This window comes from Eptesicus fuscus, chromosome 13 (assembly GCF_027574615.1).
Source record: "Eptesicus fuscus isolate TK198812 chromosome 13, DD_ASM_mEF_20220401, whole genome shotgun sequence".
NCBI classification, from domain to species: domain Eukaryota; kingdom Metazoa; phylum Chordata; class Mammalia; order Chiroptera; family Vespertilionidae; genus Eptesicus; species Eptesicus fuscus.
In genome coordinates, this window is record NC_072485.1 from 21,829,048 (window position 1) to 22,117,405 (window position 288,358).

Below are 288,358 nucleotides of genomic sequence, written 5' to 3' on the forward strand. Positions count from 1 at the left end.
GCACACCATTTTACGATCTCAAAAGAAGTTTATTTCCTTATTCTATTTCAGATCATCTAATAAACAGCCTTTGATAATCTGGTAGGCAATAAACCTATAGATCCAAATCAGTGCTTTTTATTTTTATTTATTTATTAATTCTTTATTGTTGAAAGTATTACATATGTCCCCCTTTATCTCCCATTGACCCCCTCCAGCCTGCCCCCACACCCCCACCCCAGGCTCTCACTGACCCATTGTCTGTGTCCATGGGCCATGCCCCAAATCAGTGCTTTTTAAATTGTTATTTGCCAACCAGTTCTGGTATGTCAACTATTGCCTTGCCCATGATGAGAGGACAGAATTGAGAATACATGTTGGAAACTTTCATGCAACTTTTATGGAGTAATTTTATATCTGCTAAATATAAGAAAAAAATTGGCCTTTTATGTTGCATGCCTTTGATTTTCCTTAAATTTCTTTTTTTATAGCAACTATTTTTTCTTATATTTAAAAACAATTGGTTGGTGATGGTTTAAAAATTAAAAAAAAAAAAAAAGACACTGGTTCTTCCCACACATAATTACATAATTTGAGAAGCACTGGTCGAGACTGCAAATAAGAAAATAACTTTGGGAAGTTCTACGAGGAGGTTAGACTGTAATTTGATTATAGCAATAGTTCCTGAATGACCTGAGTAGGCTAAAATGTTCTTTAACTACAGAAAGTCCTAATCAAGTTTCTCTTGGAGATATATGTCATATATATAAAACATAGCAGCCTATATGTCAGAAAAATAATTCAGCAAGACTAACTTTCAGCTGAGACTGAAGTATTATTTGCTTGCTGGTTAATCTGAGAAGTTACTGAAGTTACTGTCTTATCATTTAGGTGAGAAGTAAAACAGTAAGTTCAGAGGAAGAACAATAATAGTAACAAACCCAGTTACTGAGATGCCATGACCTTCGAGGTGGGGTTCAGGATCTGAAGGAGTGGCCGATGCACAAATGAAAATGCTATACAAGAAATATGAATTTAGAAGGCATTGGGGGCCAGGTGGAGCCTCTTTCTTGAAGAGACACACCGACTACTGTCCTGGTCCGCCTTTTATTTACTTGAATACACAGTTTCCCTTTAGCAATGCATACAGGCATATCAAAGGTTTGGTAGATAGTAAAAGGATTATCACGTTAGGGAATTGCCTTGAGCCACCAGTATCTCAACAGTGGAGATGCTTAGCGTCAGCCCTGCTAACGCTCAAGGTCCATGGGCCTTCTGTGTTCCTTGGTGCACTGACAGTATTGGCAAGCGGTGGCTTCCCGCACTGAGAGCTTACTGTTCAACCAACTTTGTGTAGAGAAAAACAACCCATTTGTGGTATTTTAATTTCCATTTTATAGATATGAGAACTGAGTCTTGGAGAAGCAACTTAATGAAAATCATAGAGCAAATAAGTGACAGAAGCAGGATTCCAATTTAGATGGGCTCAAAAGTATCTACACTTAACATCAGCGTTCTTTATTAACCACCAGATTGGCCCATATGTAAATTATTACATCATCAGGCAGATGGTTTTGATACGAGCAGAAATAGTATATTGGCGACTAGCTGTAATTGTAATAAATATTAATCATGCTCTGTTAACCGTGATTGTTTTTGTTCTCATTAAAGAAAGCACATCCTAACCTGATTGGGCGCTGCAGTGGGACCTGGGAGCTCACCTGGAAATATGGCCCATCCTCCTCATTTAGGAACTGCCTATTATCACGGAAAGATTAACAACCTTGTTGCAGAAACCAGAGCTGCCAGCCCTTTGAAGACACTCAGCCCTTTACATACCCAAAGGCCTTTACAAATCTCCAGCCTGCATTACCTGTAAACTTCCCATTTGGCATTACCTTTTGCCTACTTCCCATGTAACTCTGTCCTTCTACCCAACATAAGCAGCTGACTTACGGTGGGGTGCAGAGCAGATTTTTGTGGATGACCTGCTGCTCTCCCATACTGTCGGCAGTATTGGAATAAACGCTTTTATGGTTCAACTCTGTCTCTGCTTAATTGGCTCAAGTAGTGACAGGCAGCATGGACCCACTGATTGTCCGGTTACAGTTTCAAGTACTCTATTGATACAGCGCTAGAAATGAATTGGGTAGGAGAGAGCACGTGGGTCTTCTATTCAAGGATTCATCAGTCTTCACCAAACTTAGCTTGGAAAATCTGTCAGAGTATCAAGAGACAGTGAGTCCACATTTTGGAAGGCAGGTAGAGATGAGGAAGTAATAAGCAAATTACTTATCAGTCAATGTAGATGTTTATGCTTAAGTGTTTCTGACTACCTACTCTCTTTGCCTATCAGAGGAGTGCAGTTAAGTTTTCTTTAAAAATTATAGGAATAATAAACATCAGCTGTCACCTTGTCCTTCCCAAGCTGGAGAATGGAACAGAAAGGCTAAGCCTTTTATGCTTTCACATACATTAATTCATTTTAATAAGTGCTCTAGCTTATGCTGAACACAACTAGGCTAGGATGTTCTTCTGGGGAATATACCTGCAAGTTAATAATTCACTGGTCCTATACGTTAAGATTTTCTTAAAATCATGTTTTCAGTATAAATTTAATCTAGTTTAAATCAACATAATTCTATTTATCCTAGCAAGGAAGTGTTTTGATTTTTTTAAAGCGATTGTGGAAATACTTTTTTTGCAGAAATAACTTCTGCATTTTCTGCACCGTACATGAAGTGATTGGGACTCGGCCTCAATCAGAAAAATTCCTTTGTGGTATCCTGTCCATGTCCTTCCTGTGTCCTCTGTTACAGAAAATTACCAGCAGAAGCATTTCCTCTCCGCTCAGTTCCTGTTCTCTTATCACAGTTCTATCCTTCTCCCTCCCTTCCTGCTCTGCAGGGGAATATGAGAGGGCAGGGAAGGATGGCGAAAAGTTTGCCCTCTACCCAGCACCACCACATTCAGCAGAATGTGTCTAATTCTTGTACATCTTTACCAGTTTTTCCTTTCCGTATCTCTTTGTGTAGCAATGGATTAATGGCAAAGTGCTTTTCCCCCACATACACTTCCAGACCCCGCAGACTTCCCGTCCAAAGCACAGGAGAACTGAAAGTTTCAGCTGCCTTTTCCACAATGCCGGCCAGCAAGTGGAGTGGAAATAGAGAGATGAGCATTGTTACCCTTTCCCCCCAATTGGTCCCATGCTCCCCCCCACTTCCCCTTCCCTTCCCAGTCACTTCTCACTCCCCTGCCACCCTCCCTACATCTTCCCCTCCTGCGACGACCATGTTTTTGAAGTTGTGTCAGAAACTGTTTATATACATTAGTCCATCCCCCCTTAGCAACCCTTAGGAAGTGAGTGGGTCGTGATGCTAACAGCTAACCTTCGCGTGCCTACTGGGTGCTAAGCATGGTGCTAGGCCAGTGGTCGGCAAACTCGTTCGTCAACAGAGCGGCAAACCGCGGCTCGCGAGCCGCAGTTTGCCGACCACTCTTAGGCAATTTTACACATATGAACTAATCTAAACGGCGAAGCTACTCTTCTTCCAGTTTTACGGATAACAAAGCTGACGTCCCTTATCTGATGCTCAATGTCCTGGGTGACAGACACAGCGAGTCCCTGGCAGAGGCAGGATTTGCATTCCAGTCTGACGGGCTGTACAGCAGCCATTAATCACCACTCAATTCTTTAATCATGCTTCTCAGGCCCTCCTCTGGCGAACATCTCGCTAATTTCATTTCTCCGGTCCTATCCTGTCCTCCTCCCCGCGACCTGACCGCTGCCCCTCTAACATCCTACCCTTCGCCCGCGTCCCGGTTACCCTGCCCTCTCCTCCCTCACCTCCACCTTCCTGTCTGCTCTCCTCCTCCCTCAGGCCCAGGACCCTGAGCCCCTAGAGTTCCCTTCACTCTCTCCATTTCTAACAGGTGCCCTCTTTCCACAGGCTCCCGGTCCCCGCGCCGCCCGGGCCCCCCGCACGGGAGCCGCCTCTTCCCCGCGCGCCCGAGGGGCGCGAGGGGTCCTCCGCCCGGCAGCCCGCGCGGTGCACTCTGGGGGAACATGGCCGCTTCCGGTCTCCCTCCCGGGCCGGCGCCGGCCTGACCGCGGGTCCCGCCGGCACTCCGCCCCCCGCCCTCCGCCCGGCCGCCGCGGAGGCGCTCCGGCCGCCCCGCCCGCCGCCCGCCGCCCGCCGCGCCATGGAGAGGAGCTCGAGCTGCGAGAGCCTGGACTCCCCGCCGGCGGCGGCGCGGCCGCCCAGCGCGGGCTCCCTGTCCAGGTAACCGGCCGCCCGCCCGCCCCGCCCAGCGACCGAGGGAGGCGAGGCCGGGCCGCTGGACCGTGTCCGCTCGCGGGCTCGGTGCTCCCGGCTGCGCCGAATGCCTTCCCTGGGACTCGGAGCCGCTTCCTCCCTCTCCGGGGCTCAGAGGCTGGTAAAACGGAGGCGCTCCCTCGCCCCGTCTCTCCCGCCCCGCTGCCCGGTGTTCCCGTCTGGCTTCATCCCCTCCCCAGCTCCCTGCTTTCTCTGCTCCCGCATTTCCTCTCTCGTCATTTTTTTAGACAGCCCTTCCCCTTCCCCCTTCCCCCCCATCCCTCCCTTCCCTCCCTCTCTCCCTCTCTCGTCACCGCTCTTTCCCAAACTCCCCTCCGCTCTTCCTTCCATCGGTCCGTTTGTCTTTGGTTTTTGGATTCTAGTCCACCCGTTTCCTCTCTTTTCCGTCCCTTCGCTTCCTTATCTTTTCCACGATTTTCCCTACTCTCGGGACCCCCCTCCCCCCGACTTTGCTTAAAAAAAAAAGTAACATAAGTGCCCACAGAGCTTGTCTGGTCTAAATCTTCCCGCCGAAAGGCACAACCTGGGAATCTGAGCAATCCTCACCCCCAGGGCAGGGTGAGGGCGAGTTTTCTTCCTCCTCGGCTCGCCGGCCGGTCCTCCAGGTTATTTCTCTTCTGCCTGATGAGATTTCCCCCTATAATTCTGAGGAGCATTTAGTGTGCAGCTTTGGAGAGAGTTCTTGCGAAGGAGTATTAACTAGACAGGTTTTAGGTGCATTTTTTCCCCCCCTTTGGATTTAAAGTAGTGATTTAAAATGTCATTAAATAATTGGAGATCTGTATTTGTTATATAGCCACAATGAAACAGGTTCTTTTCTTTTTTTAAAAAAAATCTTCACAAGGATATATTTTTATTGAATTTTTTTAGAGAGAGAGAGGGAGACATCGATGTGAGAGAAAAACATCCACGTGAGAGAGAAACTTCCATCTGGGTCTGTTGCCTCCCGAACCTGCCCCAACCGCGGATTGAACCAGCAACCTTTCGATGCTCCAACCAACTGAGCCACCTGGCCCAGGGTGAAATCTGGTTCTTTTCCGTTGAAAAATAGTGCACACACAATTTTCTTTCTTTCTTTTTTTAAAAAATCCCTGAATAAATGGAAGTTTCTATGTCTCTCTTAGTTCATGTTGGACTCGGATAAATATGGGTGATACTGGCATTTTTTCCCTATTGCTCTTTAGGGCCTCATTGGGAAATTATTAGCTGATCCCATCATTCTAAATTAGATTCCCTCCTATAGGCACCTACCTGCCCATCCCTTTTTTGGAGTCCTTAACCAGCACTGTGTAATGATTGGTTGAATTGTCTTTTACTATAAGCACAAGGACCGCATCTTACTCAGCTTCATACCCCTGCAATGAACAGAGAGGCCTTGCATATCAGAGTTGCTCATTAAATATTTTTTGTTTTTAATTTGGAGATCAAATTATCCAGGAGAGAATTTTTCTTTGGTTTGATTATGTATATTCTGCATTTGTTTCAAGCATTTTGTGAAACTTCTGTTTATTAGTCTGAAATTTAGAAAGCTGAGGATTGACATAAGCAGTATTTAAGAGAACAGATTGGAAATTTGTTTTATGGGAAAGTCACAAATGACAGCTGTGGTTCAGAATAGAATGTAAAGAAAACCAGTGAGGAGACCAGGAATGTCATCCTAGCCAGAGGATTTAGAACCACCGGAGGCAGCATAGTCTGTTAGGAAAAGGAAGTCAGGAGGTCCAGGCTCTCAAGGCCTTGTCTCAGGTAATGATTTGGGCTGTATCATTTAACTTTTCTGGTCTGCAGTTTTCTCATCTTTGCCGGGCTCTTTCTCAGCATCTACAAGGGCTCAGGAATCTGGAAAAGGGGCTGTGCATAAGTGGATTAAAGAGACTAGACAAGAAATATGAATTTGGAAGGCATTTTAGAGGGCCAGACAGGAAGTTAGTTCTAGTGACTAAGCTCCTTGAATCTCTGCACCCAGGGCTTTTTATTCACACATTTGCCCTCTAGCAAAGCAGATATACATATCAAAGGTAAGACCTGGTAAACAATAAAGGACCATCAGGTTGGGGGAAACAGCCCTCAGCTGTCTGGCAGCAGGTAATCACGTGCACATCTTCAGCCCTGCTGAAGGTGTCCATCAACCTTTTGTTGCACCTCCTGCATTTATTATGCTAACTACTGTTCCTAGCCTCCAGCACATCTTTTAAAATAAGGGGGTTGATCTAGCAAATCTGTAAGTTCATTTGGGACTCAAAATTCTGTCATTCTTTATTTTGATAATACTTTCTTATCAATTACTTATCAATTATTCTTATCAATTATGAACACATTCTTGTCAGTTACCAAGATGAGGGCATTCTTATCAAATATTCCTTTACAAATAACCTTTGTTATGGATTTCTGAAATTATACTAAATAAATGCTGTTTGTTATTATAAATTAGTGTACCTAATTGTGCCACTTTGAAGCACATTTATTTCCTAAAGATAACGCCTGGCTACTGTAGTTAGACTTTGTATATCTATTTTTAAGTTCTTAATAAAAAATGATGTTACTGACTGAACTTGAAAGAATTTTGACTATCATGTTAGCCTCATCCTCTCTGGACAAAAATACAAGTATGCCTCTTTACTTTCCACATGATAATGCCAGCTTTCATTTTTCTCCTCTGGAAGGTAGAAAGATAACATTTACTGAATCTCTACTGTATAGAATTCACCCTTACTAAATTATATATTTTAGTTCATGAAACATACCTATTGGTGGCACTCTTTAATCAACAATATAGAACGGCTGCATTTCAGACACTTGTTGGAAAGCTTTTAAACTTAATCTAAGCTAACAATCACAGGTGATTCTAATACAAAGGCAGTGGACAACCATGGTTATAATACCTATGTTAAATAGCTATCCAGATTAAGTTTTTACTTTTGTTAGCCTATGGTTAACCAAAATATCCATGTTTTTGAATTATGTTATCTCAGCCTTTTGCATAAATGTTGCACTTAAATTGTAGCTTATTTTTATACCTTCTGTTTTATATAATTAGGAAATATTTAATTTCAAATTTTCAATTAGGAAATTGCCTTAACAATTTGTCTTGATATCTCCTGGAAAATATAGTTAATAATACTGTTCCATGTGTTACAGATTGACTTTTACACACCAGATTGACATAAATTTCTGCTCAGTTTAGCTCCAAGGAAAATTTTGCAAAAAATTATGTATGCTTTCTGTTTGGTTGAAAATGGAAACTATGTAACTACATTGTCCTCTTCAGTTTAACAAAAAGACAGACTTCAGTCAGATTTGTAAGTGAAGTTGGTAATGTACTCATCTCTGATTTCTTCAAGTACTTCTATTAGATGGATTCAGTTTAAATACTATGTTATATTTAAATATGCTTGTTTGCAAGATGTTTCGGGAAGTATATAAATCTGAAAAATAATACACAAACTCATCTGGTTGCCTTTTTTTTTTTTTATAAATGATACCCTCCATTGAAGTTGGATGACTGACTCTTGTGGGATCTGTAGTTCACAGTCAACATATGTAGAGTCTATATGTATGTGTGTGTATACACACACACACACACACACACACACACACACACATATGTAGACTTGTTACTGCCTTCCAAGTTGTCACAGGCCTGATGCCTTTGGTCACAAAAGAGCAATTGAATTCTTTCCTTTGATTAAAAAATGTCAATTACAGTTAACATTCAGTGTTTCAGGCATACAACATAATGGTTAGATATTTACATAACTTACAAAATAATCTCTGATAAGTCTAGGACCCACCTGTTACCATACATAGTTATTACAATATTATTCACTATATTTCTTAGGTTGTCCTTTACTTCCTCGTGCATTTCATTCTTTATATGATATCCAGATAGCAGTTTCTTAGTTAGCATCCTTAAAAAAATTAATTTTCTTTGGTGAGTCCTGCTTGGTATTGCCCTGCTTCAGTGAGCTGTTCAGCAGCTCTTGTATATTCTGCTATTTATTGTCCATTCTCCAAAATGTTAAGCCTCACAGAGAGTTGTAAAAGTATTCACTTCAACACAGTGATAATCGGGCTGTATTCCATAATTTTATTCTTGTTGGTATTGCTCTGATTCTTGATATAAGTGTGACTTATATAGGCTGTAGATAAAACAATAATGTTGGCTAGAGATGATAGCTATCTATGAGAGCCTCAGAATTGTATGAAAATTGAATTGAACACTATATTGGTATTCTTCTGTCTTCGTCTGGTTTTCTATTTTTCAGTTTGTACACTGTTATAAAATTTACTGCTTGAGTGTGTTTCTTTACTTTTTACTGTACATAATCAAATGCTAATATAGCTGACCCTTGAACATAACAGTTTGAAGTGCACTGGTCCACTTATATATGGGGTTTTTTCAATAAATGCCTGTACTGTTTCAGATGTAGAGGGCCACTGTATGTATTTATCTACAATGCTCTATATAGGGGACTTATCCCTAGATTTTGGTATTTGCGGGGGTTCCTGGAATCAGTCCCCACAGATACTAAGGAACAGCTAAGTTTTTGGGAAATCGAAGATTATACTTCAATTTTCAACTGCTTGATGGTTGGCATCCCAACTCCCTGCATTGTTCAAGGGTCATCTGTATTGTATCTAAGTACCAGGGAATGTTTGAATAAAGAAATGTTGACTAAATGTTCACCACTTTTCTTATTTGTTGTTTCCATTCAAAGGATTAAAAAGGGTTTCTCTAGCCTTAGCTGGTTTGGCTCAGTGGATAGAGCGTCGGCCTGAGGACTGAAGGGTCCCAGGTTGGATTCTGGTCAAGGGTACATGCCCAAGTTGCGGGCTCCTTCCCCGTGTAGGGACCATGCAGGAGGTGGCCGATCAATAGTTCTCTCTCATCATTAATGTTTCTATCTCTCTCTCCCTCTCCCTTCCTCTCTGAAATGAATAAAAATATATTAAGACAAAAGGGGTTTCTCTGTTGAATTTTCCCCCTTTTTTCTCTGTTGTATTTGACCTATAAAGTCACATCGTCAGGTGCAAGCTGAAGTTATTCTCTCATGAAGCCTCTCGACTCCCTGAGCTGATTTTATTTGCTGCATTATGTTTTCTGTGTCTAGTCCTATATATCTTCATGATATTACCTTCTCTTAGCCTACTTGGTTTTCCATTTGCTACTCTCGACTACTTTGTCCTTTTTCTCTCTAACTTATCTAGTCAGTCATTTTATTTAATGTGTATTTCTTTCATCCTTTATATAGCCTCATGCAGCTATTCTTGGCGACACTGGTCTGTTTCAGATTGTTTTGGTTTATCAGCTGATTTTTAGTTTATAAATTCATTAGCATTTATGAGCACCCCTATTTACATTTAACTTAGATTAAAAGAATCAAAGGAGAGGTAGCTATACCAAAAATAGTAGCCTCCAACTGTTTATATTTTTAAGTGGCATGTCTTCCTTAAAATTATCATCATTTGAAAACAGCAAATCCTAAATTTGTTTGTATGAATTTTGATTGTACCTATAGCCTTAAAGAGGTAGAAGAGGTTTTAAGATTTCTAAAACATTTTGTTGCAAGGTCTCATTTCTAGTTTTATCTTCAAGGTCACTTACTTAGAGATATATCATCAGTAGGAAATGTGCTTTGGGGTTTTTTCCAGTAGTAGTGATGGATTTGTGTCCAATCAAACATTCTTACATTTCCCTTGTGACTGACTCTTAGTGTGTCTTCTGAGGCAGCTGGCCAGGATTAGTGGTAGAAACTATAGCTACAGAACAAAGTGAAGCTAACAGGTTGAACCTCCAATCTTGGTCTTATTATTAGCACCTTGAGCCAGACATTGAACATTCTGGTAGCCTAAAAATTACTTATTTTGGATTTCATTATTCCAGGACTCTAAAAGAACTTCAGAGTTCTGTAAGATAAGATCCAGTATTACTATGAACTAATCAGTAATTATTGTGTAGATTTCCTGAAAGTACATTTAAAGAGATTAATTGCTAGTCAAAAGTATATAAATTAATACTAAAGCTGAGATTGGGACCCATATACATTTTTTTCCTCCTATGCTATCATCAGTAGTTTTCTGTTAATGTAGATCCCATAGTCCCTTGACCAGTAGCATCAGCATTTCTTGGGAATTTGTTAAAAATACAAATTCCCTGGTCCCACCTCAGATCTAACTGAATCAAAAACTCTGGAGCCCACAATTTGTTTTAGCAAGCCCTCCAGGTGATACTGATATATGGCAATTTTGAGAACCACTGCCTTCAATCTGTTACTAATTGTTACCTAGTAACTCCATCAATATTAGTGGAAATGAACTAAGATCTGTTAGAACTACCTACTATAAGCCTATTACTTGAGAGTATTTTTGTAAAATATTGACTGAAATAGTAGAAAGTAAAAGTCATCTCTTGTAGACTAATTATATCTGATTGTTAGGGAATTTCCCCAGCTCTTTTCCTTCTCAGCCATGGGTAATAAATACAAAGCAAGAATACATGTATTAGGCTTTTTCTTAAAAATAGATCGTTGGTGACATACATCAGTGGTAACATGCATTTGAAAAAAGTGCTATGAAGAGGTAAAAATTCAGGACATCACCTGAACCAATAAAGCTTGGATTATGCCCAAGGGAAGGAAATAGCCCAGATACAGATGTTCAGAAAGCACTAAGTTTGTTTTGGAAAGCTGCCAGGTTAATGCTATTGTATCCAGAATCTCCAGGGCCAAAGGTGGCATGGGATTCAGGAGTTGACCAGTGGAAATTCTCTAGATTTTAGTACAGAATATTTTCCCCTTTTAAGGAAATTAGTTTTGATTAGGTAAAGCACTTTGTGCCTACTGTATGATTTAGTTAAATCAGTGTATAGGGTTAAAAGCTATTGAGAGGCTATAGTCAGGGTTGGGAGTGATTTTATAAGCTGCTGTCCACAGGAAGTCAGGTTAAAAATGGAACTATTAAAAGAAGAAAAGATTGGTACAAGGTTATTAAAATTAAAGTGATTAGAGAAGATGCCCTTGCAATGAAAATAACTTCAATTCCCTTCCCTGTAACTTTATTACACAGAACTAATTGTGTTTATCTCTCTTAATGTGTTTCTATATATGCATCAACATTGTCATCACCATAGACCATTAATGAGCAAGCTTTGTAATTCTTCCCCTGCTCAAGTACATAGTACCCATGGCAGTAATTGCTGATAAATTTTCATTCTTTCTAAGATTCTTACTGGATGTGATTAACTTGTAGTTTCATTAAATACTTTTAGTTTAGATTAAATAAAATAAGGGCGATGCATTTTTAATATAATAAAAATTAACTTAAAATATGTTTTAATCTGTAGATTTCAAAGAAACCTAAATACTGATACTTGGAAAACTCTTTTTTTCCCCATTTTATTTTAAGTTTGGGTTTAGGTTTAGCAGAGTATAACAGAAAATCCAAACTAACTGTAGCTTAAAATAGGGATCATTGTTTTAGCACATAAAAGCCCAAAGATATAGTCAGTATAGGTCTGATATAGTAGATCTGAAGTATCAAGGACACAGATTCTAACTTAATATATCTTATTTTACATTTCAGTGTTATTTCATGAACCAAAATTGCTGTTGGAATTCTAACCACTGCATCTTCTTTCTAGTCTAAAGGAAGGAGAATGGGGAGAAGAAAGGCATGCTCTCTCTCTTGAAAGGATACTTTTTTGAAGTCACACAGTCCTTGAAGCTTGTATACAGTTGGCTTGAACCATGGTCCCCATGGCCATACCTAGCCACAAGGGAGACTAGGATATGTAGCTTTTTCTGGGAGGCCTTGTGCTGAGGTACGAGTTAGAGGTTAAGAATAGGAGAGACTGGGTATTGGAGGCAATCCGCAGCTTCTCCCATTGTATACCAAATGAATCATTTGAAAGCAAGAAAGGCATTTTCCAGTTAAAGTCTACAACACTTATGCCAGAGATAGTCTTAGATTTGCAAATGCAAGGACCAAAATAGAAAATACACTGGAAGAGAGTGATGATATATTGTAGCAGACAAAGAGAACTGTCTTTTGGAACACTCTAAACTCGGAGCATTTTTAATTTTCTAACTTTTTTGTATCTATTATCTTGGGCCAGTTTTTTATGATCCTAATCTAGGACCGTAAAATAAAGAGAACACACTTAATCATTGCTAGATCATTAGGTGAAGGGCAAGTAGAAAGCAAATGAAGAATGAGCAACTGTGCTATTCATTTGATTTCATTTGAAGAGCTCAAGGCATTGCATGGTAAAGTAGTGGTGGTGGTGAGGATGATGGCTTACACTGTTTATTCCTGGGTAGTTTGATATTCATTTCCAAGCCATGTATCCATTTGTTTTATTTCCCCCCAGAATATGCCTCAGGTTCTACTTAGATATTTTCTCTCATTTTAATTCAGAAGGTTTGGTCGCCATAAGGGAAATGAAGCTGGTTATTTTGGACTGTGTTTATTTGTTTGTTTTTAGTTGATTTTTTTAGAGAGAGACAGACTTAAATTTGTTGTTCCACTTATTTATGCATTCATTGGTTGCCTCCTAGGGAAGCCATCATCCAAGGCTTGCCTGCGCCTCAGGCCGGCCCTGGGTGGCTGGGGGGCTGAGGGGACTGGGGGACTCCGGAGGCAGGCGTGTGGCAAGGCCCTGGCGAGGCTGAGGGGACTGGGCGCTGCTATCTTGTGGCTGTGGGTGCCGCCATCTTTGAGAGTATGGCAGTCAATTAGCATATTCCCTCCTTATTGGCTGTGGGCACCACCATCTTTGAGGGCGGGGCAGTCAGCATATTTCCTCCTTATTGGCTGTGGGCGCCGCCATCTTTGCGACGGTGTGAGGGTCAATTAACATATTCCCTCTTTATTAGACAGGATAGACGTCCTCTGTTACTGGTATTGGATAACAGTCTTCAATTATAACCAAAGGCAGTACCTAAAAATAAAAACACCTGAGATAAGCTTTGCTTTTCAAGGAGTAGATAGTTGTTGTAGTAATAAATTAATATTCATATTAATAATCAACAATGATAATAAAAATGACAGCACTTAACATTTACTGAGTGCTTGCTATATGATGGGCATGGTGCTAAATCCCTTAATATGAATTTTCTCATATAATCCTTCTAATTATATAAAATAAACAGTATTATTGTTTCCATTTTACAGATCAGAAAACTGAAAATTAGGGTGAACAGTTTGATGTTTGACCCCAAATCTGTTTAACTCCAGGCTCTATGTGCTATAGAGAACCTGAAGATCTGCTGCCCAGGTCTAGGCTAATACTTGGTAGTAAGAGGGCTATCCCGGGGCAGGTTGATTGGGTGGTAGTGACAAGAAAGTGAATTTCCTTGACCACTGCACTGCTGAGGAGGAGAAGGATAAGGCACACAGTACGTTAGTGAGTTCAGAGTGTCCATATTTGGAGAGAATTTTCTCTAACTTTGAATGTTTTATTCTTTCCACAGAAAATAGGTTGATTTTGTTTCCTTTGCTTGACGATTACGAGGATAGTCTCATTGCCATTCAAAAGAAGAGTTTTACATTAACCATCAGATAAATTGTGAAGCAAGTAATAAACAAGGTGCTCAAGTTTCCTCCCACCCCTTCTTGTCCCTCCCCCACAGGATTTATAGAGTAATTTAGAATATTTTATTGTAGGGTTCCTTAAATATCTGAATTCCCCTAAGTTCCTTTGTGTTTGTTTACAGTTAATGTGTTAAGAGCCATTGACATTTGAAGATCATCAGAAGTGAAGATAAAACATCTCAAAAATTATAATGTAAGTGAATCGGAAAATGAAAATAAAAAATGGACAAAAATTAATATTGCCAACAATATTTCTGGAATCCGTATATTTCCCTACATAAAATTTATGCATATAAATAAACAGTAACTACAAACTTTAGTTCCAATTACAAGTCCCAGTTCTTAAAATTCTGTATTCTACCTGGTGAAAACCATGACTAAGTTTTAGTCATTGGTAATTTTCCATTAGAATTCTTTGGCTTCCATGCAGTGTTTTTTTCCTTTTCCTCCTTAGTACTTTGCAGTTTGACAAGGACTCATACTATATTTAAAATTGTATGTGTGCAAAAAAAAATTGTGTATAGAGTCTGAAGTCTTTGCTTTCCAGCTGCTGATGTATGTTTTACCCAATTTTAATTTTACTACAGTTTTGTATGTTTCTTAGCCAAAAATATGACCAGTTAGTTAGCTGGCCTCCTCCCTTCCTTCCCTTCTTTCTTTAACCCCTCCCTTCCTCCCTCCCTCCCTTCTTCCTCTCTATAAATATTTGTTTAGCATCTACTGTGTTCTGCACAGTATGCTAGATCCAGAATTCCTAAGACCTTGGCACTGAAACAAATTATGTCATCTTTTTATACCGTTAGGGCATAGGAGATCAGTAAAGGATCTCCTGTGCCCTAACGGTATAAAAAGATGACATAATTTGCATCGTAATGTAAATATCTGTGTTTTTCGATGTTCTTAGGCTCTTACAGCAGCGGTTCTCAATGCAGGCAGTGTTGAGAACCGCTAGCAGTGTTGCCTAAGACCATCGGAAAACACAGATATTTACATTACGATTCATAACAGTAGCAAAATTACAGTTATGAAGTAGCAACGAAAATAATTTTCTGGTTGGGGGTCACCACAACATGAGGAAATGTATTAAAGGGTCGTGGCATTAGAAAGGTTGAGAACCACTGCTTTACTGTGTCTAGGACTTGTAATGTCCTTAGTGTGGCTGAGGCTCTCCCGCATATTTCAGTCACCTGTGGTGCTTGGTGAACATTGAGCTTCCTAGATTCCAGCCCAGACATTCTGAATCACTGGGAGTGGGCCCAAAAATTTTCACTTAAAGTTTTTAGTAGGAGTATTCTAGTCCAACTCTGTAAGTTTGTTGATGAGGGAACAGACCTAGAGAAATTTAATAACTTACCCAAAGGCACGATAAGTCTTAGAAGGCCAGGAAAGATTGGTATTATTTCCTCCAAAGTCACAGAGCTATTTAGTGCTATTTAGTGATCTCCTGACTTCCAGTTCTAGACTTCACTAAGTAAGTCACTTAGTGATTTTTGTTGTGTCTGACAGCTTCGCTGTGTATATATGATGTCATAACATCTATCATTGTTCCTAAAAAACATGACTAAAAGCACATATTGATTATGTTCATGAGATACATGGACTCTTCATTTTTAGTCAGTTATGCAACTGATTTTGAAATCATTGGGTGGAGAAAAACCCTGGTAGTCTAGGTAGAGGAACAATACTTAATCTTTTTTTCCCCATTGCACTAGCCCTACTTTTATATATATATATATGTGTATATATATATATTTTTTTTTTATTGAGTTCAGACAGGAAGGGAGATGGAGAGATAGAAACATCAACGGTGAGAGAGAATCATTGATCGGCTGCCTCCTGCACACCCCAAAGAGGGGATCAAGCCTACAACCTGGGGCATGTGCCCTCACCAGGAATTGAACTGTGACTTCTTGGTTCATAGATAGATACTCAACCACTGAGCCATGCTGGCTGGACTCTGTCTCTACTTTTGACCTTGATATTTTATGCTTCTGAAAAAGAGGGGTCTGATTTCATTTTTGAATGATGGTAGTAACTAGCACAGTGCTTTGCAAATAGGTGCTTGGTAAATTGTAGTATGAATAGTATGTAGTTTGAACATAGGTAGTATGAAAAAACTTTGTGTTTTGTTTTTTTTCTTTGGATTCTATGAAATACTTTTAGGAGTGGTTTTGTTTGCTTGGTACAGAATCTGATGCTTTATATACCGAGCCAGAGACCTTAAATGATTGAAGGTATTTTATATTTTTATTACTACATTGTTGTGGTTGATATTCACAGTATCTGAGGGACTGGAATATTCTATTTCTGAACTATAAGTGTGAATAAATTTTGGTATGTGTATTTTGTATTTTATTTTGTATAGTATATTAATAGTTAGAGACCTGCCTAAGTGTGGAAGTTTTGTGAATGTTTAAAATACACTTGAGAAAAAGCAGAATAACATTGTATGTCTATGATGACGTGTGAAATGCTTTGAAAACTGTAGTGTCACACAAATATAATGTATTATGATTACTGCTATGATGATAATACGTCCAGTGAGTTTCCTTGTGATTTAATTGAAAATGTTTACTATTGTTTAATGTAAAATAAGAAAAAAAAATACATATGCTTGTCACTTGGCTTGTTCTTTTATTGGATTTTACTGAGTCTCCTTTAAGCACATGGTACTAGAGTAGATACTTCATAGATCACCTGAGTTCTTTCACTGTGCTAATCCAATCCAGATTGTCACATAATATACTGTAATTATACAAAATGCCCAGGATGATACTTCTATTTTAGAAGAGTTTTGTCAGCAATTTTGTAAGAAAAAAGTGATTAATGAATGAATAACTGAATGTTCAGTATTCTCAGTATAATCAAAGTAGCTAACAGTAATGTTAACACATTTTGGTTTGATTTTTTTATAGTTACAAAACTGTTTAACCTATATCATCTCAGTTATTTCTATAACAGCCTTGTGAGATAGGATCTCATTTGACAGATGGTAAATGAAGCTCAGGGGAGTGACATGGTTGTCCAGTGTCCCCTGCTTGAAAAGATGGAACTGAAATTTTGACTCTTAAATGCCATCTTGTTTCCACTGCGCAGCATAAATCATAACATGGAAGTGTCTTGGGGTATACGTTTTGCTATTTAAAAGAAACTCTAGATTGGAAAACTGATAACAGGTTCATCTTTCCAGCCAGCCTAATTATTTGGTGTGTACTTCTTTTGAGAAGCCTGACTCATTTTGCTACTCAGAAAATACTTAAAAGAGATGCAGGTATCTTTTGGATAACAGACTCATTCTTAGTGTGGCTACCATTGTATGCTGCCTAAAATTATTTGAGTATTTAAATGTTTAAAAGAGTAGGTCTTTAGAAGTATACTGAACTATATAAACTCAGAAAATATACTGTGTGATAAGATATAGCACAGTGTAGTGAAAAGTCTTGATTATTTCTTAGTCTTGGGTTTTTAGTTCTGATTTTACTTATTAACTCTGACTCTGGATTAGTCACTTGATTTCTTGGAGCCTGATTCCCTTATCTGGAAAAAGGGCTTTAAAATGATTGTCCTAGCCTATCTAATACAAGAACAATATGCAAATTAACCATATCTCCGCTCACCCACAAGCCACGCCCACCAGCCAATCAGGAGCGAGTATGCAAATTAACCCAACCAAGATGGCTGCGGCCATGGAGAGAGCAGGAGGCTGAGGTTTCCCCGACAATGAAGGAAGCCAAGCTTTCTGCCTGCCCTGGGGGGCCCAGGCCTCCACTCAAGGCTCCAAAGTTTCAGTTATAGAAGATAAATAAATTCCAGATACCAGGCCCTCTGCTTGGGTCACCGGGGGGCATGGCCAGCCTGCAAACCACCACAGGCGCCTCACCCAGGCCACCCCATGCCCCAAGGAAACCCCACCCTGATCCGGGACACCCTTCAGGGCAAACCAGCTGGCCCCCACCAGTGCACCAGGCCTCTATCTTACCTTATAATAGACAAATATGCAAATTGACCGCACCTTCGCTACGCCCAAGCCACTCCCACCAACCAAGCCACGCCCACCAACCACGCCCACCAGGAAACGGTTGCAGGGACGTTGGGGTGTGGCGGAGCCCAAGGCCGGGAAAGCCGCCTGAGGCTTTCCCGGCCTTGGGCACCAGCGGGGAGCCTGCATCGATCGCAGGAAACCACTGGGGGTCGGCTCCTGTGATCCCTAGTAGGGACGCTGGGTGCTGCCGAGCCCAAGGCCAGGAAAGCCTCGGGCGGAGGCTTTCCCGGCCTTGGGCACCAGCGGGGAGCCTGCACGGATCTCAGGAAACCACTTCGGGTCGGCTCCTTCGATCCTTAGCAGGGATGTTGGGTGCGGCCGAGCCCAAGGCCACCGCCCGGGGCCAAGCCCCAACCCTGAAAGAAGGCAGAAGGCGGTGGCCACAGCCAAGGCCTGGGTCCCTGGTGCCGGCAGAAAACTGGTGAAGGCAGCCAGGTGAATGAAGGTCTATTGCACGAATCTTCGTGCAAACGGGCTACTAGTCCTATCTAATAAAAGAATAATATGCAAATTGACCATCACTCCAACACACAAGATGGCTGCCCCATGTGGACACAAGATGGCTGCCACAAGATGGCCAGCAGGGGAGGGCACTTGGGAGGGACCAGGTCTGCAAGGGAGGGCAGTTGTGGGCGATCAGGCCAGCATGGGAGGACAGTTGGGAGCCAGCAGTCCTGGATTGTGAGAGGGATTCCAGATTGGAGTGGGTGCAGGCTGGGCTGAGGGACATACATCCCCGTGCACGAATTTCGTGCACTGGGCCTCTAGTCTCTATAGAATTACTAGAGGCCCGGTGCATGGAATTTGTGCACGGGTAAGGTCCCTAGCGGCTGCCAGCTGCCACCCGGGGCCTCCCTTCCCACGGTTGGCCGGCCGGCCGGCCCTGCCCCTTGGTCAAACTCCTGGTTGAGTGGACAATTTACATATTAAGCTTTTATTATATAGGATTATTAGACCCAAACATAATGATTGATTATAATAATTTAAAAAGTTAACAGCTATGTAGTGTGTACCATGTGGTTGGCACTGGTTTAAGTATTTTACATATATTAATTGTTATAACAATCCTGTGAGGTATAAGAATTATTGGTATCCCACTTTATAGATGAGGAAACTGAAGCACGGAGAGGTTAAGTAACTTCCTCAAGGTCACACAGATGGTTGAACTAGCATTTAGTACCAGGCATTCTAACCCCAGAATTGGTAATATGTATGCAAGATAATGTGTATGAGAGCATTTTTGCTGTTTTAAAAAGCCATGCTAATATTAAGTATTAATACTTTAAAATGATATTTAAAAAGATATTTTCTTCTTTATACAGATAGCGAGAAAAGACAAAAATAAGCGAGAAGATAGTATCTTTTTTATGATTTGTACTAACTAATCTGGTAAATAGGGAACAGTACTCAAAATTATGGAGTTATAAATCACTGAGTGATACCAATACTTTGCATTGTAACTTAACCTTTCAAGGCTCGAAAGAGAAAGAGACATTAAATGCTCTTCTTTTCCTACTGAATGTTTTAACTTAGTTTCTGCAAACAAAACAAAATACCTGTGCTGGATTATGAGAGGGATGTCTGACTGCCCATTTAGGCCTGATCCTACCTGGTTTAGATGGTTTCAAGTTTGTGCAGAAAAGTTATATCTCGTTACACTGACGGGAGTGACCAATTAATAGTAATAATTAGGTAAAAACACCTATCTGGTTGTTTAAAGAATGGCTCTGTGACTTTCTAATTTTAATAACGAATTTAGATTTTCATGAAGGGATGAGAAAATTACATGCGAGGTCATTCATTCAATTTAATGAATTCCCCATGTGCTTTCTGTTGGTCCAGGTAAAAGTCTTTGTTGAGCAAGTGTTTACTGAATAGGCCAAGTCCTCTCTTTTAGTGTTTCTGACCTTACATTTCAATTTGGGATGGAAGTGTTTGTTTCTACAAGGAAATGCAATCTCAGAGTAGTGTGCTTGGAGCTCTAATGATCTGACCAGTCTTCAGTTTAGTATGACGTTTTCTCAGTTAAACTGATATGTAAGTAACTTTCTCCCTTAGGCTACTTATGAATCCAAATGAGTTTTCATTTTTGCTCTAGTCTGTTTGTCAGAGATTTTTGAAGAAGTTCTAAGAAGCTCTTTTAAGGGAGTGCTGAGGGTGTTGAGATTGATTGGTGCTGGAACCCAAGGTCCCTCCTCTGCAGTTCTTACTGTATCCCCTACGGACACATAAATTTTGGCTAGCATACTTTGGCTTTTGCCTGTTTTATTTATTTGTATTTTCAGATAAGATCTTTGGAGAAGCAATACTCTGCAGGAAAAAAGACGTATGTACACCATTTTTTATACAACCTGGTTTTTCAGACTTGCTGCTGGATTACCAAATAATACACCCTGACTTTCAGTTTAGGAAGTATAGTTGATAGAACTTAAAGTAATACAAATTAAACTGTATCCAAGATCACATGTACCTTACAACCTTGGGGTTTTCTAAGCTAAATGCCAACATGCACCAGCTGTCTCAGAGCTCAAATCCCCTTTGTTTCTCTGAAGAATACAAAATGTAGTCTCTCATCTTTGTCAACCAGATGCCATTATGATAAGATCATTTATGCCATCTCTTTTATACTATAGATTGGTTAAATTAAAAAGTGCAGGGTTCTGGGGTAGCATTTTAAAAATAATTATGAGCTGCAAATTAATTTGTTTTGGGGGATTATTTTTCTATTTTGGGGACTGCAAATAGTCTGACAATGGGTCTTTTGTGTCCCAAATGCTTTATACACACTAAAGGCCTTTTATTATTTTTTAAAGAAAATGTTCTGCAGAATGACTAATAGAACATGAACAGTGCTTGTGACACTGTAGTCCATTGTGTAAGTGTTGAGAGTAAAATTTGGATTCCTAGAAAAGGTTTTTCACAGTCAGAATACAGAATGCATTCTTTAATGTTCTTCGGCAAATGTGCTATGTGTGTGCCCAGGACATTACTACGGAGTATACTTTCCATGGAATACTGGTGAAAAATGAAATTGGAGTGAAGCGGTTTAAATAAGGCAAGTGATCTAGACCTTATTGTAATGACTGTGGTCAGTAATGACTGTAAATTAGAGAAATGCAGCCTCTCCCAAGTGCTCTGGAGGCATTTGCTTACTGCAATATGAAATACATGTGCCTTATATCCAGATTGTTTTGAATTAAAATTAATATGAATTGTTTATCTGTATTTCTAATTTTCAGAAATACTTTTTTCTTTTACTAGAAATATTTTTACTGGATTTTGAAATACATCAGGAGAAGAGGAATATAAAAACATTTATGACTGTTTATTACTGTGAAATACCTCCCAGTGTTAATGGGACTGACAGTAAAGTAATGATGATTCCACTAACGGTCTGACAAACAAGCAGAGCCAGAGAGAGTCCATGCTTTGATAATGGTTACATTGAAAAATACTGGTGATAGAACTGCTTTTGGGATTGAAGCTTTGGGCCAGCCTTCTGCTTGAATATATCAAAAGTTACATAGGATGTGTAATATGTATGTGCATGAGAGTATATGTGTAATATATGTTTAAAAATTTTTGCTCCTGATTTTGTGCTTTGTATTAAGTGATTCATCTATTAACTAAAACTTTTTTTAAGTTAAAAATTTTGTACATTCAGTCATCTTAGTCAAAGGAGGACAATTTACAGTGCAGATTTCAGTGAGAAGTACTTTTAGGGCCAAGTGCTTTCTTTCTTCATTTAAATTTAATTAGTGGATTCCTTAATGGGAGACCTTTATTTCTGATTTCATCCTTTTTTCCCTTCTGAAGAGGGTACTCTTGTATTTCCCCAATGCTATTTGAACACTTTCTACCAGCTAAGCATTTAGCACTAATTATTTTCTATAGATCATGCTTTTTGATCCTCATTATAGTCTTATAAGGTATCATGATCGTATTTCATAAGAAAGAACTTAGATTAAGTAACTTGCCTCAATTATTATTTGCTAACCGGTGAAACCAAGTCCCTGTGACGCTAAAGCTCATGTTTTCAGCCACTGAGCAGTTCTGAGCTTTGTGTTCTCTTCTCGGTTTCTGTTGCATCCTTTATATCCCTCATTCCCACACTGCACTTTCATTAGACTATAAGTCCCTGAAGAAAATGAATCCGTTTTAACTCTATCCCCAGAACATAATACATTGATGATATTAGTAAATGTCTGTGGAAGAGTATGAAAAAGGAGATTTAGGAAGTTCCTGCTTCCCAAATGGAAGGGGAGGAGGGAAGGTGCCGAAGAGGCCTTTAGTTGGTGATAGAGGTTCTTAGTCTCCATCCTTTCAAGGCAGCTGAGGGGTGCCCTGAGGCATGGGAGTATTTGGAGGTAATAAGGGAACCCCTGCTATCTGGAGACAAATTTCTCTGCCTTTGCAGCTTTAACAGGGATGCTTGTAAATTCAGTGGAATTGAGGCAAAAAGTAATCTGTAGTAGGTTCCCAAATTAATTTATTAAGACATAATTTTCTTAATTTGCAAGTTTTTAGCTTGAATAATTCTCAGGAATAAGCATAATTTAAAAAAATCTGAAACAAAATAAACAGAAAAGTAGAGAGTATTTTATCTTATTAAATGATACTATTTTGAAAAGTATATAGAGCCATTTCTATCCTCTTACCAATTATTTTTTTGTATAACTGTTCACCTAACTACTACACTTAAAAATAGTAGAACTTTTGAGACCAAAAGGGTGGAACATTGCTCTTAGGAATAGTGAGCAGAGGATAAAGACATTCTGTTATAATAACAGCAGAGGCCAGTAAATGAGTGGGAATGACTAAGAGATGACGGGATTTGTGTTTTGATCTTGTGGTGGAAAGAAAACTGTGTCACTCTGGCTGAGATAATGGCAGGGCTACTGAAAAACAGATTATGACTAGTGCTGGCCTCTCTTACTGTCAACCTAAGTTGTGTTCTTTCATATGTAAGTATGTATATGTATATTCTTTGGTTATTTTGTGGAACCAGAAGTTAACATTTAAATAATATGGACTTGATTTTTTAAATAGGAATAAAGAGAGTAATATAGTTTCGGGTGGAATGAGGAGTTGGTTAAAGAAAGGGGAATTCTAGTGAGAGTGACTTCCCACTTACAGGGGCCAAGGCTCTGCAAATTTAGATAAATGCATTTGTGATTGTAAATTGTTTGCATGCTCATATGCTTTAATTGCTCTTCCTAAGGGTTGATAATAAAAATTTAGTACATTAGACTATAATTGCAGTTTTACTCTGAAAGGTATTTTGAGCCTCTTGGAAAAAGGAGTCTACATATGAATAAGTGTAAATATAAAGAATAATTTATATTATTAAGAGTATTCCACAGTGCTGATTATATTTTGATCAATTTTGTTGCTTTTGAGAAAATATCCTCTCTGTAACAACTTCATTAAATCCTAAAATGTATGTTTATAATTTTTTGACATAGCACACTCAACTAAAACAAATAAAGATACTAATGCTCTTGAAGGCAGAAATTATGTTTTACCTACCCTTGAGGAAATATACTAATTGTTTTTGTTTCAAAGCACACTTAACTCTCCATTCTTATTAATTACTTCAGGTTATCCAGGGCCTGGGAATTTTCTGTGTATTTATGGCTTAGCTATTTGAACCTTGTCAGTGAAAGTTTTTTTTTTTTTTGGTCGTGTGTGTGTGTGTGTGTGTGTGTGTGTGTGTGTGTATATGTGTGTACTTTTGATAAAGTATTTAAAGGAACAGAAGGGAATCACAATTATAATTTTATTTTTTAATAACAACTCCGATTAAAGGTTTGGGCAGAAAAGTGCCCACACTAAGTAAAAATGAGAATAAAATTTCACGATGTTGCAGCTGTGCTAGGACCTTTCTGTGAGGAAAATTTATGTGCCAAACCTAAGAAATGATGTTGAAGGACAAGTCTTTCCTTCGTATTTTCAGATGGGACAGTAGTTTGTGTGGGAGGGAAAAGTTGGGAGCATTTTGATTCAAGATAAAAGGGATGTTAAAAATTGTAAAATCTAGTTTAGCAAATATTTCCAATATTTAGAAGTATAGCTCTTCAATTCATTTGTGATACTAGAATTTTATATCTGTGCTCTGAATCATACAGTCCTAGCTTTGAACTTCAAGACCATCTTATATAGCATTAAGACCATCTTAAATAGCATTTTCACCCCTCAAGTCTTCCTTATGACTTGAATATCATCATGGAATTAAATTCATTGAATGTCATCATTCACAAAGCCCTCACTTTCTCACTACTTCCTGCTCCATTTTGGAGACTACTCATGATAAAAGGCCTTGGATACAGGAGATGACACTTTTTGTAGCCTTTCAATTAGAAGGAATATGAATAATGGAGAATGATTACTTAGTTTGGAATCATAGCTGTGTGTTTCAATTAAGCATATACTGGGAAGTTTTTATTTTTGGTGGCTGGGGCCAGGGATTTAGGGAATTTGGCATTTAGTGATTAAAGCAGATATTATGGAAAGGTAATAATTTAATATACTAATACAGTTTAAAAAATCTTTGTTTGAAATCTCTTTGTGAAACTTATGAAACTAAGAACCATTTAAAAATGTATTTGAACCATGAAATTGAATCTTTATATGTCATCTTTTTATTTTTGTGGCCATATTTTATTCAATTTGGCTTTTGTCAAAAAAAAGATGATGTGACGTTTGTGACTTTTCCACAAGTTACTTTTTTCTTTGTAATGATGGATTCTATAATCTCAAATATTTCTTTATTTAATGTTTTCCCCTATAAGTCAGTTATTCCTTTAAATTATTTTAGTGAAAATAGACCTGGCCTCTATATTTTATTGCTGTTAACATAATGAATATGTTGTAAATGCTAATCTCTAAAGCAGGCGTCCTCAAACTACGGCCTGCGGGCCACATGCAGGTGCTTTTGCCGTTTTGTTTTTTTACTTCAAAATAAGATATGTGCAGTGTGCATAGGAATTTGTTCATAGTTTTTTTTTAAACTATAGTCCGGCCTTCCAATGGTCTGAGGGACAGTGAACTGGCCCCTGTGTAAAAAGTTTGAGGACCCCTGTTCTAAAGAGTTCTGATTTTTATTTGGGAAGCTTTGTTGGTAAATAAACATTTATTGAGTTTTTTCATTTTATCAAACTAGAACACACAAATTTGCTTGAAAACATTAACAAAGAACCAATAAGAAATAGCTGTGAATTAAATACAAATGTGCTGAGGAGGACATCTATCCAGGGTTATTCAGGAGGAAGGATGTGAATCTGGAAAGTCTTCCTGAGGCAGTGCCTTGTTCCTTAGATAGCCCCAAACATGTTTGTCTTTTGCTTAAAACTTAAGTCATTTTAACAGTAACTTCCATTTTCCACATTTATTACATTGTCGATTGCAGGATGCTGTCTTCTTCCCGTTCCTGCCCTCTGGATTTTTTGTAAACAGTGGTATTTATATGTAAAGGAATCTTAGAGTTTAAACAGTATTTTCACTTTGATTTTTATAACTACCCAATGAGATAAGGAGAGCCAGTGTTTTTATCTTTACTTTACAATATGAAATTGAAGCTCTGAGAGGCTATATAACTTTCTATGACTTATGAGACATAGTTTTCTTTCTCTTCTCCTACCTTAAACTTACATGTCCTGGTTACAGTGGGAGAGTAGTTTATGTTTTAGGATTTGCCAAAGTGTCCCTTGCATCATTGTGAAGATAAATTTTAGTATGGTTACATTTAATAGTGTCCCTATTAAATGCTTAACTTTTTCGTCATGAAATAAAATAATACACAGCATTTACCATGAAAATGGACAGCGTCTGTTTTTCTAACAATCCTATATAATAAAACCCTAATATGCAAATCGACTGAACGGCAGAACAACTGGTCACTATGACGCACACTGACCACCAGGGGGCAGACGCTCAACGCAGGAGCTGCCCCCAGCCCGCAGGCCCCGAGCGGTGGCGGAGGGTGAGGCTGGCGAGCGGGTGGTGCCAGGCAAGCCAAGGTGGGTGCGAGTGGTGGGGGTGGGTCCCAGGTCGCCCCACAGTTTGGCCCTGATCAACAGCCAGGCCTAGGAACCCTACCTGTGCATGAATTTCATGCACCATGCCTCTAGTGATTTAATAATTAGAATTGGTTGCTAGAGGGGAGATACAAAATTTCCTTTTCTAGAGATTATTTTGTTTACTTGTTTTAAATAAATTGTATTAACTTTTCTCTGGCAGAGATTATCTGATTATGGATGATTTACCACCTTCTTTAAGGGTCAGATTGTTAGAGTTGTTTACATTGTTTTGGTGTTTCTGTTTGTCAGGTAATACATTAACCTCATTATTTTATTTTTTTTATTTTATTTTTATAAGTATGTGAACTGTTCCTGGTATATAGTAAGCACTCAGTAAGTATTAACTAAGTGGAGGAGTCAGAATATAATAAAATCAAAAAAGTATGTCAGATGATAATACATATTCTAAGAAAAATAAAGGAGGAAGGGAATAGATAATGAGTGGGTGGGTTTGGTGTGGCTTACTTATAATCTATAATAATAAAAGTGTAATATGCTAATTAGACCGGACATCCTTCCAGACAGCCTTCCATTTGAAGCCAGGGCTGCAAGGGAAGTCCGGGTCCCGGGTGCCAGAGGGAAGCCAGTGCTGGCAGATGGGGGAAGGAAGGCCTACTCTTGCACGAATTTCATGCATTGTGCCTCTAGTTTTAAATAAAAGGGCCAGGGAAGAGCACATCAAGAAGACAACATTTCAGCAAAAAAGCTGAACGAAGTGAAGGAAAAATGGGAATACTTGTGAGAACAGAATTATAGATAGAGATAACCAATGGTATAAAATAGATCTTGAAATGGAAACTTGTCTGGTGTGTTTGAGGAATAGCAGGAATCCTGTGAGGTGCAAGGGCACAGGAGGGAAAATAGGAGAAGATGAGATCAGGAAGATAAGAGTGGGGAGCAGATTGTGAAAGGCCTTCTAGGTGATTTTAAGGACTTTGGTTTTTATTCTGAGTGAAATGGAAGATAGTGGCAGGTTTTTTGCAGAGGAGTGACTATCAGATATTTCAAAAGGATCACTCTGGTTGCTGAGTTAAGAACAGACTGGGATGCAGAAGCTTGGAGACTGGTTATAGACAATTGGAATCATCAGGAGGGAGATGATAATGGTGGCTGAAGAGGCAGAGAGAAATGATTGGATACTGGACATGTTTTGTAGGTGCAGCCAACCGGATTTCCTGACTGAACATGTCATGTAATAAGAAGCTCCCAAGATGACTCCAAAGATTTTGGCTGAAGAAAGTTTAGGATAGAATTACCACTTAAAAGGTATAGAGCTGGTTTCAGGAAGAACAGGAGTTTGGTATTAGATATCCAGAATAGGTGTTAAATAAGTTACTGGAATCTGCAATTCCAGAGAGAAGTCTGGGATAGCATTATAAATTTGGGTTTATCAAGTTAAAGATGTTCAAGCTGTAAGCCTGAATGAGATTATTAAGCAAGGGGAGGTGTACATAATGAAGACATAGGTTCAAGGACTGGTGTTCCAGTATTACGAAGTAAGAAGGTGAAAAGCAATCATTACAGGAGACTTGAGAGAGAGTGTTTAGTGACTAGTGAGGTAGCCATAAGTGTTTTGGAATCCAAGGGTAGAAAGTGTCTCAAAGAGGAAGGATCAACTATGTCAAATGCTACTTAAAGATGAGGACTAAGTGTTGACAATGGAGTTTAGCAAAATGGAGGTTCTTGATGACCTTTACAAAAAAAATTTTGCTGGCCTGATGGAAGTGGGTTCAAGAGAAAGTGAGAGGTGAGGAATTGGAAGCAGTGAACATAAACATCTCTTTCAACACTTTTGCTGTAAATAAGCTCAGAGAAATGAAGTAGTAGTTGGAGGGATTGAGAGAAATAATAGCATGTTTCTATATTGGTTGGAATGATTGAGAAGAGAGGGAAAAGATAGAACCAAAGGGAAGAACTGATAGAGCAGTGGTTCTCAACCTTTCTAATGCCGCGACCCTTTAATACAGTTCCTCATGTTGTGGTGACCCCCAACCATAAAATTATTTTTGTTGCTACTTCATAACTGTAATTTGGCTACTGTTATGAATCGTAATGTAAATATCTGTGTTTTCCAATGGTTTTAGCTAGCAGGGTCGAGAACCACTGTGATAGAGTTTCTTGTGTAGATGAGGGGAGAGGAAGTTTAGTGGAGAGCTGGCTTGAGATGGGAGTATGTACAATTTCTCCCTAGTAAGAGAAAGGAAGGCAGAGTACGTATGCATAAGTGTACGTAACTTGTGGTTGGGGAACTTGTGGAAGGTCTTGATTCCTTCTGTATTTTTCAGTGACATAGTAACTTTATCTATTAAAACTCAGGATGGAGAGGGTGAGGAAAGAAAAAAACAATCTGAAATAGTAGTCTAGAAGAATGAGGATATATGGCTGAGGGAAATGTGGTGTGATTGCTGGGCAGTATTAGAGGCCTAGTTGAGGTAAGTGATCATTAATTCAAAGTAAGTCCAGGCCAGATGGGTGTATTTTTTTCTCGAGACTATTCAACTGTGTGGATGCAGGACTGGAGTAGGCAGAGAGTTGGCTTTAACTAGCATTTGGGTGTTGCCAGGTAAGTACCATGAAGCAAGCAAGAGCAAGGGATTTATTGTAATGACAGGCCATGGAATTTAATAAGTTGGGAAAAGAGAGAAGTGAGGACATGAAATAGAGTCAATGAAAGATAGTAGGAACAATGGAGGTCTTCATAGGATTGAACAATTAAAGATGTTGGCTGGTGTACTAGAGAGAATGAGCTGGTGGTTTGAAATTTAAATTAAGGAGGGCTTTACAGTTAATTGGTAATGCCAGTGTTAAGGGGGTGATCATGATCTGAGATAGAGTGGAGGACAAGATCATTGGAGCAGAAGAGGTCAAGAAGCTGAGAAGTGAGGTGTTAGATGCTAATCCTAATATATAAAAACCCAGGGTCTTCAACATCCAAAACGACCGAAGACTTGACCAACCGGAAGTCAGTCCTGTAGTCAGTGCTGGGTTGCTGAGGTGACCCAGCACTGACTGCCGCCGCTGCTGGCCAGGCCCGGAGAGAGACCTGGAGAGAGAAGCAGGGTCTGATATGTAGCCTCCATGGCAGCTGTTGATCAGCCCTTGTCTCTCTCTCCGGGCCTGGCTAGCAGCCGCGCCTCTCTTTCTGTCTGGGCCTCCGCGGGGGCTGCTGATCAGCCCTGCCTCTCTGATCAGGCCCGGAGATAGGCCCAGAGATGCTGACTGGTATAGAAACCGACCAATCAGAACCAAATCTGGGTGAACTGTGAGGAGCCAGTGGCTGCCTAGGAGGCGGAGCTTTTGAGGCTGGCTGGCATAGAAATTGACCAGTCAGAACCAAATCTGGGTGAACTGCCAGGAGCCAATGGCTGCCTAGGAGGCGGAGCTTTTGAGGCTGACTGGCATAGAAACCGACCAATCAGAACCAAATCTGGGTGAACTGCGAGGAGTCAATGGCTGCCTAGGAGGCAGAGCTTCTGACACTGACTGGCATTGAAACAGACCAATCAGAACCTAATCTGGGCCGAAACCAGTTTGGCTCAGTGGATAGAGCGTCGGCCTGCGGACTCAAGGGTCCCAGGTTCGATTCCGGTCAAGGGCATGTACCTTGGTTGCGGGCACATCCCCAGTAGGGGGTGTGCAAGAGGCAGCTGACCGATGTTTCTAACTCTATCCCTCTCTCTTCCTCTCTGTAAAAAATCAATAAAATATATTTAAAAAAAAACAAAACACCTAATCTGGGTGAACTGTGAAGGCAGAACCTAAGGTGGGGACTGAGGAGGGGTTTTAAGGGCAACAGCTGTTTGTTGTAAGGTGTAAGAAAGCAGTTCAATTTTTTAATGACTGGTTTGGCAGTATAGTGCATATGGCTGGCTATCAGTCCAGATACAGGGATTATGTATTTTTGTCTGACAAGAGCATCTCCTCCTGCTGAAAAAGACCCCCCCCCCCCCATTTAAGCAATCCTATCCTATATAATTTACCTATACCAGTGGTTGGCAAACCACGGCTCGCGAGCCACATGCGGCTCGTGAGCTGCGGTTTGCCGCTCTGTTGACTGATGAGTTTGCCGACCACTGATCTATACTAATAAAAGGGTAATATGCTAATTAGACCAGGTTGACCAACCATCTTCTGGATGTCCTACTTCCTTCCAGACAAAGCCATGGTGGTGGGGGCTGAGTCAGAGGCAGTTAGGGGTGATCAGGCCAGCAGGGGAGGGCATTTGGAGGCGAGATCAGGCCGGCAAGGGAGGGCAGTTGGGGGTGAGATCAGGCTGGCAGGGGAGGGCAGTTGGGGGCGAGATCATGCTGGCAGGGGAGGGCAGTTAGGGGCGATCAGGCAGGCAGAGGCAGTTAGGGATGCTCAGGCCAGCAGGGGAGAGCAGTTAGGGGTGAGATCAGGCCGGCAGGGGAGGCCAATTGTGGACAAGATCAGGCAGGGAGGGCAGTTGGGGCGATCAGCAGGCAGGCAGAGGGGTTAGGGGCAATCAGGCAGAGGCAGTTAGAGTCAATCAGGCAGACAGGCAGGTGAGTGGTTAGGAGCCAGTGGTCCCAGATTGCGAGAGGGATGTCAGACTGCTGGTTTAGGCCTGATCCCTGTGGGTTCCCGATTGGAGAGGGTGCAGGCTGGGCTGAGGGAACCCCTACCCCCCATGCACGAATTTTGTGCACTGGGCCACTAGTTTATATGAATATTGAAATCATTAAGAATTATGGCAATTGTATAAATATTAGAAAGAATGATGGTGAGCCTGAAGTTAATTCTTCAAAGAATCAGGGAGAATGACTTAGATTGGTAGATAACTTCAACAAGGAGGGATAGTGTGTAGAAGAGTGTGATGACATGAGATGAAGAGATTGAATGCTTGGGGTCTTGAGACAGAGAAAGGAAGAATAGTCAGAAAAGTAGTAATGAGGAAAAAGACCCAATTTCCGGACCCAGTGGTTGGAGAGTGGTATATGAGAGAAAATGAGGGCTTATTTTCCCAGTTGAAAGAGCTATAGAGAGAGCAGTGTCCTCAAGGGAAAACCTAGCTTCAGTTAGAGTAAAAGGTAAAGAGACCATTTAAGAAAGAGAAAGTAGAGGGACTTTTGCTAATGATTGACTTTGAAATCCAAAAGCACAGGAATTGGGGGAGGGAGATGGTTACTTGAAGATGGGATCAGATGAGGGAATTAAGAGTCTGATAGTTCTGACCTTTTATGGGAACTGCTGAAAACAGAGAGAAAGGGTATAATGAAGTTAGTCCTTATAGTTTTTAAAATGGCATGTGGTGAGGCTGTAAGTGTTGAGTGGTAGGTAAGGGTGAGGTTCTGTAAGGTCCACTCACAATTCTGGGATCTCCTCTTCACTTTGCCAATGGTATTGGGGAGGCTAAAGGAGAAATGGAGGGACATTCTTACTCCAGAGATTTGGATTTCTGATGCCCTTTCTTAACTTCTACTGACAGAGGCTGGACACTGGGGGATGACTGGCCTTATTTGGAACACAAGAAGCTGAATAAATGACCAATTATGAGGTAGATTTTATCATCTGCATTTTATACATGAAGAAACAGACTCAGAGATGTAGAGCATCCTGCTCAAGGTCTCATGACTACTGAGTAGTGGAGTAAGGAAATGAACTAGTCTTAAACTAGTCAGGGCACAGTAAACATTCTATGAGATACATTGTCATTTACTTTGAGATCCTACGGTATCGTTTGGATTCATGCTGAATTCTAAATGTGGGATTTAATTAACAATTTAGACTTTTCATATAGAATGTGTTTCTTCTGTTTATTGTCCAAAAACTTTTTAAAAATTATGGGAAACAGCTCTAAATACACTGCTTTCTTCTAGCCTGTTCTTAACCTACTTCTAAATTCAGTTTAGCTTTATCTTCTGAGGGAGCATTCCCTGATTATTCTTAACTGAACTTCACCTTCATACAGTGAACATGTGTGATAGAAGTGTGTGGGAGGAGTGTGTGTGTATGTGAGTGTGTGTGCGCCACATGCATGTACTCATTTTATCTCCCCAGTTAGATAATAAGCACCCTGAAGGTATTTCTCCTTTTGGTTCTGTGCTCCTGTCAGAAGCAATGTGATATAATCAAAAGGGGACCTTCTTCTATAGCTGGTTCTGCCACTAATTTGATATTATATTTAAAACCATTCACTTCACTTTTCTGGGCTATTCTTTATTTGTAAATGAAGGGGGGTTTCACTACAATGATCTCTGAGGTCCTTGAAAGTTTTAATGTACTAGAGGCCTGGTGCACAAAATGCGTGCACAGGTAGGGTCCCCAGGCCTGGCCAGTGATCAGGGCCAATCGGGGCCTCTGGCTGCCGGCCGGGGCCTTCCTTTGTTCCATACTGCCCCCTGGTGGTCAGTGCACATCATAGCGGGCGGTCAAACTCCTGGTCGGTTGAACTCCCAAGGGGACAATTTGCATACTAGCCTTTTATTATATAGGATAATTCACTAGCTGGCTGGCAGAATAATTGGTTAACTAGTGCCTATATTTGCATTTGAAAGGGACAATTTAAAAAATACTATTTGGTGTAATTCTAGTTACTTACCATATAGCTTAATGACATTGTAAGATGGGGGCTGTAGCCAAGTAGGATCAGAGAGAAATAGGGCCGGAGAGAGGTGAGTTAGATGGTACTAGCAGCAAGTATTTGGGATCAAGAATACTAAATATGTTTGAAAATTGTCTGCTCTGAGGTGATAACTGAAGCTTTAGGAATCCATGATATTTATGAGAGAGATTGAGTACAGAGAACAGAACCAATGTTAGAACTTTTAAGAGAATCTATATTTAGAGGGCAGCTGGAAGAAAAGAACCTAGAGAAGGTGAGAGAATATTCAAGAAAGCTGCTACTTAATGACAATGGAAGTTTAGAGAGAAAATCCGAACAGGGAGGCAGTGACAGTAGTGTCAGATATTGCAGAGAAGAAGTTAAGGAAGACAAGCACTGAGAGAAACGACCCTTGTTCCTAAGATCATTAATGACATCCAGAAAGTAGTATCAATAGAGTAGTTGAAGGTTGAATTCAATGTGCTATTAATGATTCTGACAAATCACTGTTGAGTTCCTTCTAAATGTCCAGTGTTGTGTAAAGTGTATGCCTATGTGTATACAAACACACACCCATATTTCCCAAAGGAGACTGGATGGGACAGGATAGAGAGCATAGAAGGAAGGACTGTCCTTGAACCCGAGAAGAGTCATGCTGTCATCTAAGATAGGAAGAAAGAGTGGGTTAAATTTACCTAGAGGGAAGCCAGAAGTTGAAGACGACCATGCCTCATTGCCTCAATTTTTAAATTCAAATTAGATTATTGTTTTTAAGACATTGTATAGACAGCATTGACATAATCATTGGTTTGACATATCTATTTAATAAATCCATTGGATTTTTCTCTTCTTTTACTTTTATTTAGCATTACATAATATTGGCTACCTATTTTGAACACTCTTCTTGGCTTTCACAATGTTTCTCTTGATTTTTCCCTCTTTCTATTTTTTCTACACATCTACTTCCAGTCCTTATTTTATGAAAATGAATATAGTTCCATTCACTAATTCTCACATCTCTTCTTGCTTTATATGCTGTTCCTGGGCTACATGATTCAGTCTCATGGATTTAGCTATCACTTAGTTATAATCTCTCCAGGGAGTGCCCATACCGGACAAGTTTCATATTTCCATTTACATGATGAACACATCCACTTGGATATTTTGCAAGTTCAAATTCAACATTAAAATCTATTGTTTATTACATATATTCAAACTTTTTCTTCTTTATTTTCTATGTCATTATATGATCTATTCCAATAGTTTAAGTAATCTAATTCATTAGCCTCTTAACTAATCTATCTTCCTCTAGTTAATCCCCCCATTTGATACTTCATAACTGTAGCAGCATATATGACACTTCTGTTCAGAAATGTTTGATGGCTTCCTGTTGCCTACAGAATACAATATTATCATGGTTTATTTATAGAACACAGTTCAACCTTTCTTGCTTTCACCTTGCCATGATTCACAAAGACCAGTCACATTAGTTTCCCCAAATCTTTTACTTATGCTGCTCTGTCTAGAATATTTTTGCTCTTCCACTCTACCACCAAATCTTACTAACGGGCCAGTGTCCATCAAAACTGACACATCTTTTCGTGTATCTCAGTCATATCCAATCTTTTCCTCCTCTATCTTCCCACAGTACTTGTAAACAACTCTTATACAATCAGATTTGTGGACAGTTAAATAGGAGTCTGCCTCTCCCATTAGTTGTCATTTGGGAATGCATCTAATGTTGCTGTATCACATGTATCTTCACAGTGCCACTCATCCAAGATAGAGTAATCAGTAAATCAGCATCACCTGAATGAATGAATGAATTAATGAATGAATGAATGAATTAACAAATGCATGGTCAGGTAAAATCTAAAATGCTTTGGCCTACTAGTGTATGTATGGTGTGCTGCACATTTCCCCGTGGATATCTTGATACCAGCTCAGACTTAAGAATTCCAAGGTAGAATTCATCCCTCTTCAAACTACCTTCTTTTCTTTTCTTTTTAAAATATATTTTTACTAGAGGCCCGGTGCACGAAATTCATGCACGGGAGGGGGTCCCCTCAGCCCACCTGCACTCTCTCCAATCTGGGATCCCTCTCACAATCCTGGACCGCTGGCTTCTAATTGCTCGCCTGCCTGCCTGCCTGCCTGCCTGCCTGGTCTTCCTTAACTGTTCCCCCCCTCCCTAACCCCCCGATGGCCTGATTGCCCCTCACTGCCTCTGTGTGCCAGCCTGATCGCCCCCAACTGCACCCCCGCTGCTGCTCTGGTCGCCCCCAACTGCACCCCCTGCCAGCCTGGTCGCCCCTAACTGCCTCCCCCCCCCCCCCACTGCCGGCCTGATCACCTCTTAATGCCCCCCCTGCTAGCCTGGTTGCCCCCAACTGCCCCCCTCTGCCGGCCTAGTAACCTCTAACTGCCCCCCCCCTGCCCCCGCTGGCCTGGTTGCCCCACGCAGCCTGCTGTTTAGTCATTTGGTTGTCCCTCACTAACCCCCCTGCCGGCTTGGTTATAGGCAGCCATCTTGTGAGGGTGTGAGGGTTAATTTGCATATTACCTCTTTATTATATAGGATTATATAGGATTGATTTTGGAGAGGAAGGGGGAGGGAGAGAGAGATAGAAACATCAGTGATGAGAGAGAATCATTGATTGGCTGCCTCCTGCATGTCCCACACTGGGGATATAGCCTGCAGCCTGGGCATATGCCCTGATGGGACATATGCCGTGATCTCCTGATTCATAGGTTGATGCTCAACCATTGAGCCACACAGCTAGGCTCCTACTTTTCTTTTTTGCTCTCTAATTTGGCACACTGGTTTCTTCGTCAACAAGATTGGGGTCATATTTTGTCCCTTTTCTCTCTTTTTCTCATCATGTCAAGTCACTTGACAAGTTCTACTGATTTTGTCTCTACAGTGTCTCTTGTATCCTCTCCTATTTTATTTTTAGTGCTAGTTTGGGTCTTTAGTACTTCTGACTTGAGGCAGTCTCCTAATAGTCTACTAGCAGATTTCCTGCTATTATCATTCATTCTTTGACATATTGTTAAAATAATCTTCCTAAAGCACATAAACTTTCATTGGCTTCTCACTGTTTTCAGAACTGTTCATCAATTTTTTAGGACCTGCTTCAGTTTAATCAAAACCTACCTTTTTAGGTTTATCTCTGTGTGTTTTAAGTAACTTATATTTCAACCAAAGTGGTCTATAGACATCTTACAATAGTTTTAATATGCCCTGAATTTTCCACTTCCCCCTTGCTATTCATTTGCTTAGTGAAATTGTTGAGAAGGTGTTAAAACTTTTATATTCTGGCTAACCTCAAATGCTGTCTCTTTCTTAAGCCCCTAAATTAAAGCTGTATATGAGCTTTTCAAGTTCCAAACTTCCAGGTGCTTTATTTCTCTCTCATTCATATTTCATGTTCTACATTGTGTTGTGTTTTTAGTGCACTTGATTTTAGTATCTTGGAATGAAGGCTCACTAGAGGCAGAAACCCTGTGTTAAATATTTATCTCTGTTTCTCTAGGAGTTCCTAGAGCAGTTGTATCTTGCATACAGTGGGTACTCATGAGTATTGGTTAAACTGAGATATGGGATAACCAAAATAATATGCTAGTGAAGGGAGATGAGAATTTATAGTATCAGAACAGAGAAAAGACCAATATTTTTTATAATCAGGTCATTAATAATTATAGAAAGAGGCATCTTAGGCGGTTGATAAAGGCAAAAGCTAGATTGCAAGGGATTAAGGAATGAGTGGGCACTGAGAAAATGGAGCCAGTGAGGATAGACAGTTTGTGGTAATGTGGAAGGTGGCTAAACTCTGAAGAAATGGAATATGGTCTACAGATTTGGAAAGAGACTTGTGAAAGAAAGCCACAAGTCTCTTCGTGTAGTGTTTGAAAGAAAAATGAGTGTGCTGTCGGAAATGCAAGTGCCAAGTTTATTCTCAAGTCATGTGTTTTCATTTTTCACCTTGGCAGCAGAGAAGTACTCCACATGAGCCAGGCCACTGAAGCTAATTACGGGTTCCAGTGTACTGAGGTCACAAGGTTAGAGTAAGTGTGCAAATCACAGCGGCAGAAGTCTTGTAAGCATAACCCTGTTGGGCGCTGTTCCGAGTCACTTGAGTTTATATTCCTCTGTTCCAGTTCATTCTGATGAAATTATTTAGGGAGGAGAGTTACTGAGACAAGTATATATAGATATTTAGGGGGTCTGTCCCTTTTACTATGACAGGTATATTTTGAAATGTAAGACATTTAAAATAAACCATTATTTAGCTAAATTAGAATATTGTTGAAATGTATTTTAAAAGATAATTATAGTTTCTGCTAAAATCACTTAATATGAGAACAGTGGAAATATTTAAAGAAACGTGGCTTACATTTCTTGATAGGATGCCATTTATATTTATCTGTAAGCAGGGGTGTTGTATTTATACAGTGATAGCCCAGAGTTCCTAAAATAAGTGTAGCTATTGCAGTGGTCGGCAAACTCATTAGTTAACAGAGCCGCCGTTTGCCGACCACTGAACTATTGGATTTAATTTTCCTGTGACTCTGTTGTACATAAACTTCTCTTAGACTTTATTGTAAAAAATTCAATATCAGAATATTTCTATTTAGTCTGACTCTTAACTTCATATTCAAGACTAAGTCTGTGATTACATAATTAGAAAATACAGTGTGAGGCAAAATAGGTTTACAGTAGTGAGTATGCAAAACAGCTTATTCTTGTATTATTATTTATTATTATATTATTTTGCATAAAACTAGAAACCTACTTTTGCCCCACCCTGTATATATAGACACAAACATATACATATACATATATTTTTTGACAATCAATTTAATTTTTCAATATTTATCTAGATATTGTATGACCATTACAAATTACAGAATAGTCATTTCAGAAGCCCTAGATTACATTAGAATTAAAAGGGATCATCTAAGCCAGGGTTCTTTTTTTTTTTTTTTTTTTAATACATTTTATTGATTTTTTACAGAGAGGAAAGGAGAAGGATCGAGAGTTAGAAACATCGATGAGAGAGATACATCAATCAGCTGCCTCCTGCACACCTCCTACCAGGGATGTGCCTGCAACCAAGGTACATGCCCTTGACTGGAATCGAACCTGGGACCCTTTAGTCCACAGGCTGACGTTCTGTTCACTGAGCCAACCAGCTAGGGCTAGGCCAGGGTTCTTAATCTTAAAGTCCCTGATGTTATAAGCAACTCATAGAATAGTTTTCATGAGAGTCTTAAGAAGATATATAATCACCAAAAAACTAACTACTAAAGTAGTCTAGTCATTACTTTTCACAGGTAATGAAACTGTAATGAGGAATGGGAATTAAGTCACATGGCCAAGGATACTGCTGTTAGCTTCATAGGATTAAAAACCTGGTTTTTCAATTCCCAACTACTTTAATCGTCCCAGTGGAAATAACAGATTCCTACCAGTTGTGTAACGATTATTTGTCTTTCACTTAAGACATAGTATCTAAAGAAATATTTTCCCCAGTGTGATAAAAAGTTTTAAAATGGAAATGGGACCCTATATGTGGTATATGAGATAATATATACACAATAACTCAAGAAAGAAAAATGAGATTTTATCTTCCCTTACCCTTGTTTTATCCCTTCCCTTCTACCATGTTTCTTTTTCATTTTGTATTGGATGTTCTGATCATTGCCTCTGATGAATTTGATTAGAATAACCCAATCTTTTGATCATTCTTTCACTCATTAATTCAACAAATATTTCTTGAGTGCGCTATGCCAGGCACCATGCTAGGTCCTAGGAATAGAATGGTGAGCACAATTGACATGTTTCCTTGGTAAAGTTTGTATTCTTCTGGGACATAGATATTAATCAAACATTTACAAAGAAATGTAAGAATAGATTTTGATAAGTGGAAAGAATGAAAAGCACACAGTGCTTTGAGAACAACTGCTAGGAGCACTGGTCTGGGACATTGGGCCAGATTTCAGTTGAGGAGGTGGTATTCAGTTGAGAACTTAAGTCAGGAAGGAGTTTGGTAGACCCATGCTCCCTGCAGAGGAGCCAGCTTATTTAAGGATCTCAAAGAAGGCTGGTGTGGTTGGACTCAGGAGAGCAAGGAGAGAGAGAGAGAGAGAGAGAGAGAGAGAGAGAGAGAGAGAGAGAGAGAGAGAGAGAGAGAGAGAGGGAGAAGAAGAGGGAGAGGGAGAGGGAGGCACAAGGAGGAGGCAGGGAATATATAGTAGCGACTTGATAGGGGCAGTGGGGAGCCTTTGAACTTTAAACTTTTTGGCAATTATGATTAATGCTGCTATGAACATTCATGTGTGTTTTTTTGTGTGTGGACATAGTTTTCATTTTTCGTGGGTATATATTTAGGAGTGGAATCGCTGGGTCATTTGGTAACTGTAACTTTTTAAAGAACTGTAAGACCATTTTCCACAGTGCCTGTACCATTTTACATTCCCAGCAGCAGTGTATGAGAGTTCCAATTTCTTTACCAGCTCTTGTTATTTTCTGTCTTTTAGATTGTAGTCACTCTGTAGGATGTGGAGTGGTATCTCATTTCAATCCCCTTTTCTTAGCAAGGCTTTTAAGCCTGACATTTAGAATTTTCAGTGATCTGGCACCAGATTACCTGTTTAGTCTTTTATTTAGTTTGAGTAAATACTTATTAATCACAAATTATACTCTATCCTTTCCTAGGTTATCTTTTTAAATTTCTTTGCTTATGATTTGCAAAGCTTTGATCAGTGCCTTGTAGTCCTTAAAGCCCCATCTACATTTCTTCTTTTATTACATTGAGCCATATGGAATAGCAATTTCAAATGGTTCAACTTAATGTATTTCTTGTTTTCCTCTACTCTTCAAATTACTACCATTTCTTTTGAGTTTTTCTCCTAGCCCTTGTTTGTACTTCCCATGGTATTATTGATATGCTTCTGTGGTAAAATGTCTCTTATAAGGCTTAAATCTCTAGTGCAGAAGCTGTTCTGTAATGCAGTGTTTTGCACATAGGGTTTGGCAATTGTTAAAATGTTTTGAAGGAATATATACACTGAGTGGCCAGATTATTATGATCTCTGAATGCATAATAATCTGGCCTCTCAGTGTGTGTGTGTGTGTGTGTGTGTGTGTGTGTGTGTGTGTGTGTGTATTAGAGGTCTGGTGCATGAATTCGTGCATGGGTGGGGTCCGGCTAGCCTGGCCAGAGGGAGGGGACATGGGCAGTTGGACGGCCTGCCTGCTGGTCGAACTCCTGGTCGAGGAGACAATTTGCATATTAGTCTTTTATTATATAGGATATACACTGAGTGGCCAGATTATTATGTGTTCAGAGATCATAATAATCTGGCCACTCAGTGTATACACAGATACACACACATACCCTGTATAATAAATATGTAATATGCAAATTGACTATCACTCCAACACACAAGATGGCCGCCACAAGATGGCCTGAAGGGGAGGGCAGTTGGGAGGGACCAGGCCTGCAAGGGAGGGCAGTTGGGGGCAACCAGGCCTGCAGGGGAGGGCAGTTAGGGGTGACCGGGCCAGCAGAGGAGCGCAGTTGGGGGGACCAGGCCAGCAGGGGAGAGCAGTTAGGGGTGACCGGGCCAGCAAGGGAGGGCAGTTGGGGGGGACCAGGCCTGCAGGGGAGGGCAGTTGGGGGGAGGACCAGGTCTGCAGGGGTGGGCAGTTGGGGCTGATCAGGCTGGAAGGGGAGGACAGTTAGGGGTGACCAGGCCGGCAGGGGAGGGCAGTTAGGGGCGACCAGGCCGGCAAGGGAGGGAAGTTAGGGGTGACCAGGCCGGCAGGGGAGGGCAGTTGGGGCGACCAGGCCTGCAGGGGAGGACAGTTAGGGGCCACCAGGCCGGCAGGGCAGGACAGTTAGGGGCAATCGGGCCAGCAGGGGAGCAGTTAGGCATCGATAAGGCTGGCAGGGGAGTGGTTAGGGGGTGATCAGGCTGGCAGGCAGAAGTGTTTAGGGGCAATCAGGCAGGCAGGCAGGCAGACGAGTGGTTGGGAACCAGCAGTCCTGGATTGTGAGAGGGATCCCAGATTGGAGAGGTGTAGGCTGGACTGAGGGACACCCCCTCCCTCCGTGCATGAATTTCGTGCACCAGGCCTCTAGTACTATATAATGAATCAGTATAAATAAAAACAAATCAATATAAATATAAACACAACAATCACTGACTACAAATGCAGACATGGAAAAACTAGACTTATTGTTCAGAAGAGTTTTGAGGGTAAAACTCTTCTGAACAATGTTAAAAGATATTCAACATAGAAAATGAGGAGAGTCTGATTCTCATTACCAGTGGCAAGGAACAGTTTTGTGGTATGGTAGAGAACTGTGGCGCTCTGAAAACTACGATTATGAGATTTAATTTGATTTGGTGGCAGTTGGGTGCCAGTTTAAGCACCTTCCATTATGAATGCAAGTGCTAATAGTTGGACTGATGCTTGAAGAATTCTTGTAGATTTGAATATAATATATTAGATGAGTCTAATGACCCTGAGTAAATCCAGGTGAGAGCTGATTCTGGCTTATTTAAATTTTTATTTATTTATTTTTTTATTAGCAAAGGCTTACTGAGCTAGAATGAGACATGAAAATGTACATGAAAATTCTATTTAATGTGAAAGAAAGGAAGGCAGATAAGAAAATATAAACTGTTGTTTCATGGAAATTATTTTGTTCAATTCAAATGTCTATCAAGTTAGTGTAAACAGTTTTGGAAAATGTAGTTCTCTGGAAAACAAAAATAGCAAAATAATTTTTAGTTTCTACTCACAGTTTTCTCAGGTAAAGGTTATTATTGTTATTTCCTTTTTTTACAAACTGGATCTGGACAATGCTTGCTCTCTCATTTATTAGCTGTGTGACCTTAGACAAGTTACTCAACATCTCTTTCTAGATCACTTAAAGTTGTTTTCAAGAAATTGATAGAAGAGCCCAGGGTGTTACATATTTACTATTTGATGATGTCAAAACCATAACTCAGGCCAGTTGTATCTTAGACCAGTGATATTTCCATCCTATACCACTGCTTTTAAGACTGCTACTTGTCAACACTTGGTAGCTGTGTTCAAATGAATTCTGGGTTCTTAGGAATATTAGTATTTGTCCCCTCCCCTCCCCTCTTTCTCTTTCCTTCTTCCCCTGCCCCCCTCTTTCTCCCCCTTCCTTTTTCTAAACATATCCTTGAGTGAGGATTGAAAAGAAATACTAGTATTTTTTATTTTTAGATTCTAAAACTATTATATATTTTAATTTTTTAAAATAAAATGTCAAGTTTACACAAAAGAGAAAAGTGTAAAATAAACCCCTGATTACTCATCACCCATATTGAGCAATTAGTTGCCAAGAGTGTGTTACATTTATCTTTTTCCTTTTTGTGGCTGAACTATTTTGAAGTAAATCATGCTCTTTCATGTCTATAATCTTCATTGCACATTTCTAAAAAAAAAAAAAAATGCAGATATTTTCTCACATAATATTATAATCACACTTGATTAAAATTAGGTACAATTCTTTTTTTTATCATCTAACTAGAGGCCCTCGTGCACTGGTAGGGTCCCTAGCGGCTGCCAGCTGCCGGCCGGGGCCTCCCTCCCTTTCCCTAGCCGGCCCTGCCCCCTGGTCAAACTCCCAGAATTCCCGGTCGAGGGGACAATTTGCATACTCTGCTTTTATTATATAGGGTGCTCATTCATATTGTATTTCCCCACATGTCTAAAAAAAATCTTTGTAGATGATTTTTTTGAATTAGGATTCAGTCATATATATAGTTAACTTCTTAATTTAGAGCAGCTTCCCCCCACTTTTACTTTTCATGTCATTGCATATCTGCAGACTTTTTTTCCTTTAGAAGGTCCAGAATTCTGGATTGATTCTTTGTGGTTTATTTTATTTGTTCTTATATACTTGTGCTATCCAATACATGAAGGTGGCTTTTGAGCACTTGAAATACGGCTAGTCTAAATTGAGATGTGCTTTAAGTGTAAAATTCATACCAGATAGTACGAAATAAAGAATAAAAAACATCAATATATTTTTTCATTAATAACTTTTTATATTGACATGTTAAAAGGATAGAAAAAGGTTATTATTGATGACAAAATAGTTTTCCACTTCCATTGGGACTGTCCTGTTTTTTTTAAAACCTTTATAGAACTTGCAAGCCTTTTTTACATAAGAAAATATTTTTTATTTTTAGGAAGAAAATATTTTTAAATTACAATTTCAAATAGGAAATATTTCACTTCAAAAGCCAAGAGAAATTTCTTTGATGACATTCATATTCTATGACTACTAGTCTGCTCTGGCTTGCTAAAATTCTATGGACTGGGTGGCTTAGAAAATAGAAGTTTGTTTTTCACATTTCTGGTGGCTGGGAAGTCTAAAATCAAGGTGTTGGCTGATTTGATTCTTGGTGAGGGCTCTCTTTAACTGGCTTGCAGATGGCTGCCTTCTCATTGTGTCCTCACATGGCCTTTCCTCAGTGCTTGCAGAGAGAAGGAGGGACAGGGAGAGGAAGAGAATATAAATGAACTCCTAGGAAGAGAATATAAATGAAATAAATGAAACTTCTTATAAAGTCACTAATGTTATCAGATTAACCCCTCAGTCCCCCCCCCCCCCCCCCCCCCCCCCCCGACTTCATTTAACCTTAGTTACCTCCTCAAAGCCCTGATTTCCAATTACATCACATTAGGGGTTGGAGCTTCAACATACAATTTTTTCAGGGGAAGGGGGTGGGGCAGACAATTTAAATTTAGTCCTTGGTAATGAATGACAGCTTTAATTTTTAAATGGCATTCACAGTGCCAACACAAATGCTTTTACAGTAGGAATTAATGTTTTTTTTAATACCTCTAACATAATACTGTCCAGGACACATAATTCCTTGTTTTTTAAATACCAGGTCTTTAATTGTAGTTCTTGCTGTTTTATTCCTTCCAGTAAATCTTTAGTTACAGTTACTGGGAGAAATTTATATTCTCACTTGTAATATGTTACAGCTGAAAGTAGTACTAATGAGAGGTGAAACAGTAGCTTTGCCATTATAATTTTACTAGAGGCCCGGTGCACGAAATTCGTGCACGGAGAGGGGGTTGTCCCTCAGCCCAGCCTGTACCCTCTCCAATATGGGACCCCTTGAGGGATGTCCGACTGTCCGTTTAGGCCCGATCCCACGGGCAGTCGGATATCCCTCTCACAATCCAGGACTGCTGGCTTCCAACTGCTTGCCTGCCTGCCAGCCTGATTACCCCCTAAACCACTCTGCTGCCAGCCTGTTTGCCCCCAACTTCCCTCCTCTTCCGGCCTGGTCACCCCTAATTGCCCTCTCCTGCAGGGTTGATCACTTCCAACTGCCCTCCCTTGCAGGCTTGGTCCCTCTCAACTGCCCTCCCATGCAGGCCAGGTGCCTCCCAACTGCCCTCTCCTGCTGGCCATCTTGTGGTGGCCATCTTGTGTCCACATGGGGGCAGGATCTTTGACCACATGGGGGCAGCTATATTGTGTGTTGCGATGATGATCAATCTGCATATTACTTTTTTATTAGATAGGATAGAGGCCTGGTACAGGGGTGGGGGCCGGCTGGTTTGCCCTGAAGGGGTCCCGGATCAGGTGGGGTTTCCCTTGGGGTGTGGGGCAGCCTGAGCGAGGGGCCTGTGGTGGTTTGCAGGCCGGCCATGCCCCCTGGCGACCCAAGCGGAGGCCCTGGTATCTGGAATTTATTTTCCTTCTACAATTGAAACTTTGTAGCCTGGAGCAGAGCCAAGCCTGAGGCTCCCTCCGAGGCCGGCCGGCAGCCATTTGTGTTGGGGTTATAATTGAAACTTTGTTGCCTTAAGCGGGTGGGCCCAGCCAGGGTGTGCGAAAAGTTTTGCTTCCCCTGTTGCCTGCGGCAACCCTGGCCTGCTCTCTCAAGCTCCATTCTGCTGCCATTTGTTTGAATTTGTTTACCTTCTATAATTGAAACTTTGTAGCTTGAGTGGAGGCTTAGGCCTTGCTAGGGCAGGCAGAAAGCTTGGCTTCCTGTGTTACCTAGGAAACCTTGCTCTGTGGCTGTAGCCATCTTGGTTTGGGTTAATTTGCATGCTTGCTCTGATTGGATGGTGGGCGTTGCTTGTGGGCGTTGCTTGTGGGTGTGTCGGAGGTATGGTCAATTTGCATATTTGTCTATTATTAGAGAGGATTTATGCAGCTGATTGGACTTGGGGTAATATGTGTGCAATAACACTCAGTTGTCATAAGTAATAATAGCTATCAGTGTGTCAGCTATTCTTTTTTAGACATTTTACATTTTTTATTGAGAGCAAGGTGGGGAAATGATCTGTAGTAAAGAAAAAATATTGGAATAGCATACAATAACAAAACTATCTGAGAAGAGGAGCTTGTAGATTAGTAAATGCAATGCTAAGGTAGGTTGTTGCTAGTTTATCCTTAGGGATAAACAGTGTGACTGGTATTATGATAGAAATACATACAGTGTACATAATGGAGGAAGTAGTCACTCCTGTAAGATGGATAGCAGCAAAGAGGGCATGGAAGTGTATAAAGGACATTACAGACAAAAGAAGCAGGCTTAGCAAAGACAGAGCCATGAAATGGCTAGAAATTTAGGGAATCTACAAGCCATTCCCCATGGCTTAAGAGGAATAGGAGCTATAGCTAGTTATGTAGACTAAGGGCCAGATCTTGGAAGACTTCAAGTGTTATGCTAAGGATTTTGGGCTCAATTCTGTAGGCAATGAGGAATCACTGAAGATTTAAGCAGACGAATGAAATGATCAGATCTGTTTCCAAAAGATCACTTTAGTATTGATTTGGGATGATATATTGGATAAGTAGGAGAAAGGAGGCAGGTGATTTGCAGTAGTCCAGGGAAGAGGTGTCTAGTTAAGACAGTAAAAATTATGATAGAAAAAGGGGTGCAGTCAAAAGATGATAGGGAAGTAGACTCTTCAGGATTTTGGATTGATTGGATGTGATGGGTTTGCTGAGCACTGCCTTGGGCCTAGCTGTTATTTCTAACCATGAGTCCTCAGTGGCCCCAATGTGAATTTTTGTTGTTGTTGTTAATAGCCAAGCTTTAGCACAGGAGAAGGTAGGGATTAGCAGGGCAGTGGTTGCTGGTGGGTAACGATAGGATTTGCCAAGAGAATCTGAAGTGTTACACTATACATTCCAGGCTGGGTGAGGAGAAAAGTGAATGGGAAAAAGGAGCAATAATGCATGAAAAATGGAAGGGTTGAAGGATGAGTTCTCTCCATTAGGTTGGAGATTAGATAAAGGGCAAGTTAAGAAAGTAAGACATTTGGAAAGGATAGCATCTTTAGTCAGAGATTGTTTTTTTGTGTGTGTTTTTTTAAATTTAAGATTATAGAGGCTGAGAAATGATCAAGTCCAGGGTATGACTATAGAAGCACCTTGCTAAAGTGGGAATGTGAATGAGGGTTGTAGGAATTGAGGAAATTTGAGGTAGGTTGTTGCTAGTTTATCCTTAGGGATATTTAAATTTCCACGATGATGCAGCTTTGGAGAAGAAAGTAAGCCAGTTGAAAAGTCTTTAGTGAGTTAGGAGTAATTAAAAGGTAGGTGGATGACAATAAGAGGCTGTATACCCAAATGCTATTAACCTCAGAGGAAGAAGGATTTTACATATCAAAATGGAAAAATTATTACTAGTGTATGAGCATGATAGTGGAGCTGGGGTAGTGCTGGTTTCACCTTTGGGCTTTGGTAGATGTGGGAGAAGAGAGTCTCCTCTAGAAATGGCTGCGGAAGTGGATTCCTGGACGAAGCTTTTAGTTCACGTCAAGAGAGGGGAGAATTCTTTTTTTTTTTTTTTTTGAGAGTAAGGACGACGGAGGAAGGAAGAGAGAGAGAAAGAAGAGAGAACAGGGAGAGACATGGATTTGTTGTTCCACTTATTTATGCATTTATTAATTGGTTGTATGTGCCCTGACCGGGGATTGAACCCACAACCTTGGCGTATCTGGATGATGCGCTAACAAACTGCTCCACCTGACGGGAGCTGGGAGGGGAGAATTCTGTTGAGATTGTGAGGGAATTTATTCACTGTGGAATAAAGATTCCAGTATAAATACATGTTAGGATGAGTTAGTAGTGGAAGGAAGACTTGGACAAGGAAAATGGATGGAGGAAAAAACATAGACTAGAAGCTCTGGCATTTTTGAAGAGAAGCTTAGGATGACAAGGATAACAGCAATGTTTGGATTGATTTTAGTGAAGTTTATAGGCCTAGGAAAACAGGACCAAGTTGGTATTGTTTACTTGATTAGATTAGCAGACTGCAGTCTTTGCTTCCGTTTAAATGCCTTGCCCGTTACAAGATTCCTAATAAGGAGGTGATCATGCTACCAAAAAGCTCTAGTCTAATGTGAAAAGTGTTAAGTGCCATTGTAGAGTATAGACAGAAGTCTATGAAAGTATAGAAAAACTTAGTTCCAGCTAAAAGTCCTGGGCAAAACTTCTTGGAAAAACTAGCATTTTACTGGGTTTTAAAGAATAGGTAGGATTTTAATAAACAGATTGGGATAAAGGGGCATTCTATTTTGGAATGGCTTGAGCAAAGGTATGAATTCAGGAAAATACAGAGCTCATTTGTAGGAATTTCAGGGAATAAAAGTAACTGTAGCGTGTGATTACTTAGTTTAGTAGAAGAAGTGGACATTTAAGATAGGCATATTAGAAGTATAGAATTTGATACTGGCCTGCGTGGCTCAGTGGTTGAGCGTTGACCTATGAACCCGGTTCTATTCCCAGTCAGGGCACATGCCCGGGTTGTGGGCTCAATCCCCATTGTGGAGTGTGCAGGAGGAAGCCAATCAATGATTCCCTCTCATCATTGATGTTTCTATCTTTCTCCCTCTCCCTTCCTCTCTGAAATCAATAAAAATATATTTTTTAATAAAGTGTAGAATTTGATTTGTGGAAAGGTACAGGGTACGAAGACAGGCTTGTCTTTCTATCTTTATCTTCTGCTGTTCTGCTTGTCCAGCCCTGTTGAACTATTTGTGGTTTCTCTCTCTCTCTCTCTTTTTTTTTTTTTTTTTGGAACAAGGCCAGGAAAGACTTTATTTTTTTTTTAATTTAATAAATCTTTATTGTTCAGATTATTACAATTGTTTCTCCATTTCCCCCCATAGCTCCCCTCCACCCGGTTCCCACCCCACCCTCTGCCCTTACCTCCCCCCGCACTGTCCTCATCCATAGGTGTATGATTTTTGTCCAGTCTCTTCCCGTACCCCCCCATACCCTTTTCCCCCTGAGAATTATCAGTCCACTCCCTTTCTATGCCCCTGATTCTATTATATTCACCAGTTTATTCTGTTCCTCAGATTTTTAATTCTATTTGTGGTTTCTCAAGTAGCCTGTGCTCTATGATGATTCTGTAACTTTGCAGTGCCTTTTGTTTGTTTTGAAATTCCCTTGTTTGTCAGCCTTGCAATTTCCTCTTTCAAGACTCAGTTGAAATATCATCTCCTCTGTGAAATCCTCTCTGAACTTCCTAGGTAGAGTAGGTGCTTCCTTTTCTTTTCTCCCAGAGAGTGTGTATTTGTCCTATCTACGTATCTGTATCTGTATCTGTATCTGTATCTGTATCTGTATCTGTATCTGTATCTGTATCTGTATCTGTATCTCTCTATCTCTATCTCTATCTCTATCTCTATCTCTATCATCTCTATCTCTGTAGTCATAAGTCATTATTACATTGCATTAATTTATTGTCTGTCTCAGCCATATGCTTGTGAGCTTCATGAACACTGAGATTATATCATATTTATCTCCAGATCATAGTGCCTCATGTGTAATGGTTTTGCACATGATTATTCAGTGACTGACTGTTCACTGGATGAAAGAATGAATGAATTGGATAAAAAGAATTAGCCAGGAATATTTTCATGAGTATTGAGGAAGTCCTCCAGAGGGAGCGTGGATGGTAAGAATACTTACCCATGCAGGAATACAGTTTGCAGTTTATCCGTATTTGGAGATAAGATTGAGTGGGCAAAGTATGACTAGTTGGCAGTGGAAGTTTTGATAAATAATGGAGTTCTAATGAAAATTTCTGAAATTGGAAAGTCCCATTTTTCAAACATACTGTTGCTTTTTATTTTGCAGTGCTTCCACTTCTCATTCAGAGAATTCAGTGCATACAAAATCTGCTTCTGTTGTGTCATCGGATTCCATTTCAACTTCTGCAGACAACTTTTCTCCTGATTTGAGGGTATGTATGCTGTTTCTAAGTTCTGAAAAAGTATTCTCTGTTAGCTATTTGTGGCCAACACTTATCAATGTAACCTTTAACTGAGTAAGCAGGAGATATTCATAGAATATTCTCAAAGACCTCACTCAATCTTTATAAAATATCTCAGAACAGGCCAGCAAATTGGGAAGTCTTATTTAGTTGAAAAAGAAAATGTGTAATTCATCTCTATGTTTGGTAACTTTTAAGTTCTTAGCCAAAAGATAAGTAATGAATTTCATTGTGGTATAAAATATTTTCATGATTACTCCCATAATGATGGCCAGTAATGGATAACATTTATTGAGTACTTTCCATGTGCCAAGTATTGTTCTAAGTTCTGTATGAAATATCTCTTATGATATTTCTACCACTTCTGTGAGGTAGAGACTATTATCAATCTCTATTCTACACATGATAATAACTAAAATTAGTAACATGTCCAAGGTCTCACTTAAATACTGTGCTATATTTGCTACACATCTCATTATAGTTTTTAAGTATTTCTCTATTTATTATAGGCTTTGTTGCTTTGAACCTAACCACATTGGAAATATCCTGAAGCACTTTGTACATATTTGGATTCATCTCCTTTTCTATAACTGCTTGTCTATGAATAATGGACAAAATGAATTTCATTTTTAGTGCTAACCCTTAAACTTATCTCAGAATTTTTTTATTCTGGTTTAGTAACTATTTTCTCAGTGTTACACTTTCACAATGTTAACTAAAACATTATTTTCGTTAATGAAGTCATTTGCTCTTGAGCTCATATTGAGAATATCTTATTTTATGCCTGTTGTCCCTTCAGGTTTAACATTAGATGCAAAAATACCCTGAATTATTGATTCTCTTAGCACAACAGTATCAAGGGAGTCTGTTAAATCTATTCACCAGCTCTATGACTGAAGGAATTAGCTTCATTAGTGGCATATTCAGCATCTTTCACAACTTTATGGGGTCCTCAGAATGTTTTTTACTTGATGAATGAAGAGACAGTTGTTAAATGTTAAACTAAGGAGAAGATGGCTTTGATTAACAAAGGTTAACTGTACTTTCCATAGTCGAGTGCCTAAAGTGACAGAAAAAGAAAACTAATATGATAGCCTGCCTGTTACCTGTTTTATCATTTTTAAGGACATCTTTGATTGTTAGGTATATTGTTGCTTGAGTCAGTCTTTTTGTCAATTGTGGGAGAGAGATGAATGAATAACATTGTGTTAACTGTTAGTATCATTTAAAAAATGCAGCCTAAGCTGATCGATGATTCTCTGTCATCATTGATGTTTCTATTTCTCTCTCCCTCTCCCTTCCTCTCTGAAATCAATAAAGAAATAAATTTTTAAAAAATGCAGCCTGTTTCAAATATATGTTTAGAAGTGAGGTGGGGGGGGATGGATATGCTTCTAATAATTGAAAAAAACACACGTAGCCAGCTGTTGTGATAAACATTTATACATAACTCATCTTATTTAGCTTTCACAACAGTCCTGTGAAACAGACATTAACTCATTTATTTATTTATTTTAAAAAATATATTTTTATTGATTTCAGAGATGAAGGGAAAGGGAGAGAGAGATAAAAACATCAGTGATGAGAGAGAATCATTGATTGGCTGCCTCCTGCACGACCCAACTGGGGATCGAGCCTGAAAACTGGGCATGTGCCCTTGATCAGAATCGAACCGGGACCCTTCAGTCCACAGGCTGACGCTCTATCCTCTGAGCCAAACCAGCCAGGGCTATTACTTCATTTGACTGATAAGAGAAACCTGATATTCAGAAGAGGTGAATTAACTCATGTGCTTAAAGGCACACAGGTGTTGCCCTTATGTGGTCTCAGGTTGGTCATATTTCTATACAGCACATTACCCAGAGAGACTATCTTTCCATGATTGTCCTGTTTTTTGAAATGTGAAGTGAGACTTTTTATAATTAACAAGAGTATCTTTAATACATTTTTGAGGTAGACATAGCAATTTTAAAATGTATATATTTTATTGATTTTTTACAGAGAGGAAGGGAGAGGGATAGAGAGTTAGAAACATTGATGAGAGAGAAACATTGATCAGCTGCCTCCTGCACACCCCCTACTGGGGATGTGCCCGCAACCAAGGTACATGCCCTTGACCGGAATCAAACCTGGGACCCTTCAGTCCGCAGGCTGACGCTCTATCCACTGAGCCAAACTGGTTAGGGCGACATAGCAATTTTTAATGTTACCTAATAAATGGGAATTGCTTTTCTAAATAATCAGAAAACGAGGGTGTTTGTAATAAAACCTGATCTCCCTCCTCCCCAATTTTGTTAATGATATTTTGCTTTTAGTATGTATACCCTTGTTGGCCATAAAATGGTAGTACAGACAGTCCTCGGGTTACGTCGGACTCGATGTACATCGTTTCGTCGTTACGTTGCCATCTCCCATTTATTTATAAAAATAAAGTTCCATCATTTTGACGTATGTACATATGTGCTTTATATTTTTTATTATTTATTTTCCACAAGTAAATGTCAGGAATTGTTATTTTTCTTTTAAATTTCTTTTACTGTTTCACTTCATTACTGCTGTGTATGTGCTCCATGTGAGTAACGTAGGTGCTTAAGTAGGTGGGTTCCGACGTACGGTGAAAATCGAGTTAGGTCGCACTGTAGGAACGGATCTCCGACTTAACCTGAGGACTGACTGAATGTACATACATCGAAATGTTGGAACTTTTTTTTAATAAATAAATGGGAGATGGCAATGTAACCTTGAAATGACGTATGTCGAGTCCGACGTAACCTGAGGACTGTCTGTATGTGATTTATGTTTTTTATTATTTATTGTATTTACCAGAAGTAAAGGTCAGGAATTGTTATCTTTCTTTTAAAATTTTTTTACTGTTTCACTTCATTACTGCTGTGTATGTGCTCCATGTTGAGTGACGTAGGTGCTTATGTAGGTGGGTTCCGACTTACAGTGAAAATCGCGTTACATTGTGCTGTAGGAATGCATCTCCGACGTAACCCGAGGACCTACTGTATTTAGTTAATTATAGGTAGAACTAACCACAAACAGATATGTATTGCTTTTTGACTGACCACGGTTTAAGTTTAGGTATGAGGGGCTTGGTACAGTGGTTTTGTTGCAGATTTGGGGGAGAAAGTCAAAGATGATGACAAGTTTCAACCCTGGTGACAATTATACTTCACTTTTCTATCTGACTACACCTCCTTTGTGTACCTGGCTGTTCTCAGCTGCACAAGGTAACTCTAACGTGTCCTCATCTCTTGCTTTCCTCCTTGTTCTTTTTTCCTTATGCTCCTCCTTTCTCAGGGCTTCAGCTATTATCTCTTTACTAGAGGCCTGGTGCACGAAATTCGTGCACATGTGTGTGTGTGTGTGTGTGTGTGTGTGTGTGTCCCTCAGCCCAGCCTGCACCCTCTCCAATATGGGACCCCTCTCACAATCCAGGACTGCTGGCTCCCAACTGCTCGCCTGCATGCCTTCCTGATTGCCCCTAACCACTCCTGCCTGCCAGCCTGATCACCCCCTAACCACGCCCCTGTCAGCCTGATTGATGCCTAACTGCTCTCCTGCCAGCCTGTTTGCCTCTAACTGCCCTCCCCTGCAGGCCTCGCCACCCCTAACTGCCCTCCCCTGCAGGCCAGGTCCCCCCAACTGCTCTCCCCTGCAAGCCTAGATTCCCCCCAACTGCCCTTCCCTGCAGGCCCGGTCGCCCCCAACTTCCCTCCTCTGCCAGCCTGGTCACCCCTAACTGCCCTCACCTGGTTGAAAGGAAGCAAGTGAGTCATGGTGTTATTAGAATTAAGGAAAAAGTCATATTAAATAAATTGGTCTGATTGGTCAGAGCCAGGGTATCATTGCATATGGTCCTGATTTCCCCCAACTGCCCTCCCTTTCAGGTCTGGTCCCTCCCAACTGCCCTCCCCTGCTGGCCTGATCGCCCACAACTGCCCTCCCTTGTAGGCATGGTCCTTCCCAACTGCCCTCCCCTGCTGGCCATCTTGTGGTGGCCATCTTGTGTCCACATGGGACAGCCACCTTTGACCACATGGGGGCAGCTATCTTGTGTATTGGAGTGATGGTCAATTTGCATATTACTCTTTTATTAGATAGGATAGAGGTGTGGTGCACGGGTGGGGGCCAGCTGGTTTGCCCTGAAGGGTGTCCAGGATCAGGGTTGGGGGTTCCCTTGGTGTGTGGGGTGGCCTGGGCAAGGGGCCTGTGGTGGTTTGCAGGCCGGCCATGCCTCCCGGCGACCCAAGCGGAGGCCCTGGTATCTGGGATTTATTTATCTTCTATAATTGAAACTTTGTAGCCTTGAGTGGAGGCCTGGGCCTGCCAGGGTGTGCGGAAAGCTTGGCTTCCTCCATTGCCGGGGAAACCCAAGCCTCCTGCTCTCTCCTTGGCCCCAGCCATCTTGGTTGGGTTAATTTGCATACTCGCTCCTGATTGGCTGGTGAGCATGGCTTGTGAGTGTAGCGGAGTGATGGTTAATTTGCATATTACTCTTTTATTAGATAGGATGGATGATTCCCACATCTTTACCTTGTGTTGATCTTCTTCTCAGCCTCTGATCCATCATATCAGTTGCTTGCTACACAGTTGCACTAGGATGCTATCATGCCATGATCATAGTACAGTCATAAATCTTTTCAAGTTCAGCTGCTATTGTAAGGTATATGACACCTTGGAAATGTTGCTTAACTTCTATAAGGGTGTTATTGAATTAAAGGGATTCATTTGCTTGTGTGCATCAAAGCCCAATAAAATGTGAACAGGAATTGCAGTAAAGAAAGTAAAGGTTTATTTAAGGAAATGGTATCAAGCACTTAGATGCAGGTAAGCTAGTAGTCTAAAACCTGGCTCTCCCATGGCTTCAGGGGATTGGTTATATAGGGGGGAAAATCATTAATTATGCTGCCTGAGGGTGTTAGGGTTAGGGTTGTAGCCCTACTGATTGGTCAGAGCCAGGGTATCATTGCATATGGTCCTGATATAAGCCATGGGGTTGGTCTGTTGGTTTCGCAAGGTTGTGGTCAGTAGGGTCATTCTTCTTTCATGGATCTGGGGCTGAAATACAACTGAGGTCAAAATGTTATCTTTAGTTTGACTGAACTCTGATTCTATGGTCAACAGACCTGAGGCTTTGTTATTTAAGATAGTTTAAGGATGACTAGAACCTAATTGTCCTGCAGGCTTAATGATTATGAAAGTAGATGTGCAGCATTTGCAAACGTAGAAGGATCTGGTTGAAAGGAAGCAAGTGAGTCATGGTGTTATTAGAATTAAGGAAAAAGTCATATTAAATAAATGGAGTGCCTGTGCATTCACAATGGGCCATTACCCCACTTATAAATGGGAATAAGAATACTACTTCTTTTTCAGGGGTATTATGAGCTAAATGAATAACGATTTTCTGAAAACAGTGCATTAACTGGGCCAGTGCATGATGATAGATTCCTTGGTTTGAGGCAAAATGAAAGTAATTGAGGCAATATTTTATCTTTCTACCTATGTACTTTTATTCTGTTTTGGTTTGGGCAGATATTCTATTATGTGTCATCCTTTTTTGGGAAGGGCTGTTCTTTATCACAAGATTATCTCCTTATAACTTCTTTGTTTTTAAAAAAATCCTCCCTTTTTTATGAAATTACTAGAGGCTTGGTGCATGAAATTCGTGCCTGGGTAGGGTCCCTAGGCCTGGCCGGTGATCAGAGCCAATCTGTAGGGCAGCTGGCACTGCCCACTCACCTGCTCCATTATCCTGCCGCGGTCCCACTCTCATTGGGTCCGGCAGCGCGTCCACTGCCGCCAGCACCACGTCGCCGACGCCTGCCATGTTCCATGCCGTCCCTTGGTGGTCAGCGCACATCTAACTCCTGGTCAGTCGAACTCCTGCCTATGGGGACAATTTGCATATTAGCCTTTTATTATATAGGACTAGAGGCTCAGTGCACAAAATCTGTGCACGGGTAGGGTCCCTAGGCCTGGCTGGCGATCAGGGCTGATCTGTGGGATGACTGGCGGGGTGATCGGGTCCCCCGCTCACACCTGCCTTGGCTGGACTGGTGCTGCCCACTCGCCAGCCCCACCCCCCGCTGCCAATTGGGCCTGCGGGCTGGGGGCAACTCCTGCATTGAGCGTCTGCCCCCTGGTGGTCAGGGTGCATCATGGCGACTGGTCATTCCTTTGTTCAGTTGATTTGCATATTAGGATTTTATATAGATAGATGTTGCTAATAGGTGGTAGTTGTTACTGTGGTTATTTTCATGTTTTGAGTTATGAAAAAAAAGTCTGCAGCCCTATGCTATTTCCCCCTCATCCCCACAGTGTCTTCTGTTACTTTCATCTTGTATTAGTGTGGTGCATTTGATGAACCATTTTGATTACTAATTAAAATCTATAGTTTTACTCTTTGTGTTGTACATTCTGTGGGATTTGTAAAAGTATAATGACATGTTTACATTATTGCTGTATCACACAGAGTAGTTTCATTGCCTTAAAAATCATCTGTACTTCACCTATTTTTCCTTCTCTCCCTTTTCCTGGCAGCCAGTGAACTTTTTACTGCCTTCATAGTTTTGCCTTTTCCAACATGTCATCTAATTCTAATACATAGCCAGATTGCCTTCTTTCACTTAGAAACCTTTAAGGTTTCTCCATTTCTTTTTGTTACTTGATCATTTATTTTTTATCACTGAATAATATTTCTTTGTATGGATGTAACACATTTTGTTTATCCATACACCTACTGAAGGACTTTCAATTGCTTCCAAGTTTTAACATTAAAGAACAGCTTGCATATTAAGATTCAAATTTGAATGTTTTCTTTTTTAAAAATAAAAATAAAATATTTATTGTTGAAAGTATGACATATGTTCTCCCCCCCCCCCCCCCCCCGAATGTTTTCTTGATATTAGGTACATTCATTTCCTAGGGATGCTGTAACAGTGTACTTACCGCAAACTAGATGGCTTAAACAACAAATGTTCTCTCACAGTTCTGGAGCATGAGGGGGTTAGGGGGATTGTGGTTTGGGACTTGGAAGGGCAGGAAGATAATTCACAAGGAGATGGAAAAACAAATGTTTGCTAAAATTGTTTGCTGGACCATCTTTAACAATGGAACACAGAGAGGACTTTGAACAAATGGGCCTTGCTAGGTTCCTCTCTGTCCATCACACATATATAATAATAAAAGCATAATATGCTAATTAGACCCGACCTCCTTCCGAGATATAGGTCGCAGCTTGCCTCGGCCCTTGCAGCCCTGGCTTCATTGGAAGGTCATCTGGGCAGCTTCACCAGTAAGCTATAGTTCCACACTCCCCAGGGAACACTGGTAGGCTGTGGCGGGTGGGCAGGGCCTCCCTCTGGGAGTCCCGGGTGCCTGCTGGCGGCCAGAGGGAAGCCAGGGCTCCAGGTGCCAGAGGGAAGCTGGTGCCAGCAACCGGGGGAAGGAAGGCCTACTCTTGCACAAATTTTGTGCATCAGGCCTCTAGTTAGTTTATATTAAACCAGAGTTATCTGTTATGCTATGTTCCTTCCTGGAGCATGTCCTCTATGTAAATTCCTTTAGGCTGGGAAAGGGGGATAGTCAAAGGCTCTTTCTGAGTCTTTTGTTTCTTAATAACCAGTTTAAAATCAGTATCCTTAAAGGCGTATTTTGGAGTGGCAAACTGCTTCCCTTACCTCTTTCTTAACTGCTGGTGAAGTCCAACAATCCTTGGTTTTCTTGGCTTGTGGATCCCATCACTTCAGTCTCTGCCTTGATGGTTACATGGCAGCATTCTCCCTATATCTCTGTCTTCACAGAGCTGTCTTGTAATAAAGACAACAGTCATGTTGGATTAGGGGGCCCACCCTACTCCACTATATCCTTATCTTAACTAATTACTATGACTATCTGCAGTAACGCCATTTCTCTCATTGTCATAATTAGCTAGCTAATATTAATAGTAGGAAGAAAGCAAAGGCGAGGCCAGACATCATTATAAGCATGGTCATCTGGGCAGCTTCACCAGTAAGCTATAGTTCCACACTCCCCAGGGAACACTGGTCTATTTCCTACAGATCACTGGGGAAAGGGATCAAACAAAGAGAGAAATGGGCACATGCGCAGTGAAGTCAGGGTGACTAGAGAAGGTGCTTGTCTGTCAGTCTTACCTGGGAAAAAGGTAATTGCCTAGGCCCTTGGGGGTGAAGCTACTGCAAGCAAGTGAAATCTTGGAAGGTTAAATCTCTGGGCAAAGAATTCTCTCTCTCTTGCCTCTTTGCTCCTGCTCCCATGCACTCTCTTGCTCTGTGACCTGTACTCTCCCGTGCGCTAGCCCTTCATGTGAACTTAAGCAGCGGTGTAGCCATGCAGACCCCAGATGCAATGGATTGCTGCTGGGAACACAAGCTAAGCTAGCCAGATGCTGGCCTAGACTGTGCTTTAATACGGTGTGGAAACTCTGGGCAGTGGCTTTAATCCTAGCCTTGCTGAAAATAAGATGGACTTCTTCCATGGTGAGACTGGGGAAATGCAACATTGGAAACCCAGGGGTTTAATTCCACAGAAATAAATATCAGTCATTCTCCAGTGCGAGTCTCAGGAAATCATTTTCCTTGCAGCATTGCAAGAATTCCACTTCCATTGGCAATAGCTGGGGACACTGAGGGCAACCCACCTTTCCAGATAAGGTCACATTCTGAGGTACTGTCAATTAGGACTTCAACCTAACTTTATCTGTGGGAGGGCACAATTCAACCTGTAGCATGAAGTGATGCTTTTCAGACTGTACCTCTTTAGATACCCTTTGTTGTTGTTGAATCATTGATGGTGATGTAATGGTATCCACTGCTTGCTAATTGTGGTTTCAGCTCAAAACCAAATTGTTCTTGGCAGTGTTAAGAAAAGAAAGAGCTTCCTTATGCTTGAATTTGGATGTGCTTTCAAATATATAACCAATAAGATCCATCCCAGATGCCAGTCTTTGACTCTACCCTGTTCAGATTTTATTTGTATGATTCATTTGCTTACTTTGTGGTTTGTCAGTTGTGGAAGAAAAAGGGGTTCTATGGAAAGTAACCTCATATGGTGATCTGATTATAAATTCCTAACTGGGCTGGTCATGGTGGGGAGTGATGCCCCAGGAATATAACTTTAGTTAAAGGCTTATCTTTACCTTAAGCCCTGTTCATTGTTTCTGTGCATCCAAATAACATACCTTTTAAATGCCCCCTTTCAGATTCCTCCTTCTGAAGCATGAGTCTCGTGCCTTGCTTTCTCCTACCTTCATGTAATCTTCCTTCCCTTCCTTTAATTTCAAGTGTAGAAAAGTAACTGCAAAACTATTTTTCTCTGGAGCCTTTGAGATCTTGCTCCCCGGCATAACTTCAGTTTGGCTCAAATAAACGCATAAAGATTCTTTACAGGTTTGGAAGTTTCTTACGTTGACACAGTCGAGTTGTATAAAAAAATAGACTAAAGTAAAATTGATGTAAACAATTTTCTTTAATAGAATTATTCAATGAAGAATAAGTTCATTATTTTTTCCTCTACTGTTTTAGTACATAAAGAAACTGTGGCGGATAATTTGTAACTTCCACAGACTCATTTTTCCCTTTCAGATGATTTTAATTTAGTGTTTTGCAGATTTCAAAAAATTTCTTTCCTGTTTATCTGTCATCTGACATTCCATGTGAAAACTGATCCATGAACTTTTTCCACTTGCAGATCATCATTACAGATAAGGTTTTTTCCCCACTTGCAGATCATCATTACAGATAAGGTTTCTGAAATTTCTTTATAATAATTTCCTGATCAGAGAGAGAAGGAGAGATGGGAGGTAGGTTAAAGTCACATGGAAATTTACAGAGCTTGATAAAGAGGGCATGAAAGACAATGGGGAAAAACATGGTTGGGGAGAGAGCAAAACTGAATTGATTTTAGGAATATAAAAAGAATTATAAATTTCTATCTGTGTGTTTTTTTCACCAGTAAGATTTTAATGTGATTTATAGACTTCTTGATAATAAGAAAAGGATTAAGGATTGTATTCAAAGAGCAGACCTTATATAATCTTATCTGTTGATATAACCAGAACTCGGGAAGCAGCTGGTTCTAATGGGAAACAGGTCGGATAGTCAATTAATAACATTATTTTGACCCAGCAAGAGAAAAGTGTTTTATGTGTTCCAGGGGATTTCTCCAGGAGGGGATTTCTCTCCTCCTCAGAGAGCGGGGAGAGTTATATAACTTTTTCCCCGCTAAAGGTATTTCCATGTGAATGCAGAAAAACCTGATGAATCAAATCAGTCTGGCTTTGCTGCTTTAATTCCACCTTGTAGAAAGGTAGGCTCCTGGTATTTCTGAGTTGTCCTCTTGTTTTGATCTTACCTCCTTTATTTGTTATATTTGCATTTCTTCTTCCATTACGAACATATCTTAAATGTAGTTCTTCTCAAGTAAAAATTAATTAATTGGTTGTATTTGTTTATTATGCCTCTGGTCAAATTTAACTACTTTTTCCAACAAGTATAAAATATTTCTCTTTGTTTCTACTACCACTTTATTTCTACTAATCCAGGATTTTGCTATTTCTCTCCTAGGTTATTATCATTTTGTCTTTACTATATCCAGTTTTGTGTACCTCCTTGACCATGTTATTAATCTTATCAGAGGTCTGCAGTGATTTTCCTTTACATGACTGGTCAAGTTTAAAATTTTTAATCTCCTTTCCAATATTATAAAACTTTCCAAATACACTACTGAGTTGTATGAGTTCTTTATGTATTCTGGATATTAATGTCTTACTAGATATATGCTTTACAAATATTTTCTCCAAATCAGTAGTTTGCCTTTTCATTTTGTTGATGGTTTCCTTTCCCCTACACAAGCTTTTTATATAGTCCCACTTGTTTATTTTTCCTTTTGTTTCCTTTCCTTTTGGTGGGAAAACAAAAAAAATCATTGCCAAGACTGATGCCAGGGAGGTTACCCTCCATGGTTTATTCTAATTTTATGGTTTCAGGTCTTATTTCCAAGTCTTTAATCCATTTTGAGTTGATATTTGTGTATGGTGCAACATAGGGATCCAATTTCACTCTTGCATTTGGCTGTTCAGTTTTCCCAGCACTATTGAAAAGACTATTCTTTTCTCCTGGTATATTCTTGGCAACTTGTTGTAAATTAATTGATCATATATGCATAGGTTTATTTCTGTGCTCTTTATTTTGTTCCATTATTGTGTGTGTCTGTTTGTATGATAATACCATGCGGGTTTGATAGCTATAACTTTGTAATATAGTTTGAAACCAGGGAGTATGATGCCTCCAGTTTTGTTCTTTCTCAAGATTACTTTGGCTATTTGGAATTCTCTGTGGTCCCATATAAATTTTAAGATTGTTTTTTTCTATTTCTGTGGAGATTGCATTGAACATTTTATGTTTTTAGTTCCACAGTTTACCTCATTTTATATTGTTCATGAAGAAATTATACTGGCTATAATTATTTTTAATACTCTTTCCTTTAATGTTCATAACACAGTCAGTTGGTTAACACAGCATCCTATTACAGAATTAGACTTTTCTGAATCTGACTATATATTTACCAGTGAGTTGTGCATTTTCATTTTACTATTAGCATCTTTTTGTTTCAACTTGAAGAATTCCTTTCAGCATTTTTTGTAAGGCAGATGTAATGGTGATGAACTCTCTCAGCTTTTGTTTGTTTGGGAAAGTATTTCATTTCTGAAGGATTCCTTTGCCAGATAGAGTATTCTTGGATGGCATTTTTTCCTTTCAGCATATCAATTCATTCTCTCCCAGGTGGTAAGGTTCCTACTGAGAAATCTGTCTATAGCCTAGAACAGCGGTCACCAACCTTTCAGACCTCATGGACCACCAGTGGTCCCCAGACCACCGGTTGGCAACCGCTGGCCTAGATAGCCTAATGAGGGTTTATAGGTTAGAGTTTTTCTTTTATTACTTTTAGTATTCCCTCTTTATCTGTGATTTTTGACAGTTTTATTATAATGTGTCTTAGAGAGGATTGTTTTGAATTGAAATAATGAGATGATCTATGAACTTGAAGCACTTGGATTCCAATTCTCTCCCCCAGGTCTGTAAGTTCTAATAAATTTTATGCCCCCTTTCCCTTTCTTCACATTCTGGAACTCTGGTGATTCTGATATTGGTGCTCTTGATGGTGTCTTATAAATTATAGGTTTGCTTCACTCTTCATTCTTTTTTTCTTTGTTCTCCTCTGACTGGGTTACTTCAAAGTTCCTATCCTTTAATTCACTGATTCTATCTTTTGCCTGTTCTATACTGCTGTTGGTACTCTGTTTTGTGTTCATTTCATTCATTGAGTTCTTCAGCTCCAGAATTTCTGTTTGGTTGTTTTTATGATTTCTATCTCCGTTTATTTCTCATTTTGTTCATTTATTGTTTTCTTGATTTTATTGAATTGTCTTTTTTTTTGTCAGCTTATATTCTGGGGCTTTCTCTCACCTTATATGATTGAATACACCTGTTGCACAATTCCTGCTTCCTCTTGGGGATTCTTACGCAGTTGATCTTACAGTAAACCAGGCTAACTGCTGGGAATTTCTCTCATCGTCACCAAGGCAGTACAACTCATAATTATGGTTTCTCCCTTGCCCACAAACCCCAGCTTTTCTTCATGCACTCTCTATCTACCTGAGCTTGCTCTTGCTGTAGCCTTCTGGAACATGTATAAAAGGAGCTGGCTGCAGAGTAAGGAGGGTATAGGTTTGGCACTTGGGGATTTGGGCGTTCCTGTGGGTCAGGTGAAGGGATCCTTGGGTGAGGTTTGTTCCGACAGCTTATGGATGGGCTTTTTTGCTGGAGTCTAGAACACAGAGAACTGCATCTCTTTAATGCCTTCTGATATTCTTATCTGCCACTTTTCTGAACCCCTTCCTTCTCCAAGTAATGGAGCTCTTGCTTTAATACTCTGAATGCTGTGGGCAAGAGATGGGTTTCTTTGGCAGCCGCACAACTGGGGAAGTTGGGTACTTACTCCTCTCCCTTTCCCCCACAGGGAGGGATCCCCAACTTCCTCTTACGCTGTGCTGCCTCCTGGGCAAGGGTGATGCTGACAAAGTTCCTCTAATACACTTGGATGCATCAAACTTGTATATATTTTTTGCCCCAGTGGAGTGCTGGAACTTATGTAGAAACTTGGATTTCTATTAATTAAGGCTTTCTTATCTGTATGTGCTCACGTCAGTATTTTCCAGATTATTATGCTGCAATCAAGAGGGTTGGAGTCAATTCACAGGCTCCTGCTGATTCCACAGCCCTTACCTGGGTTTGTCTGCCTATTACCTGATGCACTAGTGGGAGAGACACCTTGGCATATGGTGCTGGATTTCAAGGCTCCCACGAGGCCGTTTTATTTATGGAGAGATGCCAAATTTTAGAAGTTAAAAGGCAAAAAAATGAGGGACATCTTATGCTGCCATAATGCTGAAATCACTCTTCTTACTGCTTTTTTTAGAATAAGGTGCTCTTTATTCTGTAGCTAAATCTAGAAGTCAGTAGTTCAAGAATTGGCGAGGTTGTGGTTCTCTTTATGTCATGCTGTCTCAAATATTAACTCTGTGTATGTTATTTTGTATAATATATCTAAAATTTTATTTATGGAATTATGGAGATATTGTGTTTATTGCTATTAGATTGTAAGGTGTCATTAATCCCTATTTGTTTTAGAGCAGAGAAACAAAGCACCGTATGAATAGAATATTGTGAGATGAGAAGGTAAAAACTTCAATTAATGTGTCTGTTACATACTTCTTACATTTTAATATAGCACCTTGCAAATCCCTTTATGTTTCAACTGTTTCATTTCATACAAACCTCTGTAAGGTAGATATTATTATTTTGATATAAATATGAAAGTAAGACTCAGAGATGTTAGTATGTTGGCAGTAATTTTTTTTTTTTTTTTGCTGTAGGGTCATTAGGATATAACAACTTAAGCCTTTGCTATACACCACAAATTTCTTATATAGAAGTCTTAATTTCGATTTCCCCCTTTCAGCTTAATTGCCCTCAGGCAATTTTCCCCCCAAAAGCAGAACATGTGGATTATATTTTTGGTGACATGGCATATCTGAGAATGACTTCCTGTTACCGTCAATCATATTAGAAAGGTCATAGCATTTTTCTTCAAAGATCTGATAACATTTTGTTTTCTAGAATATGTTGATAAATCTGAAGCCAGCCTGATCTTGCTGTTATATATTACTTCTCTCTCTCTCTCTCTCTCTCTCTCTCTCTCTCTCTCTCTCTCTCTCTCTCTCTCTCTTTCTTTCTCTGCCTATGTACTCAAAGTTTGTCTTGTAATTCTTATAGTTCAAAAGAATTTGCTAAAATGCACCTAGGTATATCTCTGTTCATTTTTTTAAGTAGTGGAATCTGGTAAACTATTTTGATCAACAAGCTTAGAAAGTCATTATTTATTTAAAAAACATGTTCTTCCATTATGTATTGGATTATTGTTCCTATTCTGTTTTGACTTTTTTCTTTAGGAAATACAATTCTTTCATTGGTTCTTTATCATCTTCCCTCATGATTTTTACCTCTGTTCTTTTTCTATAAATTCGTAGAGCAATTTTTATGGTTGCCCTCAACATAAATGCTGTTTTCTGAATAATCAATTTAGTTCTTAATTCTAACACAGATTTTATTTCTGCTATTAAATTTTTAATTTTTTTTGCAGTCATTCTTTATCTGACCCATTTCTCTTAGTCTCAGTGCGTCTATCCTTATGGCGTTTGTTCCTGTTCCTTAGGGAATATGGCTAATTTCCTTTTGAGTATACCAGCTAATTTATAAATGTGTCTTGTAATGCATATAGGGAATTATTTTCAGAAGACTGCTCTTTTGTTGAGCATCAGGCTGATACTTCCTTTTCCTTGTCAAATAATCTTTTTTTCTAGGCCCCATTTTTTCTCTTATGTTTGATGAAAGATAGCCATGTTCAAAACCAGTGATGACCAACAAATGTAGGGTATGGGTTGCCCTTGCTCTGTTCACTTGTTTGAGTTCTTTTTATATCTTTGGCTCTAACATGAGTTGTCTATACATAACCTCTGGTGTATACCTATTGTTAAAAGTCTGTCATCTAGTGTTGCTTTTCTGGACAAAGATGGGATCTTGTCTTGCCTTCTCTTCGTTGCCCTTATTCTCTGACATTTTGGTCAGAAAGCATACGGGTATAGGAGAGGCTGTGGTTCTCAGTATACACTGAGTTTCCTGTCTCTTTTCTCACATTATAAAGCTTTACTTCTTACACCTCTTAGGTTACCATGTGCCTCTTCCAGAACTACCTTCCTCTCCACTCCTGTATATAATACACATACATTCTTGGACATGCAAATTCCTTCTGAAAGTAGAAGTACAGAAAAAGAGGAAGGTGGTCATGGGGAATAACACTGTGGCAGCTACAAGAAAATGTACCTCTGAAATATAGGAACTACTGCCCAGCTTTGTAAGGGATATAATCTTTGTATTTCCAAATCATGTGGTAGATGATGGGCAGAAGATAAAGACTTTCACATGTGTATCATTGTTTGATTTTTTTTTTAAATACTGTGTTATTTGTATCCTTTTTATCTAATTGTGTTGTTTTCATAATCAGTAGAAATCCTTAACAGAGTTTGGTAATCAGTTTAGCCTCAATTTTTATTATTTGTAGTAGGAAATGTTTATTGAGTATATATTATGTCAACACTGATATAAATGCCTTAAGTATATTAACTAATTAATTTTTATAAAATCCTTTTGTGGGGTACTATAATTATTATCATTTTATAGATGGGGAAATGAGGCAATAAAGAAGTTGGACACCCAGACTGAGAGTACCTAGCTAGCATGTAGAACAGTCAGGATATGAGTCCAGGTAATCTACATACTTGCAAATTGCATTTTTATCCTGTTTTTCTGTATCCTCACAGACTCAGTCTGCTTCCTTTCTTCCTGCCTCTCTCCTTCCTTCCCTGCTTCTGTCTCTTCCTTTCTTCTTTCCTTTCTTCTATGACTATGTTACATATTAGGAACTGGCAACTAGATGTCATTAAAACATATGATCTTTTTGAGTTTTAGAATTTGGAATATAAAAGGTACATATGTGTAAATATGTATTTTTATTCTTTAGGTATTGCAGTAAGGTTACTTTATGAAATAAAACATTAAACTTTCAGAAGTATGAATTTGTTCAGATTGCAGATTTATTGAACAGAATTAATTTGTTCTTTGTAGTTCTTAGCTTATTGGTCTTAGTTGAGCACTGAGCTATGGTAGTGATGTCTACTCCTCCCTAAGCACCTGAATTAAACTTAAGGAATAACTTTTTTGTTATTGAATGATTTTTAGAGATAGAGGAATCAGGGGAGGGGGAAAAGAAAGAGAGAGAAGGAGAGAGAGGAAGAGAGAGAGAGAGAGAGAAGAGAGAGAGAGAGAGAGAAAGATTTGTTGTTCCACATATGCATTCACTGGTTGATTTCTGTATGTGCCCTGACTGGGGATTGAACCTGCAGCCTTGGGGTATCAGGACGACCCTTTAACCCAGTGGTCGGCAAGCTCATTAGTCAACAGAATGGCAAACCGCGGCTCTTGAGCCGCAGTTTGCCGACCACTGCTCTAACCAAGTAAGCTACCTGGCCAAGGCAAACTAAGGAATAATTTGATTATCAGGAAGATTAGATTATGCCCAATCCAAGCACCACTACACATATGGCTGTTGAGCACTTGAAATGTGGCTAGTCTGGATTGAGATGTGTCATATATATAAAATACACTCTGGATTTTGAAGGCTTGTTATAAACAAAAAAAATATAAAATGTCTCATTAATATTTTTAAAATATTTATTGCATGCTGAGATGACAGTAGTTTCGATTTATTGGATTAAATGAAATATGTTAAAATCACTTTTGCCTGTTTTTCTTTTTCTTTTTTTAATATATTTTTATTGATTTCAGAGAGGAAGTGAGAGGGAGAGAGAAATAGAAACATCAGTGATGAGAGAGAATCATTGATTGGCTGGCTACTACATGCCCCCTACTGGGGATCGAGCCCGAAACCTGGGCATGTGTCCTTGACCAAAATTGAACCTGGGACCCTTCAGTCTGCAGTCCGATGCTCTATCCACTGAGCCAAACTGGCTAGTACTGTTTTTATTTTTCTTAATGTGGCTTCTAGACAATTACAAAGAACATATGTAGCTCATGTTACATTTCTAATGAGTATTTAAAAGTGTATAAGATAGGGTACCTCTTCTCTAGGAGTCTGGTGGGGAAGAAGACAGGCACTTAAAGTGGGTGGTAAGTGCCAGATTGGAGCTCATGCACAGGAGGGATCTAACCCAGTTTTGAGGGTCTGCAGAAGGTGTCCTTTAGGGCAGTTAGCACATTGTGTTTTCTTTCTTTTTAACCTACTATCAAGGACTCTTAAGTCTACTTTTTGGATTGAAGTAAATGAAAGTCAAAAGCTTTAAAAAATGTTTGAGAATCATTTATTTTAGTAGTATTGGTTCTCACTCTAATGAAACAAACCAAGGTTGAAGTAGAAGGCGTGGGTCTGCTTACAGAGACCACTGCTCGGCCCTCCCCCAGAACTGGCTTAGACAACGAAATGGATGGTGGTGCTACTTGCTAAGTATGGAACGCAGGTCAATTTGAGATCTGTTGAGTTCAAGGTATCTGTGGGACATCTATATGGGGAGGAACATTAGTCAGTTAGATCTGTAGGAACAGAGTCCCAGAAAAATCTCTGCTGACAATGTAGATTGATGTTAGATGAAGTCATAGAGTATGAGATCATCAGGAAGTGAGTAAAGTGAAAAATGGACAAACCTCTGAGGAACAAGAAAGGTTAAGAAAAGGGAATATAAAGGTCATTGAGAAAGAATGGCCAGGGAGGTGTGCAGATAGTGTCAAAAGTAGCTAAGAAATAAAAACGAAGATGGAAATGTCCATTGTCTTTAATAATGAGGAGGTTATTGGGAAGAAAGTGGGTTCCCTCCTGGGAAGGGTTGGGTTATGTGGCAAAACCAGATTGCAGAAGGTTGAGGAATTAACGGGAGATAAAGAATTGTTGACAATGAAGTTTATTGTTTGGGGGAGTGAAAGGGGTGGAGTGGAGAGGCTTGTGGTAGCTAGTGGATGTGTTTAATGTGTGTGTGTGTGTGTGTGTGTGTGTGTGTGTGTGTGTGTGTGTGTCTTCCTTCTCTTAGTTTAAATCCACTAGAAAACTGGACTTACATTCTTGGAATCCAGTGCAGCATCTTTCATAAGGGAGCTACTTAGTAAAACATTATTGATCATGATTTTGATTAACTTAATATCTCTTTTTTCAACAAGATTCTTTATCAACATCATTTCTAAATTCTCTAAATGTTAAATCTACATAAAAGCTTGATTTTGTCTGAGTTTGAATGCATTAAGGCTTTTAGACATGGCTTACTGGAAAGAAATTGGGCTTTGTAGTCCACTAAAAACTATAATTGAAATCTATATTTTGACACTTTTTAGCTATGTGATCTTGAACTAATTGTCACTTCTGGCCTTTTTTTCCTCATCTAGGATTGAGGATAATAACACCTAGCCTTATAGGGCTGTGCAGGATTCAATGAGGAAATGTGTAAAGCGTTTTGTATATAATACCTTATACAAAGTAGTCACTCGGTAAATGCTCTGTAGAAAATCGCAGCTTTATGTGTTACACATGCCAACACTACAGTTTTTTGTAATTTTATTTAAAGTAGTATGTGTAATATAATGTTATTACTTTATATTAGAGCAAGTATACTTAGTTAAAATTCAGCGAAAAATTAACCTTTGAGTAAAATATATTTTCTTTCTTGTCCCCTCCTCCCCTTTCCAATCCAGGTCCTGAGGGAGTCTAACAAATTAGCAGAAATGGAAGAACCACCCTTGCTTCCAGGAGAAAATATTAAAGACATGGGTCTGTAACGGTATTTTTTGCTGAATTTCCTTCTCCTTCCTGACTGTACAGTCTATTCAGAACTCTCAGTATACTGAGAATAGGCTCACTGTCGGAGACACCTGTCCTGTAGCACACTTTACTGCTAGCCTTCCCAGATGTAGTGTGTTCTTAGCCTAGGCTTAGACCTGTTGGTTTTGTTTGTATTTGGACTGCTGGGAAACATACAAATCGAATATTCTGCTGCTTCTCTGGTTGCTTTACTTTCATTGAAAATAAGTGATTTAAAAAAAAATATTGCTGAATTCTGTGAAAGAAAATGTCATTATTTTGAATTAGCACAGTAAGATACTGGGTTGCCTAGATAAAAAACATTGAATTGCCACGTTGTACAAGTAATTTTTCTGAAAACCCTTTCTGTCCTTTTTCTTTATTTTTTCCTACTCTGAATACACTCAGGTCAGTTTTTGGGTGAAAATATTTCATCTCCCTTGCAAAGCAAGCCATTTCCATATGGATGTGTGCTTTTCTTTGTCCAGCCTATAGAACCAAGCATTAACTTATTTGTCTGAACTGGAAACCAGAAACAAGCATTTAAGCTTTTTTTCTTTTGTCTTCATGATTTTACTTTACTTATTTAATTCTTTATTGTTTAAAGTATTACATATGTCTCTTTTTCCCCCCATTGACCTCACCCCAGCCGTTCCCACCCCCCAGCACATGCCCTCACCCCCTGCTGTCTCTGTCCATGGGTTATGCTAATATGCATACATACATATAAGTCCTTTGGTTGATCTGGTTGATCTCTTACCACCACCCCTCCCCCCATCTTCATGATTTTACTTTAACCCTTTGCACTCGCTTGCTTTTTTCTCGATTCCTTTATTCTAATGCTAACCATGTCGAGTCACACTCGACATCCGAGTGCAAAAGGTTAAAATACCCATAGCTCTTGAGAAAGTAATATAATAGGAGAATAAAGTAAATGGTTTCTTAACCTGGCCAGTGTGGCTCAGGGGTTGACCATTGACCCATGAACCAACGGGGTCACGATTTGATTCCCAGTCAGGGCACATGTTTGAGTTGTGGGCTCGATCCCCAGTAGCAGGCGTGCAGGAGGCAGCCTATCGATGTTTCTCTCTCATCAGTGTTTCTTTTCCTCCCTCTTCCTTCCTCTCTCTGAAATCAATTAAAACATACTTAATAAAATAAATGGTTTCTTAGCCAAAGTAAAACCACCTTTCATTTTATTATCAATCAAAATTTTAAAAGGACTTAGTAAATGCTTAATTTTCCTTGTCCAGGTGTTATTTTCCTTTGTAAAACTAAGCAAGCCAAAAGGTAACTACCTCCAAGTGGGTTCCTCCCCAGTGTCTTTTTCTCCCCTACTCAGCCTCATGTTTACCCTGAGCTCTTGTTCTGCTGAATGCATACTGAGTTAGGTATTATATATTATCAACATTGGATATTATACACTGAGTGGCCAGATTATTATGATCTCAGAATGCATAATAATCTGGCCACTCAGTGTATATCCTACATAATAAAAGGCTAATATGCAAATTATCCCCTTGACCAGGAGTTCAACCAGCAGGCAGGCCGGCCAACCGCCCATGTCCCCTCCCCCTCGCCAGGCTGGCCGGACCCCACCCATGTATGAATTCATACACCGGGCCTCTAATCCTATCTAATAAAAGGGTAATATGCAAATTAACCGTCACTCCATCACAAAGCTGGCAGCGCCCATAGCCACAAGATGTAGTTGGGCCTCTGGCCAAGCCGGGGCGGGGCGCAGAATGCTTGCATTGTGGAGAGCCTCTGGGTAGCAGGCGCGGAGCGGCCAGGCCCTGCAGAGAGCTACTGGTGCACGGATTCGTGCACAGGGCTACTAGTATATATATATGTATGTACACACACACACACACACACACACACACACACACACACACACACTCTGAGTGGCCAGATAATTATGCGTTCAGAGATCATAATTATCTGGCCACTCAGTGTATAATAACAGTAGTTCTCATTATTGAGTGCTCACTGTCTCATTAACCATCTTCACAGGAATCTTCTGAGAAGGTTAATCCCATTTAGTAGATGAGGAAACTGAAGTACAGGGTGACTACGTAGGTAGTGAAATTATTGTGACAACTTTTTCTTCTTTTGAACCTAAAGCACATTCTCTTTCCGCTGTGATAAATGACCGTACAAAAGACATACTATTTACCATTCAGTCTCTTTTTTTGGCTCCTCTTCCATAAATAGCATGACTCCCTTTGGGACTTTGTTCTTGAGGGAACATTTCCCTTTTCCCTCCCATAAGGTCTTTTGGTTGACCATATCTAAATTAGTAGCTTTATTTACCATATATCTACTGGTGACCTCAAAATTTGTTATTTCTATTGTCAACCTTTAACCTAATGTATATAAATAATTACATGCATCTTAGACACATGCCCTTGGATATCTTATAGATATCGCTTATACCCAACATCTCCTAAATTATCTCTAAATTTACTCCTATTCTTTTATTCTCTTCCTCAGTTAACATTAAAAACAGTTGTTCATTCACTTAATCTGGGTGAGCAGACTGCTTTTTTTTTGTTAATCCTTAACCTGAGAATATTTTTCCCATTGATTTTTTTTTTTTTAAGAGAGAATGGAAAGGAAGGGCGGGGGTTGGGGGTGGAGGAGAAAGAGAGAGAGAGAGAGAGAGAGAGAGAGAGAGAGGGAGACAGAGAGAGAGAGAGAGAGAGAAACATTGATGTGAGAGACACATCAACTGGTTGCCTTCCCGCATGTGCCTGGATGGGGGCTGGAGATCGAGCCTACAACCGAGGTAAGAGGTCTGTGCCCTGGTCCTATATTGAACCCACAACCCTTCAGTCTGCAGGTTGATGATCTAACCACTGAGCAAACAAGCTAAGGGCAAGACTGCTTTTTTTCTGAACCCTGCTATCCAATTAATTACCATATCCAGAGGAGTTGATCTCTAAAAATTTCTTGATTTATCTTTCCTCTTGGGTTTTATGAGCCCTTGGTATCATATTTATGTGTATTTAATTCCAGGTATCTATGAGAATCTTCCAGTGGAGATATCTAGGAGAGAGATCTTAGGATATTAGGAGAGAGATCAGGGTTGGAAGTCCATATTTTGAAATAATCAGAACATGGATATTAGTTGAAAAATGAGAGGAGGAAAATAAATCGGAGAGTGTATGGAGTGAGAAGAGGGCCAAGAACATAGCTTGGTAAATGTTTTGGAATCATATGGTAGAAAAGGAACCAGGGAAGGAAATTGAGTGAAAAGAGTGTGATAGAATATAAATTACAGAGAACCACACTATATACTTATCTTTGTTTAAATAGGTCCTTTACTTTCCCACTTCTGCATATTGGATTAGGTTCTTTCTCTGCATCGAGTGCTATCTTATTATCCCTACCCATCATTGGGGTACAGCTCACGTGCCTATGTTCCTTGAACCTTCTCTGATCCCATAGCTGAATGGACTTACTCTTCTCTGTACTAGAGCATGCTTTTGTGCCTCTTTCTGCACAGATTGCATGTTGTCATGTATTACATTTATTTAGATCTATTTTATATCCTTATAGATATTTATTCTCAAGGCCATTATAGTATTGCCTCATGGAAATTATTATGGATTCTTCCTCTGTGAACTCAGTGAAAATTTGAGCGGATTAGTAAATCTAAGCTCTTTTGGTATGATTAGGCAATATTAGTATGGCAGATTTAGAGGAATATCTAATATACTAAATTAAGTATTCTGATTCAGAATCATCTATATAGATTTGAATATTGTGCAAAAATTAAATTTAATTCATTGAAGTACAAAGCTAGAGTAATGTTGAATATGTTAATTTATGTAGAAAAGATGTTTGATTTTTAGTTGGTCTAATGTCAGCCTGTAATTTATATGTTTTTTTGAAGGAGTAGTGGCAGGAACATGAACAGAATGCTTTAGGGAAGTAACAGGCTCTGATACTGTGGCTTGGGCACATCAGCAGTAGAGGTGGCCCAGACTGCAGTGTTGCAACCTTTGACACAGGAGACAGACTGTGCTGCTCTAGTGGCCACTTTGCACAATGTGGTGGAGAGAGAGAGATGAATTTGTAGACAGAGGAACTACATTCAAGTCTTAATCTTAGCATTTACTGGTTCTGAAACATTAGGCATTTTATTTTACTTCTCTGAGCCCTGGTATTCTCATCTAAAACTTGTAGTTAATTCTAGGTCTTACATTTAAGGGTTGTTATTAAGATTGGAGGGAGGTACTCAGATGCAAAGTATTTTATAAACTCTGAAGTGCTAGGCTGTCAGTGCTGGTTGTTATTACTGTTATTTTCTCGATAAGGTGCCTACTCACAGTCTCCCTTTTACTTGGTACAAGCTCTGCTAAACATAAACTCTTTTCTCAGAGTGACTTAGCTGTCCCCAGCCTGAGGAGGAAGGGTAAAGTGGACAGAACAATGATGATAATAGTAACATGGGAATAAATCCTTGTATAATACTTCTAATTTTGAAAGCACTTTCACATGTATTATCTCATGATCCCATATAATAAAAGCCTAATATGCTATGTGTCCGGACTTCCAGTTGTCCATTTAACCAATCAAAGTGTAATAAGCTAATGATATGCTAAAGCCGCTCAACTGCTCCCTGTGATGTGCACTGACCACCAGGGGGCAGATAGTCGACCAGTCTCTATGACATGCACTGACCACCAGAGGGTAGATGCTCAACACAGAAGCTGCCCACTTGTGGTCAGTGCGCTCCCACAGGGGGAGCGCTGCTCAGCCAGAAGCCAAGCTCACAGCTGGTGAGCACAGTGGCGGTGGCGGGAGCCGCTCTTGCCTCCGTGGCAGTGCTAAGGATGTCCGAGTGCGTCTTAGGCATCCTCTGAGGGCTCACTGACTGTGAGAGGGCACAGGCTGGGCTGAGCCCCCCCGAGTGCAATAATTTTGTGCACTAGGCCTCTAGTTTTACAATAAAGGGATAAGTGTAACAGAAACATCAGACAAGGAGGGACATACTCTGTATTGGACTATAGACTAATAAGGTTGATTTACTTGTGTAAGAAAATGGCTCTGCAGGGAATCCAGAAATAATTTTATTAACATGAATAAAGCTTTTGTAGTTGAAGTAAAAATTCATAAAGTTAAGAAAATATATTCAAGGCAAGTTTGTGTATCTTTCTATAATGATAGGTTTGTTTAATTTTAAAGTTTTTCTCTAAGTGAAACATGCATTGGAAACAATAATTTTAAAAATATTGCTCATACTTGAACATTCCCAAAGGAACTGTTTTGAAATGTTAGAAATGTTTGTTAGAAGATCAGTCTCTTGATCCTGAGCTGAGTAGGCAAATGCAGAGAGAGAGGACCTATAGCACACAGGCATTTACATTTTTTAAAATTTAAATTATTTATTGTTTAATATTTACATAAATCTCCTTTTTCCCTCATTGATCTCTCCCTGGTCACCCCCAACCCCCAGGACATGTCCTCACTCCCCCACCCCCCCATTTCTGTCCATTGGTTATGCTCATATCATGACTCTCTTCCCTGTCCAGTCATCTAAAAACCTCACTCTTACCCTTTGAGACAGCATGCAGGGACTTGGAGAGCATTATGCTAAGCAAAAGAGAAAGACAAGTATCACATGATATCACTTACATGTGGAATCAAATGAAGAAAATAAAATGATGAGCAAAACAGATTCAGAGACATTGAAACATGCAACAGACTAACGTATTTCAGAAGAGGGGATGGAAAGAGATTAAACAAAGAACTTAAATGTATATATGCATAGCCCATGGACAAACAATAGTGCAGGGAAGCCTGGGAAGGGGGCGGCTGTGGAGTGGAAGGGATTAATGGGTAAAAAAGGAGGGATATTTGTAATATTTTCAACAATAAAGTTTAAAAAGAAAAAAAAGATGTCTTATTTCAAATTCCATACAAAGTAGTCATTTCTTCACAGTAATAACTAAAAAGCAAAGTCAGGAAGTTGGAATACCTTATTAAATGCATTTCATGTCTCTAAGTTTTCCCAGAAACCCCTTGAGAGGTCTTTAGGAATTTGTTCCTCCTAATAGTTGTGCCCTACTTCCTTGGCACAATGAAGATATTTCTTTATTTGCTGATTTGCTACAATAATGACATTGCAGGGATTTATGAATATTTTAAGAGAAAAAAAAACTTTGTATTGGGCATTATGAATTTTACCATATTAAGTATTATTTTGAGGTATTGATTGGTAGCCGAGTTAAGTAATGCATGTTTTTAAAAGCCTAATGCTGTGTAGATTTGTCATATATCATTTAATAAAGCATTGCTTGTGATTATTGCTCCACAGAGTTGGACATCAGTTGCTTGGTCAGGAATATAATATCCTCTTATTACACTATTATTTTTCTAAGAGATTATATTTCATATGCATTCCTCCCCTACAATATTTCCCTATAAATATAATCAGGTCGGAAGTTTTTGATAGAATATGTTTCAGCTATTATAGTTTTAGAGGTATGTTGACAGACTAGACTGTGGCCAGAAGACCAGCAGATTGGCGAAGTGATGTTGAAACTATGATAAGATTATCGGTGACTGTGACGAGACATTTACTGTTAACCACCATTACCACCACCCCTTCACCCACTGCTCCAAGTACCACCTCTATTTTATCCAACAGGGGTAGTGGCTTCTCTGTTTCCTTCTGTTTTGTCTCAGGGTAAGGGACATCCCTCTGCCTCTTCAAGTCCTTCACATTTATTTTAGATTTCTTCCCCCAATTACTGCATGTTTGGAAGCTTGGATTTGAATTCTGTGTTTACTTTGAATCATTGATTCTGTGATTTTTAAGCATAAGTTAGAATAGCAGTCAGAATTCTATTAAATTTTATTTGTGAAAAGATGAGAGTATAGTTTTTAATAGTGAATACTGCATAGTAAATTGTGGACCCTTTGCCTTTTCAGCCAAAGATGTAACTTATATATGTCCATTCACTGGTGCTGTACGAGGAACTCTGACTGTCACGAATTACAGGTTATATTTCAAAAGCATGGAACGGGTAAGCCTTGTTGGGTTGGATTTTTATGTGTACACTAGAGGCCTGGTTAATGAAAATTCATGCACTGGAGGGGGGGGCGTCCCTCAGCCCAGCCTGCCCCCTCTCACAGTTCAGGAGCCCTCAGGGACGGGAGGCGACCTGGCGATCAGGGGAAGGCAACGCCCCCATCACACCTCTGCTGCTGCCATTGCCGGCAGCACAAGCTTCGGCCGGCCCTGGTTACATGCGCCTCCGGCCGGCCCTGGGTGGCTGGGGGACTGAGAGCGGGTCTGGCCACACCGTGCGCCTGCCGTGCCCCCCCCCCCCCCCCCAGCTGGGCTGAAAGGACTGTGGGACTCCAGCAGGGCTGAGGGGACTGGGAGCCGCCAGCTTTGTGATGGTGTGATGGTCAATTTGCATATTCTCGCTTTATTAGATAGGATTTCTGTATTGTTTGCAGACAGTTTTAATCATTTTTGATAATTTTTAATTAAAACATTACCAATTAAAATTTTCTCAGCTATAATTGTACAATATCCATCGCTAAGTTTTGTTTTTCTCTTTTCTTCCTTTAGGACCCCCCATTTGTTTTAGATGCTTCTCTTGGTGTGATAAGTAGAGTAGAAAAAATTGGTGGTGCTTCCAGTCGAGGTGAAAATTCTTATGGATTAGAAACTGTGTGCAAGGTAAATTTCATAATATGTATGCAGTGATATTTAATATGAAAAACTTTCTATTAATTAGAACCTATGTTTAGAAACTGGTTACCAAATATCTAACGGGTTTGCACTTGGAAATGCCATTCTCGTAGAGGAAAACAACATTTAAGAGTCATAAAAAGCTACTCTATCATGAATTAGACTTGACTTCTTTTGGACCCAATAACATGTACTTTAACATTCATTATTTCATGTTGAGCCTCATAAAAATCCTGAAATAGGCATGATAGATATTATTACCTTTAACTTATATATTAGAAACACAAGGATCTGAGCAGTGAAGATATGGCACTTTGTAGTGGAAGAACTGGTTATGATATATTCATCATCAACCATCTTTCCTTTTTCTAGTTTTCATAATTTTTCTGCTTCTGAAACAATGGTGGGGAAAGCTTGATATGATAGACCTTTCCTGATTTCGTATCAAACTTGCATTCTTTAAATGCACTGATACTTGAACTAAAGTTAGATTGTTCCAATTTTAGCATTCAGTCACAGATATTTAATACCACATACCACTTTGCAGGTCACACCTAATCAGTGCACATCTCAATTCTTTTTTTCTGGTCTGCCTATGCCAAAAGTAAAAGCAACAGTACATGCATTCCTTTTAAGATTCTTTCGTATGCTAATCTTAGCAGTTTGTGAATCTATCCTTAAAGCTAATGACTTAGTAATTATTTTTTTGCTTTTCCATTGTGGTCAGAATGGCTCTAAGAGTGTAATAACTGTCAACCCTGTGTCAATCGCACTGTCTCCTGATCACTTTCCTGGAGTGTAACAGTAAATAGAGCATAGACGCCAAGAGAAAACGAAAGAGGGTGGCTGAAATCTTGATAATTTCAAGTGAAATTTTTTTCATGGACAAGACTATTAACAAGCCCAGACATTTGTAGGGCTTCTGCTGTGGTAGTTAGAGAGGGCTCTGTGGTTAACAGATGCTTATGAACATCTCTACTGTTGTAAAGGTACTTACTGAGGGAAAACAAGGTATCACCTTAGCTTCCTGCACATGTTTGTTTTATAGGATGGTAGGGCTAACATTCTAGTTTTAGGTCAGATTTGTAATACAATGTTCTTTTTTTTTTAATGTACATTGTAGTGTGATGTCTGTGTTTGGTTTTATAGAACAGGGTATATTAAAGCTATTTTGAGTTCTGCCTAGATATTAAAACACTTAAATAAAATGAAGTCTTGAAATTATTCTTAATCCCAAATTTTTTACTAACTGAGATAGCTCAGTTAGTTAGAGCATTGTGCTGATACGCCGATATGCCGAGGTTGCAGGTTTGATTTCCAGTGAGGGTACACATAGGAAGCAACCAATGATGCATAAATAAGTGGAACAACAAATCGATGTTTCTATCTCTCTCTCAAATCAAGAAATAAAAAAATTTAAAAAAAGAATATAAATTGAAGACAAATAATGTTAGGGAATCCCTCTCTCCTTCGCCCCCTTTCCCTTCCCCTCCCCTCTTACCCCTCCTTCCTTCCTTTCACTCTCTTTAAAAAAATCAATGGGAAAAATATCCTCGGGTGAGGATTAAAAAAAAAAATTATTTTGGAGAGAGAGAAAAAGACAAACATTGATTTGTTGTTCCACCCACTTATGTATTCAGTGGTTGCTTTTTGTATGTGCCCTGACAGGGGATGGAACCCACAACCTTAGGGTATTGGGACGATGCTCTAACCAACTGAACTACCCAGCCAGATCTTAACATTTTACAAGATAGTTCCAAGTTACCTAATCTGTTCATTAAATAAAAAGTGAACAAACAATGAAAGATGACTTGAAGCCTAAATCTTTTTTAGGATATTCGAAATTTACGGTTTGCTCATAAACCTGAAGGGCGGACGAGAAGATCCATATTTGAGAATCTAATGAAATATGCATTTCCTGTCTCTAATAATCTGGTAAGATGTTTCTTATCTTTTTGGGAAAACTGTATTATAATTATTGATGTAGTGTAAAGAAGTTTGTCTAGGCTATCTAGAAGCTACAGTTATGTTCCTGCTTTGCCATTCAACCAGATGGGTGTAAGGTTTTAGCATAATCTCTTGGACAAATTTTTTAGTATAAAATGAGGAAGCTGGACTAGCTGATTTCCAGCATCCATTCTTGTGTACTGACATTCAATAATAAATTATATGATCTTTCCAGAGTGTATCCATGATGAAGAGCAGTATATAGTCTTCCTTTGGGTTTGAAATCACCTTTTTAATTGGGAGCTGACAGTTAAGTTTAGCAACTTTAAGAAAGATACTTAACTGAGTCCCTACAATGTGCTTTTAACAGTGTTAGGCTCCCTCATTTATGTTACACTAAAGGCCTGGTGCACGAAATTCATGTTAGGGGGTGGGGGGAGGGGGGTCCCTCAGCCCTGCCTGTGTCCTCTTGTAATCCGGGACCCCTCAGGGGATGTTGGGCCTAAACCAGCAGTCAGACATCCGTCTCGCAATACGGGACGCTGCATGCACTAGTGACCATACTTTCCATACAGGTGAAAGGCATCTTGCTGTTGTATGGGCAGCTACATTATTTTGTCCTGATTATAAAAAGTAGTACATAACATGATCCTTCTGAGGCAGTAGTACCATTTTTCCCATCTTATGGGTGGAAAAACTGAAGCAGAGAGAAGTTAAGTAATTGGCTTTGTCATACAGTTATAAGTGTCAGAATCAGGACTGATAACAAAAATGTGCAAGCCAGAGTCCATCCATGTCATTGCTGCATCATCCTCTTTTTTTTCAGTGTTAGAGTAGCCTTGCCAGGTTTTAATTTTTAAATCTAAGAGACTGTTCCCAATATATAGGGTAGGGTCCGTAGGCCTGGCCGGTGAGCAGGGCTGATCTGTGGGGTGACAGGCGGGTGGGACAGTCTGGGGGCCCCTGCTGGCACCTGCCTTGGCTGGTGGCCTGGTGCCACCTGCTGGCAGGCCCTGCCTCCCCACCCCATCGCCACCACCGGTCACCTCCCTCTTGGGGGGAGATGCTCAATGCAGGAGCAGGACCCCCCACCCCACCCCCTTGACTGGGTGCAGCTCCTGCATTGAGCATCTTCCCCCTGGTGGTCAGTGCGTGTCATAGTGACCGGTCGTTCCGCTGTTCGGTCGATTTGCATATTAGGGTTTTATTATATAGGATAATTTAACTTCCAGAGTAGCCCTATGGTGGACAATGTTATTTATCCCGATTTTAAGGTTGAAACCAGGAGCAGGTAAGTAATTAACTCAAGGGCATAGCTAGTAGGGAGTAAAATTTGGAACTAGTACTCCAGTTTTTGTATGTTTTTCATCAAAGGTGCTTAACTCCTGATATCTGTGATGTCAGACTAATTAATTATATCAGAAGACACCCTTTTTATGAAATGTCTTTCATTATTTAGAGGTAAACCTAAAACAGCTGCTTTTGATATCTGAAGGAATTACGGTGAAATGTTAACATTTAATAAATCTTGGTGGTTGACCTGTGCTTTTCTATATGTTGGAAAAATATGAAAACAATACGTTTTCAAAATTTTAAAACAAAGCTAAAAGAACAATATATAAAAAAAGACGCCAATACAAAATATCCTGGCAGAGAAGTAAATGAAAACATTGGATTTGATATGGCTATATTTCTGATTCATTATCTCTTTAACTGTCTTTTTAGCTCTTAACTCTGATTACTTTTTTGTAGCCTCTCTTTGCTTTTGAATACAAAGAAGTATTCCCTGAAAACGGTTGGAAACTATATGACCCTCTTTTGGAATATAGAAGGCAGGTATGTACTTTTTTCTTTTAATTTTACTATACTATATTCTTTTTATTACAGCATTTTATGGGAAGAAGTAAACATATATATATAGTTGTGTGCTGTTTTTTTGTTTTTTTGTTTTTTAAATGAAGGCTAATCCTGCTTTTAGGGCTGTCTTTCAGTTTCCGTAAACTGCTTTCTAGACTGTGCCAGTAATTTTTAATGAATCTTTACTTGTCTAAGAGTTTGCAGGTAAATCAGTTTATTTTTTTTAATGTTTAATAGTTTTTAAAATAAAATGGTAAATACATTAAATTTTAATGTGCTTACATCATTAAACATTATTTACTCAATTTTCCTCTTTTGGGTATGCTATAATGTAATTCTGAAAACATTTCAAATAGTTCTGTTTATAATGTAGCTCCACCTAAAACTTTGAAAATTTTATATATCCACCGAGGCTACACATTTACATAAAATGTTAACAAATCAAATCTGCTTTCATGACTAAGGTGGGTTGGTTTAATATTTGAATGTTTATCAGTGTGATTTCATTTACCACAATAAGAGGTATAGCTGAATCCAATCTTGAAATCTGCGTTATAGTGAGTGTATCATTCTCCCTATTTTTCCTCGGTACACCACTTCCCCAAGAGTTCCTGTTCCGCAGCATGTGCCGGGGGCGCAGGGGGGGCGGGGGAAGGTCAATCAATGGGGGAAAAAGGAGACATATGTACTACTATTCGTAATACTTTAAACAATAAAATAAAATTTAAAAAATAAATAAACACTACCTAAAATAGTCTTTATTTTCAACTTTCCACATGTTCATGGTACTATCTTGAGAATTTAAGTGCAGACACATTGATTGCTTTTTCGTAATCATTAGATTTGGTATCCAAATTATTCTAGAATTCAGGTATGAAAATCATTAAGCTGTGATTTTCATATTTAGATTTCAAACATTGCATTTTAATTATAAAACTTCTCATTTAATCATGTGTGACAAGTATAATTTAAAATTCCTCGTTCAGTTATAAAACCATCTGCTGACAAATATGAAGCAGAATACAGAATAAGTGGGTCAACTAAACCAGGACATTCTAAGATTTTTGCTAACCCAAATCTTGGAAAGCAATCAGCAAATCTAACAAATGTCTTTATAATTGTAAAAATATTCTTTGGGAATCTGGGCAGAAATTGCTATCTGTTATTGTAGCATTCAACATAGAACTTTGGAAAGCAGATGAGAATAACTGTCCAAGAAAAGAAATAAGTTATGATTAAAAAGAAAAAATAAGTTAAAGAGTAAATGAACTATTCCCATAAAGAGAATTATGAGATTAGGAAACATGGAAGTCAGAATAGAGCATTGAACTCTGCATTAAATATATGCTTACGGTTTTTGACTTATTAGATGAATTTGTTGAATTTTTTTCTACAGTCAGACACTTAATTTGTCTCTGAGTAAACCAAACTAAAGTCTAATGGAAAAGACACTGTATTTGTAATTAGAAAGCTCAGTTTTTAAAAAATATTTTATGTATGTTATAGAAGAAAATGAAGGTAGTAATCTCTTAATATAAACCTTAAGATTAGACATAAAGCATCAGAGTATTCTTTTTTTTTAAATTGAAAAATATTGAAAGTGGTAATTCTTACACACTGTATAAAATTCAAAAGGTACAAAAGGGTATATTGAAAGGTAGGTTGGCCCTGACCAGTTTGGCTCAGTGGATAGAGTGTCGGCCTGCGGACGCAAGGGTCCCAGGTTCGATTCCGGTCAAGGGCATGTACCTTGGTTGTGGGCACATACTCAGTGGGGAGTGTGCAGGAGGCAGCTGATCGATGTTTCTCTCTCATCGATGTTTCTAGCTCTCTATCCCTCTCCCTTCCTCTCTGTAAAAAATCAAATAAAATATATTAAAAAAAAAAAAAGAAAGAAAGGTAGGTTGTCCCCTTGCCATCCCAGCTCCTCTCCCTTCAGGAAATATTGTTACTGATTCTCCATATGTCCATTCAGAGATTTTATGCCTGCAGAGCTTGTGTATATATGTATATTACATTTTTAAGCAGATGATAGCATTCTCTGCACATTTTCTGTGCCTTTTCCATTGTATGTGTGTGTAGAAAGAGGTTGCTGGCATAGTGCCTGCACATAGTAGGTGCTCAATAAATATATTTTTACTATAATTTGGTTTCTTTTAGTTCTTTTTCTGTGATGATATGAGTTGTCAGATGTAATAAAATTTTAAAAATACGTATTTTAAATTCCAACCATTTAATATAAAGGCTTTATTTTCTGTAGAATGGAAAATGAAAAAATTTAAGGTCTTAATAAGCAATCCTGTATGTGAAGTAGTACCTTAGTTTTATATATATATATAAAATATTGAAGGACCCAATGAGAGCTTAATAATCGATGTGTATTTAAAAAAATGTAAGTATTTCCCTTTTCTCTTTTTGGCTTTGCCTTCTGTTACTTCCTTGCTTTTCTAATATGTTTTAGATTAGAAATATTCCATTAGTACTATAATGTAAGAGTGAAAACTTCACTTTCGTATGTAAGTGGTAAATGTATATATGGCATTGTGGTGGACACTTGGTGCCTTCCCTCTCACATTTCTTTGTGTAGGTGAATGACAGTAAAATCTATCACCCAGTGAAATTGAATGATACTGTTCTTTTTGAAGACAGGGAATATTTGCAGTCCCACCATTTCCTTCCTTCCCATTGGATATGCTTAGCACAGACCCAGCACACAATCAGTACTTAACCTATTAACATAAAATCAAATGTCAAAAATAATGCATATCACTTTGTTAGATTTTCTCAATCGAATAGGCTGGTCACCACAGGCAGAACATAATTATTCCAACAACTTAAGAGCTGGACAGGGGAGATGAGAGATGTTGAATAGGATGGCTTCAGTTTTCATGTCTTAAATTTTAGTTAGGCAGTAATTTGTCTTATGTTTTTTCACATATAGGGAATTCCAAATGAAAGCTGGAGAATAACAAAGATAAATGAACGATATGAACTTTGTGATACATACCCTGCCCTCTTGGTTGTGCCAGCAAATATTCCTGATGAAGAATTAAAGAGAGTGGCATCCTTCAGATCAAGGGGCCGAATCCCAGTGAGTGTGAAGCTGTGATGAGACTTTGCAAATGCTTTTGTACTGAGATTAAGGACTTGGAGAATGGATGCAGGATAAAAATAGCTACAGCCGAAGGTGTTTATGGCGATATTAGAGAATGCATTATTTAATAAAACTAAAACTGAGGAAAAGGCTGATTAAAGAAGTGTCTGAAGAGTGTGACATGGGTATTAGGTGCACAGAATTGCATGATTCTTAACTTGAAAACAAAGTTGGTTCTTTGTATTTTCTCTATTTTGTTGCACATTCTTGGTGATAAATGCTCTTTTTCTTTAAATCCTAGAAACAAAAAAACTTTACAAAATCTTGATGAATTACTGTGTTCTAGAAAGACCAGCTCAAATAATTTTAAGTACAAAATTCATAGATGTGCAAGACTTTATAGTTGGGCAGTTTTGCTTATATAGTAATAAAACTTTAAAAGTGGGACTTAGCCCCTTTTTAAAGTAGGTTTTCTAGAGACAGCACTTCCCAATAATCAATGACTTTTATAAATTAATATTTGATAAAGGTATTAGACCAAGTTTTCCATATTCCAGACTTGGTTTGAAAGAAAGGTGATGATATTTGATAGCAGCTCCAATATATCTTTTCATGGCTAGGGTTTGGACCCAATTAGAAAGTAGAGTTTTATAGAGTAATTTTTTTTAGGATAATAATAAACAGACAAGTATATAAAGGGTGTGTTGCCATTTTCCCCCCATTTAGGTTTTATCCTGGATTCATCCTGAAAGTCAGGCCACAATCACTCGATGCAGCCAGCCCATGGTAGGAGTGAGTGGGAAGCGAAGTAAAGAAGATGAGAAATACCTTCAAGCCATCATGGACTCCAATGCCCAGTCTCATAAAATCTTTATATTCGATGCCCGGCCAAGTGTTAATGCTGTTGCCAATAAGGTGAGATTACTTTTCAGTAATTAATATTATAGTTTCACGAATCAGCTCTGTTTGGCAGAAGCCACAATGCAGTAGAAAAGAGTTCAGGCTTTCCGGTGATAAAGATGGAGATTCTAATCCTGGCTATCCTTGCTGGTATGACTTTGAGTTCATTATTTAATCATTTTAGACCTTGATTGTTCATTTGTAAAATGAGAATAATAATAGCTAACAGGATCTAATAAAAACTAGTGCAGAACCCTATGCTTACATAAAGGTAGGTGTTCAGGAAGAATTATTATTCTTTCTCCATCCTCCAAATGACACCTGAGTTTATGCCTGAGTCAGGTCTGCCCAGCACGGCTGTAGGAATCAGGAAGCAGTGTTCTCAATTACCAGCGGTGCCCTCTCCTGACAGCCCTGCACCTGTACAAGCTGTTCACACTGAAGACTTGCAGTTAGCTGGAGCAGTCGTCCTGATTGCTACTATGGAATAAATATTTGCATTGTGGAAATAGAAAGTCTGGTTGACAAAATCTACCATAGAAAAAGGTGAGAGAAGAGATATAACTTAGTTTTAAGAAGGTACCTCTATTTTTTTAATCCCCAATAAGCAATGTATATGTATTACAGAAAATTACCTAATGCAGATGAGCAAAAAAGAAAGAAAAGAAAATATTTAAAACCACCCTTAATCCTGTAACTAGGAGAGAACCATAATTAAATTGTGCTTCTACTTGCAGACCTATGTATGTATGCATACACTCATATATCTGAAACAGAATGGGATAATTATAACTTAAAAAATTGACACTGTATCTTTCTATGACAGTAAACATTTATCTGTAACATTATTTCATCTATTAGATTACAAAATATGTAGTAGACCATATAAAAAATTAGGAAGGCATAGAAAAGATAAAAATCACATACGGTTATTAAGATGTTTTATATTTTCCTCCACTATTTTTTCTATGCATTGAAGTGGTTATTTTGTTTCATTGTTTTTCTCTTACCATTTTATTATAAGAATAATTTCTTTTCATGAAATATTCCTGTAAAGTAATAGTACTCATAGTATAGATGTATCATTATTCATTTAATCATTCTTCTCATATTGGGCATTTTAAGTATTTAGTATTTTAAATATAGCTGAAATAGATATCTTTTGTTGGCATCGTTGATTATTTCCTTAAAATAGTTTTCTAGATATACAGTTACTATATTAAAATTTAAAATATGCATATTTTTTAACGTTTTGATTCATATTGCAAATATTCTTCAGAATGGTTGATCCAGGTTACTAACCTGGTGTCTCCCCTGCTCCCCACTATCCTCTATAATAAAAGGGTAATATTAAAATTGACCCTAATGATGGAACGACCAGTCACTATGATGTGCACTGACCAACAGGGAGCAGATGCTCAACGCACGAGCTGCCCCCTGGTGGTCAGTACGCTCCCACAGGGGGAGCTCCGCTCCGCCACAAGCCGGGCACAGCGGTGGTGGCGGGAGCCTCTCCTGCCTCCTTGGCAGTGCTAAGGGTGTCTGACTGCAGCTTAGTCGGACATCCACTGAGGGCTCCCGGGCTGCCAGAGGGATGTCTGACTGCCAGCTTAGGCCTGGCCCCCTGGGTCCCAGACTGCAAGAGGGCGCAGGCCGGGTGGAGGGACCCCCTGAGTGCATGAATTTTCGTGCACTGGGCCTCTAGTATTGAGATATAATTGACATACATTGAATAAGTTTAAGGTATACAATGTAATAATTTCATATATGTATATATTATGAAATGGTTATCACAATAATTCCAGTTTAACATCCATTACCTCCCATAGTTACAACTTTTTTCCTTATGATGAGAACTTTTAAGGTCTACTCTCTTAGCAACTCTCACATATACTGTGAAGTATTGACTGTAATCACCATGCTATACGTTAGATCTCCAAAACTTATTCATCTTATAACCAGAAGTTTGTACCTTTTGACCACCTTCATCAAAATCCCCCACTTAACCCCCTTTTTTAATTTGCAAAAGTATATAACCTTGTTGGAACAAATATTTTTTTGCCTGCATAGGTAAGAAAAATTTTATAATCAATATGAATATGACAAATGCTCTTGCCCATGTAAAGAATTAAAAGTTTGCTGGGCCCAGCTGATATGGCTCAGTGGTTGAGCACGACCGATGAACTAGGAGGTCATGGTTCGATTCCCTGTCTGGGCACATGCCTGGGTTGCAGGCTCAATCCCTGTGGGGGACATGCAGGAGACAGCCATTCAATGATTCTCTCTCATCATTGATGTTTCTATCTCTCTCTTGCTCTCCCTTCCTCACTGAAATCAATAAAAATATACATTAAAAAATAAATAAAATAAATAAAACTTTGCTATTCATGCCCTGGCCAGGTAGCTCAGGTGGTTAGAGCATTGTCCTGGTATGCCAAGGTTGTGGATTATAGATCCTGGGTCAGGGCACATAAAAGAATCAGCCAATCCTACCTAATAAAACAGTAATATGCAAATTGACCACACCTCTGCTATGCCCACAAGCCACGCCCACAAGCCAAACCACGCCCACCATCCAATCAGAGTGAGTATGCAAATAAACCCGACCAAAATGGCGGTTAATTTGCATACATAGGCGCCCTGAGCTGACCCCTGGTGACGGATTGCAGGGAGCTGGGGTCCGCTCTGGCACCAGACCGAAAGCCTCTGGCAGAGCGGACACCCAGCTCCCCGCTTTCCATGGATGGTGGCCTGGCGGACACCCAGCTCCTTGCTCTGATTGGATGGTGGGCGTGGCGGGCGGACCCCCTGCCATCGAAAGCGGGGAGCTGGGTGTCCACTCCGGCTCCAGGCCAAAAGCCTCCGCTGGAAGCTTTTGGCCTGGTGCACGAGTGGACCCCCTGCCATCGATTGCAGGGAGCTAGGGTTTCTTTGACCTGGTATACCAGTGGACCCCCTGCGATTGATCACCTGGGCAGGGAGCTGGGGATCTGCTTTCGGCCTGGGCAGGAGTGGACCCCCTGCGATTGATCGCAGGGAGCTGGGGGTCTACTCCTGCCCAAGAGGCTTTCGGTCTGGGCAGGCCTGGGCAGGGGCTGAGGCGGTGATCAGAGGGAGCTGGAGAGGCCTGCCCAGGCCTAAAGCTTTGGCCAGAGGCTTTAGGCCTGGGCAGGGCCCAGCCCTCCATTGGTGTGAACTATAGAGGAAACACCTTTTCTGACTGCACATTGGCTAAGCTTCCTGTATGCCACTGGTAGTATTCTTAGTAACTTGGGTAATAAGAATCCAAAAAGGTGATCTAGGGTTTTCCACCACACTTCTGGAGAAAAAAACGAAGGTCCGCTGCTGGAAGGCTAAGTAATGTCATATCCTGCCCTAGCTGGTTTGACTCAGTGGATAATGCCTCAGCCTGCAGACAGCAGGGTCTGGGTTTGATTCTGATCAAAGGCATGTACCTAGGTTGCAGGCTCCTCCCTGGCTGGGTCCCAGATCAGGGCTCATGCAGGAGGCAACCAATCAAAGTGTTTCTCTCTGTCTTTCTCTTCCACATTCTCTAAAAGTCAATGGAAACATATCCTCAGGTGAGGATAAAAAAATAAAGAAATCCATATCCTATGAAAGACACATCTTGAAAATGCCTAAAGAAAGTTGTCATTTTTTCTTGGTGAAGGGACTGGAGTCCGTGTTGATGAAAACACCTTGGTGGCTGCGGTGACTGGCAGTGGCTGCAGCAGCGGGTTGATGGGGCTGGTGCCTTCCCCTTATCAGCCCGGTTGCCTCCCACAAAGGGAGGCCAGACTGCGGCTTAGGTACACTCCCTGTGGGGCGTGGGCCTAAGCCGTCAGTAGGACATCCCCTGAGGGCTCCCAGTATGTGAGAGGGGGCAGGTTGGACTGAGGGACCCCCCCCCAGTGCACGAATTTCGTGCACCAGCCCCTAGTGATTTCATAAATAAGTGAAACAAGAAAAAGTGATCTCTTTCTCTCTTTGAAATCAATAAATAAAGAACAAAAACAAGCCCTGGCTGCCACCAAAAGATTGAGGGTTCAATTCCTGGTCAAGAGCACATACCTGGGTTGCAAGTTCATTGTTCCCTGGCTGCGGAGTCGGGCATGTATGGGAGGCAACCAATCTGTGTCTCTCCCACACTGATGTTTCTCTCTCTCTGTCTCCCCCTCCCTTCCACTGTCTAAAAATCAATGGGAAAAATATCCTCGGTGAGGATTAACAAACAAACAAAAAACCACCTTGTCAGCCACTATGTCTTCATGTGTGCCCTACACCAGCAGTCTCCAACCGGTAGTCGAAAGGGTTGGCGACCACTGGTTTAAGGAAACCAAGCAGCGGTTGTTAACCTGTGGTCTGCTTGGTCCGAAAGTTTGGTAACCGAAGCCCTACCCCAATCAGATTCCCTTAATACCATCTTCTTGCATTTCTTTATACTTTTATTATAGCAGTATACATACCTAGACACTGTATGTGGGTTAGTCTTTACCTTTTTAAATATTGCGTTTGATATGTCTTTTAAGTATCCCTTAATTTATAGTCTTCCTTTTGCCTCAGCCTTTGTTTTATTTTTTATTTTCGTTTGTTTCTTAGTTAATCCTCACCAGAGAATATTTTTTCTGTTGATTTTTATTTATTTATTTATTTTTTTAGAGACTGGAAAGGGAGGAAGGAAAAGGGGGGGAGAGAAACCTCAACATGAGAGACACATGTATATAATTGCAGCGACTGTTCCATTATTTTTCCAATTTTTCCTCATTAGTGCTCTAAGAAGTGTGATTTTTATACCTAAGATAAGAGATAGACGAATTATTTTATTCATAAAATAGAGAAAGGTTAATCCAAAAGAATTATTCTCCTTTTCAGCCATAGTTTAATTCAAACACCAGGTATTTCTCATCTGTTCTGTAGATGTAGATTTAAGTCTCTGAGAATAGGGATACTATTGCACTATAGTATTTGTGCTTTTATACTTATTCTGCCTTTTTACTTAAAAGTAATTATGTGGCTAAAATAAAAGCAAGTCCTTATGATTGCAAAGTATTTGTAAATATTAGGTTAAAATGAGGTGAAGCAGCATGGGCCATTGGTAAAGCAGACATGTAATTCCTGCACATGGGACTTACCAGCCTGGTGATTTCAGTCTTCTGTAAGAAACTGTTTGCATAGGAATTGAAATACGGGTAGGTAAATGTAGTGCTTTAAAATGTGTAAGCACCTTCACATGTTATCGCATTTAATTTTTATAACAGCCACATAAGGAAGTCAGGGTGAGAGTGTTTATTGTTTTTAAAGAAAACTTGGGGTAGAGAGTAGTGGTGTTAAGCAGCCCTGCATTGTCCATATTTTCATCAGTAGTAAGTATTCTCTTTTATGCTATTGGATATTTTATGGCACTTTTTCATGGGTGTCAACCTATTATGGATGTGCGTTCATTTTTTATTTCTTGTGGTGTGTGCTTTGTTTCCAGGCCAAGGGTGGAGGTTATGAAAGTGAAGATGCCTATCAGAATGCAGAATTAGTTTTTCTAGATATCCACAATATTCATGTTATGAGAGAATCCTTACGAAAACTCAAGGAGATCGTGTACCCCAACATCGAGGAGACCCACTGGCTGTCTAACTTGGAATCTACTCACTGGCTAGAGCATATTAAGGTGGGCTGTTTCCTATACTGTTACAGAAAGGGTGCCAAACACGCGCTTTCTCTACTCCTCTGCCTGTATTGGCTCTCACTGCTGAGATCAAGACAAAGACACCTTGCTAAACAGTGAAAAGTTGGTACCTGCTTTGATAATTGAATTACTCCTAAGTTTTGGTGCTTGAATGAATTAGTTTCCCATATTGTGTATTTGGTCTGTTGAACTTCTTTCTCTTTCTTTCCCATCCTGTCTGAATTCTCCCCATCCTTCAGGTCCCCGTTCATATTTCACTTATTCCGGAAGTCTTGCCTGATTGCAGTTCCAGTTTGTCTGAAGTTTTCACTTTACTTTTTCTTTCCATTTAATCAGTCCTACCTCGCACTTCATTTAATTACTTTTGGATGTCAACCCAGTGAAGAGCAGGGCTGGACAGATCGTGATCATATTTCTTTCCCCTCAGGAGCTAGGGCAGCGCTATCTGTGAGCAACAGGCACAGGAAATGCTTGTTGCGCGGCTTGTGACGTGGTGATCATGCTGGTCAGGGGAGTGAGGTGAAGAAGCTGAGTGAAGGATACCCTTTGAATGCTAAGTTATTTGGAGACTACCATGTGAACGCTGATTTGCCTAACATGTTAATATAATGTGTGAAGCACCAAATGTTATTTTATTTAATAGAGTTATGTATTTTTTTCAGATATGGTCTGAATTTCAATAACATAGCTTACCATATTATTTATAGCCTCATATATTATTAATATTATGAAATAAAGGGAAATGAGATTTTTCATATTAAGAAGGAGCAGTCTTATACTCATATCAAAATCTCTAAAATTCAGACAAACTGCAGAGAAGACCAATTTAATGAGAATTGTAGACTATTTTTTTTTTTTTTTTATTGCTTGTCTTCTAGAAGCTTGAGTGTAGTTAGAGAGTATGTTCCTGTGGCCCATCTATTTGTTGCATTGTGTGTAAGTAGAAACCCATAAGATTGATTTAGAGCTAACATAAATCGTCTCTTTCACTCTGTAAATTCCATTTCATATCAGGTGCGACATGCTCTCCGAAAGGCTGGCTATACCAGGAACAAGTTTCCTTAGAGGCACAAGAGGTGCACTTGTGCCTGCACCACCTTCTCCTCCCCAGTCCTCACACCTGCAAGGCTTAGCCTCTCACTTTCTCAGATCCTTGCTCAAATGTCACCTTCCCAAACAGGCTTTCCCAACTGCTACATACAAAGTGACAGTTCTTCCAGAACCCCCTAGACCTGAGTGGTGCTTTCTCACTTACCTCCCTCTGACAAGGTATGTATTTCCTTGTTGATTTGCATCTGGCTGGCCTCACCAGCCATCACGGAAACTTCATTAAGCCAACACTCTTCTGTTCACTGCTTTGTCTCCAGCACCTAGAGCAGTGCCTGCCACGTAGTGAGGGGCCCCATAAATGTTTATTATTATAAACAAATGCTTGAGTTAAAATGACCACTCCTTTTGGGTCAGTGATTTGTAAGTCTGCATATGCATTTGAATTATCGGTGGAAGTTACTTAAAATAGTGAGTTAGGATTAGTGGAGATTGGAGTCCAGGCATTTTAGAAAAAAGAAATGCTCCCAGATGACTCTGTGGCATAGTCAAGATTGAGGTTGCTTCCGAGCACCCCGTTTCCCGAGCATGCTGACGGTGAAGGTCAGAGGGAGGTTGTTGTGAGAGTCTTTAACCTGGGAGTAAGTCACATTTCTTTCACTCTGATCTGTTTGTGGAGCCATGCTGTTCTGTAAGTATGATCTAGTCACTGAGAGATGAATAGTACTAGAATGTCTATTTTAAAGAATAGTATACTGTTTCTGTTTTGGTTACATATAATTTTTTCTAGTTTTAACTCAAGATCATCTTCAGTAAATTATTTTGCAGAGTCTATGCATATTTAAATAACTGAAATTATTTTAGATAACAGTAAATTGACATGGTAATATATTGAACAGATGAGAATTTTCATTCATACAGAAAAGTACTCTGAAGTTTTATATTGTGTTCTCTGTATGCTATGTGCCATACACAATACACATACTGTAATTTGGTTAAGCAAGCATACCAGAAACAAGTTTCAGTTGGGGTATTTTAATTTAAATGGATGATACTTGGAACATTGGAAAATTCTTAGAAACAGTCCTTTTTAGAACTTGGATCTTTTTTTCTTTCTTATAATGTTGATTTCTATAGAACCCAAGGGCACCTTTCATTTGTATATTTCATTGTGCAGATAAATAGGAGTCTGCATTTATGAGATTTTTCTAGTTTCAAAAGCAAAATTTATATGCCTTTTACCACATAAAAATTTGTTTTTAGGAAGGGACCGATGCTTCCCCCCCCCCCCATATGTTATTGAGACAGTCATCCCTAGCAAAAACTATTAATTTTAAAGAAGGAAGCATTTTAAATTTTTTTATTTTAAAAAAAAAATCTGTTTTGCAGCTCATTCTTGCCGGAGCTCTCCGGATTGCTGACAGAGTCGAATCAGGGAAGACGTCGGTGGTGGTGCACTGCAGCGATGGCTGGGACCGCACCGCCCAGCTGACGTCCCTGGCCATGCTCATGCTGGACGGGCACTACCGAACCATCCAGGGGTTCGAAGTCCTCGTGGAGAAAGAATGGCTGAGCTTTGGACATCGATTTCAGCTTGTGAGTAAAGAACCTTGACTCAATGTATTCCATGCATCCCACATCAGGCATGTGAAAATAATGCCTTCTATTCACTCGATATTCATCTAGAATGGATCATTTATTCTAGAGGGGTGAACTTCTCAGGAGAACTTTGTTTTGGAAAGCATTAGTGTCTCCCGTCCCAGCTTTGCAGCCTGGAGCTAGGACTAGCTATTTGCCAGCCACCTGACCCAGTCTCTTCTGTGATCTCTACCAGGAAACGTCAGGGCTCATCCCATCATTTCCATGGGCGTCTCCTGTCCACCTGTAGTTGATAGTTCAGATTAGCAAGAATGGTATGGAATTACAAGGCACTTCTAGCTTTTCCTGTAGACTTAAAAAAAGATTAGAATGGCTGAATTATTATTCCCAATTTAAAGTAGCCCTACAAAGTAGCATTGCTCACACAGGATCAGGGTCTAAAAAAACGGGGACTGAAAGGAAAAAAGTAAAATGTAACTCAGAGTTGGGAATAAAACAACTTTCTTGTTATCCTCTTTAAGGCACTAAACACTTGGCCAGTGTTGCAGCCCTGGCCAAGTAGCTCAGTTGGTTAGAGCGTCATCCCGATACAGGGTTCCATCTTTGATCCCCGGTCTCAGAGCACATACAACAAGTAACCAGTGAATGAGTAAATAAGTGGAACAACAAATTGATGTATCTCTCTCTTCCTAAAAATCAGTAAATTAAAATAAAGTGTTGCAGTTAGTTTTATGGAAATGACAAATTTTTGTGCCTTCTGTAAGTCTCAAAATTATGTTGATGTTATCGTTGGTATCAAATTTAAGAGTCAGAAGGAAGTCAGGGCCCAACAGTTGTTGAACATCTGTGGTGTCCCACAGTGACTGTTTGGTGTCTTCATTCACTCCGCAGGGAAAAAGCAGCAGTCTCTCCCCGAGGCTGTCAGTCTCCCTTCGGAAAGTCCATCTATTCCCAACCTCTTCCTCGTAGGGAACTAAAATCTGCTTCCCAATGTTTCTACCTTCCCCTTTGGAGATAAGAAAACAAATAAAACTACTTGTTCATATAAGATAGGCCTCAAATATTAGGAAGTAGCTGTCAGCTCATGTCATTTATAGTCTTCAGTTCTTCTGGCTAGCCATCCACTTTCCTTGCTTTTCCTAAGCTCCTCCATCCTAGTTGTCCTCTGGACCTTTCTGCAAGTGGGTAGCCAGAACTAATCACAGTTCCTAAATATAGGAGTGGGTTTATTATGTCCCTTTCACATTTGCTTTTTCGTTACATCACACTTTGGATTTGTGTAGCTATTACATAAACACACATTTAAGTAGTTTCTGCTAAACACTAAATTTGGAATCAGAAAACTTGGTTCTTATGTAATTTCTATATGTGTTAGTTGCAGTCATAGAATTTGGAGAGGAGTAATATTTTCACAGAAAGTAGGAGCAGGGTGAGCACATGTCTAGATAGAGTTGAGTGTGGCAAGAGTAGCCATGAGGGAGGGTCAGGTTTAGAGAATCTTGGACAGGGGAGGAGTTAGTGTGTCAGGGACCATAAAACCACTGAGATTGTGGCTCGTGGCAGCATTTTTCTAGATTAGCTGAAAGGCTTTGTGAAAGATGTCTACCCAGATGTTAACCTTTAGTATCCAGTAGTTGCTGGGGTATGTGGGCATTGATTATGAATGGCTTGAGAGAAACACATTTAGTGGTAGTCTGCTCTTTTGAACTTGAACAGTGAAGTTGGGCATCTGGAGTATCTATTTAGATGGCTCACGTTTTCAATTCTCTATAAAATGAGAAGACTATTTAAAAATAAAACACAAAAAAGCGTACTTCAAAGAATAAAGTTTCAGCCAAAGCTGCACATGATATATAAATGTGACCAAAACCATAAACATATCAGACTGAAATTGCTATGGATTCCTAAATTGTCAGCTCTGGTTAGCTACTCCATTTCCCCCAGGTGTTACGTGAAAGCAGAATGTGACCAATAAAGGACACCTGGTCAAGATGCTGTGCTCACACATGGTTAATAGAGGGCAACGATTCTCAGACTTGTTGATTTCAAGACCTCTTTCATTCTTGACAGTTATTGATGGCCCCAGAGAAATTTGCTTACATGGTTTATGTCTGTCAGTATTTACCATATTAGAAATTAACTTGAACACTAATTAAAGAAATCTATTTATCTTAATCCATTTGGACTGCTATAATACCATAGACTGGGTGGCTTATAAACAACAGAAATTTATTCCTCACAATTTTTTAGGTTTTTTTTGTTAATCCTCATCTAAGGATATTTTTTCCATTGATTTTTTTTTTTTTTTTTTTTTTTTTTTTTTTAGAGCGTGGGAGGGAAGGAGGAAGTGAGGGAGAAAGACATCAATGTGAGAGATTGCCTCCCACATGTTCCCCGACCAGGGCTGGGGATTGAACCTGCAACCCATGTACGTACCATTGACCGGAAATTGAACCCTCAACCCTCCAGAGCACATGCTCTAACCATTGAACACACTGGCCAGGGCTATTTTGAGGGCTAACCGTCCAGGGTCAGAGTGCCAGCATGGTGAGGTTCTGGTGAAGACACTCTTGGGTTGCAGATTGTCATCTTCTCACAGTCCTCACATGCAGGAAGGGGGCTCGGGAGCACCGTGGCGTCTTTTTTGATACGAGCACTAACCCCATTCATGAGGGTTCCACCCAGAGACTCTTCTTCCTAATGCCATCACATTAGTTCAAAATATGAATTTTGAGGAAACATTAACATAATATTTTAAAGAAAAATATGTTTTCCAAAACAAAAAAGTTTTCATGAGAAGCATTGTTTTATGTTTTGGGGGTAATTTTTGAAATTTGGCTTTATAGGCAGCTAAATTTCATTTCTTCTGCCTTCATTCTGCTGCAGTATCTTTTGCTGGTTGAAGTATATGAGGAAAGAATCTGACCACACACAGACAGATACGTAGATGGAAAAGTAGAGTCTTTTAGTAGCTTTTTTAGGGAATTGTTGGTATTCTTCTTTGTTATTGTACCAAAACTTAAAAGGTGGTTTCGTAGAGGTTAATTGTAATGTGCAATCCAAAACTAAATCAATGAGGTTTTTGTTTGTTCCATTAAATTCTATTGGTCTGTATTGCGCTTTGAATAGATCTTTTACCCACACAGGATTTTGTACCATCAGGTGTTGGGTATATGGAAAATGCTTAGTGAGCTATATACCTTTTCCATTGTTAATGCATTTCTTTATATAATCCCATAAAACCACAGCTGTTAATACCACCACTGATTTTATCGGAAGTCTTTAAGTATTATCAAACTCATGTGGCAGGTAAAAGTTTTCCAAAAACCTAATTTTCACTCAAAAGCTTGAATTTTATCAAACTACTGTCCATTGTATTCCTTGAAGTGACACAGTCACTTTGTACATTTTCAAAAAGCCTGCAAGATAGTCAAGTCTTCATAACCACAGTTCACATATCAGTTGTTCTTTCAAGTCAGAACGATGGTCCGTGAAAAAGTGTCAGTTCCTACAGTACTACTTAAGTTTGCAGCAGAAGCGTCTCCTGTGCATTTCCCGTTTGTTACACAGAATAGTAATACTTTTTACTGCTTAATAAAGTTAATACTTTTAATAAAGTTAATACTTTTTACTGCTTCATCAAGGAAACTGCTCCAGAGATTGGCTTTTGTCCCTTTCATTTAAGTGCGAGTGTGTGGCAGGACAGAACGTAACCACAGTGCAGCTTGATTTCACTGGCTTGCTTGATTCCTCCTAAGGTACCTCCTAAGTGATCCTTTATCATTTTGCACCGTGAGTGCAAACATCAATGAATTGAAAAAGGCAGATGGCATTTTAGGATTATGAAATTAGTTTTGACCTCACAGTCACCCCCTCCCCAGAAGTCTAGGGACCCTATTTTTAGAATCAGTGGCTTTAGGAAAGGGAACAGGGGTCTGTTTCAGTCATCTGGGGCAAAGGCGCTCAGAGGAAGGAAAACTGAGAACCTGGGTGAGTGCATGCTTGGAGGGCAGGAGTGAAGCATTTTTTAAAGGTTTATGAAGGTTTGTGCTAATGTTGCTTCTTCTTGATAAAGAGACTGGAGCTAAGACGCAACAAGTCCCCTTCATGCACTGGCCAAGGTGTTAAAGGAGAAGGGCACTTTATAGAATAGCATAATATTCAGGGGGAAATTAGATCTCCAGAACAAAAACCTGGGCTCTGAGGTCTGACTACTCCAATCTTCCATTATCAGCCTTTTAGGTCTGGGTTTCGTGTGTGTGATTTTTTCTTGTTCTTTTTTGCTTTTTTAAGATTTTAATACATACACACACACACACACACACACACACACACACACACACACACACGAGTCCTGGTGCACGAAATTCATGCACTCAGGGGAGGGGTCCCTCAGCCCGGCCTGCACCCTCTCACAGGTCGGGAGCCATCAGTTGGACATCGTTAGCACTGTTGCAGAGGTGGGAGAGGCTCCCGCCACCGCCCCTGCGCTCACCAGCCGTGAGCCATGCTCTGGCTGAGCAGCGCTCCCCCTGTGGGAGTGCACTGACAACCAGGGCCTGCATTGAGCATCTGCCCCGTGGTGGTCAGTGCGCATCATACCGGTTGTTCTGCCAGCTGATTTGCATATTAGCCTTTTATTATATAGGAGATACATATACACACACACACACACACACACACACACACACACACACATATAATTTAGAGAGAGAGAAAGAAGCATTGGTGTGAGAGTGAACATCGATCAGCTGCTCACCTCTCCCCTGCCCCCCTTTACTGGGGATGGAGCCCACAACCCTGGCCTGTGCCCTGGCCAGTGTGGCTCAGCTAGTTGGGCATCATCCTGTGCACTGAAAGGTTGTTGGTTTGATTGCCTAGGTTTCATTTATTAAACTAAGTTGTAATTCCTGTTAAAAGCATCACATGTTAAACCTGGCAGTTTGCACATAAAAAATGTTTTCTTTTTATTGAATTTACTAGAGGCCCAGTCAGTGCATGGTGTAGGGTCCCCTAGGCCTAACCTGCCATCCAGGCCATATCCACTGCCCCGCAAAGCCTAGCACGCTCCGTGGACACTGCTAGCAGCCTGCTCCCCGCTTTTGATGGCAGGGGGTCCGCTGGTGCCGGAGCAGACAGCCAGCTCCCCCGCTTTCGCTCCCTGCTTTTGATGGTCCGCAGCAGGGCGTGGGCTCGCTGCCCCAGAGGCCCCTTCTGTGCCGCAGCACAGCCATGGTGCAGACGCTGAGCTAGCGGTGGCGCGAGCTCAGCGTCCCGCCGGCCCAATTGGCCACCCTGGCTACCCCGAGTCCCGCCCCCTGCGCCTCCTGCTGGCTCAATCGCAGGCGTAGCGGAGTGATGGTAATTTACATATTACCCTTTTATTATGTAGGATTGGAGGTGATACTTGTTAGCAAACCATACAGATTTCAGGTGCACAAGTCTACTGTATAGACATTTCATAGGTAGGGTGATGGTGATTGCTATTTTCTTTGCTATGTTCTTTTAAAAAGATTTTCTGACTTTTTAAAAATAATGACAAAATAGTATTTTTATTGGAAAATTATTTTCATTGGCAAATGAAAAACTCCACGAAGTTCATATGTTATTTCACCGTCTTTCTTCAGAGACTCGGGCATGGAGATAAGAATCATGCAGATGCAGATAGATCGCCTGTTTTCCTTCAGTTCATTGACTGTGTCTGGCAAATGACAAGACAGGTAACATATATATATATATATATATATCCATTCTTACATCCTTTTTTTAAGACTTCCAGTTGGAGTTTGGAGATTTGGAATTCTTGTAAGGTTTCTAGGTAACATAACTATTACCTAATTATCACATTGTGAATTAAGCTAAAGAATATTATTTGGGAGTAGTATTAAACACTTGACAATTTGATTCCATTAGCATTTCAGTGAGTGGCTCCATAATAACCCAAGAGGTTTCCTCTATAGACAGTAACATCACGGCAGTATCTTCACCCAAAAGCTCATCTTATTGTTAAAAAGGTAAAGAAATGAAGAAACAGGCAAGTAATTTAATGAAAAATGGGTTGGGTGGAAAATTATGGCAAGGTAGGTATATAATAGATTCTTTTTTTTCTTAGGTATGGATATAGTATGTTTTTTTAGAGCTTCTACCAACTTTCTAACAAACCAATGTGAAATTTAGTGTAATTGGTTTGGTATATTTAGATAGTCCAAAAGAGAAAAAAATCTGGGTAATTATGGGATCACCCCCTAATGGGGCAAGGGTTTGTTTGGGTCATAAAAATATTTAACTCAAGAAAAATCATCTCAAAACCCAAAAGTTGGATACAGCTCATTGGTATGTCAATTATCACCCAAGGGTTTATTAGACCTCAGGCAGCTGGGAGTCTGGTTTATTTTAGTTAGATCCCCACGTGAATATAAGGTAGGGAAATTGCTGGCTCTGCTATGCTTTAGGGTCACATTTTAGCTTTAAGAAAATACTATTTATTTCATTAAAAGAAAGTGGTGATCCTTAGGAAAAAATACATCCATTATAGTGTATACTGAATTTTGTCCCCCTCACCCCCCGTAAGAATTTCAATTTGGGTGGATTATTTGGAAACTTACTGGGTTAAATTGGGTTGTAGTAGATATGACTACAATATTATGAGGCTGTATTTTCACACATATACTACGAATGTGTATACAATTCAGTTTTGTTCTGTGCATTAGGTTCTCATATGTTGTGGGAGGCGAGATGCTACATACTTATTTTAATGTTTACTACTTCTTGGAACAGGTGTGAAATTTTCCTTTGGAATTGCCTTTGAGGTAGTGTATCAGCTCTACAAATCCTTACCAATCCTTTTTTGGGTTTTGACTAAAAACAATAGGACCCACTTTAAAAAAAAAAAATTCATGTGAGAGACACATTGATTAGTTGCTTCCCACATGCGCCCCCACTAGGGCTGGGGATTGAGCCTGCAACTGAGGTATGTGCCCTTGATTGGAATCAAACCCAGGACCCTTCAGTCCAAGGGCGGACTCTATCTACTGAGCCAAACTGATCAGGGCAGGACCCATTTTTGACCATTACCATTTTTGACCATTACCATATTTAGTTTCTAAATAGCATTTGGCTGTTAGCAAAAGTCAAATGCCATATTAAAGAACTAGGGAAGTTGTGTGAAGCCATGGCATCATTGATGCTTATGTGGGCTGCTTCCCAAGGGGACTAAGGGGCAGTCTAAGTGAATATATTAGTTCTGGTATGCTTGTTACAAAATAAAATCAATAAAAAAATCAAAGTTACCAGTTGTTTACATGGCAGAATATATGACTAGTACATTTCTTCCTTAGTAGCTGTGTTAACTTTCTCTATGTTATATATCTAAAAGCAGATTTACTTCAATGCTGAGCTTAAGGTACTAAAAATTAGAAAATCAGTTTAATCTTGTTTCTTAGAATCTAAAATACATTGTAGAAGTGATTCTTTAGACATCTAGTTAGGTTTTTATGTACATTTTCTTCCTGAACATATAATGTTAGTGTTTATTGGTAATCTTCAATTTTACAAAAAATTGCATGTTTGTGCAGAGACTTGCACATTTGTCAAGATGAGGATTATGTTGCAATTAGCCAGATTCTACCTCTGTTCCTACCCGCATCTTCATCCCTTCAGTCCTGGGATCAGGAAGCAGTGGATGAAGGGCCCTTGAGATTTTAAATATGTAAGGAGAACAAAATATTCCTCTTCTGTTTAAGATTTTAAAAGCAATGCCAGCAGTTAATGCTCTATTTGTTTTGTTGTAAGGAAATGGCCACTGATTAAGATGTCTTCTCAAAACTGAGCTACCCACAGGCTCAGCTCTTCTGGATTGCTATTTCATGAGTCAGAGTGCACGCATAGCTGGCTAATAAATAAGGCTAAGAGTATTAACAATCAGGTGATGGGATTTATTTTGTAAATAAATGGGATTTGACCAAGTTTCTTACAAATACTTGGAATTTTGTTGGCATGTGCTTGATCACCTGCTGCATTCATTCAGTTCCATAGCCACAACACGGAGTTACCATTCATTCTTTGAGAAATCTGATACATTTCCCTGCTTATGGCTTCCTAAAATTTAGGAAATTTTAAGGTAAAGTTTTTAACCCTGTCCCTTTTGCTTACAGTTCATGCTATTTTCCTTCACTACTGGGTAGAGACCATTCTAAAAAAAAACTTCCTTGGAATGAATATTTATTTCCCAACTCTGCAGTCTAAATGTTCATGGAATTCCTTTTCAGTTGTGTAATTGGTACAATCTTACATGGAAACGTTGGAATAATTTTGAACTATTACATTGACAGGATGGATTAAACTAAATCCTTTACCTTCCTGTGGTCTGTAATTTGTCTTTGATAAATTCCCCACCAATTGTGTTGTTTGTACAAGACATCCAATAGGCCCCTGCCGTTAGGTTATGGAGAAAGTGAATTTTCTTTAGTTAGAAAGAGGCTGCCCAAGTACTGGATTACATGATACTCCCGTTTGCCTGGATGTTCTGTGAAAAGATAAGCAGGTTCACTTTTAACTGCTCTGCACATCTGCCTGGGATACTTATTTGTGTGCATTGCTGACATTTTTTTGGAGACATTGATGCTATTTTTTTGTAATTTCTAAAAACAAAACAATGTTTTTGAAATTTAAAGAACAATCTTACTATGTTGTTTATGGTTCTTTTTGGCAGAGAAAGATTAGAGTTGCCAGAATTGCCCAGGTCAAAATTCCTCAGGCTGTGGGGCTAGCAGATGTAGATCAGAAATATCAAGGTCAGACCATTCAAATTCTTATTGCATAAGAAAAGGAGATTTTGGGAGAAATAATCTTAGAACTAAGTGGTAAAGTGATTTTTGAACAGAAAACCAAGTGGATAATGCCATAATGGCTTAGAAATATAGTTTTGAATATTGTTTAGCATACTTTTCAATATTATAAAGGATCTACTCATATACTACAGGGTGAATATGCTTGAAAAAAAATGTCTTAATAGTTTTGTGTTTGATTTGCAGTTTCCTACAGCATTTGAATTCAACGAATATTTTCTCATTACCATTTTGGACCACCTGTATAGCTGTTTATTTGGAACATTCCTTTGTAACAGTGAACAGCAGAGAGGAAAAGAGGTAAAATAATGAGCCCCTGTCCTGGTCTACCCTCAACATGTATTTTCCCTACTAGAGTGTATTTTGTGATGGATTGCAACTAAACAGTTGTTCTTTTGAATGATTTCTTTGGCCATACTTTACTTTATATGCTTTAATATGATTCCTTCTTCCCATATCTCTGAGCCTGATCTACTAGTATTTTAAAGTACCTCTGTTGCAATGCTAAAGATGCCAGCTAGCTGCCAGGTGAGTTATGGGTGGGAAGTAGTGTCTGCTAAGGAGAACCAGTCCTGTTATCCTTGCAGGATGGAAACCCTTCAGAGCAGGTGCAGAAAAATATAATTGGTAATATATATATATATATATATATATATATATATATATATATATACACACACACACACACACACACACACACACACACACTAGTAGCCCATTTGCAGGAAGAATCCTGCAAGCAGCCACTGTGGCCTCGTGCGCTGCCGCTGCCTTTGCGGCCGCGGCGCCTGCACCCGCGCACCGCTGCCGCCCGCCCCGCTCTGCTCCGCCCCGCCCGGGCTTTCCCTCTGGCAGCCACCTTGCTTTCTGCTTTTCCTCCCTCTTCCTTCTAAGTTGTCTTCAGTCTTCACTCCTCCCTCCCTCAGTGTATGCAAATTAACCGCCATCTTTGTTGGGTAATTTGCATACTCGCCCTGATTGGCTGATGGGCGTGCTTGGGCATAGCAAAGGTGTGGTCAATTTGCATATTACTATTTTATTAGGTAGGATATATATATATATATATGTGTGTATGTATATATATGATATATAGAGAGAGAGATATATACATTTGAATAAATGGATAGCTCAAATCTGAAAATATATTGTTCATGAGTCATTTTATTTTTTAAAATTGTAAAATAGTGTAAAACATTCAAACACTGAAAAGATACTGTGTATAAAGTTAGTTACCCCATTTCGCCCAAGATATTACTGGTAGTTGGTACTATTTACAACAAACCATATAAGGATTACTTCTGTACGAAATTCTTAATCCTATTGATCAGTGTGTATCTCTGCATCAATTTTCATTTTTAGAAAGGTGGCTATAAAATAGATTGTCCATGCTTTTCTGTAAAGCAAGGGTGGGGAACCTTCTTTTCTGCCAAGGGCCATTTGGATATTTATAACATCATTCTTGGGCCCTACAAAATTATCAACTTAAAAATTAGCCTTCTGTTTTGGTCAAACATTGAATGAACTCCCCCCCGCCCCCCATGCCTTGGCAGGTCCAGACCAGATGATGTTGAGGGCTTTAAAGGCCCTCGGGCCAGATGTCCCCATCACTGCTAAAGCAGAGTGGAGAGTTGCTTGCTTTGAGCCAGACTGCCTGGTTCAGACCTTGGATTTGTCACTTATTGTGTGACCTCCAGCAAGTTAATTTCTGCTTCTGTAAAATAGGGGGTAATAGTACTTACTGGTGTGAGGATTAAATAAACCATACAAAACACTACAGTCATTGTCATGTAGTAAGTGCTTCCTGGACTATATTTTTAATTCACCATAATATCTTCAGTGTCTACTAGCATACAGTAAATAATTGCCTGCACAGTAGGCACTCAAGAATTGGTTGAATGTTAGATAATTCAGAATAGCTAAATACTTTGATTTTTTGAGGCTTGAATAGAATTTACTATATCTTGATATTTAAAAAAAGGAACTTTTTTACTGAGGTATAGTTTGCATTCCACAAAATTCTTTCAAAAAGTGTATAGTTTAGTGCAAGTGTGTCAGCCGGCCCCGAGTTTGACAAGCTTGGTTTAGTGGTTTTTAATATATCTTGAGTTGTACAAACGTCAGCACTATGTTCATTGGGAAGAAATTGTACCTGTTAGAAGTTCCTCTCCATTCTTTTGCCCTCCCAGTCCCTGGCAAACCCTAATTTGTCTCTGTGGATTTGCCCCTTTGGGACATTTCACAGAAATGGAGTTATTCAGGATGTGGCCCGTGTCTGGCTTCTTTCACTTAGCATAAGGTTTGTTTTGTAGCAGGTATCAATACTTTATTCCTTTTTATAGCTGAACGTTCCATAGTATAAACTACTTTGTCCATTTGTTCAGTTGATAGACGTTCGGATTTCTACTTTTTGGCTATTATAAGCAATGCTATTTTGAACATCTGTGTACAGGATTTCATGTGCCTGTTTTCAAACCTATGAGTGGAATTGTGGGCACAGTAACTCTTGTTTAACTTTCTGAGGAACTGCACTGTTTCCCAATACCCTCTGATTTTAATGTAAGTGGGGCTGTCACAATAGTGTCAAAGGGATCACAACATACCTCTTTATAACTTTCATCTGAAGTACAAAGAGCTCATGTGATAAATCTCTTTTCCTTTTACAGAACCTTCCTAAAAGGACAGTGTCACTGTGGTCCTACATAAACAGCCAGCAGGACGACTTCACTAATCCTCTCTATGGGAGCTACTCCAATCACGTCCTTTATCCAGTAGCCAGCATGCGCCACCTAGAGCTCTGGGTGGGATATTACGTGAGGTGGAATCCACGTATGAAACCACAGGTATGCTGTACAATACACAGCGGGAGTTTTCATCCATGCAATTGTATAGTAACTAGAAAAATTATGTGCATATTTAAAACTTGTAACTATAGTTACATTTGTATAGTAGAAAAGCACTACAGAGGGGTAATCAGTATACTTGGTTCTTATCCTTCCTGACTTTGCTTGGATTGCTTTGAAAATAACACTTCTGTTTTGTCCTTTCTCCCCTGTACAATGAAGGCGTCAGACTGGATAACTTCTAGAGCAGTGGTTCTCAACCTTTCTAATGCCGCTACCCTTTAATACAGTTCCTCATGTTGTGGTGACCCCCAACCATAAAATTATTTTCGTTGCTACTTCATAACTGTGATTTTGCTACTGTTAATGAATCGTAATGTAAATATCTGTGTTTTCCGATGGTCTTAGGCTCTACAGCAGCGGTTCTCAACTTGGGGGTTGCGACCCACAGGTTGAGAACCGCTAGCAGGGTTGCCTAAGACCATCGGAAAACACAGATATTTACATTACGATTCATAGAAGTAGCAACGAAAATAATTTTATGGTTGGGAGTCACCACAACATGAGGAACTGTATTAAAGGGTCTCGACATTAGAAAGGTTGAGAACCACTGTTTTAGAGGCCTTGCTTTATTAGGTTAGAGAAATATGAAATTTCGGTTCAATTTGAAATATGGAATGCTTACTACTTATAACTCTTAAAAAAGACTAAAAACCTCAAACTATAGAAATTATTTGACATTGGCTTTTAGATCATATTATTTGTTATATTTGGAAAATTGCCAGTTTTAGAATATTCTGTGGAAATACTTGGGGGCACTGGGAAAGCCAGAGGAAGAGCAGTGGTGCTGAAAAAGTGGGCTTGGACCCCATAGCTGGAAAAACCCCCACATTGCAACCTTTAGGGACAGGACTACATACCAGAATGTGACTTTGGGTTTGTTTAGAATTGCCTAGTTGGAATAATTTTGTGGTGTTTTGCTTTTGTAGGAGCCCATTCACAATAGATACAAAGAACTTCTTGCTAAACGAACAGAACTTCAGAAAAAAGTAGTGGAACTACAGAGAGAGATCTCCAACCGGTCAACCTCATCCTCAGAGAGAGCCAGTTCTCCTGCACAGTGTGTCACTCCTGTCCAGACCGTGGTGTGAAAGGACTGTTAGCCGGAGCCATCACCACAAACTCCTGATTACAAATGGCAGCTCTGAGTAAAGTCTCCCGAATTTAGAACCCATCTATGAGAGAAAGCCAGTCCTTTATTTATTTAAATCTGAGTTTAGAACTGTAGCAGTGCAGGGGGCTTAAGTGAAATGACCCCATATATAATTACATGATAATAACACTAATTTTATTAAGTTACCCAAAGAATATTAAAATGCTTCAATCCTAAATCTGCAGTGGGAATAAGTTTCTGATTTTAAAAGGAAAATGCTCTTAGAAATTTTGGTGTCTAGTAAAATCAAAATACAAACCACTTCAAAAATATGACTCCTGATGGAAGAGAGCTCATTGCACAGAGGAGGAGCTTCACTTTTCAAACCAACACTGAAGTTCCGTGGCATCATACACACTGTAATCTCATGACAGGTCAGATCTGACACACCTTTTCCCATCCTGGCTTTTCCTTCTTTTGTGGTAAGGGATCTACTTTGATAATCCACATTTTTCATACATAATAAGGCAAAGTCTTGAGGATATTACGGCGTAGTTGAAAATTTGGTCATTATTTATGTACTTATTTAAGATGCATTATTAAATAGCTGTCCAAAATGATGTCTTACAGAGGTGCTTGTGGATAGGATGGAGAGAAAGGAGTAGCTGTCCAGGATTTCAAAGAATTCCACATCCTTCAGATTAGTTTACACTTGACCAAATTATTAGAAATAACATTTAACCTTTTGCACTCGGATGTCGAGTGTGACTCGACACGGTTAGCATCGGTAGCAGCTCGTATGTCGAATTGTATTGAATGTATCAATAATTTGAAATATAAAAAAATCCAATTAAGTTTGTATGAAAAGAAACTCCAGTTTTTTATTCTACTGCTGCGCTTTGTAAAATCTGGGTATTTAAAAAATTAAATCCTGAGTAGAATAAAGGAATCGAGAAAAAAGCGAGTGCAAAGGGTTAAAAGCTTACTATCTACCCTACTTTAGATTTTTATTTCTTTTTGTATATCTGAGCACAGAAGTTAATTGCTAAGTTTTGAGGCAATATTTTAAAGTTTACCAGGATTGATTTTTTTCTGAAATCTATAAATTGCTTATGATAAGCATTATGCTCAAATTTTACATGGAATATTTTACTACTGTCCTTTGCAAAGTCTGTAATTCCACTGAAAGATGGTCGACCAAAGAACTTACTGCATGTAGAAATGGATTACAGTCTGAAAGCCAGAAAAGGAACTCGCGCTTCACTGTGCACCTGCTGCAGGAGTTCCGTGCTGGTGTAAACGTGGACTCCTGATGCCTGTGCTACTCGACAAGAGCCATGGGTTATGTACTGTAACGAAGCAGCTTCTTGGCCCTTGGGTCTTTAAATAAAAGCAAATTTCAACTGACATTTAAACTTTGTCCTTATCCTAGTTATTTACCTTGTTTCTTTTGCAGAAATGTTATTTGGATTTTTTTTTTTTTTTGAGGAAAGGGGTATTCTCCTTGCATCTGTTTCAAAATGAAATGTTCAATTTGAACCTATTTTCCCTCTAATACACAAATCAAACAATACAATGTTTTTTCACTTGTTAATTCATTATAGTCTGAATCTTAGTCCTGCTCTTCCTGTCTATGTGAATTTTGTCATTATGTAAAATTTCTTAAGGAAATTTATAATCAGGATTTAAGTGGCCAGTCTATCAGTATTAAAGCTAAGTTTTCTATTCCAAATATTTTATACACCCATTCTCTCCTGTCCATTCTACCATTCTCCTCATTTAAGCTTTTATTATCTTGGTCTTATATGTAGATGACTGCACTGCACACCAGGACACCCAAGAGTTCATCACCAGTGCATCCCAAAGAGGATGAACTGAACCTAGGAGGGGGCTAGAGCCATGGAAGCTGCGTTGGTGTTAATGGTGGCAGACTCGCTAGCAGAGGTGGAAAGTAAGAGATGAGGGAAAGTCTGCTCAGCCATCTGGACTGTAGCTAAGAGTCCCATTGCTCTTCACCAACATCCACCTGAGACCTCTCTGACTGGGGGAGGAGGCTGAGGAGGAAAGAGAAGAGAAGACAAAGAACTGAAGGTACACATTTCCTGCTGACTGCCCCAGGATTCCAGCAAGAGGCCTGCTTCTGGACTTACTTGATTCTCCTACTGGGCTGTGGGCAGAGTCAAAGCCACCATGCTAAGCACACACCTCCTCCCACTCTGCCACCAGCCTGTTTTTGGAAAAGCCACCTTTTTTAATGCACTTATTTTCAACTTTAGCAGCAAGTCAGCTCCAGTAAGATAAAAACTGACGTTCTAGCACCACCTTCTGGAAACTGAACTCCTGTCAATCTGTTGAACTGTTAGAATCAAAGTAGATGCATGAAGCCTTACCTAAATAAGAAAGATGTTCACTACCCAAAGGTGGCAGCAGAGGCACACTGTCAAAAACTTATGAAAACTCATGGCAATATATCCCAAAATGAAAAAACTCCAGCAAACAAAACCAAAGACACAGCATACTGTGGTCCAACTGGTAAAGAATACAAAATATGAAATTCAACAAGCTGAAAGAAACTCAGAAAGGCAATTCAATAAACTTAAGAACGAAATTTAAAATACTAAGAAGTATTTTATCAAGAGATTCAAATTCTAAAGAAAATCTAGAGTTGGTGAGCTCAATAAATTAGATGAATGCATCAGAAAGTACTGCAAATAGAGCAGATCGGAGGGATGAGAAAATGAGCAGGAGGAGAGGAATTCAGAAATTATTCGGGTGAAAAAAGGACAAGAGAACTGAAAAGAATCATCAGACTCCATTAGAAAAGCCAACACAAGATTATTGGGTAAGGAACACTTCCAAACTCTTCTATGAGGCCAGCATTACCTTAATTTCAATATCAGATAAAGACACTACAAAGAAAGAGAATTACAGGCCAATATCCCTGATGAATGTAGATGCTAAAATCCTCAACAAAATGTTAGCAAATCAGATCCAGTAATACATCATGTATCATGACCAAGGGGGATTTATTCCAGGGATGCAAGGAGGTACAATATTTGCAAATCAATAAATGTGATACAGCACATAAACACATTGCCAGACAAAAGTCACATGATCATATCAATTGATGCAGAAAAAGCAGTCCACAAAATCCAACTTTTTTTTTTAAAACACTCAGCAAAGTGGGAATAGAGGGATTATACCTCAACATAATGGCCATATTATGACAAACCTACAGCCAATATCATACTCAATGGGTGAAAACTAAAACCATCTCCCCTAAGAACAGGAACAAGATAAGGATTCCCTCTTTCACCACTCTTGTTCAACATAGTTCTGGAAGTCCTAGCCATAGTGATCAGACAAGAAGAAAATACATCCAAATTAGAGAGGAGGAAGTAAAGCCAGTCAGAGAAAGACAAGTATCACACGATCTCACTCATATGTAGAATCTAATGAACTAAATAAACTAATGATCAAAAACAGACCCAGAACAGTCATAGAAGCACGAACAGACTGTTGAACCTCAGAGGAAGGCAGGGGAGGGGGGTGAGAAGAGATCAACCAATGAATTTGTTTGCATATATGCATAACATGGGAACACAGACAATGGGGTAGTGAAGGCCTTGGGGGGGGGGGGTAGAAAAGGGGGAGACAGGCGCAGGTTGGAAGAATTTAAGGGGGGAGGGGGAGGAAGGAGGGCCTTTGTAATATTTTCAACAGTAAAGATAAAAAAAAAAAAGGTTATTGGGTGGAAGGAGGAGAGAGAAAGCAGCAAAACATTTAAAGAAATAATAGCCATGAATTTCCCAATCCTGGGGAAGAAACTGGACATACAAGTTCAAGAAGCTAATGGAACACTGAATTATCTCAATGCATAAGACCATCTCCATGAAACAATGAAATTGTCAAAGAAGTCGATAAAGAGTTTTAAATGCAGGTGGGGGTGGAGGTGACAGTAACCTACAAATGAACTCCTATCTGCAGATTTCTAAGCAGAAACTCTTACCGCCCCCCACCATGGCTTTGTCTGGAAGGATGTCCGGAAGGTCTCCCAGCCTAATGAATCTCCTATCTGCAGATTTCTAAGCAGAAACTCTTACCGACCAGGAGACAGTAGAAAGACATATTCAAAATGTTGAAAGATAAAGTTTGCTACCCAAGAATACTTTCAAAGAAAGTTATCCTTCAGATATGCAGCAGAAATAAAAATTTTCCTTAAAATGAGTGCACCAACTGCCTTTTAAGAAATGTTGAAAGAAGGTCTTCAAACTGAAATAAAAAGGTGGAAGTACACAAAACTCTTAATAAGGTGACAGAATTTGAAAACTAACTCTATTTTAGAATACTAGTGGCCCAGTGCATGAAATTCATGCACGGGTGGTGGGAGGTGTCCCTCGGCCCAGCCTGCGCCCTCTCCAATCTGGGACCCCTTGAGGGATGTCCGACTGCCAGTTTAGTGGGATCAGGCCTAAACTGGCAGTCGGGACAGCCCCCTCACAATGTGTGACCGCTGGCTCCTAACAGCTCACCTGTGTGCCTGCCTGATCGCCCCTAACCACTCTGCCTGCTGGCCTGCTCGCCCCCAACTTTCCTCCCTCCTGCAGGCCTGCTCGCCCACAACTGCCCCCCCCTGCCAGGCTGCTCATCCCCAACTGCCTCCCTCCGCCCCCGCCAGCCTGATCACCCCTAACTGCCCTCTCCTCCTGGCCTGATTATCCCTAACCACCTCTCCCTCAGCCCCGCCCCCCACCATGGCTTTGTCCGGAAGGATGTCCAGAAGGTCTCCCAGCCTAATTAGCATATTACCCTTTTATTAGTATAGATTATTAGTATAGATAGCAAACAATTATAGCATAAAGGTAACATTTAAAATAACTATAGTTACTACAATCTTAAAAAATTCAAAGAATGAAAGTATAATTTTTGACATCAAAAAACACAAAAGGGAAGGTGTGAAAGGATGGAACTTTTATAGGTTAAGGATGATAAATTGCTATCAGCATAAAATGGACTATTTTATCTGAGATGCTTTATGTAAATGTTATGTAAAGCAAACATTTAGAGAAGACACATGAAACATGAAAAGCCAGCAACTTACAAAAGTAGACTCAAAATAGGAAAAAGAAACAATGAAGACAAAATAACTAAACAGTAAAATATGAAATGGCAGTAGTAAGTCCTTATAATAATAACCCTAAATGTAAATGGATTGAAAACAAGACACAACTATATGCTGTGTACAAAAAACTCATTTTAGCTCTCATCTAAGGACACAAAGGCTTAAAGCGAAGGGCTTCAAGCAAGTGGAAACCAAAAAAGAGCAGGCATAGCCATGCTTAGATCAGTCAAAATAGATTTCAGGCCAAAAATGGTCAAAGAAAATTGCATAATGATAAAACAATCATAAATATATATGCTCTGAGCACCAAAACATATTAAGCAAATGCTAAACATGTCTTAAGGAAGAAATAGACAAAAACACAGTAACAGTAGGGGATCCCCACTCTTACCAATGGAAAGATTGTCCAGAAAAGAGGATATTGGAATTGAAACATACTTTAGAACAAATGGACTTATCAGGCATAAATATATCATTCCATGCCAAAGCAGCAGAATACATGCTCTTGTCAAATGCACACAGAACATTCTCCCAGATAGACCACATGACAGGACACTAAACAAATCTTAGTAAATTTAAGACTGAAATCATACTGTCTTTTCTGACCACTGTGGCATGGACCTAGAAAGCAAGAGGAAAGTGAAAAGATCTACAAATATGTGGAAACTGAACACACTTATACACAAACATAAGAAATAAAAAAGGAAATAAAAAGTTATCTTGAAATAAAAATGAAAATACAACATACTGAATCTTGTGGTAGGAGGCAAAAGCAGTTCTGAAAGTTCATAGCAATAAACACATATATTAAGAAATTAGATCTCAAACAAGAAACTACAAAAAAGAGTAACAAATTAAGCTCAAAGTTATAGCAGAAGGAAGAAACTATGAAGATCAGCACAGAAAAAAGAGCAGAAAAGCAACAGGAAAAGATCAATGCAAATAAGAGGTGGTTCACTGAAAAGATAAAATTGACAGACCTTTAGCTGGACTAAGTCAGAAAACTTTAGAAAGGAAAGAGGAGACAATACAACGGGTACTACAGCAATATGTAGGATTATAAGAGAGTCCAATTTTATGCCAAAAAATTACATAACCTAGGAGAAATGGATGCATTTCTAGAAACACATAATCTACCAAATTTGAATCAGAAAGAGATAGAAAATACAAACAGACCAATAATGAGTAAAAGGTTGAATCAGTAATCAAACAACTACCAATTCGTTCCTGGGATACAAGGATAGTTCCACATATACAACTCAACAAATGTAATATATCACATTACTAAATTGAAAGATAAAAATCACATGATCATTTCAATAGGTACAGAAAAAGCACTTGGCAAAATACACCATCCTTTTTGGATTAAAACTTTTAACAGACTGAATAAAGGAGGTACTTTCCTCAACATAATCATATGAGACACATCCACAGCTATCATACTCAACTTTGTTCCTCCAAGGCAGGAACAAAATATGGATGCCCACTTTCACTACTTACTCAATATAGTATTAGAAGTCCTAACTAGAGAAATTAGGCAAAACAAATAAAATGCATCCAAGTAGGAAAGGACAAGTAATATTGTCTTTATTTACTGATGATATGATTTTATCTATAGAAAATCCCCAAAATCAACTTTAATGGATCAAAGACTTATATACATAAGCCTTGATACCATAAGAAGGCACCAGAAGAGAATGTAGAAAACAAGCTCTTGGATATGATATTTTTACATGACGCCAAAAGCAAAATCAACAAACGAAACTACAACAAATTCAAAAGATTCTGCACAGCAAAAAAGCAACAAAAAACAATTGCAGAGTGGGAGAAAAGACAACCTGCAGAGAGAAAATTTTTGCAAACCATTTATCAGATAAGGTATGAACACTCAAAATATATAAAAAACTCAAACTTAACAACAAACCCAATTTAATTTTAAAAAGGGGCAGAATTATTGCAGACATTTTTGCAAAGAGAATATTGACAGTTTTATGTATAACTTCATAAATAACTATGAATATTGGTCATATAGGAGCTATTTTTTCCTTTAGGATAAGGAATACACAATTTAGAGACCAATATGATTAAGTTGAAGCGCCTTAGTAGCATCCTGTGACTCATCTGCTTAAATTATTTTTCTTATCTGCATACATCAACATTTATGTATGTACCAGTTCTACTTAGCTAGTCACAATGCTCCTATGTAAACTGCAGATTCATTTTATCTTGTTGACCTGAAACTGTTCTTCCTTGTGGCTAATTCCTGTTCTCTAGTGTTTAGGCATCATTTCCTCCTCCTGGAGGTTTTTCCTGATTCACAGGTACCTTCTCTGCCATGCCCCACCCACCTTTCTCTGCGCTCCCATAACATGTGCCCATGCTATCACCACTGCATTCACATTGTATTGAAATGAATGATGATTCAGATATCTACCACCTACCTGTAAACATACCTTTCTTACTCAGCTTGGCATCCATATTGGCACCTTAAATAGAAGATTCTTGTATTTGAAATGTATTGCAACAAAGCTTTCATACAACAGAATTGGATGAATGACAGCATAATCCTCTGCTGAAAACTCAAATTAGGAGGCTGAAGCAGTATTTTCTTGTTTTCAGTTTTCACCTGAGGGTATCAAAAGATGGAGTGAATATTTCGGTTTGACTCCTAGCTGAAAGATGGGATGGGTTTTACCAACATTAAACCACTCTTCTAATTAGGACTTGGAGCCACTACAATGCAAGTGAGAGTTACACAATTTAATGACCTGGAATTCAAAAACAAAGACAACAAAATTTTAATAGTTTGAAAAAGTGGATGAGACACAAGAAATATTTTCCATGTCATGGAACAGTGATTTCTTGGGTCTGTGGACTCACAGATATGCATTCAATGAAGATACAAACCTGCTCATCAGAAAATTGTACATGCAAGCAAAAGTTTACATACAATTTCAGTAAATTCACAAATACCCCCAAATGTAAAGATCCTAAAATAAGAACTCTATAGAAAAATAATTTAATAAGCATAGTGCCCAGCCAATATAATTCACGTTGGTTATCTAGAAAAAATCCTAGAAATCTATTTCAATCCCAGAGGAGGCATAAAAATGAATTTCTTTGATATGTGGTTAATGTGTTCCTTAGTACCCTAAGAGTATCTTATCCTGTAACACGAGATAATTCAATTTTCATGGATTTAGTTCCCATGTAAGCATGTTAAAGGCAAGTAAATTATGTACTTATAAATACCATATATTCTTATTTTTTCGCACAGTATGCTACTACTTGGAAATGCATTTTTAAAAATTACAACAAATAAAGCCTTTATTAACAGGCTGTTAAGGAAAATTTCAGTGTTTCCTTAAAAAAGCTGCTTTATTGACTTAAGTGGCAAATTTATAAAGGTTAACGTTTTTATATATTCAAAATGATTTACATTATTAACATAACAATTGCACGTGTACAGTTAAGACTGCACTCATACTGTAATCCAATAAAAGTAATCCAATAAAAGTAAATATCCAAGGAGTTCTTCATCAAGATTAAAACCCATAATGCTTTGAATAGCATGATTACAAACACGTGCTATTTAAAAACAAGTGTTTTCCAATACCTTCCCTTATCTTTCCAAAACCTCATTTACTTAACAATTTGTTTATACTTTTAAAAAAATTCTTTCAAAATCTTCACAGTTCATTGACTTAAAGTGAATGATTGAGTCTTTTAAAAAACTTTAACTGTATTCAATATTGATTGGTTTAAAATGTCAAAAAGCAAAATAAAACAATCTTCTTAAATATGTATAAATATTTAAATATAGAAAACCTCCATCAAAAGTCAAAACAAAGTATATTTAATGTTTGTAGTATTAAGAAGGGCAATTCATGCCAGGGGAAGATTTAAAAATGAGACTTTTCCAGCAAACACTGCCTATGGGACAGCCTCTATTTTGATCATTTAAACCTAAATTTACTTAGACAAATAAAGAACTATTTTAAAAGATCACGCCCACAAGTAAAAAATTGGTATTTTGTTTACAAAGCACAATATATCAGTACAACAAATTCATCTCAAAGAAACAAAGTATATGTGGCTTCTTAGCCTTTGAAACTCCCGATTTCTATTTCGATGATTTCACATTGAGTTGTGATGAGCAAACACAAGAAGCCTGTGTATTGAATAAAGCGTGGGCCCCGTAACACCTATAAATTCCAACACAAGAATATGAGACCTGGAAAAGAAATTGTCAACTTTTGATTGATGAAGTACAGGTTATCTGAATAAAATTTATAACCTGGTACCAGTCAGTAATCCCAACACAAATTATTGCTTTGTAATGAGCTCTGTATGGTTTGCATGTCCTTCAGTAACTGAAGATTTTTCCTGCTTTTTTCCCCAGGTCTGGGTTTGGTACAGTCCTTCTTATTCGTGGTCCCTGTGTTTCCAGAAGAACGGCTGCTGCTGTTTCCTTCTTCATCAAGAGTCTTTTTGGGGGTTCTCAGTTCCCTTTTCTGCTTTTCTATCTTCTGTTTCTCCAGCTATAGCAAATAACCAAGTCAAGGAAAAAAGAAGAATTTAATGAAAACATTCTCTTCTGACAACCAGTACTTTAAACTCTCATAACAAAATGCAAGTAATATAGTCTGGCCGGCGTGGCTCAGTGGTTGAGCATTGACCTATGAACCAGGATTCCCATTCAGGGCATATGCCTGGGTTGTGGGCTCAATCCCCAGTGTGGGGTGTGCAGGAGGCAGCCAATCAATGATTCTCTCTCATCACTGATGTTTCTATCTCTCTCTTCCTCTCTTTTCCTCTCTGAAATCAATTAAAAATAATAAAATGAAAATAATATATTCTAGGTTTATTTTTTTTAAGATTTCAAAAATCTAATTTACCAGTCATTTAATACTTAGTGCTTAAAATATATAGTGACATATAAATAAGTAAACAGGAGTAAACATATCAATTGTGGTGCAGTATCAGAAGTTAAGGTCATGTTGCCAAAGTGCAGAACAGGGTGAGTGAGAAGTAAGAGGGCTGAGAGAAGATCTTCTGGAGGAGGAAAAATATTGGAGACAAGGGAAATGAAGGATAGTAGGTGAAGGAGAGAAAAAAGGCATTTTAGTCTGGGCAGGCAAAGAAGGATGTTCCAGATGGATGAAGAGATGTAGTGGTAATGTACTAATATATGAAAATAATTTTTATTTTATTATCCTATCTAATAAAAGAGTAATATGCAAATTGACCATCACTCCAAGACACAAGATGGCTGCCCCCATGTGGACACAAGGTGGCCGCCACATGATGGCCTGCAAGGGAGGGCAATTGTGGGCAGTTAGGGGTGACCAGGCCGGCAGAAGAGGGCAGTTGGGGGAGACCAGGCCAGCAAGGAAGGGCAGTTGTGGGGGGGGGGAGGGGCCAGGCCTGCAGGAGAAGGCAATTGTGAGCAATCAGGAAAGAAGGGAGGGCAGGCCTGAGGGGCGAGCAGTTGGGAGGGGGACCCAGGCCTGCAGGGGAAGGCAATTGTGGGCAATCAGGAAAGGAGGGAGGGCAGTTGAGGCGGACCAGGCCTGCAGGGGAGAGCAGTTGGGGGGGACCAGGCCAGCAGAGGGCAGTTGGGGTGGGCCAGGCCTGCAGGGGAGGGCAGTCAGGGGCAATCGGGCCGGCCACGGAGCAGTTAGTCAGGGGAGTGGTTAGGGGTGATCAGGCTGGCAGGCAGAAGCGGTTAGGGGCAATCAGGAAGGCAGGCAGGCGAGCAGTTGGGAGCCAGCAGTCCTGGATTGTGAGAGGGATGTCCAATTGCCCATTTAGGCCCGATCACAGGGCGGTCGGACATCCCTCAAGGGGTCCCTAATTGGAGAGGGTGCAGGCTGGGCTGAGGGAAACTCCCCCCTCCCCCATGCACAAATTTCGTGCACTGGGCCTCTAGTTTCACTATAATTAGAATAATTTAATTTTAATAGGGAACTTTATTTTTATTTTAGCTGCTGGCTAAAATGAACTGCTGCTGACATGTCAGTGTTCCATTGGAGAGAACTGGCTTCACAGGGGAGTTTTAACAAACATTCAAAGAAGAATCAATACCTATCCTCCTTAAAATATTCCAGTAAATTCAAGAGGAACACTTTCAAGCTTGTTTTACAAGGCCAGCACTATCCTAATCCCAAAACCAGATGAAGACATGACAAAGAAAGAAAATTATAGGGCAATATCCATGAACATAGATGCTAAAATCCTCAACAAAAAACGTTAGCAAATTGGATCCAGCAATATATTAAAAAGATCATACATCATGACCAAGTGAAATTTAGTCCAGGGATGCCAGGCTGGTACAATATTCGCAAATCAATAAACAAAATGAAGGATAAAAACCATATGATCATATCAATAGACACAGAAAAAGCATTTGACAAAATCCAGCAACCATTTTTGATAAACACTCTCAGCAAAGTGAGAATAGAGGGAACATACCGCAACATAATAAAGGCCACATAGACAAACCTATAGCCAATATCATACACAATGGGAAAAAACTAAAAGTGTTTCCCTTAAGAACAGCAACAAGACAGGGATGAGTGCTTTCACCATTCTTATTCAACATAGTACTGAAAGTCCTAACTACTGTGCTCAAACAAGAAAAAGAAATAAAAGGCATTCAAATTGGAAAGAAGTGAAACTGTCATTATTCGAAGATAACTTGATATTGTACATAGAAAACCTCAAAGACTCCATCAAAAAACTAGAGTTAATAAAGGAATTCGGCAATGTAGCAGGATACAAAGTTAACATCCAGAAATGGGTGGCATTTTTATACACCAATAATGAATTCTCAGAAAGAGAAACTAAAGAAAGCAGTCCCATTTACCACTGCAACAACAAAAAGAAGTAGATACCTAGGAATAAACTTAACCAAGGAGGTAAAAGACCTCTTACTCAGAAAACTATAGGACATTGAAAAAAGAAATAGAGGAAGATACAAGCAAGTAGAAGCATATAGCCCATTCAAAGATTGGAAGAATTAACATAATTAAAATATCCATACTACCGAAAGCTATCTATAGATTCAATGCAATCCCTATTAAAATACCATCGACATATTTCACAGATCTAGACCAAATATTCAAAAACTTTATATGGAACCAGCAAAGACCATGAATAACCGTAGCAGTCTTGAGAAAGAAGAACAAAGTTGGAAGAATCACAATACCAGATATCAAAGTATATTACAAAGTCATTGTAATAAAAATAGCCTGTTACTGGCACAAGAACAAGTACATCAATCAATGGAACAGAACGGAGACCCCAGAAATCGACCAATGCCATTAGTCACTATTTAACAAAGGAGGCAAGGACATATTATGGAGTCAAGACAGTCTCCTCAATAAATGGTGTTGGAAAAATTGGAAAAGTACATGCAAAAAAATGAAACCAGACCACCAACTTACACCACACACAAGAATAAACTCAAAATGGATAAAAGACTTAAATGTAAGTCGCTAAACCATAAAAATCTAGAAGAAAACATAGGCAGCAAAATCTCAGACATCTCATGTAGCAGAATTTCCACTGAAACATCTCCTAGGGCAGTGTTCGGCAAACTCATTAGTCAACAGAGTCAAATATCAACAGTACAATTGAAATTTCTTTTGAGAGTCAAAGTTTTTAAACTTCTTCTAACGCCACCTCTTCAAAATAGACTCTCTCAGGCCGTGGTATTTTGTGGAAGAGCCACACTCAAGGGGCCAATGAGCTGCATGTGGCTCGCGAGCCACAGTTTGCCGACCACGGTCCTAGGGCAAGAGAAATAAAGAAAAAAATAAATAGGACTACATCAAACTAAAAAGCTTCAGTACAGCAAAAGAAACTATCCTCAAAATTAAAAGGGATCCCACTGTATGGGAGAACATATTCACCAATATATATCCGATAAGGGGTTAATTTCCAAAATATATAAAGAACTCATACAACTCAACAAAAGACAAATAACCCAATTTTAACAAAATGGGCAAAGGATCTTAGACACTTCTCTAAAGAGAACATATAGATGGCCAATAGACATATGAAAAAATGCTCAACATCACTAGTCATCAGAGAGATGCAAATTAAAATGACAATGAGGTATCACTTCACACCTGTCAAAATGCTACCATCAATAAATGAACAAACAACAAGTGTTGGCAAGGATGTGGAGAAAAGGAAACCCGGTACACTGCTGGTGGGAACATAGATTGGTGCAGCCACTGTGGAAAACAGTATGGAGTTTCCTAAACAAGTAAAAAATGAAACTGCCACTTGACCCAGTGTTCCCACTTCTAGGAATATATTCTAAGAATCCCAAAACACCAATCAGAAAGAATATATGCACCCCTATGTTCATAGCTGTGTTTTTTACAATAGCTACTGGAAATAGCATCAGTAGATGAGTGGATAAAAAAGATGTGGTACATTGACACAATGAAATACTATTTGGCTGTAAAAAATAAGGAGCTCTTACCCTTTCAGACACTATGGATGGACCTGGAGATTACTATGCTAAAAGAAATATGGCAGTCAGAGAAAGACAAATATCGGATGATCTCATTTATATGTGGAATCTAGTGGACAAAATAAAGTGACAAACAGGTCCAGAGGCAGGGATGCATGAAATAGACTGACGGATCTCAGAGGGCAGGGGCATTGGAACTAGAAGAGATTAACCAAAGAACTTATATGCATACTAGTAGCCTGGTACACAAATTCGTGCACATTGAAAGGACATTAATTAGAATATTTTAATATCGCCATTCACCCTTTCTCTATAATAGAAGTGTCAACCAAATTCACGTACGACAATGACAGATGGAAACACACACATGCAACTGGTGCCAGAGAGAGCTTCTTATGTATCGCACATGTGTGAGTCAACTTAGCCTTTTATAGATATAGAATAAACTTGCTTAATTAGACCTGCTTTCTCATTTAGCTAAACTTTTTCCAGCCCAGTGAAGCACCCCAACTTCTCTTTCAGGTAATTGTCAGCAACACAGCAATAAATATCAACACGAAGCAGATTATTATTGTAGATCATGCAGGGAGAACAAAGGGTAAAATATTTAACTGCAGCAGTGTTTGACTATATTCTACGCAGTGAGAAAACCTGAAGTCATTTTCAAGTTCCATCATTTCTTACTTCTTTTCAGTCGGGTCAAATTTCTAAGCTTTCTAAATCTCCACTTTCCAGCTAATGAAAAAAAATTAGGATTCTACTGAGTCTCCTATCTACCTACTTCAGGAATTCTGTGAGGATCCAATTTGTTGAGGCACAGGAAAACCCTTCACAGACATTTGGTTAAAGTGTAAATGTTGCCACCTGGCTATAAAGTAAGTCGTGTTCCTGGGCTGAAGAAACTCCAAGGAGGCTAGCTGCTAGGGAGAAGAAGCTGGGCACTGCTACGTGACGTCATTATCCAGCACCCATAGCCACCGTTTCCGGGATGGTCATGGGGTCGCTGCCGCATAGGCTGTGATTTGGTGGGGTGTTGCTTTGGGGTGGTGGCGGGGCCTGTATCCCACTTGGGGGAAGCTGTTACTTTGTCGGTGCCAGGTCCGCGCTGCCATTTCTCTGTAAATGGCCAGTGTGTGTCATGACAGCTCCTGCGTTGAGCGTCTGCCCCCTGGTGGTCAGTGTGCATCACAGCAACTGGTCAGACGGGCATAGGGACACTTAGCGTATTAGCCTTATATATAGATAGATGTGCATAGCCCATGGACACAGACACTTGTGTGGGGAAGGCCTGGGATGGGGCAGGAGGGTGGGAGTAAATGGAAAGGGGGGAAATGGGGAACATCTGTAATACTGTCAACAATAAAAATAAATTTTTAAAAAATAGGGCAGCTTTATTTTTACTTTCGGTGCTGGCTAAAATGAATTGCTGCTGGCATGTCAATGTTCCATTAAAAAGAACAAAGTCAAGTCTAATGTACAATAAACAAATCAGATTATTACTCCCACAGGAATCATATTTCTTTTTTGGAAAACAATCTTTAGAAAAAGTGCTTAAAACCTCAGGTTTTAGATGACATATGCATTGCACCTGTGTTGTGCCTGTTACATAGCAACCAATTAATGTCAGCCAACAATATTCCGCTCTCAGTTTTCTACATTTCAGTCGACGTGAGAGCCAGCAGCAAGTAGCCCTGATATTTCTACTTCCAAAACACACCACCAATCTGTCTCCTTCTCCCCAACTCTAGTCACTGATGACCCTGATAGAGGTGCACTTAAATGGCCTCACTGGTCTCTCAGCCTCTTTGCCTCATCACTACCACACTCCCAAAAGTCAGAGAAATGTCTTAAATACATGAATAATCACATTTCTCTCCAGTTGAAAACCTTGCCATGTGACTTCCCACTGCACTTAGTAGATACATAATCAATATTTCAAAGATTCTAAGAGACTAAAGACAGTGTCTTTTTTCCTAGCCCACTTAATACCAATTCTTAATCATTAATAAACCAAATTAACAAGTGTCTACAGTAAAGAGTTTCTGTAGCTCTCTATCTATGATACACTTACAATGTCATAAATTCATATACTTGAAAAAAAACACGTTATTTTTTTGTACTGTTTTGTTTTTCAATCATTAGAAACGAGTACAGAAAACCTGAGTTTACCTGGGCTTGATATTTCCGAACTTTAGTTATTTGATTGGCTTTTGCCTCCATCCTTGCCACTAATGCTTCCAGTTCACATTCTAAATTTTCTTTCAGTTCCATGGTTGGTGATTCTTGGATAAGCTTTGCAAGTTGCTGATGATCACTATATAAAAACAAAAGTAAGGTTTGGTTAAGTATCCTGTGTTATCATGGTTAGGTCATGCATCTCACTCACCATGGGACCATTGCTCATGCATTTAAAAATGTCTCAATTTTTTTAATAGAGCAACAAATTTCCAAATTACCAGTGATAGTAATTGTTATATTTGTTAAAGTCCTAGTAACTTGCTCAGTGGTTGGTGCAAGAATTGTGTTGAACAAATATTTGTTGAACAAACAAAATATATGACAAGTCACCAAGAAGTTAAAACAGGATTTTACAACTAAATGTAATTAAAAACAAAAAAAAGCAAAACTAAAACTCACAAGCTCATTTGCCCAAATTCATCTTGTAAAGTCTGTAAGACTTCTGACAACTCTTCATTAATGGTGCTAGAGGAGGGTGGCCTTACTGACAACTTCTTACTTTTACTACTTCGTGAAGATACTTGCTTTGCCAAAGGAACACTGTTGACTACTCGATCATTGCACAAGGCCTTACTGTGTTGCTTCATTAGATGCAAGACATGCTGGACATTGGCTACCACAGCATGACTGGGACTTGTAGACTGAAGAAAAATGAGGAGAAATAATTAGAAGCCACATCATCGAAATTTGTTATTGTTTTTTTCACTCCCTAACCTGGGTAAAAAAAAAAAGAACTCCCCCTACCTCTCCAAAAACCTATGCCTCCTAGTCTAGTTAAATCAATTATCAACTACCAAGTATGTAACAATAGAAAAATCTCCAATCCCCCTTTTATTCTCCACCCTACTGTCAATTCAGTTGGTATATGCACCCACCTCATAGGAAGAGCATCCTAACTGGTATCTCTGCTCCAAACCTCTTCAGGCTCTAACTCCACAGTGCTATCAGCTACCCTAAAATAGTATTCTGAACAGGTGTTCTCCTACTTGAAATCCTCTGGTGTTAAGCCCACTGGTTCCAAACTCCTCAACCTAGAAAATAAGGCTTTATAACAACTGATCTGCAATTTATACTCCTTGGCCTCATGTCCCATCTCCTAATTTCTCTCCATTATTTGAACAAACTATTTGAACGTGCAATATTTTTGTGTGTGACAACTTCTATGCCATTCTTTATTAATATATTGTATTGATTTTTCACAGAGAGGAAGAGAGAGGGATAGAGAGTTAGAAACATCGATGATAGAGAAACATCAATCAGCTGCCTCTTGCACAACCCCTACTGGGGATGTGCCCGCAACCAAGGTACATGCCCTCGACCGGGAATCGAACCTGGGACCTTTCAGTCCGCAGGCCGACGCTCTATCCACTGAGCCAAACCGGTTTCGGCTATGCCATTCTTTAAAACCCAGTTCAAATATATAATTTTTAAAGACTTCCATAAAATCTCCAGGTATTTAATTTGTCCAAACTCAGATCACTTATGGCCTTTATCTCTATCACAATATTTATATCGTGTTTGCATGTCTATTTTCCCTATTAAACAGTGCTATGTGCTTCTAGGTGATAGGAATTATTACTGTATTTATTTCTTTGTCCTCGAATAATAGAAAGCACTAAGGCCGAATCTGTCACATAATCAACAAGAAAAACCTGGTAGCCTTCTCAAAACTTTTGGTTTTGTTTTGAATACTAAACAGTAACCTCAACATGCTATTTCAACTCTCACATAGATGGCTGAGCTAACTTTGCTCCAAAAGAATCATCCAGACAGCTTAAAATGCAGATTCATAGGCAGCACATCAAACTCAATCAGTGTGAGGTCAGGAGTTAGAAATGTTTCTTTTTAAGCCTGCCAAGTTGATTCTGATCAGTCAGGTTTGGAGACCACTGTGATAAGCTAAACAGATGTTCTTTTTATCCTAGTTTCTACTGTTAGGGAGTAAACTGATTTCAGCAATTTGTACAAAGATGTATACACTGTATCCAAGTGGGGTTTATTTCAGAAATGCAAGGCTAATTCAATATTCTACAATCAATCAATGCAATCCGACATCTCAATAGGGTAAAAAATTAAAATTATGTAAATCATATCATTTGATAAAGAAAAGCATTTGAAAAAATCCAACATCCATTCAGGGCACTAATAGTAAGTAAAGGTGGAACAGAGGGAAATTTCCTCGAGTTGATAAAGAGCACTAACAAAGAACCTATATCTAATATCATAATTATTGGTAAAAGACTGAATGCTTTCCCCTTAAAATAAAAAAAAAGGGCCGAAACCGGTTTGGCTCAGTGGATGGAGCGTTGGCCTGCGGACTGGGGGGTCCCAGGTTCGATTCCGGTCGGGGGCGTGTGCCTTGGTTGCGGGCACATCCCCGGTGGGGGGTGTGCGGGAGGCAGCTGGTCGATGTTTCTCTCTCATCGATGTTTCTGGCTCTCTATCCCTCTCTCTTCCTCTCTGTAAAAAATCAATAAAATATGTTTAAAAATAAAAAATAAAAAATAAAAAAAAAAGGAAAGATACCCACTCTCAACACTCTTACTCAACATAATATTAGAAATCTTTGCCAGTGCAGTAAGACAAGAGAAGGAAATAAAAGGTATACTAATTAACAAGGAAAAATTAAAACTCTATTTATAGATGACGTGACTCTCTACACAGCAAACCTTAAGTAATCCAAAAAATAATTCCTAGAATAAATGAATTCAGCAAGGTAACAGAATGTAAAACCAACATAAAAAATTAAATATACTAGCAATGGTCACACAGAAACTGAAATGCAAACTATAATTTACAATCACTCAAAAAAATTGAGAGTAAATCTAATAAAACATATGAAATTATATGCTGACAACTATAAAACACTGATAAAAAATATCAAACATCGAAATAAATTAGATACTGTATTCATGGGCTGGAAGACTCAACAAGGATGTCAATTCTCTTCAAATTGATTTACACTTATAATTCCTATCATAATCCAGCAATTTGTACAAAGAGACAAGTTTATTTTAAAATTCACATGAAGAGGCAAAGGAACTAGAAAAGTTATACAATTTTTGAAAAGAGAAGAATAAAGTAGGAGGGATCACTTTCCCTGATGTTAAGACTTACTATATAAAGCCACAGTAATCAAGGCAGTGTGTACTGACAAAGAAGCAAACACATATACCAAACAGAATAAAAAATGAGTCTTGACCTAATAGCCTCATACTGTATATAAAAATTATTTTAAGTGGCTCATGGATTTAAATATAAATGAAAACAGGTGAAAATCTACATAACATAGGTCAAAGGTAGAGTTTTTAGATATAACACCAAAAGCATGATCCATAAAAGCAAATAAATCAATTAACTACATTGTCATAATGAAAAGCATCTTCTCTGTGAAACAATCTGTTAAGGGGATGAAAAGAGAAGCTACAGACTGGGAGAATGTACTTGAAAACCACATATCTTAAAAATGCCTTGTCTCTAAAATACATATACATATAGAATTACCAAAACCTAATAGTGAAAAGGAAAATTAAATTAAAAAGAGCTAAATATATAAATACACAATTCGCTAGAGGATATATAGATGTCAAATAAGCACATAAAAAGAAATTCAAACATCATTAATCATTAGGGTAATACAAATTAAAATCACAGTGAGGGATCACAAAATACTAATCAGAACAGCTGCAATAAAAAGTAACAATACTAAATGCTGGCGAGAATGTGGAAAATCTGCATCTTTCATACATTACTACTGGGAATGTAAAACACATGTCCAAACAGAACTCTGTACGTAAACGTTCATACTGGTTTTAATTGTAAATGCCAAAAATTGGAAACAACCTAAATATTCTTCAATGGGTGAATGAATGGTTAAACAAACTGTGGTACATCCACACCACGGAATAGTACTTAGCAACAGAAAGAACTATAGGCACAAAATAATTTGATGGATCTCAAGGGAATTATACTGAGTAAAAAAGTTTTCATTCAAACTCAAAAAAGGGTATCATAACTGTATGCTTCCATTACATAACATTTTTGAAATGACAAAATTATAGATATGGTATGGTAGTGGTTACACAAAGCTACATGATAAAACTGCACGAACCTGTGCCTGAGTATATGCATACAGCACACACAGGAGTATATGTGAAACTATGGAAATCTGAAGGTCTGTGTTTGTACTGATGGCAATCTCCTGGTTTTAATACTGTGCTTTAGTTATATATTATGTTACTATTGAGGTAAAGAGACCTTTTTGTATTATTTCTTCAATGTCCTATGAATCTACAATCATCCTATCTACTAAAAGAGTATTATGCAAATTAACTATCACTCAGCTATACCCACAAGCCACGCCCACCACCCAATCAGGAGCGAATATGCAAATAAACATAACCAAGATGGCTACGGCCACAGAGAGCAGGAGGGAGGCATGGGTTTCCCCGGCAATGGAGGAAGCCAAGCTTTCCGCCTGCTCTTGCTGGCCTAGGCCTCCACTCAAGGCTACAAAGTTTCAATGATAGAAGATACATAAGTGCCAACAGAAATGGCTGCCGCCATGTAGCAAGAAGGCTTGGCTCTGCTCCAGGCTACAAAGTTTCAATTGTAGAAGATAAATAAACACCAGATACCAGGGCCTCCGCTTGGGTCGCCAGGGGTCGTGGCCAGCCTGCAAACCACCACAGGCCCCTCACTCGGGCCGCCCCACACCCCAAGGGAACACCTACCCTGATCCAGGACACCCTTCAGGGCAAACCAGTTGGCCCCCACCTGTGCACCAGGCCTCTATCCTATCTAATAAAAGAGTAATATGCAGATTGACCATCACTCCAACAAACAAGATGGCTGCCCCCATGTGGTCAAAGATCCTGCCCCCATGTGGACACAAGATGGCCACCACAAGATGGCCAGCAGGGGAGGACAGTTGGGAGGGACCAGGCCTGAAAGGGAGGGCAGTTGGGGGCGATCAAGCCTGCACGGGAGGGCAGTTAGGGGTGACCAAGCCGGTAGAGGAGGGAAGTTGGGGGCGACCAGGCCTGCAGGGAAGGGCAGTTGGGAGGGACCCAGGCCTGCAGAGGAGAGCAGCTGGGGGGACCCAGGCCTGCAGAGGGAGAGCAGTTGGGGGCGATCAAGCCTGCACGGGAGGGCAGTTATGGGTGACCAGGCCGGCAGAGGAGGGAAGTTGGGGGCAAAACAGGCTGGCAGGGGAGCAGTTAGGCATCAATCAGGCTGGCAGGGGAGTGGTTAGGGGGTGATCAGGCTGGCAGGCAGAAGTGGTTAGGGGCAATCAGGAAGGCAGGCAGGCGAGCAGTTGGGAACCAGCAGTCCTGGATTGTGAGAGGGATGTCCGACTGCCCGTTTAGGCCCGATCCCCCACAGGGGATCCCCTGTGGGGGATCGGGCCTAAACGGGCAGTCGGACATCCCTCGAAGGGTCCCAGATTGGAGAGGGTACAGGCTGGGCTGAGGGACACCCCCCCCTCCGTGCATGAATTTCGTGCACCGGGCCTCTATTAAGTAATATGGAAGTGAAGATAACCAGAATGTGATTTTTATTTATTTAAATACCCTTATCTAAATAGAAATCAACAGGGTTGATACTAAAAATTCAATGCTACAAACCTACTGTTTCTTATTCCCTTGACCCTTCTCTGCAACCACACCTTCTCCAAACCAGGGTCTCTCCTTTTGTTTGTAACTTCCCTTCCACAAAAAATTTCTATTTTAAAGTGTCCTCCTAGTCCCCTCCCTGCTCCCCCAGAAAACCTTCCTCCATCTCATCCTTACATCACTATGACCCACAAAAGAGCAGAAAATATTTCCACCATTTTTAGGTATAGAGGCAAATGTGTAGATTTAATTCAAAGATCTAAGTTATCCAAAAAACAAACAACAAAAAAGCTAGAGTTCAACCAACTCACCTTCCCAGCTACAAATGGCATATCACCCAAGCATAATCTATAATGTGGTTGAGCAGCAAAATAGTTCCTAGAACCTTTCTGAATGGAAAGGAAAGAAAAACAGTTTTACTCACATGACAGTAAAAGCTAACTATACTAGTATATGACTAACCTGAAACTCCAGCTTACTGCTGGGCTACTACTTGCCTCATCTATATTATGGTCTTAAGTTCCTAATAATACTTGTTAGCATGCATCCTAGTCTAGGAAAGAAAAAATAAAACCTGACAAAATAGCAATTACAGTCTAGTGCTGTGTTTGTGTGTACTAGTATAAAACATTTCAAGAACAAAGAGTAATTAATGCAATACTGAATATTAACAACTAATATTTATGCAGTGTTTTGTAGTTCTAAAATGTTTTCATATATATTATCTCACTATCAGGGTAAAATTTAGAAGTGGGTATTACTTATCCCCATCTTCCCAATGAAGAAGCTGAGAATGAAATAGATTTAATTTACTCATCCAAGGTTGTAATATTACAGGGTTTATTGAGTGTTTTCACATAAATTATGACAATAATAATCAGTACATTGACTTACTGGTTGCTTTCATACCTTTTCTGGTGGTTTTGACTTCTTTTTTTTAATTCTTCTTGCACAGGGGGCACAAGGAGTTTCCTTATCTTCAAAGATAAGTCTATTTGTTTCCAGACCTGTCTGCAACTAGAAAAAATATGAGGCTAAAGTTAATGCTGTAGAAATAAAAGCTAGAATTCAAATTTGAGATTTTCCATGTAAAAGCCTATAAAACTTACAGGATTGTCTGATTAAAAAATACATCATAGCTGTATAACTATGTCTTAAACCAATCTGTCAACATCTGTCAAACATTTTAAATCAATACCAGCATCTCAATTTATCTTGAAGCTCCCTTATTTGGAGCTGCTCCATAAATTATAGCTAATAAGTTAAATGCACTATATCTAACTGCAATCTGATGCTTCAGTATTTTCTTTCTTTCACACACAGAATCTGTAACAGCACCTGACACAAAAGCGGCTTGAAAGCAAATACATTTCTTCCTCTTTTAAAAACTCATACACTTCATCTAATCTAATAATAGACAAATATGCAAATTGACCGCACCTTCGCTACACCTAAGCCACGCCCACCAGCCAAGCCACGCCCACCAACCAATCAGGACGAGTATGCAAATTGCCCCAACAAAGATGGCGGCTAATTTGCATATCAAGACAGCGTCCAAAGAAGTCAAGAGCTGCAGAAGGGAGTAAAGCTTCGAAGAAGCAAGCAAGCCGGGGGGGGGGGGGGGGGGGGGGGGGGGGGGGGAGATAAGGGCGGGGCGGAGGCGAAGGGAAACGCGGGCGGGCTGGAGGAGAAGGTGAGGCGGGGGACAAGGGCGGGGCGGAGGCGGGGCTGGGGCCGAAGGGAAACTCGGGTGGGCTGGAGGAGAAGGCGGGGCGGGGGACAAGGGCGGGGCGGAGGCGGGGCGGGTGAGAAGGGTGGAGCGGAGGCGGGGCCGGGGCCGAAGGGAAACACGGGCGGGCTGGAGAAGGTGAGGCGGGTGATAAGGGTGGAGCGGAGGCAGGGCCGGGGGCGAAGGGAAACCCGGGCGGGCTAGAGGAGAAGGTGAGGCGGGGGACAAGGGAGGAACGGAGGCGGGGTAGAGTGCAGCAGGAAATCCTATTGCAGGATTTTTCCTGCAACGGGAAAGCTAGTGATATAATAAAAAGGAGCTGGAAATTTATGTCCAAAAGAACTGGAAGGTACGTCAGCAAATGTAATCAAGCCCATTTCTCTAGAAGCTTAGTAACTACAATAAAAATAATTTCCTATCTACATCATAGGAATTCCACAAGCAATTACTAAGGATTTCAAACAAGGACTGCTGTTTTCCCTAAGTCAACTTACAACTTTACTTAAATCAATATAATCATACACATTTACGAGTTAGTGCATTAGTCTAGAATAGTGGTTTTCAAACTTGCCTATGTATCAAAATTGTCTGGAGTTTATGAGGAATAAAATTAAGAGTTTATGAGGAATAAAATTCAGAGTGCTCCTCTCCTGACCTCATTATTTAAAACCTTCTAGATTGGGGAAATTTGTATTTAACAGTATCTTAAAGTTCCCCAGGAAATTAAGATGGAACTGGAACAAACACTTAGAACCAATGGATTAGTTAAAAGAAACACTGAGATCATTACTTAGACTTCCCACAATTACTGCATTCTCCCCAGAAAGAATCTATTCATTGACAAAGAAATATAGGACCTTCATTTTCAGGATCACCTATATTCGTAAACATCTAACAATGTTTTATACACAGTAAACTGAATAACTATGATTCAAGGAACATGAAATTACTATATGGAAGACCTAAGAAGCCAATGATTTTGAGTAGTAAACAAAAGAACAATTAGTTTGAATACTTTTAACTTCCAGCTTTTTAGTTCTTCCTGGTAGCTGTATGGCAGAGTTTTAACAATTTAAAGTGCTGTCATTATCTTTTTCTCTAATTTGATCTAATACTAAGCAGAAATAAAATGAAGATTACTTTATCCATGGTAAAATTCAAGTTCTGAATGGTCAAATATCTTGCCTAAGGCTAAACAAATAAGGGTTATCTAGACTTGGAACCACTTAGTATGCTTAGCCATTGTTCTTCCACTACAATAGAATTATCAGAACTCAAAACCTTTATTGACATTACACTATCAGTAGTAACAGATTTGGTCCCTACTTTATGCTTGCTAAATAAAAAAGCAAGAAATATGATACATAAATTATGACCAATAATCAGTACTTTGACTTACTGGTTGCTTTCATACCTTTATCAAAATAAAATTATGAACTTGTTTAATCTGTATTACATGTACAATAAAACTCACCACCACAACGTATATAAAGCACAACTCATAAGTTTCATGTTACAAATGAGGAAATGTAGACACAGTAAAGTGGCCCACCCTAAAGTGGAATGGGCAGAGAAAACAAGTAATTTCAAACTTTGTAGGCAGTCAAAAATAAAGTCACATGACTATATAACTCAGAAAGCACCCTGAGGGGAAAAATATATGCAAATGGATCAAAAGGTAGATATTTGAGGAAAAAAATACATGTTTTAAAGAAAGAGTATGTGAAGTCAATGAATTCTGGGAGGCACAGGAAGAAATAGATAACGAAGATGAGATTACTAGAATGGTCACAATCCTGCGAGCACACTCATGATGTGATCCCAGGATAGTGTTGGCATCTGCCACAGCCTGAACTAGAAATCATTCCCTCCCAATTGTTTTGAAATCAGGATCTACTTCTTGTGTTAGTATTATTATGAGAATATTATATGCCAATGTTATTTTAAAACTTTGGAATGGGGAGGGCAATATATAGGAGATATTTGAATGAATAAGGGGAGAATCAACAGTTATAAACTTAAGTCTTTTATTAAGCCTGTAAATAAGACTTAATGGGTACAGAAGTGTTGCTACTTCTAGAAATGCAGTTCTGGTTGCTGTACATAAACTCAATGTTTTTGTGAATTCACACTGCCTTACCTATTCTACCTAGTAGCCACTGCAAGGGATAAAAATCCAAGACTAACCCAGCTGGCATGGCTCAGTGTTTGAGCATTGACCTATGAACCAGGAGGTCACAGATGGATTCCCAGTCAGGATTCATGGCAGGGTTGTGGGCTCCATCCTCAGTGTGAGGCATGCAGGAGGCAGCCAACCAATGCTTCTCCCTCATCACTGATGTTTCTAACTCTCTCTCACTCTCCCTACCTCTCTGAAATCAATAAAAGTAAAAAAAATAAAAAGCCAAGACTAGTAAGCCAAACTCATTTGCCTAATATGGTAGCTTTTGTGAATTAATATGTCAATAGCTATTGGGGCAGCCCTCTACCTCAACTTCTGTCTTGAGGCCACCAAGGAAAAGAAAGCACCTATAGGTAGAATACCGAATGATGGCTTTAATATATTTCTAATAGTGACCCGTGTGAAAAGTTTTACATGATTAGGTATTATTAATTACATTATGTACACAGTCTCTGGTATTTTTCAGTCTACTGACTTTTAAAAATACTGACTGAGCTCTGGCCAGGTATCTCAGTTGGTTAAAGCATTGTCTGGATATGCCAAGGTTGTGGCTTAATCCCTGGTCAGGGCACATACAAAATCCTGACTGAAATCCCACAATTTGAAAAAGTCTAAAGAAATGCTCAGGTTTTACTCTGTAAAAATGTTTGTAATTTTCCATATTAAAGGACATCTAAGAATTTATATATTGGACCATTCCAAAATATAAATAATCTAAGAAGCCCACAGTTAACCATCTACTTAAATAAAAACAGTACAAAACATGAGGGGCCTAGTTGTTCACATTTCAATTTACCTCAGCTGCTTTAGCCTGCATACGTTTTCTTTCCTTTTCTTCTTCATGAAGTTTTGCTTCCAATTCTTGCATTTTTTTCTAGTAAAAAAAAAAAAAAAAAAAGAATTCAAAGTGGTAACAGTGAAAAAGTCTTATTGTCTAATTTGTAAAATTTTAATATAGCAACAGAGGAATATGTGTAAAATTTTAGTATAGTTAATATAAGCTTGCTAGTTCACTCTAGTAATGGGTCTGCATTTGCCAGTATCCTCGACACTCCCTTGTGATTTATTATTAGTCATTTGTGAGGTTCGACAGAATTATGGGTAAAAAATCTATGTTCAAAGAACACAGCTCTGTATGAACATACTCAAGTTAGATGGAAGCCGAGTCTGAAACATTAGTGTCAGTGGTACTGGTATTTCCTGAGAAAATTAATTAGAACTAAAATTAGGTAACAGAACAACTTAAAACAAGTAATGCAGGAATACTCAAAAACATTTAATCTTCAAACATTTAAAAAACAAACACCTATTTTTCATGAGTGTAAGTTTTAAAATGTGAACATTCTCTCCAAATTACATTTCTTCCTTTTAAAAATTCCTGTTTGTTATAATATCACTTCTACAAATATCCAGTATTATAAAATGATCAATTTTATAGATATTATACATTGACTAGAGGCCTGGTGCATGAATTCATGCATGGGTGGGGTCCCTAGGCCTGGCCAGCGATCAGGGCCAGGCCGATCAGGGCCTGCTGGCAGGGGTAGGGGGGTTGTCCATCACAGAAGGTTGGCCACCAGCCCCTGGGAAAGGGGCCATATCCACTGCCACCCACCCCCGGTTCCCCGTCCCAGCCCGGGGCCCAAAGGCCCCGGCGGGGTCAGGAGAGGAGGCAAAGGTCGCCAGGCCAGGCACGGAAGGAAAGGATGCCAGACGCAGATGCCAATGCCGCCATCACCCTGCCACTGCAGCGGGTGGGCGGGCAGGGGGCCAATCAGGGCCTGCCAGCCAGGGGGAGGGATCAAGGGAGGTTGGCCAGCCGCAGGAGGTTGCCGGTGGGAGCGCACTGACCACCAGGGGGAAGCTGCTGCATTGAGTGTCTTCCCCCTGGTGGTCAGTGCACACCACAGCAACTGGTCGACCGGTTGTTCCATTGATACAGGTAAGTAAAAAATACATTCACTGACTTCAGCAAGGGCCTGCATTGCAGTTAGTTTGTTATATTCCTGCTCAAGAAGGTCCAATTTTTCAAGTTGGCTCTGAACATGTGTTTGATCATGTTGTCGTTCTCTTTCTAGGGAAACCTGGGAAACAATATTAAATACAGCATGATGATTTCAGCAAAATACAACTGAAAAACAACACTGAGTATAATTTAGAGTAAGTACACTGTATGCTATTTTTTTCTGGCCTTTCATATAACTACTTACATAATTTAGAGGAATTCTAGGAAAACATTAAGATGAAACCACAGGACCATCACATTAATACAAATGGACTCCTGTCTTCACTAAATACTATTACAATGTGGTTCTATTATAGCAAAACTATCATTATACTGTGAAGTAGGAGAGATTTACTAGATATGTAGGGGACACACGCACACATTCTTCTAATTAGTCTGATTATCTTAATAGCTAATCTCTTTATTAAGGCAATAATTACAGTTTTAATATCTATTATTTAATTTCCTGTGAATTTTATGTAAAACTTTTTTTTTTTCTTCAGTTTTAGGATCAAGGATCAGACTGCCACCTACCAGGTTTCAGAACTGACAATCACAAGACAAACTATTAAACTAGGATAAAAAGTGGAAATATGCTAAATTGATGTCTATTGGTAAAAAGCCAATATACCAAGTACCTAAACTTGTAAAGAGTATATCTCCACATACAAGTCTACAGCAGTAGGCAATATACTATCAGAAATTTGAAAATGGCAAAGTAATACAAACAGCAATAATTTTTTCAGGAATTTGTGTGAACTATTAATTTCCCTCTATCCATTACAGTGGGTAGTTTACTGACTTTAAAAGAATATATTTAGATAAAAATTGTCAAAAATCACATTTTATTTCCAATATTGGAACCATTCCTATTGAATAAGATATTTGAAATTTACTGATGAAATGGGGCTATAATTCAAAGTCAACTATTATATATACCAGTTAACAATAGATATACATTCTTAGAAGTGCATATTAGGTGACTTCGACAATGTACAAACATCATAGAGTGTGCTTGCACAAACCTAGAAATGTCTTACATTTCCAATCATGTGGCAGATTGAACTAAACACCTTCTTTCACACCCAATCTATCACATAAAAGTGATAGACAAACCACTGTAATAAATAACATAATTAAGTTTGAAAGCATGAAAGAAAAATCTACAAATGCAACAGATAAGCTCAAAAGCAAGTGAAAAGGGATAAAGAGGCAAAATGTCACATGAAGCTGTACCGGAGCCTTGATATATAAAATATACCAGGAATATGACAAAAAAAAAAAATCTCAATGTGCTACCATCTGCAGATATAAGAACCCCCAGCCAATAAATTAATATAAATTGGGACCAGAACCAGTGAAAACCATCAAGCCTCAGCAAAGGTAAATACACAACTACTTCCTAAAGTTGTAACACCACTCAGAACAGTGGTTCTCAACCTTTCTAATGCCGAGACCCTTTAATGCACTTCCTCATGTTGTGGTGATCCCCAGCCATAAAATTATTTTTGTTGCTACTTCATAACTGTAATTTTGCTACTGTTAATGAATCATAAATATCTGTGTTTTCCTATGATCTTCGGTGACCCTGCTAGCGGTTTCCAACCTATTGGTCGCGACCCACAGGTTGAGAACCGCTGCTGTAGAGCCTAAGACCATCGGAAAACAGATATTTACATTATGATTCATTAACAGTAGTAAAATTACAGTTACGAAGTAGCAACGAAAATAATTTTATGGTTAGGGGTCACCACAACACGAGGAAGTGCATTAAAGGGTCGCGGCATTAAAAAGGTTGAGAACCACTGACTTAGAAAGTATAAGTTCCCAAGGAGGGAAAAAACACCCCAAAAGAGTAAGTTCACCATACAACGTATGTTTTTATTTCCCATAAAAAAACCAACAGCGGCAGAAGTGAAGGGTGGTGCAGTCCTGTTCCACCTAAGGTGGCAAGAAACCAATAGGATAAGGATAAGCCCATTTATTTCCACAAGTTTCCTCTTACTTGATCCAGTCTTTGCAAAGAATGGGAGGCAGCTATCAGAAGAAAAAACTAAACCCAGCAAGTATAGCAGTATTTTTTCAGAACACTTTACTCCAGATTGCTTTATGAGGGAATGCAATAAGTTACTGAGAGAGAATGCTGTACCCATAATATTTCTGAACCACATGACAAGAAGTAAGATCTTTTGGAGCCACAAGAACTGCTTCCCTGGCCTCTTTAAAACCTCCTAATTCATGCTGTTGCTATTGGGTTACGAATGCCTCCTCTTCAGAACCCTAGTAATCTTTCAATTATCTGTGATCACAATTGTATACTGTAGAGAATACAATGTGCAAGAGAAAAAGGACTCATGAGCTGGAACACAAGTAAAAAAACTCAGAAAGCAGCTCAAGATTGCACAGAAATGAAACAGAAGAACAACAGCTTGAAATAGTAAAGAAGGCTGTACACTTCCATAAAGAGAAAGACATATCTCTTGAAGTATCAGCATAGAAAAAATGAACTTTGTATTGGTTTTTAAAGTGCAATATCACATAACCTCTTCTAGCCTATAAAGGAGTTTCATTTGAAAGAAATAACACTTGATTACCTCTATAAAAACAATTCAGGATTTTAAAAAATAAATTAGAAATATACTGCAAGACAGTTAATTTTTTGTAATTTTGGGGTTTTTACATTATAACACAATATTTTATGTTTTTTAAATATATTTTTATTGATTTCAGAGAGGAAGAGGGAAAGAGAAATATCAATGATGAGAGAGAATCATTGCTTTACACACACACACACACATTACTCAGCCATAAAAAGTAATGAAATCTTGCCATTGGTAACAATGTGGATGGGCCTAAGGATAGTATGCGCAGTGAAATAAGTCAGACAAAGACAAATACCCTATGATTTCACTCATGTGCAGAATCTAAAAAGAAAACAAAAAACAAATGAGTAAAACAAAATATAGTCATAGATACAGAAAACAAACTAATGGCTGTCAGAGGGGATCAGATAGAATAAATGAGAAAAGATTTCAAAGTAAAAACTTTCAGTTATAAAATAAATATCACAGGGATGTACTGTACAACATAAAAAATATAATCAATATCATAATAACCATATGGTGACAGATGGTTACTAGATTTATCATGGTGATCTTTATATAAGGTATATAAATGCTAAATCATAATTTATACACCCGAAACTAATGTAATATTGTATGTTAACTACACTTTAATAAAGAAACCAAAGTTTTTCAAAGTATAAAGAAACTTGAAATCTGCTAACCTTACTGAGTCTTTAAAGTGAAGAAGTAGAGTTACAGTATGATTCTTTCTTTCTTTCTTTCTTTCTTTCTTTCTTTCTTTCTTTCTTTCTTTCTTTCTTTCTACTTTATTAGATTTTTAAAAATTGATTTTGAGAGAAAGAGGGAGAGGGATATAGAGATAAGCATCGTTGATCAGCTGCCTTCTTCATGTTCCTCACCAGGGATCTAGCCGGCAATCTTGGCATGTGCCCTGACCAGAAATTGAACCAGCAACCTTTCGGTGCAAGGGATGCTGCCCAACCGAGCCACACCAGCCAGGGCCATGATACAATTTTTAAATACTTTTTATAATGTAGACTCAAAGAAGTTATCATAACATGAAAAGATCACACAACTCACTATGCAATGTTTTTCCAAATTTAAGTAAAACTTTACCAAATATAGAAATAACTAGAAGGCCAATCAAATCTTCAGATACTACAAAGGACCCCAAGTAATGACCCCCAAGTCATGGGCTGTTACACTACTCAAAAGCTGAAGCTATCAAAGCTTGGTGTAGAGCAGTGATGGCGAACCTATGACACGCGTGTCAGCACTGACACGTGTAGCCATTTCTGATGACACGCAGCCGCAGGGAGGAAACATTTGCGAAATAATGTTTTTTCCTCAAAGTGACACACTTCCCGAGTTATGCTTAGTTTTTTGGCAAAGTTTGACACACCAAGCTCAAAAGGTTGCCCATCACTGGTGTAGAGGATGGGGCAGTGTGTGTGTCATCCAAAAGGGAACCTCCCCTTCATAGCTATGCTGAAAAAAAACACAACAATTACATTTTTTTCTCAAAGCTTACACTAGATTTTCAAAATGAACTGCTGGTACTATTGCCAATGGTTACTTTAAGATAAAAGTAGAAATGATTATTACAATAGCACCATTAGTCCTCACTGAGGAAAAAAAACTTCGTCTAATTTTCCCCACAAATAACTGTCCTTGAGAATGAATCGGTGAGGTATCATACCTGTTTCTCCAAGACAGATGTCCTTTCTATTTCTGCATGCTTTATCATATTACGCATGTATTCCAATTGCTTTTCTAAAAGATTGCATTTACTTTCTGCAGCTAACAACTGAGATGTCAGTTCTAAAAAGAATATGTAAGAAAAGCAGAAATTAGGACACTCAAGGAACAGTTTTAACAAGCTGTTAAAAGGAATTTTGTCTACTGTGTACATAATAAACATTTCCAGTAGCCCTCTGTGCCTTTTCAGATGATGTAAACCATACATATCTAAAAGTTCCTCAACATGCATCAGAGTATAATGCAGTTTTGTAGTGTCTGAAGACGGACCACCAGAAAATGCTAATGTGCAATTTTGGAGTAATTTTACAATACTTTGTTTGACGGTGTTTTATTTCCTTAATAATTAAACAAACCTTGATTGTGCTTTGATTCCTCATTCTTTGAATTCTCCCTTTCTTGTATTTGTTCATCCAATACTTTCTTATATTCAACTGTTTCTCTAGACAAGGTTTTCACACTTTCTTCTGCCTGAATCCTTTCAAGTTCTAAGCGTCGAATCTTATCTTGAAGATTCTTCAGAGCAGAAAATATGGCTGCCAAATACAAATATGAATACTATAAGATAACAATATATATGGAAAAAGTTCACTTAGAAAGAATAACCTTTCTACATAAAAAATAAAATTGATGGGGTGGGTCTAGTGGAGGATCACTCTTTGGGAACAATAAGATGTTAATTACCATCATATGAGAATTTTTAAAAAATCCATTTAAAGATAGCTTTTGAGTTTCTGAAACATGTGAGGTACGCATGTAAAAACCACTTTATCACGGTAAAGGTATTTCAGATTTTCAAAATGGTGAAAATATTTAGCTAATCATACCAGTTCATATAACTGTCCTGAAGTACATTAACTATCACTCTTTTTTGTTTCATTAAAAGGATCACAGGCAGAATCCAATCAGAGTTAAAATAGTCTAGCATAAAAAGGATTATTTTTAATATCTATTTTTTCATTACTTAGGATAAAAATCTAAGCACACTTTAACTGCCCAATGAAAGTTCCTAATTATAAAAGTAGTATGTACTCACTGTACAAGGCACAGGAAAATACAACAAAGAAAATAACTGATAATCCTACTACCAAAAGATAATGACTGTCAATTTGTTATTTCTTTCCATTTTTTACTATATATACTTTTTACTATAAATTGAGATTAAAATTTTTGTTTTTCACTCTAGCATTAAGATACTGTGAGCTCTCATTCATGCTGTCTTAAAATGGTATGTCCTTATTAAAAACAATAAAAATTGAAAAATCAAGTTACTGCTCAAAAATATTCATATTTTAAAGTTTCCTGAAAAAGTAAAGTACCTTCAAAAAAGGTTGCGTTAATTTATACTTTCATCAGAAGCATGTCTTTTCCAACACAGACCATTATTAATTATAATCTCTTTGCCATTTTTAAAAAAATTTATTGATTTCAGAGAGAGAGGAAGAGGAAGGGAGAAACATCAATTTGCTGTCCCACTTATTTATACATTCATTTGTTGATTTTGTATGTGCCCTGACCAGAGATAAAACCTGCAACCTTGGTGTATAGGGATGTGGCTGTAACCAATTGAGCTGCCTGGCCAGAGTCACCTCTGACACTGTTTAAAACACATGAAACTTCTATTTTATTTTGCACTAGAGGCCCGGTGCACGACATTAGTGCCCTGGGTGGAACGGGGGGGGGGGGGGGGGTGGAGGGGGGATGTGTGGAGAGGGGAGGGTCCCCTCAGCCCGGCATGCATCCTCTCCCAGACTGGGACCCCTCAGGGGAATGTCCGACTGTGCCGAGGCAGGAGAGGCTCCTGCCATCGCTGCTGTGCTCACCAGCCGTGATCACAGCCCAGCTTCTGGCTGAGCAGCGCCCCCTGTGTGGCAGTGCACTGATCACTAGTGGGCAGCTGCTCCATTGAGCGTCTGCCCCCTGGTGGTCAATAAGCGTCGTAGTGACCGGTCATTCCGCTGTTTGGTCTATTTGCATATTAGGGTTTTATTATACAGGACTAGAGGCCTGGTGCATGAAAATTTGTGCACTTCGGGGTGGGGGTCCTCTCAGCCCGGCCTGCACCCTCTCACAATCTGGGACTCCTCGGGTAGGGTCGCTAGGTCTGGCCTGAGATCAGGGCTTAGCGGGGCTTTCCTTCCCCTGGCTGCAGGTTGCGGGCCCCACCACCGCCACTGCCACTGCTTGCCATCTGTGCAGCGCTGCCCCTCCTCCCCTGACACCGGTGGCCTCCCTCTGCAGGTGACAGGCTGGAGTGCGATGGCTTGGCTGGCCTGGGCCTCCCTCTTTCTTTGCCGGGGGATGGGGGGGGAACCAGCCCTGCAAGGGGCCGTCTGCCTACCTAAACGCCCCTAACCACTCGCCTGCCTACCTGATCACCCCTAACCACTTGCCTGCCTACCTGATCACCCCTAACTGCTGGTCTGCCTGCCTGATCACCCCTAACTGCTGGTATGCCTATCTGATCATCCCTAACCACTCTGCCTATCTGCCTGATTGCCCCTAACCACTTGCTTGGGGGCGGGGTCAGCCCAGCGAGGGGCCATCTGCCTACCTGATCTCCTCTACCCGCTGGTCTGCCTACCTGCTCACCCCTAACTGCTGGTCTGCCTACCTGATCACCCCTAACCACTCTGCCTGCCTACCTGATTGCCCCAAACCACTTGCATGGGGGCAGGGCCAGTCCAATGAGGGGCCATCTGCCTACCTGATCTCCTCTACCCACTGACCTGGCTACCTGCTCACCCCTAACTGCTGGTCTGCCTACCTGATCACCCCTAACCACTCTGCCTGCCTGCCTGCCTGGTGAGGGGCCATGGTGGTCTGGTCTCTGGTCGTGAGGCCTGGCCTTTTATTAGTATAGGCTAGAGGCCCGGTGCACGAAATTCGTGCACGGAGTGGGGTGTGTCCTTCAGCCCAGCCTGTACCCTCTCCAATCTGGGATCCCAGTGGGATCAGGCCTAAATGGGCAGTCAGACATCCCTCTCACAATCCAGGACTGTTGGCTCCAACTGCTCGCCTGCCTGCCTTCCTGATTGCCCCTAACCGCTTCTGCCTGCCAGTCTGATCACCCCCTAACCACTCCACTGCCAGCCTGATTTATGCCTAACTGCTCTCCTGCCAGCCTGTTTGCCCCCAACTTCCCTCCTCTCTGCCGGCCTGATCACCCCTAACTGCCCTCCCCTGCCGGCCTGATTGCACCCAACTGCCCTCCCCTGCCAGCCGGGTTGCTCCCAACTGTTCTCCCCTGCCAGCTTGGATCTTGCCCCCAACTGCCCTCCTGTGCCGGCCTGATCTCGCCCCCCAACTGCCCTCCCCTGCTGACCTGATCTCGCCCCCCAACTGCCCTCAACTGCTGGCCTGGTTGCCCCCAACTGCCCTCCCCTGCAGGCCTGATCTCGCCTCCAACTTCCCTACCCTGCTGGCCTGATCTCGCCCCCAAATGTCCTCCCCTGCCGACCTGATCGCCCCTAACGGCCTCTGCCTTGGCCCACACCAGCATGGCTTTGTCTGAAAGGAAGTCAGATGTCTGGAAGACGGCCAGTCGACCCGGTAATTAGCATATTACCCTTTTAGTAGTAGAGACAGATTATATAGGATAGGATTGCTTAAATGGGGGGAGGGAGCCTTTTTCATCAGGAGGAAATGCTCTTGGCAGACAATAAATACATAATCCCTGTATCTGGACTGATAGCCAGCCATATGCACTATACTGCCAAACTGGTCATTAAAAAATTGAATTGCTTTCTTACATTGTACACCAAACTGCTGTTGCCCTTAAAACCCCTCCTCAGCCCCCACCTTAAGTTCTGCCTTCACAGTTCACCCAGGTTAGGTTCTGATTGGTCAGTTTTTATGCCAGTCAACGTCAAAAGCTCTGCCTCCTAGGCAGCCATTGGCTCCTCGCATTTCACCCAGATTTGGTTCTGATTGGTTGGTTTCTGTGCTAGATTTGGTTGTGACTGGTCGGTTTCTATGCCAGTCAACATCAAAAGCTCCGCCTCCTAGGCAGCCATTGGCTCCTCACACTTCACCCAGATTTGGTTCTGATTGGTTGGTTTCTGTGCCAGTCAGCGTCTCTGGGCCTATCAACAGGCCTGATCAAAGAGGCGGGGCTGATCAGCAGCACCAGTGGAGGCCCTAGAGCAGGGGTCCTCAAACTTTTTAAACAGGGGGCCAGTTCACTGTCCCTCAGACCGTTGGAGGGCTGGACTATAGTTTAAAAAAAAACTATGAACAAATTCCTATGCACACTGCACATATCTTATTTTGAAGTAAAAAAAACAAAACGGCAAAAACACCTGCATGTGGCCTGCGGGTTGTAGTTTGAGGATGCCTGTCCTAGAGAAAGAGAGGCACGGCTGCTGGCCAGGCCCAAAGCGAAAGACAGAGGAAAGTGCTGATCAAGAGCTGCTATGGAGGCTACGGATCAGACCCTGTTTCTGTCTCCAGGCCTCTCTTCAGGCCTAATCCGCAGCCCCCTTGGCAGTCAGTGCTGGGTCCCGGCTCCCACAGCTGCAACAGTCAGTGCTGGGTCACCACGGCGACCCAGCACTGACTTCTGGTTGGTTGAGCCTTCAGTAGTTTTGGATGTTACGGACTCTGGGTTTTTATATATTAGGATTTACAGTTATTTTGTAATTGGCTGGAACATTCAATTTTTGTTTATAAGTGAGCAAATGTGGTTATGACAGGGATACACTAGATCCGTGTTCAGCAAACCGGCTCTCGAGCCATGGTTTGCCACTCTGTTGACTAATGAGTTTGCCTATCACTGACCTAGACTCTCGATTCCAATAATTACAGGCTGTTGTTGTTCCTTGTGATTAAGCCCCTATCCCAGTGGTTGGCAAACTCATCAGTCAACAGAGCAGCAAACCGTGGCTCGCGAGCCGCTGTTTGCCGACCACTGTACTAGATTAACAAAAGAGATCTGAGATGGGTATATGCTTTCTTTTTCTGCATTCTAGAATGGCTTATATATCCTGGAGATTTTCTGTTTAAACATTTTGCAAAATTTATTCCCCAAAACTACTTGGGGTTAGAGCAGTGATGGGCAACCTTTTGAGCTTGGTGTGTCAAACTTCGCCAAAAAACTGAGCATAACTCGGGTAGTGTGTCACTTTGAGGAAAAAACATTATTTCGCAAATGTTTCATCCTCAGGAGCAGCAAATGTTTCATCCTCGGCATGCTGCCGCCTCAGCGGCCGCGTGTCATCAGAAATGGCTACGCGTGTCATAGGTTCACCATCACTGGGTTAGAGCTTTACTGAGACTTTGACACCTTAAAAATCCTACCTAATAAAATGGTAATATGTAAATTACCATCACTCCGCTACGCCCATGATTGGGCCAGAGGGAGGCGCAGGGGGCGGGACTTGGGGTGGCCGGGGTAGCTGATTGGGCCAGCAGGACGCTGAGCTCGCGTCGCCAGTGGCGGCGCGAGCTCAGCGTCTGCGCCATGGCTGTGCTGCAGAACAGAAGGGGCCTCTGGAGCAGCGAGCTCACATCCCGCCACGGACTATCAAAAGCGTGGGAGCTGGGTGCCTGTCTGCTCCGGCACCAGGCCTTTCAGAAGCCTCCGCCGAGCCGGAGACTTCTGAAAGGCCTGGTGCACCAGCGGACAGGCACCCAGCTCCCCCGCGATGGAAAGCGAAAGCGTGTAGGGGATCCTACACCTCTAGTTTTATTATAATACTCAAATTTATTAATAGAGAACCAAACATTTTAGTCTTATAAACATCTACAATATTGTCCCTAATTTCTAATTTTCTGCATAATAGATTTATGTACCTTTCTTAGAATCTTGGCATTTCTTTAGAATCTTTCTTAGAAGTTCCTTAGAATCCTCAGCATTTTTATTTTAAAACAAAACACAACACAGGCCAAACATTAGTTCTTTCTCCCACTTTCCTTAGTTTAACAAACCTGAATTCATGCTTATTTTTTCCAGTTTTGAGAAACAACTGACATACATCACTATGTAAGTTTAAAGTGTTCAACTTGATGGTTTGATGAGCATGTATAGTGAAATGATCACCAGAATACGTTCAGCTAACATCCATTACCTTATATTGATAAAAAGAAAAAAATTTATCTTTGTGATGAGAACTCTTTAAGATCTACTCTCTTAACAACTTTCCTAAACAGTAAGTCCTCACCTAACATCATCAATAGGTTTTACAACTTTAAGGGAAATAACGTATAACAAAACCAATTCTACCATAGATTAATGGATATAAGCAAAACATCCTAGGGCACCCATGTAATCAATGTTATAATAAAACTTTGAAACGATGTTGAGGACCTGCTGTATATTATACAGCAGTGTTAACTAGAGTTAAGTTGAATTCAGAAAAAAAAACAGGAACGAGAAGGAAAAATATGACACCCAAATGGTAACATCTTGGCATAATTTAAAATATTTTGCTGAAATCCTTTTGTACTTTTCTATGCTATTATGTTAGTGGGATTACTCTTGACTATGTTGTATTACACACTTATGTGTAATCATTCTCCATGTCAATAGATGCATTTCTAGAATTCCATCCTTATATACATCTGTGTCTATAAACTTTCTATTTCACTAATATCTAGTTTTGTACCAGTTTCACACTTCCTATCTTTATAGCTCTATAATCTGTTATTAGTTGACAAAGTGAGGCCATCACTTACATATTGAACTCTGCTATTAAAAGAAAAAATGCAGCTCTCACACATTCTTTACGTGCAACTCAAAATATTAAGCGTTTCCACTGAGTTAACACTGTACAGCTCTATTTATTCATTCATGTATGCACCTCAGTGAGCACAGAGAACATTCCTAGGTTGATTTTTGAGAGGTGACTTTTCTATCCACAGCCACTTTCCCAGGCCAGGGGGCTGAGTTGTTCTAGTTCCCTTTCTCCATTAGTCTCCGTTTTTCAAAGAAAACATTATTTCAGAAGCTTTAGATCCCTTGCATGGGTCTAAAGTTTTGTTCTCCAGCCCCTACCTAGATTTTAAATCCCAACTTCTCCTCAATTGTATCCCAATACCTAGGCCTTATATAGACTCTTAGTGTCCCCGAGGCTTTGGGCTTTACTTACCTTCTTACTATTTATGCTTTAAGTTCATTTTATTTCTGACACCTGGGTATTAGTCATTGCAATTTATTATTATATGAAACTATTTGTGTATAATACTAATCTGACAATAATATTGCCATTCATCCTTTTTATTTGTTATATTTCTAACATGTCTTTGCCAACCTTTTATTTTTAACCTGTGTCCTTTTGTTTTAGTTTTGGCTTAAAAAGCATATACTGACTTTTCTTCTTTTTTTTTCTTTAAATCCTCACCTGAGGTTATTTTCTCCATTGATTTCTAGACAGAGTGGAAGGGAGGGAGGAGGTAGAGAGAGAGAGAGAAAGAGAGAAGGAAACATCTAAATGACAAAGACACATGGACTGGCTGCCTCCCACAAGCGCTCCCACCTGACATGTCCTTGACCAGAAATCTAACTCTGGAACCTTGGGTCTGCAGGCTGACTAACCACTGAGCAACCAGCCAGGGCTTTTTTGAGTCTTCTAACATAATCCCATTTACCATATACCTGATGTCATCCTATTCTTTATCATTGTATTTTATGCTTTCTAATTTTGTTTCCTTGACTTTTTATTATATGAAGTATATTTATTATATGAAGCATAGCATAGCGGTTTGTCTGATTTTGCACACAGCTTTTCCAGAGAATTTGCCCTTTCGTCAACATGGCTTTAACTACAACTTACGTATACACTAGAGGCCCAGTGCACGAATTCGTGCACGGGTTCGAGTCAATTGGGCCGGCTGGCGGGGCTGAGGGGCCACGGGTGGTTGGCCGGCCAGCCCCACGCCCTGGTCAAGCTCCTAGTTGAACTCCTGATAGAAGGAACAATTTGCGTATTAGCCTTTTATTATATAGGATTGATTCCTTTAGTGGCCTCTCACAAAACTCACCAAAGCTGACTGACTCAGACACAGGTTCTTCAGGGAATTTTTAGAATTTTGTCCAAAAGTTAAATCCAGAATTTAGTTCAACTTAAAACTTACTTTGTTAGTAACCATGTTTCCTGACATGTGGAAAAACTGGTCTGTGGCAAGCAGAAAAAAATAAGAGAGAGAGATGGGAGAGACCTATCATTCCGCAGGCCAATGCTCTATCCACTGAACCAAACCAGCTAGGGCAATGTAGGCCATATTGAGTCATTGGCTCCTAATGTTCTTAAGCTCACCGTTACATCTGCCTTCCTGTTCTTGGTTTTTCAATCCTACCTTCCATGTTTGTAAACCAAAAAGAGTCCCCTTTGCCAAAACTAGTTCAGATTGGGAGTTTCTATCACAAATAGTTAACTTTTTATTAAATGTACTTTGTTTTCTAAAATGTTCTTAAATAAGTCTAGTATCTTAAAGATACAATATTATAACTTTATTCTACTAATCCACAATATATATTTTTAAATATATAAATAAATACATAAACACATCTCTGAATGCATTTTCAATGCAAAAATGAAATTGTATATAAAAAATGAAATTGTATATAAAACAAAGTTCACATAAGAAATATAACAAACTTTTACTTCATCCCCTTATTTCTAATGTTTTAATTGAAGATATTTGGGTCCAAATGATTAGTTTGCTTTATAATATTTTCATTTCAAAAGCTGTATTTTTTTTTACAAATATTTACTTTTAGTTTGACAAATATTTACTTTTCATACTAGCATGCTGGCTTTCTTAAGTTAAAAAACATTCTAAATGACCAAGTGACTGATCTTAAGCTCCCTACCGCCCCCTCCCCTGCCCCCCGCCTTCAAAAAGCATGTGAATGAACCCTTGCTTTTTCTTCCCTTCTATTGCCCTCACTTCTATGAGGTCATGCACCATTGTGCTATTTATGTTCAAATTACCACATTACCTAGAAAGACCCTGGAGTGAAAAGTACTTTATGTAGAAATGAACATTGAAAGATTAGAAGATTTTTAACTTCATAAATTGTGAGAGTTACTGTGGAAAATACATTTCTAGAATAAGCAAACTCAAATATTGAAAAAATGGAAAAATGTCAGTTAAAAATACTGTACGTGTTAGGTTTATTTTCACGAGCAGATTTTTCACAGCAAACACTAGATCTCCATATAATAGGATAAAAAAAGTTTATACAGCAGGACTGAACCTTGGCTAATCTATGAAACTTGGCTTTTGAAGTGTTTCCCATGTTATTAATTGATAAGATGTTTTGTAGGCCTAGAGCACTAGATTCTACTGCATAAGTCTGCGTAGGTTGTTTGTGTAAACAATGTGTTTTATGGTAAATATCACAACTGGTTGCGCAGGCAAAAAAAAAGTGCTCCAGACAAAAGCCCTAATCTGAGCCTTAAGTGGGCTTTACTGGACAGAAACGCAGTATAGATGCTGGAGAGTTCACTGTTGGAGAAAGAAGTGTGTTTCTGTGTGACCTCTATGAGGGAGAACTTTGGAAACATCTAGATTTCTTTAGATTGCATTGTAATAAACCATAACCATAATTAAAACCACTTCTGAATCTTAAAACTCATAATCTCCAAACATATAGGTGTTCCTGAAGTCAGAGTATAGAAAATTCACTGATATTTTCAGATTGCATATTGCAACTAAATTTTAAACTACCATGTGTTAAATTTTGGTATAGTATCAAAGATTATCTAAACTGTTGGAAAGGCTATTAAAATATTATTCCTTTTCCAACTACATACCTGTGTAGATTTTTTTCACATACTTCAATCAAAATAAAATCTCCTCAAATGAAATATAAAAGTATATATGAGAATCAAGCTGTCTTCTATAAGTCATAAATAAGAGATTTACAGAGTGTTAAATAAAACAATGTCACTTTTTAGACTATTTTTTAAAATCTGGAAAATAGTTACTGTTCATCAAAATATTTATGCAATAGGTTTATTAGGGCTTCTTGGACCAAAAAATTGAGAACCAATGCTTTAAAAGAACAGATGGGCAGTACATTTTTAATACCTAACACAATAACACTGAGCTTTCTACATATCTGACACAAATGTATATGCCAAGATGTTTTCTCTCTCAACTCTGAAGAGGGATGGAGAGACAAGAGTGACCTGGAACAGTTAAAGAGACCAAACTAGTTATCATCAAGCCCACAGTTTATCTGTACTTTCTGTGGTGTACATATATTGCACTTTCATTTTCCATATGTACTATGTAATGTGTGAAAGATTAGAAAGCACTGTCTAGAAGAACTGCCTTACATCTAGTTATCTTACTTCAGGTGTCCAAGTTATTCTCCATGACACTGTCATTTGAAATGTACTGAACAAATAACATGAACAATGGGTTATATTAAAACTCTTTGGAATGACGTTACAAATTTTTAACCCTTTGCACTCGCTTGCTTTTTTCTCGATTCCTTTATTCTACTTGGGATTTAATTTTTTAAATACCCCAGATTTTACAAAGCGCGGCAGTAGAATAAAAAACTGGAGTTTCTTTTCATACAAACTTATTTATTTGGATTTTTTTATATTTCAAATTATTGATACATTCAAAGAGTATAAAAAGAGCTGCTACCGATGCTAACCGTGTCGAGTCACACTCGACATCCGAGTGCAAAAGTTTAAACGGCTCTAAAGACATTAATACATTTTTGAAGGCAGTAACAATTTCCAATTTCTTTTCTAACTAAAGTTCAAATGAATGAGAAGTACAAGAAACAGCTTAATTATCTCTTTCCATAGCCATTAGTCAAATTATCTATACATATAAAAGCCTAAGCGACCTTTACGACTGGTTGACCGGTCACTATGACGTGCACTGACCACCAGGGGGCAGATGCTAAACAAAGGAGGTTCCCCCTGGTGGTCAGTGTGCTCCCTCAGCCAACCTCCCACGGTCCCTCCCCTCCACCAGCTGGCTGGCCCCAATCGCCCACCAGGCTGAGGAACCCCACCCATGCACAAATTCGTACACCGGGCCTCTAGTATTTTCATGTTCTGTAATTATCAGATAGCAGTGTAAAGTGTTTATTTATCAATGAAAATATATTAAACCATAACTAAAGAATTACAAAGCTTTTCCCAGCTAAATAAAGTATTAGTGAGAAAAAAGCATTTATAATATGCAAAAAAAGTTTATTATAGGAGTTCTATTAAAAATAAAACTTAATTCAATAAATATTTGAGGGTACACTAAAACAAATCAGGGAAAAAGTGGAAAGGGATAAAGGTTTTGCTATTATATATGTTTAACATCTTCGAGATATTTCTTCATCTGTCAATTTTGAATATAACTACCTTATACAATTTTCATATTATGATTAAATCAAATATATTTGCTTTACCTGGAATGCTAATGAATTTCATTCTTTAAAAAATATATATTGTGTTTAATCACTAGTACTGTGGCAATGATATTTACTAACAATTCTCTAGATAAAAGAAGTGTTAGGTTTGCAACATATAAATTAAATAGGCATTTGTAAATTAGTTTGGAACTTTTTGTTTCAAGTGGGAAATGCATTGCAAATATCTTAAAAAGACTAATCTCAGAATGACTGTTTTGTAAACTGTGAGGTGACTGTATAGTCAAGTATCAGGTAGATAATAATATCCAAGCATAGTTTCCAATGTAAATCCTGGGGCCTCAAAAGCGTTTGCTAAAATAAATTTAACCTGGTGTCTGGTATATTTTAAGAATTTTAAAATTCAATATTCAATTTCCTAATCAGAAACTTATTTATAAGATACTGTTTCTCTAAGATGATGATGATGAAGAACATGCTAATTAATTTAATGGTTAATAAAACAACTGCTAAAGTGCTACTTATCAGAATACAGTAGTTCAAGACTGGCGATTCTGAAAAATAACGAAAACTACATGACATTCAAACAACTTAACATAGGTTAAAAAAGTAAAAAACAACTAAGTTCACAGTGGAATAAAAACAATTTCCTTTTAGTAATAATTTCTTCTTAAAAACAAAAACAAAATAAAAAACACATATAAAAAAACCCCAAGCACTAGAGTTCCAGCAGAACACAAGTCTAAGAATTAGATATTACTCCTTCTGTTACAATATTATATCTAGTTCTGATTTTTACATCTATGTAAAGGAACGTTTTCAAAAGTTCAGAGAAAAGTGCATTACTGCAGGATAAAATATTAAGAATGATGATGTTTGACAAGAAGCAAACTAAAAAAGGCATTATACTTTGAGGTTAAAATAGGAAGAGGGGAAATATTCTTGCCTCCTCTAAATTTAAAATGAAAAGACACAATTAAGAATATTTAAGCATCAACTAAACACACACACACAAAACCCACATCTATTTTGCTAGGCTCTATTACCTCTGCTGTTGCTTTCTGGATAGGCAAGTGTAGGCTTATTTGGGGAGCGTCGAAGATCACTATTAAGGAAAGGCTTATCTGGTGGATATACTACATATGAAGATGTGGAATGGCGAAGCATACTTCCATTAGACCTTGATGGTTCAGCTAAGATATTCTGAAAGATAAAAATACAGAAATAACCTTTCAAATTTAAATGCAAATGGCATGTGTATACATACACATACACACACACATACACGCACCCACACACCCATGAATGTTCATGACTGAGAACCAGACTGTTTATATGTTCCACTGATAGAGACAACAGAAACAACAGAGTCCACTAATCATATGTGACAGAATCCAATCATCACTTTAAAACAGGTGTGGGGGACCTTTTTCTGCCAAGCAGCATTTGGATATTTAGAACATCATTTGTGGGCCATACAAATAGTCTGCTATACTTGGTAAACATTTAATTAACTCACCCCTAATGCCTTGGCAGGGCCAGACCAAATGATTTCATGGGCCTTATATGACCCACGGGCCGGACGTTCCCATGTACACTTTAAAATAAGAAAAGTTTTAAAGTGTTTCATATTTGTGTGAGTCTAGCCATATGCCAGACACTATAAAAAGGAAATAATGTTAGCCGTGGCTGGGTAGCTCAGTTGGTTAGTGTGTGTACCTCATACACCAAGGTTGTGGCTTTGATCCACAATAAGGGCACATACAAGAATTAACCAGTGGGTGCATAAATAAGTGGAACAACAAATCAATGTTTCTCTCTTTCTCTAAAAAAAAAAAAAAAAGGAAACAATATTCACACAACTTGAATACAAACGCTGCACAGAAATACTTTATTATACTCACAATTTATGTTAAAAATGTTTACTGTAAAATGCATATTCAGAAAAATATTGTATTTTTACAGTATCAGAAACTGACACAAAATGACTGCATTCATCTATCCCCAATCAACTAAATACTTCATGAATATTTGTCAAATGTCCAGCCAACTCATTTTGAATGCCAAGGTTTAATCCATGTGGTGTACATAGTCCTTGCCTCAAAAACTTTACATTTAGTTAGGGGGGAGAAAGGGAAGCAAAGAAAACATTAAAGCTTATCAAAGTTTATTTCCACACACACATGTTCTGTCATAAATGGGATTCTGTTCAATTTGGGATTCTGTTCCACATGATAATTTTCAGTGCAGGAGATACTAAATGTGGACTTTTGTGTTACAGGTGACTTCCTTTTAGTGCAGAGATCTAGAGTGGGGGAAGTAATGGAGAAACTGAAAGCTAAGGGGAAAGGAAGATATGACTGCTAACTGCTAAAAATTCTCAACATTCATTTTTCTTATTCAAGTAGCCACAGTAATGCAGGCTTTTGACTCCTACTGTTAGAGAACTGCAACTATTTATACAGCACCAGAAAAAATCTGTTTCCAGAAAAGGACAAAGAAATATAAATATTTACAATAATAGTAAAAAATCTCTTGGTATAAACTAAGGCCACCAAAATAACCACATTGTATCTAAATCTTATTAAAAACTGAAGACTATTTCATTTTTAAAAACCATGCAGTTTTTCAGTTAAGAAAGCCAATGCAAAACACACATTATGGCTATGAAAACTAAAGGAGAGGGGAAAGAACTTGGAAGGGGTAGGAGTAAGTCTCAAAAGTGGTAAATCAATGGTAGGTCTATTGTAAAAAGTATGTTCACATGAAACAAGGACTGAGAGTTAATATTTTTCTAGTTTTTTGGCAATCTGGCATCAGGTTTGGCAGGTGGCTGGTGAGTTTTCAATTATTATAATTCTAGAGGCCCAGTGTGAAATCGCACAAGACCGAGACCCACTGTGCCGCGAGGCCCATCAATGCACCTTCTGGTGACTGTTTGATCGTTACAGCACTGGCCTTTTATAATATAGTTATAATGCTGACAAAGCTCTTGAAAAGCACCATGCATATAGCTTAATTTTAAATATGATTCTTCACAGAAAACTTTAGGTCTTCATACAAACTACTAAATCCTATCATGTAGCAACAATGGTTAGGAAATAGTCCTTATCAATATATTTATGAACATAAACTCCCTGAAAATTCACTTATGATTTTTAAAACTATTTTTGTTAGAATTACTGAACATTGCACATATATTAACAGAAGGGCTGTGCCTAAATAATTTACCAAATAAAACAAAACAAAAAAACACCAACCTCATTAAAATCACTGCCTGCTAGCTCTTATAAAATAGTTTAAGATTTTTCCAAAAAAAATTTGTCACATATATGTCATCAAAATACTGCTTGGGTTGGGTCAGCAAACTATGCAATGTCTTTATATAAACATGCAAGTTATAAAAAGATGGGTCCCCCCGCACCCCACCATTTGCGAAAAGCAATGCTAAATGTATTCCATTTTCTAAGTCAGCCAACTCATTTTGAATGCCAAGGTTTAATCAATGAAACTCAAATGTCCTCATTTCTGTCAGCAGTCTGAAGCAAAGAGTAGGAAGACAAAATAAAATGGTTTTGAAAAATTATTTACAATACTATTTTTAAATCACATTAAAACAAGACATGCAAAACTAACATATACTCTTAATGTGTCTAAATGTGTATACTAAAAAGAATAAAGGACAAAATTTGATATATACATAAATATTATTCAGCCTTTAGAAGGAGGGAAATCCCATCACATGCTACATAATGGATGAACCTTAAGGACATTATGATTAGTCAGTCACAAAAAGACAAATATTTTACTATTCCACTTACTAGCACATGAGGTATCTAAGGTAGTCAAATTCATAAAAACAGAAAGTAGAATCTTGGTTACCAGGGGCGGAGGGGAGGTTGCAAATGGGAGTTCTTGAATGTATATAGAGCTTCAATTTTAAAAGATGACAAAATTCTGGAGATCTGATTCACAACAATGTAAATATATTTAACACTAGTGTACACTTAGCCCAACTGGCGTGGCTCAGTGGTTGAGCGTTGACCTATGAATCAGGAGGTCACAGTTCAATTCCCGATCAGGGCACATGCCCGGGTTTCAGGCTCAATCCCCAGGTGGGGGTGTGCAGGAGGCAGCAAATCAATGATTCTCTCGCATTATTGATGTTTTTATCTCATCTCCCTCTCCCAAATCAATAAAAATATATTTTAGGAAATAAATAAACCATACACTTAAAAATGGTTAAGATAGTAAAGTTTAGGTAAACCCTAAGACAAATAAAAAAAACTGTAAGGAATTATACACTTCAGGGGTTAGAAAAGCAGTATTATTTTTAAGAGTTGGAAGCTCCATAGAAACAATCCTATAAAATAAAGATGTAATATGCAAATTAACACTCACACCCTCACAAGATGGCTGCCTACGACCAGGACGGCAGGGGGGTTAGTGAGGGATGACCAAATGACTGAACAAGCAGGCTGTGTGCGGCGACCAGGCCAGCCGGGGGGGCCATGAGGAGTGACCAGGCCGGCAGGGGAGGGGCAGTTGGGGGCAACCAGGCTGGCAGAGGGGGGGCAGTTAGGGGTGACCAGGCTGGCAGGGAGGGCAGTTAAGAGCGACAAGCCTGGCAGGGAGGGGGCAGTTAGGGGTGACCAGGCCAGGGGGGGCAGTTAGGGCGACCAGGCTGGCACGCAGAGGCAGTGAAGGGCAATCAGGCCGGCGGGGGCAGTTAGGGGTGACCAAGCCAGTGGGGGGCAGTTAGGGGCGACCAGGCAGGCAGGCAGGCATGCGAGCGGTTAGGAGCCAGTGATCCAGGATTGTGAGAGGGATGTCCGACTGCCAGTTTAGGCCCAATCCCCGGGCTGGGGGACCCCCCGCCCATGCACGAATTTCGTGCACCAAGCCTCTAGTCTATATATGTAAAAGCCTAATATGCAAAGTGTCCCTCAGGAGTTCGAATGACCAGGAAGGAGTTTGATCGCTTGCTATGACGTGCGCTGACCACCAAGAAGGGAGGCCCTGGTCAGCAGCCGCTAGGGACCCTACCCCTGCATGTTTGTGCACTGGGCCTCTAGTCTAGTATAATCTCCCTATCCTACCTAATAATAGACAAATATGCAAATTGACCGCACATTCGCTATGCCTGCGATTGGCCAGGAGGCGCGGGGGGGGCGGGACTCGGGGTGGCCGATTGGGCCGGCGGGACACTGAACTTGCGGTGCCAGCAGTGGCTCGAGCTCAGCGTCTGCGCCATGGCTGTGCTGTGGCATACAAGGGGCCTCTGGGGCAGCGAGCTCATGTCCCACCGCGGACCATCAAAAGTGGGGAGCTGGGTGCCTGTCCACTCAGGCACCAGGCCTTTCAGAAACCTCCGCCACGCTGGAGGCTTCTGAAAGGCCTGGTGCACCAGCGGACAGGCACCCAGCTCCCACGCTTTTGCTTTTGATCGCTGGTGCACCAGGCCTTTCAGAAGCCTACCCTGTGATCGAAAACGAAAGCGTGTAGGGGACCCTACACGTGCATGATTCAATCATGCACTGGGCCTCTAGTTTTACAATAAAAGAAAAAGGAGTTTCAAAACAGTTGACTTGCCCACTACCTCTCCCTATTATGTCCCTCTACCCTATTCCACGTCCCCCATCACAACCTCACTCCCTGCAGAAAAGGGGCAATCACATTTTATGTGATTAACTGAACAATGAACTAGTTCTCAAAAGAGAACTCGCCAACCTACCTACACTGCTCTCACTCTGACTTCCCTCTCCTGAAACAAGGAGTGAGCTTGTGTAACTAACATACTCAAAGTCTTGGTTCCTATAAAACCCCTCTCCCTTCTGATGCCATCTAGTTCTCCCTCCCTACCAGATCTTTCACATTGCTATTAAGGACAAAACTAGGAAAAAAGAGAAAGGAAAAATTAAAAACTTTCCTCAACTTTAGGACTCCCCTCCAGCTCCTGCTTCATTTCTCAGCTTTAATAAAAAGTCCCTCACAATATCTATAATTGCTGCCACCTCTTAATCACATCTCCCTCCTACCCATTTCAATCGGTTTTTAGTGGATGGAACACCACACTCTTTGGTTTTCCTCTTAACACAGGCTCCTCCCTCAGAATCTCCTTGGATCTTTTTTTTTTTTTAAATCCTGGCAGTCCCCAAAGCTTAGTACTCCCACCTCTTCTCATTTTCACCTACATGGTTTCCTCTGATGATCTCGCCTACTCTCAGGGTTTTGAAAAGCCTTTATTTGCTAAAAACTTTCAAGTTTAAATTCAGAATACAGAGTTCTCCCTCTTAAACTCTATATTCAAATCAACCTTCCCACTCATCTCCACTGGGATGTCAATATGGGCTTCCCAAGTTAACATGTCTATAACCAAATTCTTGAATCTTATCCCCAAACCTGCTCCTCTCTCAGCATAGCACAATAAGTGGCACCACCATTTACCCAACTACTCAGGCCAAAATCCTTGGATGGAGTCATTTCTCATATATCCCACATCTAATCTTTGTTGGACTCTGTCAAAATATATCAAGAAACTCCCCCAACTTCTCATCAATGCCACTACTAATGCTCCGGTTGACATTACTGTGATCTTTCGTCTGGACTAACAGGATAGCTTCTTAACCTTTTGCACTCGGATGTCGAGTGTGACTCGACACTGTTAGCATCAGTAGCAGCTCTTTTTATACTCTTTGAATGTATCAATAATTTGAAATATAAAAAAATCCAAATAAATAAGTTTGTATGAAAAGAAACTCCAGTTTTTTATTCTACTGCCGCGCTTTGTAAAATCTGGGGTATTTAAAAAATTAAATCCCTAGTAGAATAAAGGAATCGAGAAAAAAAGCAAGCGAGTGCAAAGGGTTAACCATTTTTGTCCACATCCCCTTAGTCCAGCGGTCGCCAACCTTTTGGACCTCATGGACCACCAGTGGTCCATGGATCACTGGTTGGCGACTGCTGCCTTAGCCTGCTCTCCAAATAGTCCTTATGATTCTTTTTTAAAAGTAAATTAATTCAAATAATACTCCTAGTCCAAACCCTCCAATGGCTTTCCATCACTGAAAAAAATCCAAAATCTTATCATGGCTTAGAAGGCCCCACATAATCTGACCCACGCTAACCCTGACCTCATTTCCCACCACTCTCTCCTTACCACCAGCACCATTTCCCAGCCATACTAACTATCTTGAATTTCTAGAATGCGCAGTACCCTCCATTTTCATTTGCTAAGTTTACTCTGCCTGGAAAGCTCCCTTCCTCACACCATGGAGTGATCTGCCTGTCAGTGCAGCTTTCCCTGACTGCCCGATCTAAAGCAGTAAGTGCCCTTCTGTCACTCAATCTCCTTACTCTTTAAAAAAAAAAAAAAAAAATCCTACCTGACATACATATATTATCTATATGCCCTGTGGAATAAAAAATATACTTGGTGTCTGTCCCTGGTTCCTGACATTCAAAAACTTGAAATTTCTTAAGTGATAGCAGTGTCTTTCTTATCTAATAGTGGGGCCCCCTAGTTAACTTTAGGATGAGAGCTGTTAGCCAGAAAAACCAGCCAGGTGATTAAAGAGTTAGACATTTTAGCTACACACCCAGACCTCAGAAGGGAGAGGAATTGGACATTGAGTTCAGTCACCAATGGCCAATGATCTCACCAAACATGCCTCCATAATGAAACCTCAAAAAAACAAACAAACTTGCAGTTAATTTCTGGGAGCGTCCAGATTGGTCATGAAATCCTCTTTAGTAGTACCATCTTGCCCTAGGTGTCTCTGCCATTTGCCTGTTTCTCAGTCCTATCTTTTACTAAAAAGCTGTAATTATATGTATGGTGCTTTCCTGAGTCCTGAGAGTCATTCTGGAGAATTATTAAATGTAACCCCTTAATTTGCAGTTGGCTGGGCAGTTTGCATTGGGAACATCTGGGACTTAGAGCTGACAACTGAAGTGGGAGCACCTAATCCCTATAGGGTCTGCACTATCTCCAGGAAGTTAGTGCCAGAAGTGAAATGAATTGTAGGGCACCCAGTTGGCATAGAACTGATGTAGTAAAAACAGTCATCATCAATAGAGTTTAAGTTCTAATAAAGACACTCGATAAATCTGCTGAATAAATGTTAATAAATTAGTTATACAATTTCCCTGCAAAACAGAAAAATATCCCACTGTTTATGAAACTGAATTATTCTATTCAATAAAGCTGCTATAACCCATTGAAAGACAATAAAAGCTTTTGTTTCATTTATATAAAAAATAGCATAAATGTCATATGAAGTAGAGTTAATAGCAAACTTTGCAACTGCTATCCTTAGAAATGTCTGCTTACAAGGTTGGTTCTTAGCAAGTTATCTAGGAAGTTAAATTTTGGGGAGGTGAGAGATCGAAGATGGCTGCCGATGGGAAGGCAGGCCGCAAGATAGTGTGTGAGAGAATGAAAGGAGAGTGTATGGACTTACGGGGAATGTCTATTTGTGAGTGAGGGACAACTATATTCTAAGGGACTGTTGGACCGGGCTCCCCTGACTGGGCAGCCTCCACTGATGACGAAATCTCTCATGGAGTGACCGGCTCTGCCACAGAGATGGCGCCATCTGGAAGGGAAGAGTGGCTGTGATTGGAAGCCTAGCCTTACCTTCAATCGGGAAGAATCCGATACCTCCCGGGACTCTACAACCACAACACCCAGGGACCAGCTGCGAACCCACTAACACTGGGTCTCCAGCAGCGGACTAGGACGAGCTTTGCACCTTCTCACGGAAAGGTCAGATTTCGCCCAGAGAAAGGTGAGGTCTGTGATCCAGGCTGGAGGAAGAAACGCGCACAGCGGGATCTAGAGGTTCAGAGAAAGTCTGTGCCCCACAAAATCCATGGCCATTGGGGCTAGCGTAGTCCGCGAATGTGTAAGGAGGGGGGGGGCGCGAAGTGGTCCACCGGGCTGCTGACAGAACTCTAGAAATCAACCCATTGCTGGGCTGGGCACAAAAAGGCAGCCTGAAGCTTTACCAGTAAACCGGCTGTGCTGTGGCAGGGGGAAAGACGTGAACAGAGACGTGAGCAGAGTTGCGCGCAGTGCCGGGGCGAAAAAGTCTCGAGTTCTTGCACTTACTCTGGCTCTTATTTCTCCTTAAATCCTTGCTTTTGCTTACTAAGCCCAGTACATAGGATCACCCAATTAAAAACACTCTCAGAGACTGCAGGGCAAAATTGTTTTTGTGGAACCTGGGGATCAGAACGGGGAGAAATGATCAGAAAACCAAGTATGGGGCAGTCCAAACCCCCAAACCAGTATTAAGTGCATCAGGGAAAACAATTCTAAATACTGGGTAGAGAGGACTTATATCCCCGGATGTCAATACAGAAACACTGCCACCCGGGAGTTGAATCACAAATTGACTCTTGTGTAAATACAACCACAGGCAGGCTGAGTAACAAAGAAATACTGCCTGCTTGAAAACAAGACTGTGGCTTACAACACAGAGGGGCTGTGGAAAGCAGGGAACTTCAATACTGTCCTGACTACCTAACAGGAAACAGCCGTGCCAAACAGTAGAGGCAGTGAATGACCTTCACTACTGCACATTTTTATTTTTTATCTTTTACTTAAGAAACGAAATTTTTTGTCTCACTTGATTTTACCTTTTTAATTATTATATTTTTATTTTTAATCAGTATTATTATTACTACTATTTTATCTTTTTTTAAAGTTTCATTTTATTTTCTCTTTATATTATGTTGTTTTATTTTGGGATTAGTGTTCTACATTCTATTTTCATTTTTCCTTTAGCATCATTTTACTCTATCTCAACTTTATCTTTATGCCAACACTCTCTTCCTCACTATTCCTCTTTTGTTGTACTGTTTCTCGTACCCTATTCCTGCTTTAGATTTTCCCTATTCCTTCTTCTTATCCCATTAAAAATTCATCTAACTTATATATCTCATTTCCGATCCCCTGCTCCAAGTCCATACACAATTCTCTTTTCTCTTTCTTCACTATATCAATTTTTTCTTCTCTTCCTTTTTTATGTTTTTGTTTTATTTTGCCCTTCTTTCTCTCTGTCCTATTGTTGTTAGTTTGACTGTTGATTAGATTGTTTTTTTTTGTTTGCTTGTTTGATTATTTCTCTTTTTTTTGCTTCTGTTTTTCCTCCCCTTGCTTGTTATTAGTTGTTGTTTGTAGTTTCCATTCATATCTGGGTGTTAGTTTGCATTTTTTTGAATTAGTTGTTGTTCTATTGGCGTTTTCTCCGCATATAAGTAGTTTTCGCCCCCCTTCTTTTTGATTCTTTCTTTTCTCTTACTCCCCCCCACCCCCCTTTCTCAATATCATCTTTGCACTCTTTTATTTTAATCCACTAATTCTCTTTTCTCTGGTGGTCACCTTTATTTGGGGTTATTAGTATAATGAATACATTTGTGTTCAGTGCCTTGTGCATTGTGCCTTGTTATGTTGTATTTTGTGCCTTTAAGTCAACGCAGGAGAGAGAGAGCTACATAATCAGACACCTGGAGAGGAGAGATCATGGGGAGACAAAGAAACAGCCCGCATACGAAAGAAAAGGAGGCATCACCAGAAAAGGAACTAAACGAAATGGAGAAAAGCAATATGTCAGAGAAAGAATTCAGCGAAATGGTCATAAGGTCTCTGAAAAGGTTGGAAGACAAATTCAACAATATGTGTAAGAACCAAGAGGAAATCAAGAAGAAATGAAAAATGACATCACTTTAATAAAGAACTCAATAGAAAGCATCAACAGTAGACTAGAAGAAGTGGAGGACCGCATCAGTGAGCTAGAAGACAAGGTAGGAAAAAATACCCAAGCAGAGCAGCATCTAGAAAAAGAACTTAAAAAACAGGAGAGCCTAAGGCAGTGATGGCGAACCTATGACACGCGTGTCAGAACTGACACGCGTAGCCATTTCTGATGACACGCGGCCGCTGAGGCGGCTGCATGCCGAGGATGAAACATTTGCTGCTCCTGAGGATGAAACATTTGCGAAATAATGTTTTTTTCCTCACAGTGACACACTACCCGAGTTATGCTCAGTTTTTTGGCGAAGTTTGACACACCAAGCTCAAAAGATTGCTCATCACTGGCCTACGGGAACTTTGAGACAACACGAAATGAAACAACATCCGAATAGGGCTGTCAGAAGGAGAGGAAACTGAGCAAGGAATAGAAAACTTGTTTAAAGAAATGACAAAATCTTCCCTGATATAGAGAAGGAAAAACACAAGTCCAAGAAGCTCACAGAGTCCCAAACAAAATGAACCCCAAAAGACTGACGCCAAGGCACATTATAATTAAATTGGCAAACAACGACAAAGGAAGAATCTTAAAAGCAGCCAGAGACACCAAGTTACCTACAAAGGATCCCCCATCAGACTAGCGACTGATTTCTCAACAGAAACACATCAGGCCAGAAGGGAATGGAATGAAATATACAAAGTCATGCAAAGGAAGGGTCTGAATCCAAGAATACTGTACCCAGAAAGGCTATCAATCAAAATTGAGGGTAAAATCAAGAGCTTCAGACAAAAAAGGACTAAGGAAGTTTATCACCACCAAACCAGCAATGCAAGAAATGCTAAAAGGTCTGCTGTAAAAAGAAGAAATAGGAAGCAAAGAAGGAACACAGGCATAAAAAATAAAAATGGCGACAAACAAGTACCTATCCTAGCTAATAATAGAGTAACATGTAAATTACCATCACTCCGCTACGGCCACGATTGGGTGGTGGGAGGCTGGGGGGCGGGACTCGGGGTGGCCTATCCGGCCATTGAGAGGCACGGATCCGCTGCCACTGAGGGGGGCTACCCTGCTGTTCAGAAGCGCAGGGGGCGGTGCCTCTCAAGGCCAGATCCGCGGCCGCTGAGGGGGCCTGCCGCGGACACCCAGCTGCGCCTCTCAACAGCAGGGTAGCCAGGTGTCCGCGGCAGCCCCCCTCAGTGGCCGTTGAGAGGCGCAGGGGGCGGGAGTAGCAGCTGGTTGTCCGCGGCAGGCCCCCTCAGCGGCCGCGGATCTGGCCGTTGAGAGGCACAGGGGGCGGGAGTCCCGCCCCCTGCGACTCTCAACAGCAGGGTAGCCCCCCTCAGCGGCCGCGGACCATCAAAAGCGTGGGAGCTGGGTGCCTGTCTGCTCCGGCACCAGGCCTTTCAGAAGCCTCTGCCGAGCCAGAGGCTTCTGAAAGGCCTGGTGCACCAGCGGACAGGCACCCAGCTCCACCGCGAAAAGCGAAAGCGTGTAGGGGACCCTACACGTGCATGATTCAATCATGCACTGGGCCTCTAGTCAATAATAACTTTAAGTGTAAATGGATTAAATGGCCCATTCAAAAGACATAGGGTAGCTAAGAGGATAAGAAAAAAATGACTCATATATCTGCTGTCTACAGGAAACCCACCTCAGAATAAAGGACCCACACAGACTGATGGTGAAGGTTATGGAAAATGGTATTTCAGGGGAATGGAAATTAAAAAAAAAAAAAAAAAGATGGGGTAGCAATACTTATATCTGACAAATTAGATCTCAAAGTGAAGGACATAACAAGAGATAAGGAAGGCCACTTCATAATACTAAAGGGAACAATCCAACAAGAAGATATAACTCTGGTAAACATTTTCGCACCCAATACAGGAGCACCCAAATACATAAAAAAACTCCTGGAGGGTATCAAGGGAGAGATAGACAGCAATACATTCATAGTAGGGGACTTTAATACCCCACTAACACCAGTGGACAAATCCTCTAAACAAAAAATCAGCAAGGAAATATCAATCCTAAATGACACGCTAGAGCAGATAGAATTAACTGACATCTTCAGAACATTTCACCCCAAAGCCACAGAATATACATTCTTCTCAAGTGCACATGGGTCATTTTCAAAGATAGACCATATGTTGGGACACAGGCAAAGTCTCTTCAAATTTAAGAAGATAGAAATCATATCAAGCATCTTCTCAGATCACAATGGCATAAAACTAGAAATCAACTACAATAAAAACAACCACCTGGAGGCTAAATAGCATGATACTAAACAATGACTGGGTTACCAGAAAGATCAATGAAGAAATAAAAAGCATCATGGCAACAAACGACAATGAAAACACAACAATCCAAAATCTATGGGACACAGTGAAAGCAGGCTTTAGAGGGAAATTCATACACCAAAAAAATTAAGATACTGAGGAATGAACTTAACTAAGGACGTAAAAGACTTATACTCAGAAAACTACAGGACATTGAAAAAAGAGAGGAAGACATAAACAAATGGAAGAACATACCATGTTCATGGATTGGTAGAATCAACATCATTAAAATGTCCATACTACCTAAAGCAATCTATATATTCAATGCAATACCTATTAAAATACCAATGGCATATTTCAAATATCTAGAACAAACTCTCCAAAAATTCATCTAGAATAAAAAAAAAAGACCCTTAATAGCCACAGCTATCCTGAGAAAGAAGAACAAAGTTGGAGGGATCACAATTCCAGACATCAAGCTATATTACCAAGCCACGGTTCTCAAAACTGCCTGGTACTGGCACAAGAACAGACATATAAACCAATGGAACAGAATAGAGAACCCAGAAATTGACCCAAGCCATTATACTCAATTAATATTTGACAAAGGAGGCAAGAGCATACAATGGAGTCAAAACAGTCTCTTTAATACATGGTGCTGGGAAATTTGGTCAGAGACATGCAAAAAAATGAAACTATATCACCAACTTACACCATACACAAAAACAAACTCAAAATGGATAAAAGACTTGAATGTAAGACGGGAAACCATAAAAATCCTACAAGACTCCATAGGCAGCAAAATTGCAGACATTATGTTGTAGCAATATCTTTACAGACACAGATCCTTTTTATTGGGGGCTGGTCACATTCCTGACTTCCATAAAAAAAAGCAGGTGTTCAGCATAAACCAAATTGTTTGTACAAATAATTCAGGCACAGTGAGGAACTCATCATTTTGGCTGAAGTTTTTTATCAGTGTAGGAAATCGTTTACTATTCAGTTCATAAGTGTCAACCAAGAGCCAAACTTGTAAACAGGCCTTTCTAAGGTAGCAATAATCTAGAATGGTAGATTTCAAGTGAATTATTCTTCTTGTTTCCAATGCCATATGCCATCCAATCATGAGCAACTGAAAACTATGGAAGGGCAAAAGATCCTTCAAGCAGAATGTTTATGCTCACTCCCTCCACATACATACTAAAAATAACCACCCATAAACCACAAATTCCCATTGCAGTTAACAATTTATATCCCAGTATCTGGGTTGATCCTCACAACAATCCTGACAGGTAAGAAAAAACATCTCCACTTTATGAAAGACATACTTGGGACTTATTCTCAGAACACTGAACATGGTATCCTAGATTTGTTAGCACACTGTTGTTGTTTTTTTTAAGCACATTCGTATTCTCCTCTAATTATCACAAGAACCTTGCGAAGCATAGCAAATATCATTGTCCCTTTTGTAGGTTAAAAAAAATAGAGGCTAAGAAAATTTAATCCATTTGTTTAAGGTCTCATAGCTACTAAGAAGCCCAAGACCAACTCCTAATGCATGACCCCAAGCATTCAATAAATATTTTTCCAACTGAAATGATACAATTCTAGGGGAAAATTCCAGAATTAAAGACAAAATGTTTAATACCTTTTGCACTCGGATGTCGAGTGTGACTCGACACGGTTAGCAGCGGTAGCAGCTCGAGAAAAAAGCAAGCGAGTACAAAGGGTTAATCTGACCACTTTCTTTGCTGGTAGCTTTAGTTATTAGGGCAAAGATTATACTTAGGAACACTTATCCTATATAATAAAAGCCTAATATGCTAAGTGTCCAGTCGTCCGTTCAACCAATCAAAGCGTAATATGCCAAGGCTACTCAACTGCTTGCTATGACGTGCACTGACCACGAGGGGGCAGACACTCGGACCGGTAGGTTAGCTTGCTGCTGGGGTCTGGCCACTCGGGACTGAGTGAGACAGGCCGGACATGCCCTGGAGCCCTCCTGCAGTCCCTCCCCAGGTGGCCAACCTCCTTCGTCCCTCCCTGGCCCCGATCGTGCACCAGTGGGGTCCCTTGGCCTGGCCTGTGCCCTCTCACAATCCGGGACCCCTTGGGAGATGTCAGAGAGCCGGTTTTGGACCAACGGTGGAATGACCGGTTGCTGTGATGTGTACTGACCACCAGGGGGCAGATGCTTATGCGGGCTCATGGTTGGCGAGTGCAGCAGCGGTGGTGGGAGCTTCTCCCGCCTCCATGGCAGCACTAAGGATGTCCCCCAAGCGCTCCAGGATTGTGAGAGGGCACAGGCTGGGCGGAGGGACCCCCCCAGAATGCACAATTTCAGACACTGGGCCTCTAGTGATTCAAATATTTACTTAACATCTCTGTAACACCATGTTAAGTGTAAAGTACGATTTAAAATGTATATCGCTTGCCTTATTTTTAAACAGAATGTTCAATATGGTTGGCAAAAATCAGGTACATAAAAGTTTAAATACCATTTAGTAAATCATACTCAACTCTGTAGAAAAGATAAAACAGTATGATGAAGGTGGGGTTATTCCAGATAAGACTAGGTGAACATGGGAACATCTTTTAATGCAATACACCCCATTAAAGTGAAAATCCATACAATCATCAACAAATGCAAAAATGCATTCAATTGAATTCAATATCTAGTTATTATTAAAGAACTATTTTCTTGTAAGAAAAATTACCCCCCCACACAAAAAACCCCACACGACAACATATTTAATGGTGCAAAATTTTAAACATTCCTTTTAAATTCAGGAACAAGACAAAGACATTTACAAGACAACTTCTAGTCAATGATGTGCTACATTTCCTAGCCTGCACATTAGGATAATGGAAAGAAATAACGGATGTTAAGATCTGACAAGCTACCAGGGGCTACATGGGGAGCATGACAAGCTCAAGAGTAATCATAGAGGATGGTCTGATCATAAATTCCTAGCGTAAGCCATGGTGGATAGTTCCATCTCAAGCCTATAGCCTCCTTCCTTAGCAAAGATCAATCATTACCTTAAAGTGAGCTCTGTCCATTGTCCTTATGCATCTAGGGCAGTGGTTGGCAAACTGCAGCTCGCAAGCCACATGCAGCTAGCTCTTTGGCCCCTTGAGGGTGGCTCTTCCACAAAATACCACGTGTGGGCGCGCACGTACAGTGCGATTGAAATTTCATGGCCCATGTGCAGAAGTCAGTTTTCGGCTTTCAAAAGAAATTTCAATCGTCGTACTGTTGGTATTTGGCTCTGTTGACTAATGAGTTTGCCAACCACTGATCTAGGGTAATATACCAGAGTAATTCTTTTCTAGACCCTTGAAGGCATCACAGCAGGCACCAGAGCACAAGACCATAGAACCCCTCATTGCTATCTTGATCCCCTCATACCATCACTCTATGCTGTAAATGTTAACTATCCTGTACCCACTAATGTAAAAATAGGCTTCTCCATTTTGCTTTTTATCCAATCTAGAGATTTCCCTACTTTGCTTTCTCCTACCTCCTTGATCCATCATACCATTAATGGATTTCATGTAATCTTCCTTACATCTTTTCCTTTGATTCTCATGTATGGGATAGGCTGCAAAACTGCTTCTCAATCCATTGTGATTTTGTTTCCAGGCATGTTCTCAAAATTTTGTCTCAAATAAACTTTTAAAAAACCTTTTCTATAGGCTGTACATTCTTTCCTCAACAACCTTTCTGTGCCTCATTGCTCATTAGAAAATGGAAATACTAATGCCAACCTCGTAAAATCATTGAGGATTAAATGAGTTTGAAAAGTATTTAAAAGATGACTGCCGGTTAGTACTAACAACTACTATGTATTATTATAATCTCAGGATGTATGGTAGTGTGTGTGAAAGCAGCAGGAAGATGCAAAAAGGGGCATGCAAATATTCATTTTATTCTCAAAAATAAACTTTTTATATATTTAATGTTATAAAATCTATGATATATTCACAAAACATATTTGGGTAAAAGGCCTGGCTAAAAAGCCAGGGAGATCAATTAGATTAGCTTATAAATTAAGTCCAAAGTGTCCTAATGTTGACTATGGTTACTAAGAAAATAAAAAAGAACAAGACTATGCTGCCTGTACCATCATTTTTGTTTTCTGGCTGCTCTCCACTAGTGAGTTGATAGACAGCAATTCATTCAATAAATGTTAGTAACAAGAGCTTCTGTTGTTACTCTTAAAGTAAAAGGCTACCATACTTAAAAGAAAAATTCAAATGTATCACCTAAGTCCATGTTACCTTTGAGATTTATATGGTAGCTGCTTCCTAGACTGTGTTATTTGTTAACCTACCTGTTAAAAATCCTTGCCTGGTCAAGGCACCTCCATTTACTATAGCTAACTCCATGCTGGATTTATCAATGTTAAGTATGAATTGTTAATGTTCATAACCCTGAAATCTGAGTATGAGTAGCCTTCTGATTTCATGTGGTAGTTTTAAAAGGTCGTTTTGTGTTGTCACATTTTATGGCCATATGTTTGTTAAACTAAAATGCTTTTTAAATTCTGTTGGAAATGCAGCCTTATTTCTGACATGACAGTTAAAGTATCTAAGCTGTGCCATTTCTTCTGATAAATTAAATTTAGTCATTTTTGTTTTGAAAAATAGTGATTTCCAAATTAGACATTTTGATGTAGCACAGTGGTCTGCAAACTGCGGCTCGCGAGCCACGCCGCTCTGCTGACTACTGAGTTCGCCGACCGCTGATGTAGCAGGTTCAAGGTGATTAGGAAGGTTGGTCATGTTTTGATTTGTAAAGGTGGTAGATATTTAAACCTTAGTGTATTCTTGATATTTAGAATCCACTTAAAGCTGAACTTAGTATATAAAATATATATGCTTTCCTATTAAACATTCTGAGGTTTCTGACCAGGTTACCTTCAAGACCACATCCCAGTACACTGCTCAGCTGGATAGTCTTGGCAGTGTGCAGTCCAACATTTACAGGCATACCTCATTATTTGTGTTTCGCTTTGTTGCACTTCACAGCTAGGTATTTTTTACAAATAGAAAGTAAGACCCTCCCCCTGCAGAAAGATTACTGCTTGTTTTATTGTGATGGTTAGTAACCAAACCCAAGGTATCTCCAAGGTATCCCTGTATAATAGCATTCCTTGCTCAGTCTCCCAGTACAGGTGTTTTAGAGAGCAGCAGAAAGCCTCTTATTCCAATTAAGTTTAAAGAACCACAATTCTTATATAATCTCATCCATCTACTTAGTGACACTTCTTCCTAATAGTCTAATGGTTCTCCTTTTATCTTCAGTTTTACTGACCTAATTCCTGGTTGAATTCCAATTACTTCAGTCATTCTTTCTCCTTAATCATCCCTGACCTCTGCAAACCTGTTACCCTCATTCAGCTGAAACCCTGGCCTCATTAACACAGACCCTAACAATAGTCACCAAAAACTGAAACTAAGGAAAAGTGTGTCTTTATCAAGGTGACTGCTCTCTTTTAACATTCCCTAAACACTTTCCCCCATTAGCTTCTATGAGATAACTTTACCCTGATATTCTCCTGTCTTCTTCCTTCACTATCCAGTCCTTTTTTTAAAACCTACTTTTATAATTCATCTAAATACAACTCTACCCCTACACTACTACTGCTCATCCCAAATTATTTCAAGTTTACTGAAAGTACCTACTCTCTTGGCACATACCTCAAATGCCTGTGGTCCCTTTTTCTCTTCTTGTGACAAGCACTTAGACCCCCTTCATCATCCAGCTTGCTCCATCTTCCCTTCCAGGAAACTGTCTTTAACCTAAGCACTGCTAATCACTGCTCCCTAGGTTATTCCAGTATGGTAGCATTGGTCAACCTCTACAGTGCAATCATCTAATCACGCGTGGTTTCTGTTCAGTGCTTTGCTGCTTCAGAACAGGGATTCTATCCTATTTATCTGTGTAATCATAGAGCCTAAAGGTATGCGAGGCACTCAGCATTTGCTAATTACGAGATGATGGCTCTAACTTGGGCCTCCTCACATTTACTGCTTATTTACAGTATTTCCAAAGCAGCCATTTCCAAAATGCATGTTTGATATTCCAACAAATATTAGTGACTTAACTGGCTGGTGGCCCTCGTTGGAGGCAAAAACAATAATTAAGATCAGCTCCCCGGGTCGCTTTCTGTAAAAGGGCATTTACATGTTGAAGTCAGTAATTAGGTGGGAGGTAGGAAGCGCGAGCTCTGGGTAGGATAAGCACAGAGCAAAGTTACCGGGAGGATGGGAGCGGGGCGGGGGGGGGGGGGAGCCGGCATTGCAGTCAAAGGGACCAGCTTAAACAAGGGCTGGTATGCACTCCAGATTGCGGTCTATTCCATAGCAGCCAATTAAGCCGGCCGGCCAGGGCGCCGACCTGGTTTGGGCAAGATGCCTAGAGGGGCCGTTACACCCACGTGACCAATTGAGCAATGTTTTCGCAATACAGCGTGCGGGCACAGTCACCCTAGCGGGTCCCGGCTGTGCTCCGGGGCTGCTAGGCTCAAGATAAGGGGGCGTGGGAGATAGAAACGGGCCGGGCCTGTTTCAATGGGAGGGTGCAGCCTCGCAGAGGGGCAGGGGGGCAGAGCGGGGTAGCACGGGGCTTCAGGCGCCCTTCGCCGTTCCCCAGGATGCGGTGGCACGCGGGGCCGAGAGCGCTCTGAAGGATGAGAAAAGCAGAGGCACCAGGACCGACCTGCGGCCCAGCGCAGGTCCCCCGCTTCTTACCGAGAACTGAGACCCCGAAGTCGTAGAGACCGAAGCTGCCGCCATCTTCCTGTCTGCCCAGCGGACCCCGCAGCCCCGGAGCGGGCTGGTTCTCCGGCCGTCCTTCCAAATCCGGGAGCCGCCCGCCGAGGGCGACCCTGAGCCGAGCCCCAGGTGGAAGGGGCTGCTGGCGCCGGGTCTCGAAACCCCTACCGCACACCCCCACAGGGACGCCCACGCTGAGAGCGCACACGGGAAGGGCCACACGCACTAACGGGCGTCTGGAACAGCCAATCAAAAAGGCGGGCGTCTTCCGGGAGTAAGAGCGAATCCGCCTCTTCCCCCGGTGACGTCACAAGGTAGCGCGCTGCCGAGAACGCCGCGGCGCTCGTGCGGTGGCTGCTAGCTAGACAGCTCCGAGGGCGAGCCGTCTGCCGGAGGAGAGGTGGGCGAGGGGTCGTTTTGTCTCCTGAGGCACTTGAGTCGAATGACTGTTATGAGTTAAAGCGAATGCGAAGTTCAAACACTGCACCGGCTCTCTTGGACTAAAGGCCAAGGAGGGCGTTTGCTAGACTCCGGGACGTCAGTCCAGGTGAAGTACTCACCGTTTGGCCAATAGCAGATCGAAGGAGGAGGGGCTTGGTGATCTGGCCCAATACAAGTCAAGAGAAGGGGAGTGGAGGCAGAGCGTAAACCTTCGCGAACCCTGGCCCAATTGGGTCCGGGAGCTCGCACCCAAACCTCGGACTGGCAGCTGGAAATCGCCGCGACCCGGGCCTGGGGGCGGGGCGAGTTTAAAGCGGCTTTCCCGCGCCCAAAGCGTCGGGCGGCGATTGGCCGGCGACTTCCTCCCTTTGTGGGAGCTCCCTGCGTCGCCGGGGTTAGGGGTGGGGAGGAGCGGCCGAGTGACGCAGAAGCTCCCCCAGCTAATCAGGGATGGGGAAGGGGGGCCAAGAAGGAAGCGGATCCTCTGCCGCGCAGCTAAACTGCAGCCAGCCACCCGCTTCGTCTCCCTCCGCCGCTTAGCGGGGCCTGAGCGGGAGCCACTGGGACGGCGTCACTGGGTGGGCTGGGGCGGAAGTGGAGGCGGAGGGAGACGGCGGCGTCCACAGGGGCTCGGGCTCCCCGGGCGAGGCCCTGGTGGGCTTAAGGTAGGGGGAGGGGGCGGAGGAGGAGCCCGCGGCCCGGGCGGCGGCAGCGGCCGACTTCCCCGTAGGGCCCCGCCTCGGAGCGGGCGGCGGTGGAGGAGACCGAGGAGCAGGATGGCGGCCTCGGCCCTGTACGCCTGCACCAAGTGTACCCAGCGCTATCCCTTCGAGGAGCTCTCCCAGGGCCAGCAGCTCTGCAAGGTCCGTGGGCGCTGGGCGGCGGGCGGGCGGGGTTTCCCTCGGCCGTAGCCCGAGGGAGCTGGGTGCCCACTGAACTGCAGCCCCGCTCTCTCTGCCGGCGCCTTGGGGCTTTGGAGCCCTCGCCCCCTCGCCCGGGGACCCATTTAGCGGATGACCTGGGCACCAGCTGAGAAAGGCCCCTGGGAGGAAGACGATCCTGCCCCCTTCCAGGCGGCCCAGCAGGGGTCCGGGCCCCAACAACATTCAGGGGTCTCAGGGGTGGGGCTGACCGAGACAGCCACCTGTCTGTGCCGCAGAGACCCTGGGGTGGAGATGTTTTCATCTCGTTTTTGTTTTTTTTTTTTGCTTTTTTTTTCCCCCCCCCCCCCCTCCTTTGCCTGGTTTGTCCTCTCCTTCCACCGGGAGGCCGGGGACGGTTTTTGCACTTTCTTGCTAGGAACCTGAAGCAGCAAAGCTGATGGCATCCTTCTTCCCAGTCCAGGAAAGCGAAGCGACTAGCTTGGGAACAGAATGCTCTATGATTTGGAGCTCCTCCCATCCCATTAAAGCCGGGATGCTGTCTGTGAGCAACGGTGCAAAATAATAAGTAGTTTCACATTTAAGCAACGCTTGAAGTTGGCCCTGACAGCTTTCTTAATTTATCAGTAGCATCCCCCCCCCCCCCCATCTAATAAAGACAAAGACACCTATGACTTCCCTAAGGAGTTACACCACTGGTGTGATGAATCGCCCAATTGTCTAAGTTGGGGAATAAATCTTATTAATGTTTTAGACATTGACTAGGTTAGATAATCATTTTAAACCAGAAAAGTGAAACTTGGGACTTTGAGATAGATACTGATTAATTCACTGTCTTATTACAGGAATGTCGGATTGCGCATCCTATTGTAAAATGTACTTACTGCAGATCAGAATTTCAACAAGAGAGGTTTGTATAACAAAACTTTTTGATAAAGCTATTGTCTCTAAGGAATACTTGGGGGTTGTAACTCCATATTTTCACTAAAGTGTTCTTTAAAAATGGTTTAGCTTCTTAAATGTTGTGGAAGAGAGAATGTTGACAAAAAATTAATGGTTATTGTTTAGACGTTTGAACGCGAGGAAATAAATTATTGTATGGAAAATGTATAGCCTTGCTAACAAAATATTCAAATATAAGCATGTACTATTAAGCTAAAAAAATGGCAATACTAGTGCTGACATGGACCTGAGGGAAGGTCTATAGTGTTACCAACTATCTTCCAAGAGTGAAATCTAGTACTTTTTAATAGGATGGTTCTTGTTAGGAAATTAGAGTACACATAAGGGAGTAAGTAACCTTGGAGAAGAACAGTAATTTCTTCTTAAATTGGTGTGAAGGCCCAGTGGAAGGTTAGGTAGGCACTGACTTAAAATGCTCAGCATAAATAGTGGCATGTGTGAAGGTTTTGCAACAAGATACCAAAAATGCACAAAGAAAATGTATATAAAACATTTATCTTAAGTCATTGATTTTCAACCTTTTTCATCTCATGGCACATGTAAACTAATTATTAAAATTCTAATTATTAGAATCTACGGCACACCAAAAAAGATAATTTTTGGCTATCCGACAAAAAAAGTTTTATTTTGATTCATTTACACTGGACGGTTATTCTTGTGTTGGCTGTTATTTTTTTATTTGTCAATCTAAGGGAAAAGAGGTCAATGCCTCTGGCTAAGTAGTCAGGTATCGCATGTTTTAAAAATTCTTGCAGCACACCAATCACTGTCTTCAGGTAATGGAAGAGGAGTAAATTTGAATAATAGATAACCCTAAAAAGATTCTTATGTTTGTATATTTTTAAAATTGTTAGTTTTTATTAGAGTGAGTTTTAGGTACAAAAGCAAGTTGTACTCTTTATCTCTTTTAATTCAACATCATACCTGTTATCTCAGAAAGCTACATAAATTTGATCACCTACAATTTCCTTTTCAGCAAAACTAATACAATTTGTAAGAAGTGTGCTCAAAATGTGAAGCAGTTTGGCACGGTAAGTATGTTATATATTTTCATTTCATGTTACTGTCACTGGTCAATTAATGTTTTACACAAAGATGGACCTTTTAAAAAATATATGTGGTTCTTAAATATTTCAACATGTCAAAATATTTCAGGATATAAATTTTCTGTAGACAGTCTGTGGGGAAGATGACAATATCTAAAAACAGTCATATGTGCATGTTTTATATATATTGAAATACAGGGTGAAAGTTATTAAACATTCAAATATAATTTATACATTAAAGATTAAAAAAAAAAAAAACACTCCTGGTTATGGAGAACCTACTTACCAATAAAGTTTGCATATTCATGGTTTTTTCCCTTCAGAACCTTCAACAATGTTTATGTAGCAGCACAATTCAGGCATTTATTAACAAAAGCCATGACATTATTCTAGTACATGCATATTATAGTCATTATTGATCTATTACAGCCATGATTAGTCAAAGTGTAAGCCTTAAGGTTCTACAAAATCCTTAATTGTTTTTTGAATATCAAAAGAAAATCAAGGTATGTGTATGCCAATTTTTTAAAGTTGAAAATTCACCTATAGTGTACATTCCTTGTATCATCTGTACCTGTATAAATGTTTTTTGAATAAATGGTATAGTGATTAACCTAACCAAGATACTAAATTAGTAGAAGTTTATTCCCTAAATATTGGATACATGAAAATTTTCTATCTGTTTGTACTTCTGTTTTCATTCTTTAAGACCTTTTCCCCTGTAGTTTGTGTATTATATAACATACATTGCAAATCATAAATGTTTCTCATGGTGTTTTTTAACTATTCAGTAGAGTAACAAAAAGTTTCGTAACTAGAAATAAATTTCATTAAATTAATAGAAACATCATAAACATTATGAATGTCATTGAATATGACATTTTACCATATGGTTTTCATATACATTATTTCACTTAAAGTCACATCATTGATGTTAACTGAGGACTTGCTGTATTTAACAAAAAAATTTTTTTTTACCTATTATTTTTCTTAATTCCAGAAATTGTGCATTGGTTATATTTTGTGCAGCAAATTTTTAACATTTTTAAATGTCTCAGTTAAGAAAAATATGTATCTGTTTTTCAGCCTAAACCTTGCCAGTACTGTAACATAATTGCAGCATTTATTGGTACGAAATGTCAGCGTTGCACAAATTCAGAAAAGAAATATGGACCACCTCAGACCTGTGAACAGTGCAAACAACAATGTGCTTTTGATCGGAAGGAGGAAGGAAGAAGAAAGGTATGTTTTATTTATGTTATGACATATTCTAGAAATTAAATAAAATACCAAACAAATGGAAGTCATTATAACTAATACACTAGTGCAGTAGTCGGCAAACTGCGGCTTGCGAGCCACATGCGGCTCGCGAGCTGCGATTTGCCGACCACTGCACTAGTGAAAGTTGATGTATTCGTTGGGTCCCTGAAAGCAGGTAGTTACATGGAAGTGTAGGAATAATGCATCCTCTCCTTTTTGCATCATATGTAGATAGATGTTGATCAGTTGAAATTACTGTACTTTAAAAAGTAGTCTGTGATGGCTGTTCTGTACTACTTGGTTATCTAAACATTGGTTTTGGAGAATTACTGCTTTTACATCCTTACAGCTACTTAATCCTTTTGCTGGTTATTTGAAGTTACTGGTATGAAAAACTACCTGATGGCACATTAACATGTGTAATTCAAAGTTAGTCTTGTGCCTTTGATTTGGGGCTCATATTTTAAATCATTCTTTTTCTCTACCTGTAGTGACTTTAAAAGTGTGTGTATGCATGTGGCATTCTTCTGCTGATCATTCACACAGGCCTGTTGTCCATCAGTTTCAGTTGACTTGAAAAGTGACTGCCCAAGGAGCTCCCTTAGCTGCTCCCACAGCAATATATGTACCCTGCTTATAAGAAATGTTCCTCTAGCACTTTTTGGGTGAATAAATAGAAGCTAGAAACTTAATTTATTTTTATAGTTTTAGTCTTAATAATTTTGGAAAGAAGTCTCTTTTCTTCCCCCTTGACATGTACAATTGATTCTCTTTTTCATACTAGTTATATCCTATATAATAAAGAAGTAATATGCAAATTAACCCTCACACCCTCACAAGATGGCTGCCTACGACCAGGCCGGCAGGGGGATTAGTGAGGGACGACCAAATGACTGAACAGCAGGCTGCGTTGGGCAACCAGGCCACTGGGGGGAGCCATGAAGGGCGACTAGGCTGGCGGGGGGGGGGCAGTTGGGGGTGACCAGGCTGGCAAGGGGAGGCACTTGGGGGGCAACCAGGTCAGCAGGGGGTGCAGTTGAGGGCGACCAGGCCAGCACGGTGGGGGGCAGTTAGGGGCGACCAGGCCGGCAGGGGGGAACAGTAAGAAGCGACTAGGCCGGCGGGTTGGGGGGCAGTTAGGAGCGACCAGGCAGGCAGGGAGGGGGCAGTTTGGGGCGACCTGGCCAGCAGCGGGGGACAGTTAAGGGCAACCAGGCCAGCACGCAGAGGCATTGAGGGGCGATCAGGCCAGCAGGAGGTCCAGTTAAGGGTGACCAGGTGGCAGGCAGGTGAGCAATTAGGAGCCAGCGGTCCAGGATTGTGAGAGGGATGTCCGACTGCCAGTTTAGGCCCAATCCCTGGCAGTCGGACATCCCCCAAGGGGTCCCTGATTGGAGAGGGTGCAGAGGCTGGGCTGAGGGAATTCCCTCCCCCTGCCACCCCCCCCACCCCCGTGCACGAATTTCGTGCACCAGGCCTCTAGTATATATATAAAAGCCTAAGCAACTGGCTGGTAGCTATGATGCACAATGACCACCAGGGAGCAGACGCTCAACGCACAGGCATGGAAACATAGGACAGACTGATGAATCTAAGGGGGGAGGGCAAGAAGAGATTAACCGAAGATCTTATATGCACACTAAAGGTCCAGTGCATGGATTCGTGGACCGGTGGGGTTCCTTGGGCTGGCCTGCGGGGATCGGGCCGAAACCGGCTATCTGACATCCCCCAAGGGGTCCCGATTGCGAGAGGGTGCAGGCCAGGCACCCCACCGGTGCACGAAGCCATGCACCAGGCCTCTGGTATTCTATAAAGTTGCTGCAAACTTTGCATTAGTGAATACTGAACCATTGCTCCTAAGGATAAGTATAGGAATAGGTTTCTGCCTCTAGTCACAACGTGGCGATCAGCACATAATCTTGTTTTATTTTGTATATATTTCTATTTAAAGATACCTTTATTTTGTTGATTGAGTAAATTGAGCTCATAACAAACAGCATTAAAACTATGCCTGAATGAAGCTTATCTAACACATGGATTTTCTGCATAAGATACTTCACAGCCTTGTGCTTAGGAACACATCACGTCACTACACCTGGGAACCATTTTAATCAGTGAAATTACTAATAAAAAGCCCAAAATGCAAAAAAACATGGCACTGCTAGACCATGAGAAGGACACTTGTTTACAGTATGAGAGCTAAAAGAAGGCAACAGCCTTGCTCAGCCTGGGCTGGGAAAGTTTGCCATCCAGCTACACAATGGCTGCTCCGTGCATGTGCATGTGCATAGATGGTCACGAAAGTGCTGCAAGTTGACTTTAGGGTTATGTCTAAATTTCAGCAAGTAGGTGATGAATTTAAAAACGTGAAATCTGTAAATAATGAGAATCACTGTACATGTTATTCAAGTTCTCCTTTTTTCTATAAATTAATAGTTTTTGCTGTAGGGGAAAACACTTTGTTATTTTAGTAATTACACAGTGATTTAAGTGTTAAAGTTAGTGTTTTGGTAATATTTCTTTGAAATATATCGTCAATTTTCAAAGTAATAAGAAAACAAGTTTCTCTCTCCAAAGTAAACAATATCTCAGAACTAACAGAAGTCTAGATATCATCCTTTACGACCAACTTTATGACTCCAAACAAGCATTTCCCCAAGTTTCAGAAAAGTCTAACACTGTGTGACTGTGTGTGTTTGTGTGTGTGTAAAAGTGAGAGAGAAGAAGAGAGAGAGAGATGGAGGTAAATACAGCTAGAAGTTTAGTACTTTATATTACTTGGTTTCATCTATGGCCAGTTAATATGTGCACTTAATCTAACACAAATCTTTTCTTTAAAAAGGTTGATGGAAAGTTATTATGCTGGCTCTGTACTTTATCATACAAAAGAGTTTTACAGAAGACAAAAGAACAAAGGAAGAGCCTGGGATCTTCCCATTCAAATTCATCATCTTCATCTCTTACGGAGAAAGACCAGCATCATTCAAAACATCATCATCACCATCATCACCATCACCATCGTCACAGCAGTAGCCATCACAAGTAAGTACTTTGAAATCATGTTTTCTAAAATGATTTAGAAAATACCTCCTAGGCATTTAATGCCAAATACTAGCTATGTGCTGATTTCCATTGTACATGGTAAACTTCTTGAGTGTCTCTAGTTGTTTCCCCACTTTATTCAATGTATTTAATTTATACACATGGACTGTGTTTAGCTATTTACCATTATAATAAAAATAGGACATTTAGGAAATTTTATGGAGTCAAAATACAAGTGATGATTGCACATGATGATTTTTTTAAAAAGCCTCGATTTTCTTTCTTTTTTTAATTCTCACCCAAAGATTTTTAGAGAGAAAGGGAGGGAGGAAGGAGGAAGGGAAAAAAGAGATAGAATCCATGTGAGAGAGGAACATTGATCAGTTGCCTCTTGTACATGCCCTGATTGGGGATGGAACCCGAAATCTTTTTGGTGTATGTGACCACATTCCAACTAACTGAATCACCTGGCCAGGGCAATTTTCTTTTTCTTTTTTTCTTCTTCTTTTTTTTCTTTAAATATTTGTTAGGACTTTACTTGTAAAAATTATATTTACCTTTGTTGTCATTAATTTGTTTTAGTTAAAAACAATTAAATCAGTGACTAGGAAATGTAAATTCAGTATTATTGAGAACTGATTGTAACCATGATAGAAACATTTGTAATCTTGAAAGTTCTCAAAGTGTGAGAAGTAATTTTTTTAACTGGTGGTGCTTTGCTGTATTTTTAAAAAATACATAGGAACTCTATTCAAATATAAAGAATTCCTTGATTTTTAAAGTGGGGGGGGTAGTTATATAGTAGTAATATCTTAACACTTAATTGTGTGATATAAAGATGTTTAAGTGTGGTTTTACTTATCAGGGAAAAATCAAGAATATTGAAACACGAACACATATTTAAATGGAGAACACAGGAACATCATATACAGATTTTCAGAAGAGTTCACTGTTTTTTCCCCAAATTTCTCTGAGTCTTTAAAGTTCTAGATAGGCAAAACTTAAATTTTATTTACAGGAAACATGAATTAGTTAGGAACACAATTAGTGATATATTGAAAATATAACATGGTTCTAATTAAAATTTGATTTTAAATCAAGGCAAGTACATATTAGATTATGGGGTATTATTGAGGCAATGATGATGTTTACTTCAGGAGCAATTTTTTCCACTTTCCTTACTTACTGTGTTGTGCTTTCTGAATGTAACAGTGCTAGACCGAATGGTGACTTTTAATTTGGCTATTTTGAAGAAATCTTGTGGTCTCTATATCAGAATACCCCAAGGAGCAAAGGAACATAAATCTTTCCTGTTTCTGTTTCTTGCTTTAATAAAAAATCTGACAAATGGTATCCGGCACACCTACTCCTAACACTCAGCTGAAGTGTCCCTTTCCTTTGTCCTTTACAGATAAATTGGTCTTAGTGTGATGTGAAAGGACACACTCAGAGTATGTTTATAAGATAAAATTCCATGATCGGAACTTAATCTTTTAAAAATCACAGATTTCAAAAATAAAGGGAAAGAGGATGGGATTGACTTTTTTTTCTTTTGATTACTTAAGAAATGCAAATACTGTTTTGTATTTGATGGATATAGACCTTTGACATGTAACTAACCAGTTTGTGGAGTCCTATCTTAAGTTCAGTAGATTAGAAAAATTATGAGGAGCATACATCTTGTGAAATACAGTGATGGAAGAGGGGAAGGGAAGAAATTCTGGTCAATCTGGATCCGGAAATGGCGTACCTCAGAAAGTGAGGATGAGAATTCTGTTTCAGTTTAATCATCCTACCTAATAATAGAGTAATATGCAAATTGACCGTACCTTTGCTACACCCACCAGCCACGCCCACCAGGAAACCATGGCAGGGACGTTGGGGTGCAACGGAGCCCAAGGCCGAGAAAGCCTCTCGGGCGGAGGCTTTCCCGGCGTTGGGCACCAGTGGGGAGCCTGCACGGATCGCAGGCAACGACCAGGGGGTCGGCTCCTGTGATCCTTAGCAGGGACGCTGGGGTGCAGCAGAGCCCAAGGCTGCCGCCCGGGGCCAAGCCCCAACCCTGAAAGAAGGCAGAAGGCGGTGGCCACAGCCAAGGCCTGGGTCCCCAGTGCCAGCAGAAAACTGGTGCAGGCAGCCAGGTGAATGAAGGTCTATTGCACGAATCTTTGTGCAAACGGGCTGCTAGTTATTAATACTAGAGACCCGGTGCACGAAAATCCATGCACTCGGGTGGGGAGCCTCTCAGCCCAGCCTGCACGCTCTCACAATCCGGGACCCCTCAGGTAGGGTCCAGTCCCACTGCAGCATGGCTCTGGTTCCCCAGGCCTGCGAGCCGAGCCTGTGGGCAGGGGGAGGGACCAAGAGGCCAGTCCAATGGCAGCATGGCTCCTTTCCCACAGCTCCCTCCTGCCACTGCGCTGCGGGCGGCCGGGACCCAGGACTGACGCCCGCTGCGGGACCCCTAGCCTGGTATTCGGTCGTCTGTCCAGACGTTTAGGTTGTGACGAACCCTGGCTCTTTATATATTAGGATGATTGTTCTCACTTTGAAATCTGGATAGTGCCATTAATTCACAAGTAATTTTATGGTTTGCTACTGCTAATAATGAAAATTTTAAAGATAAAATGGCAACTGAATTTCTTAGGGTTGCCATACATTACCACATGTAAGGAAAAACTCAAGTATCTAGATTAGAAAATTAATTCCTCAACTTGATATTTACTTCAAAGTGATTTTTAAGAACATGATTTGTTTTTTACTTTTGCTTAAAAATACTTCTGGACTAAAACAATAGAAAAATATAAAAATATTTACACACAAACATGCATATATATATATATGTGTGTATGTATATATGCATGTTTGTGTATAAATTTATACATACATAAATAACTCATTAATCGTCAGATGTATTGTATCTATTTTGTAGATGAGGCAACTAAGGAATTTTAAGTACCTTGCAAAAGGCCACACAACCCAGGTCTTCTACATCTCTTATATTGTATAAATATATATGTAGTGGATGCTCTATACATGTTGAGTCAGTAAACTAAGGATTAATGAAGAATTGGCTAATGTGCAAGTACAGGGGGGAAGTTTGTAGGATTCATAGTGCATTATGAAGGGGTTATATTGATATTATGGCATAATGAAAGAGAAGTGGTATAATACTAATTATAAGTAAAAGTTAAATCAGTTGTTACTATGAAATTTCCCAATATTTCAGGATGACTTCTTCAGAGTACTGATTAAAGAAAGATCTAGAGACTTTGGAGAGAGTTCTTAGAAAAAGTAGGAAGGAAACAAAGAAATTAAGGTATTTCCTGGTTCAACTTGACACACTATTTTGAGCAACTTGAGTTACTCCCAAGGAAGAATCTTCATGTAGGATTATTAGGAAACCCTGGCTCTAAAGGTAGAAATCTATCTGAAATAGTAAGGGCAGTCTAAGTATGATGATTCTCAGAGTTTATAATTATAAATCCCTTTTGTGGTGTTTCATGGTCATATCCTCACACCCTTAGTATGATAGTAAATTGAATTTGGAGGTCCTCATTAAAATAAAATTCAGTCCCTATCTTTGTACCTTTTTTGAAGAACTTAAGATGACTAGCAGTCATCTGATTAGAATGCATCTTATTAGAATGTGATTTATTCTATATATATTTGCTTAATTGAATATGCATTTGTCTGAATAAGAGATTATAATAAACATATATCATGTAAATTCATTGGGAAGAATGTTATTAAATGTAGATGTATTAAATAAATGTTGTTATTAGATGCCATTTATATATTTTTCAGAATCAGCAATCTGAGTCCAGAACAAGAGCAGGGACTGTGGAAACAGAGGTAAATATGTTAACATATTTTCTGAAGTATTTTGAAAAGTATTTTTTTAATGTGATATCCCATTAACCTTGTTACTTAGGCTTTTTAAAAAAATCAATGATGTTTGGTAATATTTTAGGGGAAGAAGAATAACTTATCATTTGGTGCCTCAGCCCTTTTTCCTCTAATTATTCTTATTAATGTTTGGTTTCAGCCATAAATCCTCTGCAGCAATTCAGAATGAAACTCCAAAGAAAAAGCCCAAATTGGAATCTAAGCCATCTAATGGAGATAGGTAAAAATGAATTCCTTTTAGCGAAAATCCAACTTAGTTGAACAGTTATAGTTGATTGCCAGTTACTACTAGGTGAAGGATCAGAAACATGTATCTTCTACATTGACTTCTTTGAGTCATCCAGAAGAATAGACATAATCAGTTAAAAAATTTTAACTTAGTTTTGGCAATAAGAAAGTGGCACTGAACTATGTTGTTCTATTTGGGAAATAAATTTGGGTTTTGAAAATAGGAAAACAAATCTGAATAGAGAACATTCTTTTTATCTTAATAATTCTTCAATGAAACACAAATCTAATTGTGATATTTTAAATTGGCCTGCTTGAAAATGTTTTTAGATGTAAAGTATTATGAGCGTGACTTTGTTTTAGTTCATTAGCCAAAAGTTTGCTGATGTTACTGTACAAATTGGCTGCCTATTGCTTTACACTAGAAGTATTGACCCCCTAAAAGCTAATACTGAATTATATTTCTGCAGGTGTATGTAATGTGTGCCATTAGTAAGGTAATTTGCCAGTTGCATCCATTTCTGTCAGGTACATATTTTTTTGCATTAGCCTTAAGGATGTTTGTGGAATTGTCTAATTTATGCAATTTGAACACTTGCTTATTTTCCTTCTACTTCATTTAATTCTGGTTTACTTCTTTCTTTTTAGTAGCTCTATAAATCAGTCAGCAGATAGTGGGGGAACAGACAATTTTGTCCTTATAAGTCAACTGAAAGAAGAAGTGATGTCACTTAAACGTCTCCTACAGCAGAGAGACCAGACCATTTTAGAAAAAGATAAAAAGGTAAGAACATGGTTCACTGAAGCCTGGTAAGACTTACATTTTGACTCTTGCTTGATAAATGTGAATTTTATAGACTTTCTTTAATAATCTGGTAATGTTAGTTATACATGATTCTTGTAGGACACATAACAAAAGCCCAAATTGGAACCTAAGCCATTAGTGAAGATAGGTAAAATAGTCTTTCAGAATTTTTGGTCTAAAAGTCAGTAGAGAGCTAATTAGAATTATAATAATTTCTGAACATTAGTTTTCAGTAAGCCTGTAATTTAAAATAGGTCTAAAGTATTAATTTGAAAATGAGATATAAATGGTATATTATGTGAATTCTTACGATTTAAGAAAGCAATTGAATATAGTTGTTGATAATCCAATCGTATTTATTTCAGTTGAGATCAAATAACTGGTGAAAGTAAATTTGTGGGAATTTCCTGTGCTTTAGTCAGTGATTAGCATTACATGTCTAAAATCATTTTGCAGGAAGTAAGTATTCATGGGACTTTATCAGTTAGATCAAAAAAAATATCAAAATATGTTGCCCATTAAGTGAAAAGTTCTGACGCTGTCTGGGTGAACTTGAGCGGAATGTTTTCACCTCTTTGGGTCTCAATTTTTTCATTTTAAAAATGAGAGTGTTAATGCCATCTCCTGGGATGGTTGTTACTATTAAGTGAACATGTAAAGTACTTACTACAGCTCCTGGCATGTGTAAATGCTCATATTGCTATTACTGTTCTAAGACTCAATAGAGACTCTTCGTCATCTTTGAGGGTAGAACCTACATTTGTACTTGTTTTATTGTCCTTAGATTAGTTTATTCTATTTCAGATATTTTATGCAGTAGGAAAATATTACAAACGTTAATTTTAAAATTATAATTTGATTATAAATATGTACATGAATTACCTGTTTCTAAGTTATCTATAGTAGTGCTTCAGTCTGAGCTACCTTTTACCTCTGGCGTTCAACAACTTTTATGTTACATTTTCCCACACCTTGATGGTTTAGTAGATCTAAATTTATTTCAATACATTTGTACCTTATTTTAAGCAAATTCAGTATAGGAAATTTAGGATTGACATAAGAAAAATAGGATAGTTGTAAGTGTCTTATTTTTTAGGGTCATTTTTTATTAATTGCAGGTTTTTTGTATTAGTGGGCTTTTATGGAAATTTGTTTCATGCTCAAAATCTTAGAGACATTTCTATTGCACTAAGATGGGTATATCTGTATTAACCTAGATAAAGGTTAAGTAAAATGGTAAGTTTACTATAATAATGATTACAAAACCAAGTAGTAATGAATTGTGGAATTTTGACTTTTTTTTAGCTACTTTTCCTTTTCCTCGCATAATTATTCTATATTAGTGCATACATTGAGTTTTCTGCTTTTGTTTAGTTAATGTTCCTTTTTCTTAAAAAACACTAATGGGTATGGGAATTAGCAGTGATGTAAGGAAAGTAATTAATTGTAAGTCTAAAGTAGTTACATATTTGCAGTTTTTCTTATAAATGTAAATCTAAGACAACCAAGCTATTTTCTTGAATTTATTTCACTTTATTTAGTGATTTCTAGAGCCAGCCACATATAGATCATTAGGATACAAAGATGAATAAATAAGAAACGGTCCTTATATTTCAGAAATTCATAATCTGGAGGCAACTCATGGAATAATGAGAATAATTTAGCTGATCTGATGTGAATTGGCATTTCAGAACAGGAATTCCTTTGTACTGTAAAAAAGGGAGAATTCAGTTATTCTTTAATTGACAAAAGCATTGGCTTTTATTCAGAAAATAAAAATGTAAGACATCGTGACTTTCTTTTGGCTGTTGTACATCTTTCAGTTTACTAGCTATTAGATAATTACCAAAAAAACAAAACAAAACAAAAAACCACCCTCCAAACCTTTAAAGCTTACATAATAAAAATCATGTAAAACTAACCAGGAGCTTTCTTATGCATGGTTCTCATAGTAGAATTACATAATTCCAACTTATTTTTTAGTTTAAAGTCATGAGATTTTCTATTTTTGTGTCATTGATATATATGAAAAATTGACATTGCCTTCTTTGCGTTTTTCTTATATTTATCTAGTTTAGCCCAAATTTTAAAGGGACCCCTTTTCCTTTCTTATTATTTGTATTTCCTGTGCTTTGTTCTCCATTATTTACCTCAAATTTTAGTTGGAATTGAGTATATAATTCCGTCATATGTTTTCAAATGAAAGCAATATAGCTCTTGGTTCATAAGATCATTTCTTTTTATACTTGCCCTGTGTGAAACTTTTTTCTGTGTGAAACTGTTTTCTTAATTATTGAGAAATTATTTTAACCTGAAACCAGTTTTGTTTATTTTGTATACATATAACATAAAGTACATTTTAACTGAAGCATTTTCAAGGTATTAGTCTTTAAGCTTTCCTGTTGGCATACCAGTTGCCAAACTGTCCAGTGAAGCCCTTTATTTATTTAATACAGTTGTTTTTTGTTTGGTTGGTTGGTTGTTTTCAGAGGGAGAGAGGAAGGGAGAGGGATAGAGGAATAGAAATATTGATGAGAGAGAAACAACATTGACTAGCTGCCTCCTGCACGCCCCCTACTGGGGTGGGGGATCCAGCCTACAACCTAGGCATGTGCTCTGACCAGGAATCAAACCAGTGACCTCTTGGTTCCTGGATCCACCCTCAACCCCTGAGCCGCGATAGCTGGGCTGAAGCCCTTAATAGAAACAAAAAGACAACTTCTCAAAAGTTTTAGTGATGGTTTAATATTACCTTAACATTAAAATTATACTAAAGTAGACAGAATTTATCATTTCACAAAACAAATTATAGATAAGTTATAAAACTCAGGAAACCACTGTTAACATCTTCCATTTTTATAATGAATTGTGAGTTTATTGTAAAGAATATTTAAAATGATCTCATACACATATACATATATATGGTGTTTTTTGTTTTTTGTTTTTATTAGTTAACTGAATTAAAGGCAGACTTTCAGTACCAAGAGTCAAACTTGAGAACAAAAATGAACAGTATGGAAAAAGCTCACAAAGAAACTGTGGAACAACTTCAGGTAAGTGACATTATTTATGTAAACTATTAGACAAGGAAAGCTAAACTTGGTTAATAGTATTCATTGCCTTTGACAGGTATTGGTATCCCTATTTTATGCATATTTGGTGCATTTTCAGCTTTGATTTAGACTTCCCAATAGTTCTAATCCTACTCCAATTAAAAGTTATTGCTTAATCCTACTCCCATTAAAAGAAATCACTCAATAGGGGATTCAATATTAATTTTGAAAACTTCTGCCTAAACGTCAAATGAAATTTTTAGAGGAGGATGTCATTACAATGATCATTGTAAAGCAAAACATTAAATATTGAATATGTGAAAACAAGGTCTTTAGTACATTGTGCAATTATTCTTCCTATTTCCTCCCACATAATGGGAAGGGAGATGGGTGTAGAAAACTAATTTTCAGGGGCCTCAAGTGGAAGAACTTTACATTGTTTGCAGTGATGTAAGGCACTAGGTCAATCTCAAAATACTGACAAGTATACTGTATATACTCAGTAGGATTTTTATATAGCGAACAACTGAATGATGAAGCCAAGGGCCACCAGAGTTACAAAGAAGGTAGTATCTGATGTCTGGCGGACTGCGATGGAGAGCATCCAAGCTTTTTCTCATCTAGGTTTCATAGAAATTAGAAATTAGACCACATTAAATTAATTACATATCCTATTGGTTTATGGTCTTTCATTGTAGAATTAATCTTTGGGTAACAGGGTTTTCAGAAGTTTTAAAAGCATAGCACATGCCAGCACACAGCTTTGGACTCTTGATGGGAGAGTGCAGTTTGGGGAGTAAGGATTTTGCCCTATTTTTTGTTTTAAACAATACAACACCAAAGAATATTTGCGATTTCTATCTTTTGGCTTTGTATTCTTCATAAATAGCTTAAATTGTGTAAGATCAGAATTAGATTTAGGAAAACGTGTTGAAATTTGAAGTACAAGTTGTCTACTCTTATCTCTGTCTACTCTTAACTCTTATTCTTTGTACTATTACAAAGAATTTTGAAGAGAGATCTTGCATGGAACCTGGCACATAATAGGCACTCAGGTAATTTTTTGAATGTGGTGATTTATGGAACTGCCCCTTTTCCCTCTGTCCTGAGAGATTGCCCATATATTAGGTTTCTTATACATTATTGTTTATCATCACCAGCAAGTATTAGTTTTATGACACTCTTATTTTTCTCAGTTATTAATGTTGAATGATTACCTGGGAACAAAATCTTCTGTATGATGATCTCTGATCTGATTTAGTGTGGTATAACCAAAACTCTGGAGTTAATCCAGAATGAAGTAACAGAAAAACTGTGAGCAGTACTTAAATATGATAAAACTTAGTACTTCTGTTCAAAAGAGCAATTTATTGTTTGATTTTTTTAGTGTATTTACAGTATTTATTATATTTACTATCTTTGTCCTTTTAGCCTGATTGGCATCGTAAGCCTACCTCTTGATCAATAGCTAAGTTTTCATATGGGAGAATAGTGACTAATATTTATATAGAAATATGACATTTTCAATGTGAGTTTACATAGTCTATCATTTTTTGCTCCTTAAGATAACTTTGTTATGTGGTATGAAACTGTGTTCACATAATTAGTCTGAAGTGACATAGAAACCTATATCTTTTGACTTTGATTTGACTGTACTTTCTCCTGTTCTGTAGTTTTCTTACCATCTCATGTTACTTAGATTTTCTGTTTCATCCTTGTAATCAGACCACTTTCCCATATCTGGAGACATTCTGTTACAGCTAAATACCCTCTTTTAATCCCATTCCCTTTAGCAACCATGTACTAGTAGGTGAGTAAATATAGTTAACTGTTTGTCTTACCTTTTTTTGATAAGAAACTGAACCCCTGAGCAGGAAATTTACCTTGTTCTAATAGCTCTCAAAATATTTTTAATTATCAAATGGGGAAAAAGCATTGAGCATAACAAGAAAAAAATTGCACAAAATACCAAAAAAAAACACACACAAACACCCTAAATCAGTGGTCGGCAAACTCATTAGTCAACAGAGCCAAATATCAACAGTACACGATTGAAATTTTTTTTGAGAGCCAAATTTTTTAAACTTAAACTTCTTCTAACGCCACTTCTTCAAAATAGACTCGCCCAGGCCATGGTATTTTGTGGAAGAGCCACACTCAAGGGGCCAAAGAGCCACGTGTGGCTCGCGAGCCGCAGTTTGCCAACCACGGCCCTAAATTATCTGAAATATCAAGAATAACAAAACAGCTGCCTCTCATTTAGGAGATGAGTTGATAAAAGAGAATAGGGTACTAACATTTGAGTGCCTACTATGTAGGAGCTACTGTGTTTGGCTAAGTGTTTTATATATTTACTAGAGGCCCAGTGCACGAATTAGTGCACCAGTAGTGTCCCTCAGCCTGGCCTGTGAGATTGGGCCGAAGCTGGCTCTCCGACATCCCCTGAGGGGTCCTGGATTGCAAGAGGGTGCAGGCCAGGCCAAGGGACCCTACCAGTGCACGATCGGGTCTGGAGAGGGACCGCGGGAGAGTTCCAGGGCATGTCCGATCCATCTCACTCAGTCCTGATCAGCCAGACCCCAGCAGCAAGCTAACCTACAGGTCGGAGCATCTGCCCCCTGGTGATCAGTGCACATCATAGCGACTGGTTGACCAGTCGGTTTTTTGCCCCCTGATGGTCAGTGCACATCATAGCAAGCGGTTGAGTGCCCTTAGCATATCGTTAGCATATTACACTTTGATTGGTTGAACAGTCAACTGGACACTTAGCATATTAGGCTTTTATTATATAGGATTTAGTTCTTTCAACTCCTGTTATGGGGGATGAAGTTTCTGTTTACATGTGAAAAAATAGACTCCGGATTACATAGCAGATAAGTAGCAGAGCCAGAATTCAAAGCAGGATATGTGTGCTTCCTAAACCAGATAACCTTTCCTTTAGGCCAGCATTTCTAAACATTTGTAACTTAACTTGCTTAAGAGTTTTAAAACCATGTAATGCATTTTTGCAGTTGCATAATAAAGAAGTAATATTAGTATATAAATTTTGAATGTTTATATTTAAATGTTGCATTATAAAATATATTTTTGTACCTATATTAGAATAGACAGTTTGGGGCTTGTCTCCATTTAATAACTGATGTACTGTTTATTTTTCTTAAAGGCATTTTTTTAACATAATTTATTGGCAACTGAATTTATTAGTGACATGATTAGGAGACTGAATAATATATATTGAAAATTAACTGCTATAGAATTAAAAGGAAACATTGCTATCATTACCAAATATTTGAGTTCTGGTATTTCATACTTAGAATATGAAAATTATAAACTCATTTTTTTGTTTCTTGATTGAGAAGAAAAAAATTGAAGATTAATTTTTTAATAATTTGCTATGCTTTTATATAAATATAATAGATCTGATGGAGATCTCTTTGAAGCAAATTTGCAGACATATCCTTTTTCATGCTCTTCATAAATTTATATTTTAAAATTTGTTTCTTAAGATACTTCTTTTTTGGCCAGTAAATCTATTTCAGTTATAAATTAAATCTGTAGCTAACAAATAATACTGCCATTTGCAACAGCATGGATCACTCTTGAAAATATCATGCTAAGGAAATAAATAAGTCAGACAGAAGAAGTCAAGACCCATATGATTTTACTCATATATGAGATATAAAACTGGAATCAACAAATGAATAGACAAGACAAACAACAACTTATAGACACAGATAACAATATGGTTACCAGAGGGAAGGGGATGGGGGAGAGGTAGTAAAGGGGTAAAAGAGGTCAAATATATGGTGTTGGAAGGAGATTTGACTTTGGGTGGTGAACACACAATGCAGTTTTCTGATGATGTATAATAGAATTGTAATTATACACCTGGAACCTATATAATAATTTTATTAACCAACTAGAGGCCCGATGCACAAAATTTGTGCCAGGGGCTCGGACCCCACCGCCGTGGCAGCTGCCTCTGCCTCAGCCCTCACAGCCCCGGCTTTGTCCAGAAGGTTGTCCAGTCTAATTAGCATATTACCCTTTTATTATTATAGATGTCACCTCAAAAATTTGATTTAAAAAAAGAAAGGAAGAAAACAATTAAAACCTACTACATTTGACTAGGACTGGTCAGCTGAGTAATAAGCAGTTGATTATGATCACTAACTGTCAGGCATTCTTAATGATTTGTCCTCTGAATTTCTCAAATTGTTTAGTTTTAAGGAAAAATAAAAATCCTTTTAAATTCTTTTTTAAAAATATATTCTATTAATTTTTTACAGAGAAGAAGGGAGAGGGATAGAGAGTTAGAAACATCGATGAGAGAGAAATATCGATCAGCTGCCTCCTGCACATCCCCTATTGGGGATGTGCCCACAACCAAGGTACATGCCCTTGACTGGAATCAAATCTGGGACCCTTCAGTCCACAGGCCGACGCTCTTTCCACTGAGCCAAACCAGTCAGGGCCCTTTTAAATTCTTGATGGTTTTCTAAATTTGAAATTGAAATTCTTAATTACCACCTTAAATATTAAACAACCAAGAACAGAGAAATGCTGTTATGGAGTCGAACATGAAAAAAACTTTTGACTTACAAATATAAGATTGCTCTAAGAATATTTGCATTTTGGAGGTCATAGGTATTTAATTAGGGAGAGTTTGATTGGAAAAGAGTTGGGGAGTGAAAGCACAAAGCCTGCAAAGGTTTCTGTTTCATGAAACTGCTTTTAAGATGGTATGCAGAGAAGGCAGGGTGTTATGTTGCCATAGAAAGGTTAAAGTTAGAGTAGAAGATGAAGCACTGAGGTTAAAATGGAATCTACCTAAATAATAACTTGAGACTTGTGAAGGAAAATGATTTGGAAATATAACTAGAGGATATCTTTTAAAATTTTAGGACAGTGCTCAGATTTCAAACTATTGTCGGCACTCTCCCCATTTTGGCTCAAAAGCTCCAAAAGTATCTGATCATTAACGTACTTGTAAATATGGAGAGTCCTTATTATTTACATGTCCATAGTCAGGAGATTACATAGGGAGACAGTCAAAATATGTCACAGCACATTGGCTCAAGGATAGTGTCTTTGTCAGTGGTGGATGCAACATTTGAATGAAATGCAAATTCAGTTCAGATAGATGACAATGTGAAATTCTGAATCTTTGAAAAAAACTTCAGCCTTTCATGAAACTAAAAATGATGATATAACTGCTCAAATTATATCAAAGCCAGCACAAAATGTTTGGCAATTAACAGAACAAAAATAAGATAAGGGAGGGTGGTTCTGATGGGTATTTTTTTAAGAATTGAATATCATTAAGCTGAGTCTTTGTGGCAAAGTAATAAAGTCAACATTTTGCAAAAAGGACTTCTTAAGCTTGTTCTGTTAATTGGTGAACATCAAATAAAAGGCTTTGTATAGTTCCTAGGGAAATAGTCCTTCCACAGATCATCACTTGAGTCATTTGATCTTATTCATCATAAAATAAAACTTTTCCCTTCATGTTTTTAGGATTAAGAGGCAAACTTTTCTTTCCTATTCAAAATGTTTACTCTCACCCTGGCCAGTGAGGCTCAGTGGTTGAGCATCGACCTATGAACTAGGAGGTCAAGGTTCAATGCCCAGTCAGGGCACATGCCCAGGTTGCTGGCTTGATCCCCAGTAGGGGGTGTATAGGAGGCAGCTGATCAATAATTCTCTCTCATCATTGATGTTTCTCTCTCTCCCTTCCTCTCTGAAGTCAATAAAAATATAATTATAAAAAATAATAATAAAATAAAATGTTGACTCTCTTTTAAGCAGATTCACTTTAAGTTGCCTGTTTTTTGTAAATGATTATATCCTTAATCAACAATTATATTAATATTGACATTTACAAACCAATCTATAATTTTCCATCTACATAGCCATAGTTACAGAGATGAATCTAAGTATACTCTTATTTAATTGTTAGTGTTTCAATGAAATCTTGTTCTATAAATGAAAACAACAGCATTAATTAAGTAGTAGTCTTCAGCATGTCTTAATATTTCAAATATTGTTAATCTTAAATATTTTAAATGTTTTTGTCTCCCACAGGCCAAAAACAGAGAACTGCTCAAACAGGTTGCTGCATTGTCAAAGGGTAAAAAGTTTGACAAAAGTGGAAGTATACTAACATCCCCTTGAGAAAGTTTTGATTTAATGTTTCTGCTGAATATGTAAATTTGAAAAAATTTCAGTAAAGCGCTTAAATTCTGTGTAGTGAAGAAATATTTTTGCACATCAAATGAATTGGCATATTTCCTATTCACTTTTGTAACTGAAAAGCATTTTTAAGTTGTAAAACATCCAAATAAAACTTCAACTGGTTTGAAGTAACTTTTTATTATTTGATATCCAGGAACTTTTTTGCCAGCAATAGTATTAAACAGTTGTAAAGGAGTGCATGAGTAGTGCTTTTTATAAAATGTAACATGCAATAATAGAGTAGGTATGTTTTTAAGAAATCATAGCAGCAGGGTTTTTGTTTTGTTTTTTTGTTTTACACCATGCTAATTTCAAATAAACAGTTTTCACTTTAGAAATACAAAAGCTTTTAAACAAGGAAAATGGTGAACACTGGTTTTTTTGGTGATTGTGTTTTCACTTTGCATCAACAATAATTTAGGAGAGAAGAATCATGGTGCTTTTATTAAATGAACTTCAGAGAAATGTAAATATGTTTTTAAATTTACATAATTAACATTAGTTAGTATACTAGTATTTTCATTATTGGTATAGGAATTAATGTTTATTGTACAGTACCCAAGGTTAAAAGTGTTTTGTTTTGTATAAACTGTGGATTTTTACTTACAAGTGCCTTTTTGCCACCTAATGTTTTTATTTATAGGAATGTTGATCTTTTGTACATAGTTGTTTTAAAATCATGTTTAATAAATGTTTGTATATAAATGCATATGTACAGAAGCCTATTTCAAAAGGAAATCAAACTTGCTAGTAAAATGTTTGAGGTTGCATTAAGAACTGATAATGCATATAAACTTTAGATGATTTTGTGGTTTATTTCTGTGTAATACGGGAAGTTGTTGGTCATTGAATTCATTGAATTAGTCAAAATACTTCCCCAAAGATTTAATTTTAAATCACTTCTGATAGAGTAATTTTATTTTTATGTGATATGGCTTCATGTTCATATTTTATAAGTTACATGTGTTGTTTTATTTTTTTTTATAAAAAATTTATAATTTTTCTGCAGTGGTCCATATATCTGCTTTCCTCATAACATGTGGTTATCTAAGTTAATATTTATGTACACCATACTTAATTTGTAAGTTTAAAGCAAATCTGGAAAAAATTAAATAACTTTTAAATCAATCTGTGACTATCTTTGAATAAATTGGAATCTTGTTTAAGATTCAGGTACTATTTATAAGAAAACTATATAAGAGTCTTTAAAATTATCTATAAAAGGTTAAGGTAGGGTGGGATAGATTATGGGAAGTTATTGACTAATTATATTCTGATCCATCGGTTTTCAGCCTGTAATGGAATTGATGGCCTACTTAATATATGCCAGTTCAGACTTGTAGTTAAATTTTAAAGCATCAGGCATTGCTAGATATATTGGATAGAGTGGAAGAGTTCTTTCTTTTAGGAATTTATGAGCAGGGTAAATTTGTTCGAAGGAAACTATTAAATTTGTCAATTTTGGAAAGTTTTGTTTTTAAGCAAGCAATGATTATGAATCTCATCAAAGGTCATCTTTTCTCAGAACAAAGATAATTGTAATTGTTTGTAATATGACTCATGTTTCAGTAGATTATTCCTATGATTATTCATTATAAAGTAATATAAAACAATTCCTTGCCAAATTTGAAAACATAATCTAGGGTAATTTTCAAGTGATAGCAAAAGACTGAATCTGTAAGACTTGGAAGAACTAAAGCAGTTTATTTTTATGAGATCCTCATGTAATGTTCTTCATAAATTTCAGTACTTTGAACAATGCTAGATACTGCCTTCTTATCACAGATTTTAATGTTTTATATTCTGGTTATAGTCATTTGACAATCCACTGTGGTTATTATGGTTTTAAAACAAGATGTGTAGTAGTTTTACACCTTTTTTGGAGCTGCTGCAATGGAAAGGTGCCCCTTCCCACTTTTTTAGGTAACATTGAAAATTGAAAATCAATCTAAATAATTAAACTTTGCTAAAATCTTTTAGGGGTTTCACAGTATTTAGCACTGATTAAATGCCCTCTCTTTATCCCATGACTTTATTTTATCAATTAAAATTATTTCAATTGTATTAGCAATTGAGTCCCAGTCCCGGATCTATAGTGTATTGACATAATGAGCTGATATTCTTTAAATGTGGACCTGTAAGGAGATACTATGGTGTGCTGTATTGTGCTTTTTAGCCTGTTTTTTCAGCTATTAGCATTTACCAGTGTGGATCATTTTGTTTTTGGCTCAAGCTATTTATGTATTAATAGCCTGTGAATATTACAGTCCTTTTTAGATTGTATTGGTCTAAATATGCATTCTGAGGTGAACCTGTTAAGCTGTTCACATGTATAGACTTGAAATACTGTACTTGTACACATCCGACTGTTGACATTTTGTACCTTTTTCTAAATCTAATATTTCACAATAAAACTTCTCAAAAGCTTTGTATTAGTTTCCCATTGCTGCTGTAACCAATTACCACAAACCTAGTGGCTTAAAACAGCAAAGATTCTCTTATGGTTTTGGAGGCCAGAAGTCCAAAATCAGTTTCACTGGCTAAAGTCAGGGTATTGACAGCACTGTTTTCTTCATGAAACTCTAGTGGAGAATACTATTCCTTGGCTTTTCCAGCTTCTTGGGCTGCATTTCTTGCATTCTGTGGCTCTTTGCCCCTTCCTCCATGTTAACAGCTAAAAGTTTAGTATCTTTAAGTCTCTGCCTCCATTATCATATGGTCTCCTCTCTTTGGTTGTAGTGTCTCCCTCAGCTCCCTCTTATGAAGACACTAGAGGCCTGGTGCATGAATTCGCCCACGGGTGGGGTCCCTCGGCCTGGTGGGCTATTGGGGCCAGCCAGCTGCGGGGAGGGACCACAGGAGGTTGACCAGCTGCAGAGGTTGGCTGTGGGAGCACTGACCACCAGGGGGCAGCTCCTGCATTGAGCGTCTGCCCCCTGGTGGTCAGTGCAAGTCATAGCAACTGGTCGTTTGGTCGACAGGCCATAATGGTCGCTCACCTGGATGTCCCCCCATTTTCAATCCTTTATCACATCTGCAAACTCCTTTTTGTCATATAAGGTAACATTCACAGATTCTAGGGATTCTGACATAGACATCTTGGGGGACCATTATTGAACCTACCATAAGCTTTATCTACTTCTATCCAGGATGAGATCCTAAAACAACAAATTTGATATAATTGGATCAGGCCAAACAAGCTTTATTTTCCTAACTGTTCATTCAGATTGCTTTTATGAAATATTTTGCGGGGGGGCGGGGGGGGCGGGACAGTATATAAATGTTTAATGAGCTATTTCAAGGCAACAAATCAAGCTACATATAGTAAAGTTTTTGAAAACTTTGGAGTATGATTAGACTATACTAGGTTGTTTGATAGGATAAAAGTTGAAGACAAGATAATAGTCTAGTTGGGGAGACAATCCTACTTTATAATAGACAAATATGCAAATTGACTGCACCTTTGCTACGCCCAAGCCACGCCTACCAACCAAGCCACACCCACCAGGAAACCGTTGCAGGGACTTTGGGGTGTGGCAGAGCCCAAGGCCGGGAAAGCCTCGCTGGTTGAGAATGTTTTACTTCCACGTTTTCAGCTTTCAAGCCTCGCTTTCCTGGCCTTGGGCACCAGCGGGGAGCCTGCACAGATCGCAGGCAACGACCAGGGGGTCGGCTACTACGATCCATAGCAGGGACGCTGGGTGCGGAGGAGCCCAAGGCCCGGAAAGCCTGGGGTGGAGGCTTTCTCCGGCCTTGGGCACCAGCGGGGAGCCTGCTTGGATCGCAGGCAACCACGGGGGTCGGCTCCTAGGATCCATAGCAGGGAGGCTGGGGTGCAGCAGAGCCAAGGCCGCAGCCTGGGGCCAAGCCCCAACCCTGAAAGAAGGCAGAAGGCAGTGGCCACAGCCAAGGCCTGGGTCCCCGGTGCCAGCAGAAAACTGGTGCAGGCAGCCAGGTGAATGAAGGTCTATTGCACGAATCTTCGTGCAAACGGCTACTAGTATATACATAATAAGATATCTAGAACTTAACTTTGATATTATAAAGCAGGCGTCCTCAAACTACGGCCCGCGGGCCACATGCGGGTGTTTTTGCCATTTTGTTTTTTTACTTCAAAATAAGATATGTGCAGTGTGCATAGGAATTTGTTCATAGTTTTTTTTAAACTATAGTCCGGCCCTCCAACGGTCTGAGGGACAGTGAACTGGCCCCCTGTTTAAAAAGTTTGAGGACCCCTGTTATAAAGTGTCCTTTGATCAAGGGCATTCTAAATTGTGAGAAAGGTAAGTGTCATTGCTTTCTCAAAACTTGAGTCATTTAAATATTTTTTAAATTATAAAACAATCTTTAAAAAAATGTACCTAAATATATATCTAGTTGGTACCATAACAACACAGAGAACTATTCTTACTGCTATAAAGTTCAATAATGTGTATCTTTCTAATGGGATATGTCCTAAACTAAAACGAGAACTGCAGAAATCGTCTTACATTGCCTACAATGACTATGTTGGTGGCAGTGTTAGTGTTATTCTGAGATTGTATGGGATAAAAATACTGTAGGATAAGGCAAGTGAATAATGTGGTATTCTAATTCTATCATTCTATTTGTTGCTTAAGATTGGGATTCTTAGCAAAAGAGAACAGATACATGTTTAGTAAAATAAAAATATTGGTCAGCTGCTAAAAGTACACAGGAGACATTTTTAACATAACATGCTTTCTGGTTTTACTGAAATGAATTATACCTAAATCTGATCAAGTATCTACCAAGGAAATAGGACAGAAGAATGCCACTGAAGGGATGCAATTGGCATGATTATTTCTTCAATAAGTTGCAAGGGGAAAAAAGTGATGGAGGGGAACTTACAGAATGAGAGGTAATTAGGAGATATAAACCAGTCATAATTTCTGGACCTTGAATCAAAGAAACTTAAAAATTGAAAAAAATTACCATTTATGACAACCAGAAATTTGAATACTGACTGGTTAATGATATTAAGGAATTACTGTTAACTTTTCAGATGTGATATGGTATTTCAGCTATGTTTAATTGGGGGATATTTATTAACATCTTTGATTCTCAATTTCCTTATCTGTGTCATTAATTCATAGAGTTTTAAGTGTTAAATAAAACACTAATATAGAAAGTATTGTCGAAACCGGTTTGGCTCAGTGGATAGAGCGTCGGCCTGCGGACTGAAGGGTCCCAGGTTCGATTCCGGTCGGGGGCATGTGCCTTTGGTTGCGGGCACATCCCCAGTGGGGGGTGTGCAGGAGGCAGCTGATCGATGTTTCTCTCTCATCGATGTTTCTAACTCTCTATCCCTCTCTCTTCCTCTCTGTAAAGAATCAATGAAATATATTTAAAAAAAAAAAAGAAAGTATTTTACATACTCTCTGGCACAGTAAATTTACAATATGTTTAGACAATTCATTTATTTAATCCATTAAAAATATTTAAGATAACATGTAGGCTAACCACCTTTTCAGCTTTCAAGCATGTCTCTGATGGGTATGATGGCAATAGAAAATTAGGGATGATTAATGGCTTATAGTTATTAGCCATGGATCTAATTTTCTTTTATCAAATACAATGTTATCAAGAGTCCCAAACACATAAAATAAAAGCAGAGACACTTTGAATTCAAGGCAGCAATGGTATCCCTTTCATGGTATGATTCAACACAGAATTTAAACATCTCAGTTATTTGAATTATGTCTGAGTTATTGCTAATTTTGAATTGAGAGCCTTGATTTAACTGATTTCAGAAGGGTGGATTTCCTATTAAATCTCAGTATCAACTGAACATGTATTCTGCCAGTTATTGTGCTGGTTGCTACAAAGATGCAGAGATCTTTATTTTCAGGAGCTCACAACCTAGGGGAGACAGCCAGGTAAGTATGTTACTGCAGAAAATAAGATAAATTGCATATAATCACATATCTGTTCTTTCAAAATTTCTGTCAGTTCTAACTTCAAAATATATTCAGAATTTGACCACTTTTCACCATCTCCATTCCTATCTGGTATTTTTGTTGCCTGCAGGCTATTCTCAACAGAGAAACATAGAGAGTGATTCTATTAAAGGATGTCATATTGTGTCATCCCTCCGTTCCAGTGGTTCTCAGCTGGAGGATATATTGCTCTCCTGGGGAAATTGGCAATCAATGTCGAGACATTTTTGGTCATCAGGACTGGGAGGAGTGTGTGTGTGTGTGGGTGGGGGGGGGGGCGGGGATGGGAGGTAGGGAGAAGATGCTGCTAACATCAAATGGGTAGAGGCCAGAAATGCTGCTAACCATCCTACAATGCACAGGATGGCCCTGCCCAAACTAAGAATTGTCTGGCCTACAATGTCAATAATGACAGGGTTGAGAGACCCTGCTGCACTCAAAACCCTAAAATGACTTGCCATCTCAACCCTTACAGTAACCTAAAAAGCCTTGATTTAATGTGTCTCTCTACTATACTAGAGCTTATGGGACCAATCAATAAAGTAGCTAGTGCCCTACTTTTTTTAATTCTATGATTTAAATATTAAAGAGGAACTGAAATATTTTCAAGATGTTTCTGTTTTCGTTTAAATTCCTACTTATGTTCACTAGGGGGAGCACTTCACTACTAAATAATACCCTACAATCTTCATTTGTTGTGCAGCCAGCCATGGGAAGCACTGTAATAAGAGCAAGCATCTCATAGCTACACTTTGCAATGGGAAGTTTTATTAAATATGGGCTAGGTATTGTTATAAATGGAAAACCTATTTGCAAAAGCAATTGGTTTTGCATAATTCCAGAATACAACTTTTCAATTCAGTCAGCCAATTAGCTCACACACAAAAAAAGAATTTAAAATGTTTGCCTTTGGAAGTATCAATTTTGAATTCAGTTTTATTTTAAAAACTAGAGGCCCAATGCACGAAATTCGTGCAAGAGTAGGCCTTCCTTCCCCTGACTACCGAAATGGGCTTCCCTCCAGTTGCTGGCACCCAGGACCTGGGCTTCCCTCACAGAGGGAGGCCCCACCCACCTGCTGCAGCCTGCCTGTCAGTGGCCTGGGCCTCCCTCTGCGGGGCGATCATGGGGTGATGGCTGGGCCCCCAACCAATCGCATTGCACTCACCTTGGCTGGCCTGGCACCAGTGGGTGTCATAGCATGATCTTGCATATTACGCTTTTATTATATAGGATAATTGCTTTTTTAAAAATTTTTTTTTAAATATATTTTATTGATTTTTCACAGAGAGGAAGGGAGAGGGACAGAGAGCCAGAAACATCGATGAGAGAGAAACATCGACCAGCTGCCTCCTGCACACCCCCCACTGGGGATATGCCCGCAACCAATGTACAAGCCCTTGACCGGAATCGAACCCAGGACCCCTCAGTCCACAGGCCGACACTCTATCCACTGAGCCAAACCAGTCTCGGCGGGTAATTGCTTTTAATATCTGTCTTGATGTTCTGTACGTATTCCTTTCTCTCCAAAGCCTATGAGGGAGTTCCTCTACTCACTATACTCGGAGGCAACATGATGAGTCAGGGAATCAGCAGTCCTAAGTCAGAAACCCTCCATGGGGTTATATAATACACAGCCCATGGTTGATGGCCTGAGACTTGGAGCACCTGCTGGCTGGAATGGTGTGCTCTGAGCCGAGCTATTGCATGTACTGGACAGCTCCTGAACAATCACTTCTTTATGGATTTTGCTCATCTTTGTGCACTTCCTGTGGCATGGACTTTTCTTTGAGAGGGTTGTTAAGGTCTCCCTTATTTGTTAGTAACGGGAAAGCTCTTCCAGGATACCAGAAACTCATATGGATGGGGCCATTCAGCTTCTATTGAAAGCCCTTCTTTTCATATTCTTAATTGTTAATTTAAGCTAGAAAAATGATTTCTGCCTTGCCCATATAACCAACCAAACTGCTAGCTACTTCTAGTCATGATGAGAACTGTAAATTTTCTTTGTTGAATAAAATCACTAACTTCTGTTGAGGCCAAAATTATTGAGGCATTGGGCCAAATGTATCACATGCATTATCATCCTATATAATAAAAGCCTAATATGCAAATTGACCGAACAGTGAAATGACTGGTGGAGTGACTGGTCGCTATGACACACGCTGACCACCAGGGGGAAGATTATCAACACAGGAGCTGCCCCCAGCCCACAGGCCCCAGGCCAGCCAAAGTGGGTGCCAGCGGGGGGCCCCCAATCGCCCCGCCAGTTGCCCCGCAGAGGGAGGCAACCAGCAGGGGGTGGGGCTGGCCAGCAGGCGGCGCCAGGCCAGCCAAGGTGGGTGCCAACGGGGGCCCCTGATCACCCTGCCGGTCACCCCACAGATCAGCCCTGATCACCAGTCAGGCCTAGGGACCCTACCCATGCATGAATTTTGTGTACCAGGCCTCTAGTTCTGAATAATAAACTAAGCATGTTTCAAGTTATTTCAGGTCTGGATTAGGAGATTCACTGAAAATTAATAAAGGGAAATGGAAATAATGATGCAGTAGAATAAGTGGGAGGGGTTAATCTGAGAAGCCTGGAGTGTAGCTAGAAGGAAAGTGGAACATTAGGAAAAATGGAGTTCAGATAGGAATCAACAAACACCAAAGGCCAGCATAATTAATGTATCCATTTGTTTACATTAGAAAGACAAGTTGACTTAGTCTGGGTTATGGCATAGTTATCCTACAGCAGGGTGTCTTCATAGTCAAACTAGCAGTTAAAACTAATGGTTGGTAAATATATGTATATATGATGTAATATATGACATATATATATTCACATTTGCATTCTTACTACTCTACATTATTTTCAAATTATCTTTTGTCTAATATAAATTTTATTAATACAAGCTGAAGGTTTAAAAATGGTTGCAGGAATTCAGCTACTTCTTTCAGAAATCATTCCCAAGTGCCTCTCAAAAGGAATAAAAAGCATTTTATATAATGTTTTCTTTATATCAGCTTCTGGTTTCCTTCACCATAGCAGCACTGACCGATGTCAGGCTTCTGATGTCACTGGCTGCCTGCTGCTATGGTGACCAAGACGGGTTCCAATTCCTGATCATCCATGTCGGTGAGGTAGCCTGGTTCCCGGACTATAAATATCTCTGTGGCTGCACAGAGTAGAGAAAGAAAGGGCAATGTCAGTATTTAGTCTCTCTTGTGGGTAAAGAAGCATGAGGACGTTGTGATAGAAATTATTCTTAAAACATAAAGCACTACACATTTTCTTATTTTTTTATTGTTTAAAGTATTACACATAGTAGTACATATATCTCCTTTTTTTCCCCCCATTGACTTTCCCCCAGCCTCCCCTACCCCCTGTCACATGCCCTCATCCCATCCTTCCTACACATTTTCTATGTCCTCTAAATAACTGTGCTCTCAATCTATCTGTCTCAAAACACTGGAGTAAGAAAACCTTTTGGGGAGCATGTGAAAAAGAGTGCAAAAGAAACATTTCAGGTAGGAATAGGACTATGAATTCAGCTTGTGCACACAGATTATTTGTACTAGGATATGAAATGAAAGTCATGAGTGAAACAACCAGCTACAATAGATGGTAGACACCGAAGTGAGATGGGCCACCCCCGGGAGTTTGTGAAAAGAAGGTAACTGAAAACCCAGGACACAATTAACCCCTCACCAACACTGAGGGGCTAAACAGGTTGAAAGCGGTACCTAGGAAAAGGTTTGTTTGGAGAGAGCTGAACTCTAAGCCCTTTCTCTGCACCCAAGGCTAAAAGGAGAGAATTTCCAACGAACTCACTTGAAGAGCTTGATATGTTCCCCACACTGGAGTGTGACTTCTCCCTGGAAAATCTAAAATCTGGCAGATAACAGCTGGCTTGGCTGGCTTCTCTGATGGTGCCAACAAAGGAAACGTTGCTGCATCGAGACTGATTTTCTTTTTCAGGGATTATTGGGTCTAAGATGTGTGAGTAGTGTTTCCAATTGTGGGAAACGTGATTCAGCCAGTGTGGAGTTGTTCCAAATTCTGCCCAAGAGGACTGTTTTGGGTTAGTAAGAGATGAGCAGTGAGGAGATTCCAGCAAGGAGTCTTCATTGAACAGTCAAAAGAAAACCCAGTTTTAAGGATGTGCAGTGAGCTATAGGAAAGTATCTTCTTGCCCATGTTGTGGAAAGTACGATAAAGAGTTCCCAGGGGCGAGGAGGGAGATCTCAAAAGAACTTGTGAAAGCACCAACTCTGCCACTCATCCCGTCACAAGAAATCAGCTTTAAACATTTTTTCACCACTTCCCCCTCTTTCATCCTGTTTTCCCCTCTCCTGTGCCCGATTTAGTTTTTCTTCCCTTTCTTTTTACCCCTTGTTAAAAACTGATCATCTTTATCTGCTTTATTGACAGGTTATTATTATTGTAGTCTCTGTTGGCTTACTCATATATCAAATTTCCTCTTTCCTGCTCCAAGTCTACACACCCTTCTCCTTTCTCTTTCTTCACTAGTCATTTTTTAATGCTTGTTTTTCCTCTCCTTTCTTGCTCTCTTCTTCTCTTAATTGTTTAGTTAGTTCCATTCAATAAACTCAAGCCTACCTATTCTCTCCTCTATTCTTTTTTTTTTAAATATATTTTTTTATTGATTTTTTACAGAGAGGAAGGGAGAGGGATAGAAAGTTAGAAACATCGATCAGCTGCCTCCTGCACACCCCCCACTGGGGATGCGCCCGCAACCAAGATACATGCCCTTGACCCGGAATCGAACCTGGGACCCCCCAGTCCACAGGCCGACGCTCTATCCACTGAGCCAAACCGGTTTCGGCTCTCCTCTATTCTTCTTTTCAAAAAATGGATGAATAAATGAATAAATTTAAATATATATTTTTATCTTTTTATTTAAAAAAAATTTTATTAAAAATTTTTTTATTAGTAGCATTTTTAATTTAATTTTATTGTTTTCTTTTTCTTCTTATCCACTCATTCTCTTTCTACCTCCTCTATACTGGACCATGGTTCTTCCCCTATTCATTCAATTCCTTAACCTTACTTTCTATGTATAAGCTCTGCCTCTAAAGATTCTGTATCCCTCTTTTTCTGGGTGTTTGTTGTTGGCATTTTTTGGTTTATCTGTTTGTATTGTGGTGTTTTCTCCCCACATTTTTTTCTTCTTTTTCTTTTGTCTCTTACCTCCTCCCTTCCCCGCCGCCTCCCGCCCCGATATCATCTTTGCTCTCTTTTCTCTCTCCTAATTCTCTTTTCTCTGGTAGTTACTTTTATTGGGGTTATTGGTGTCCTGAGTACATTAGAGTTTTGTTCCCTTTGTGTCATGTCTTGTCGAGTTGTATTTTGTGCTGTTTGGTCAATGTGGTAGAGAGTGAGCCACATAACCAGACACCTTGAGAGGAGACTCCATCCACGAATGGGACAACAGCACTCAAGACCAAACTACACCAAAAGGACTAAAATGTCCCAAGTAGGGGGCTTCCCTAGTATACCCAGCCCAGGAGACCAGAGATATTGCACCACTGGGACCCACAAAACATCTACTATATAAGACAAACTCAAAAAATCTGGATGGCATAGCAGTTTGATCTAATACATAGAAACAATCACAAAGGAATAGCAAAAATGGGGAGACAAGAAACAACCCCCATATGAAAGAAAAGGAGGAATCACCAGAAAAGAAAAGAAATGGAAGCAAGCAATTTGTCAGAGAAAATTCAGAGCAATGGTCATAAGGACACTGAAAAGGATGGAAGGCAAATTCAACAACGTGCAAGAATCAAGAGGAAATAAAGAATCAAGAGGAAATGAAGAATGACATAACTACAATAAAGAACACAATGGAAAGTTTCAACAGACTACAAGAAGCTGAGGACCTCATCAGTGAGTTAGAAGACAAGGTAGAAAAACACCCAAGCAGAACAGCATCTGGAATAAAAACTTAAAAAGCAGGAGGAGAGCCTAAGGGAGCTTTGGGACAACATGAAAGGAAACAACATCATATAGTAGGGGTGCCAGAAGGAGAGGAAGCTGAGCAAGGAATAGAAAACCTGTTTAAAGAAATAATGATAGAAAACTTCCCTGATTTGGGGAAGAAAAAAGTCACATAAGTCTAAGCAGCACACACAGTCCCAAACAAGATGAACCCAAAAAGACCAATCCCAAGACACATCATAATTAAACTGGCAAACATCAACAACAACAGAGAACCCAGAAATCAACCCAAGCCATTATGCTCAATTAATATTTGACAAAGGAGGCAAGGTCATACAATGGAGTCAAGACAGTCTCTTCAATAAATGGTGTTGGGAAAATTGGACAGATACATGCAAAAAAAATTGAAACTAGACTACCAACTTACATCATACACAAAAATAAACTCAAAATGGGTAAAGTACTTAAACATAAGATGGGAAACCATAAAAATCTTAAAAGAATCCATAGGCAGCAAAATATCAGACATATGTAATAGCAATATATTTACCGATACAGCTCCTAGGGCAATGAAAACTAAGAAGAAAATAAACAAATGGGACTACATCAAAATAAAAAGCTACTGTACAGCAAAAGAAACCATCAACAAAACAACAAGAAAGCCCACTGCATCAGAGAACATATTTACCAATGATATATCCGATAAGGGCCTACTCTCTAAAATTTATAGGGAACTCATACATCTTAACAAAAGGAAGATAAGCAATCCAATTAAAAAAATGGGCAAAGGACTTACGGTAGATACTTTTTAAAAGAGGACATAGAGAAGGCCGAGAGACATATGAAAACATGCTCAAAGTCACTAATCATCCAGGAGATGCAAATCAAAACAACAATGAGGTACCATCTCACACCTGTCCTAATGGCTATCATCAACAAATCAACAAACGACAAGTGCTGGCGAGGATGCGGAGAAAAAGGAACCGTCATGCACTGCTGGTGGGAATGCAGACAGGTGCAGCCACTGTGGAAAACAGTATGGAGTTTCCTCAAAAAATTAAAAATGGAACTCTCATTTGACCCAGTAATCCCACTTCTAGGAATAAATCCCAAGAAATGAGAAACACCAATCAGAAAGGATATATGCACCCCTATGTTCATAGCAGCACAATTTACAATAGCTAAGATTTGGAAACAGCCTAAGTGCCCATCAGCAGATGAGTGGATTAGAAAACTGTGGTGCATCTACACAATGGAATACTATGCTGCTGTAAAAAAGAAGGAATTCTTACCATTTGCAACAGCATGGGTGGGACTGGAGAGCATTATGCTAAGCAAAATAAGCCAGCTGGAGAAAGATAAATATTCCATGTTCTCAGTTATTTGTGGAATATAATGAACAACATAAACTGATGAACAAAAATAGAGCCAGAAGCATCAAACAGGTTGTCCAACCTAAGGGGTGTGGGGTGGGTAAGGGATCAACCAAAGTACTTGTATGCATGCATATGAGCATAACCAATGGACACAGACAGTAGGGGGGTGAGGGCATGTGCTGGGGGATGGGAATGGCTGGGGAGATGTCAATGAGGGAAAAAGGAGACTTATGTAATACTTTAAACAATAATTTAAAAAATCATAACAATGATGGAGGCTTAAAATAAAAAAAAGCACATAATTAAATATATAGAAGTTTAAACACACACACACACACACACACACACACACACACACACACACACACGTGCGAAAAAGAAAAAAAGGTGCTATCCAAACCAAACATTTCAGTAAATGGAGAGGATAGTCACTGCTAAGATTGGATAAGTGGAAAAATAACGACAAGAAATACATCCAAAATGCAAAGCAGAAATAATGAGAGAATATATTCATTTCTTTATAATATAGGTTAAGGAGTCCTGACATGCAAAGCAATAATAATTTTAAAAGGAGTTCTAAAAGAAAAAATGTAAAAGGAACAGAAGAAATAGAGACATACATTAAATTATAGTAGAAATCATCCCAGAGCTATGAAAGACTTGAGTCTACATATTAAAAGGAATTAATAAATTTCTTGTAGTATTGATTTAAAAAAATATCTTGGTAAAATGTCTATATTCCAAGGCTAAAGAGAAAAATCTAATAAGCTCCCAAACCAAAAAAAACAAAAAACAAAAAACTGGTTTCCTGCAAATGAAAAGGAGTTTGACTTCTCATCTGTAACACCAGAAGCTTTAGTGAAATAACATCTCACAAACCACTTACAGAAAGAGGCAGCTACCAAGGAATCCTACTCTAGCCAAGTATCATTCTCCTGTCAAGAAGAATTGGATGTGTTAGTAATCAAAGACTGTATCACCCATGTTCTACATATGAGAAAACTATTCTAGAAAATACAATAAACAAAGGAACTAGAAAAAGAAATCCAGTATGGAGATGTGGCAGAGAGGAAACAGTGGTGAGCAATGAAGCTTGCAAGGTATTTTTATCTTTAAACAGATAATATTAGCCTGGCGTCTTTCACTATCTGGAAGTGATAAAAATGAACTCTTGAAAAAGAAGGCACTACAAAAATTTTGATTATCTCCGTTAAATCTAAGAGTTGGAGATAAGAAACAGGACTAAATAATTTCATTCCCAAAGTTTTAAGCAAGTAAGGCAGGCAGCAAATGACAGACAGCAAGAGAAAGGGGAATCTATATATATAAAAGGCTAATATGCAAAGTATCCCCTCGGGAGTTTGACTGGGAGACCGGGGAGTTCAATCACTCGCTATGACGTGTGCTGACCACCAGGGGTGGTGCGGAATGAAGGAAAGCCCTGGCTGGCAGCTGGAAGGCCCCGCTTGGCCATGATCACTGGACAGGCCTAGGGACCCTACCTGTGCATGTATTTTGTGCACCGGGCCTCTAGTGAGCATATAAAGGATTGAGGAGAAAATGAAAAAATAGAACCCCTGGGGTGGGAGAAACCAATCGGTGCCTTTTCTTCAATGAAATAGGAAAATATGAGTGTGGTTGTGAGCACAGGAAAGGGTGTGGCTATTAATGAAATGAAAGGGAGGTACAACTTATAAGATAACGGGGGGTAGGGGGGGAAGGGAGGGGGAACTAGACTGAAAGCAGCTTGATCAAATCCATAAAAATAATTAAAAGGAAAAATGAAAGCATCATTTAAAAAATAACTACAGGGAGAGAGAAGTGGCAAGTTATGTGGAAAAAGACTGTGCCATAAGAATCTAGCATGAATATAATCATGCTTTTAAATATACAAAAATTAGATGGGTATTTATTTTTTAAAATGACCTAGTGCTCAAGAGTATTTTTATTTTTATAAAAAAAACTGTTCTGCCTTAAGTAAATAAAGAGAATTGTGCATTTAAAATAACAATAAAGATAAACTTTAGCAAGGATATACAAAATAAAAAAGTAGGATAACAACTCATGTATTCTGAATTGCAGGGAAAAGAGTAATTTAGGAAAGTAATTTTTCCTGACCACTAAAGTTTGAGTTAAACAATTTAAACTAGTTTTTGATGATTCTCCCCAACTCCTAAATAACACTTTCTACCATTCTTACATGGCAATTGTTGAAAACACTTTAACTTTTCCTTAACTCAAAGACAAGCTATCTCCCATTAGATTTAGCACAGTGTTGCATACAGAGACCACAAGATCTGTTGGTTAAGAACAGAGGCTTTGGAGTTTGATTATGGTTCAAGCCCAGACACTGTCACTATCTAGCTGTGCATCAGTGGGTGAGTTACTTAACCTCTCTGAGCCTCAGTTTTATCATTCGCTAAAATGGAGGTTAATCACATGGTGTTGTTAAGTGTAAATAAAGTACAAAAGTTGCTGATCCCATTTTCCTGGCACATAGTAAGTGCTCAGTAAATGGGCTATTATTATTTCCTAAAAATGGAATCTGAGGGACAACTGGAACTTGCTCACTTGAAAAAGTCCTTGATATCCACTTGCTTTTAAATTATTTGTCCCTTTCAAGAGAAAGGGATATCTATGCCATTGCATAACTTTCAGAGCTGAGTTTCTATAAAATTAATTATTGAATTAAAGGCTTGTGGTGTATGGAAAGAAATGTGAGATTGGGAATCAGGAAACCTTGAGAAGATAACTTTTTTTGCATTTCACTTTCCCCCTCACTTTTAAAGTATCACAATAATATTGCAGTAACCATCAATCCCCAGGGCTATGAGAATCAAATAAGATCATGATTATAAAAATTGGTATACACAATTGACTGCCATCAAATATTGTTATTATAGACCATCTAGCAGATCTTTCCTTGCTAGCTGAGCTGAGTCCACTGGGGTACTTTAAACACAGCACAGTCAGAATTCTGCTATGCACTAGGAAGCTGCCAAAGTTAACAAGTTACATGCCCTTTCACTGAATGTCCTTCAAGACTACAAGTTCTCAGTATGGTACAGAACTAGCAAAAGGGCTGTCTTTATGTCACAGAATCTTCACATAACAGATTTTTTAAAAATTTAGTCTTTTTATTTTTCAATTGCTGTTGACACACAATATTGTATTAGTTTCAGGTGTATACACCAGTGATCAGACATTATATAACTTACTAAATGATCATCCCGATAAATCTAGTACCCATCTGACATCATACATCGTTATTAGAATATTATTAACTATATTCCCTATGCTGTACTTTATTTACACCCCCACGACTATTCTGTAACAAACCAATTTGTACTTAATCCCTTCACCTTTTTCCATCCTCCCCAAACCCCTCCCATCTGGCAACTGTCAAAATATTCTCTGTATCTATGAGTTTGTTTCTGTTGTGCTTCTTTTTTTATTGTGTTTTTTTCAGATCCATTTATTGATAGATATGTATTTATTGCCATTTTATTTTTCATATTTTTTATAATTTTTTTTTCTTCTTAAAGAAGACCCTTTAACATTTCATGTAATACTGGTTTGGTGGTGATTAACTCCTTTAGCTTTTCCTTGTCTGGAAAGCTCTTTATCTGTCCTTCGATTCTAAATGATAGCTTTGCAGGCTAGAATAATGTTGGTTTTAGATTCTTGCTTTTCATCACTTTGAATATTTCTTAACAATCCTTTCTGGCCTGCAAGTTTCTGTTGAGAAATCAGTTGACAGTCTTATGGGAGTTCCCTTATAGGTGACCAACTGCTTTTCTCTTGCTGCTTTTTTTTTTTTTTTTGTTAATATATTTTATTGATTTTTTTACAGAGAGGAAGATAGAGGGATAGAGAGTTAGAAACATCGATGAGAGAGAAACATCGATCAGCTGCCTCTTGCACCCCCCCTACTGGGGATGTGCCCGCAACCAAGGTACATGCCCTTGACCGGAATCGAACCTGGGACCCTTGAGTCCACAGGCCGATGCTCTATCCACTGAGCCAAACCGGTCTTGGCGTTCTCTTGCTGCTTTTAAGATTCTCTCTTTGTCTTTAACCTTGTGCATTTTAATTATGATATACCTTGGTGTGGGCCTTTTTGGGTTCACCTTGTTTGGAACTCTCTGTCCTTCCTGGACTTGTATGTCTATTTCCTTCAATAGGTTAGGGAAGTTTTCTGTCATTTTTTTCAAATAGGTTTTCAATCTCTTGCTCTCCTCCTTCTCCTTCAGGCACCCTCATGATGTGAATGTTGGTATGCTTGAAGTTGTCCCATAGGCTCCTTACACTATCCTCATTTACCAAGATTCCTTTTTCTTTTTGCTGTTCTGATTGGGTGTTTTTTGCTTCCTTATATTCCAAATTGCTGATTCAGTTCTTGGCATCATCTACTCTGCTGTTGATTCTCTGTAAATTTTCTTCATTTAAGTTAGTGTATTCTTCATTTCTGACTTATTTTTTATGGTATCCATGTCCTTTTTTTATGCTGTTGAAGTTTTTTCTAAGTTTAACCATTCTTTCCCTAAGTTAAATTAGCATCCTTAAAACCAGTGTTTTGAACTCTGCATCTAGTAGATTGTTTGTCTCTGTTTTGTTTAGTTTTTTTTCTGGAGTTTTGTTCTTTCATTTGGGACATGTTTCTTTGTTTCATTTTGGCCTTCCTGTGTTTGTTTGTTTCTTTATTTAATTTAAATTCTTTATTGTTTAAAGTATTACATGAATCTCCTTTTTCCCCCATTGACCTCTCCCCGGCCCCTGTGTTTGTTTCTATGTTTTAAGTAAAACCGCTATGTCTCTCAGGCTTGGTAGAGTAGCCTTAGGTAGAAGGTGTTCTGTAGGGTTCAGTGACACAGCCTCCCTGATCACCCAAGCTGAGAACAGCCCACCCCATGTGAGCTGTGTACACCCTCCTGTTATAGTTGATCCTTGACTGCTGTTGGCATGTCAACTGGAGGGATTTACCCCCAGGTCGATCTGCTGCAAAGACTGGCTACAACCACTGATATCATGGAGGTGGTTGGGTTATAATGCCAACCCACAGCTGTCCACCAGGTGTGCTGGCTCTGCGGCCTCCCTGGGAGGTGTAGGCCATGATCAGTGGTCACCTGTGTTCTGCCCAGGGCTTGAGCTACAAAACAATCTGCAGCTGCCTGCTATTTGTTCTGGGCTTGGAGGTCCCCGGGACAGGCCAAGCTGTGAAACACAGCTAGCTGCTACTTGTGCTTACCTGGAGCCATTTAGAGAGGGTAAGGGGCATGCTGAGGCCAGATGCTGCTTGAGAGATTTTAGGAAAGTCTCAAGTGTGAGCCAAGACAGGACATTCCACTGGAAACAGCTTGGGTAGGCCTGCAAGTTTGGTGGGGTGGGGTCTCAGGGAATCACAATGGTAGGGCAAACAGTGATAGCCAGGCTGGTGGAGACTCAGATATAGCACCTACTTCCCAGCTCTGTGGAGGAGCATGCTTATCAAAGGACCAGTGGCCTCTGCCAGGTACTTTTGTCTGGGAGAAAGCTGTCCCCCAGTTCTTGCCCTGATGCCAGACACCTCAGTTCCTCCTCATATGCCCCTGATGCCTTTTGAGCTGCCATTCCAGTGCTAGAGCTCAGTCATAGGAAATTCCTGTGCAGGCCCTTTAAGAACTGTCTGGAATTCCAGCAGCCTCCATCAGACTCAGCCTAAATTCTCAGTGTTTGTTTTTTTTTTGTGTGTGTGTTTTGTTTGTTTGTTTTTACAGACAGAAGTTATGGGGATTTCTCTTCTCAGCATTGAAACCCTGGACTTGGGGGCATGATGTGGGGCTGGGTCCTCTTGCTCTTCAGTGGGGAACCTCCGCAGCTGAGATATCCCTCCCGATTTTTAGCTGCCACATGTGGGTGTGGGACCAGCCTGTTTCTCATCTCTGCCCTTCCTACCAGTGTCCATGTGGCTTCTTCTTTGAGTACCTAGGTGTAGGGCACAGAATCATGCAGTATAAGTACAGTATAAGTACCTGTGGGTGAGGGGCTTTGTGGGTGCTGGCGCTGAGGTACCTCTGAGCTACTACAGGGGCCACATGTTATGTGCTGACTTATGATACATAGTTTAGCTTGCTTTTGTGCAAACTTTGGAATAAAAATTTTCTGACAGCTTTTGTATTTGTACTTTAAAAAAATGCATTAAATAGGAGATTTGTAGGCCTACTCTAGTGTTTTATTAATTCAGCCTGCTGTGTGTGCTCCCTCATAAAGTTATATATATAAGTACATGATAGCAACCCACATATACTGTGCTCAGTTAAATGTGAGGCAACACTTAGATGCATCCCCTGGATGTGTGGCATTTTCATGGAGAAATAGAAGTTGTAGGAAATATGTGAATGGGTAATGTGATCCAATTATATTATAGATATATTTAGCATTTGTGAGTTTGTGGTGCTTTCTAACTTTTAATAAGCTGAATAAGCTCAATTTTACAATACAGTCTTCCAGTATTTTCCAGCTTATAAATGCAAATCAAATATCAATGATAAAAGTAAACCTTAAGCCAAAACCAGTTTGGCTCAGTGGATAGAGCGTTGGTCTGCGGACTGAAAGGTCCCAGGTTCGATTCTGGTCAAGGGCATGTACCTTGGTTGCGGGCACACCCCCGGTAGGGGGTGTGCAGGAGACAGCTGGTCGATGTTTCTCTCTCATAGATGTTTCTAGCTTTCTATCCCTCTCCCTTCCTCTCAGTAAAAAATCAATAAAATATTTTAAAAAAAAGTAAACCTTAAAGTTTGAATTCTACATGCAAAATAAAATGAATATAGCCACTTGAAACAGCCAGTATGAGATACTGGAGATGAACTGCCCGAGTTTCACTTACAACTTTACCACCTACAAGCTGAGAATCTTGGGCATATTACTTGACCTTTCTGTGCCTCAATATTTTTATCTATAAAATGGATCTAGTATCAATTTTATAAGGTTGTTGAAGGATTAAATGGGATAACAACTAGCTTAAAACACTGTTTGACATGTAGTAAGTGCTCAATAAAACTCATGATAATTATCATCTCTTGACTCTGGTGGGTATCATGAAAATTGATCAGCCCTCTGCCTCAGCCATGTCAGGACATGCTTGGAGTTGGAGATCCATCTACTTTTGCTCATCCACTGGTATGATATCATCTAGTTTCTATCTTATGAAAATTTACCAATGACTTTTCTACATTGATATCCCCTTTCCCATTCTCTGCTCTTTTAGGAATTTCTCCCCTTTATTGCTTACAATGTTAGATATCATCAGAAGTCAACAGAGACTGTTGGGCAATCTGTTAAAAACATTATCATTTGCAATTTTTCTCTATGAAATAGAAGATTCTCAATATTCTGCAATACCCTCTCACAAAACAAAGAAGAAAATTAGGTACTGAGGGTGACACAATACAGCAACTACTATTCATTATTTCTACAAATACTGATTTATATCTAAGCAAAACTTTCATTATTCATTGGTCATTTTCTAAGTAAATATTGGTGACTTTCAATTTTTTAAAATTACTTTATTGATTAAGGTATCACATATTTGTCATCAACCCCCTCCCCCCGTTCCCCTCCCAATCCCCCCCACATGCAAGCCCCCCTCCCCCTGTTGTCCGTGATCATTGGTTAGGCTCATATGCAAGCACACAAGTCCCTTGGTTGATCTATCTCCCTTGGGTGACTTTCAATTTTTATTAAACTTGATGTATTAACCACATAGGTTTATATCCTCTTCCAAGATCGTATTAAAACTAAAATGTAAAAGCTATAGACCCAGGGAGAAAAATGACAATTCAGCAGATGCAGGAGTTTGGCACAGTTTTGGGAGATAGAAAGTGGACAGAGAAGTGATGACTGAGGTAGCAGAGTGGAGTCTACAAAAGGGGAAACTTACTAGTAGTGAGCTCGTCCACCCCAGGGAAACCTTCCAAGGCTCAGAACTTGGGGGTGTCAGGTACTGTGGAGGTTGCGACTGAGGCCCAGGGCTGAAAATAAGAAGACTGCTTGAAAGTCTGCAACAAACAAAAGAAAGCTTGGGCTCAGAACTCCACAATATTGTGTATCGTGTATGACTGGGATGAGAGGCAGGCCGGAAATCAGGGACTGAGGTCGAGTCCACATTCAGAAAATAAGATCAGCCCTCCAGCCACTTTCCCTGTCTGGTTTCTAGATCAGATGCCCGAGGATGAATAAAACAAGGCACAAATACACAATGATAGAGAAAAGGCAGTAGGAAACTACATCTGATATGATATTCCAACAAATGTTGTAGAAGAGAGAAAGCTTGTGGATTCCAACTCAGCCGAGTGAAAAGACGGTGCCAACAATGAGGCTTTACTCTGCAGGACTCAGGAGAGACTTAGGAACTGGAGACAGGGTAAACACGGACTTAATGAAGGTCTATTGGAATTTAGACTATTTGAACGCTTCTCCCACCCCTTTAAGCCTGGAATCTGGGGGTTTATTGTCCAAAAAAATTGAACCAAATCACTTTGGATTTAGTGATGACACAGACAGCCTGGGGTCAGAGTGAGTCACTTTATTAGAAATGAGGATTACACTAAATTCTGCAGAGTGACTAGTAAGCTCTCTCAGTCTGTTTCTTTAGCTGGTCTCCCAAATCGTGGACACTCGGTGTATTGCACTAAGAAAGGAGCTTGGGGGGGGGGGGGTGGGTGGTGGTGGTGGTGGGTATTTAGCCCTCTAAGGAAACAGGTATGACAAGAACTAGGGTGGTTATTAACATTGTATATAACAAACCACCACAAAATTTAGTGGCATAAAACATAAGCCATTTTATTATGCTAATGGATTCTGTGGGTCAGGATTTCAGACAGGGTGTCCTCTAATAAAACGTAAGTGAGGGTGGCTTGTCCCTGCGTTATCACACCTCTAGTCCCAACTGGGAAGACAAACATCTAGAGTGACTCAAATGACTAGGGACTAGAATAATCTAGAAATTTCTTCAACTGCAGGTATGATACCCATGGAATGGTGTAAAGATTGCTCAACCAGGATTGTCAACTGGAATGACCACACGTAGCCCTTCCATGTAGTTTGAGCTTCCTATGGTGAAATAGTACAGCATGATGATAGAAGCTCCCTGGCCATTAATGATTCAGTCTTGCATGTCACATTGTACCACTTCTGCTGTATTTAATTGGTCAAAGCAATGGAATCTCATCCAGATTCAAGTGGGGCATAAACATCATTACTCAATAGAAGGAGTGTCAAAGAATTTTAGCTGGGCACTAAATCCACCACAGATACTAGTAGTCATGAGAGCAATAGTTAAATGGTCAGATGCTAATCAGGGAAATCAAAGCAGAAGCTCAGAGGAACATCAGGCGGAGCCCTAGTTGATAACAGATATGGCAACAAAAATAACTTCCCAATCCACCCATTGGTGGCTGAAGCTGCTGCTAGAGTCCCAGCCCGATCAGCCCTGGCTGCAGGAGAGGGGCATCTAGGGGCCCCGCGAGGAGGACCTGGGAAGGTCAGCATGGAGTGAACCTCTGTAGCTCTATCAACCAAAGGTTCAGTGAACCTTGTTTGGACCTGATTCAGGAAGAAGACCAGAAAATGGGAACACTGATGATGCTAAAGATTTACTGTTATTTTGGGGTGTGATAGTGATGTTGTTATGTTTAAAATGGTAATGCCATTTTCTTAAAAAAAAAAGAGTCCTTATTTTATAAGAAATATACTAAAGTAAAATATGTATTTGATTTACCTTAAAATAATTCAGCAAATGGAGGAGGAGGAAATGGGGGTATAGATGAAACAAGATAAAAAAAATGTTGATACTAGTAATTATGGAAACTAGTACATGGGTGTATTATACTATTTTCTCTTCTTCTGCATATGTTTGAAAAGTTTCACACTGAAAAAAATTTTTAAATTTACATACACACACATACACATACAGGAATTAGCCACTAGAGTAGATTTGCCATATTTAATCAAGCAATAAACTTCTAATAAGTTAAATTTGCATTTACATAAGTTAATTTTTATTTTTATAGATAATAGTGTAGCAATTTATGTTTTATGAAATCCTTTGACTTTCACGATAATTGTACAAGGTAAGTAAATGACAGATTTAGGCACAGAGAGATAAAGGGACATATTCAAGGCCACACAGCGAGGGAGGACCCAAGTCTCCTATGGAGGACCCAAGTCTCAAACTTGAGTTTTTTGGCTTCATGGCTTGTTTCCATTACCTGATAATTTACTGTGCAACAGTGTTTAATGTGATATTTTGACAACCTGATCAAAGCTAAGAAACTTTTTTGAGAAAAAATGCATATGGGCAAACTTCTAAAAACGCGAAGACAAATTCAGGGATGGAGAGGTTCATTGTCTCCATACAGCTGAAACCCAGTCATGGACCTTAGATTAGGCATTACTGCTCTATGAGAACATGCTTGTTAGTCAATTATGTTTCTCCTTCATATGCAATCATTACTCAGCCTTCTAACAGGGATCCAGCTTTTTCACTATAAACTACATCAGACCTGCTCTCTTGATTTCTCTCCTCTCTGATGATCTGGGCATTGAGCATAAGAATATCCTCACTTAGTTTTAATCAGCAGCTCCTCCCAGGCTCCACAGGTAGATACTTTGTATTATAATGATTAATTTACAGCTCCCTATGTCTCTTACAATGTTTTCAGTTCAAAACTATCTTAATTCTGAGACGTTCAGATATACTGACTATAATCTACTACTGAAATAGCACCTGCTGTGGGTAGCTTTTCTTACGGCACGGAGAATTACACCCCCTTCTGTGTTCCTGTAGCTCTCTGCACATGTCTCCTCACAACATCTATATATATAAAAGCCTAAGCAACCAGTAGACCGGTTGCTATGACATGCACTGACCACCAGGGAGCAGACGCTCAACGCAGGAGCTGCCCCCTGCTGGTCAGTGTGCTCCCACAACGGGAGTGCAGCTCAGCTCATCAATGGGTGCCAGATGCTGGGCTCATGGCTGACGAGAGCCACTGCGGTGGCACAAGCCTCTCCCGATTGGGACTGACTGGGAGCGAGCCCACCACAGGTGTAGCGAGCCGGGATGAGCAGGAGTGGTGCGGCACTGGCCTGGCTCAGGCTCCTCCCCAGCTGCCTGCTGCAGCCCGAGCCCCACAGGCCATGCAGAGGGACCCCACTGGTACATGAATCCATGCACCAGGCCTCTAGTATTATAATAATCCAGTTACATATCTTGCTCCTTCAGGAGACTGTGAGCTTCTGGGAAACAGCCACCATATCCATTCATCCCTAGAGAATGGCTAGCATAGGGCATGACACATATTAACTGTGAAATAACTGTTTCTGAATTAATAAGTAAATGACTCCAAATGTGCCAATTAACAAATTACTAAAAACAATAAAAATAAATAATAAATAAAACAAGAAACCCAAACTGTCAAGTATGGCTGTATCATTCCTTGGAGGTCAATTAAGTAGCAATCGTTTCGAATGCTCCCTTTTATTGCTCTTCTGGAGACTGAAAGGAGGTATAGATATTTTGTCCAAATGTTATGAAAAGTTCTCCAGTTTAATTAATTATTCACCTGGAGACTTACTTAAAGAGCTGATCTAATTAAAATGTTCACTCTGAACGACTGGCCAAGAAGCCTTTGTTCCTACCTGGGCTGATTAGATGTGCTCTTTTGAGTTAAACAACAAAGACAGAACTGTTGTCCCCAGAAAGTGCCTGCTGACAAGAACAGATGTTACGTTGGTCAAAAGCAATAAACACTGAGCTAGTCTCCCACCACCACTGAAGTGTGGCCCACATACACGGTCTCTGAATGGGGAGCTGGGCTCTGAACAGATGGATAATTTAGGCAGAAAACTTTGTTCAGAGATATTTTGAAAAAAGTAAAGGGCATAGTGTACTGCAGGGGGAATCCAGAACCAAGACTGCGGATGAGGAAGGGTGGGAGGTGAGGAGTGTTGCTAACTGAAGAGGGTACATCCTTTTGTATGGAAATCCTTGCCAACATCACCACTTTAGGATTTCTTTGACCATTTATTCTTTGCTCTTCTTCAAATAAGTTCAGTGATTAAGAGGAATTAGTGTGGTCTTTGAAGGGGAAGGTTACGTCTTTTGTAGATTAATGTGAATTTTAGTTAAATCAGAAAACTTCTTTCCTGTAGTATAACAGCAATTGGAACACCATGTTTGACTTCCACTTCCAGATATGATGAGACTGTACTTGCTCTCCCACCCGAAACACTAGAACACTGGGGGAAACAAATTAAATAACTATCTTCATATTTTGGACAACAGGCAGTACAGGACTGTGACCCTTGAGAGAAGGTAAGCAAAGCAATGTGGGGTCATTCTTCCAATGACCCCAGCTTTCTGTTCTTTCTGGATGGCAGCTCACAGAGGAAGAGCCCAAGCAAAACTCAGTGGTCTTGTTGTGTTGAGGATACAGAAATCAGAAGTGGAGGAGGTTGAGGTGGCTGGATTTGTAGATCAGTGAACTAAAGAGCAGGCAGCCATGCAGAGAAACTTACACAGAAGTCCACTTTAGTCTGTTGCTGAATTCTAAACTACCTATCTATGCAGAGCATGAAAACTCTTCACAGCCAAGCAAGGAACCACTAAGGAGACCCACTAAGCAATTTTCATAGATTACAATTGACTGAAAACTATTTGAGTTCCAACTAGCCAAAGTAGTGAGGCCTCATAGAATATTAAATAGGGACCTCGGAAGGGTCACAGTTTAGTAGTAAGGCAAGATTAACCCTAGTGTAAAGGCTACTCTAGACATTCCTAAAATTTTAGAAACAAACATCAATTAGATCAAATTGATCCACAGGTAAATTGATTGCCTGACAAAACAAACTTGAAAACATTTTAATGGAAGATAATATCTAGACATTCAAAGTGTAACAATCACAATTCTAAGCATCCAATAAAAATGATTAGACATGTAAAAAAATGGTAAAATGTGACCCATTACCAGGAAAATAACTAGTTAGTAGTATGAAACTTAGACATGACATAGAAGATGAAGTCAACATGTAACAGCTTTGAAATTGCTGTAACAAATATGCACATGGAATTAAAACAAACAGTGAGGAGAGAAATAAAAACATTTTTAAAAATCAAAGGAAACTTCCAAGAAAGAAAAAAAAAAACTCAATATTTAAAATAAACATGTTATAGGATGAACACAACAGAAGATTAGATAATACAGTTCAAGACATCAGTGAAGTTGAAGATAGAGGAATAGAAACTATCCAAAGGAAAGCAGAGAAAGAAATAGATTAAAACAAGTGAATGGAACCTCAGCAATATTTGACACAATTTCAGGTACTCTACAAACCTATATAAAATCCAAGGAGAAAGATAGGGTATAGAAAAAGTATTTGATGAAATAAAAAAAAAAATCTCCAAATTTGATAAAAACCATAAATTATAAATCCAAAAAACTCAACAAATCCCAACCAAAATTAACAATCACATAAACAATAAGCAAAAAAACCTATCAAAGTATATCTTTATCAAATTACTGAAAATCAATGATAAAGAGAAGATCTTAAAACAGCCAGAGGAAAAGAAAATATCATGTATATAAAAGGGAACAAAGAAAGATGTCAGACTTATTATCAGAAACAATATGAGCCAATTGAAAAAACAGATTTAAACTACTGGAAAAAGAAAATAAAACCTGTTAACCTAGAATTCTATCTTAAGCAAAAATGTCCTTCAGAAGTGAAGGTGAGAAAAAGATATATTCAAAGAACCTTTATAATTTTATTAACCAATGTCACCCCAATAAATTAAATAAAAAAGAAAAAGAAGACTTATTCAGACAAACATAAACACCACATAGCAAGATTGTGGATTTAAGCCCAACCATATCAATAATTCATGAAATGTAAATGGACTAAAGACCCTAAATAAAAAACCAATATTGTCAAATTGGCCTTTTATTTAGGGCCTTTTACTCCAATTACATTAATAAAGCAACAATTAACTCTATAATACCTACAAGAACCTACTTTAAATATCTAAACCTGGGTTAAAAGTAAAAGAATGGAAAAAAAATACCAAGAAAAAACTATCAAAAAAAAATAGAGTGGCTATATTAAACTAGACTCAAACTAGAACATTATCAGGATAAAAAAAAGTACATTACAATTTAGGCTTCCACTTTAAGAAGATGCTGTTGGACACTATAGAGGAAATAAACCCCAAAATAAAGAGAAGGAAAGAATTAATAAAGACAGAAATTAATTAAATAGAAAAGAGGACTAAGAGAAAAATCAATAAAAACAAAAGTTGATTCTTTGAAAATATCAATAAAATTACAACAGCATGGATAGACCTAGAGAACATTATGCTAAGTGAAATAAGCCAGTAAGAAAAAGACAAGTACCATATGATTTCACTAATATGTGAAATTTAATGAACAAACTGAACTACCAAGCAAAATAGAGACAGACTCATAGATAGAGAGGAAGACAGCTCTGGTGTGTGTGTGTGTGTGTGTGTGTGTGTGTGTGTGTGTGTGTTATGAAGGGTTGGGGGGATAAAAGGACTGAGCAGAAAAAGAAAAAGAAAGAGAACTCATAGACATGGATAACAGTGTGGTGATTGTGTGTGTGTGCGAGGGGCGGGGTATGTGGAGGTGGAAGAGGGCATAGAGGGAATAAGTGGAAAAAATAAAGTAAAATAAAATTGATAAGCCTCAGGTGAGGCTGATCCGAAAAAAATACAAGTTATAAATGTTAAAGAGGATTTATCAATATGGATAGTTCTGCATTAAAAGAAAAATAAGAAAGTATTATGAACAACTATATGCCCCCCTCAAATTGACAGTTTAGATGAAATAAACATTTCTTAAAAGCATAAATTACCAAAACTAACATAGGTAAAAAAATATCTGAATAGCCCTATAGAGAAGATATTGCATTAAAAATTAAAAGAATTCCGTCAAAGAAAATTACAGATTTGCTAGATTGCTTCAAAGGTGAATTCCTTCAAACATTTACAGAATAAATAATATAAATGGTACACAAATTTTATTGTCAAACAGCAGAGGAGGAAATACTTACTCATTTTATGAGGCCAGCCTTATTCTGATAACAAACCAGACTAAGACATTACAAGAAAACTATTGATCCATGTCCCTCATCAACACTGAAACAAAACTATACTACACTATATCATCAAAAGGAAACCAGCAATATGTTATAGAAATAATAAAAAATGAATAAGTAAGATTTATCTCAGAGATGCAAAGTTGATTTACATTAAAAAATCAATTAATATCAGTCATCATATCATTAGAATAAAGAAGAAAAACAATATGTTTCCTCAGATGCAGAACAAGTATTAGACAATACTCAATACATATTCATAGTAAAATATCTATAATTAACAAGTGAATTTAGCAAGGTCACAAGATACTAGGTAGTATACTAATATAACTGTATTTTATATACTAGCAATGAACCTCAGGAACATGCAATAAAAAGTGATTCCATCTAGAATAGTATAAAAGACATAAAATAATTAGGGATACATTTAGCAAAGGATATTAAGACTGTACACTATAATACTTTACAACCACAAAACATTGCTGAGAGAAATAAAAGAACATCTAAATAAATGGTACGGTAATACCATCATCATTAATTGGAAGGTGCTGTATTATTAAAATATCAATTTGCCTTGAGTTGATATAGAATTTTAATTCTAACACAGCAATTTTTTTTGGTAGAAATTGTGAAGCTGATTCTACAATTTATAAGAAACTACAAAGCATCTAGAGTAATGACAACTATTTTGAAAAAGAAGAATATTGGAGGATTTACACCATCTCTTTTCAAGATTTACAAAAACTATGGTATTCAAGACAGTATGGTATTGATGTCAGGATGGGCACACAGATCAATAGAACAGAAGATAGTGTGTTTGTGTGTGTTTGTTTATGTGTGTGTGTGTGTGTGTGTGTGTACTGAAGTGCCTTTGAACCAAGTCTTTTTCACAAATAATGCTGGAACAAATGGGTATAAGTTCAGAAAAAAAAAAAATTGAACAAGCCTTATATCACATCTTTTTCATGTAGTAACTTGAAATGGTTCATAGGCCTAAATATAAATGATGAAACTATAAAATTTTTGTAAAACAGACTGATAGATTCTTAAATAGTTGAGTACAAAATTACCATAGCATCAGCAATAGCCTAGGAATCTACCCAAAAGAAATGAAAGCGTATGTCTACATGAAAAATTGTCCATGAATTTTCACAGAAGCTTTATTCATAATAGCCAAAAACTGCAAACAATTGAAACAATTCATCAACAGGTGAATGAATGAACAAATTATAGTATATACATATACTAGAATACTACTTAGCAATAAAATGAAACATACTACTGAAACATAACAACATGGATAAGCTCTCAAAAACATCCTATGTAATAAAAGCCTAATATGCTAAGTGTCCAGTCGTCCGGTTGTCCATTCAACCAATCAAAGTGTAATATGCTAATGATATGCTAAGGACGTTCAACTGCTCGCTATGACGTGCACTGTCCACCAGAGGGCAGACAGTCAACCAGATGACCAGTTGCTATGACATGCACTGACCACCAGGGGCAGTTGCTTCGACTGGTAGGTTAGCTTGCTGCTGGGATCCGGCTGATAGGTACTGAGCAAGATGGGCCAGACATGCCCTGGAGCCCTCCCGCAGTCCCTCCCTGGCTGGCCAACCTCCCGCGTCCCTCCCTAGTCCCGATGGTGCACTGGTGGGGTTCCTCGGCCTGGCCTGCACCCTCTTGCAATCCAGGACCCTTTTGGGGGATGTCAGAGAACCGGTTTTGGCCCGATCCCTGCAGGCCAGGCCGAGGGATGCCACTGATACACAAATTTGTGCACTGGGCATCTAGTGCTGAATAAAAGACACAAAAGTGAATTTATATGAAGATTTAGCAAAGGAAAAACTCATCATAGTGGCAGATGAGTGGTTGCTTGGGGATTAGGATGGGAATAATTTACTACCAAGGGGTACAAGGGAACTTTATGGAGTGATGGAAATGTATTAATGATGATGGTACTTATACAGATATATATAGGTATTTGTCAAATTTCATTAAACTGAACACTTAAAAATGGAAGCATTTTATTACATACTAAAGGCCGGGTGCACAAGATTCATGCACTGGGGTGGGGGTCCCTCAGCCTGGCCTGCGCCCTCTCACAGTCCAGGAGCCCTTGGGGGATGTCTGACTAGTGGCTTAGGCCCGCTCCCTGGACATCCTTAGCCATGCTGCGGAGGCCGGAGAGGCTCCTGCCACTGCTGCTGAGCTCGCCAGCCGTGAGCCCGGCTCCTGCCCCCTGGTGGCCAGTGAGTGTCATAGCAACCAGTCGTTCTGCCGTTTGGTCAATTTGCATATTTGCCTTTTATTATTTAAGATAATTTTTACCTCAATTAAGTTGATTTTTAAAATGGCATTTCGTGTTTTTTTGTTTGTTTGTTTGTTTTTTAATTGGGAAAAGGAAGGTTACTATAAAGCATGATTCCCTGAGATGATCACTGGTCAGCCAGCACAATCATCCTACTAATTATATGAATTCATGTTAAACTGATTCAATATCCAAGCGAGGATATGAATACAGTTCCTTTGATGGAGATGTAGGGGTTTTGCATGGCTAGAATTTATCATGGGCTCTGGGTGGTGGGAGGTTTGAGTGAGAGACTCTAAGAATACAGGAAAGAGAAGGCCAAAGGGCACAAGTTTGCCTTGTGCTTGATGGTATTCTTGACCAGATACCACTTCTACTAGGTCCCAGAGAGATCTGAGTAGAGGGCAAGGCCATACAGATATACACTACTCCTTGCCAGGCTTTTTCTCTCTCATGCTGCATCAGTCTTGTGAGAAGTGAATTCTAAGAGATGCAGAGAAGGGAACAGAACTTTAAAAGAGGGCAATTTACATGGGTGCAATCAACTCATTACTGCTTTGCTCCTAGTCCTTCACACAGTAACAGCCCAGGTTTAGGGTCACACCTACACATTCGGTAGACAGATACATAGATACTTACATAGATAGATAGAGATGTAGATATAGACATATGTATAGGTAAATAGCTATATATGTAAATATATAAAATTTATTTACTCTTCATGACAACCTTCATTATTATCCCTGTCTGGTAGTTTAGTAACTAAGACACAAAGAGGCTAATTACCTTGCCCAGGGTCACACAGCTACTAAGAGGCAGATCCAAGATTGAAATCCATAAAGTATGATGCAGAGTCTATGCTTTTAATTGTTACATTATTCTACCAATTTTACTTAAATTATCAGAACTTCAGAATTACTCCTCACAGGTAGAATCAAGCAGAGAGAGCCTTCAGCTCCACCTTCAGATTGACAGGTATAAAAAGCACCCCCCTCTATTGAAAGTGACTACTGAGGGTCATTTATTTGATCTTTCATTTAACAAAATATGTTGAGTGACTCCTATGTGCCTTGACTCCTATGTGCCTGATATTATGCCCATCAATAGAGATTCAGAAATAAATAAGACATAATCCTTACTTTCAAAGATCTGGACATTCCACCAAGATTACTAGTCAATGACATGTACTGTAGTGCAAATGAGAGTATGGAACACCTGCCACACTAGTGTAAATGAGGTATTGAGGCAGCACCACTTGCATCCATGTTATCAGAGGACTGTCTGCATTTGACTAACTGAAGGTCACACCTGGGCATCCCTGGGGGTTCTTTTAACTTTACCATTAAGCAATCTGAAGCCATAAACTGATTAGGGTTGGAACACTTATAGAGGATTAATGTTCTAACAAATTGGGTCATTTTGCTCAGCTTGGCTATTGAGGATAACATATGGTAAATTTACTGAGCTCATTTGTGACCAGATTTCTCTGCAGAGTAATTGAAAGTGAATGGAAGTGGCTATTTATGTATTTGCAGCCATTAGATGTTGCTCTCATCTCTGATTTTGGTGGATGATGAGTTAAAATATATACTGAGATCATTGTCTGCGAGTAGCACTTTGCATGTTCAATTAGCTAAGGCCTGTGCAGACTGCTGGTCATGAAAAAGCAGATGGTGAAGGGAAGCTGTACTCTTAAGAGTTCAGAAATGACTAACTGGCCAAATGGGCATATATTTCTGAATTGCATCTCCGTTTTTTAAGGTTTGATGGCCACTAGGATTGTGTGTGGCTCTGGCTGTATTCACAATCCTATGGCACTGTTGCTTAAAGTTTTTGCATGGATGTTAAGAATAATTTGAAAACCCATACACAGAAAAGAATTTATGGTGAAATACATTTAAAAAGTCCTGTATTGAACAAAGTACAATGAATTTCTTTAGTGCAGGGTATTTCAAAGCGGTGAGTAAATGTATGAGCACTGCACATCTCTAGGAGAGGGAGGTAATACAATTATCAGATGTATATAAGGAAACCAGGATTTATTGAGCATCTATGTACTATTTATTACATATAGATTACTTTTATAGATTAACATAGTTTTACACAGATTGCTTCATTTAATCCATATAATTATTCTATGATTTATCTTTATTTTCTGGAATGATGGCCTCGAGGCCTGGAGTGCTTAAAAAACTTTGCTAAAGTCATGATGAGCAAGTGCCTTTGCTGGGATGTGAACCAGCAGTTCGGCTATAGAACCCATACTCTTGACCACAATGCTCTATTTTCTTTCTTTCTTTTTTTCTTTTCCCCAAGAGCATCTTGCTCAAGCAGAATCTCACAGATCACACTTTGGGAAGGGTATTTCTAGGATAAATATACCAGGTATTGCTGGATGTGCCCCAGCTCTGGGTCAACACATTAATAATATAGTGGAGACAAGAAAACAGAGACAAGTTATACATTTTTCAGTTCACCCTAGCCTAAACCTACTCCCTAGAGCAGTGATTTTCAACCAGTGTGTAAGATACAAGAATTTTTAAAACATGCAATACCTGACTATTTAGTCAGAGGCACTGACCTCTTTTCCCTTAGATTGTCAAATAAAAAACCGCCAACCGCCAACACAGCAATAATATTGAATGAATCACAATGATACCTTATACCTTTTTTTTTTTTTTTTGGAGATAGGCAAAAAATATATTTTTTGGTGTGCCACAGAATTTTAGTAATTAGTTTATCTGTGCCATGAGATAAAAATCGCTGCCTTCCAGTATCAAATACATTAATGACTCCTGGACTTTTGAATGAGAGCTACTCCCCATTTTCCTGAGCATTGAAAGTGCCTTGTGCTTATCTAGGTCATTCTTCACATTTCCATTCAAGTATCACAAAGACCCTGACAACATTATTTTATTAATCTCATTCATCTTTGAGTGCATATCCTGAGCCAGGCCCTGTGCTAGTAGTGGCAGTGAGAGCCGATTCAGGCATAGATGCAGGAATCTAACAGAGAAGGAAAACTGGCTTTGTTGGTAAGGCTGAGTAGAAATTGTGGTTTAGAAATGACATTCCCAATGAACCACTTAAGACTTTACTTCTGAATTGGGCAGACCTACCCACCCAGGCCCTGGAAGAGCAGTATAACTCCTTCCCTCTCCAGCTTACCCCATGGCAGCCACAGAGGTGGGTTGGAAGTGAATGGGGCTGAGCTGTGTGATTTCTTCTCCCATGTTTCTCAATGGAGAGGAGTGAGAGGGCTTGGAGAGATAGTAGTTTCTCCCAGCTTTTCTTCCCTGAGGAGGAATGTAGACATCCCTGCTCTTCTCTGGCTGGAAACAAACAGTGTTCTCCCAGCCTGGATGTTAATGATGGGAAATAAAACAGCTGAACACATAAAATCTCTCAAGGAACTCCGGGTCCAGTGGAGGAGGGGCAGACAGACAAATGAAACATGGTGAAATAAAATCAAAGCATGTATGAGCATGGGATAAAGCATTCAGTTATAGGAGAGATAGAATCCAAGTTTCAACCACTTACACAAAATTTACATTGTTTCTTTCCTCTATGTCAGAATTATATTTTTCTGTAATAATGTTATTCATTCATTCTTACATCAAACATATATTGAGTACTAACATGAGCCCTGGAGATACAATGCTGAAAAAGAATAAGCCAGAAGCACCCCCTTCCTTTAAATAAAATATTCACTTTACTTAAAGTAACTGTGTGAATCAATGTATCAGCAGGCATTGGTTTACCAGTTATGTGGAAAGTCCTCAAGGTATTGCCATGCAGGGTGTAGGCTTTGACTGAGGGAAATATGTAATGTAGGGTATAGTCCACCATTGGAAGGGGGAAGAAAGTGCAGCAATAAATGGGTTAAGAGCCTCATAAATGGACTGTGGAGGGCTCCCTCCCAGTCTTCACTTGCTTTACTATTTTGCCCAGAGTCAGTGTCTTTTATTAAGATAGACTTATACCCACGGAAGTTCGAATGAGGTCCAGGGAATCAGATGAAAGCCTCAGAATTGAATTGGTAAAACACTGAATTGGTCGGACTATTCTGACGTCAAAGGATGTGAACTGGTAATTATTCTATTAGTGAAGGGAACATGGAAAGATTGAGGACTTGGGAGATGAGAAGCTAAATTAGCTCTAATGAAATATAATGAATAGAGAAACGAGGGTACCTTAATATATGTCGTTCCACAAAATCAGATCTGGAAATCGAAAGAGTAAAAACAATGGTGTAAAATTCCATTACTTGCATGAATGGGAAGGGAACAGGCTATTACTGGCCGAAAGAAACCTTGTTCCCGAGGAAGGAATGTGTCCTTACAGAAACCTCAGTCTTTTGAATGCTGACTGTTGAAAGGACAGGGGAGAATTTCCTACCCTTCTTCCCTTCCTCAAGGTCAGGTCTACAACTCATTTTTCAATCCATAACAGTTTTCACTTAACATGTTATCTAATTTACCTCTTTATTATATTGCTTATTTATTGTCTGTCTCCCCCCCCCCCACTAGAATATAAGCTCATAAGATTAGGGATCTTTGTTTATTTCTAATATAGTCCCTCCCCCCCCCCCCCCGCACCCCCCACACCCCCACCACCAACCCTGGCCTAGCAGAGCACATAACAATTGTAGGTCTTTTTAAGTACTCATTGTATGATGAATGATGTGTAAAATTCCTTGAAGGGACTAAAATGGAAGGAGGAGAGAGAGAGAGAGGGAGGGAGAGAGGGAGAGTGAGAGAGATAGAAAAGAGAGAGAGAGAGAGAGAGAGAGAGAGAGAGAGAGAGAAATTTATGAAGTAAAGGATCCTTTAAAAGGAGAGTGAGTGGGTTGCAATAGTTTGTTCTTGGGATCTGAATTAGAGAGGAAGATAAGCAATGTAGCTGAAACCAGGACTTGGTGATTTGGTAGACAAAATGCTTTCCAGGATTATTCAAGTAAAAATACTGCTGCAAGAAACTTGGGTTTACAAAACTTTTGCAATTTTTCCCCACCCCCTCCGTCAATTATTTTGAGATAATAATGTTCAGGTGTTCTTCGTTTCTTCTTCTGATTTTTAATCCACTGTTTTGTAGAAAATCACTGTTTAGCTTGTTTACTAGCTTACCAGACACCAGTGAGCCCTACACATCTGGAATACTTAGGGCTGTAAAGATTCAGTAACATGGCTGGTACCATAAATGAGTTTGACAGGTCTTCATTCAGCTGCTGCAACTGAGAAGGCACTGAAAATTGTCTGTGTTTTTCCTTCTCTAATCCTGCAGTTGTTTTCTCTTCTGAAGACTGAGTTAATTATATAGTGGCTATTTTAGGTTGCTTCTGACGACATAATGTTTGTGTTCCATGTTTTTTCATCGGATAAAAGAAAGGCTCATTCTCAGGTCCTTGAGATAAAACAACAACAGCCAACATTTGTGCAGTAACAGTCACCAACCTTATTTCATTAATCATCACAATGACCTGTGGCGTGGTGCCATGACTGGAGCTACTTTATTTCAAATGTCTGGAGTCTCAGAGTTGCCAAGTTGTTTGTCCAAAAATACACAGGTAGGAAAGTACTCCAGGTGGAACTCAGAGCCGGGTCTTGGAACTCAAAATCCTTGGCACTCTCCACTGCTTGTAAGTTAACCGCAGTCATAACAGCAATGGCCTAATTGTGAGTCTTGCCAAAACATTCTGCCTAGTAAATTGCAGACTTAAGCAGTATATAAACCCTTGATTTTTAGGGGCACAATCTTTTTTTCCCAGACTATTTTTTAATTGTTGAAATAACTTTACTGTGTCAAAAAGAAGAAAAAGAAACTTTATCTTCTAAATTTATTTACTAGTTTCATTGCTCTAAAAATATAAAATTTTTGAGATAAATCAAGCTACGATCTGAACAAGTACTGTTAGTCTTCATTTTTTTTCCCCATGCTGCAACTGGAGTGACCAAAAATTACATGGAATTATCTAATCCTTTTTGCCTCACTACTACCAATCTCAATGCCATAAGAGAATAGGATGGAATCCAAAAAGAACCCTCCCCACCCGATTCAAACTCTGTTTGAGTGTTAATCTACTTGAATAATGTTTTAGCATTTGGTAGTCCTTCCTCCCTCCCTTCCTTCTTTCCCTTTTTGAAACTAGGGGAGCATAAGGCATTTATATTTGTTTATGTTAATGCATGCATTTTGAAATGTTTCTGATAGAAATTATTGAATGTTTTCCAAATTCTGCTACGTGTATTTATGCTATAGCTTTGTCACAGTTCTAATTGCTGCCCTCAGATCTGTTCCTTCCCCATCCCCGGCTTGAGCAGGCTGGTCCCTGTAGGCTATTTCCCAGGTTCCTGTGTCAGCTGCCTTCTGGCTCAGTGTGGCCAATGGGAAGCCCTCCAGGAGACTGGAGTGAGAGAGAAATGAAGATGCCAGGGTATTTATTTCTCTTTGCTGATCTCTTCCTTGTGGATACCTCTGGCTGGGCTATATATTTTCCATGGCACCTGTCCTGACAGGTGTGCCATGAAACAAGCTCCTGCTGAGTGACCCTGGCACCTGGGCTTTGGTAACTTTGCTTCCTCCATTTATCTTCCAGCTTAGGGATAACAGTGGTTTCCTGAAAGGGCTAATTTCTGGATTCCCTCTCACCATGGCTTCCTAGCTCCTTCATCACCTGTGCAACCAACTTCCTGCATTGTGTAACCTCTGCTGTAAATACTGTAAGTGCATGGTATTTTCCTGGCTATTCCCTGACCAGAGCAGGTACTGAGAATCACTTTAAGATTTCAGAGACAAGCATCTTCATTAACTTGTAATAGTTATAACAATTGACGTAATTGATGAGGGGAGTTTCTTGCATTCTGAATGAGCTCATTATTAGATTCTGTTTATATTAAGTCTAAGAACAGGTAAAATTAATCTATGGTGACAGAAATAAAAGCACTTGTTGCCTATGCGGATGGGTAGAAGTTGACTAAAACAAACAAATAAACAAAAAAACACGAGGCAATTTTCTAAAGAGAAAGCAATATTCTAGATCTTGATTTGGGTGCTGGTTACATGGGTTGATATAATTGTCAAAAATTCTATGAACTGGACACTAAGATTTATAATTTTATTGTGTGCAAATTAGACTTCAAATAAAAAAAGAAAACATGCCTGGAGTGTTTGTTGAAGAAAAGCAGAAAATCAGCTTATTTGGTGTGAAGTGAATGAGAAGAATGTAGAAGGAGAAGAGGACAAAGATATAATAGGGGATGAAAGTTATCATGTAGGGCCTACTAGGCCATTGTAAGACCTCTGGCTTTTCTTCTGGATGAGATAGGGACCCTTTGTAGGATTTTGAGCACAGGCATGAATTGATCTGTCTTAATAGGATCACTCTGGTTGCTATGTTAAGGAAGATAGTAGGAAGCAAAGCAGATCCATTAGAAGACCATTGCAATAATCTGGCCCAAAGCTAACAATGGCTTGGATGAGGGAGGCAGCAGTGGACATGGTAAGAAGGATTTGGATTCCAGATGAGTCTTCAAGGTAGGAGTGATGGAATTTGTTGAAATATTGGCTGTGGGGTTAGAGAGAAAGAAAGAAAAATGATCCTAAATTTTGGTTTGAGCAACCAAAGGGATGGAGTTGCTGCTAGTTAAGATTGGGAAGAGTTCAGGTGGAGCAGGCTTGTGGACATGTAAAGTTTGAGATGCTTACTGAACATCTAAGTAGAGACAGTGAATAAGCAGTTGGATATTGGGATTTTTTTTTTAATGTATGAAAAATATTAAAAGTCACCAGACCGGGTGAGATCAACTAGGAATGAAGTGTGAATAGAAAAAAGAGGTTCAAGGATATCTGGAACCATGTCAGCAACAGTGAATGGATTGCTAGCCTGCCCATGGTTGACAGAAAAGACGCCATTGCCTTCAGCAAAGGGCTGGAAACCTCATCATGGATAGGTACAGAAGAGCAGTCTCTTCTCTCATTTCCTCCCGGTGCCTCAACATCAGAGGCAGGGAGTGGGGGTGGGGTGAGGGTGGAGGATGGGGAGAGGTCAAGAGGAGAGAATTCAACAACCCTGTGTTCCTCCCTCTCCTCTCAAGCTGCTAAAGTCATGAGTTTAGCCAGCGCTCAGGCAATGAGAACAAGAACTTTGGATCAAATTTGAGACTGAAGCTAAATGAACAGCACTCAGTTTTAAAGATCCAAAATGTGATTGTTTTAGTAACTGAAGGTGGTTACAAATTTATGGAGCCACAATGAGATACCTTAAGGGAGTCTGCTACCCAGCCTGGAAAATGGTGTAGGGTGTTCAATAAAGCATAACTAGTTTCAGTTACTGGGGGTTGGGGTGGGGGGGGGGGTGGTGGTGGTGGTAAAAAACCTTTTATTGTTTATATCCTGTGAGTTGAGACTGCTCACAAAGCTGGGATGTCAGTATTGGATACTATGAGACACAGCTCCTAGTATCTCTTATATTGGATATAAGAGACACAGCTCTGGGTATTAACTTACTTACCTAAAATAAGTAGGTTGGAAAGTATGATAATCTACAAGGTCATTTCCAAATTTCAAATTCTATCATTTGATTTGAAGCCCGTGAGAAAAGTCAAGCTAATCCAACATTTTGCATTTTTTTTTCCTTTGAAACTTTATTTGTGATAACAGCATATGACCATTTGAATTTTGGTGAAATGAAAGAGCTTTTTAAATCCAGTTATTATAATACTTTCAAGATTCTGATTTTAGGACAAGCATTACAATAATAAGGAGTAATTTCTATCTTTATGTAGAGCAAGCATATCAATGAAATTTCAGTTTATGCAAACACCTGCTTTACTGGGTTTAATAGAATCTAAGAATACAAACTAATGTCCTATGTGGAGGTAAATTCACCGACAGATTTGTTTGACACAAAGAGTTCCCAACATTGAGGAACAGATCCTTCCAACTTGTGTTTTAGCCTCTTCGAGCCCTCAAACAGCTATCTTCTAACAAACTTAATGATGAATGTGTTCCAGAAATTATTCCTGTAATTCTTCCACATTAGTGTAGAAATCAGCTACAGGTGCAGAATGCTGAACAGTGATTTTACCATACAAAATTTATTCTAATTTTCCTCTTGGGAAAAACCTTACATTTGAAACACATTGATTTTGAACAAATTTAAAGCCTATTTTGCAACTGCAAAAATACAAATATTGAACCTTAAACAACAACTAATAGTCATGGCATCTGTGCGACTATGTATGTTATAGAGAAGAAAATCCATCTGAAATTGACTCTTGGAATTCATTGCTATTTTGAGCAAGCCTTTTATCTAAAATTTAAAGGATCAATAAAATTATCAAAAATAAGATTTTGGCAAAGCTAGGTATATCATGCCAGTGAGAAAAAAGCACTTAGTAAGATCTTTTCTGATTTGCTCAACACAGTCCTATACCACGGCAGGTCCTGACTTATCAGTTGATTGGGGTTTTCATAGAGATGGAAGGATCAAACATAGAAAAGGTGCATCTCATTCGTTTCTTCATTTTGCAGAAATTGAGGTGCAGCTGTCAACTTTAAGCAGTAATAAAATAATAGTCTAAGACACTAATTTCAGTAAAATTTAAAAATGGTTCAAAGGTGTAAATTTAATAGTTTTTATCCAGAATATTGAGGAGCTGTAATGGTTTGCCTGACTGTGTTGTATATGTTTAAAATTTTATTTCTTTATATATACTTAAAAATTCTAGAAATACTGTTTTTTATGAAACAGAAATGTTGGCATCACATTTAATTATAATATAATATGTATAAATTTATATATGTATATAATTAATATTAATACAAAAAGAGAAATATAAAACATGACATAGACACATATATGGGCAATTACTATGTACCAGTTCTTTAAATGGTTCCTCAGAGTAAGTTGTGAGATTAGTAATAGCTGTACTTGAAGATGAGGAAATTAATACTTAACAAATCTAAGAAACCTATTTAAGGTCATTCAGCTAGTTAATGGAGATAAAGATCAGTTCTTCTTCTGTTTAATTTTAAATCCTAACTTTTTCCACTCTACTATGGTATCCCCTTTCTGCAAATCTCCTAAAGAGGCAATACAAATCTACCAAGAAAATGAATAATAGATGATTATTTCCTTTACAAATAAATTGACTCTAGAATTTTTTCAATGATCAATGCTTCAAATATCATTTGTCTTTATATGCAATTCATTACTACGTATAGACTTTTTAGGAATGTAAATAATACATAATGTAAGACATGTCTTTTACAATGAATATAATGGATGTGTCTGGGCTTCAAAAGATCTTTGCTTCCCTGGCTGGGTAGCTTAGTTGGTTAGAGTGTCATCCCGATACGCCAAAGTTGCAGGTTCAATCCCCGGTCAGGGCACATAAAAGATTCAACCAATGAATGCATAAATAAGTCGAAGAACAAGTCTCTCTCATTTCTCTCTCCCTATCTTAATAAATTTTAAAAAAGTTCTTTGTTGCTACATTCCATATGTATTACTTCCTGACATCTTGACTAATATCATGAGGAGCATGGAAATGACACTGACAGGCTCCCATTTTTGTGAGGAATTGGGATCGCCATAAACAGTAAAGGTTTATTGAGTTTCTAAAGTGCATCAGAAAGTGCTCAGGCAAGGGCCAACAACTTCTCTGTCATCCAACACCATGAAATAGTATGGTTCAGAGGCAATACTCAGAGAACTCTATAAATATGGAGATAGAGAGATATATCCACATATGTCTAAAGATGTATATACCATGTTTTCCAAGCCACACACTAAGAGGTAAAAAGAAGGGGGTCAGAATCGCAGTACAAATATATTATTTCTTTGGCTCTGCCGCATTCCCTTCAGACTCCTTTAAAACCTTTACTGATAAATGCTGAGTTATCTTTACAGTGTTTCACCACTATATGCACACCCAAACACCAACATTTTACTCCTTCCCAGCCCCAGCTTTGCTGCCCAAGGTCTGCTGCCAAAGTCTCCAATGCCACAGAGCAGATGCCGCTGCCCAGGGCGCTGCCTAGGCTCCTCCCTACCTCCCGCCCCTGCTCTGCTCAGTACTGCCGCCAGCTATTCCATTGTGCCAAGACCACTGATGAGGGCAGTGTTGGTGCAGAAATCTCATGTTGTGTTCTCCACTGGTCTCTGGAGAATCCCCCCTCCCTCTTCTGTATCACACCCCCATGTATGCATAGCCCATATTCTCAGGCTTCTCCAGTCTCTGGGTAGACATGAAATTACATTCTGTGCCAAGAATTTGCTGCCTCCTTTGCTCTCACTTATAGAACTGGAGGGCTTTACCAACCCCCACCCTTGCCGGAGCCTCTCCACTTAAGTGTGGGAATCCTTAGACAGCATCTCTGTGCATGCAGAAATGGGTCTGTTCAGATTTTCTACCCAGAGTCATCCATAGAAATGTTCCTTCTATACTCCAGACTCTCCCCTTTACCTTCAGACAACATAGAAAGCCTCCACACTAAGAGTGCTTTAAAATAGGGTCTTTAGGAGCCTCAGACACACGATCTTGAATTCCGAAGCAGCACAGTGTCCTTGTACTAAATTTCCATTTGTTACGTAAGCAGGCCTGAGTTAGTGTCTGTCACTTCCAACTAAAAGAATCATAGGTGTGAAGGAAGGGATGGTCTGTTCATCTCTGCACATAGTTACTTTTTCTGTTCTGAATCATTCCAGTCCTTCAGGATTCCCGAGGTTATCCCCAAACACTCCCTCACTAGTTATATCTTACAGAGTGAGGCTTTCGGATTTATTAATGTTGAGAGCTCAACTTGTGCTTCTTATGTGATTTGTTGTCAGTGTCTATTAACTGAACAGATATTTAGAATAATTTTATTTTCTTCTGATTTTGCAAAATTTAATATTCTTGGTCATTAATTTGTTTGTGTTCAGAAACAGTTAAGTTGAAAAATGTCCTTTTGATAAACAACTTTCACTGTAGCTGTATTGCAAATAATATGGACTTTATAGTCAGGAGACTGCAATTTGATCCTAGGATCATCACTTATTTGCTGTAGGACTTTAATTCAGGCCCTTAATTTTTCTGAAATGATTTTATCACCTATAAAACAGACCAGTGAAGTAATGTTACGAAAAGACACTGAAAAATAAGAAGCCTATAAAATGTATGGTAAAAATAATTAAAAATAAACAAAAGGACATTGAGAATTTACTGTTTCTCTATAGAAGACATGTATGTAAATTTTTCTTACTTGAACTCCTTTTATAATCCTTTTGGAAGTACTATAAGAAAAATGTTTCAAATTGTATTCAAGCTAAAATTGGTGTAGAAATAAGTGATGATGTATTTGAATAAAGACTTTTGGTAGGATGAAATACATATTTGTGAATTTGTAAGAATGAGATAAGATGCATATTTTCATCAGAATCTTCTTTGTAGCCTTTTTAGCATTTGATACATGTGATACCTTATTCTCTCTATATACTACCATCAACCTAGCTAAATAGTTGTTAACTCAACCAGGTTCTAGGATGGGGAGAGGAGGGCAGGGATAATCTTTACTATCTTTACTCCTGTGTTTGCTTTAGGGCTGGTGAAGATGTTAAGATACCCACTTCTTCAACAGGTGCTAGAAATCACCACCTGAATTAGATTAAAATGAAAATTAACCAGGCAATGGATTTGGACTTAACTATCATTATGAATTTGATTACAATTCATTTCAAAGACATCCTCTTATTTGACGTTCCAAGTATTACTTTCTCCTTTCATTCCTATCTTAACAACATTATTTCTAGCATTCTTTTACACACAGTTATTTGTATGTTTGTTAAACTCCTGGGTTCAGTTATAGGAGGCTTGGTAGTATCAATACAATATAAAATCATATATCCAAAATAATTGTGACTAAATTTTCCAATATATTAAAAAATCTTTAAAAAGTACCCTTATATACTTAATATAATTTAACATGGATTCATTTTTTATCAAGTCAATAATGTAAATGGAATATGCCATTAAATATATTATACTGTAGCTGCTAACTTTTACTTTTATTCAATAAAATTACATGCATTCTGTCTGAACTGTCAAAATCCTGCATTTGTGATATACAAATTAATGAGATAGCATCTCCTAGGTTTTTATTTTATCCTCACCCAAGGATATGTTTATTGATTTTAGAGAGAGAGGAAGAGAGAAAGAAAGAGAGATGGATTGTTGCCTCCTGTCCCTAACTGGGGATCAAAACCCCAACCTTTTGGTGTACAAGATGACGCTCCAACCAACTGAGCCACACAGCCAGGGTGCATCTCCTAGATTTTAAGTTCAAATGTACTTTCTAGCTTTTTCTTTCTGTTTATATATAGCTTATTTCCTGCTTCTAGAAGTAAATTGGATGAAGCTTCCTTTTGCTCCCTGCAAGATAAATTGAGTTTCCTTGTGTGAAGGCAAAGCAACTAGAAAAATTAAATTTTCTGTCTTGGGTAGCTCTATTGAGTTATAGCATCATTGCACAGCATGCTTTTATAGATAAATAAATCAGGTGTGGAGAGACAAGAGTTCTCAGGGAGAGAGGAATATTTGGGGAGAGAGGGAAAACTGGCATGGGGTGTCATTACTTCTAAGCCCTCTCAGGTGATGAAGCAACAAGAAAAGTATTTTTATCTGTGTTTATGCACAAATTTATATATACCTCCATATGTAATTATCTGTATCTATTAAGCTAAACATTAGTTTATTCTGAAGCCTTCAGCTCTAACTCAACATCACATAGACCATTCTAGGTTCCTCCCATTGCTTATCTGCAACCTCCCATTCCCACAGTGAGAGATCTGGTTTCTACCAACTGCCGTTCATTCACTTCATTGTTCAATTCCAGTATCAATATATAATGGTTTCAGAATTGTTAACCCATACTTTGTGGGAAACAACTTTATCAACTAGAGTGCATGTAGAGTCCCTTTTGCCTTTAGACTTACAGACTCCACTGATTTCCAAAGTTATTCAGGACAGTACCCTAACCCCCTACTCCACTCATGAGGTTGTTCGACATGTTTGTAATCTATAATAATAAAAGCATAATATGCTAATTAGATCAGACATCCTTCCGGACGACCTTCTGGATGAAGCCAGGGCTGCGAGGGAAGCCTGGGTCCTGGGTGCCAGAGGGAAGCTGGTGCCGACAGCAGGGGGAAGTACGGCCTAATCTTGCACAAATTTCATGCATTGGGCCTCTGATATATTTATATTTCTTTGTCGCATTCTCTCCTGGGCTACAATGACCTCTGAAATAATTTTTTAAAACATCTGCATACATTAAGGTTGTACATTGTTTTATAATGTTCTGTAGGCTTTGACAAATGCCTAGTGCAGTGATGGCGAACCTATGACATGTGTGTCAGCACTGACACGCATAGCCATTTCTGATGACACGTGGCCACATGCTGAGGATGAAACATTTGCGACTAGAGTCTTGGAGTTAGTTTTTTCCTCAAAGTGACACACTACCCAAGTTATGCTCAGTTTTTTGGCGAAGTTTGACACATCAAGCTCAAAAGGTTGCCCATCACTGGCCTAGTGTCATGTATCCACCATTACAGTATCATCAAGAATAGTTTCACCACCTTAAAATTCTCTGCACTTCACCTGCTCAACCCTATCCACCCCTCCTGAACATCTGGCTATCACTGATCTGTTTACCATCTCCACAGGTCTGCCTTTTCCAGAAAGTCACACAATTGGAATTTAACAATATATAGCTTTTTTCAGACTGGTTGTTTTCACTTATGCTTTTAACATTTATTCATATCTTTTAGTGGCTTCTCATTCCTTTTTATTGCTGAACTAGAGGCCCGGTGCATGAAATTCGTGCACGGGAGGGGGGGGGTGTCCCTCAGCCCAGCCTGCACCCTCTCCAATCTGGGACCCCTCGAGGGATGTCTGACTGCCCGTTTAGGCCCAATTCAGGTAGGGCCTAAATGGGCAGTCAGACATCCCTCTCACAATCCAGGACTGCTGGCTCCCAAATGCTCACCTGCCTGCCTTCCTGATTGCTCCTAACCGCTTCTGTCTGCCAACCTGATCACCCCCTAACCACTCCCCGGACAGCCTGATTGATGCCTAACTGCTCCCCTGCCAGCCTGATTGCCCCTAACTGCCCTCCCCTGCAGGCCTGGTTCCCCCCCCCCCCCCCCCCAACTGCTCTCCCTTGCAGGCCTGGTCCCTCCCAACTACTCTCCCCTGCAGGCCTGATCCCTCCCAACTGCCCTCCCCTGCTGGCCATCTTGTGGTGGTCATCTTGTGTCCACATGGGGCAGCCATTTTTGACCACCTGGGGGCAGCCATCTTGTGTGCTGGAGTGACAGTCAATTTGCATATTAGTCTTTTATTAGATAGGATAGAGGCCTGGTGCATGGGTGGGGGCCAGCTGGTTTGCCTTGAATGGTGTAGGGGTTCCCTTGGGGCATGGGGCAGCCTGGGCGAGGGGCCTGTGATGGTTTGCAGACCGGCCATGCCCCCCAGTGACCCAAGCGGAAGCCCTGGGATCTGGAATTTATATATCTTCTATAATTGAATCTTTGTAGCCTTCATCAGAGGCCAGGGCAGGCCAGGAACTTGGCTTCCTCCATCGCCGGGGAAATCCAAGCCTCCTGCTCGCTCCGTGGCTGCAGCCATTTTTGTTAGGATTTATTTATCTTCTATAATTGAAACTTTGTAGCCTTCAGTGGAGGCCTGGGCCAGCCAGGGCAGGCAGAAAGCTTGGTTTCCTCCATCACCAGGGCAACTCAAGCCTCCTGCTCTCTCCAGCTCCATGGCTGCCACCATTTTTGTTGGGATTTATTTATCTTCTATAATTGAAACTTTGTAACCTTGAGCAGAGGGAGGCCTGGGCCAGCCAAGGTGTGCAGGAAGCTTGGCTTCCTCCATTGCCAGGGAAACCCAAGCCGCCTGCTCTCTCCGTGGCTGCAGCCATCTTGGTTGGGTTAATTTGCATACCCACTCCTGATTGGCTGGTGGGCATGGCTTGTGGGTATAGCGGAGGTGCAGTCAATTTGCATATTACTCTTTTATTAGATAGGATAATGTTCTATTGTGTGGTTGTAGCAAGGTTTGTTTATTTATTCACCTATCAAAGGGCATCTTGGTTGCTTCCAGTTTTTGGCAATTACAAATAAAGCTACTATAAACATTCAAGTGAAGGTTTTTGTGTGGATATGTGTGCTCAAATTAGTTGGGAAAATAACTATGAACACAATTGTTGGTAAGACTGTATTGGTTTTATAAAAAACTGCCAAACTGTCTTCCAAAATTACTGTTATTTTGTATACTCACCAGCAATGAATGAGAGTCCCTGTTGCTCCACGTACTTGTCCATGCTTAGTATTGTTTTGAATTTTAGGCATCCTAATTGTTATATAGTAACATCTCTTTGTTGTTAAATAGATGCTTTTTTTTTTTTTTTACAGAAAAGGGCACCATTTGCTCACATTTCCTGTAAATGTACAATGTACAGAACATCTTCTGCACCAAAACCTTGTTTTACAAATCAGTAAACTGAGGTCCAACAACTCTGCAAAGTCACTGTGGAGTGTGGCCAAACAAGAAAACATGATGCCATCAATGTAGCCATTCTTCTTTACTTAAAAAACAAACAAACCATTATTCTTTTATAATAAAGCTAGTTTTGTTGGGTAGAATGAAAAGAATTTACAATGGCAAGAGATGTTTTTAAGAAAGTCATTAGACTTCAAAAAAAAAAAAATAGAGAGAGGAACTGTGTACACAAGCAGAACTCTGGGACCTGGCATTATGGGAGCTCAGGTGATAGGGGCCTTGTTTACGGGGCTGAGGTGGAAAGTCATTTTATGTCCAGTCCTGTTAGCTTTGTACTAAGGACAACTATACTTCCTGATCCTGAGATTACATCTTTTAAAAAATCTACAAGGATTAGAGCAGATCTATGAGATACTGGAGGGAGAAATACACACACTTATCTATTATATTTGCTATTTGTAAAACATGAGGATAAAATATGAACATCTGCTGCGTACTTAGAGTTTTTGTCTGGATAAAAGAAAAATTCTAGTGATGTTTTACTTGACTTTTTTGATTGCAAAATGTAGTAAAGTTTTATCCCGGTCCAGAAATTTTTATGTAAAAATATCTGGATGAATTCTTCATCTTGGATTTTATTGAGAAAATAAAAGAATTAATGAAGGTTAGCAAATCTGTATTATAAAATGAAAATTATTACCCTTGGTATGAGAAAAATAATAAGATATAACAAACTAAAAATCCTGTTCTTGTGGTAATTGTGATTCCTCTACTCCAAGGAACTAGTGAAACTCTTTGCCAGATGTGACCAAAGAAAACCCTTTTGTTTTTGTTTTTTTATGCAGGGCCTAACTTGCTATTCTCTCTGCCTCCCACTACTTATATCCCAGACTCTCTGTGCAAATAGATTCCTTTCTTCATGAGTTTTACATTTAATTGCATAGACTTTCTGTATTTCTATTTGCAATTACCCGAAGTTCAGATGCAGTGTTTGGAGTCCAAAGATGTTTCTTATCTCTAGCCATCTTTTTCATGTACTTGTTCAGCTGTACTCAAAGATCTGCAAGATGCTGGGTCCAGATCTCTGTATCTCTCTGCACCATTCATGCTCTGAGCTATGCTACTGCGATGGCCAGGATATGGATTTGTGTTTTGTGAGGGCAAGAGAGCTGCTGCCCAAGTAAATATGAGCTGAAAACTTTCCCAAACAACACAGGATTTGTGGATTTTTTAGACTGATTGAGTAGACATTAACAGCTTCCTGATGTGGCAGTTGGAATGGGTGCTCCCAATGTCATTTCTCCCTGCCCAGAACTGCCTCGGGTGACCCTGGGTACTAGCCTCCTCTTTAGGGAAATAATATGCTAACTCACTTTTTGTGTCTGTCTTTTATGTGTACTTGTCTGATCCGAAGACAGGAGATAGATCCCAGAAGCTTCACTATAAGATTTTCTGGTTTTATTCTACTTCCTTTCAACAAAGTGGGCCGGTATGGTAGTATTCTCAAGCAGTCTCCAAAGACCTCACTCTGCTTCAAGGTTCTTGGGTCCTTTCTCTTTAGCTCCCCTTTCTATGTCATTCCCCTAAAAATCCTCATACGCAGGCAACTGAGACTCGCACTGATATTGCCATACACTGGCACTGGCATGAGAGCTGGAAGCAGGATCAGTACACAGTGCCAAGAAAAAGTTCCTGGAGGAGAAAAAAGTGCTTACTTATAAGGCATTGTTTAGGAGGCTCTTAAACCTCACTTTTTTACCCAAGTATTTCCTTCCTTAATTCTGCCAAAGTGCTTGCAATTTCCTCAAATTATCTAATTCCTTGGGTTTAGGCACTAAAATCTATCTATATAAAACCCTAATATGCAAATCAACCGAACGGCAGAATGACCGGCGGAACGACTGGTCGCTATGATGTACACTGACCACCAGGGGGCAGATGCTCAACACAGGAGCTGCCCCCAGCCTGCAGGCCCCGACTGGTGGCTGCTGTGGGGGGCAGGGCCAGCAAGCGGGCAGTGCCAGGCCAGCCAGGCGGTGTGAGGTGGGGGGACCCCTGATCACCCCACTGATTGCCCCACAGATCGGCCCTGATCACTGGCCAGGTCTAGGGACCCTACCATGCATGAATTTTGTGCACTGGGCCTCTAGTATTTTATAAAGTACAGGTGCTGTTTAGGTACTGGAGCCATTGAAAGCTTAACTCAGATGACTTTATCAGTTAAGGTGCAGCAATTTAGCAGGGGAATAGGATATTCCTGAGGGACTAAGATGTGAGATGGTGAGCGTTGATATGGGAAGAGCAGTGGTTCTTATGGAGTCCTTTGAGAGTATTTCAAAAGCTACAGGTCTTCTCCCCAGAAAAGGGTGGAAGTAGCTTTTGTAGCCACGATAAAAAGTCAAAGTAGATAAAAGTCATGATAAAAAGTCAAACTAGATAAAAATTTTATAGAGGCTTGAAAAGCCTTTAAATGACCTATGAGTATAGTATAAATGGTTCTAAGATATTTTGTAATCCTTAAGCATATAGAAATTTGAATACGGTTCACCTAAACCAGTGGTCGGCAAACTGTGGCTCGCGAGCCGTGGTTTGCCACTCTGTTGACTTATGAGTTTGCCGACCACTGACCTAGACTCTCAATTCCAATCAGCAGGGGTCCTCAAACTTTTTAAACAGGGGGCCAGTTCACTGTCCCTCAGACCGTTGGAGGGCCGGACTATAGTTTAAAAAAAAAACTATGAACAAATTCCTATGCACACTGCACATATCTTATTTTGAAGTAAAAAAACAAAACGGCAAAAACACCCGCATGTGGCCTGCGGGCCATAGTTTGAGGACGCCTGAATTACAGGCTGTTGTTGTTCCTTGTGATTAAGCCCCTCGGATAAAAAAATAAATATATTTTGATATCTGACCTTCTCAGCATTGTCTTTGAAGTACTTACTAAACCTTTGGAGGAGAATGGGGGATAGGTGTAACTCTAAAGCTTTCCTGCAGGCTGTATCCCATTCTGGCTTTTCCTATTAAGCCACTATGACCTTAATACAGTAGTTTCCCCTCATCCGTGGGGAATCCGTTCCAAGACCCCCAATAATACCTGAAACCACCGATGGCACTGTATCCTATACATACTGTGTGTTTTTAATACACATACATACTTCTGATAAAGTTTAACTTATAAATTAGGCACAGTAAGAGATTCACAACAATAACTAATAATAAAATGGAACAATTACAACAGTATCCTACAATCAGAGTTCCGTGAATGTGATCACTAGTTTCAGGGGATACCTTGCTGACATCTCTGAGTATGCCCAGTGCTTTCTTCTCAATTGCAACGTGTTTCCTGCTCATCTTCCACCCACAAATGCAATGCCTTTCCCATCGTAATTGAGCGCTTATCACTCACTGTGGCCTTAAATTTTTTTTTTCTTTATTGATTATGGTATCACATAATTGTCCTCATCCCCCCATTCCCATCCCAAACCCCTCCCCACGCATGCCCCCACCGCCCTGTTGTCTGTGACCACTGGTTAGGCTTATACTAAGGTGACCAGATTTTAACATTGGTAAAGCGGGACACCATTGACTGGAGGGGGGGGGGGGGGGTGTTCTTAATTAAAAATTTGGTCTATATTGTAATCGCTTTTGGTTTTTTTAATAAAAGGAAATTCACTTCTTAGATCATCGTTGAATTTGCATCCTCTTTTCTTACTCATTATGTTAAAAATCTAAAAAAATAATTTAAAATTATATTATAAATTATTATATACATATTGCTTAAAAACACAGTAAGTAGGTACATAATTACATGAACATATTTTATTGTTAGTTTATAAATTAAATTGATTGTTATAAAGTAACTATATTTTTAAAATTATTTTAATTTTAATCCTATATTTCTTTCTAAATAATAACAATACTAACTTGTATTATTTTTCCTCTGAATTTGCCGTAACGTAAGTCGTAAGTGTCACTTTCAAGGCGGCGCTAGACTTTTTGCTGCCACTATAAAATATAAATAATACAAGTACTGTCTGCTAAATTCAAGAAAATTTATGTATTTATGAAATAAATAAATTACTTACCTAAATTATCTGAATAGCTGATTTGTAATGACATCACTTGTTTAACTAGCTTACTAGCACGCAGTACGATGTGTATCATCTGAGAGACAGTTACAAAATGTTTTCATCCTTGCCAATCCCAAAAAATGCCATTGTTCGTTAAGTCCAAACAATGGTGGTCGAATTTTAACAACTGATCAACAATGCGAACTTTGATAAGCAGTTCTCGATAATCAGTTCTCAACAACTATTTGTTATTATTAAAGTTTAACATTATAAAATTAACAAAAATAATATAAAACTCATATCCTGGCTAAATAGCCACATGGCCGCCGAAAAACCGTATATTCCCTTCCCGTTCTCCCGCTGTGTTCCCTAGCTTGTCGTGCATTCTTTCCAAAAATCGGGACTTTTTGAAAACGCCGCGGGACGCGGGACAAATTGTTAAAAACCGGGACTGTCCCGCCCAAAGCGGGACGTCTGGTCACCTTAGCTTATAAGCATGCACACAAGTCCTTTGGTTGATCTCTCCCCCTTATCCCCGCCCTCCCCTGCCTTCCCTCTGAGGTTTGACAGTCTGATGGATGCTTCCCTGTCTCCGGGTCTGTTTTTGTTCATCAGTCTATGTTGTTCATCATTTCCCCTAGGTGCGTGAGATCACGTGATACAAGAAATACACTTATAAGAACCGGAAGTGAGACAAGCCATAATGGTTATGCTGAGAGGCAAATGAATCAGTCTGCGGTGAGTTTCTTTCTGGGCCTACTGGATTAAAAAACTGTGGTACATCTACACAATGGAATACTACGCTGCGGTAAAAAAAAAAAAAAGGAGTTCCTACCATCTGCAACAACATGGATGGAGATGGAGAGCACTATGCTAAGTGAAATAAGCCAGGCAGAGAAAGATAAACACCACGTGATCTCACTCGTTTGTGGAGTACAATGAACGGCGTAGACTGATGGCCTTAACTTTTGCAGTTTGAGATACAACAGCAAAACTAGAACGAATTTCTTTTTTTACCATTTCCTGCATGGAAGGCCCGTTCTTACCGTAGATCGTAGCAACCTCGGCATATATATTTTTCTTCCCTTAAGTCGAGAACTTTCACCTTTTCTCTTCGAACAAGCACTTTATTCGCATATCCACGTTGCCAGCGTCACTACTCCTGTGCTTTGGGGCCACTAAGGGAAATATCGGTGACTTGAACACAAGCCCTTCGATTCCGGACAGTGGGTCTGACAACCAAGATGGCGGCCACCGGGGGGCGGAAGGGCGGGGCGTGAAGAGCGTGGAGACGCTGGGCAAAGGGGCGGGGCACGTAAGGGGGCAGGACGGCGGGGGAAGTTCACCCCGCTGGCCAGAGCTGCACGCAGGGTAAAACCTGTGAATTGTTTCTTTTTTTTTTTTTTTTTTTTTTTTTTTTTGTTTTTTTTTTTTTTTTTTTTTTAAATTTCTTTATTGATTAAGGTGTCACATATTTGTCCTCATCCCCCCATTCCCATCCCACCCCTCTCCCCACGCATGCCCCAATCCCCTGTTGAACTTAACCGTTGGATAGGCTTATATGCATGCATACAGGTCCTTTGGTTGAACTCTCCCCCTCCCCCCACCCTCTCCCTACCCTCCCCTATCCTCCCTCTGAGGCCCGATAGTCCGATCGATGCCTCCTTGATTCTGGTTCTGTTCTTGTTCCTCAGTCTATGTTGTTCATCATTTCCTCTAGATGAATGAGATCAAATGTCACTAGATATATACTAATAAGAACTGAATGTGAGACGAGCAATAATATTTATGCTGACAGGCAAATGAATCAATCTGTAGCGAGCTTCCCCCTGGACCAACAGTTCTTTTGAGACCCAATTTCGATGTCCAGTAGTTCCTTATGTGTACATGTCAGCACTGACCCCTCAGCTCTGGATGGTGGACAAATGGTGGTAATGGAGGTCCGACTCCCTCTGGTTTGGTCTCGGCCGAACCCAGGGGCACGGCGTCACCTGGACTAAGGGTCACGTGGCCTCACCCATACCCAAGGGGCGCGTGGTCTCACCCGGGTCTGGGACCCAGCCTCACCCGGATGGATCCAGGGGCGCACGGCCTCACCCGGACCCAGGATCTGGCTTCACCCGTACCCAGGGACGCTTGGCCTCTCCCAGACCCAGGGGCACGTGGCCTCACCCGGGCTTAGTTGCACAAGGCCTCACCTGGATCCAGGGACACATGGTCTCACCCAGACCCAGGAACGTTTGGCCACTCCCAGACCCAGGGCCACTTGGGCTCACCCGGGCCTAGGTGCACGAGGCCTCATCCGGATCCAGGGACGCATGGTCTCACCCGGACCCAGGGACGCTTGGCCTCTCCCAGACCCAGGGCCACTTGGGCTCACCCGGGCCTAGGTGCACGAGGCCTCACCCGGATCCTGGGACACATGGTCTCACCCGGACCCAGGGATGCTTGGCCTCCCCCAGACCCAGGGCCACTTGGGCTCACCCGGGCCTAGGTGCACGAGGCCTCACCCGGATCCAGGGACATATGGTCTCACCCGGACCCAGGGACGCTTGGCCTCTCCCAGACCCAGGGCCACTTGGGCTCACCCGGGCCTAGGTGCACGAGGCCTCACCCGGATCCAGGGACACATGGTCTCACCCGGACCCAGGGACGCTTGGCCTCTCCCCGACCCAGGGCCACTTGGGCTCACCCGGGCCTAGGTGCACGAGGCCTCACCCGGATCCAGGGACACATGGTCTCACCCGGACCCAGGGACGCTTGGTCTCTCCCCGACCCAGGGCCACTTGGGCTCACCCGGGCCTAGGTGCACGAGGCCTCACCCGGATCCAGGGACACATGGTCTCACCCGGACCCAGGGATGCTTGGCCTCTCCCAGACCCAGGGCCACTTGGGCTCACCCGGGCCTAGGTGCACGAGGCCTCACCCGGATCCTGGGACACATGGTCTCACCCGGACCCAGGGACGCTTGGCCTCTCCCAGACCCAGGGCCACTTGGGCTCACCCGGGCCTAGGTGCACGAGGCCTCACCCGGATCCAGGGACACATGGTCTCACCCGGACCCAGGGACGCTTGGCCTCTCCCAGACCCAGGGCCACTTGGGCTCACCCGGGCCTAGGTGCACGAGGCCTCACCCGGATCCAGGGACACATGGTCTCACCCGGACCCAGGGACGCTTGGCCTCTCCCCGACCCAGGGCCACTTGGGCTCACCCGGGCCTAGGTGCACGAGGCCTCACCCGGATCCAGGGACACATGGTCTCACCCGGACCCAGGGACGCTTGGCCTCTCCCAGACCCAGGGCCACTTGGGCTCACCCGGGCCTAGGTGCACGAGGCCTCACCCGGATCCAGGGACACATGGTCTCACCCGGACCCAGGGACGCTTGGCCTCTCCCAGACCCAGGGCCACTTGGGCTCACCCGGGCCTAGGTGCACGAGGCCTCACCCGGATCCAGGGACATATGGTCTCACCCGGAACCAGGGACGCTTGGCCTCTCCCAGACCCAGGGCCACTTGGGCTCACCCGGGCCTAGGTGCACGAGGCCTCACCCGGATCCAGGGACACATGGTCTCACCCGGACCCAGGGACGCTTGGCCTCTCCCCGACCCAGGGCCACTTGGGCTCACCCGGGCCTAGGTGCACGAGGCCTCACCCGGATCCAGGGACACATGGTCTCACCCGGACCCAGGGACGCTTGGCCTCTCCCAGACCCAGGGCCACTTGGGCTCACCCGGGCCTAGGTGCACGAGGCCTCACCCGGATCCAGGGACACATGGTCTCACCCGGACCCAGGGACGCTTGGCCTCTCCCCGACCGAATTGTTTCTTTCTGGAATTTTTCCTTTGATAATCTAGGAGCATGGCTCACCACGGGTGAGTAAAACCATTATCAAAGCAAAACTGCGGACAAGGAGGATGTGTTTGTGGTTGGAGGTAAAAATATTAGTTCAAGCCTGAGTCCTAAAGTCAGAATACAAATCAGTGGGTACAGAATTAGGCGCCAGTATCCACACAGAAGCTCCTGATCTGGAGCACTTGTTGTTTCGGGTTGTTGGGAGGATGGGAAGCGAAGCGGCTGGGAAGCGGGTAGGACCTGAAGGCAATGAGAGCACCTTAGAGGAGAGAGGGGGAGAGGAGGAGATGGGGAGAGGGGGAGAGAGATGGAGAGGTTTGTGTTAAAGCTCCTCTACTGACCTTGGACTTTTCCTTGGACTAGGTCCAGCTGGAGACTGTCCTCCTTGTTAAATTCCCTTTGCTCCCTCTTCCGTTTGCTCCTCCCCACCCTCCTTTCTTCGCCCTGTCTGCCCCAGCAGTCTCCCCTAGCTTCTTAGCACTCAGCAAGCGAAGCCCAATGCAAGTTCCCAGTTGGATAAAGGAAAAGCATAAAGCAGCCTTATCACTGCCTCCCTGATTCCTCTGGGTTTTATTGTTATTAATGTTCTTATACCGTGTTTCTGTGAGACAGCTGTGTTTTCAGCTGGAGAAAAGTTTGTGACCTTAAGGACAGGCGGAGGGGGGAAATGGCACCATTAGGAAAGGCAGTGGAGAATTTTGAAAGTCAGGGTTTCTTTAAATAGCATGAGCTGTAGCCTTTTCTACAAAATCTTGCCTGGCTGAATAGAAGGTAGATGGCCATTCTCTCTGGTCTGATACTTTCCCATTTCTTTTTTTGGCACAGGGTCACGAACAATAAACGTCCTTATAATCTGGCGAGACCATTCATGTATTCACTCTTTTAGCAAGTCCACGAATCTGCTGTTAGGAAGTTAGGAGCTCTGGCCATTTCAAAAGGTATAATCTATTGGCATGTAAAGGCACATCTCTACCCCTAGCCCTATATCCTCATCTCTAAACCTAGCCCTATTTCCTTGGACTAGGTCCAGCTGGAGACTGTTCTCCTTGTTAAATTCCCTTTGCTCCCTCTTCCGTTTGCTCCTCCCCACCCTCCTTTCTTCACCCTGTGTGCCCCAGCAGTCTCCCCTAGCTCCTTAGCACTCAGCAAGCGAAGCCCAATGCAAGTTCCCAGTTGGATAAAGGAAAAGCATAAAGTAAAAGGGAGGCCATATGATGTAGTTGACTGCCAAGATTAAATGAGATAGTGTATGTAAAAATGCCAACCATCACTTAACAGATGCAAATAGCTTGGTGCATGTTAGTTTCACTTTTCTTCTCTAAATGAATCCTCCACACTTCACGTGTTTCTATTCCTGTCAGAACCTACTGCCCATTACTCAGAACTTGATTGGTGGCAAGGGACAATAGGACACATGTATTCATGCTAAAGCTGTTAGGAAGCTTCTGAGGTCACACATGGAAAGGTGGGCATGGAATACTACACAGCTAGCTTTGATATCCATTGCAAGAGGTTTCTGTACTTGTAAGTTCTATTTCTCAGTTAAAACTCTATAGAGATAATAGAGGCCCGATGCACGAAAATTCATGCAAGAGTAGGCCTTCCTTCCCTCGGGCCACCCGCAGACACCTGGGACCTGGGCTGTCTTCCTTTGGGCTGCCCACAGACACCCGGGACCCAGGATGGCTTCCCTCTGGCCCCAGCTTCCTCAGGAAGGATGTCCGGAATGACCTTCGGAAGGACATCAGGTCTAATTAGCATATTACCCTTTTATTATTATAGATATCTCCACATGATTAAGGTAGAAAATTTGTAAGATACTTAGCAATCTCATGTAATTTGCAAAATAAATGGTAGTGAAATAGCTGGATTTTTAAATTCCTTTCTCCATTGTAGTTATGGTGACATGCAAACTCCATAAAGATGAGTATTTTGGTCTCTTTTGTTCTTTTCACTGTAGAATCCCAATCACTCAGAGCAGTGCCTACCACATATTATGAACTCAAAAGTATTTGTTGAATGAATGAATGAACGAATGATCTGGTTCAAGCAGCCTAATGAAAGAGCCAGCCTAGGCTTTGCCATTCTAGAATATCTGAGACTATCCAAAGATGCTCTCAGGAGTGGTAAAGAAAAAGAAAGTTGAGGGCTTACTATGTGCCTGGCATTGTGTTGGGCCTTTGGGATTTTATGGTTAACAAGGCAGTCATGCTTCCTGCCATGAAATGAGCATATAGTCTAGCAGAGAAGAGGCCTATTGCATTAAAAAGTGAAGCCTAAACCGGTTTGGCTCAGTGGATAGAGCGTCGGCCTGCGGACTGAAAGGTCCCGGGTTCGATTCCGGTCAAGGGCATGTACCTTGGTTGTGGGCACATCCCCAGTAGGGGGTGTGCAGGAGGCGGCTGATCGATGTTTCTCTCCCATCGATGTTTCTAACTCTCTATCCCTCTCCCTTCCTCTCTGTAAAAAAATCAATAAAATATATATATATAAAAAAAAGTGAATACTAGAGGGATGGTTTTTATGAAAAAGAGGTAGGAGCACTGCAGGGGCCCACAGCATGTGAACAAAGGCAACAGTCCTAAAGCCTGTAATAGAGCTTGAAAACTAAAAATACCTTTCAAATGAAAAGTACTGTTAGCAAAGGCCTTGGGAACGAAGAGGTGGCTCTTTCCTGCTGCTCTGTCTCTTTCTAGGGATACAGAGGGGAAGCATAGTGGTCGCAATTGTTCTGATGTGTACTGACCCTGCGATACAGCTAAGGGACCAAGTCCGGATAGAACAGCAAGCCACTTGTTCTGCTTTTGAGGAAACATCTGGGTCTTGTAGCACGAACATATTTTTCAGTGTTCTGCAATGTTTGCTTCCCACAGACACAGGCTTAATCCCTACAGGCAAACACACACCTTGGCCCAAACTTCAGTTCAGGCTTTACCATTAAAAACAACAACAACCAACCCTCTGCAAAACCTCCTTGGAACCCCTGAAAGCTTCATAGTTCATGCGTATTTTCCAAGGGCTCTGCATAGCTATTTTAAGTGCAATATACTTATTACTTTTCAGCTTATTTGAATTCAAGGGAAAACACAGGAGGAAGAGACTTGTTATAGATGTTTTTGGGTTTTGGTTGTTATTGTTTTTCCTGAGAGTTACAGGATGGACGAAAGCCTGAGATGCCATTTAGTTTCGTTTCTTACTAGGCAGTCAGGTAGGCCCACTCTTAAAAACCTCTAAATCAATATCCTCTCATTTTTAAGTCACCTAGGAGAGATGAAAATCTGTAGGTTCTTTCGGTAAATTATTCCAGGGCTAATAGAACTCGTTTTGAAAAACATCCATTTTACATTTAGCTAACGCATCTCCCACTGCCTCTGGGGAGAAGAACTGTTTCAGATGTCGCATAGCCTCTGATATAGTTAAGAGCAAAGGTGTTGGAATCGGGCAGATCTGGGTTCAAATGTGACCTGGGCTTCAGATGAATTGTGTGATTTGAAACAATCACATGACCATTTTGTATCCTAGGATTCCCATTTGTGAACTGAGGAAAATAACACTCATATTAAGAGAATAATGCCTGTGACCCTGCCTGAGATTGACCTAGTTTCTCTCACATGATGAATATGTGATAAATAGTGATTTCTATTATTGCTCTGTATAGAATATCGAATAATAATATCTTTGGCATCAGGAACCATGACTTGTTTGGGTTTATACATTCACAGCCCTTAGATACCACTGTGGATATGATAGGTACTCAAGAATTTGTGTATAAATGATAAACAAAAAAGACAGTAAGTGTAGGAAACAACTGGCTCGTTGGTTAACCAAGTCCATGACAGGGCAAATCATTTGTGCTTCCTGAATCTTAGTTTCTTCATTCAAAAAACGGCTGTTGGATAAATGACCCTTTGTAATAAAATATTAATGATGAGTATTTATTTATTCTGCTCCATCAGATCTCCAGAGAAGAAAGCTTTTTAGGCAAAATTTGTGGGCCTAAGAATGATTTTTTAATTAATAATCTTATTTTCTAAAACTCTCAGGTATTTTATTTAGCCACCATTCAAAACATCTTTCAGGGGAGGTAGAAACTTTGTCCTGTTTTCTCGGTAAAATTTGAGATGAAAAGGGGTAAATGTTTAGTCCTTATTCCCTTTAGTATTATTTCATAAACAGCACAGGATCAGTATTTAATACTGGTTACCAAAGTGAAAGTAGAGGTGGGAGAAGGAGGGGAAGGCGCAAACTGGAGAACAAGTCCATTTCATTTCTTGTTCCAGGGGGAAATGGCTTCAGCTTTCTACCTGGAGTGTTTGCAAAGCTCTTTGCTAGATGTTCACCTTGACTCTGCCCAGTATGATCAACCTCAGCTAAATGGCTCTGTAGTTTATGACAGCGTTGGAGCTGCAGAAATGCAACTGGTAAAGCCGGACACAATTCTACTTAGAGAGCCTGTAATAAACTCACACATACCTTCATTTAACTCTATTGACTTTCCTCAGAACTGTAGGTGGATCAAGGCATAGAGGTATGTGAGGGGGAGAAAGGGAAACTTCCTTGGGGGAGGCCTTAAATACTCTTTAGAGTTTCCTTTCACCTGACTCCTTTCTGGGGTGCTGAAGGTTCCGACATGAATATGAATTATATCACAAAAAATTTATAAAAGAATTATTTTCTCAGTTTCATCAATGGCTACTTTGGATTTTCAAAAAGCACAGTAAACTGCAGTTAGGTGAATAAACAATTAGGTGGAGAAAAAATGTGTCAATCTTAGCATAATTTTTTAATCTGCTCCACCAACTGTAAATTTTATGGATCAGATTATATATACCAGTCTTAACTTGATACATATTGGTAGTACATATATATTAGTGATACATAAGTAGAGTAAATGAGACTATATTCCTAAGTGTGTATAAAGACTTACAGAAGCCTAGTTGTATGGTGATATTCTATAATGTAACTAGAGTTCTGATGCACAAAATTCGTGCAAAGGGCTCAGCCCCTGCCGCCGCGGCGACCGCCTGCCTCTGCCTCAGCCCCCGCTGCCACGGCTTTATCTGGAAGGTCATCTGGTCTAATTAGCATGTTATGCTTTTATTATTATAGATTATGCCATATGTTTTTGTTTGTTTATTTTAATGGGTAGATGGTGTTTTTTAGACTTATGGGTAGATTAACTTATAATGTGGAAAGATTATTTGTTCAATTTCAAGTTAATTGATAACACCAATGAGAATAAAATTCAGTTAGTTGATAGTTTCACAGCTTTGCTCTATTAATACTGGATTCATATGTTTATATTCAGTGGTTTTACTTTGCACTAACAACATCAACAAAAATAAATCCAACCAAAAGGAAATTTCCATGTTGAATCAAATAATTGTAAGCAAGTTAGTTTTTCTTAACTTTCTAAATCCTATGCCAATGATTTCATCGGATATAGCGTAAAGAGTCTTTCCTTTGAGAACTTCCTTTCCCACAAACTGATTAAAAATATACAATCCAGGAAATCCTTTTAGTACAAACCAGGGAAAATTGATATAAATGAAAATAAGTTAAAATAAAAATAGTGAGCAGAGCCTGACATACTTATTTGGTAAAGCATCATAGTTATGAATGCTACAGCAAAATTCAGATTCTAATATTTATTTAATATCATTGTCATGCATTATTTAATGTTTACCATAAACTTGTAAGGTAGCTATTACTATCCCCCCTCTTTTTGAAAACAGGAAATGGAGGGAGAAAGAAATAAAATAATAGCCCCAAACTAGTACTTAGTATGTGTGGAAACCTAAATTCACTTCTCATTCCACCTCACTGTAGACTAGTGGTTTTTCTCATTTTGCTGATGACTCAACCTTTTCTCATTTAAAGGACACGATAATTCCTGTCTATCAAGAGCAGTGTTCCTCTCTGGGGTGGGAAGCTGGGAGTTCTCCCTGGGGATCCATCAGAATCTATGTGTGGGTAGTTGTGTCCTTTGGAAAAGATTCCAGAGATAATTCTACTTTCCTACCACCCATCCCAGTTGACATTCTCTGCATTATCCCACTTTCTATACCATTTTGATTTGATTTTAGTCTATTGACTTTAGAACTTCTTCCAGCTTTCCTGTGTAATATCTCTGTATTAAGGGTGTTTTTGTTTGTTTGTTTGTTTTTGCACAAATTTACCAGGCAATCAATTAGTTTCATGGAATGTTTCTGGGTTAGCATATTTCTTCCTCTCAGAACTAAATCTTGGGATATATGGAGCAAGAAACTCTTACCATCCTATATAATAAAAGCATGATATGCAAATCGACCAAACAGCAGAATGACCAGTGCGGGGAGAGGAGGGCAGGGCCTGCAAGCAGGAGGCGCCAGGCCAGCCAAGGCATGTGCCAGTGGGCAGAGGGAGGGAATGGTGGTGGTGGGGTGGGGGTGGGGGGGAAGGTGTGTGTGTGTGTGTGGCCGCGACCAGTGGCGGTGGCAGAGGGGTGGTGGGGGGGCTGGCACCGCCCCCTGATCACCAGTCGCCTCCTGCAGAGGGATGCCGGGCTGTGGCAGTGGCAGGATGATGAGGGCAGTGCCATCCCCTGATTGGCCGGCCCGGTTGCCTCCCACAGAGGGAGGCCAGACTGCGGCTTAGGTCCACTCCCTGCGTCAGTAGGACATCCCCTGAGGACTCCGGGACTGTGAGAGGGTGCAGGCCGGGCTGAGGGGACTCCCCCTGCCCCCAAGTGCATGAATTTTCATGCACTGGGCCTCTAGTATAATTATATTAAAGTTTAATTAGGAAAAAGCTATCAATTCAGAAGTTACTATATGAAACTAGAAATCTCCCCTCTGTCCCATCTTTGTAGTATTTCTCATCTAGTAAGAATCTTTGACCTCGCCTATGATAGCTTAATGAAATAGGAATCATTCCAGTTGAACTCACTCTGATTCCTACAGCTCAAATGCTCCTTAATATGCTCCCAGGAGCGGGATTTCATTCCTTTCACTATCGCCTACCCATAGGTCCCTGCTTACCTGGTCACAGTCATCTCTGATCTCCACTGAGGCCCTCTACTTGAATGACACTAGCATTGCTCACAGTTCCCTCCCCTCCTCTGTGGAACTCGGGTATCTCAGGCAAGTTACAGCCATACTTAATATCCTGTTGTGTTTTTTTACTGGTTGCTTTGGTCTTCCTTCATCGGTCTAAGTTGCCTTTCTTATTAGCAAAATGAATTGGTGAGTTTTGTGGAATTGTATTCAGGGTAGGGACAGCACACATTAAGTGTTAAGACCGTGGAGCTCACTGGATTTAGGCGCTCTGAGCCCTCTGGAAATAATATCAAGTAGGCTGAATCATGTAGCTTTATGTCCAATCTTTGTGGCTCCTACTGCCTACTAACAGGCACATGTCTGCTTCCTCACTGTGTTGATGGTTTCGGCATCAAAATCATGTTCTTTCAAAATCTTTGGCCAATTTAGATTTCACAGACAGCACAGCTTTTTCAGGTTTTACCCGAGGGAAAAGAGCTGCTTCTTTCCACACAAAAGCTGCTGTCTGTCAGAAGCCAAACCCAGATAGGATTTTTCACAGCTGGCCTTGATTGTTCTAAAACTCTTCTCTGAGCAGCTGGGGCCAATGACAGCTTCTCACCTCAGAATTCACGGGGAAGAAGAGGGCTACATCTTTTATGTGTTCATCTCCATTTTGCCATTGCTTACAGCCTACTCTGTCTGGGGTCTAACATTAGCGGACGATGGATGTAATTTCAGGAACAGAAGTAATTTTCAACCTTTGGAAATCTTACCCTGAGAGATTAATTCTATTGGGTCTAGAGAGACTCTCTTTTCAAGAGTCCCATACAAAAGTGAAAATACCATTGGAAGGTACTGTATTTTAAGCCTAATACATTTCTTTTTCTTGCACTTAAAACACCTTAAAGCAATGTCAGTCCACACCTGAGGGATAGTCATTGACAACTAGCTGAAAGCAAAATAACAGGGAAAACAGTGACTCTCAGAAACAGTTTGCCAGGGAATGGTGCTAAAAGAAACGAAGGCCAGATTCTGACAAGTTCACACCTTTTTGCTCCTCCATATGTGTGTAATAACCATCCCATTGAAAGTGGTTTTGGCACATGTAGGACATATTTGTAGCTTGTGTTAAAAATTAACAATAGTAAACATTAGTCTCTAACATTGGACAGGCTAATGCATAATGTTAAAATGTGAATACTTTATTTTCCTGCAACCAGTGAAAATCTGATTACAGATTTTCATCTCTTTGATATTGTGATTTATAATAAGAAAAATATATTTGGCCTTCAACTCCATTTCTGGCACAGAGCTCCCCAAACCCTTGGAATTTTCTAAGTGTTGAAAATGATCAAGGTGTCTTTTGTTATATTAATGAAGTGATTTTTGGAAAGCACCTAAGGATGGGGGCTGGTTGCCAATGTACCCAACCATGTAATTAGAGGGTTGGAACTTTCAGTCACACCCATTACCTCCAGGGAGGGGAGAGGGGCTGGAGGCTGAATCAATCACCAATCTCAGTGATTTAATTAATCATGACTTTTAATGAAGCCTCTATAAAATTCCCAAAGGGCAGGGTTCGGAGAGCTTCTACATTGGGAAATGAGAATGCTACCCAGTGCCACTGTGCAGAGCCCCAACCTCCATGCGGACAGAATCTCCTTTGTTTGGGACCTGGCCCTATTTATCTCGTCATCTGGCTATTGATTTATATCCTTTGTAATAAATGGGTAATCTAGTGAATCAACTTGTTTTCTGAGTTCTGTGAGCCCTTCTAACAAATTAATCAAATCTAAGGAGGTGGTCCTGGGAACCTCTGATTTATAGCCAGTGGGTCCAAAGCACTTGCCACTGGAGTCAGAAGTGGGGATACCAGAGGGGGTGCCAGTAGGGGGAGCAATTTTGTAGGTATTAATCCTTAACCTGTGAAATCTGATGCTACCCTTCTTGTGTCTGAGAAATGCTTGTTGGTGGTGGAGGAACTCCCCCGCCTCCCGCCCCCCCCCCCCCCCCCCCCGCCACACACACACACGTTGGAATTGAGTTCAGGTACCTAATTTAATCTTTAAGTAGATAACTGATATTTTGCTTTTGTTAGCTAGTTACTCATTGGGATAATTGTGGTCCATCTCCCTCCCTTGTGAGATCAGAGGGATTTCCTGGACAAGATGGAAGGCAGAGTAGAGAGTATGTGGAGGCAGACCATGACCGCTCAGCTGGGTCTAAGAGCACATGGGTCAGACTACAGGGGGTGTCCCCCTAGGTCATCAGGGGCCAGAGGTGAAAATTAGGAGAATTCAGAGCAGGTGAGAGCAGGAAGAGCAGGTTGTCATAAGTGAACTGTTTGGACAAGTGTTGGACATTGAGGACTGGGGCCTAGAGCTCGATCTTTATAAATCCCTGTCACCGGTGCTGGATCAGTTCATAGCGTGTGAGATGGCATAGATCTATTTTTGTATATTCTATTTCACTTCAACGTGTGTGTGTGTGTGTGTGTGTGTGTGTGTGTGTGTGTGTTTCTGTGGGCCAGGCTCCCTGCTAGACCTTGGGAATATAACCACCACCACCAATAAAACTTATCATCAGGCACTGCAGTATGTGCTTTACACACATTACTCATTTAATTCTCACAAAAATCCCATTAGGTGAATGTTATCTTCATTTTACATATGAGGAAACAAGTTCAATGATGCCAAGAAACATGTCCCAGGTTACATGGGCTATAAATTATAGAGCTGGTAATTAAACTCAGTTTTCTTTCTTTCTCTAAAATTTATGATCTTAGCCATTATGCTTTATATCTGGCCACATCCATTAATCTGTTGCTAAATATTAATGAAAACAAGGAATTGAAGAATTTCCATAGCATGGCAGGGTGACTAAAATTAAGGTCATTGACTTACTGAGAATCAAGGAACCTCTAGAGACAAAGAAAAAAAATTATTCACTCTCAGTATTCTTATTCACTTTTATCCATCCTCACCCCGTCCTCCTATCCACAGTGTTGTGAGGATAAGGGACTCCAGGGTACATGTTTAACAGCTGAATTCAGAGCTCTCTCACAAAGACAAGTTCCTGTGAGAAATTATGTAGGAATTTTGAAAGAAAGAAATTATGAAAGAAGTTTTGGGTAAGAAATGATGAGATCAAGAAAAAGTGGCTGTCAAGGTCCAAGGCTCTATTCTTGGTGTAATATGTCATGCTACTGCTGCTCTCCAGGAGCTTCTAAAACTTCAGGGGATGTTACCCCAAAGCACATGACTACTTAGAGAGCCAGGCAAGCATTAAATAATGAAATTTAAAAGAGATATCACTAGGCAATTTAATTGATAAATAATTGCTATCAACCATGGGTGGTATGAAGAATTATAAAGACTGTAAAGAACTTTCATGAAGATAGAAAAACATTTTTAACTAGTCCTTAAAAGATGCACAGGTTTTGGCTAAGGGGTAAGGCTAAGGAATGGGAATGGGAATGGAAAAAAACATGAGAAACAATATAGGAGATGGTGAGGAATCCAGTTTGGTGCAGACTTGGTACAAAAGACTGGTGGCAGATAAAGACAAGAAAGTGGGCAGGAATTCATTGTGTCCAGACCAGGTGTCTGGGTGGTAAAAATAACCTAAAATCCTCCTCCCAAAGCTCTAATACGCTCTTCTTTAAAAGTTTCAAAGCTGGCCCTTCTTTCCTCTTTCTTTAGACCACAGTCCAAGACACACTTGTCCAACCGATGCTTATAAATATTAGAGTTGGCCCTGGGCTTTCAAAGTCTTTGGCATTTGGGATACTTGGAGCTGAAAAAGGGACTGTATGAGGATAGTAGTGGGGCAGATACAGTAGGTGGCGCTCTCCAACCAAGGCAGGAAGAGCCAGCAAAACTGACCAGGCAAGGTCAGCCTAGAGCTCTATCCTTCCTTAAAAGTGAGGTGCTTCCCCACTCAATAAAGGAATCACCTTGACTTGGCCAGTGTGTCCCTTGTCATTTCATTTGAACAATTATCTCTTTTATGATATTTTGAGGGGATAGGGACTGGGAAATTTTAGACTTTAGTAAAGCTTTTGACAGATGGAATTGAGAGTTGCATTAAGAGCTCTTGATATTCTGCCCAAATAGCAGATAGATAGTAGTCTTTTAAACAAAAACTACTTGCACACCCACTGAAGGTCTATTTTATTTGTTCCCTAGGGCTCAGTTTTGGCATGCTATTGCTAAAGTTTATGGCAATAAATAAATAAATATCAATAATTACAGCCCTTTCTCAGAAGTGTGAAGAAAAGTTTATTTTGGTTTGAGATGAACCTTGGGAATATTTAGAATTGAAGGCCCAGTATGAGTGGGGCAAGAGATGCTTCCACTGGTGTGTTGCTATGGTAACATGCACTCTACAGCCTGGTCCTTGGCACAATGGAAGGAGAGTGCTGGGCTCAGGGTTTGACACAAAGTAACAACTCAGGAAATAGTGAAGTGAAACCTCTCTATTCATATTTTATGTTAAAAAAAGTAATCTAGTTTATCATCGTCCAATTTTCCTTTACTTTTTTTTTTTAATACTACAACAATAATATGAAAGGCTAAGTAGAAACATTAGGGCCAGTTAGAGAAGCCTTTGCCATTTTTTCCCCCCAGAACCTGCTGATTCCCATGCCTTCCCTGTCTTCCTTTTCCTCTTGTGAATGCTGGGATGCTCTCTGGTAATGATGGCCCCACACTCTTCCATTTCACCTTGTGTTGCCCCATCCTCTTCCTCCTCCATTGAAAGGATTCCATTTCATGCTTATAACTTAATATCTCAGTTCTTGTAGCACTGTTGTGATTTCAAAGTTTTTAACAGTGTGTATTTACATGTTTACTTGTGCAACAACTTGACCCACTTTCAGATTTGTAAAATATGTTCACTGTGTTCAAGACCCCTTGCTGGTTAATCTGAAGAAATGGCTTGATCTGTATTTGAGTAGAAGCTAACAGTGTTAATCACCCCTTTCCCCAAATTGCATGTAACATTATGCTAGCTTTAACAAAGGCCGTGAAGAATTTCAGATACATATCAGGAGGACAAAGGAGATGATTTGGGGGTTTGCAGGTCATTTAGCTCTGTCAAATCTTACCCTCTATGAGGAGAGTTATATAGCATAGCAAAATCTCTTAGGACCCTTCTTCTGCAGCCCTGCATCCTGCCACTATGTAGTATAGCATATCTAAATAAGAATAATCCTGCTGAAGCAACCTTCTAGAGGACTGTTGGTAATGTCTTTTGCTTATTCTAAGTACCAGAATCTTAGTTCTGATTGTCCACTGGGCACATATAATCCAGATTACTATTCATCATGTTTGCTGGGGAATTTTACATTGGATGCTATAATAAACTAAAAAAACATTAGTTGAGGATAATTCAACCCCTACCAAGGAATGTACTGGGTTTAAGTTACTAAGTAGTTAAGCAAGTACACACATACACACATGCAGGTATGTGAAACTACATGTAATACCTACTCAAGAAACCACACAATTTCCTATCTTAACTCATTAGAGTACTGATAGGAGATTTAGCCAGGAATGCCTGAGGGAAATGCCTATGACTGATCCATATACAGGTGTTTACTGCCCCTCCCTTTTTCATTTAATTCTAGGATGTGATTTTATTATCTTCCATATGACATGCTATTCTATGTCCCTTGTAGGTCTGTGTTGGAATGGTTGCTTCTTGAATCAGAACTCTTAAACTACTTGAGAATTTTTAGGCTGCCTGCAGTTGCTCAGATTTCATACTTTGTGATGAGTTTCTATCAGCTGTATTTCTTTAGCTCTAATTACTCTTCTTCCTAAGTACTAGTGACTGGATCTGTGTTATGCTAGAACTTCTTGGAGATTGTCTTTTTTTTTTTTTTTTTAATCAGCTTACAGCACTGGTCACCTGGGATGACTTAAGGCAGTGTGAGTAGTTATATAAATACCTTTGACTTTAATTGAGAAAAGAATAACTTCCAAGTCAAGAATTACCCAAAATCTATCATTATGAAAGTGTTGTTAACTTTAGGCTACTTTATCTCTTTGTTGTGTGTGAAGGTCTTGAACATCTTTTGTCCAAACAGTAAAGCAAACCTAGAAATGGTTTGCATCCTTGGGTTGAAATCAGGCCAAGATAGCAAGCAGTGCAGCCCATGGCACACTCTGCATGTCTGTAGCCCTTCTCCTAATGGGCAATAGATACAAAGAAAATAGGCAGTGTTGCAAGAAGCAACAAATTGTGAAGGGTGGGATAAGTCAGAGGAAGGAGAACAGCTTTTGGGGCTCTCCAACTCCCACAAAAATGCAAGTCTTGAGACTATTGTACCTTATTGGCTGGTTGCTAGGTACCTTGGTAGTAGAACCCAGTGAGTTTTCATATTTATCCCCATCCCCACTCAGTATTCAAGCTGCAGTTTTCTCTCTCTGAAGACTGTGGTTGAAACCTAACTGGTCAGCACTATGTTGGGTTGGGTTGGAGGTTCAATTCTGGACTGAATTGGGGATCACAGAGACTCAGAATGATTGACGACAGGTGATAGACTTTGAGTTTTTGTTGAACTGTAAAGTGAACTTATCATTTCAGCACCATTGTTTAAAACAATGCTATGATTCAGATTGGTGTGAAAATGTGTGTGTGTGTGTGTGTGTGTGTGTGTGTGTGTGTGTGTTCACATGGCTTCTTTCCCAGCTCTTAAAGCCTTGCCATGACTCACTGCTTTCTTTCCTACAACAAATAATCATCATTATGGATTGAATTAACTGGAAATGACAGAGAGCAATGTTTATTTTCATTATTACTATTAATCAGTGGTACCAGAAGGATGTTGGTTTGGTAGGCCTGGTCTCTTTAATCTTCAAGTTCCCTGAAGGTCAGAGGTTTTTAAAAATGAGGATATTGAGTCTGGATCCTGAGGTTGTTTTTCTGTTTAGGACCAAGATAGATGGAGGAGAATACTTTTAAAAGCCTTCTTATAAAAATGTTTCTATGGTTACTGCCTCAATGAATGAGTGCCTTGAACATTTGGGTTTTTTAATAGAGAAGTTTTTATTGTTGTTTTTTTATGGGAGTGAAGGAAGTTAAAATGCTTTGAGAACTGAGGCTGCTTTATGCAGCACTTAACACAGAAGTATGAGAGTACTCAGGGTGCATTTGGTGATTAAGTGATTGAAAAGTCAGCTCTAATCTGCTGCACGGCTCCTTTCTCTATTAATAAAAACTAATGTAATCCTGGCACACAAACTGTAACCTGGAAATAGGTTTTAGAAATCCACTCTACTGAATACATGGGCCATTAGAGCCATTATTATCAAGGTTAAGAAGGTACATTAGACTAGATGGAGGTGGGAGCTGAAGGGGAAGAGAATGTGCATTTAACTATTTCAAGATATTGATGGAGAGAAAAAAATTTAGCCTCTAAATTTCTCTCTGCCTAATATTTCTACCAACAGCCTGAAATATCATAATGTCTGGATATTGTCAAGAACTATGAAAGGTTAAGATTTTAGCCTACTTGTAATCCAATACATTTGCCTGCTATAGTTTCATAGATACTGGCAGGAGACACAAGACTCCTGGGTCAGAGACAAAGGACTTTATTACTTTGAAAAATAGCAGTAGACAGAATATCAGAATTTTCTTATGGCACTTTCCTAAGCCTCATTTCCCACAGGGTGCTGCAAAGAGGGCCAGGTGACATCTGTATAGGCAGTGGGTTGTGTGGCCGGAGAGAAACCCTGAGCTTGGGGAACCCAGATCCGTTACAATGGGTGATAAAAATGCCTGCTCTTTCCTCGGGAGGGAAATACTGTATTTCCTAATGTTTATTTCTATACAAATATCCATGAAAAGATAGTCCAAAAGAAAGTTTATTGTGCCTCTGCTCAGGAGCCATGCCAAAACATGTGAGTCCCATGGAGAAAATGTCTTGAAAGGACTTGGTATCTATGCCCAGTGTGTATTCTCTGTCTCTTTCCACTGCTGTCTCTAGGCCATCATCTTAACTTGGACGTAGTGGTTCTCATGGCCTCCAGTTTCTGCTCTCAAACTGTACTTGGAAATACCCTGGATATTTTTTATTTTCCTTGAATCTGTTCAGGGATCTTTGCATTCAAGAAAGATGACAAATCAATTAGGTCTCTGGCAGGAGGAAGTAACTTTTTCTGGGACCAATGGTGACACTTTATTGACTTAGGAATGAGGAGAGTGAATAAAAAAGTAGAAAATACAGTGTGGACAAGAATTGGAAAATCCTATAGAATAAAAGCCTAATATGCAAATCGACCGAATAGTGGAATGACCGGCAGAACAACCGGTCACTATGACATGTACTGACTACCAGGGGGCAGATGCTCAATGCAGGAGCTGCCCCCAGCCGGCAGGCCCCAGGCCAGCCAAGGTGGCTGTGAGTGGGGGGCGGGGCCAGCGAGTGGGTGGTGCCAGGCTGGCCAAGGTGGGTGCGAGCTTGGGGGGGCCCTATCACCCCACTGGTTGCCCCACAGATTGGCCCTGATCGCCGGCCAGGCCTAGGGACCATACCCGTGCACGAATTTCATGCACCAGGCCTCTAGTCTACACTAATTAAAGTGTCAGATGCAAATTGACCATACCTTCACAACACCCACCAGCCTATCAGGAGTGAGTATGCAAATTAACCCAACAAAGATGGTGGGTTAACTTGCATATGCAGGTGTTCCATACCCCCCCAGCCACTCCGGGCCTCTGGGCAGTGTGGGAAGGCGGAAAGGCGGCTCCAGGCCTGAGTGAAAAGGCGGCTCTGGCCGGAGCAAAGGTTGGTGCCGGCAGCCAGGGGAAGGAAGGCCCATTCTTGCATGAATCTTCGTGCATTGGGCCTCTAGTAAAATATAAGAGAGAGAAGAGGAGGAGGACCAAAGACTTGCCCTCTCCTCCCAATAAAAGGGCTCTATATTGTGGGGAAGGAGAAATAAAGAGAACAGAGTTATTTGACAGAAATTGACAACCACTGTTTCTGACAAACAGTGAGTAGAAAATAAAAAAGAAAAGGAGAGGGGGAGGGAAACCTATTGCATAGTTTAAATCTAACTACATTAGTTACAATTTTTTTCTTGAGTATTTTAATCTGCCATTTCCAATAGAGTCAGGGACAGTATTTAGCATCTATTTATGAAAAGTAAAGTAGTGAGTCATAGAATACTGGTAAGGCTAAGGCCCCAGAGGAAACTGTGTGGGTAGCAAAGAAATCAAGCTTTCATATATTGAACTAGCTACAAAAGATAAAGATACTTAAAAAATGCCTGTTTAGTAGAGTGAACAATTTAAGAAAAACTTGAAGAAAACATGTTATGTAAGCAAAGGGTGAATGATGGCTATAACTCACAGGGAATCTTAAATTAATACAGAGTTTTTTAAAGGTGGGAATGGGGACTCCACCCACACCAGCAGATGTTGACTGTGAATGGTGCTTGTCTCCATAAGGCATCATTTTGACTGAGTGTCTTCATGTTTTCAATATCCATCCAAGGTTTTGCTAAATCTCTTTAACAGCAGAGGAAGCATTAGCACAAAAATGAAACAATTTGCCCATCAGTGGACCAAAAACATGAACCAAGTCACCTGACTTTGAGCCCAGATTTTGACCCACAATGTTAAACTTCAATGGAAACTCACCAAAGTGAAAAAGCAAGGGGGAAAACATGCTGTTTCTTCCTCTCTCTCTTTGCTGCAAGTTGACCCTCTCTCTGAGGTAGCGAAGACAACAGGGCAGGTAGCTGTTTTCATACTAACTCACAGAACTGCTGCAGGAATGGCAGCAGAGGCAAGGAGAGAGGCATGAGTGAAGGGGATGTGCTGTTCAAATGGAAAGAGATGTGCAGCCCAGCCTTGGGATCTTTCCTAAGGACAGGCCTCAGTTTGTAAAAGGGAGAGAAGGAGATCATGCTAAAGAAGCTGCCCTCAGCTTCAGTATTTTTGGGTTCTTATATTCAGAGTTTTTAAAATAATTGGCTGAATTTTCTAATGAAGTACTATGGTTTTTCTCACCACCATTAAAGTGTTCAACCTGTTGTATTGTAAATGTGTTGAGTTTGAGGCCCAGCTTCCTGCAGTAGAGCTATATGGTCTTGTGTGCAAGTCCTAGCATCCAGGGACAGGAAGAGATAATGGGTATACAGTGTTAAGTCCTAAAAATATGAGAATAATAAGTATTATTATCTAAGCAGCATTCCAAATCCATCTTCCTTGCCTAAGGAGATAGTGACATACATGAGCTCTGTCCAAAAAAGAAATTCAAGCGAGTTTTCTTTTACCTCTAACTATCAGTGTCCCACTACTGGTCTTACCTAGCACAGTGGCCTTCCTCTTCCCTGATTTCCTCATGTAGAGTATACTAGTAAATACCATTTTTAATCTTCTATAGATATTGTTCAATGATTATTATTCTATTCTGTGTGTTCTTTGTGTATTGGTCCTATAAATATTGGCCATCACAGAGTGAAAATGTCTCAAGGGCATGGAATCTGTTATTGTGAACTCTGTCTACAAAAGTGACAAACACAAGTGAGTATTGAATAGTGCATTGTGTTAACTTGAAGACAAGGTTGGTGATGACAATGATGGCAACCTTCATCACAGTTTACTAAATGTAAGGGAATTGGTAAAATTTATCCTCAAAGCTCTCAGATAAAGAGCCTCAGATGCATTAAAAATCATGGAAAGAGAACAAAAATAGGAAAGAAAGGAAGAAAGAAACAAAAAAAGAAAGGAAGGAAGGAAGGAAAAAAGAAGAAAGAAAAGGTAGACTGCCCTAGTTTTGTTCTTTTAAATGTATGGAGAGTGTTTCCACTTACGTATTCCATCATTATGTGAAATTCAACATCCCTTAAACCAAACTCCCTATTTTCTCTCTCAAAGCAGCTCTCCTGATTAGCATCCCTATTTCAAAGGTATTCTCATACCTTCCTAAGCTCAAAACCCCTGAGTCATTTATTACCGCTGCCTCTTCCATACATTCATACCCAATCAGCAATCAAGTCCTGTTGTTCTGCCTTCAAAATAATTTCCATATCTTTCCCTTTCTGTTACCATGGATACCATCGAATCTCCCTTTTTGCTTCATGTCTGGACAACTGCAATAACTTCCTGAGTCTCTTGGCTCTAGTCTACCCTGCATACAGCTGCTGTGGAAAAATTTTATTTTTTTGTCATGTTCCCGGTTGTCCAGAAACCTTCAGTGGCTCCCCACTGTTCTTCCGTAAAGTCCAAATTCTTTAAACTAATCTGTGTGAGCTTCCATAATCTGACTATACTTACTTATTTTTTAAAAATATATTTTTATTGATTTAAGAGAGGAAGGGAGAGGGATAGAAACTTCAGTGATGAGAGAGAATCACTGATCAGCTGCCTCCTGTGGCCCCTACTGGGGATTGAGCCTGCAACCTGGGTATGTACCCTAACTGGGGATCAAACTCTGACCCCCTGATTCATGAGTCAATGCTCAACCACAGAGCCACATTGGTCAGGCAATCTTACCATATTTAAAGGATCCTCACTAATTTACATGATACTTTCGTGCAAAATTGAGAAGGCACCTTCTGTGGGCCTAGAAATATAAGGCTTACAGAGCAAAGCAAGCCTTTGTGTGAACTACAAAGGGTGGTCACACTCTCAGGCCTAGGGTGTATCCCCTCCTTCTGCTGTAGAGACTAGAGAGCCATTGGAAAGCAGGACACAGGCTGCTTTACAGCCCCAAACACTCAGAGGCCCTTGCAGGCAACAACCTCCACAGCCATCGGCGGGCCTCTGCAGTCTACCCTGGATTTCTCTTTGCTACTAAGCTCAAACCTCTTCTCAAATAACTTTGCTTTCCTTAAACATGCCACACTTAATAGATGGTAATTCCTGCTTGCCCTTCAAAATTCTCCTTAAATATTACTTTTCTGGGAAGCTTTTTCTAGTTCCATAGTCTGAAAGACTGACTTTCTTAGTTCCCATAGCACTATGCATACACAGTCCTAGTACAGAGGAGTAAATTTTTTGGTGACTGATTTTTTCTTGCTGTGGATATCTCACTTTTGGAACCATTGCAAGGCAATTTTGTCTCTTTTGGATAATCAGGTGCCACAAATCTATATAATAAAAGCCTAAGTGACTGTTATGGCGCAATGACCAGAATGACCGGTCACTATGATGTGCACTGACCACCAGGGGGCAGATGCTCAATGCAGGAGCTACCCCCTGGTGGTCAGTGCGCTCCCACAGGGGTTGCGCCACTCAGCCAGAAGCCGGGCTCATGGCTGGCAAGTGCAGCTGCCATGGTGTCGGGAGCCTCTCCCGACGCTGCGGCAGCACTACCAAGCAGTGGCAGTAGGCACAGTGGGGATCGGGACTAAGCTGGCAGTCGGACATCCCCCCGAGGGGTCCCAGACTGTGAGAGGGATATCTGACTGCCGGCTTAGGCCTGATCCCGGTGCCGTTCTCTGTAGAAGGCAATCAGTCTGAAAAACTCAGTGACTCAGGGAAGCACAGGGAACTCAGGGTGAGCCTGCCTCCATGCTTGACTCACCCACTCAATGGTGTTTGCAGGACCGACCGTGGTGGCTCAGCCCACGGTGGCTCAGCCTGTGCACATGTAGCAGCTGCTGAAGCTCAAGCAGCAGGCTGTGTAGCAGCAGAAGGCCATTCATCCAGAAGCCGGCAGTTGGACATCACCTGAGGGGTCCCGGACTGTGAGAGGGCACAGGCTGAGCTGAGGGATCCCACCCCCAGTGCACGAATTTCATGCACCAGGCCTCTAGTGTTCTAATAAATCATTAAATGTTTCCCCTCTCAGGGGAGCTGCAGTCCAAGCAGATGAATGTTTGCATGAACTACTGGTGTCCAGGATGAGGTGAATGATTTATGTGTTGTCCTCCTTTGCTTCCTTCTGGTCCTCTGGTTAAGTGCATTTCACCTGGTCTTTGGAAGTCAGCCTCTGTTCACATTAAAGCTGCTACTGAACATCTGCTGTTTTAACTCAGGGTCTGTTCTTCCAAAATGGGTGATGAATGGTGAATACTTTCAAAGAGCTCAGTCATCACCTCCTGTTGACCAGACCACCTTGGTTCTTGCTGGTGCTTAAGATTCCCAGAGACTCCATCCCATCCTTTGCTTGGCCTAGTTTTGCCTCTAGCAAGCTCATAGCTAATACTCATGGTCTGCAGTTCATGAGGCATGCAGGACTTTCTGGATTCCTTCCACATGTTATCAGCATCAAGGGAAAATCAGGTGCACCATACCAAGCCCATCTCTGTAGATACCTCCTCCACTAGTTGTTGCTTCACTGCTCCAAGGCCAACGTGGACAGCCTGGAGAATAGGGCAGCTAGAAAGTACCAGACCTAGGATGTGAACTCAGGGACTATAGCTGAGAATTATACCTGAGAATTTTACTCACATAACTCAAATGTAATATTTGTGCCTAAATTCAAGCTATTATATTATAATCAAACTGGATAAGTCTATTTCATATTTCAGGCTTATAGTCTTTAATAAATCTGGAGGAAAATATCTTGACCAAAAGGAAAAAGACATGTCAAGTGGCATATGCACAAAAAGAGTCCAAAAGGAAATTCCCCCAAGGAAACATTTCCTGGGAAAATCCATTAATACAGAGCCATAGAAAAGTTCTTTCATAATCTAAATGGTTTTTAAACTTTACTTAAAGTAAAACATTTTTTTTCCAAATGAAAATACTACAAGTGAAACTGCAAAGCCTATGATGAGAGCTCAGAGTCTTAACTGCTCATTAATCTTTGGCATCTGTTTCCCCCACCCCCAACTTTTCACCACTGAGGAACAGATAGGGCTCTATAGAGCATTTGACAAATTATCTTACCCCTTCTATTTACCGGGAGCTTTGTTACAGTCTGCTTAAAAATTTTAAAAGTCCAAGTGTGATTACAAGAAAGGGTTACTTTTCAAAATATAGTCAGTCTGAAACTTGCTTTATGTTGAGTTACTTGAAAACACACACACATACACATACACACACACACACACACACACACACACACACACACGGATAGCAACAAGGATAGCTGTTTGCTAACTTGACCAGATATAAACATCATTTTTAAAAAAACTTAAAAAATATCCTCACCTGATGACATGCTTAGAGGACTGGAGAGAGAGAGACAAGGAGAGAGAGAGTGACCAATGTGTGAGGGAAACATCGATTGGTTGCCTTTCGTTAGCTCCCCAACTAGGGATCAAACTCACAACCCAGGCATGTGCCTCAACTGGGAATTGAACCAGCAACTTTTCTGTGCACAGGACAACACTCAACCAACTGAGCCATTCTGGCCTGGTTACATATCAGTTTTTCTTGGGGAAAAAGAAAGGGAAAATATTGACTTCATTTTTTATTATGATTTCATATTTATATATTCACCATATACATGTACAGCAACTGAATTTTCTAAACTAAAATTTGGTCTGGTACATTGTGTGACAATGGGAAAGAGTATTTCAAAATCTAGACTCTTTCTGCGACTCATTATATATGGTTGACAGTTTATTACATAGACAAAGAGATCTGGTTTTGAATCCTAATTTTATATATTTTGGGCAAATTACTTGACTTCCCTCTGCCTCAGTTTCTGCATCTATAATATGAGATAGCTATAGTATTTATATCTCTTAAGGTTGTTCTTAGTGTAAGCAAAATCTCAAAGGTGGTGGCATAGTATCCAGCTCATAGTTAATATTAGCTATTTTATTATTATATCCCTGTGTTGGCAAAATATTTTTGTGTTGGTATAATTTTTCAAATATGATCTGTTCTTAATGAGCAACGAATAAAAGACAACTTATTCATGCATGTGCATACATCACAATCTGTGTGTTGTACTGATTTGTGTCAGACACTGTGTTAGATACTAGGTGTATAAGGTCAGTAAGGCCCATCCTCTATTTTAAAGGAATGTACATTCTAATGGTGGGACCACCAGTGATCACTACTAATGGCAGCTATAAAAAAGGAAGTACTACTGATTTACACAGAGTGCAATGTTAACGGAGAAAAGGGGGACACATGCATGTAACTGTGGCTTTAGAACAGGTTTTCAAGAGGGTGGTAATTGAGCTATGATTTGAAAAATGAGTTGGTGAATTATGGACAAAAGGAACAACATGTCCAAAGGAATAGAAATAAAACAGAGCTTGACATATCACTGAAATTGTAGTTAATTTAGAAGCTCTCAAGCAAAGGGTACATAGTGAGAGGATCAGTTGTGCAGTTAGTTAGGCAAGTGCCAGCTCTTTAGGGTGTTGCATGCTAAGAAAAAGAATTTGAGCTTTCTCACAAGAAAATGAAGAACTAGTTAAAGGAGGTTAGTCAAGGAAAACGATATTATCAAGTTTGCATTTTAGAAAGGTCTCTGTTGGGTGGAGAATGAATTGTGGGACAAACTGAAAATAAGGTGACCAGTTAGGAGAACATGAAGCTATTGCTGCAATCAAGAATGAAGTAATTAGAGCACAAACTAAGGAATGGCAGTAGGTGTAGAGAAAGGCTCATGGGTGGGGCAGATTCAAGACATTTAGGAGGTAGGATCTATTAGGATTGGGTAAGTCATTGGATTGTGGCAGGGGTGGTGAGGAATAAAGGTGGCTATGGACAGCACCTATTTTCTTCTACTTTGGGTAACCAAGTTAGAAAAATTGATATTTATCAAGATGGCAAATGTAAGTAAAGGTCCAAATTTGGTAAGGAAAGAATGATTGGACAAAATGAATTTAAAGGCCTTCGGGTTTCAAGGGTTAGCTGTCCCATAAGCAGTTGGACATACAGATTTCAAGTTCAACCAAGAGGTACAAACCAGAGAAATGTTTGGAGTCAATAATCTATATATATAAAAGCCTAAGCAACCATTACCACTGGATGACTGGCCAGTAGCTATGACGCATGCCCACCAGGGGCAGACACTCAATGCAGGAACTGCCCCCTGGTGGTCAGTGCGTTCCCATAGCCAACTTCCCATGGTCCCTCCCCCTAGCTGGCCGCCTGATCAGGACTGGGCGAGAGGCCCCGATGGAACCTGATCTGGCCAGGCCGAGGGACCCCACTTGTGCATGAATTCATGTGCCAGGCCTCTAGTACATATATAAGTAAGAGTTTAGCTGTGAATGTAGGTGATATTCTCCAAGGAAAGTATGTAGAGTAGAAAAGCTAGGATAGTAGCTGACCCCTACAAGACAAGAAATTTAAGAATTAATTAGAGACAGTAGACTGTACAAAGGAGGTTGGGAAGCAGCAGCAAGAAAAATAGAGGGAAACCAGGTGAGAACTGGGTTACAGAATTCACAGAAGGTAAGAGTTTCATAAAGGATAAAGTAGTCAGGAGCATCAAATGACACAAAGGTCAAGTAAGAGCAAACTTTTGGGATGACCATTAGAATTGATGACTAAGGGAAGTTGCTGATATTTGCAGGGAAAGTAGATTCAATGGGAAGGCTAAAATAGACATTGAATGTCAAATAGGGTGGCTGTAAAGGGAAAAAGAGAAGGGATGGGAGCTTATTGAAAGAGGAGCTTGAGGTTAAGAAAGGGATTTTTTGTCAGCTTAAACTATTCATTTATTATCTCCCAAATATGTATATTAAAAGTCTGGCATGACTCAAGTGGGTTTTCTGCTTGGGGTCTCCCAAGGCTGATATCAAGGTGCCAGCAAAGCTGGTTCTTACAAGAAAAATCTGGGGAAGAATCCAAAACCAAATTTTTGTTATTTCAGGTTGTTGGCAGAATCTGTTCCTTATGGTTATAGAACTTAGGTTCCTTTTTCCTGGCTGAGCCCGTCATCTAGAGGCCACCTGAGTTCCTCATTATGTGGTCTTCTTCATTTAAGCCACAGCGAGTTGAATCTTTTTTATGCTACAAATACCTCTGACTTGCTTTTTTGCTGCTAGCTTAAATTCTTAAATTTTTAATTTAGGTAAAATATGCCTAACATAAAATTTACCATCTTAACCATTTTTAAGTGACAATTCAGTAGTGCTAAGTACATTCATATTGTTGTGTAACCCATCTCCAGATTTTTTTTTTTTTTGTCTTGCAAAACTGAAACTCTGTATATTAAATAACAACTCTCCATTCCCCTCTTCTCTCAGCCCCTGGAAACCACCATGCAACTTTCTGTTTCTATGAATTTGACTATTCTGGGTATCTCATAGAAGTGGAATCATACAGCATTTGATTTGTCTTTTTGTCACTGGCTTATTTCACTTAGTATAATGTTCTCAAGGTTCATCCGTGTTATAGCATGTGACACAATTTCACAGGGGAAAGAAAATTTTAAGATGAAAAATATGAGGAAACAATGGTTAGAATAGGCTCCAGGAAAGTAACCAACCTGTATGTTAGAATTGGAGAAAATCTATTTAAATTCCTACCATCTGAGGGCCATTTTTTTGATCCTTATTATTTTTTGTTCTTTCAATCTCCCAGGTAAAAGGCAAATATATCAGAAATGAGTAATCCTTTAAACACCCAAGAATTGATTAGTTGGCAGTTGGTTGAAATCTAGGCCCTACAAGTAATGAAATGGTGAGTGGGTGCCTGGAAAAGTAAAGCAACGACGATCAGGAGAGGGTAAAGAAGAGGTGAAGGTTGGTGAAACAGTCCAAAGGTCAGACTGGTGGCCAGAGCCACACTTCTTACGAACTCTACAAAAGCCTTCTAGAGCCCTGGCTGGTTTGGCTCAGTAGATAGAGCATCAGCCCATGGACTGAAGGGTCCTGGGATTGATTTGGTTGTAGGCTCAATCCTACCCCCAATAGAGGCACGTGTGGGAGGCAACCAGTCAATGTGTTTCTCTCACATCTATGCTTCTCTCTCTCTGTCTCTCCCCCTCCCTCCACGCTCTCTAAAAACCAATGGAAGAAATATCCTTGGGTGAGGATTAACAAAGAAAAAGTCATCTGGATTATCTTGGAATGCAAGTTATGACCTTACTGAATGAGGAAGATTTGCAATTTCATTTAGTTTGGCTTAGGTGGGTGTTAATTCTGTTTGCATTTCGGGAAGACACTGATGACAAAGGAAGAGAGATCAGAAAGGCCTCAGTGAGTGGAAAACCAGATTGAAAGTAGAAACTTCCATGGAGAATTATTACACAGAGTGAATCAGTTACATAGAGAATTGGGAATGACTATGGGAAAGCTGAGGTAGCATGTTGCAAAGGGTTCAGCCCTCTTGGGCTTTATGGGGCACTTTATATCTCCAGCTACGGCCCCCGCCTCTGATCTCTTGTATACTCAGCTGCCTACTTGACATCTCTACTTAGATGACTAAAATAGATCTCAAAGTTAACATGTCCAATACTGCACTCTGGATTTCCTATATCACCCACAAATGTATGCCTCTTCTACTCTTCCCAGGTTCAGAAAATGTCACCAATATCAATCCAGTTGTTTAGGCAAAATTCTAGAAGTCCTTTCCATTTTCCTCATTTAACCTATCAGCAAATTTGGACAGTTCTATCTTGGGAGCCATTTCTTCCTCCCATCTCCACTGAACTACCTAGTCCAAGCATTACTATTGCTCACTTAAGCTATTGCAATTGGCCTAACTGGTTTTTTATGCTCCCTTTTTTTTTTTTTTTTTTTTGCCAGCCTAGAATCAGCTCTGAACAGCAGCCTCAATGTCCTTCACTGTCTTTTCACTGCACTTGGGATAAAACCCAAATTCTTACCACAGGCTCTGGACCCTGTTAGCCCTTCTGATCTCATCTACTGTTTTCCTCTTGTGTTATCACTGTCCCCTGGGACCTGCCTCCTTTCTATTCCTCAGAATCCCAAGTTTTATTCTCATCTTAATGCTCTTCTTTATAGTTGGCACTCTCTTCCTCAAAATCATGTCATTCTGACAGCAGCTCAGACGTTACCTCCATGGAAAGGCTGTCTAAATGTGAAGAAATCTTCCACTTGAGTCATTATGATATACCACCCTCTTTTATTTTCCTTCATAGGCATTTTCACTTTCTGGGAGGATCATTTTTATTTATATGTTTATCATTAGAGCACAAACTCCAAGGAGAAAAGATCTAGTCTGTCTTACTACTGTAGTCCCAGAATGTAGAACAATGTCTGGTATACAGTAGGTGTTTAAATAAATATGTGTTGACTGATAGGTGAATCTTTTATAAACATGTTGCTTGAGAATTGCTGGAGGATGAAACAGACGGCAAGCAGGGCACCTGTTTTCAGAATGGATTTCTACTCTTGTGAAAAGATAAAACAGGAACATATTCTTCAACAAGTGAACAATAACAGTTCTGGATTCTTCTGGTTACAGGGTAAGCGTGTTTGAAGGTGAAAACAATATGGTGTTGATCTCCCTTCCTGGCTTTACAAAGAACCAGGAAGATGAAATCAGTGATTTCAAAATGAGTCACTGGAAACAAGTGGTTTTCAAATAACACACCTTGAAGTTTAAATCAGGTGACACTGAGGGAAGAAGAAAAACATCACAATCTTTTCGACCTTGTAACTTTTCAGCAGTTCAGTGTAGGTTCTTCAGTTACAATATGTGCACTAAATCATGGGCTGTAACACCCTCAAGGCATAAGTGATCCTGGGCACTCCGGAATGGCTATTTTCCTGATAGCTGGAGGCTAGCATGTAATTTCTGACTGTCTTTTTTTAAAAATGGAAAATGTTCTAAAAAATTTCCCTTAATTAAGGGAGGCAAAGGAAAAAAACATTAAAATTGTGCTTTCCTGAAAACATTTCTGATGTCATATTAGTTTTACGCGTTTGCCTTCCTCTTATAAAAGTCAAGTGAAATAGGGCAAATTTGTGACTTCTAGGGAAGCCTAAAATGGCCACTATCCTGCATCCAAGTTCTGCCACTGAACAATTCTGTGACATTGGCACTTAATGACCCTGAACTTCAGGTTTTTAAATCTCTAAAATGGGACCAACAATAGCTCATAGATGTGTTGTGTGGATGAAATGAAATAGTGATTGCAAAAATGTCCTTACACAAAATAGGAACTTCAGAAATGATAAATATTATGAACATTACTCATAAAACATAGTCTTTAAAGCTATCAGATGACATGTATCCTTTTATAATGCCTCATTGTCAACGTTATGAGCAGATCATTTCCGTGATGTCTTGCTAAAGTAGCAATAGGTACATGTGCTGTGAAATCCAGATAAAATAGGTGTCAATACGTATCACCAGCAACATTAAAATTCTGCTTCCCCCAGAACATCTCTGATGTCAGATTAATTTTACCTGTTTGCCTCCCTCTCATGAAAGTGAAGTGAACATGGCAAATTTGTGACATTGAGGGGGAACTAACATGCCCACTTCCCGGCAAAATGAATTGTCCAGTAAAGGCTGCTCTTTCACAAGTGGGTTTCAGATCCTCCAAAAGGGCCCTCTCTGTTCTCCATGGTGATGTGCTCTTCGACAGGCTGTAAGGCAGTGTTTTCTAAGTTTCTTCCATGAGAAACTGGACCCAAGAGATGTTCCAGTGAAAAAGGATTCTGTGATGAGATAGGTTTGGGAATTAGATTCACTGAGTACAGTGACATCTTCAGAACTCTTGATGGCCTAGAGCAGTGGTCGGCAAACTCATTAGTCAACAGAGCCAAATATCAACAATACAACGATTGAAAATTTTTTTTGAGAGCCAAATTTTTTAAACTTAAACTTCTTCTAACGCCACTTCTTCAAAATAGACTCGCCCAGGCCGTGGTATTTTGTGGAAGAACCACACTCAAGGGGCCAAAGAGCCGCATGTGGCTCGCAAGCCGCGGTTTGCCGACCACTGGTAGAGCAAGAAGAAAAAATGTTTCTTACACTATTAGGTTATAGTTTTTACTTAACACTTATTTTTTTATTTTATTTTTTTGCTACAGAGCACATTTGAGGTAATACTGCTATTTAAAAAATGCCACATTTCTTAATAAAGTAAGACCATCTAGAACTTCTAAATTGTCCCTGGAAGGAGAAGCTCCTATAGGGAAGGGAGGGACATACTTCTGACCCGGAAGTTTTATCCACCTTCCAAGGTAGCGGTTTCCTGGGGAACATTTTGGAAACACGTTCAAATGGGGGCGCTTTGTCTTCTAATGTGATCATACTTGAACCTTTACATAGGAATAAACATTATTTTAGTATTTTATTTTTTATGTTATAGTTTGGGGTTATGTTGAATTCTTTATTTATACATGCAGATAAATTATATCATGTTTGAATTTTATTTTAGGGTAGCAAAGAGAGGATTATAAAATATTTGCTCTAAAACGATGTTGCTGGTTTGGTGGGATATTTGTTGCTGGTTTGGTGGGGTGGGGAACTACTCATTTGGGGGTTTGTTACTTATTTTAACTGTTAGATCCACACAAGTGTCAGGAAGTCCTCCTTTTTCTTTCAGGTTTTTTTCCCCCCCCCTAAGAATTGATAAAGATACTTCACTCAATTCCCTTCAAGCATGTCAAACTCTTGAGTACAAAGAAACAAAACAGAATGAAATTTGATAATTGCTGGAGGAGAAAAGTAGGGAAATATAGAGAGTTGGGAGGATCCAAAGTCGGAAGAATCTACATGAACTGCCCTACAAGATATAGGGTCTTATGGGATCTGCCCCAACCCATGTGACCCCCAGGGACAAAGAAATGACTAGTGCCTGGCTCAAATCCATGAGTTAGTTATCATTTTTTAAGTGTGTCACTCAATAAACAGTTTCTTAGAAATATACATTTTCCAAAGCTCAGGTCAGAATAGAGAGACAGAAATTTACTTTCCCTGTCATATTTGTTAGCATTGGGTTCAGTGTCTTTTGGCAGAAAACCCAAATATGGTGGCTTCATCCAGAACATTTTATTGTCTCAGTAAAAACCCTGGAGATCAGCATCCAGGACTGGTATGAATTTGTTAGGAGCTCCAGCCTATTCCCGTTTTCTTCTCTGCTATTCCTTAGGGGTATTGTATATAATGCAAGAGATCGGCTGAAGCCCCAGTGGTTATGCACACATCAGCCAATAGAAAGGAGACAAGAACAGACATTGTGCTGTCTCCCCTTTAAGACACTTTTCAAACTCCAGCGCATCATTTCCATTTACCTCCCAGAACTTTCGAAGGTTTCACTTGATGCAGAGGTGACTAGGAAATGCAATCTTTGTTCCAGGAACACATAAGCCCAGATACAATCAGTGAGTTAATAGTTTTTTCAAAAGACAACATCTCTTTTACCCTCATGTTTCTAAAGTCTCCAGATTTGTTCTGGGGTCCATATTTCCTGATTTGCCTCTTCCCTCTGTGACTGATTTGGGAATAACTGACTTTAGGTGTGGCCAGCCACTTTTACAGGTCAAATGGTCATGCAGTGACTATTTTAATACAAAATGTATTAATATAATAAAAATTTTTTCACCTACTTTAATGGGATATGAGGAGATATTTTCTTATTGAGGAGAGTTTTTCTTTGTGAGGAGATAGTTTCTCATGTGAGTACAATTAATTTTTTCTCTGATTTCTGCTTCACTGACAGTGAAAACATCTTCAAAATAGTCTTCTTCCAGTTGTAGTTTTTCTTATGAGGTGTGATTTAATGATTAATCCAATTATATTTAGCCTTATGATGCCATATTTTGGTTTAAACATAAAAATTAGCCCGTATAGCAATGCTCATGATTCAGTCAGCTTCAGTTAATCATAAAACAGTATGATTTGTTATTGAGCATTGAACCAGAAGTAGAATAATTATGATGTTATATGGCTGAAAACTGAAGAAAATAATGTAAATTCTTATGGCAGGTACACTTTACTATCTCTGCGGGTTTGATGACTTCTCAGCATCAATATCACACAGAGAAGATAAACGATTTTTTCCTGATCCGCTTGCATATTCAGTGTAAACTTCATGTCCTCAAATTCTCTGGCTGATTTGGCCCCCTTACTCTGAATAAAGACAATAGGAGTAATGTAAGCATCCATTCTATGTGCACAGAAAATGGTGTATTTTATCATACCCCCTTCCCACATCTTCCTGAGAATCCTCAAGGAATGCCTCACACATCTGTCCCGGTTGTGGCTTGTCCCCTCCACTGGTCATTCTTCTCCAGATGACTTCTCTGTGCTTTGCGCATCTCATGCTGTCTGTAATCAACTTCTCAAGGCTGCTGCTTTCCTCGCACTGTTTTGTCCCAGTGTGGACACAAGCCCAGTCCTTAATTCCCAAAAGCATTGGTGAGGCTGAGCTGTCATGGTTAACAAAAGTGATCGACAGCTTTGGAAATACAAAGGGTAGGGGGAGAAGGCAAGCTTAAGCCCTTTCACTAGCCGGTGCTGCTTCTGGACCCCTGCTGATTGAGGTCATAGGGGAAACCCCTCCTTGAGGAACTTTCTCAACAGGCCTTTAGCAGCTACTTCTTTCTCCTAACACTGCCTTTGTTCATGCCCCCAACTCCCTGCCCCTTCCCCAACAGCTGTGCAAACAACCAAACAAGTGAACACTGAGGTCCAGCACAGGTTAGAGCAACTGCGAACACGGTGTCTATTTTCTCTTTGAAGATTATCAAATACATTTTAGACATGCACTTAGCTTTTCATTAAAAATAATGAAATTTAAACCAAGGAATGTCTACACTGAAATGCCGAAATTTTGTTTACAATATGGTGCTGGCAAAGTTATTGTTCAAGATTGGTTTTGCCTTTTAGTTTGGCCTCGATGAAGTAAATAGGGGACACCTCCACTTCCTGCTAAAATTGTACGGGTGTCATGCCTTTGACAAGGCCCCTAGGTGTTTCAGTGAGCACGGGGTACAAGGCAGGTAGGTGTGGGCTTCTCCTCTTTTCCCAGCCCATGTGAATAAAGATAGCCTTTGCCCTGCCGACACCCTCCTTAGATGCCCTTCCCCTTGCCCGAGGTTCTTCACTGTCCTCTGAGGGGCCTCTCACAGTTCCAGAGCACCCCTAAAATCCATCTCCACCACCACCACATTGATTCACATTTGTCTCTCTCTCTCTTTTTTTCTTACTTGCCGTCTTCCCAGCCTCTAATATTTTCTGTCATTTTATTCATTTGTCTTGGATAATGAGATATATAGATGTAGCCATTAATGAGAGGGTTTTTTCCCCCCTTCCATTTCATAGCTATGAGAGGAATTTAATTCCTCAGCATTCTATGGCTCCCTCATTTGATGTTTTCAGAAATTGCTTCCCTACTGCCAAGGGCTTTTTGTTCTGTTTTGTTCAAGTTTCTCAGGCATTTTTGCACCTGGAGCTGTTCCAGAATTCTAATGGCTCCAGAGGACTTCAGTTAAGACAGCTAGGGTTGTACATAAATTATTGTAATGCTTCTTAGTATTTAATATGGGCTGCATACCAGAACATACAGAATGAAGTCAGAGGCTGTGTCTTCCGGGAAGGCCCATTTCAGTCTTGGGAAAGGATATGTCTTTGGGTGGTTGATGTTCCAGAAATAGGCAGTCCTCTTCTCCCCATTATAGATTTGGGGGATTATGAGTTGGTTAAAAATGATTTAGGGTTTAGAATGACATGTAAGGAATAAATAAATTTTCTATGAAAGATTCTAGATATAATATGAGAAAACAAGAAGGATTAGGAGAAGAGGATTGTAGTTGGGAACTTCTTAATTTTAAGTAACAAAAACCCAACTAAAATTGACTTAAAGGAACAGAGCATTCATTGATTGGTTCATGCAACTAGAAACGTTGGGGTGGGACTGGCCTCGGGTCAGCTGGATGTATCCCTGCTTCCTTTTGTCTGGTGGTGCCATATTGGACCCCTTCTCTCCTATGGCAGATAGATTTTCTCCATGCGACATGGCCCACGTAGTTCAAATACTTCATTGTTCCAGGCCGTTGACTTAAGGGAGATCTCAGCTCAGTGATCAGAGGAAGAGGTGGAACTTTCCCCCCTGCTCCAACACATATAAATCACAGTGAGAAATTCTGACTGACTTATCACATTGTTATAATTGGGCTATACCTGGTCTGGCCCTGGTCACTTGCCCAACCATGCGGCAGGTGGTGTGTGTGTGTGTGTGTGTGTGCGTGTGTGTGAGCGGGGGTGGGGGGGGGGGGGAGAGAGGGAGAGAGAGAGAGAGAGAGAGAGAGAGAGAAAAAGAGAAATTGGCAGCTCCCCAGAATCACATAATTTTTGAGGGAGGTAGAAGCAGTTACCCTGGAGGAAGCAGTTACCTAGAAAAGGAGAAAGGGATCTTTAGCAAAGAAAACAACTGACACTCACTACGGGGATGAAAAAAAAAAGATTATATTTTTTCTAAGAAAAAGGATAAATTTGTGGGGAAGATATGAAATGAAAACAATGATCACAATGATAAAATATGTGAAGGTCATCCTAAATATATAACGTTTTCAGGCATTGTAGAATAGTTGATAGTAGATGTACTATTAAAAGTAGGATAAACTAAAGTTTGGCAATAAGCTGAGGACTGGAGTAATGTGTACTGATAGAAAACAAGTGGTCTCAACTACCTGGTTTAAATTTCATCTACCTGTTGTTTAGAATGGCATTGGATGGATACCCTGGAAGGCTCAAATTTCAGTGTGGATTTGCAATGAGAAGGAAAGAAGGAGCAGAGGTGGGAGTTTTATCTGGAAAGATAGCTGGATATGACTTCAAAGCTTTAAAAAAAAAAGCACACAAAGTGCAATGGTGACCTCAGCCAGAGTTCCTGTCTGTGAACCAACATAGCCAACCCCGCACAGCCTGAGCACCAGAGGAAATTTCCAGAGAGGACATAAAGAAGCCGCCTCATCTGGATGGAGGCTGGTGCCAATGTCAGGAATTACACAAACAGTACAATACAGGGAAGTGTGGCCTATGTTTGGCACGTTAAGGTCCAACAGTTCATGGATTATTCTTTCCCTAGGAAATAAACAGTTGGAAATCAAATGAGGTAAAAGGAAAATTACTAAGAACAACGCATAACTTCTTTAGGGTTCCTGATTAAATAAATCTACGTATATAATCTGTGGAGAAGTCAAGACTATTATAAATACCCATTCTATCCAATCCCCTTAACTGTTGTAAGATGCTCACCAAGATCTTGACCTATTTCCAGGCTTATGAATTAGCGTACTCCGGTGAAAGAGAGTGGGCTTCCAATCCTAGCTTTGCCACAGGGTATGACATAGTAATTTAACTGTCTGAGCCTTGGTTTGCCCATTTGGAAATGTGGAAACCTGAGACTAAGAACCTAGGTCTCCTATTTCTAATTGAGTGTACTTTCCCCTAAATAACAATATTTCCCCCTTAACAGGTAGTTGTGCAAACTGAATGAAAAGAGAATACATTAAATCTCTTTGCCTCAAATTCACTTCTGTCTCCTTCTCATTCTCCAGGACTTAATTAAAATGCCATCTCCATCCTACCTGAATTAGATCCCACTCTCTTATTCTCTTTCACACCATCCATTTTGGTTCCTTCATGGATCTTCTCATAATTTGTAATGGTTTGTTTGTTGTCCGTCCCCTCCCAGTAGTCACTACGTCCCTACAAAGAGGTGCTCCCTCAGTCAGAGTCCCAGGAGGGAAAAGATGGCACTCTATCAAAGGACATTTTGTGCATGGCTTAATATTGTGGCTAATTACATTGGTTGGGGCAGGATGAAGAGAAACCATAAAGGATGGTTCAGTATTCCAGAGCTATTAAAGTCAGGCCATTGGCATCCTGACCCTGAAGGGGTGAGAGAAGGGAATAGTCACCAGAGCTGGAGGGAGAGAATCATTTGCAGAGAAACACCCTATCCTGTATAATAAAAGGCTAATATGCACATTGTCCCCTCGACTGGGAGTTCAACTGGGAATTCGACCGGGGACTGGGCCACCAGACAACTGCCTGTGGCCCCTGCCAACTGCCTGTGGCTCCTCCCCCCAGCCAGCCCCACCCCTGATCAGTCCCCCCTGCCCCCCAGTCCGGGGTGCAGCTCACCCGTCAACCGTCTGTGGCCCTTCCCCCCAGCTGTCCCCGCCCCACCCCCAATTGGCCCCCCTAACCCTGATTGGGGTGGGCCGGCCTGACCCCACCTGTGCATGAATTCATGCACCAGGCCTCTAGTCACCTATAAATTAGAAGTCTATCCAATCCTACCTATAACTTCACCTTGAATTCTTTGCCAATAAGTGATAAATTCTTTTAGTTTGTGTTAAATTTAATCTCTACCCAAATTGGCTCAGCAAAGTAAAATAAAAAGGGATTCGTGAATATACTGTGCTAGGCACAACATGAGAATATAGGAACATAAGGCATCTCTTCCTTCTGAAGAGTGTGCAGTCCCATTTAAGGCAATTAGGTGACAATCCTAATTTAGGTGAAGTTAAGACACAGAATAATATAAATCTGGAGTTAAATATGAAACTGTGCAATGCAATTTGGGAAACTCTACTAACCTTGTTATCAGAAGATTTTTATTTACCTTCCAAAGCCAATATTTTTCATCACCAACGGAGTGAAAGACAGTTCACAAGTCCAGTGGGACTCGGAACAAAATGAATCTGGGTAGGGAAAGGTTGGTTTCATCGTTTTTAGTGATAAATCATGGCAGCTGAGGAATAGGAAGTAACTAGCTGTCTCAGGACTCAAGCCATGCTGGGGAGGACACTGCTCTCCTGTGGTTCAAACCACACAGGCCACTAGAGTGAGAGTACCCTTCCCAGGCCATGTCTTGTGAGCCCTTCCTATCACAAACTGAGAGCCCAGGCGTGCTCTCCATTTAGATTGGTCAGGAAGGCAGGGGCCGAAACAAAAGGAAGTGAAAGCGAAATTACCACTTACTGAGCACACACCATGTTCTAGGCATAGTATATGATATATGTTTTACTTACAGTATCTCATCTTATTTTCACAAAAGATGATCCATTTTGTCATTCCCATTTTATAGGTGGCAAAAGTGAGGCTCATGGAATTTGAGTGACTCATCCCAGGTCAAATGCTAGCACAGATGAGATTTAAACACTTCTCTGACTTGCCTGACCCCCATTCCTGTGCTCTTCCTGCACTTAACTCAGAGGGGTGCTGAGGAGACAAGAACCTCTCTGACAGCCATCAGACAGGCTGTGCTCCCTCCCGGAGGGCAGCAGTCTTGTCTTCTGTGATGCAGAAAAGAGGAGGAGAGCCTTGTTGCCGAACGCTTCCCTACAGTCTGGCCCATGTTTTTAGCTGTAAGTTTCTGCCAACAGAGTATCACCCCCAGGCACCATATTTATAATTAGAAATTGTAAGTTCAACTCCAGTGAAGACTGTGAGGCAGCAGAACACAGCATCCCCTTGTATGTTGCAGGCATGCAATAAACATTGCACGGGGGTGAGGGGGGAGTCTCAACATGTCCAGATGATGAAACAGCTGTTGTTCATCAAGGCATTCCACTGGAAAACTCATGAAACTGCAAAAAATTCTGTTTAATCCTCACTGTCACCTCTTGACCCTGCCAGTAACTCTTGAAGAAAAATGACATGAAAGACATTTTTAGTTTAGGATTTTCACTTTTTACTGACACTCCCCAGTGAAAAGCTTTCCTGCCCTCTACGTCTTCCTGATGGAGGGTGGAGGCAGAGATGTACGGTGCAATAAAACACAGATGAGGGAATTAGGAGGCCTGGATTCTAGTCCTGGCTTGCTGGCAACAGTTACATAATTTTGGGCAAATAACTTTCGATTCTCTGGCCTCTGTTACCTCACTGTCCAATGAGAGTTTAGTTCTATTAAAACCAGCAGCAACATTCAATAGTGCAGAAGTTGAAACTGAATTTAGGTCACCTCTTCCAACAGGAAAGATGCCAGGTAGCAGGGATTTGAGCACAGCTGAATGATTTGTATATACATGCAAAGCAGGAGAAGGTAGTAGAATCATTTCTTCCCTTCATTCTTTCTCACAGGAATGCCCAATAATTATTTGGCTGATTGTTTTCTATTTCTTACATGGTTTGAGGCCCTTTACCCAGTGATTAAAGAATGAAACTAAAGGGATATGGGAAGCGGAGAGCATGCACTTCTAGGAGATAACAAGGAAATTTTTTACTCTGAATGTTCAATAGAGAAAAAAAAACAACACACAAGGAAAAGTAGGAGTAGAGCTTCAATAAGATATAACTTTTATCATTTCTTTGGGGAATAACTCTCCTTGATCAGGATTATTTTTAAAAGTCCAAAGAATTGTAGATATTACTGCAGAATTAAAGAAATCTAGCCCATCTTTGGCTCACATAGTCTTTTAGCCACGAAGAACTGCCTTTTGGTCATTTGTCTTTGCTACAGGAGTAGGAGTGAAAATGCTGACTTCAGAATCTGGTCTGGTTATTCATCACTGTATGAGTCTGCAAGCTCATTCTCTTTCTTTTCATATATACAATACAAGAACCTCCGTGTTAATAAATACTTCCAATTGTATGTGACAATAACCCAACTTGAATGATCTTCAGCAAAAAATGAGAATATAATAGCTCACAAAGTCAAACTATGTAAGAAATGGGGTCAAGCTTACTTTGGGGGTTTCTCAACTAGAACTCAAATGCATTCAGAACTTCCTTGCTTTTTCTCTCTTGTCCTTATATCTATTTCTTGGCTGTATTCTTTCAGGTACTTGATTGCTCACTTTCAAGCTCACATTCATTGAATCTTTTAACCAGAGAGAAATGAACCCCAAAGCTGCTTTCTAGAAAAAAAAAAAAAAAAAAAAAAGAGGCTTCTCTCTCCTAGCAATAATTTGAAAAATTTGGGCAAAATAATCTTATTGGTCTGATTTGGTTTATGCCCATCAATAGGATAGGTGGATGTTACATGGGGATTTTCCTGTTCTATTGGAATTTTAGTTATGTCTCAAGAGTTTCTTATCTTCCCATATGATCATCACCCAACTGCCACCAGTAATCATAATAAACATAAATCTATATATGCCAACTTCTTGATTCCTAATCCACACAAGGCAAAATTCAAGGCTACAACGAGGTATATAAGGTCTGTCACTATTGACTTCAGTCTAGGTTTCCATCTTCCATTCCTAGTTCCACACCCTTTCAGGTCACATCACATTACATCCTTATGCCCAAACCAACTGTGCACTTTCACACCACTGTGCTTTTATACATGCTCTTCAGTCGGAAATGTAACTCCCTGATTCTTAATCTGAAAAACTCTTATTTTTATGCTTGTATATAACATTCCCTGTGTAATTTTTCAGATACTCTAATCTAGCTGTTTCCTCCAAAACATTTTGTACACATCGATATTATTATATATTATTCATTGCATTATAATTATTTACTTATATATCTTTCTCACTTTTCAGAATGTGAATGAACTCTTCCAGGTTAAGGTCAAAATTTTGTTCAACTGTATGTTTTCCACAACATCTAAGATAGAACCTGGAACTTAATAAGACCTTAATAACTATTTGCTGATAATAAAGGAGTGGATTAATAAATAAAAGTATAGGGTCCCTGAGATGAATTTTGGAATTCAATTAAAAACAGGTTAGCTCGCCGAAACCGGTTTGGCTCAGTGGATAGAGCGTCGGCCTGCGGACTGGAAGGTCCCAGGTTCGATTCCGGTCAAGGGCATGTACCTCGGTTGCGGGCACATCCCCAGTAGGGGGTGTGCAGGAGGCAGCTGGTCGATGTTTCTCTCTCATCGACGTTTCTAGCTCTCTATCCCTCTCCCTTCCTCCCTGTAAAAATCAATAAAATATATTTAAAAAAAAACCAAAAAACAAACAAACAGGTTAGCTCACCAATTAAAAGGAAGGTATTGGCAGAATGTGTTTTTAAAATGACCCACTATGTGTTGTTTATAAGAGACTCACTTTAGATTAAAAAATACAAATAGGTTGAAGTTAAAAAAGATGAAAAAAGACACTCAATGTAAATAGTAGCCAAAAGAAATCTGGGTGACTATACTAAGCAGTCAAAATGGACTTCAAAATTTTTTATAAAAGATGAAAAAGGTAATCATATATTGATAAAAGGATCAAATGCTCAAGAAAATACAATAATTATAAATATATATGCACCAAACAACAGAGCCCCAAAATATATGGAGTAAACATCAACAGAACTGAAAGGAGAAAGAATTCTACAATAATAATTTGAGAACTCAGTGTCTCACTTTTAACAATGGGTAGAACATCTAGACAGAAGATCAATAAAGAAACAAAGAATTATAAAACTCTTAAGTGAAAATATATCAGTAAATCTTCATGACCTTGGATTTGGCAATGGTTTCTTAGATATGATACTAAAAGTATCCAACTAAAAAATGGATAAATTGGATTTCATCAAAATAATAAAAAGTTTTTGCACATTGAAGGACATTATCAAGTAAGTAAAAGACAATCTACAAAATGGGAGAAAATAGTTTTTTATTTATTTACTTTTATTATATATATTTTTATTGATTTCAGAGAGGAAGGGAGAGGGAGAGAGAGATACAAACATCAATGATGAGAATCATTGATTAGCTGCCTCCTGCATGCCCCCTACTGGGAATCAAGCCCACAACCTGGGCATGTGCCCTTGACTGGAATCGAACCTGGGACCCTTTAGTCCTCAGGCCAACGCTCTATCCACTGAGCCAAACCGGCCAGAGTGGGAGAAAATATTTTTAAATAATATTATCTGATAGTAGCCTCAGATCCAGAATATATAAAAAACTCTTACAGTTCAGTGACAAAAAAGAAAAATGACACAATTTTAAAATGAACAAAGAATATAAATAGTATATTTCCACAGAAGATATACAAATGGCTAACAAACACATGAAAAGATGCTCAGCATTATTATTCTTTAGGGATAGGCAAATAAAAATTATAATGACTTACCATTCCACATTTACTTGAATGACTATAAGAAGTGGGAAATAACAAATGTTGGTGAGGATGTGGAGGAACTGGGATCCTCATACACAGCAGATGTGAATGTAAAATGTTTGACAATTTCTCATAAAGTTAAACAGAATTATCATATGACCAGCAGTTCTACTCCTAAGTATATGCCCAAATATAATTGAAAACTGGTACTCAAGCAAATACTTGTGCATGACTGTTCATAGCAATACTAGTCACAATAGCCAAAGGTAGAAACAACCCAGATGGTCATCAATGAATGAATAGATAAACAAATTGTGGTTTATACATGCAATGGAATATTATCCAGAGAATTAAATATTGACACATGCTACAATGAAAAAGAACCTCAAAAACATTATGCTAAGTAAAAGAAGCCAGACACAAAAAGTTACACACTATGTATTTCCATTTATGCGACATGAACAGTAAAGGTAAATAAATAGAGAAACAGAAAGCAGATTGGTGGTTGCCAGGGGCGGGAGGGTGAAAGGATTGGGGAATAACAGCTTAATAGGTACCAAGCTTTATTTGGGAGGAATAAAAATGTTTTTGAACTAAGTAGAAGTGGTTTGCACAACATTGTGAATACACTAAACCCCACTGACTTGTTTACATAAAAATGGAAAATGTTATATGAATATTACCCAAACAGTAAGAAATGAACATGTCTTTACAAAAGTAGTGCTTTATTATAGCAAATCAGCTTTGATATACACTGAGTGGCCAGATTATTATGATCTCTGAATGCATAATAATCTGGCCACTCAGTGTATATCCTATATAATAAAAGGCTAATATGCAAATTGTCCCCTCCACCAGCAGTTTGACCAGCAGGCAGGCCGGCCAACCACCCATGTCCCCTCCCCCTGGTCAGGCTGGCGGACCCCACCCATGCACGAATTCATGCACCGGGCCTCTAATATATATATATACTGAGTGGCCAGATTATTATGTGTTCAGAGATCATAATAATCTGGCCACTCAGTTTAATCGCCTATGCTTTGAAATTTCTGCCATGTAGAATATCAGAAGATGTGAAACTCTTACATTGGAAGTTAACACCACTCCATATATTTGAGAGAATCTCTGAATGGATCAGGAACATGCTGATTCCTTGACATGTGCGGACCTGCTTATTATATACATCTATAATTTACAATGCCTATTTCAGTAATCAAACCTGCAGCTTTTCAACTCTATCACCCACAGTAATCTGACCTCGGGTCCCTTTTGTTTCTTATTTTTCCTTTAGAATTGTGGGGGGTTTTCCTTCTGTGGAAAGTTGTGGTCTGTATATAAAAATAAAACAAAATAAAACAAAACAAAAACAAACCAAAAAAAACCAAAAACCCTCTGTTGGAGAGCCAGAAAATAGCTTGGGTGGAGAAGACTGAGTGTAAAGAAAGGCAATTGGAATTGGAAAGCTCATGGAACAGTATCCAAGACTTGACATTGAAGAAGACCATAGTTCATGTGGTCCTGAGTGCAGACAAAGCTCGGCTAAGCACCACCCAGTCTGATTTATTTACTCTAAGCGTTTCTTATTTCTACTTAATCCCACAGTGAATTTTCAAAACAACTGAGAAATCTAATAGAAAGATCTTGCTATGCTACCAAAAATTGAACCATTCTCAGCTGGGAAACAGTTTGGCCAAAATGCAGACAGCTTGGTCACACACTCTATCCGCCCCCTCACTCTGTCCTCTTAGTGTGTCTAAACTATAAAGGCACTCTTTTCTGTGAAGTTTTCAGTGACCACATCTACTGACCACCAGCAGTGTGCAATGTTTAGACATGTTTTTATCTCTGAAGTCAAGTTTCCATTTTCTTGTTTAAATGCAATGAACTTGCCCAGAAGATGATTCCATCAAATCCCATCTTTGATTCTCTGGGGTTTCAGTGCAGTACATTGTGTTACTCGTGACATCATGGTCTCCATGCCAACATCCCAATGAGACTTTTCATGGTTAAAAGAAAAATAAATGCAAAGAAACTTCTGTTCAATCTTAATAGCCTCGGTTATCCTTACTGAGAGAAGAGGGAGAGGGAAGAATTGAATGGTGTTACTTGAGACTAACCACAGAAATTTCAAGCCAAACTTTCAAGAGTCTCAATCAGTAATCTTTATTCTTTTAATTTTTTCCTTGTTTTCTTCATAAAAAATAGTTATGGTAATAGAAGTCTTCTGAGGCTTGCTTGAATAGATATTCTGGGTGTTGAGAAGTGAAAGAGAATTTAACTGAAAACATGGAAGAGGCCCCTGCTGGCAAGGCCCCATGATTAAGACCCCTGTCATGGTTAACAGGTTTTTGACTGTGTGATCTTCATCTAGTCAGTCACATTCTCTGTGGCAGTTTCATCAGGTGCTGAAAAGAAGGCAGTACTTATTTTGCCACCTTCAGAGGGAACACTGTGAGGATAAAATATCTGACTTTTGTATATCCCAAGCTATTAATTTTCAGAAACAAAAAATATTCTATAGATGAAATAAACCTAACAAACATGTACAGAACATTTCCTGTACCCAACAACAACAGAATATATTCTTCCAAGTGCACACAAAACATTCTCTAGGATAGATTACATTTTAGGCCACAAAATGAGTCTTAAAAATTTTAAGAAGATTGCAATCATGCCAGGTATCTTTTTCTGACTAAAGTGAAATAACTAGAAATCAAAAACAGAAAGAAAACTAGAAATCATAAATACATGGAAATTAAACAAAACATTCTAGATTTAATCTAGAGTCTAGAACAACCAACAGGTCAAAGAAGAAATTAAAGGAGAAAATAGAAAATATCTCAAGACAAACAAAAATAAAAATACAATATACTAAAACTTATAGGATTGTAGCTATAGTAGTATTATGATGAGAATTTATGTGATAAAAGTGTATATTAAAAACAAAGAATGATTATATATAAGCAGCACAACTTTATACCCGAAGGTATGAGGCAAAGGAGAAAAAGCCAAGCCCCAAATTAGAAGAAGAAAGAAAACAACAAAGATTAGAGCAGATATAAATCAACAAAATTAAAAAATAGAAAAAAATCAATAAAACTAAGGGTTTTAAAAAATGATTAACAAAATTGACAAACCTTTAGCTTGAATTAAGAAAAAAGAGAAGATTCAAATAAATAAAATAAAAAATAATGAGGAGACATTACAACTGATGACACAGAAATAAAAAGAATCATAAGAAACTACTATGAACCATTATATACCAAGAAGATCCTTAGAGTTAAGTTTAGAAATTAAAAATAGAACTACCATATGGTCCAGCAATTCCATTTGTGAATGTTTATCCAAAAGAACTGAAATTAGGATCTTGAAGAGATTTCACTTCCACGTTCATGCAGCATTAGTCACATTAGCAAATATGTGAAAACAAGGCTTGGGGGTGTGTGGAGTGGAGTGGAGAGGGTCAATGAGGGGCAAAAAGGGGACATCTGTAATACTTTAAACAATAAAGATTTTAAAATTACAATAAAGAATAATTAAATTTAAGAAAGCAAAACAAAAACATAAATATCTATAAATGGATGAGTGGATAAAGAAAATGTGGTATATCAATACAATGAAATATTGTTAAGCCTTAAAAAAGAAGGAAATCCTGCCATATGTGACAACATGGATGAACCTAGAGAAAGTTATGTTAAATGAAACAAGCTAGTTAAAGAAGTACTAGTACTGCATGAGTGCATTTACACGAGATACCTAAAGCAGTCTAACACTCAGAAGCACAGAGTACAGTGATAGTTGCCAGGGACTGAGGGAGGGAAGGATGTGGAGTGGTATAAAGTCTCAGTTATTCAAGATGAATAAATTCTAGAGATCTGTAGTAAAACACTGAATCTATAGTTAAGAATACTGATTATACACTGAAAGTTTTATTGAGAGGACAGATTTCATGTTGAGTGCTCTTATGACAAAAAAAGATATTTGGCATGTATCAGTTTCGTTTAAGTGATTAATAGAGGGACCATCAGGATGACAAAGCTAGTTATGAGAAACTGGGATTTATCTGATCAGTGGAAATGAGAATGGTGAAATAAGATTACTAAATTAGATTTAAAAAATTTTGACCCTTATCGTCAGTCAGTTACATTTTTTGAGAGACTCAGATGAGTATCAAATGGGCCCTAATATGACATTAAAAATTATGCAGTTATCTCTGTCTTATTTTCAAGTTTTGGATACATTTTCCTGAACATTGCCTCTGCCATCACAAACTGAATATTATTCTAGATAATGCATGCATCTGCATGTCCTCACACACACATAAAAGCTGATCTCATGCCTTTGTGATGGGATCATTAAGTGACCTTGTTACTTAATTGTGTCCCTTCTATAGTTTTTAAAGGAAATTGAAACTAGACATAAGCTTAATATATAGCATACATGTAGAGCCATGACTCATATACTAATGGTACAATAATTTATATTATTATACCAATTCAATGGTAGCTAGTACATGTAGTCTCAGATACTATTTCTTTATATTGTGTAGATTCTGTTCTATTTGACCTGATTTATTTACATAAGTACGGCAAGTAATGGGTCATAAGCCTTTTCGTGGTATTGTCAACAAAACTAGAGAGAAGCTCACCTAATAAATTTGTCTGGAGGTTATACAAAGAATCTAGGGTTTTCAATAGCCTTTATCACTCTAAGATTTTGTTCTACTACTCTTATCAGCTTATCTGTTCTGAGGCTAAGAAACTGCACTTAGAAATTAATGTCTACCAGCTTTTATCTGCAATACCTCTAATCATAAACAAATTCCTTCTTTTGAAGGGTTCCTCAGTTCAGTGAGATCTCTGGCCTGCCAGGAAGAGATTTTCTTTGTTACCAGCGGAAAGACCTAGACCTCCCGAAAGGGCTTTGTAGATATTGATTCCACATACGGTAGGTAGTCCCC

At 39.7% G+C, this 288,358-nt stretch overlaps 3 protein-coding genes, 1 long non-coding RNA gene and 1 pseudogene across 18 annotated transcripts; 3 read left to right on the forward strand and 2 right to left on the reverse strand.

The window, feature by feature from the left end:
• The first annotated feature begins 4,106 nt into the window (after positions 1–4,106).
• On the forward strand, positions 4,107–104,835 carry MTMR2 (myotubularin related protein 2). 5 transcript variants are annotated; one of them, XM_054725074.1, is made up of 17 exons: positions 4,197–4,265; positions 14,033–14,103; positions 48,777–48,882; positions 64,740–64,824; positions 67,812–67,887; positions 74,863–74,957; positions 75,512–75,622; positions 77,468–77,569; positions 79,334–79,417; positions 82,380–82,529; positions 83,259–83,447; positions 88,909–89,094; positions 91,549–91,755; positions 97,386–97,478; positions 100,791–100,904; positions 103,268–103,444; positions 104,434–104,835. In XM_054725074.1, the coding sequence occupies exons 5-17, from the start codon at positions 67,842–67,844 to the stop codon at positions 104,593–104,595; spliced, it is 1,716 nt and encodes a 571-aa protein (XP_054581049.1). In that variant the 5' UTR covers positions 4,197–4,265; positions 14,033–14,103; positions 48,777–48,882; positions 64,740–64,824; positions 67,812–67,841; the 3' UTR covers positions 104,596–104,835. The 5 variants fall into 5 exon arrangements, with proteins under 5 accessions (XP_054581045.1, XP_054581049.1, XP_054581047.1 ...); XM_054725072.1 differs by lacking the exon at positions 64,740–64,824; XM_008149190.3 differs by lacking the exons at positions 4,197–4,265; positions 64,740–64,824 and adding an exon at positions 13,801–13,905.
• A 7,658-nt stretch (positions 104,836–112,493) lies between these two features.
• CEP57 (centrosomal protein 57) lies at positions 112,494–168,050 on the reverse strand. Of its 5 annotated transcripts, none has more exons than XM_054725076.1 (11): positions 168,034–168,050; positions 148,701–148,857; positions 136,676–136,855; positions 136,261–136,382; positions 131,939–132,055; positions 130,768–130,845; positions 126,970–127,077; positions 126,372–126,449; positions 120,845–121,086; positions 120,377–120,521; positions 112,494–114,260 (listed from the first exon to the last, which is right to left on the reverse strand). In XM_054725076.1, the coding sequence occupies exons 2-11, from the start codon at positions 148,819–148,821 to the stop codon at positions 114,027–114,029; spliced, it is 1,425 nt and encodes a 474-aa protein (XP_054581051.1). In that variant the 5' UTR covers positions 148,822–148,857; positions 168,034–168,050; the 3' UTR covers positions 112,494–114,026. The 5 variants fall into 5 exon arrangements, with proteins under 5 accessions (XP_054581051.1, XP_054581053.1, XP_054581050.1 ...); XM_054725078.1 differs by lacking the exon at positions 168,034–168,050 and adding an exon at positions 167,450–167,720 and having other exon boundaries at positions 120,971–121,086; XM_054725075.1 differs by lacking the exon at positions 168,034–168,050 and adding an exon at positions 167,450–167,720.
• LOC103292973 (THAP domain-containing protein 1-like) lies at positions 132,687–134,473 on the forward strand (annotated as a pseudogene).
• A 274-nt stretch (positions 168,051–168,324) lies between the features above and the next one.
• Positions 168,325–191,765, forward strand: FAM76B (family with sequence similarity 76 member B). Of its 7 annotated transcripts, none has more exons than XM_054725081.1 (11): positions 168,343–168,777; positions 169,214–169,339; positions 169,641–169,705; positions 170,735–170,789; positions 171,891–172,046; positions 174,907–175,106; positions 178,914–178,961; positions 179,155–179,235; positions 179,895–180,027; positions 183,000–183,101; positions 189,186–191,765. In XM_054725081.1, exons 1-11 carry the CDS (start codon positions 168,691–168,693, stop codon positions 189,273–189,275), a joined length of 1,143 nt encoding a protein of 380 aa, XP_054581056.1. In that variant the 5' UTR covers positions 168,343–168,690; the 3' UTR covers positions 189,276–191,765. The 7 variants fall into 7 exon arrangements, with proteins under 7 accessions (XP_054581057.1, XP_054581058.1, XP_054581059.1 ...); XM_054725080.1 differs by having other exon boundaries at positions 168,345–168,777; positions 179,892–180,027; XM_054725082.1 differs by lacking the exons at positions 183,000–183,101; positions 189,186–191,765 and adding an exon at positions 179,714–179,771 and having other exon boundaries at positions 168,325–168,777; positions 179,892–179,988.
• Positions 191,766–198,002: 6,237 nt separating this feature from the next.
• Positions 198,003–241,925, reverse strand: LOC129151241 (uncharacterized). The gene is made up of 3 exons (XR_008557972.1): positions 241,749–241,925; positions 210,534–210,651; positions 198,003–198,453 (listed from the first exon to the last, which is right to left on the reverse strand). It is a non-coding gene; the product is annotated as an uncharacterized LOC129151241 (long non-coding RNA).
• Positions 241,926–288,358: the final 46,433 nt, after the last annotated feature.

Excerpts from the sequence above, each read along its gene's own strand:
- MTMR2 (XM_054725070.1), top strand. The coding sequence starts at position 4,186 with ATGGAGAGGAGCTCGAGCTGCGAGAGCCTGGACTCCCCGCCGGCGGCG. Across the intron at positions 4,266-48,776 it reads AGCGCGGGCTCCCTGTCCAG|TGCTTCCACTTCTCATTCAG; the intron begins GTAACCGGCCGC and ends TTTATTTTGCAG. Across the intron at positions 91,756-97,385 it reads TTGGACATCGATTTCAGCTT|AGACTCGGGCATGGAGATAA; the intron begins GTGAGTAAAGAA and ends GTCTTTCTTCAG.
- CEP57 (XM_054725075.1), bottom strand. The coding sequence starts at position 167,494 with ATGGCGGCAGCTTCGGTCTCTACGACTTCGGGGTCTCAGTTCTCG. Across the intron at positions 132,056-136,260 it reads CATCTGTCTTGGAGAAACAG|GTTTCCCTAGAAAGAGAACG; the intron begins GTATGATACCTC and ends ATTGTTTCCCAG. Across the intron at positions 130,846-131,938 it reads CAATGCAGGCCCTTGCTGAA|AAAAAAATGCAAGAATTGGA; the intron begins GTCAGTGAATGT and ends TTTTTTTACTAG.
- FAM76B (XM_054725080.1), top strand. The coding sequence starts at position 168,691 with ATGGCGGCCTCGGCCCTGTACGCCTGCACCAAGTGTACCCAGCGCTAT. Across the intron at positions 169,340-169,640 it reads TTAAAGCCGGGATGCTGTCT|GAATGTCGGATTGCGCATCC; the intron begins GTGAGCAACGGT and ends GTCTTATTACAG. Across the intron at positions 170,790-171,890 it reads ATGTGAAGCAGTTTGGCACG|CCTAAACCTTGCCAGTACTG; the intron begins GTAAGTATGTTA and ends TCTGTTTTTCAG.